This window comes from Rhopalosiphum padi, chromosome 1, assembly GCF_020882245.1.
Source record: "Rhopalosiphum padi isolate XX-2018 chromosome 1, ASM2088224v1, whole genome shotgun sequence".
NCBI classification, from domain to species: domain Eukaryota; kingdom Metazoa; phylum Arthropoda; class Insecta; order Hemiptera; family Aphididae; genus Rhopalosiphum; species Rhopalosiphum padi.
Window position 1 is genome coordinate 44,360,704 of NC_083597.1, and position 288,358 is coordinate 44,649,061.

General features: G+C 30.3%; 1 protein-coding gene and 4 non-coding genes across 6 annotated transcripts; all 5 read left to right on the plus strand.

Annotated features, from left to right (window-relative positions):
- Positions 1–12,820: 12,820 nt before the first annotated feature.
- On the plus strand, positions 12,821–227,112 carry LOC132919639 (discoidin domain-containing receptor 2-like). Of its 2 annotated transcripts, XM_060981381.1 has the most exons (17): positions 12,821–13,352; positions 64,439–64,495; positions 114,051–114,254; positions 128,449–128,554; positions 179,634–179,865; positions 181,146–181,293; positions 200,344–200,514; positions 204,540–204,670; positions 209,494–209,701; positions 214,281–214,400; positions 217,698–218,171; positions 219,669–219,856; positions 219,941–220,096; positions 220,262–220,371; positions 220,875–221,060; positions 221,914–222,148; positions 223,492–227,112. In XM_060981381.1, exons 3-17 carry the CDS (start codon positions 114,149–114,151, stop codon positions 223,789–223,791), a joined length of 2,871 nt encoding a protein of 956 aa, XP_060837364.1. In that variant the 5' UTR covers positions 12,821–13,352; positions 64,439–64,495; positions 114,051–114,148; the 3' UTR covers positions 223,792–227,112. The 2 variants fall into 2 exon arrangements, with proteins under 2 accessions (XP_060837364.1, XP_060837375.1); XM_060981392.1 differs by lacking the exon at positions 64,439–64,495.
- On the plus strand, positions 77,182–77,255 carry Trnat-agu (transfer RNA threonine (anticodon AGU)). The gene has a single exon. It is a non-coding gene; the product is annotated as a tRNA-Thr (tRNA).
- Trnat-agu (transfer RNA threonine (anticodon AGU)) lies at positions 78,562–78,635 on the plus strand. The gene has a single exon. It is a non-coding gene; the product is annotated as a tRNA-Thr (tRNA).
- Trnat-agu (transfer RNA threonine (anticodon AGU)) lies at positions 80,049–80,122 on the plus strand. Its single transcript has one exon. It is a non-coding gene; the product is annotated as a tRNA-Thr (tRNA).
- Trnat-agu (transfer RNA threonine (anticodon AGU)) lies at positions 81,654–81,727 on the plus strand. The gene has a single exon. It is a non-coding gene; the product is annotated as a tRNA-Thr (tRNA).
- Positions 227,113–288,358: the final 61,246 nt, after the last annotated feature.

Here is a 288,358-nt window from a genome sequence, read left to right on the forward strand (position 1 = left end):
ATAAAAACACTTGAAATGTTATGGGCTTTAGTCGGTTTTAAAAGATTATGGAAAAAATATCTACTCATGACCTTCCTCCCCTCATACTCTAAACTAAACAAATATACAATGGCATGGGCATCATAAAGGTAGGTAGAAAAAGGTACCTGAGTTCGATCAAAATTCATGGCACGGATACAAACAAAAATTTAACCATTTTAAAATAATTTTATTTAAATCTATAAATAACAGTTTGAAATTATATCAAACTCCGCGGCCGTAAGCCTACGATTGGTTGTACTTGTACATTTGCCATAATATGATGAATAGTATTAGACTTACGAGTGATTGATTTAGTCATTCAATAATAAACAGGGTGGATGCGGATTGTTTCTTAAGGTTTTTAATGTAATTATAGCGTATGACATTGTAGTTTCGAATGACTGTAAATTGAGAAAAATGATAGGTATATAATTCAGTTAATTGAAGTGTTAAATAGATAAATAAATAAATTGTAATTTAATATTATACAAAAATAGTTAACAGTTTATAGTGATAATACACTCTCAAATTTCAATACATATATATATATGTAATAACATTTATCCATTAACATTTATGTACAATTTATAGCAAAAATAATATAATTATATACGATTGACCATTGAAAAATAATTTAAACGAAAAACCGGGGAAGACATTCTGCTGAATAGAAGGCTTCGATTGTACATCATAAATGAGTAAGCCACTCTAATGAATGTGTTTAATTTGAATTTGAATTCTGAACGGATACGGTGTGTCAGCATCTATTTCTAACGATATTATATACGATTTATAATTTATTCATATTGGTCTTAAAACTTTAATTTTCTATTAGAATAACGTATGTTTAATTAATTTTGTCTTAAAACATCAGGTGTATTATATTATTATTAGTATACTCTTGTTTAGTATTTACAATATAATAATCGTATATTTTTTAAATCAAATGGATTCACAAGAAAAATAAATTTAACAAAATAATTTTTTCCCAATATTGTGTTTATAATATTATAGTGTTAAAGTTGTAGAAGTATTTCAGCATTAAATCAGTAAATTAGTATTATATCGACTGAGACTTATTCTTGATTTCGTTATAAAATTATATTTTAACTTTTTTATTTATAAAATAGTATTTCTGCTGTTTGGAATATTTGTCTCGTTTTCTGGCCGAATTCAATAGAAGATTTGGATTTTGATGCGAATAAAATGTAAAAAAAATAAATAAAAATGTCCACCCCTGTAAATCACGTACACAAAGTGCAACCGAACAAAAAGATAAGGTCGTCGTGCAAAAAAGAGACAAACTAGACCGGCGTTTGGCCAAGCACAAAAACGGATTCGCAATCAACGTCAACGCACACGGATGAAAGGACATGTTATTTCATTACACGTAAAAATCCTTCCTCTTCTACAAAGATGTCTTCCTGTCGACCAACGAAGTACCATGGTTTACATTGGATATGTAGCAGCGTGTACACCACGCGCAATCAGTGTTGAGTTACGCTGGTTCGAAAAAATCGAAATACAAAAATGGCATTCATTTTATTTTCCATTCGTACTAGTCATAAATAATATTATTAATGATAAATATTGAAAAAAAATGGTCCCAAGTGAAATATGCAAATAATATTATAATAAAAGAGTAGAGTAGATACATGACAAATTGACAACTGACAAGTACTTAAAATGTAAATGAGCAATTTTCTATAGTTAAAACTAAAAAAATCAAATTAATATAATTTAATAATAATAATAAAATATAATATAATATATAGCAATTAAAATATAGATAACAGTTATTATTACAGGTTTCTATTATCGTGGCACGAAATAGACTCGCGTTTCGTGTACATTTTGTAATATATATATTATAATACTAAATTTGAAACGCGATGACAACGACCAAATTTCGAAAATGATTTTGAACGGAATCCGTACTTGCCGAAATTTCTTCAGAAACGTTCGTTCTTTGTTGCTGTAATTTTGTCTAGTAACAACTATTAAGAAAATTAAAAAATGACGTTTAAACTGTTTAAAGTGTTATAATATTACTGTATCTTGATTTTCGATCTTCTGGAGTGCTAAATGAAAAACAGTTTGGACGATCACCAAAACGTGTATGAAATAATAAAAATAATAATGTAATAAAAAAAAATGTAGTTTTAAAATAGGTATATTTCTTTTAATAAACTCAATATATGGTAATTGAAAAAAAAAATTGCAACTATTTACAGTTTTATAAAAATGAAATGATTATATTTTAAATGTTCATAGAAGACTATACGAGATAAAATAAAGTATATAAATGTATAATATAATTATTATTATTAGTTTTTTAAATGGTTTATGCATATACAATAAACAAATAAGCCTTTACAGTTTTAATATTTTAAGGTTAGGTCTACCTCTACCTATGATTTCAAGAATTAGGTATACATTAATATTATACCGTGAATCGTGATAATATCGTGTTCGCTGTTATTATATACCTAGTAATTCTGTTATAAAATATATAAATATTCGTTAGATATCTCGAAAAGTATTAAATTTTTTGAAAATACATTTTTACATACTTATAATGGTTTACATAACAACATAATTATATTTTTATTGTTATTACGTTTACTTTTTTATTTTTTTGAACATGACAGTATACATTTTTAATAATATTATAAGTGTATAAATTATAACTGACAATATTTCAATATATAAAAATTAAATTTAAAATGATAATAGTTACTCAATAATAAGTGATAAGTAGGGACCGGATTTATATGTACAAAAATATCACTGATAAGTTTAGTATGTATATATTAAAATTAGCAGAGTTGTAAACCATCATTTTTCGGGTAACCCCTGAGCCATATTCCACTTGGTTCATATAAACATTTAATACTTATAAATTATAAGTTATAACAATCATAAGTCATAACTAACTAACTTAATAACACATTTTCATTCATCGAATTATTTAAAAAAAAAATTGTTTCTTAATACTAATGTATGATGACAATGATGTGTACCTATTGCTGTCATTCAATAAAAAAATTTTTTAAATAATAACGATAGCAAATTGTATTAAAAAATTTTGTTTTGAATCACTCTGTAGTGTAATATGTTAAAGTACATAATATTGTACCATTTATACCAATATTGTATTACATTTATGTCATAAACTGTATGAGGAATCCTTATTTTTATGAAAAGACTATGTTCTATACAATAGGGCATCATGTTTGGAATTTGTTATATTTTTATCCCATCTGCAGCCAGCTTAACGTATCATATAAGTCAGTAAACGGTTAGTCCTTTTAGAAACCACTTATTACAATATACCCTAACAGGTACAATATTATCGTTGAGTTGAATTATTTTGTAATTCATATTTTGTATTATATATTTAGATAGCTATGCCAATTAAACCAACATCAAAGGGAACAATAAGGGTAGTTTCTAAAAATCCAAACTGATGGGAGAGAAAAATAAAAAATTCCATACGATCAAAAAGGCTGCTTTGTCTAAAAAAAAGGCCAAGTCTTAGCCCTTAGGGTTTTCATATGTCTGATTTGCCAGGACTACATCGGTTTTAAATATAATAGCGTCCTGTTGTCCCGAATAAAGTGTATATGCTATATGGACAAACAATGTTACCGGAATTAAGCTTTAATAATTTTCATGTTGACATTATTATAATTATTATAAAAATATAAAACATATTAAGTAATATTAGATATATGGATCTAGTATTTATTAAACTTGACCATTTTTAAAAATTGAAAATACCGACGGATTAGTATCAATCACTAATATTTATTCCAAATATCATGTTCGGAATAGGTAACTATGCATAATTATTGAAAAAAATTGGAAACGAGCATGCTCGGTCAATAATAATCTTGCAGTATAGTATGTATGATATTATTGTGGTGGTTTTACGAGCGATTTATAGCAGTCGTGGTCGTCGGCAACTCGATCTGGCTTTTTTTTTTCGCATTTTACGGTATAGTTGTCCAAATAGAATATCCCGCGCGGACTGATGTGCGCTACCACAACACGTTAGTCATAATAATGCGAGTAGATTACCGCTGTCCATACACGATAAACATACAGTAATATAATATATTATAACATATATACTATATACACATCACACATCGTATATTTATGTTATACGACTCGCGCAGTATAACGTGCTCGTGCGCGCACACACACACCTCTCTCTCGTATTTGGCAGGCATTTTTTTTACGACGTCGTTAAACTTCAAGTATTTGTCACAGTACAATAATAATGTATGCGGGTGCGCGCGCGGGGATATACGAGAAGCGACCGTTGGCGGGCAGGCAGGCAGGCAGGTACTGCGCTTTTCATTTTGACGAGACCCTTATTGCCGGTAAGTACACTCTGGACGGTAAAAACGAGCGCGACGCAAATTGTGTTTTCGCACACACGCGGGCCACTTGGTTATTCGAGTCGACTCTTGCAGTGTCTTAACCTTTTAACCCTTTATCGCGTAATGTGTATATATATACATACTGCGACGTGTGTTTTCCGTACACATTCTGGCGGTAAAGTGACGGAAAACCCGAGTGTGTACGCGTGTTGCTCGCGTGAAAAATATAATAATATAGATTGTATAACATAATATTATACGCTCTACCCGAAACGCGGGGAATGTTCGCGTATAATAGTCGTCTACTACAACTACTGTTATTCGCAGTACGAATATTCGCCGCCCTTATAATATATAGTATAGTATAGACAGCATAGTAAGTAATAACCAATGGCTAATATCACTATACCAGGGGCGTGCGCAGCAAAAAGTTTTGGGAGGTGTTTTTGAAAATCAGTTATTGAAAAGTAGAACTTTTTTTAATAAATGCACAAAAAAAAATGTATGAAAATTAGGTATACTTAAAATACTTTTTTTTAATACAAACATTGATATAACAAATTAACATTAAAATTGAATAAGTAAATAACCATGCAAAAACCCAAGTATTTCGGGGGGGGGGGGTGTTTGAACACCCAAAACACCCCCCTGCAGTGTACGTCCCTGGCTAATACACACACACACGTCTTAGCGCGGTCTACGCGAAATAATCGGTCGATGAAACTAGGCCGTCATAGGATTGTCACACTTTATTTCACCTACGCTGGGGCGTATATTTTTGTATAGTTTATTTTCGTGGAAAAATCTTATCACTCCTCTGTGGCCCCAACCGTTATAGTTTGTCCTGCAGTTTAAACATCTTATTTTTCGTATAACTGGAACATCACACGTTATAATACTACGATCACCGTTCTACGACATACGTCTTTTAGGTAAAAAATAACTCGATTTTACGCGTATAAAAAATCACCAATCCGAGACAATAATTTCACAATAGATTTAATTGTTCGATCCAGTATAGGTAGGTGATCAACTCGATTATTTTATGATTTGTAAAAACAATATTGCTTTTCTATAAGAAATGTTTATATTAAGGACGACTACCATACTCGGGTACATAAAATAAAATATTATAAAAAAATTATCCACAACAATAATTTACAGAGAAGTGGGAGCGGGATTCTCATGTGAAAAATAGAAGTTTGTATATTGTCACAAAATACTCCTTATTGAAAATATGGTACTCGTATAATTATATTTCAAAATTTCAAAAAATCAAATAAATTTAAATTATAGAAACAAAACAGGAGTGAGTATGCTTTGATGGCGATTCACTCTGTACACAACTATATGCCTATCGGCGCGCGGCAGTGGCACTACGATCGTGTAATAATAATATATTATAATCATCATTTAGATTTGTACCGGTGACACGTATATAATAATATTATAGCCGTCGTCGTTATTACACTCGTAATAAAAAACCTTTTAAGTCCTGTACGAGCGAATTTTTAAATGCTCTTTATTATTATGATTATAATAATAATATAGTTGCATTTCCGGATTTTAATCCGGATGGTCTAACGCGGCGTGTACGCGGTGTAAATTATTATCATTTGGCACGGTTTGTTTTTACGTCGCGCGCCGCAGCCCGTTTGTGTACCTATATTATAATATTATTATATTTGTTTTTCGTTAGACAAAACGGTTTGTTCTGTTTAAGTGCACTGTGCGTATTATAATATTAACGGTAGGTATATGGTGTTCTAGCGATAATTCACGGTGGCGCTCGAAAACGACTCGGCGAATGATAATTTTATTTTCCGTCATCTCAAAAAATAAAAATCGCGAGAACGTCGCAAATCCGCACACGCTCGTGTTCTCCCCGACACCGGACAGCAAAACTTGTGCATAATAAGTCGTCGATTCACTGCGTCAAAGACCCATGTAATTTATATTAAAATATAATATTGTCATCGACATGGATATAACGTATGGCCCGATCTGCATTTATGATTTCGTTAGTGTCGACCGACGAAAATCATGTGTGTGGTTAACGTTTAAAAAGATTATAATATTATAATATATAATTTAAAATTCGTGATAATATTCTTATACGTCATATTCATCAAATTTGTCAATATATGTTGGCACTTCGTATATGGCGGGTCGATATAACAATAATTAAAAAAAAAATATTAATACCTTCGCGTTTTAAATAAAGTTAAACAAAATTAATCATCGCGGACAATGATTGATTTTTTGATTATGGGCTATCATTAATTATTATTCATCAAATCATATTTTCATAGTAGAGTTTTATTTATTTTAACATCATAAACTTTAATCCTTCATTAAAGTATTGAAAAATTCAACCAGAATAATCTATCAATATTAAATCATTATTTCAGATGTAGGTAATAAGTTTACGAGTTTTAATCGTACATTCTTTTACCCATTACCGTATTTTTAATAAATTTTGATATCACTACGATATCGGCACGTCTGCCGATCGATTTCCTACAATGTACTCATTTTCCATGAGTATTTATCGCGGTAGGAACGGAACAATTTTGTTATTATGCTACTATTTTCCTAAAATTTTTTCAAGCTTTTGTCGGTATAACAATGTTAAAGACCGATTTCATTATGTCTTAAAAATACAAATATTCTACGGATATCATATTTACTTGATTTAATTTATACGTATAATTTTGCTTGAAAGCATTTTATATGTGTATTAAACAAAGTTTACTCTACAAATGTAAAAATAAATTGTCTGGATTTGATAGAGACTTCAAATTTGCTTAAGATTGGTGTTGCATTAACTATTTTTGTAACTTTTTAAAGACTTATGAACTCGAAGTTTTCTTATCTCAATAGCATAAAATGTACTTTGGCTTTTATCCCAACATCGTTCAAAAATAAATGTAAAGCTTCATAATTTACCGCGGCAAAAGAGATGTTTAAACCAAAGTTTTTTTTTCAATTCTTGTAATTTTACCCCTTAACTTAGAATTAACAGTTATTATTCATATACTCTGTAAACTGTATATAAATAATATACTTGGTATTTTACGTTTATATATTATATTTATGTGCATAGACACACATAAGTACAAAATACATAAACATCTTAAAGTTGGTCACTTAATTCATGTAAGCTCCTAATTGGTTTTAAGGCAATTTATTTTATCATTTACGAAGGATCCAATAGTTCTCACGGGCTATCCAATTCACCAAACATGGTCAGAAAATACCTTAATGTTTGTTAAAAACAGTTTAATTCAAGTGTTCCTATATAAGACCTTTTACCCATCATTAACTTTTATTGCAGTTCACCTATGGTTTTTGACTGGCTAGTGGCTACTTCCACTATTATTTGAAGTTGAAATGGAATTTGAAGTTATTTGGTGCACATGCGATTCCCGTAATGACCATAATGGGCGTTAGTCTTTGGCGAAAGTCAAGTCCATTGCGCTTATATGTATCCCGTGCGTGGACCTATAAAAAAAAAAATGATACTAAAAACTCAAGTTAATATAACAGCGTAAACTTAATGACTAGTGAAATATGATGAAAATTACATTTTATTTTCACTTATATATATTGGATTATGAACAAATTATGAGAACCCTTGTACTATATTTTCAAGCTTTAAGTATAAAACCAAAAAAATAAAAACACAAACATTTTGTAATTATTTAGTAATTTAATATTTAGTTCGAATAAAAACTAAATTGAATCGAACATACTTATACCAGCTCAAAAGGAATCATTAAAAATTATATTAAATTTAGAAAATGTTTATCATGATGGTTCGATTTAAAATTACAACGAGAAAACAAAATAGATTTTGTTAAAAACTGGTTTTGTGTTCAAAAAATAATAATTATTATTGTATATTGGAGTATAATACTCATCATGAAAAATGTCTACTAACACAACATTTTTTTTTTATGTACTGCAATATCAATTATTTGTGTTGGTGGTAACTAAGGTCTGAATAAGTAATTAATTATTGTTAAACAATTTTATTATCATAAATATAATATGTACCAAATGATTCAGTGATTTAATAAAAATGATTTTATTTTTTAATTTAAATAAATTCATGATCATATCTATATTATATTCATCTATATGGGTTAAATTAAAAAAAAAAATTAACTTATCTGTAGAAGTTAATTGTTTTATAATCAAAACAATTTCGAACAGAAAACTTGAAACGAGAAATCAAAAGAAAAGTATAAAACTTGTGGTGTGCATTTGAATCAAAATTCTATGGTAATTGCTAATTTGCCTTGTCTTGTAAACTGACTTTTAGACGTCAAAGATACATTATATTAAAAATGATGCGAAATAAATAACTAATAGGGCAAAGGCAAATCGAAAATATGTAAATATAATAAGCTATATTACATTTAGAATCATAATAATAAGTATTATAATAGAAAACCATTGTGCGATAAATTAAAATAATTTCTTCAAAATATTTATCTCTAACATAATATTTATTTATTGCTTCTATTCAATATTCATGAACTATTTGAACGTCAGTGTTCTGTGCTTAAACAATAAGTATGAACTTAATAAAAACATATATCGCTATTTTTAACTATGACTTTGAACTTTTTTAAGTTACAACAACTTTTCGACGTAAATTCATAATTTTGTAAATGCATAATATTTTTATTACTTTAAATCGAAATAAAACAATTTTCTAAGAATTGAAGAATAGAATATCTCATAAAAATGAATTCGCCACATATTATATTTGCATGTAAAGTTGTTATCCAATACAATGAATGTTGGTATCGACTTACAGCCTATAAAATCTAGAAGGTTTTTTGTATTCAGCGTAAGTCAACACTTTATTTAAAACGTATATTACTTGATTACGAAATATTTTCTGATATTAATTTTTTTTTTTTTTGGGGGGGGGGGGGGGGGTTCACTTTCCTTTATATTATAATAATATGTTTACTTAATTATTTTACAAAACCCACTAAACAGCATAAGCAAAATCGAAATAAAAAAATGGCATTATAAAATAAGTTATGTACATATAATATGAGTATAGTGTTTTAACAAACTATTCAAATATAATTTCAATTTCAAAACTATATTAACTAAGTTATTTCGTTATTTGCTTTAAAATTATGAGAAAAAAGTTTAAATTTACGAATAAAATTACTAATTTAATACTGCTTATTTTCAGTATGATTCACAACAAACATATTATACTTAATAGAAGTAATATAAGTATTTATCTTGGATATAATATTATTAAATTAAAAATGTTATATTGTACTTTTATTGTTTATAAATTATGAACATTTTTGAATAACAATAAAAGTAGATTCTTTTATTGACCTTTATCTAAATATTAAAGCTCAGGCACTGAGCGCAAATCCTTTTTAAGTATTCCTTTAAACTATAGTATTTATAAACTGAGTAGATGACATGAACATACAAACATTTATGTATTTTTAATTTCAAAGATTAATGTGAGTATAAATATAATGAACTTATAAGTAAAAATAATTTCCCTTAAAAAAAAAAAAAATACTTAAAAGGGTCGTATATTAAATTATATTATTTTGAAAAAATGTCCAACTATATATAATATGAAACGTTTAAAAAATATAATTTATATAAAATGGTTTTATATAATATAATTGTATATTATGTACCTAGAAATTTGTTAATTAAATTTTTATAAACATAATTTTTATTAAAAGGTATATTACATACCTAAGATGTAATATAAAATAAGTAGGTATTTAATTTTTTAAATTAGTAAATATTAAATACAAATATTATATTTATTTTTAGCAAAATGAATTTATGATATCATCATAATTTTTTAGAGTGGACATCACCATATTGAGATTTCTCAAAATTTGTAAAACGTTTACACATCAATATTTAACCTGAGTGATTTATCAATTCTTACGATTAATAATTATAACATCAATGAACTATGTTTATACATATTTCATAATTTATGTAAATATTTTATTTTATTGTTATAAGTCTTATTTTTAATCATGTATGTACCTAGGCATTTTTCTTTTTTTTTTTTAGAAAAAAAAGACATTTTGAACTTTTTTCCATTAAAAACTTTCAAGTAACAAAAAAAAAAAATGCATAAAACAACAACGATATTTCAAATTTAATATTACGAAGGAGGAACATATTTTAATTATTTATACAAACAAGTTGAGACATTTGTGGTTTACCACCACATTTAATTGTGGTCAAAAAATGAACTTTATGCATATAAAAAATGTTAGTGAATAAAAATGAAATTAATTTACTACAACAACTGTGAATAAAATATTACATTGGGATTTGGATTTTCAGATTCTAAACTTTCGAATGCTTTCCAACAAGGTGCAATACATTCACCGCGCACGTCTGTCCATCGTGACTTTCGTTGCCGTACACTGTTATTGTGGATTTTATTAAACAATTTATTGAACGATTTATTCGGCTGCTCCGTTGCACACTATTTAATGGCATTCGTGTTAAAATATAATATGGCTGGTGGGTTACAGTAGAGACCAAACGATGATCGTCTGATCCCAATCGAAATGTTTTAATGGTCGTACACCGCTCAGGTACTTTGGACGAGAATTACACGAACCATAAACAACCCGTTTCGGTATACCGTAGTCAATATCATATGTATATAATAGATAATATAATAACTGTAGTACATTCGGTTGGGCAATAACAATCGGTAGATAAGATAATAACGCTGTGTTTCGGTGCTATACCTATACTTGATTTCACTGGGTAAACAATTTCACCGGTTTTCCGTTTAGGCGTCACAGGTGTGCCGCAGTGCACCGGCAACGTTTAAACGGTTTGTATATTTTAATTATGTGGACACAAATATTATGTGAGTTGACGCTATAAGAAAATAATGGTGATCATACATGACGTATAGCTGAACGGATGTTTGGGACCTATGCACATTTTTTTAAACAACTTTTAAGGAGAAACATAAAACTGTTTTGCTCTTAATTAATTTGTGTTTAAAGACCCATCATCATAATTTATTTTTTAAAAAGCATTTTACAAATTAAATGAAAAAAAAATATTTTACATTTTTTTTTTTTATAATTAACCAAAAACTATCAGTGTTGTATATTATAATGCTTAACAATAATATCATACTTTATTATAATTAGAATGTCTGTTACAATAAATTATTATTAAACGCGATTTTAAATTTGTTATATATTTGTTTCTCCTAATATTATGTTAAATATATACATACGTAGATCCCTTTCATTTACAAATATCCATAATATGTAACACGAGTTTATCAATAATGTATATAATATTATGTTAATTACGAATCTAGGTCAAAACTCAAAATATTTTATACTGAAGTCTAAAATATCTAGGATTCAAATAAATAACAGATATGGAAAATATTCTAATTAAAAAAATTGAAAATAGCTTTTTAGGAAAAAAAAATAATAATATTATTATTATTATAATTATGTACTTAGAATTAAGGAATTCATCGTGTTTATAAAATGTGATTTAAAAACGAAGAGTTTTATTACTGATAATATTGATAAGTATACACCTATGTTCTTCAAGTAAACTGGCCATTTAAGATATATTTTATCCTATTCACATAGGTTATTCTAATCCTGGATATTCCCCCAATACCGTTAATTACATCGTATCTCTCTGCAGCGCGTCGCTATGAATAATTCAAAGTAATCGCGTCCAAACAAAAAGAATACGACGAATAGCACTTTTCGGCACGACGCGGGCAACACGCACATATATAAAAACATTAATAATTTACGACGAAACCGTTTGCCCTGCAAATACGCGATACTCGGGTCCGTTTCAACTGCAAAATATATAATATATTATATAGTGTCATATATACACCCGTTCGGGGCTATTATATTTTAATAATCGAACGGCTCTCCTCCTCCCCCCCCCCCCCCGACGAAAACGTAAAACGAAAAACCTATCCTCCTCGGCGGCGGGGAAGGGAAGGGGGGGGACGGGGTTGAGACGGGCCAAAAAAAAAACCACCATCCACGCTCAAGTGACTGGGTACACATAAACGTGCGAGCACGTGACCGAACGGCACGCGCGTAATACATAGGTAAACGTATATAATTTACGCCTTACGCACCGCCGTGGACATAAGTTTCGGGCGATTTTCGATTTAGCCACCGCCGCGGCGGTCGTATAACGGTGGACCGGGACCGGTGGCGGTGGCGTCGGCGGCGGTGGCGGTCGCCGCGGAGTTGTACTGGGGAGGTGATGGTGTATATGCACTGAAGTAGTAGTAGGTGGATGGGGCGGCGGCGGCGGCGGCGGGGACCACCGAAAGGGCGAATTTGATGCTGCGGCGCTTACGCGGTGCGCGTGGTCTCCGGTGTGCCAGTCGATCGCGGGCGTCCGTCGGGTTCCGTCTCGTCTCGTTTCGTCGCAGCACAGTCGTGTCTTCGTCGCCGTTTTCGCCGCGTCCTACGACGTACCCCATACGATATATAGTACACGGCATAATATTATATTATATCGCGATAAACGTGCGGACCGCATAAACCCGATACCGCGACCGCGTTTAGGTCGGATTTCCAACTCTATCGTCGCGGATTATTAATTTTCGGGTGTCGCCGTGTTTTTCTCTCTCTCACTTTTTACTATCGCGTAAACATAACAAATCGTAGTAGTATAATACTATAAATATTATATTCCTGCCGGTCACGTGCGCAGTGTGTGTTTGTGCGCGGTGCGAGCCTATAAAGTTACCGTAGTGGTGTCATCGAGTCAAACGTCGTCGACAACTGGGACCGATTGTCGTATAGCTAGGCCGCACGAGAGGCGAGCAAAAGCGTCCCGAACGTATTTGCCGCCTAACAGGCGAACGGCGCTTCCATCCGCTGACCGGTAAGAGCAGTTGTGCAGCGCGTTACAAGTGGTCATCGATCCGACGCGCTCTACGACCAAAATATGATTATCATTATTAAAATTACTCGGACTCTCTAAAGTTGATAATATCGACAAAAAATAAGATAGTAAATAAGAATTATTATGATATAAAATAATTATTTATTCGCATAAATTATACCCATTTATAATACGTTTCAAGTTTAAAAAAAAATGTCAGTGAAATATAACGTGAAATAAAACTTAATACATAGGTATTAATAAATAATAATACGAATGTTCAAAAATATCTACTGAATATTATCATGCGTGGTGCGTACATGATACAGCCTGATTTAATTAAACAATTACGTGCCCGAGTGCTGTTGAAATATTATTTTTCAAACTAACGTTGGTTTATCAAAATTGAATGAAAACTTTTACGTTTCATCTGGTTTAGTCGTGCTTTGAGTGTATGTTACATGATAAATTAAATATCGATTTTTCTCACGTTTCGGTTTTGCATAAAATAAAAATATAAAAAATAAGCGCTTACGAAATCAAAAATTTAGAAATTATACATTTTTAGAAAAAAACGAATATAGGTACGTGCACGATTTTGCAAGAAGAGAGTCACATATTAACAAATGTCATCAACATCTGGGCCCTAATTATAATATTATCTAAGTGTACACTTCACCGTATGTTTGTACGCTTACGTTATTTTATTTTTTGCTCACATTGCCGTTTGCCGTATACTTGGATTGTCATAATGAGGAGTTTCAGGCAGCGCAATAGTGCATATTTGTTTTACAATGATATGTATATTTTTATTTTTATTTTTTTAATTTAAAATTTAAACTATAGAATAATCACTATTATAAGACAAAAGGGAGTGTTGCAAAGTTTGTAAATATCGTGTAGACCGAATAAAAATTGAATACAGGTAAATGTTTATTGACAGTTTCCGGAAAAAAAAAATGATATTTATAGAACAGAATTCATATTTAAAAATATCGATTTAAATTATTAAGTAATAGTTTATAAAATAATAATCTTATAGTGACTCGAAATGTCACCCTATTGATTGTTTATTTGTTTATATGGACTTATTCTATAGACATGGAAATAATATCCCAGTAGGTAATAACACATAACTAACAAATCTCGTGTGTCAAGGTTGTTCCAACGTTTTTCTCATAAGCTTTATTCGCTTGCCAATATCGTAATATATCGATTCACCAAAGCACAAAGGTATGAATGATTTTAACGACGATAAAAAACTTTCTTTTTTATTTATCCGTCCGTTGTAATCCATAACTTATAATTAAAAATAATGGCATAATATTTGTGTGAGTATATCATATTGTTTTTTCCGAAAAAATTTGATTAGAATGCATTACACTATAAATACAACGATACTAATTTAAAAATTGTCATTAAATGAAAAATAAGAGTACAAATTATTTTACATTTTATAGTGTTATCACACTTCATATATATATATGTGTGTGTGTGACAGTTGAAAAAAATTTAAACAAACGATTAAATGTACACTAGTTATTATTAATTAAATACTCCATGAAAACATAACCATATTACATATTTTATTGGATATAGTATAACGACTTAATTGAGTTAACATAATTTGAGTTTATTTCGTAGAATGTTAATATTTAATTTGTGTATAATAGTGAGTAGTTAAAGTATATGATAAAAAAATCTAACTTTAACCGTTATTAACAGAGTAATTAACTAGTTTATTATTATTTTGTACAAATAAAATATTTATATTATAAACAGATATTAATATTTTTATTTCAATGTGAAAATGGCATACATTATTCTAGTTATTATTCTTATTTTCATTACTTAATTGGGTTATTTTTTAGAAGCGTAATTTTTCATACTATGTCTAAAAAATATCATAAATCATTTCGTATTAATTTAATTATTTAATAAATTATGTTGGAGGTATGATGTTGGATTGTTTCGTTAACATTTATAAAAATGAAAAAAAATCATTAAAAATAATATTAATGGAAATATTAGGTACCTAAGTAGTAAGTTACTGTAATGGATGTTTTAAAGTTTGAAGCTAACAATATAAATCATTGTATATCAAGTAAATATATTTAAAATAATATAGATGTTCTGTGTAAAATTATAATTTTAGCTATAAATGAAGATTACTAAAACTTAAGTATTTTTTATAATATATTTTTATTTATTTAAACTATGATACTTATACTTTGATATCTATTTTTCTACAAAAAAAGAAATAATAAAAAATGTACTATAAGATTATTGATTATTCCGCAATAATTTTCTCACTAACTTCACTCTGAATCGATGAGAATTTAATTTTTTTTAATACATTTTAATTCTATATATTTGTTTAGCTTCAACAGAAAAAAAAACATGTTACAAATTAATATTGTATAATGAAATATAATTTGGTAAATAATACTAATAAAAATATATACATTATACACTTTAGTAAGATTGTTTAGTAAATACTTACAACTTGTAAATAATTTGAGATGCTGAATGATGATAATAAATTATTTCTAGGTTTTCAATACTAATTTAATAAATATCCTTCGTTTTAATTATAAAAATTAATATTTTTTTCAGTTAACCACAAATATTAAAAATTATGATATTTATTTATTATCAGTGATATTTATTAAATAACAAAATATTCGCTACATGACTTACTTGTTGACGTTTCAAAGAATCTGTTCTAATAATACCTACTTATAATTTATATTTTTTCAGAGGTTACAATAAAAATCATCAATAAATATTACTATATATAATATACATAATAAAAATAAAACAACACGTTTCTCTTAAAATTAACAACGCGAGAAATGTTACAATAGTTTCTGAATAAAAGAATAACAGAATAATAGAGTATACAAATATTGTAACGTATAAAATTATTATAATTTCTAGAGTTTAGATAAATAAGCTAAAAAAAGACGTAAAACACTTTTTAGGATGATATCCATACATTATCTATATATTGTAAAGTGTATACTCTCTTCAGTTAATATGAATTTAATACGAGTTGAAATTTGATATCGTCACCAGTTAAAATAATAAATTATAGTTTTTATAATTTTTATTTGAAATTCAAACCCTTAAAATGATTTAAATTGTGTTTAATTAATTTACGAGTGTTTTCCAAAAAAATTAATAATGAATTCTGATTAAAAACAAAAAAACTTGATGTAGGTACCTTATTAATACAACGAAATATAATTGAAAAAATATTTGGCCATGGAGAATTTTTTAGCTAATGCAGCGACGGACTGTATAATTGATATTTATTTTTTTCACAAAGGTTGTTCAAATATTTTATTTTTATAATTTACTACGTCGAAAAAACGTTGGGTTTTCGAGAGGATGGCAGATGTCAATAATCTGTAGGGTAGGTAAAACCGTGTAACACAAAGATAAAAAAAAAAAATACATTTACCGATTGGTTTTTTTTTCACAGTAAAAAGACATTAAAATATTACAATTCGTATATTTCTAGTTGTTTACAATTTTAATTTCATATTCATGGTATTTATTTTTGTGATTTTTGATTGCCATTTCTATGAATTGGCCATTAGTAATTCAAAACATTTACTATAACAGTATCTACATAATATACACTATATTATATTATAAAATCATTTTTCAATAAATATAGTATTATAATTTAATATAATATAATATTATTTATTATTTTGTGTTATTATTATTTTATTTTTATATTTTTTCTTATTAATATTTTAATAAATTGCAAAAAAAATTGTTGATTTTCATTACAAACTTACATTTGTGTATAATACTGACGTCTGACATATAGTAACTAATATAGTATGCACATACTTATAAATGTAGGTACCTACGCAATTTGCATAATATATAATATTATGTTTTCTATTTAAATATACCCAAGAGAAACATTACTAGCTCTACGTCTTTACTGTTAATTTTTCATTAGTTGATGAAGTATACAGTCGCTAATTTTGATTAATAAAATCATTTATGCTAAAGTTCGTTATTCGAAAAGTTCTAATAGAGGTTCCCAGATGGTTCGTTTTCAACGTAATTCATGATTCCATCTCGATAAAATGTTTTGAGAAATCAAATGAAAGTCGTATTTTAACGTTTTTGCAACGCCTCCAGAGTCTTGGACAGTAAAAAAATAACCAAGTGTAATAATATTATAATTCTAAAATACGCAGTCATTTACTTTCCGATCGACGGCAAGCAATGTAGCTCGTGCATGTAGTAACTGTACTAATAAAATACACACATTTCTATGTTTGAAATTTTAAATTAGTAAAACCCATCCGTTATTAAATCAATTCCCAACTGATGAATTCGCTGATTCATTTCATTTCAGCAACGCTCGGGCTTGTTTTAATGCAGTTTAACGTTTAACGCGATCACTTTAATACAATAATACAATATATGTAGTGCAAGAGGAAAATAAATTATAATTTATACAACACGGTTTTGGATTTATAACAAATATATGTTTGTCAAACTTCTAAAATATTATTAAACAACAGCGTATTACAATTTATAACGAAGTAAAGTACCTACTCAATTATTAATTTGTTTAAAATAGCTATGCGGGGAGGAATTTGAATGATCTTACAGGAATATGAATAAAAAATATGTAAATGTACACATTTTGTATTGTGCCTGCTTTAATTTAAAGATTTTTAATGATAAAATAATCGATTCCCTTTTTTATTATTCTGGGATTAATTTCAATAATTTGTACATTTTAGAATAATTATTCGTAAGTTTTTAAAAACCTGTAATCATTTAATTGTACTCTTTACAGTTTACAGTATAAATTATTCTTTTTTGATAGATATTTCCTCGTGAAACTTTTAAGTGCATTTATTACTATTAATTAATTCCAACCCTTTTCCGCAATTTAAAATTTAATTACAAATAAGTGTAAGTACTCGTATACTGTCTGTATTGGTAATTTTTTTTTATTCACATTTTAATAACAATAAATATTGATTGAATAAATTGCAGTGGACCTTTTTTTATACCTCTTGCGTTATAGCTGGTTAATATAATTACTCGTGGATTTCATGTTGACACTTATATTACTGCGTTCACGTCACGTTTTACTATAAATATAATATAATATAATATATAGTATAAATTCTATAGAGTAACTCGCAACCATCCACTAACAAAAAAGTTATAATTATTTTAATTTAATTTAATTTCTACTAAATCATTTAACTTAAAATATAATAATAATATTAAATGTATTCAGGGTAATAAACTTTTTATATCGGTTTATATATTTAAAAATTATGATAAAATATTAACATTGCAGTATGCCTGTAATTATTTAATATTATAGAATACAGAGTAGGTAGTAAGATCTTAAATAATTTAATATACAGTTAATTTTTATTCATATCTTTTGACATATTAAAATCCTAAGAAAGTGTATACAACTATTTCTGAGAATTCATGGAACTGAAAACATTAAAATATTCAAAATAATACTAATATACAACATTTCTGGAAAATAACAGAATAGCCATTACCTATGTCCTCTATAGGCTATAATAATGGCCTTATATTTTAATATAAACTCGATAATCGATGCAACGATAACCCTAATATTATTTAAGAATTCAAGATTCGTATTCTAATAAGATACAAAATACTTCAACATCCCTATGTATACATCTTTCATACTAAATCGTGTAGAATATAAGAATTTATTGTAAACGGAATCTAAAATGAAATAAACAAATTATCGACAGAATTCGATATTTTCTTCTCGAAACTTAATTTATTCAAAAACAAAATTTGTCGAAATACATCATAAATACTCTGGCTTGCATATTTAATACCTTGTTATTTGTTATTATAATTTATATAATTTTTATTATTTATCTAACTTAGATATTTACATTTATTTATGTTCTTTCTTGCTATATGTCTTGAACAACCTGCAACAGTAGATCTTATAAATGATTTACCGTGTTATAAAAATAAAAATGTGTTAAATATTTTAAATTAATACATTTTAGAAACTTCAAAACCAATTAAATCACTAATTGATAACCACTTGAAAACTTGTTGGTTACTGTATCATCAAACAAAATAGCATTACGGTGATCGGGCTTCTCGTTAATCAGGTACTTCTCTGTTCGAACATTTTAATAATTGCGCCGTGACCACAGGCACAAGCAATTAATTATTTACTTGGTATTATATTTAAAAAAAAATTAAAGACCATACGAATTAGAACAATTATTTTTAAAGATGCACTATACAGAGTATGTTTTTAGTCACAGTGTTGCCACGAATGTGAATATTTCAGTGAAAGTTTTTCCATTTTATCCCGAGTATTTGTATTATCTCTTTCATTGTGTACATAATAATAATATTATTATTATTATCATTATCACAGTCGAGTAAAGACGTTTGTTTGTTTGTTGTTTTTTTTTTTTGTACTTCCACAATAGTAATTTATGCAGTTATGTAAACCGTTCGAAAAACGTTTTGGCGATTAACATCAGCGTAGCCTCATCCTTATCGTTTGTATTCCAGTGCGATTTTGTGTGGTGTGTATTATTATTATTATAATATTATGTACAACAAAACGCGCGCGTGCGCGATGCATTTCTTCGCCGACGCCGCCGCTGGTCGCTGCTCAAATGCCGCCAATGCGCCGCTCACACGTTACCTCCGACGAGTTCTTTTCGCAGGCGGACAATAATAATAATATAATGACGACGATATAATATTCGAAAGCCTATAGGACCAAAACTCCTTTTTTCAGCCATTTTCTCCTTTTTCCATCGATCAGAATTGGATAAGTTGATATAATATAGTTATAAACTTTATACATTTATGATTATTGATTACTATTATTATTATTATTATTATTTAATCTTTTATTGCATTTTACTATACAAAAAAAAAATGGGACTTCTAATGGCCACAATGCCGAGACTTATCTTTTCTTGAATAAATAAAAAAGTAAAATAATGCAATACACGCGGATTATCATTATTATTTTTTCTATCGGGCCATTGTGGGCACCACCGGTCGAGGCTGCACCGAGAGGATGCATTACTGCAGAGAGACAGAACAAAGCGACGTACAAATGTTTTCCACGTTGTCATAATAATAATAATAATAATAATAATAATAATAATAATCATATTATTATATATTGCGATTTACCGACCGCAAAACATCCGCCGCCACTTGTTCGCGCAAAGTTTGTTCACTTTTTAGTTTTCCGTCACATCTAATTACCACGTTTTAAACGTAAGCCCGAGCCCGAACAATGCGACGAGAGAGCTGCCGGCCGAGTAAAATTTCCATCACAATAGATCAAAACGCACCCCTTTTTATTTCTTCTTTTAATACCCCCCCCCCCACCGCTATGCGATGTGGTATAATATAATATATTATACTACAGTGTACAATAATATGCGCCCTCCTCGGCCACCCGTCGTCCTGCGCCGCGATGATATCAACCCGACATATTATTATTGTTATGTACACGACAACAATACACTAAACGGGGCAATATTTTTTTATCGGAGTATAATAACATAATAATATATTAAAACGGAATGAAAATATTTAAAAAAAAAAAATAAAAATGTTCACAAATTAAACGTCGACAAATCGCAAACGTGTCTGTTCCATATAGGAAAAAAATAGGTTATGATTTGCCACGGTCTCGCGTTTTGTCGCCCGTCGTTAATGCGCGATTAGGGCACATTCTGCAGGCGTCACGGTCGCAGTTCGTAGAATAATAATAAAAACGCACCTCCGTAACGGCACATCGTATATCCGTATTTTCATATCCGATCGATGTGGTGCAGATTATTATTGCGAATCGTAATCCGTTCGCGTTATCAGCTGTATACATCGGTCACGGGCGCGCGGACACAAAGCAAAGGTTTCGACCCTCCCAGTTTGGGAAAACATTGTCGCGATCGGGGCTATAAGACAGCACGATAACCGATGTCGATAAAAAAGACAAACAGCGAAAAGTCGATTAACTTTAATTATAACATAATACGCGGGTTTTTCGTTTTTTTTAAGTTATATATAATAATACGATGCATTATATAATTCGTGATTCGACGTCTATATAGTAAACAATGAGCAGCCCCAAAAAAGACACAATCGTATTCATTATCCGTACGCATATTTACATTCAATTTAAAACTGCATTGTAATAATAAAACAGTATTATCTCATTTTATATCAGTGGTTGCTGACTCTGCTCCTACGCAGCATATATGCTGAGTGCCTGAGTAACACTTAATTTCCAACAAGTGGGTAATTATTATTAACTATTTTGTTTAAAAGTTGTTTTATCGTTTTTTTTTTCTTATAATATAATATATGTGGAACATACGCCAAATATGATCTGAACAGAAGAAATCGAAAAAATATTCAACAACACATTTTTTGCCCATAAAAACTGCAAAAAAAAAATACTATTTTTATTTACTGCTTTTTTTTAAATTTTACGACGATCTGATTGTTTCCTATATAAAGTTATGTGTTTATTTCCACTACTCCAAGAAAATGAATAAAATATTGAAATAATATTACTACATATCGTTTTATGTGCACCATTAGATTTATTATCACGATTATTATTATTTTTTTTTAATAACAACCCTCATCTTAAAGTTTACGTTCCGAATACTATTGTATACCTATCGTATACATACGATGACCTGTATAGCCTACCTACCTAAATAACAATAATATTATATTAAAAACCACGAAATTTCACCGACTAAACGAGCGTCTCGCGTGCGTTTAACCGCCCTGCGTCGTAATAATATATCGTATATCGTACACATGAACGACAGCCACCCCCGTCCGAATACAACCCCCGCAGTATTATTGGAAGCCCAGGCCCGGTGTCGCCTCGTATATACAAATATGCATTGTGCGGACTGCTAATAACGTACTGCAGCGGCGTATATAACATACACGTATATTAAATTGATACAATAGCCATTAGTCAAGGGGTTGACAAACGACACCCGAAGTCGGGCGCGAGCGGTTTTCAGCACAATCGGTCCGGATCGGGCGGCGCACGCGGTCCGTTTGTGTTGTTCGATAACGTGCCATTAATTCGGCCACAGAGATTAGCTTACCCGCTCGTTCGTTCGCCCACTCTCTCATATCATCCGCTCGCTCGCCATCCGCCGCTCACTCCCCCCGCAGCAACCACCACCACCACCACCACCACCGTCCACCCACCCTTTGCAGTGGCGGTGTTTTTTCCCTAATCCAGTCGGTCGCGTTTTAACGACCGCGTTACCATTACCTTTTTTTTTTTTATGAAACTCGACTGCTGATAAAAAAAAAGTATTTATAAGTATAATATTAAACATAATAATAGCTGCCCGCCGTCCCGCTACAGCAGAGCACACACGCAAGACCTTTGGACACCAACACATGATAGGTACCTATGCGCGGATTCGAAAAATGTCACGTGGTTATTTTTTTTTGTCCCAAAGGGAATGTGTGCTGGTTCACGATAATATATCATTTAACATACTATACAAAGATACACAAATCAAAGAGTAATATATCAACGCGTATGGTATATATTGATATTAGTTATATACACAGTAATAAAATAATATATGTGTATTGTACATATCGGGTAGGGTGATAACATTTTACATTTTCGGAGCAGGATAATCCAACCAATCGAATGCAGATCAATCCAGTGGTAGTGCTGCTGCTGCGACTACTGAACGCCAATTGATCGCGCGACGCGGGTTGTACGCCAATTGACTTTCCACTTCACCGCGAAAAAATGTTCAAACGTAAAACGATACGACCGAACGACAACCGAACGGGAAAAAAAAATAAACACAAAAGGGCGAAATAAAGCTCAGTGGGATGTACAGGGTGATACACTAAGCATGCCCACCGAGATTATTCCTTTATAATGCATTTATTTAGATTATAATTTTTTTTTATACATTTTAAGAATACTTAAGAATTTTCAAATATTAAGGATTTTTTATTATTTTAGAAGTGTCCTATAATAAAATAATGGTACAATTTTTTATTTATGTGAGAAACCCCATTTTTCCTGTAAATTGTTAAGTAAATACATTTTATGAAAATATTTATGTACTTGAGTAATTTTTTAATATTCATTTCCGTGTACTAAGGATATAGGTTTAGATTATATCTATACTATATTTATATAAAATTATATACATTTTGATAACTCATAAACTATACTATTTCGTATTTTGGTTTAAATAGTGGATGCATCAAAATTATAAAAAAAAAAAAGTAATTTACTTTACATTTTACAGTAAAGATGGTTAGATATCATTTAATAAAAAGAACACTTTTTCATCACAAAATGTTCCTTGAATCTAAATAATTGAATACACGGTTTTCAAGTATATCTACTATTTAAATTTCTAAAAATAAGTATTTGAAGAAATACACCATTATAGCAATAAGTGGTAGTGAGTACGCTTGATAAATCACCCTGTATAAAAATATATGAAGACCAACTTTTTGAATTGCGTTTTAGGTTTTCTCTCCAATATTATACTATGTCACTATTACATAATGCCAGTGTATGGTGATGTTCTGTTTGATGCAAAATTGTGGCTTTTGTGCACGAACTGAGTCGACGAGTAAAATATATATGTTTTCAACATTCGGTTGAACGTGATACGAGAGGTCACGTTCATTGAGGTTTCCAAATTATGGTCGGAATAACATTTATTTTTCAGAAAAAGCTTGTATTCATTTGTTGGTCTTTATACACGTACACTTAAATCTGATTATATTAAAACCAGATATAAAACCAATTTTAAAAATATTCAAAAATCGAAATAAACTGTTGTCAAAATATGATTTAATAATGTTAAAATTATATGCTCTCAATTTTTGCAATACATTTTTAGTATCTATAGTATTATGTATTATACGTAGGTACTCTGTTTTTAAGGCAGAATACAGAAATCGATTTTGCGACGAAAATGGACATAATGAGAATTTTCGGTACTTTCTATTTAGATAAGAGAAACAACTGTAAAAATGGCAAATGGCTTTAAAAAGTTTTATTTTTTGAACTTAATTACTGACTAGATCAAATATCTATAAATAAAGTTACTTTTTGAAACTTTTATAATACTTTTGCTAGTCCTCCTTAATACATTCCTTGATACGCCCTGAACCTGTAATACCCGTCACACCAGTATATTATTAAAATAATTAATTTTGTCACATTAAAATTAAGTTTAAATGACTAAATCTTAACGATAAATAGGTATATATGAAGCTATATAGAAGTATATATAAGAACCAATTTAGATTTGTATATAATTTATGAAAGATGAAACAAATTAAAATCGATAACAACGCTTACTATCGAACTAGTATAATTGGATTTAATAACAATTTGTCAATGTGTGGTACTTAATTAACAATCTAAAATTCATTATTTTTTTTAATTATTATTTTTAATTATTGGATAAATTGTTGATAACGCAAGATCGCAAATTTCACTAAAATATCTCCATAAAATTTACTTAATCTCTGCATATAAAAGAGTTTTTATTTATTAATTCAATATTATATTATTAAGGTTGCTTTACAACTTTAAAAATTATGACTAATTAATATTTATTCATGTTGGTATATTTTTACAAAGTAATATAATTTTGTATTTTTTTTTAATTCAGTCATTTAAATTTTAATTGGGGCATATACTATAATTAGTTACATTTTCAATATTTGAGAAAACACACTTGCACAATAACACATTTTGAATTTCAAAACATATTTTTATATGCAATACAAAATATCTAAGATATGCTATTTACTTATTATCACATTGGTCATTGGGCGTATATTATATTTGATTAAGTAGTTTCACTGATGGCAGTGCAGTTAATAATTAAATAATAATACATACGTATATATATATGCAACCACACACTAGTTATAAAGTGAATTAAAAATTATATTTTGAACACTAACACAAAATCGATAGAGTTACGGTATATGCGTTTTACTCAAATTAACTTCGTTCGATCACTTCATGCTACATTGCACACAAATTGAAATGTATAAATCTTTTGTATGTTATTTTTCAAGTGAAGTAAGAATAATTTAATGTCGAACCGAAAAAAGTGCAGTCGAAAAATCACGTACATAAGGAAACATCAAAATTCGAACATTTGTTATTTGAAAAAAGTGCCCCAATATTATAGAGAATTGGAATTCCTGAAGGTGAGAAGGGATGGTTTTTTATGCTTTAAAATGCCAATAACATTATAACAATTTTCATAACGTTAAAATAAGCGATCAGGCGCTGTTACTGATCTATAGAATTTAACGTTTTTTAGCAGTTTTTTTCTGTATATACGTAACGCTATAAATGATAATGATACGATATTTCATTATTATTCGTTTTAATATTTTTTTATTTTTATACTTTACCTAATCAAATTTCTATATACTGTGTACATTTTTGGGTACAATATAATATACTGTAGAATTGTATTTGTTTTCAAAACAAAGAATTGTTATTATACATCATAAATTCCTAAATTAAAATAAAACTTATAAATATCAACAGGTACAACGTTGTTCCTATATAAATCTACTACCTATAATAATATTATATAAAATTTAAATATTTAATTTAAAATGTTAAACGCATAAAATAATGGTGACAAATCATTAGTAAACTGTTGTTTGAAGGTATTAATTTAATTACTGCAATTTGTGCCATGAACTCATTACTTGGAAAAAAATTACTAAAATAACAAATGTTGTAAAAAAAATGTATTAAGTTTATTACTTTTTTCCACGAAATGCTTGATAATTTAATATTTAAATTAATAAAGTATATATTATAAAATTGTACACCATACAAATGAAATATCGATCTGTTTTTAATATTCTTCATCACTATAAACAAAAGAGTTCCACTGTCATATCCAATATTTTAATATTACGCTTATTTATAAATATGCAATATTACGTTATATAATTGTATTGTTCCATGCGTAGGAAGGTTTAAAAATAATGATAGAGTAAAATAACAAGCTTGTTGTAATAATTTATAATAAACCAATTTTGTTTAATGTTTATTCGTTAGTTAGATATTAAAATTAGCGTGCACAACATCCTAAACAGTACTCTATAGTCTTATAAATTATAATATTTATAACTGTATGATGTACATCACGTATTCACGTGTTAACAAAACACTACATTAGAGAATCCAACAGAAGGAGAAAAATCTTGCAGGTCTGTCATTATTATTACATTGTCAATACGTCTTTGATTCATTGACCGAAACTAATCAACAATTTTACAATATAGGCTGAACATCTAAGTATACGTATAATATATTTTAGTACCGTAATCGCTGTAATCATAATAATATAAAACATCTTGTTTCCATTTTTTGGGGGTAGTTCTTTCCACGGACGATCGACAAATAACTATCGTAATAAAAATTTGTTATATTATTTTCAAATGTGGTTATAAAATATATTATAACCATATCAACCATAATATCAATATATAATTACTTCTGAGGCGGAAGGGGAAGGGTGAATTTGAAACCAATTTTTCTACATTTTTAGATTAGATATAGACATATAGTTATTACAATAAGCATTTAATATTTAAAATATTTGAGTAATAAGATACCAATGTAAACATAGTTCATAGTTATATAAATAAAGATAAAGAGCTAAGCGATTTTTAATAATATTTAGAACAATAATCAAAGTTAGTTAATCGGATAAACATAAGCTGATAGACTTTCTATGAGTATCCGTATACTATTATTATAAACATTTTTGTGTAAGTAAAAAAAAATTTAAAAAAATACTAAAAAATTACTAAAAATAACAGTACTAAAATGTAATCGCCAAGTTCTTTGATTATATGTATGGTTAACACCTATGCGTGATGTATAATATTATACATTAAAACCGCTGCCATAATATTGAACAACACTGCAGACCACAGCTGGTGTTTAAAACAATAATTAGTTCTGGGTACAGTAAATGTTGGGTTCAAAATTCATTATCACAAAAGATAATATTTTTCTAAATTGTTTTTAATATTGTATGTTAAGTAATTTCCAGGATAGGGATTGTGCGGTGTACGAGCTGATCGCTCTGTCCGAAACAATTATCCATTGCTTAAATGCGACATGATAATAATCCAAAAGCTCAAAAGAAGGGGCGACACCCTCTCCCACTGGTTGCAAACTAAATATTTTCAACGGAACAAAATCTAAATATCAAGATTGGCGCTGTTAAAAAAAAAAACACCCCACACAAACTACGTCACTATATGCACTAAACAGCTCAGGCAACGAATATTGTAAATATCTGAACGACCCGAAAAACTTGCAGTAAAATCCACTGTACGCACACACTCGGGTTATATATTATTATTATTACCTACGGCGTCTATTATACTCTTGCGGGACATATATACGTATTCACGATAATATTATTATAATGTATAGGCACAACACTATGCGTATATAATGCGAGCAGTGGATATATATATATATATATATATATATATATATATTATACTGCAATCACAAAAGCTCGAGAGCGTACAAACGTATTACCGTATAGGTATATATTATTATTATTATTATTATTATACGTACGACGACTTATTGACGTCTCCGATCACGTCGGTGGTACGCGTTCTACTTAAACACGCACACGGTACATATAACAATATATTATGCACTATATACGCACTTTGCGCACACTGCACACACGCAGCATATACATAGGTATGTATAACATATTATACGCGAGTATAATTTAATATTTTTCTCGCCGTTATCCCGTCCAAATGTACGTTATTTCATCGTCTGCACTCGGTAGTCTATAATATACACCGCCGATGCGTCACGTAGGTATAATATAATACCTATGTGCACCGGAAACGTATATACATATAAAATATAATATTGTCCCGGACCGATATGAGGCGATTTATTATTATGTCGGCGGATGTGCATCGTATTATGCGGTGGATGTTTGTGCGATTACCTATTTTGTTGTTCGTCACTTAAAACTGGCAGAGTTTGATATCTTAAACTTTATTTTTAATTAGCTTTGAAAAATATAATATGCATATACCTATTATTATTGTTATGTATGGTTCTTGGTACTTGAGGTTATATTGCAATATGCGTGTTGCATAATATTATCAATTAGGATTTTACGTGGAAATCTGCACAACAAAAATGATATTACGATTCGATCGAACGTCCAAGATGACGATGATGCAAATATTATTAGTGTTATCAGTGGGGATTTATTTTTACCTATACCCAGCCGTTTTTGAAAAAATCTTTTATAATAGAATTGTAATATATTTATTATAATATTATAATGAACGCACAGATATTATATTGTTGCAACTGATTTTTTACTATTGGTTTGCTTGAAAAAACAAACCGTTTTCATTAAAACGACTTCGTAAGGTCGAATCTGAAATTACCTATAATACGCATTCACCCGATTTACTGAAAATTTAATACAACGTCAATATTGCCACGATAGTCGGATGGTACCAATATAAGTATGCCGCGAGCGTCCCAGGAGCATATATGCATTTTTTTTTGGGGTAGTCGCAGTCCGAAACCCAACTTAATTTTGTAAAAACATATTGTTACCAACAGTATCGAATTCTTAGAAAATCTCTTTGTGGTTATCGTATTGGTATTTTTATATTACTTTATTAGGTATATAGTATGAGCAAGCTTACAGTTTTTATAAAGACACACGTGTCTTTTTATTCTTGGAAATTTTGAATTAATCAGCAATTTTCTATTCTCGTATGAGAGTAATACATTTTATAAGAAAGATACATTAATAATTTATTTAGAAAATTCGTGATATGTTTATTGAAAATGCAATGTCTAATACAAACTAAAACGTTTATTTATGTATATTTTTCACGTAAAAAACATAATATTACGTCGTCACACCACTTTGTTGACGTCATCTTGAGTTAAGTGTTATTATTCGTCGTATCTATGTTAAAATTCTTTGTCCTTTTCATACTTTGAAAATGTATTGCCTTTTTAGATGTAATAACAAAATTTTATTACAATTACATAGATTACCGATTTGTATACTATATTTTCTTTTTTTTTCATTTCAATCAGTTTAAAAACAATTATTTAGTAAATACATAAATTTATACATCATAAATGATTATTTAATTCTGTTAGGAAACAATTAACATTTTCGTGAAATTTATGTTATTAATGAGAAATGATATATTTTGATACGCATAGGCGCATTTTATATTTTCATATTTGTCATTTTATTTTATTTATTTATTTATAATCATCATAAATTAACAATAAAAGAACAAACAATACAATTTTATGATTATCAATCCCTTTTAAGCGTTGCTTGTGTTTACTTATGATGTTTACTTATATACAAATTACAAGTAATATCAAGTTGGAGATTTTGAATTCACTTTTAATGGGAAATTAAAAGTGGTTCAAAAGCTCAATGATGTATCTTGCATATAACTTAATGAAAAAGAAAATTAATTAATTAATAGATTAGTAATAATGTTTTTATTTTTATTTTTGTTTTTTATTAAACCCTAAATATTGGGCTCTAATATTATATAACTTGAAAAATGATTTTAGTCAATGAACAAAAAACGTTTAAAAAAATTGTGTAAGTAATCAAAAGTTTTGTACACATTAAATATATTTGTATAAAATGTGTACACAATTATAATTATTAATAGTGTTAGCTAGAATTTACCATCAGAACTTTTTTCATCTCGCTGTAACAATGAACTCGGCACTCGGCAGCCTCAAATACTTAATACTTATGTATAAATATAAATATCCTTTTTTTTTTTTGGAAGAAAAGTTGATTCATTTTATGATTTATGACTTTCATTATTTTGTATAGATTACCTGTTATAGCTTATCTATTTCGCCGTAAGTATGATAGATCTTTTTAAACTTCATTTTCTTTGTTATCTTAAAGTAGTTGCACGAGAATATCATATCGCTGGGAATGGATGAGCTTCGTAAATTTTTTAGAGTGAAACATGTGTGCATTTACACTACACTTATAATATATATAGGCACACGATGTATTTATGATGAAAATTACAAATGAATGCTCGTAACATCTCGTGCATATAAAAATTCAATCAGCAATATTTTTCGTGGCATCTGAAATATTTTTGAATAAGTAAAAAAAAAAAAATAATTATTTCTTCCCTTTCAGCGTATTGTATCATTAATTTTATAACGTCGCAAGTTTTCACATTTTTATAAAAAGTTGAATAAAAAAGTTTGAATGTTAATTTTTTTGTAATATAAAAAAATGGTAAATATGAATTATTTGTATATTTCTATAAAGGATAATGAAAAATTGTTTTCGTCAAAAGCACGAATAGGTGGAATTTTAACCGTTAAAAATCACATATCTCTTAAACAATAAAAATAAATAAAATATTAGAATAAACATTATAGTATTATACCTGCCATATTTTTAATTATAATATATAAATGTGTACAAAATTTAGACTGGAAAACGAAATAAAATTAAAAATATAAACACGGTAAGTATTGCTCAACAATAGTGTTTTCATCGCTAAAATCCATATTCTGGATTTTTTTAAAACAAATTCTAGAGATTTTATTCCAATAGTGTTCAGGGGCGTACGGTATATTTTTTACTTTACTCATATCTACAATCAACACAATACTGTAGGATAATATAAATACATGAAGTGTAAAATACACAAATATAGTGCATCTGAGTATAACTAATGTGTACGCTATTTGTACCGTTGCGTTGTGAGTTGTGACATTGTGTGTTCATTGTTCGTTATAATTGTATCGAGATTTATTTAAAAACTAAATCTAACTATAACGCGTACAATATTAATTAACCGTCTGAATTTTATACTTACTATCTGTTGCGCCGGTGAATTTATCATCAATTAAATAGGTGTACATCAATAGTTATATAACAAAATCACGATCGATTCACATTTAGTTATTTATCATAATATTTATAAGATAATAAGAGTATAATATACGTAAACCGATTCGCCCGGTGTAATTCAATAGGTAACGACTAACGATGATAGACGTGACAGACTTTAAGCCGCGGGGTCGAGTTCGATTTCATTCGTGTCCGGTCCCCGCGGACACCACGACGAGGTCGCGGCCCGCCACTGTCGATGATTCGACTTCGCCACCACTCGTCGTCTCGCGTCTTATATCGTATATATGTATTTACGACCGGCTGTAATACAATTTTGACCGGTAATAACAACAACGGTTATTACGATTCCTATACTATAATATAACTCGCGCGCCGTACACACGACACCGGCGGCGCGGTGGGCGGGCGGGCGGCGGGTATACTATATAGTATATATATATATATTGCCGGGGAACAGGATTGAGGGCGCACAGGACTGTAATACAGGAGTCGGGAGAGTAGGAGGAAAGGCAATATTGTGCTAGGAATTCCGTATTATACGCAACAGCAGCGGCCATAGGACGTGACCATTGCGCTCAATTTGACCAGATTTGTTGTATTGCCGGCTCCGACTCGGCCGTTACGTACCTGATAAAATATGGTATGTGCGTGCGCGTGTGCTGCGGTGTTGTACTACATATTGTAGGACAGCCGCCGCCGCCGCGTCGTATTACGGCAATCGCTTTGACTGCAATACGAACCACACCGTGTACACACGCGACGTATATAGCAAGTACGTGTACGAACTCGGTACGGAGATAAAATTTAACGCGCGCCATATGCGCATATGATGTGGTGTAGGTATATATATATATATATCGTTTATACGTAATTCAATGTGTATATAAGACGCGCGCCGCCCGCCCTATACTCGGGCTGCAGAAAGCGTCATACATTACTGTACTATATTGCAGATTATATACGAGACGGGCCGAGAGACCGAGCGCCGACGGAGGGGTAGGGAAAAAGAGAAAGAGATAAGTTACGCGCGGATCCCGCATACATTTTCGGCATACGAATTCTCTTAAGAAAGACGCCTTTTTTTTCTTTTTTAATACTCACTCATCGGATTCCGGGGATTTAACGGACTTTTAATGGAGACGGAACAGATTGGAGACGCTGAGTAAAAAAAAAAATAAAATAAAAGCCCACGGGCGTACGCCCGACTATATCAATTTTAGAGAGAGAAAATCGCCGCTGGGTGGTGCAGAGACCCCGTCAGCTACAAGGTTTTCGAACGCACATATTATAACGGTTCCCGCGGGCGTCCTAAATCACTACGACACTATATAGTATTATACTGTAATGCTATGAGTACTACTGCTGCGTTCCTGCTTCAACTATACCGCCGTTTTCTGTTACCGACCACTTCCGGTACCGCTACCGTGGTCGCGGTAGTGCGGTACCTATACGAACACCGGCTGATTCTTGCCGTCCCGATACCGCGTCGGCGCAAAAAACCCGCGATCGCGATTTCCTTCACTCCGCGTTCCCGCGTTCGATTTAAAACACTACACTCGGCACTCAGCACGCCGCCGCAGTCGTTTCCATATAGCCTAACGGATCGTAAAGCAAAATGCAATAACATTAAATTATACAATATTAATATAATACGAAAACTCCGGAAAGCCGATTAAACACGACAATATTATACGCAATGCTTGGTGCGTACGTCGTCGTTCTTATATTTACGGTCACACGTGTTTCGTATCGATAAAAACGTTCAGAGATTCGAATTATTTTCAATTTATTATTTATTATTTTTATCGAAGCCGCCGTCGTCGTTGTCGTCGTCACTCCCGCCCGGGTCGTGCGATACGTAGTATAGTTATTGGTTCAGCTATTCGAACCGCTGTTTCGGTTTCCCGGCCAGAATAGAATTACGACACGTCGACATGATGGGAATTTATTCTACAAACGGGGAGTATATTTTTGATTGAAATTCCTACGAATTTATTACTGTTCGTTTAAGTGACCGTGATTGCGGTGTGGTCAGATTTTTCGAAACGATTTAATTGGCCTATACAAATAATGCACGAGTGCAGTGGAATATTACCGTTTAAGCTAAACACGCGTCTTATGTATTAACACACACGCATGCGCATACAATATATATGATTTTTTATTGTAAATTATTGTTACGGAAATCGTGTTATAAATATCATTAACCCACTTACGTCCGATAAAAACACATAACTTTTCATTTTTCATCATAATAATAAAACAAATATAATATTCCTTGTTGCTTCCGAAAAGTTTCCTTTCAAAATTTAACATCGCCAAATTTTATTTTTGGTAAGTTATATTTATTATGATTACCGGCTAAAACTTTTGTCTGGAATATTCCTCTGCGGATTTCACATTATAAGTTCCACCACTGTATAATATAATATAATAAATATGCATATAAAATGTACATAATACATAATATAAATTCTTTTGAAATTCTCGCGATGTTACTTTTGAAAGCAATTTTTAATGTTAATCTATATTATAGCGTTATACTCATCGAATAACCATTGTTTTGTTTACCCTTAAAAATTTAGAATAAATACCGATCGGTCTTTCGACCAAAATGTATGTCCACACGTCTGATGTCGATGAATTGTAATTGACAAAATGTATAAATTTCCCGAGTGACGATATATACTTTCTGTGTGCTATGTACACATCTATATAGTCGTATAGCCGTTTGTAAATCATAATGCGCGTGTACTGTAATGACGTGTACGCAATAATATTATATGTTATCCACAATTGTAATTTTAAACGAAAAGACATTTTTTTTGTGGCTGAGAAACGATAATTACTTATACGCCTTCACCGGAAATAATAGAAAAAAAGAAGACATTAAATAAGGAAAACTCATTTCGCGTACCTCTAAACGTACCTATATATATCCGTATTTAGTACCGTTTCCTTTTTTTCCCTGCATTTTATATATATATACATGGGTTATGACGTCGGGCGGGAATATACATATATAGCTGTAGTAAATACGTATGAAAACTAGCAAAAAGCCCATTTTTCAGTTAAACGCACACGGCTTTTGAATGTGGATATTATTTTTACGAATCGTCTAGAGTTTTAAAGTTTTGTGAAAACCCATTACCGGTGTGTTTGGCAGCGGTGTGTGTACGTTTTTTTTTTTTTTTGCCTAGTTCCAAAACGCCACCCAATATATACATGTATATATTATATATAGGACGAAATTGAAAACCTCTATACTCACTTGAAACAAGAAAAATCATTATTTCTTCTAACAATGTTTCCGTCTTTTCTTATGACCCTCCACACCCCGGCGACCGCGTCCACAATATCAACAGTTGCCCCTTTTCGTCGTTGTCGCATATAGTCGTCGGCGCCTTCAGCGTCTTCCTGTGCTGCAATGCCTTCGAAGCACAGTAATTTCGTGTCAGGCGACTATAGTAGTAGGAGGGGGATGTGCGGCATCGGCGAGGAAGGTATATGTATTGTCGGTGCGGAGGGACGGTGCGACCTACAGAGTTTTCTGACGCGAGTGTGGAAATGGCGTTGAACGTTCATAAATCAACCCCGTCCCGAGAAAACCGTCAACACGGCTCACCCCGTCTGCCCGCGGTAGTATACTATTCCTTATTTTGTTTTTTTTTCCATTTTAACTCGCTTCTACCTCCCCCTCCCTCTCGCCGCGCATCTACCGCGGAGTGTTTCGGTCTCGAGCGGGCGCAATCGTCTCTCCCCGATAAATCGTTTGCGCGCCAACGTACCGGATTCGGCGATGTTCGAATAACACTCGGCCAGATTGATATTACAACCGTTTGTATCGGCTGGCGCGGCGGTGATGGGGTGGTTGTCTACGGGGTAGCAGTGGATTGGAATTGTGGTGGTGGACGGGGGTGCGCGCGTACGGCCAATTAAATGTAGAGACTGACAGAGAGACCGCACGCGCGTAAGTCGGCAGTCTGAAACCGACGCTGACGGAACAAGAGAAGCGTTCACCCATGTCCTCAGAGGACACTGCAGACGCCAAATCCGTTCTCGTTAGCGATTCTCTTTATAGAAATATATTATACGATAGCCAATTAAAAAAGTATATTATTTCAGGGTACAATAAAAATGTTCTATTCTTTTTTTCTTTTCTCTCTTTTTTTTTACTATTGTGTATAAATAGCTTAAGCGACTCAAAGGCTTTCGCGGCTGCAGCTGCAACGAGGATAAAAGACTCCGTGCCGGATTGTTATGTTATTTCGAACAAATGACCTATTTCGTGTTGTCTTGTATATATACTATCTTTGCCTACAACACTACAATAAATATACACATATATATATATATATATTTATTTTTTGTTTTGCTTTTGCTTTTGACACAAACCTTTCTGAGTACATCGATTGTTTAGTATAGGTACTCAATTAGTACTTAACCTCAACTTATAGTATAATAGCAGAATTATCGTTTCAACTGTGCTATTATTGAATATAGCTTATATAATATATATAATGTACACATCGAAGAAAATTTATAAAAAAAACTTGTCGTTATTTTATCAGACTAATTATTGTGTAGCGTTCGTTGTTGGACTCTATTGAAGCGACAACTCTTTTAGCGATGATAGTATTATTGTACTTTATTGTACATTTCATAATATTATGTCATGTCGAAACGCCAAAAACAATATAGTTTGTAAAATATTATATTATTACATTACTTCTGTACAAATGTATTTAAACACACATGTGATCCAATATAAAACATGTATTAGATGCGAAAAATAACGAGTAAAAAAATTATAGATGTACAGACTGTATACAGCGTTTTTACGAAAAAAAATTTTTTAAAAGTATATAAATTTTTAAAATATAAAACCACATTTGGTGAATAAAAATTATTTTCATTATTCGAAAAATATATTTAAAAAAAGAAACAAATTAAAATAACGTTATGTCTCGTATCATTTGAAAATAAAAAATAGGGTTATAGTGACAAAGTTCCAAAGAAATCATATAATAGCGCCCCGGGGATGGGCAGAAAAGATATTTTCTTTTTAAATCGTCTTGCGAACGCAATTTCGTAGACGAATTTTTCTTCCAACCCTTGTAGAGGTAATACCTGCTACCAACTATACCCTCTAATACCATACGGACCCCTCACGCACATAAAACGACATCGAATGGACCAGGACAAATATAGATATACAAACCTACACGCAATAAAGTAATTTTTTAACATTATACGTTGGTATTTTTGGTAGTTTTTTGCGTTTTAGAAAAAAAAACACAAATCACAATACTTATAATGTACTATAGTATTATAGGTGCCTATAGCTATGTTATATTAATTACGGCACTATGTTCGGAAAGCAATTTATCACATAATTTACTTTTTCTGTTTGTAGTGTTTTTTTATTTAATTTTCACAAATAATACGAATTTTAACAAAAATAAGATCACCTTACTGATAGAAGAAAATTTTACTACAACATAATAATGCGCGTCATAAAAGACGTTGTTCAAACTCCAAACGTATTCATTGTCAAAAAAAGGTTAACACATGTTACAGCGTCGGACGACCCTCGGAAATTCTATCGGACGAGCTGGAGACCCGTCATAAGCGTCATTATACCCACATTTTATTTCTAAAAGTGGAAACTTGGTGGACCGTTTGGATGTATAGTATGGAGTATGGAGACATCGGCCATCCAACGTTTTTTGACATGGTAAAAAAAACATCGGAATTCCAATATGTTCACGTATATATGCAAGCGAAAAGTTTTACACACCACTCGAACACGACCTTTGTTTATTTCACTTTTGGTTTCCGTTCCGACCGGTCGCCCCTTAAAAAGCCGCGAGGCCGTCAGTCGTAAAAACGCGTTCTAGTGAACATTTTTTTTTTCATTTTTTTAAAACGTATTAACTCGAAGCTGTTGTACCGCTCACACTCCTCGCTAAACAATCAGTGTCAACTACAGGTAGACATCGTTTAGAGAACGATAATAATGACAAACACACATATATATATATATATTATATTATGTGTACCTGTTAAAAATATAATTATTATCACATGGCGGTAGAGAGCAGAGACAGCACACAACTATAATGGCAGTATATATTACATACAACCGTGCTATCCACCGACCGTGCATGGTGCATTAACACGATTAATGTACCTACACCTTACCAATGCGTATACCTGCGGCATTAATTATTGTATTATAATATAGAATGAATCTTTTAAAGGTATTATGTTATATATTTTAACGCTTTCTTGAAATATTTTTTTTACATAATTTATTCGTTTTATAATAATATTTGAATTGATTTTATTGATGATATTATTATAATATTTTAAAAATTATATATTTAGTTTTTATACGATGACACACTTTTGTAATTTCATATTCAATACAGAATATGTTTTTGAAAATGTGAATAATATATAAAATTCAAATTTTGAATGAGTAATTGATTAATTATAAGTTAAAATAAGTTTAAGAAGTTTAAATTTAGCAATGGAGGAGTGGATAAACATTTTGAGAGGTACCCATGTGCTCTCATCAAAACTTTAAATACTTATTTAAAAACTATTTTATAATAAACTACTCATTTGAAATTTTCAGAAAAACATTCTGATTTTGAAAATAAAATGAAAAAAGCATGTCATCGTCATCCTTCAAAAAAGTAAAAACAAAAAAAAAATAATAAAAATATAGTTGTTTTTTAAAAGTATTTTATACCTACACAATTGTTTTGTGATGTCTTTTGTATACGTGTCCATATTACATACAATTCGAATATCTTCACAGCGACCATGAATGAATTGTTTCAGTAAATGTTCGACGTTCGTATTTTCTTGTTTTTATGTTATTTTTGTCGAAAAATTGTATTTTACCTCGTCATAATACATTTTATCGCAATTGTCATTCTAAATACGTGTACGAATTTTAGAATTATTATAGTTTTTATTTACAAACATATTTACAGTTTTGACAACGTTTTCCGTTTGGTATAACAATAATAATTTTCTACTCGTCTAAACTTTAATAGTACTTATAAATAAAACAAAACTACAATATTATATACTAATAAAAAGTACTTCAAACTATTTACGAGCCGCGTACTACTGATGATCACAAAAATTGAGTTGTTGGTCGTTTAGTGGTTACGGCGATTGTTCGCTTGTCAAGAATTTAAATAATAAATTTATGTATAATATGATGACACGTCGATCTCGTCCTTGTTTTTCGTATTGTCGTCCCGTTACACTTTCAATCAATATATTATTTTATACTAAATCGTAGTTCGTTTTTTCGTATTTCATTCAGACATACCATAGATATATCATATATTACGGTTATCATATAATACAATATACAGCGTCATTTTCCACGCCTTATATAAACGGCTTTGATGGCGCTTTATTCCGCGGCGCCAATTTAATGTTGCCGAAACAACATTTGATTATTCTGTAGTTTTAATGGCGTAATAATAATATAATGCAATGATACCATCTAAATATATTATGTGCGAAACGTGTTTATTTGTAACTATTGCGTCGAGCTCGGGCTCGGCGTTTAATATTATGACGTCCCGTGTACTACACGATAACAATAATATTATATTAACATAATTATATCGCACAACGGTTATCGCCAAAATCGTTTTCGTACAGCGCGCTAGTTCGATTTTTAGAAGATTTTAATATAAATAATATATTGACCATACCTAAAACACCATCACCTGCATCACACCGCACGACACCTATACCAGCTACTTAACGATTCATCGTACGTTTTTGAAATAAACACCGAAAAACTTTGACGGTTTAAATTAAATTTCATTGAATTAGTACATTTACCGCGCTTCCGCGTCACGGCGCGCGAGTGTACGAACTGGTGCGATATTTCTCGTGCCGTCTCTTCGCCGACCGTCGTAATAATAATGATAATTTAAATTATGTGAATACGATTTTTAAGGGAAAATCTCGTTTCATCTGCCTATTCGTGTGTATTCGGCATATATGTCTTGATACGATTTGAATCATTCATTTAACATATTTTACACTATATAAATGAGTACCGTCTTGTAACATAGTTGTATTTTTTTAAAAACTTTTTAAACAATATTATAATTTACGAATCGATCAACACCATATAAAATTATTTTTGCAAAATCATGATACTCGAGATTTCGAATTTGAAAAAAAAAATGAAGACTTAAAAATCCACCGTGAAAAATATGATAAAAATTTGATTTGATTTTGTCGAAAACGTACAATATTATTGTGAATTTTTGAAATACACCAACAATTCACGACGAATGTAACGAAATGCATGACAATAGCTTTTCGGAGATCATCCTTTTCGTTTTCGCCGAATTCCCGTCCAAGTTGTAAGCCATTATTAACCTGTTAGTAACCGTAAGTATATATAACTATATATATATATTTTCTAGGTATCTCCTATATATAGTCCTGTATACAATTGCAGACTTCAACAGCGACCACCACAACCGTTACCACTACCGTCACCGCTGCTACCATCACTACTACAACAACTACTTACTACTACAACTACTGTTAGTGCTAATAATATTGTAAACCTAAGCAAAACATCGTAGGGGGTAAATGGTTTCTTGCGAGAACGGCACAAATGCAAATCATCCCCGTCGTGTGCGCCGCCGTTTCGCTCATAAATATGTATGATATGTATACGTACATAATTTTAAGCCGCGAGTGTACTACATTTCCAATAGCGGTCATTTAGATGGTAATTATACTTAACCATTTCTGACCTTTTGTCGAAAGCCGTTTTGTTTACTCTCGCGAGTGTTCGAACATCAAAACTGTACGTCGTTTATTGGCCTGTGCGTTGAAGAATAAACGACGATGAAAAGTTCGCGTTTTAAATTTGTCACGACAACACAGCGGCCGTTGAACCGAACGTTTCACTTGAACTTTCACTGAAAAACAATCTGTACTATATGATATCGTCTATAATATCGTATATATACTACGAACGAACGAACAATTATATTTCATTTCTCTGGTCAGCTTAATTCCTGCCACATTTTCATTACATTACATTTTTCGTCTTAATTCAATACTTGAACTTTTCAACTCTGAAAGCGTGTCCTTTCATATACCTAACACAATACTTTCAAAAATCTTGTTCTTTGCCAATTTCATTAATTTATTATTTCGCTATCATATAAACCGTTATTAGTTTTTGTAGGTACACAAAAAAAAATTGACTTCGACACATATACCAATTTATAACACACTATGATAACATTATAAGTGTGTATGTGATAAACTGTGAGTTATAACTTATGTCCCTCATCAAAATAAAATAAATTTTTGATCAGTGATTACATAAAATGTAATTTCTAATTAGTTACCGGTAAAGTCGTTAAATTCGTCGTCAGATGTGGTGATTTATTGTACTGCGATATAGTTTGTTCGTACAATTTGTAGTGATGGTTGTCGATAAGAAAAACCAAAAACGAAACAATCACGTATACCGACGAAATTTAAATACCCATACAAGTTTGTTGTATATATGAAACGTACGGATAACCGTATGGGATGCAGTAATAATGGAACTGGATAGTTTTGATCGCAAGACGGATCGCCGTTGTTCGGCAATCTGTTTCGTCAGCGTAAAATCGTATAATATACTTTTGGGGTGGGTGAAAAAAATAAATAAAATCCTCTCGTTATATTTTAAATAAATAAAACTCGAACCTCGATCTCGCCGTCCCCGGTGTAACGGAAATATAATTATTACTGAGTCATTATTAATTAATAGAATCGCGTTTTTCGTACCCTTTGGCCGACCTACTTAAAAGGCTCCGGAGGCCATTACGCGCGCGTATATATATATATATATATATATTATATTATAGCCCATTGGTGAAATCGTTTTCGGGTAATTACAATACAGCCGAAAAGGGTCCGGAAAACATAGTTACAGACGGGCGAGGTATATACGGCGGAAAGAAAAAAAAAGAAGAGAATGAGAGCGAGTGAGAGAGAAAGAGCGAAACATACCACACGGTTCAGACACTGCTGACGGGCGTACAATATTACTTAATGATATATTGCATTTGTTCATCGAGTTTATTTATGCATGTATACAGTAAACCTTTTACGCGAAAGCAAACGGAGATCGCAATCAAAGTGCCCTATGGGAGTATAAACATGCGCGCGTGTACAATTCAAATCGATCCGAAATTTGTTCCCGCGGAGTAAATATAATATTTTCTGCCTATATTTTATGTATTTTGAAAATAACTCCGCCGCATGTCGTTAAACCCTCTCCATACGGTGTCTATCCGCCGCTGCGCTACGCGGTATACTAACGGCATCATCGTAAAACAATGAAAAGGACCGCATTTGTTGCGCATCAGACGCACTACGGCGCGCCGTTTTTATATTGAAATTTGGCAGTTTCAAAACAGAAGAAAAACGTCTGGGATTTTTATTTTTAAAAAAAAATCACGAAAAAAACTAAGATAATCAACGCAAAAGAATCAATGCGCTGTGATAACGTCACGATCCAGAATAACACGCTATACGTCATATAGGTCAGGGGTGGCCAACCAGTCGATCGCGACACCTTTTCCCATTTTCATAGAATTTTGAATTTTTTTCAGAAAACAATTAAAATATTTTTTTTTTTTTATAAATTGTATATTTGTATATTTTTGTATATCCCAGGAATATAAAAATTATATTTAAAAAAAAGCAATAAATAAAACGAGATTATACACAGATATCGAATAAAAGAACTGTAACACACATTGACAACCTTTTTTTTTTTCGGTCGATCGCGACAACCTAGAAAATCTCGGAGGTCGATCGCAAGTCTATTAAAGTTGGCCACCCCTCATATAGGTAATATTGTTTTTATCTCTATTGCATTGATCTTTAAAGTTCTTCAAATACACATCAGATCACATGCTCCATTTTCAATTCCAACCTACACCGCAACGAACTCACTTTTTTTTCTCTTAAAAGTATTTCTAGTTATCGCTCTGTATTCTTTTGTATTGTACATTTTTTACTATTTTTCAATTAAAAAAAAATATACATTTTGACTTAAATGTAAAAAGGTGTAGTACCCGTTAAAATATAAATAAATAAATTATATACCAAACCAGCAATTATTCTTATTCCAATGAGCGAATGAATACTGCATTATGTTACATTATACTCCATATATACAATTTATTCTATATAATGTTATATTATAATGTTTTATAAAATGTTATAAGGATAACAATAATTATAAACAAGAGCCGTTCGTATGTGGATGACGCGATTACAATAATACACTATGTGTACATTTTTTTTTATAGCCGATGGATGACACTGCAGCGGAGAGCGAAAAGAGCGTGTCCATGATAAAAGTTTATAAACTTTAAAACAATTTTACTAAAATTAATAACATTTTTAGTTTATAATTATATTTTAACCATAGTCTTTAGTAATTTAAAACACAACCTTCATAATTACTGTAAAATATATATTATACATATATATTTTTTCTACCACTTTACGAGGAAGCGTAACAGGACGCACTCTGTTCTTGTATAGGACGAGAGTATAATTATTCGTTTGATGCGTTGCTCTTGTAACATAATTGTAAGCACCGGACTTAATATTATATTAATAACGTCCTTAAAGGTTATAATAATTCATAAAATATTAAAATGTTATACGTATAAGCGCAGCTATACAGTATTAAATATCACTATGTGAGTTTACAATACTTTACAAACAGTGGGATTGTATTAAGTTAACTTTAAAATATACTTGAAATCATACCTAGTAGTTAAAACAAGAATAAAATATGTTTTAAATTTGTATTACAAATATTCATAATTTCGCAGCGGAGTAATCAACAAAGTTTACTTGTACAGTTTTACTGTAGAGTGTAGACTTTTATATTATTATATATACTTATTTTAAATCTACTGCAGTGTATTACTTCTTGAATATTAAATTTGGTCGCAAGAGCGACTTTTTCTTGTTAAAAGATCTTAAGTGTATTAGTTATTTGAACAAACAACAAATAAAATATATAAATAATGTCGTTAAAAAAAAATTATATTTCAAACTGAGATTGGATTGAATTTGGTTAGTCGTAAGGTTTTTCCTTCTTCTACATGTCCATTTTCAAACTCTGTATATTATAGTCTTGTCTTGACGTATACCTTCTTTGAATTTCTTCATTTATAATATTATATAACCCAAGAGTTAATAATTACTTTATATATTATATATAGGTTTAGTGCACAACTCTAACAAAATGGTTTAATAAACTTTTATTTGAAGAATAAAAAAGTACTGTGCCAAAACCAGATGAATTCATTTTATTTATAAAAATTATTTTCTCTCTTATCATCTTTTTTTCTTTGTGAAGGGCGTAGTTTCTTCCTCAAGGCTATATCCCTTACTTACTTACTCACTCGCTTACTCATTTAATTACTTACTTACTTTTTATTTATTTATTTACATTTGCATATTATGCACTTTCTATATTATATTATATATACAATAAATCTCCGGAGATAATTCACAAAAAAAATCGTTCTAGGTACAATATATTTTATTAAATTTGTATTTGTGTCTATTTTACCTAATTGTATAGGTATACGTGCGTGTAAATGCGCGTTTAAAAATTATTGTAAAAGCGCATCTGTATCTATATGTATATCAAGGCCGTAGCCAGAGGGGTTTAGAGTATAAATATGTTATATTATATAAGTTTTAAATATAATAAGCATTTAAACCTATTCAATCATATTTCAAGAAAAAATTTCTGGTGGGTCTAAACCCTGAACCCCCCCCTGGCTACGCCCTTGATGTATATATTGTATATAGATTGTCGAGTACGAATATAGTGAACGTGGCTTATATTATGTCACGGTATACGCGGTTATCCAATCCAAAATTGTCTTCTACAAATTTTGAAAAAAAAAATGTCATTTAAAAATAAATCGCAATAATAATATTGTGTTGGTAAAAAAAAAAACTCGACAGTATACGTGCGCGGCGATGATGGAAATTGCGATTCGCGTACTCCGGGGGCGATTCGATGGTTTTATTTCTGCTCGTGGAATAAATTTAACATGTATGGACAAAAAAAAAAAAAATGCGAACGGTGTGTTGCGGTACTTAGGCGACGGGAACGAGGCCGTTGTCCAGCCCCCGTGGTCGTTGGTTATAAATGTGTGTATAGGCACAGAAACTCTATAGACGAGAAAAGGGCGTCGCTGTGCAATGGTATAGTTTCCCGGCACACAGACGTATTTTTTTTTCTTCCTTCTCCTTTCGTTTTTCCTCCGTTCGCGACGACTGCTGCAACAGTGCGACGGGACTTCACGTGTTATTATATTATTATTATTATTATTATTATTATTACGAACGGGCGCGCGCGCACAATAACATACGACTGCGCTGAACTTTGAACCCCACCCGTCCGCCGCCGGTTATTAGCATAAAGGCTTCGCGCGTATTACTTGTCACCGAATTTGATTTATCCGCCGCCGAGTGTCACGCGTGTATATATATTATATATATATACAACGCGCCCGCGTATACACATACGATATTATTATGATATATTATATTATTATGTATAATAGTATATCGATGGCCGGCCGGTTCGGCGCGGAGACGGCGATGAATAATAATAATAAAAAAAATTGATTGTTTATTCAAAAGTCCTCCCGTCCCCAACGCGTATACCGTTGCGTTTTGTTTGTTTTATTACACCCCTGGGTGTCGGCGGCGGCGGCCTAGGCGGTTCGGCGACTGGTGCGTATAGCATAATTTTATTTCCCTGCAGCGTATATTACAATAATAATATAATCTCCGCCCGCGCGCAACAACTCACAGATGACCACCTCCGAGAGGTTATGACCTGATGCAGGCCGCCGCCTCAGACCGTACTGCGTGTGTGTCTGTATACGTTTTATGCTGTTATAATAATATTAGCGCATTGTATGCCGATATGTTGTACAGAGCATTTCGGTTTATTTTATTCGACGACAGATCACATGGCGTTCCTCCTATATTAGCACGTCGTCTCTCCGTCGAAATCGTTTCGCACCGATATAATGATAGTTTTTTTTTTTTTTTTTTAAACATTAAACGAAACGTAATACATTTCTTTAGGTTGTTGACAAAAAATAAATAAATAAATATCAAAACGGAAAACTAACTTAATAAGTGTTAAGATACAAAAAGTTTTAGAAAGTATTTACTGGTCTACACGTTCAAAATGATTATTTTTTAAATTGTACTTTTAAATACTTAATTATAACACCCAAGTTCCAATGTTTATATATTCGTATTATTCTTATTTATTTGTACACGTCCTTTATTAGTTCTGTGAATTACATTAATTTTTTTATGTTTAATATAATATGCTATAACTTATAAATTATAACAAAATTTACTCGTGTCTATTGACAATATTAATTATTATTTATCACTCATTAGTCATCACGCGGCATCATTATTTAATTTTTATATTGATAATACTGTAATTCCGTATTCTACACATCAAAGTTTTAATTAAATTACAAAAAATAGTTACGTCATTCTGTTTTTTTTTTAAATTCACGAGTCCTCGTCGAAATCCCAGTGCAATAGTTATTATACATTTATGATATTAATTTTCGTACATGAACCCAAAGTCAAAGTGACAGACGTTTTACATAATATTAGTATTGTACATCATGTGGTTCTCTTATCGATTGTTTAGCAATGCAATATTATCAGAACGCTGCGCTAGTTTGCTATTTACGTTTGGCATTTAATTGGAATTCTATTATTATTACCTACATAGGTAGTGAAATACTGCAAGTGAATCTAGAGCGTCAATCAACATCAACATCAATATCATCGAAATACCGCGTACGCCCGGGCCATATACGAACGACAGTTCGAAGAATTTAATCAAAGACCCCGTGCGAATGCCGTTTTCAGAAAGAAAAACCGTTTATATATTGTACTCGGGCTAGGGTTTATCGGTTTATTACGTCATGTTACATCCTGGTGTATATCCTTCCGTTTCACAGAATACAATAATGTTTTACGTTCGCCCGCGAGTATTTTGGCGATTACTGCAGCCGAGATACGATACGCCACGATAAATGAATTACAAGTCGTTACAGCGGACGATGAGATTAGGTTGGGTCATTAGCAGGTTTTAACGTTTACTTCCGCGGCCGATCTGCGCCGTTGTCGTCTTGATGCCAAATAATAATACGGTATGTTATTATATTATGTACGACGACCGTTGCAGTCGACCGACGGTCGTCGCAGTGGAGGATGCCCGCCGTTCGCGGGCGTGGATATTCTTGAGACGCATACCGTCATAAATCCAAATGCATATATATGTGTGTGTGTGTGTGTGTGTGTACAACCGGGTTGGCGCTTACGAGGTAGTGGGAAAACGTACGTACCCCGCCCACATCGTGAAACTATATATACATACGATTCCGGTCACGTGTTCACACTACTATATAGCTACGCTGCGGAATGGCGGCGGCAACGATCCCGTGTGTGTGTATACGTCATGTACCTAAATCATTATAACCCGTCACCACCGCGGATATATATATATATATATATGGCATGGCATACAATAATATATACGTATCTGACCCCACAACTGCAACTACAGCATTCAATCTCTATATATATTGTATATGATATTACGCGCAACACACCCGTCGAAAAGTACGAATTTATATATATATATATATTGCGCTATGTTGTTGTAATTAAACCAGCACACTATCACGAAGCCCACTGCAGAATTTCAGCATACCATATTATTATTATTATTATTATTATTATTATTATTGCGTCGACTTACACGAATTCTGAATTCGCTGCAACATCGAGGGCGAGTCTATTTCGGTATAGGTAATATTATAATGACGTGTACAACATGCCTTTGCGGCACACCTCTGTCGGCGTGTGTGGGTTCGGAAATTCGGGACAGAGGTATTTGCGAGCTTAGACTCGCCGTCGGATTCTCGCAGTCATAATGGCTTTATTAAAAGTGAATTTTTAAAATTTTTTTTTTCTACTTGTAGATTTTGGAGTTTTAAACGGTCCGTCGTTAAAAATCCAGCAGATTCCACTGCGAGTATAGTGACGCTCCTAGAATATTTTAAGATACTTTTAAGAGTAAATCACTTAAAAGCTTTTCGTCATGATTCCGTATCACCACTGACTTTGTTCAGCTGACCAAGTGTATGTGGAACTATCGTATTTATTTTCAGATTATTGAACGTTAACGCGTCGACAAATATAAGTAAAAATTCAAAGAAAAACCTTCATATACCGTGAAAAAATAAATCCACGTATTTGTTTTTTGTACGGCCCAAAAGAATAATATTAAAAATCAGACATAATAAAACGATTATTGTAAAACAAATGTCTCCGCTTTGAATGTAAAACAGAATCTTACTCATATCCAGTGCGCGAAAAAAGATAAATGAAGAATAAATAAAACGTTTCATTGTGAATACGGTTGCGGAAAAAATAATCGATCCTCCGTCATGAATTTTTTATCTTTTATTTTAAATAAATAAACATAAAATATGTAGGTATTCGAATCTTATATGAAAACGCATGATAATATCTGTAGACAAGACGATTTACAGTGACCCTTTTCGTTAAACCTTTGGCTTTTATATTTTACATTATCTGGGTACGACATGAATAAACTTCATGGCCTCTGAATATAATATAATATAATACATAATATAAATACCAGGAACTGTTCGTATTTAATATTAACTATTGTTAAAACTCTAGAACGTATAACTAGGTTGTATTATAAAAAAATGTTATAATAAATTAAATAAATATTTATATTAAAAGGCATAATACGTATTAGTCAATAAAAAGTATAATTGTGCTGAAATTTTCTGAAAAATACTTTTACAATTTAAAACGCAATTCCCTGAAATATCGGAAATATCTCTCAATACAGTCACGTAACCACAATGACAATATATATATATATATATTGTATATACATTGAAAATGTTTTCTGCTCATACAGCTTGTTTGAGTTGTGTTGTATAAATATAGTAATCCTATAAGAAGGCTTCCTATATGTATATACCTACTGTACAAAAGATTATCTTTCCTTTTAAACAAGTGCTCTTTTGCTTCCTATAACTCGAAAATTGTCGTACTTAGGAGAATACCTGTAGACCATATACCTACTCATACACTGCAGAGGATTACCATCCTTTTGTTTACCTTACTATTTCTTAGTGCGTTATCCAACGGTTTCCCTTTCAATTTAATAACTCTTATTTACTCTCTTAGTTAATGCGATTATTGCGTTGTATAGACAAAGATATTCTGAACTTACCTATAATTTCACACATGAAAATTTTGAGTTGCGTTAAATTTATTTTATTCACTATACAAGCTCTCTAATAGAACTAAGTGTTACACTAACGCGCGTACATCGAAATGCGTGCATAATGCGTTTCAAAGATTATAGCTAAAATTAGCATTTGACGTTTACTCTGAAAATGTAAAAAGAATATATTAATATATATATATATACATTTAAAAACAGTCATATATTATTTGCATGCCTATACTTTATATGTTATATGTAAGAGAAAAACTTAAACGGTACTCATTTATAATATATTATAGTTCAAAAGAATATTATATTCGATTACAAATTGTAATAGTTAGTTACACGATGTAATATAAATAAATATATATTATGTATACGTATTGCTGTATGGAAAAGCAGATAATACGTATATAAGTTTACATGGAGAATAACATAGACTATTTAATATGGAAATATATTTTGCATTATATATGCCAATAGTTAGGTATCTTCATACATTTTTAAGTAAATTGTTTTGAATTTTTTAACTATTCGCGTAACATATAATTAATCTATCTTTTTCTTATACTTATTGGTGAAATTCCAAAATTAGTACTATTTTAAGTTACTCATCGTTACAGATCTGCTATAGAATATGCTAATTCTAATAAAAAAATAATGGTCTGACTCAGTCATATATTAATTTTTATTGATATTATAACATTGTGTTTTCTAAATGTAATTACGCCCATATAGGGAAAGACACATTCTCCATTAGGTACTAAACAGACAAGAAAGAAATAGGACGACGTATTGTAAGTTGGTACATGGAAAAAAGGTTATAGAAATATCGTTTGAAAATTATTTAAATAACTAATGGTTTAATGGTTGATTTTAAATAGTTTTAATATACGTTAAAAATATGGATGTATAGTATAAACCAGTGCACCACAACCGTGTTTCGGGATATATATCTTTATCGCAGTCTGTCTATCGAATGATGTTATCAAAATAATATTCTATATAATATATATATATATATATATAGGTATACACTATACATAGTTGGAAATGTTTATAGCTCGCTGCAGGGTCATCTGCAGGAGGACGTAATACGAAGTAACTATATAGACACAATAATATATTTTTATAGACGGTGTGGCGAGGATGCGAGGGTGGTGTAAAGGAATAATAATTTATCGGCAGTGGAAATATTTGGGGAGAGTTTTTCTTCTCGCGATATAATATCACAATATATCTTTTTAATATCATAATATCACAAATCCTCTATACGCAGAGGAACGTTCGTTACAACGAAGCACCGACCACCGACGGCATTATATTATAATACGCGTTTTTAAGCAACACACAGTATAATAATAATATAGCTATATCTACGGATCTCATCATAATATACGAACATATAATAATATATAATATTGTTGTAATGTAATATGTATGCAAGAACGCATTACGAAGATTTGACGTAATATTTCAAATGTGTGATTTCGATATAAAAACATCGAGTCGATGCGCGATGCGCCCTTTATATAAACATATATAATATGGTGAAAACGTATTGTGTAATGGTTTTATGACGTTTATTGTCCGCGCGATGAATAACTTTGTCGTCGTCGTCGTCGTCGTCTTCGTCTTCGCGTATACGTATTTCCGACCGGCGAGATTTCATAAATAATAGGGTTGAGATTCAAACGCGTTATATAATGCGATGTGGGTTTTCTGCAAAACTTTTCTCATAGGTAATCCACCCCTGTATTTACGAGATCGTCACCACGCCGCCCCCGTCCGCCGGCCCAACCATACGTATACCACAACTTATACCAACACGCCGAAATATTGGATTACGGCGCACGTCGTCGCAGATCCGGAGCAATATGTCGTCGGTCGCCGCAAAAGGACGTTTTATTTATTCGTTTTGTATATTATTATTATTATTATTATTATTATTAATATATCACGTGTGCGGTTTCCATCACTATATACGGCTACCCCACTCATATATACCCGCCAACATCACTGCACACACCGCCGTCCGCGCCGATAATGCCTCTCCGTCGAAAAACGTTATTATTTGATAACAATAAAAAAAAAACCCCCCCACGAAAGCCACGAGAGCCATTGATATGCCGGTATACTCGATGTTAACCCTCGCAAATGCATATAATATATATATATGTAATATTTACGTGGGTTTGTGCGTGTGTGTGTGTGTGTGCTTGCTGGGTCTGTCGAAAAGACACACTCGAGATAGGTCGAACGCGTCCCCTGCACACCGCGACGCGTGCACGCGGGGGCGCGGGCGAAGGTATTAACGGGATGATTTTGACAAATTGAATTCCGCCGTTTGACAGGTTCTTTTTATTTGTACCCCGTGCGAGGGAGTAGTAACGAGAGAAAGCAGAAAATCAATGACACCGACGTGCGTGCACGGCAGTGTTTACGCGCACCGCCGGCGGTGGTATACGCACACATATATATATATATATACACACACCACCTATATCTACCACACACACATATATGTGATATATATATATATATATATACGGCGGTATAATATGTAGTGTAGCCGCGTCAAGACCTATATATATATGTGTTCGACGTGCACAGCTCGCGCACAATATACGCACTGTATATATAATTTATAATATTCTGTTTACCGCCGAAATATTATCTGCTGCATTTTAAATGGCTAGGCCCGTCGACGGTGATGCAGTGTGCACCCGTACGCGATGACGTTTTGCAGCTCGTCGGTGTCGTCTCGCGAACCCGTCGCCAAATGCGGCAGATATTTTCAAAACTGTGGGCGGAAAAAAAATGTTCACCAAACCATGTATATTTAAAATAAGACGAGTAATAGATATTGTGGACGGTTTTAAATGATCGTATTCTTCAATGCTTAATGATAATGTGTTGAAAATTCTGATTGCAACAAAAAAAAGTTAGAAACTTAGAAACATTAGAAGATCGTTTAAATTATCAAGTCGTTTGTGAAATAATAAATTATCCATATTCCATAACGTTATTGTACTATGGTTATTTATGTTATATAATATATATTATATTATAATAAGGTGATGCATTTTGCAGCTGTCAGATGCTTTTTCACCACTTGTATTTCTTCACTCTTTGTTTTTCTTTAGTTTATTTTATATTAATTATTATTATTACAATGAGTAATGTTAATGAAATACTAATGGCGATATTTTTTATTTTTTTCATTTTTAATTACTTTATAAATATTGTCTTTTCTTTTTGTACCTACTCCCATTTTCGCCATAGGCGCCTTACTCACTCCCCCACCTGTTACTCGCCCCTATCTACCTACGAATTTCTGAAAATGTATGTCCGATAAGCGCGTTATATTCATTATATCTTACACACATCACACATAATAATATATCATGTTAACTATAGAGTTGAGAATATATTATCAAAACGACTCTTTGAGAAAGTCACTATATAGTTATTGAGATAAAAGACAAATTTTAGAAAATCGTGACATACCGAAAAACGGAATTTTAAATTCAAAGTAGACTCTAATGTATGTATCTACTGACTACTACTACTATTTTGTTTATTTTATTTTATAAAATATTATACAAAATAAAAGTATTAATATGTATATATATTTATATGTTTTACTTCGGGATTGTTTAAAATAAATTCTTCCAGATAGTGTCTTTCCAAAAACTACAGAAGTAAAAGTTTTTTCTAAGTACCTACTGCTTTCTTGAGTCATGCGCACCATTACAAATTTGATAAATTAAATTGAAAATCAGCAATACTCGCCCCTGACTTACAATTATCTAATTTGAAATAAAAACCCTGTACTTTGTGTAAAGTGACAATAACAGTTGAACACGTCTTTACAGTATATCATAGATAGTAGTGAAGTACACTCAAACCTACATGGAGCCATAGGCCCTGATATATCGAAAAACTTATTTCCTTTCTTAAAGATACGAGACTGGATAAAGAAATTCAATAATATTACAATTGAGTAATCTATTATCTTTTATCTATTCTATTGCAAAACATGTAGACAATACATATAATATATTAATAGCCTTTGTTACTGAAATTACATAAAATCAATTAAAATAATAATAATAAATATTAAAAGATTATAATAAAAACATATTATTATATATGCAATCTATTTATATATAAATATATATATATATTGTATACGTATGAGAAAAATATAATAAAATTACCCTACTGTAAACTAAAAATAAATAAAGTAAGTACCTATTACCATTTCAACATTCATATCCCAGTTTGCAATTTTGTGTGATAAATTATCACTGGAGTGATTTTGTATTAAGTATATAAAAAGTTATATTTTGCATTCAAATCTACAAATAAAAATGTTATTCAACAATATTTTTGTCACGTTTTTAATATTTTCCAATTTAAAATATTGTGGGTGATAAATTATTCAAGAACAAACATGAGCACCAACTTAGATTTGATCACTCATAAAAAAAAAAACAACATTATTAAAAACTAGTGAACTTATTCTGCTATATGTTTGGAGATATCGGTATTGTCATTATTGAATAGGTCACTGTATTATTGTAATGGATGTATTGCATTCAATCAAAAGACTGAGCTGCGTGTTAGTCGATGTAATATACGAAGAAATAGCAATACTCGTAAAGTGACCACTAAAAAAATACCCATTAGATAACATTTTCTACTGGAAAAGTAGTACACACCGCACACAAAGTAGTTCAGTCCTCAGATAAAAAGGATGTTCTCAAAAAGAAAAAAAAATAATAAAATAAACATCATTGTAAGACTGTAAAACAACTAGCTCCCACGTTACACTTAGAATCTAAAAAAAATGCCATCTAATTTATATTTGTTAATGACGAAAAAAGATTTTTGCGATTTAGTTATTCGTTTACACATTTAACGATTTCGATAAAAGATTTCGTTCGTAGGTATAAATATCCACAAGCCCGTGATCATGTCACACGGATGGGATTATTATGTCACGAATTAAAAATTCGAAAAATATTGTTTATAAAATAAATACGACAATTAGGTTTTTATATATGTGTGTATTTTAACACGAGAGATAAACGAGACCTAACGCAGCTATAGACACTTACCTATATATATATATCATCATGTAGGCGGCGCTTATACAGGGGTGGTTGGGGGTTCAAACCCCTCTGAAATAATTTCGAGTAACGAGGAAAAAATTGTTTTATTATGTTGTGGCGCAATTTGTATTGCTAAATTTTCTAAACCCCCCCCCCCCCCCGAATTTTTTTTTGTATACGTGGCTGTCATCGTGCGATAGTAAATTATATCTTAAGATATATATATATACTATATACTGCAGTGCTAGTACCTATATTATTTAGGAGTGCAGAGTAGATTATTATTATTATTATTATTATTATTTTGGAAATGAAGAATAATGCTGTCATGTTTTCTGGCAAAAGAACTTTTGTGTTGGGCGGGTTTTTTTTTCATTTATCACTACGCGGTACTGTATAAGGAAAAGGGAGCGGCTATGTACGAAACGAGACGAGAAAGTTTGTGCGGCCGCAAAAACAACCGATGTCATGGATAAAATGTTTTGATGAGTAATACACGAATAGCCGCGGCGGAGGACTCGCGGTGATGGGTGTGTGTGTGTGGATATATATGTATACGCGCGTTGGACGGGACGAGCGGTGTCGGAGAGGAGTAAAACGCTACGCAACTTTTTTCATTTAAATTTCACTCAGTAGTAGTGCTCTCTACGTGAACATCAAAATATTTTTTATACAAAAGTTCTCATACCTTCCCCTTTATTAGACAACATAAAATAATAATAGCAACAACTACGATAATATAACGATATACGTATATACGTATACGATTTTAGTGCGGAGCGCAATTTGCCCCGAATCGATTATAACATTATGCGTATTATATTATTATTATTATATGTTTCAAACCAGTGAGCTAGCCGTATCATAACGAACGTCTTCGAGATCATTCGGCTTAATACCTCCGCACAGTGTCGAGACTTGTCTAGATAAGAGTTATATTGCAGCCGTATAATGGGCGTACGATCATAAAAGTATAACCTCTTCCGAGTGTCGTTCGATGAACAACACTAATATCTATAAAAAAAAAAAAAAGTGCCTATAAACTTATACAAAATAATTATTAAATATAAAACGAATGAAACGCGCGTATTCGCCGAGTCTCGTCACTGATGTATAGTTTTGTTAAATGTTATTTGTTCATTTATTTGTATGAAATATCGACAAAGTGATAATGATAGATGATTTGTGAGGAGCGGGCAGGGATTAAATTATTTTTAAATAATTTATAATATACGTTTAATCGCGATAAAATACAATATAAATGAGCGAACAGAGAAATAGTAATATTAACTATTATAGTTTAATAGGTATTTAATTTTTTTATCTATTCGTTATCGTACAAAGGACTCCCGAACTCTTCGTTGAAAGCTTTGGGCGTTCTTGTGCAATATACGTGCTATACTTTGGTTGGGGTTGATGTAGTTGCAGTTTGGATTCAAACCCACTGGTGCATATGAGTGTATTATGATACGTCTCTATAATGTCCTGTTCGAATTCGATTTAAAGTTTTAAAGTAAACTATCTTTTATAATCTTCCAAAGGAGGCTGTGTCCAGATGGTTTGCTCGTGGGATCCAAGAGGAGAGGAGATATAAATTACTAATAAAATATTATTTTTCTTAACATATTTCATATAGTAGAACGATATAACATAAATATTTTACTTTAAGTGTTTCCCAACCATTGTTATATATTTGGTTTAAGACGCTTTTTCTGAAAGGCAAACCAAAACAAAGAAATTCTAGTAATACTGTTTTACTATAATAGCCAATAGGTTTTATTTATATCAATGTTTTTAGTTTGATTCTATAATTTAATATATATTATGCCTGTTACCCGATAAAAATCAAACCAGTAGGTTGGGAAGAACATTGATTTAAACCGTAGTATCTATATTCTGTATTTGTAATTATTGTTCGTTTATACTATTTAATTTATATTTTATTAGCACCTACGCAATATAAAATATTATCATGTGGGTTTAAACAATATGAATTATGAATTCATAAACGTATTATATAGAAAATTGTATAAACGAAAAGAACCTGTCAATAATATGACAGGATTATTGAGCAATGTGTATAATAATTATTCTTTACAAGTTAAGTCTTGAAACATCAACTGCACTTGTTTCGAGAATTTAATGTCTCCAGTTCGTGTTAACATAATTAAAATCGGAACGCTTGAAACTTAATTGATCAAATACACGCGATATTTGTAGTCTGTGGAATGGCGCGCTACAGTGTTTATACATAATATATTGTACACAATAATATATAGTGTAGTACAGCGGTTTACATAAGGTTCTGATAAACTTCCAACGTTAATCATAGATGAATATAGGTATATATATATAGGCTCAAAAATGTCAATAGCCCCCGCCTCCCCAAAAGGGAATTGTATATACACATCCGTGGGCCAAGTAAACAGTAATCGGAGTGCGGGCTGCCACTTTACTTAAGATAACATTAGGGACTGTAGTCCTTCAAAATTCAACAAAATGTCTGCCTATATAATATGACGCTAATGCGTTGGTTTTCAATTAATCAATTGGTGACGATATACCATAAAGTAGTCTATATATTCGTTCGGAGAACACGTGTATACGTGAATTTGATAGTTTTGATGAAAAAATAAGAACAAAATGTGAATAAAAACCTATTTCAATGATGTAAAGTAAAAATTATGTCGACAAATTTCTATGTATATCTAATGCGTATATTATACGTATAATAGTAGTCGTATTTAAATCTAAATGCTTTGTCTTTGTTGGTATACATTTCTGTTGATTTGGTGTATTATATAATCCGTAATAATTATTCGAAAATTTTAAGGGTATTTTTCATATAGCGATGATAACAAGCTGTTATTGAATACCACGGCTATAATGTTCCATGTCGTTTTAAAATATTATTGTTTGATTTATTGAAATCAGTTTTATTAAAATGATTGCGTTAAATCATATATATGTCCCGTTATCAATAGTGCCAGACTCAGAATTGTGAGTGCCTTAGGGCTTATGGTAGAATTTACTGCTAAAGTGCTAAATATTGAACGATTTGAACGTATATACTTATTATTTTTCCTGATTATTAAACTATCCATATGACGAACACAAAACTTTGAGAACAGATTATTGGATTTAAGCTACTTGAAATAAATCAATAGGACAAAAATTATGATACAAGCCAACTCATATTTGACCAAAACGCAATAAATTAAATCAAAAATAATGCAGCTTACAAAATATAACATTTTTGTAGTAATTTAATTAAATTATAAATATTAGGTATGTTACTTTTTTTTTATTATTCAAATTACGAACATTTATAATTCATCATAGTACTATCGTCACAATAATTCCGACATATTATACGTAAACGCGTCTTCTCATTAATATTCATCCAGCGAATTCGTTTCAAAAGAAACAAAAATATGAGGATAAATTAAAAAGAAAAAAAAACGTATTTATAATCTTAAATCATCTTAAAAACGTTTTAAGAACTTGCGATGACGACGGGCGCGTGCAGCGCCCGATCCAATGATTTATAGAATTCCCAATAGAAACGTTATAAATTATTTATTATCCCCAAACTCCCCTACCTTTACCGATATTTTATATGTGCGCTCTTTGGTGCAGTTTACCGAGGGGCGTTGTTTCGTGTTCACGCGTATACTTAGCATGCTTGTTTGAACTTCGTTAGTGTACACCGAGTGGTTGATGTATATACGCACGTACCTGAACGTCTAAACCAAACCGTAACTGTAAACGAGGTCTTTGTATGGCTCTCGTCGTGACTCTGAACGCGTAAAACCCGACGACGTACAAAGTCGTATGTCAAGACGAATTATATAATTTTATTACATAATATACGATGTTATAAAAATAATAAAATAATCAATAGGTACGGTTTTAATTTTAATGGAAATACCAAAGCAATACGATACCACTATGATTATTTGTTTCGAAAAAAAAAAACTTTAAAGAGCTCCCCTGCAGTTTTCTTTAATCTAAACTTCAATTATTAGTGTATTATTGTCATTTATTTATGTATATATAAATTATTATATACAGGTATATTAACGAAGTATAGTTTATATTATACTCAATTATATTTGCAAAAAAATCCCGTTGACACCCCGCGAGTATATTATTTCACCAACAATAATATATTTTAATGATGAAATGTCACAGAATAAAAAAAAAAATAGGATAAAAAAAGGAAATCGAAAAAAACAATTCCAAAAATACATTATATTCGTTTTTCGTCGTCGCCTTTGAACATCGAGTATAATATTGTATAATATATATACGCAATATTATGTATACACGTTTTCTCCTCGTCGAAATAAACCGTTAAAACGATCAAGTGGTATTTTTTTTATTTCGTTATTAATAATATTTCTTTTTCTTTTGGAAAATGTACACCGACGAAAGACGAACGTGTCGCACACAGCCCGCACACAATAATAATACGATATTATATAATACAATAATATTACAAGTGTGTGTCTATACAACCGTGTTGCTCGAGGACCCAAAAGAACCCCATAGTATATAAAGGTATATATATATACAGTCATCAACCGCGAAGCTTATCCTCTGTTATTCGACGTCCCTTCTTCCGTTCGTGTTATTTTAACGTCTCTGCGCCCTTCCTGTGCGGTCCTCTATCCGACTATACACCATCATGGCGGTAAATATACACTATACAGGGCGATTATTTTAACAGTAAATATTTTTTTTTTTACACAATTCAAATTAATTACGAAACTATAATTTTGAAAATAAAGTATATTTTTATCGTCACTTATCATTTAAAAGCTTTATCTTTTTTGACTAATAATTATACATACATTTTAAACTTCGAATTACGAAGCGGTAAATTTTGTTGAGAATTTTGCTACATGTATGAAAATTGAATTTCAAACGAGTAGTTAATTATAGTTGTAATAGTATTTAAAGTTTGTATTAGCGGAGTGTAAAAGTGTAATTTATCAACTTTTTGAAACGTAGGTACTTCGGTGCCATTTTATTTCACTTATCTATATTCTATTATATCTTTAAATACTGATATGTGATAACTGATAAGTAATAACTAACAATTTTTTTAAATTTAAAATTAAAAGTGTTAGAAAAGCTTTGTGTATCAAATAATATATTATTTATGTTATATAAAATGCTATGAAACCATAAATAAAAGCAGCTGTTTAAAAATCGAAAACCAGTCAACGAATGTATAACCGTGTATATCTATCTTAACGTTTTTTGAAAAACCGAAAAAAAATTGATACATTTGGAAATACTATTTATCCGCAATGGTTCACCCTGTATATGCTATGGCCGTCGTCGTCGCGGACCTCGCCCTCCCGGTAAGCCAAACATCGCCGTGCGTGCCGTCGGTCATGTTTTTCAATACTGGATTATCTACCACTCACTCGCCCCATCCACAACACCGCCACAATCTGCGGCTCGTCGACGTTTACTAATTTGCATTTCATCCCGTTCGAACTTTAAACGCCAACATAATATTATTATTATATATATATCGTATTGTTTACGTCGGTGGATGTTACGGAATACCAGGCAAAATGTTTACTTGCAAGTTGCAAGTCACCACCTGCAACGAATATACGGTATACCGATTCGCTGCTCGAAACGACCCTAAAGCCATAGCCCATAGGATATTATATGACATTATTTACGGTGTACTAGTTGCAATAATCCCTTATTCGCGAAATCGTCGCAATACCAGTACACTGCAGTGTTTACACTTATAAATTATAAAAACAACTACCTATTATGACAAATCTTCTATACGCGTAAAACCGTACCTTTATAATCGTATATATTATGTGTACTATATATACTACGTAATATTATAAGATAAAAATTACTGACATTTACTATCCAACTTTATTAATATTATTCGTTATACGTCCCTAAAAACGATCGATTTCGATTTCGCAGCTCGAAATTTCTCAGTTATATAGCCCGTAACTAAACGTATTACTATTATATACGTGTATAAACAATAATAAACAAATAAACTCGAATCGACTTGTATTATTATATCGCGGTAAATTATCACATCAGACCGAACGGAAGAACGGGTTGAGCGACGTTAAATATCTATAGTACCTATATACCTATACATATAAAGTATATAATATTGTGAAAGAACAAAGTGCGTCTAAAATATATGTCATACTATATATACTTTATATACGCGACCATATAATATATTCTGTATATTTGTATCAAAGTACACAATTTGTGGACTTACCTAAATTCGGTCTAGAATAATAATACAGGATAAAATGAATTTTACGATCCGTCTACCGTGAAAAAAATCAAGTGCCTAGAAATGTCACCGAGACAAATTGTCTTCACAAATCACGCGCACATCGCACATATTATACGAACTAGCGCACTTCCGTTTATATATAATACTCGCGCGTAGTACTATTTCTCGTTTTTTTTTTTTTTTTTTATTCTGTTCAACTCATTATACCTGCTGGAGGTTAGGCGCCTATTGTATTGTTTACATTTGTATACTTGCGAGAAAAAAATAGCTCGTGTTTATGTCGTTTTTCAAATAGCATTTTATATTATATATTATATAATATGTATAATACATACGTTGCTGTCGGCGTATTTTCTTTTGGAAACCAATACGCTCCGCTCTTATTATATAAATCATATATAATACCTACTATATAATATATGTTACGCACACTGGTGATATTATACGTGTATAGTATAATTTTGAATTTTCCGTAGACGTTTGTTTGTTATTATTATTATTATTATTTTTTTTTTTAAATAAACGCCATCCAAGACTATAAATAATTTTCGATCGCACGCGTGTTTCAATAAAACACTTCACGTCGTCGTATATATATAGAAGTCTAAGACTCGAGTTTATGTATATATTATATTGTATAGATGTGATGTATAGGTTCCGTGTAAGCGAAGGCAACAAATCATCATGCGAGTAAAACACTACATTCATAACAATGTATTATATGTATATAGTTATATAGTTCCGTCCATAATGTTGAATTAATTTCGACGTGGAGCCTTATAGTTGCAGGAGTGCTTTATATATTCTGTGGTATTATATCACCATTATCCAAAATCATTTAAAAACAAACATATTATAGAGACATTTTTTGTACAAATATTGGTTTTTTACATGTGAATGTAACCTAAATTAAAATATTGATACATTCCTATTTATACCGACGGAAAATGTAAAATTTAGATTAGAGCGAGATATTTAATGCTTTTTATTAGATCGTTGAATTATTAATTTGTTTGGATTTTAAACAATATATTATATACCTAATACTGCAACTCGTAATTTTCTGAAATAATTAAAATATTTAGACAAATATTTATGAAAATCAACCAGAAGTCATCGCAATTTAAAAAATAAATACTATAATACATGTCTATGAAAAAAAAATACGTATCGTACTCTATCAACCAATCGTGTTTGTTTTACTTTTATAAGCACAACGGAATATCACATTAACCACATATTACATTTGAATGGAAATACTGTAAATATAACTTCGAGTGGTTATTACTTCTTTTATATTTTCGTGAATAAAAATTGTTGACATAATTTATATCGTTGTAAAGTATTATGGTATAATATTGTGTAGCCAAACACTATATTAACAGTCAGTATTTATATTATACTTGACCGGTGTCCTACTCCTGTTCCTGTATTCGTGTCGTCGACGTTAAATAATTATTATATACCATAAAATATATTTAAAGTATGATATTAAAATCGGAAGATAAAAAAACGACTGCCCGTATACTGCGTTCGTATCGTCCGGCGTTTTATTTTTGAAAGTCGTCTGTGCCACTATACGTTCTGCCGTTACCGATTTGAAAATTCATCCAATACGCATCTGATTTATTACGAACTCGCCTCGTCCTATATATATTCGTATATTATTATATGTAGCCGCGGCGCAGATGTAACGCGCGGGCCCGTTCGTATAATGTACGGACTGCAAAGTCACTATATATATATATCTTAGACCCTAAACACTACTATAATACAAATTGTTTTCCAGTTACATTATAGATGTACGGACATTAATTTACGAGATCATTATCCGGTGCAGCGGCGGCGTTACCCGTATTATTATATATACACACGCGTACCTATATAATATATTGGTGCTGTTGTCGTGTATACGACTGGGGCGGTTTATTCGTTGCACACTTGCACTTCGTCTTCCGTCGTCGTTAGTCGTTTACGAGACGTGAGAGATATCAGCGGACGGAGGATTCGCCCCCTCGTCCCCGTGTATAGGTACACACGTACTAGCTATACTCTCGGATATATGTGCGCAAGATGTGTGTATGTAACGTATACATATATATATATATATATATATATCTGTAACCGACCGCGACGACGACGGCGACGGAGATGATGATAATAATAATGGCTTGTTTTCTTTGTGTTACAAATCGGTTGTTCAGACCATATAACTGTATATTATATAATGTACGCCGCGTCCGACGGACGAGGGATGTATACCACCACCTATACCCATACGGTTTAATTTCGCCAAAACTTTACGCACGCGGTTCTTATTTTTCTCGCGGCCCCTTTTTTCTTACCACCGTGTATACGGACTACGCCATTCGTTTGCCGCGATATTGCACACACACACACATAATATTATATATTATATATCGGTATAATAATAATAATATGCTGTATATCATTGCACATGACCGGCGCGTATTACTTACCTCGTCCGAGAACGCTGTACCAGCTGTCATCGTTCCGGAAAAACGCATTAATTGCGCGTATAAACGTATACGAGCTCACTGCGCTGTATATATAGCTGCAGCAGTATTACTAAACTGTTTTTGTTTTGCCGGGGAAAACGATGCCGGCCGGCACACATGCCGGCGTATTAATAATATCACATATTATATATACTTATATATATAGGTACTTGTTGCACCGCGTACGTGCCATAAATCTTCTTTTAAAAGTACTTACGCGCGTTTTTCTCAGCTAAATATTTAGGCATGATATTTCATCGGCGCAATTAGGGTTCGAGTACTCGTAATACTCACTGCTATGTAACACTTGTAACTGTATATAATATTATTGTATATATAGTACCGCTCCCGCCCCTCCGCTATGATGGTTACTCTAAATACTACGACGTATATACTAAAACGTTTTGTTTGTTATACTTACCAATTACCAATATAATGTTGAGTGGTTCTTTTTAATAGTAAAACTTATTTTATCAAAAGTATTACCATTGTTGAAAATATTTTTTAATTGAAAACATAACAAAACAGCGGTTTTGAAAAAAAAAATTATATTTTTAATTTATATTATTATTATTCTTTTTTTAGTTTTTTTTTAAGTTAATTACTTTTTGAACGACAATATACATTTTTCATTTCATTTCCCGAAGTAATAGTGTATTTATTTTTAAGAAGATCATGATGCTGGTATAAAATCAAATGTTTTAGGTACTAATAATTTATTAGTCACAGACTTATAAAAATGTTAAAGTTTATTTAAGCGGAGTAGTACAGACTATATAGATTATAGACCATCATTTTTCAGGTTACTTTTTTCCTTAATGCCACTTTGCTCCAATCAAAAAAGTAAATAAAACAACTGAAGAATGATGATGATAAAAATATTTAGTTGTTTTTTTAAAACGTTAAATAATATAATGACTTCAAACAATGTAAAAATATATTTTCAAAAACATTAATAATTTTAAGTTTAACTGTTAAAGAATAACTCTGTAAATTATAATTCTACAACGAAACATTAACGTATTCATAAACGGAGTGGCCATTATAACAGATACTTTATTGTATGCTCAATTTAGGTGTACCTATATAGTTACTATAAATTATAAAATTAAGTTTAAAAATATACATTGAAACAAAAACAAATTAATACGACAATACAGTCCACGAAAAAATAAAACTTTATATGCATTTATAAGATAAATACATATTATTCGTAAAATCTTAAATCACTATACTTTTCAAGGAACGAGAAAAACGTCCAAAAATGATTGCTGTATTGTCTCTAATGAACTTTTCAAATTTATTCTTTTCAGCTAATTTTATCAAGAAAAAATTTATAAGCAGTTTATATTTTGATAACTAAACAAAGTTGAATATCGTTTTCTAAAAGTAAAGCGAAATGAAAAAAAAATTGAGTTATTTTCTTGCTCAACCCTCCAAAATATATTATATACTCAGAAATCCATTCAATTATTTAAAAAAAAAAAAAATAATAATAATAATAATAACTACGTGTACATCCAAATATATTTTATTATTTGAATGTTGTATCCATTATGTTTTTCCATAGCAATATTATATGAGTTATGACTTATGATGAATTATATAATAATATACTAATGATTTTTTTTGATTTTATTTCAGGTACGAAACAAATTGCTGAGTGAAAATTCATTATTTGTGCTTACAACATTATTACAGGTAATACTATATTGTTATTATTAGGGTCCAAAACTTGATGACCTAAAAATCTTTAAAAAAAATACACACAAAAAATAACTTATTATTAAAAAAAAAAACTATGTTTGTGTTATTATACAGCGTAAAATGCACTCAATTTCGACTGTGTGTATAACACAGTATTTATTATTTATTCGTATTAGGATCATTCTTTCTATAGGATTAAATATTTTAAATTCAAAACAATAATATATTATTTAAGTTCCAACTCAGTTCCAAGAGTTTAAAATAAATCACTAGCGAGATAGATGCCGATCCATTGCCGCGAATGTGAATTGTACGTGATGATGACTGATGACTCATTCCTTAGTGTTATTCGAAGGCTAATCTATTTTATGATAATAAACGCCTATAATGGGCTTAATACGTACAATTGATACAATATTATAACATACACAAGAGTTAAAGTTAATTAATCTACTGAACATATGATAAGTAAAAATGTATAGATAATTCAAAGATAATAATAATAATAAATTATTTATGATTAGATTATAGATTTCAATACATATTTTAACCTAGTTGAGTAATGATTGCAAAATAAGTTTTTATTGAATTTCCTGTAGTTAACATTCTATAAATCGGAGTAAAATTTGTACTATTTGGCGATAGGTATTTGTGTAAAATGTTTGAGTTTCACGAGTTTTAATGTAAGGGACGTTTTTAAAATATATTTTACTCAATAGTTCTAGAATTAAGACAATCAATTTGAGATTTCAGTAATTTCTAGAGCACAAAAAACATCATTATTCATTATAGATTTTCTTTTCTTTTCAAGTGACTCGATATTAAAATGTTCTTCTAGTTGCTCAAGAGATGCTGCATCAGTTTTGTTTGTTTTATAAGCTAATGTACGTAAAAGCCTGTTCTGAACATGTTCAATTTTATTTATTAAGCTAGCTTGATGAGGGTTCCAAATTATTGAGCCATATTCTAAAATAAAACAAACTGGAGAGAAATATAACACTTTTAAGCAACTTGGATTATTGAATTCCATGAGTTGCTACGTGTATTAATCCAAAAGTACAGAGACCTTCATTGCACGTTATATTTATATAGTATGATTGCCAAAATCAGATATTTCCAGTATCTAGATCTTTAATATGTGATACTACTATTAAATCTACGCCATTAATTCTGCATTGAAATGTTAAGTTTGAGTCGAGAAAAAGAGATTGAGAACATTTATCTACATTAATAATTAAGCCATTTAATGAACACCAATAGTTATCTAAATCAGATTGTAGTTTACCGTTTTCATTAGTAGAATATATTGGTAATTGCCACTATATATATATATGCTATACAGAGTTGAAGGTCTTGGGCGAACATTAAGACTTTACAGTTTACAGTAATTAAAGATATTACCGACGTCATTTATAAATCATAGATAGTGTCCAGCCCGAGGAACTCCTGCAGATGTGACTTTAAAAATCGAAGAAATTGAATCACTTAATTTAACTTGTTGAGTTCTGTTAAATAAGAATAATTTAAACCATTTCAATATACATCCAGAAACATCATTATATTTTTAATTTTTTTAACAAAATAGATATATCAACACTATTGAATGCTTTTTTTTTATCAATAATCAGTGTTTACTGCATTGATCTGTATGTCATTACTGATTAAAGCCACAAGGTCTGTGTAATACACTAATACATTTTCAATGTTGATTTAGCATGGCGAAATCCATGTTGATTATCGAAAATTGTATAAGCAAATACTGTTGCCAATTTAGATGCTAATATTTTTGATATTGTGCTTGTTCGAACAATTATATTTAGTAGAGTCTGCTAAAATATACTCTGACACTAGGACCAATTAAGGATTAAAAAATTAGGATCCAATTAGTTATGTATATTTTTATGTATTAAATATAAAAAGTTAGAAATAGATAGTTAAATATAATATTAGTAAAACGTCGTTACGTACCTATATAAACACGTTAAGCTTGTTACCAGTACTATAGTAGGTAGTAAATAAAAATATCAAGTACCTATAAATAATATTACTGCACTAAACAAATATGTTACAAAAAATAATATAAATAATTTTAAAGAGTATAAAAATTGGTAACAAAAAAAGTTTAAAACGGGTAAAAAGTGCAAAAATTCAACTTTTGTTGCGAACTTCACAACAAAGGCACTGGAGAAATTCTAACTCTCGATCTCATTTCTTATTTAATCATCTCGATTATATATTATTATAACTTTACCAAATTGAAAGACTTACAAACCGTAGAGTCTTGATTAAAATAAAACTAACTTGCTAGTATAACAGGGTGGTTATGGCGGGCGGTACACAAATATGCACCATTAAAATTCACATTATAATTTACAATCATAACATAATTGCGTCCATTCAAAATTGCAAAATTCAGAATAAATAACACAAAATCAATGCACGTTTTGTATCTAAAAACATAATGTCGCTGTAAATGATTAAAGTATCTATAGACGGGCGAGATGGTGCCGAGTAATATATTATTAATTATTATGTTAATATGTAGATTGAAATCTCATCACAAAACCGACCGATTATCTGCTATCTGTGATAATACAATGTATATTATAGTAAATTGTTAAATAACATTAACACAGACCCGAACTGTTTATAATTTATATGATAATATTGTATAGTATAATATAGGTATGTATAATGTATATTATTATAACGATATCGAGCATTCGAACTGTCGACACCAGCTGCAGTTACACGATCGCTGTTCCTTATACGGTTTATCGGAGGGCGTGAACAGCGAAAAATGTTTACAGATTTGGGCGGGAGGTGTTTAAATGTTCAATCCGATGTGACGAATTCATACATACACAAGTATACCCACACATCTATCACTCGATGAGCGAGTGTGGTCCTACAGGCTACAGTGAAACGACGAAACGTCTTGCCGATCGCGGGACCGCATTGCGACGTCGGAAGTTTGAGGTTGCGCGCGTGCGCTCGTGTCTGCAACTGCACCTGCACCGAAACGTTTTTGAGTATACATTTTCGTGTAACCGATACTATGATAGAAAAAAATATTAATAATATCTAAAAAACGTGGATACATGAGAAGAAATATGTACCGATACTCTGGAAGAAAATAAAATAATTTATATACGAGTGTACGAGTACTGTGTCACTATATATATATATATGGTATATATCTTTAAACGTTGAAATTAGTATATAACATATTGTCTAGGAGTGATTAATCGTCATTTCCAACCAAAGAAATTCGGATATTATACGTTTCTCACCGGTATCCCGTGATTTCGAATGGAGGTTTTGTGAAATTATTTCAACAACCATACATATTTTAATAAAAAAAAAAAAAAATGATTTCTTTTTTGAAAAAATGGAAAGATCTAACGTATGTGTTTACTATATTAATTAATTAATTAATTTTTTTTTTTATATAATAATACAAGTGTAAATTATACTATTTTACAATACCTATAGCTAAAGAAAACAGAAGTTATAAAATATAAAAGTTATGAACACATGATATACTATATACTATAGAGTGCCTTTGGATTTTTAGAAAGTATCTTAGGGTGCGGCGTGAGTAAAAAATGGTTGAGAACTCTGCTGTAGAGTATTAATTTTTAATTCAAAACAGCCCACTGTATTTTTGTTTTGCTGTTGAATGTACTGCAACGCCGTATGATATTTACCGAAAACTGCACAACACATTCTCATCTCTGCCTATTGATTTTGACTGCTGGCTATTTCCTGTTTGGATTTTCAAACAATGGCATGTGGTTGGTAAGGTTACCTACATAGTTAGCTCGTGTGTGGTGATGGGTCATAATCCTACATTACAAAAATATTATTATTATTATTATATTTTCTTTAAACCAAATACCAATTGCAGCAGATGCTTTACTGATAAATTTATAAAAAAATGTATTTTAAATTATCAGCTGTGCGTTTTTAAAATCTAATCGATTTTACTAAAAAAAAAAAAAAAAAATTAACACTATCATAATATATATAAATTGATTGTTTGAGAAATTTAAGTTTAAAATTTTTATAATTTCATTGTTTACCCAATATTATTATTATTAATCATATGATAGGTACACAAATATAGCTGCAGTACCTATATATTTTTACGTATTTACATGACATAACGATACCTAATCGTTATTCAGCTTGTTTCACTTGTACTGTAAAGAGAAATAAAGTATATCTATTATTATTATATAATGTTGGGGGTGGGTACACTGGGTACAGACTAGACAAATTAAACGGGTTAACTCCCTCGACGAAATGAGAAATCATAATTGATTAATATGATTGATGATGTTGTTAAATAATATTTGGATACTCAAAATAAAATAAGGTATAATAGTATAAGCCATAATAGGTAATATAATAATGTCCGAAGTCCAAGCAATATGTTCATTTCCACCTATATGCATGTACAAGCAAACGTATCATATACTAACCAACATGTTTCTATTTTTTTTCTAAACTCTTTCTATTTAAGACTTATGAGATCAGCACCGGACTAAGAGTTAAAAACGCAGAGGAAAAAATAAATTTTCCAAATAATAGGTTATTGCCTATTGGTACTAAAAATATTTGACGCCGGTGGGAAATTTCCCCCTTTGCCCCCTCCCGTTAGACACGGCACTGTATTAGATATATGATTTATATACTTATATTTGAAATTATTTTTCAACTAGATATAATCAATAATGGTTTTTCATAAAGTTTAAACATTATAACTACAAAATAATGTAACTAGCAAAAATTTGCCGACTTAATGAGATTATTAAATCTTTAAACATTTGATGCACTGATATAATTATACAAGGTTTTGCCCGGTTTTGATAAAAATAATCAACCTTTTTTTATAAATATATAAATAGGTGTAATATACTCGTAATATTTATATACCTACTGTAATCCTATAATCTCGTTTTTGTTCTAAAGAAAAACATGAAAATACATTATTTTCAAATGATTATTAGATGTTTACTCGTATTCTAAAGTAAACAATTATACGATGTACACTATATACACGTATTATTGAGGTATCAAATGTGTTTTGTGTATCATAATTTTTAAGTTCTTGTATAATACTTAGTACGTAGTATCAGTGTCGGCCTGGCATACCAAAGGCCCATGGATCAGTTTTTTTAAGGGGCCCCCAAAAAATGTACACTGTATTTTGTTGAAACATTATTTTAAGATACTTCTTTAAATATAGGTACTTTACATTTTTTCCAATATAGATCATATTATATAATACCTATATATCATAATCATGATTCATGAGTTAAATTAAATATAAAAGAAATTTTACAACTAATTATTTTTGAAATACCTACCTAGTAAGAATGTTTTAAATAATAAAACACAATTTTTAAATAAGTAATTTTTTTAATTTATTAGATGAATAAGCTATTGTTTCAATTAATTTTTGAGTATCAATGGCTATATTCTTTTCTATAGCCATCAACATTAATGGAGTAAGGTGTTTTTGGTGTAACGTTGAGCGAAGTTTTGTTTTTATACATTTAAGCTTTGAAAATACTCTTTCACAAGTTGTTTGTGTTGATGGCAACAACAAAGCAAACTTATATATGACAAATAAATTTGAAAATAAATTTGACTGGCATGATAATTCCCGTACAATTAAAAATGCACAGTGAATACATTTGTTACATTTATTGCAATTTACTGATTTTGATATTTCATCATTATCTTCATCACTCGCATCTTCATTTCTTAAAAGTATCTTATTTTCTGAATCACAATCGGTAGTATATTTAGGTATTTGTGGTATAAAGTTTTCATATTGACTGGAAAATTGTTTCAATTCTGTTAAGATTACTTCATGATTCAGTCCAGATATTTTACATAAAGTACTCAAAGCTGATACAGGCAATAATTCAATGTTGTTAAATACTGCAAAACTTCTAGGGTCCAACCAGTTCAAGTCTTTTAATAAATTTTCATTTTTCATGAATCGTGTTAATGGTCGATGGGTGCGAGAAAAACATTATTTAATATTTATAAATAAATAATAATAACATTATAATAATAATATTATATTAACACGAAGCCGACGCGATGGAAATCATTCGTTTAAAAATAAACTATGAAACTATTGAAACGTTTGAAGCTACAAAACAATAAAAAATAATTATTAATAACACAGAAATGAAATTACGAAAACTAAAATTATATTTCTATTATAAAATTTAAACTTAGAAAACATATCCATAATTTATAAGCTATATAAGAAATAAGAATAATATTGTTTAAGTTACTTTCAAGAGTAAATGTCATACCTTCATCATTATTATATATTTATATATTATACAGATATTATAGACTATAGTAGGTATTGTAAATTAATACATAATACATTTTTTTCTATGCAATATTTGTATGATTGCTGAATCCAACATCGGGGCACCGGGGCCTCTGCAGGCTGCAGGGTCGGGCAAGCAGGGTCCTCGTGGTCTCGTCCAAAATAAGGATAAAACCTAACTTAACTTGCAGTAGCGCAATTGATCCAAATAAACCTCCTCTAACTTGTACAAAGCCTAACCTAACCTATGGGAAAGCATCTGATTATTGAATCAATTTTCAATTTTTTGGGCCTCTGAAGAAAAATTGCTCCTATAACGGCTGAACAAAATTGACGACAATAAAAAAAAAAATAAAAAAAAAAAGGAGAGGGGCCCCGGCCGCATTCGCGGCCCAGCGGCCATGGCCAGGCCGACACTGCGTAGTATATATTGTATATATTAATATTAAATGATATTATTGCTATACGTATAGATATGTTAAATATTTCAATAATCTATACAGCATATGCACGTATTCAAAAGAAACCGACTATAGATACTTTGTAGTTTATAATTTTATATTATATACCTACTGGTCATTCCAATCATTAAGTCGTAAAAAGATCCAAAGAGAATTATAACCCTTCAAGTTTCGAGATCGTATAAAATAAAAAAGTCAGAAGTTTCTCCCATATACTTTGAGTAAATCAATACGTCAACAACATATATATATATAAATAAAACGTCATTTTATTTTTAAAAGATTCGTACAATATTTGATATCAATTATCATTATCGTACATATACGTATAAAACGCACTTTTTATTATCATCAAAATTGTATTTGACGATTGAAACGTTTGATGAGTTATGGATGCAAATAATATGATCAAAAAAATATAATTGTTTTTAAAAATAACAAACATTTATTACGTTTAAATTAAGTTACAATGATTTTCAAATTGGTTTCATTCTAAAAGGGAAAATATTTATTTTAATGTAGTTGTTTGAAGTTTATACCGTCGGAATAATAAATTAATATTATTATGATTTCTATAAAAAAAAAAATGATTACGTCTACAATTATTGTTTATAATATATGGCCATATACATTATCATGTAATAAAAACACAATAAATATAAATTTAAATTTAAAAAAAAATATATTAGAAATCACTCTGTATTAAAAATTAGGTTTTGAATGTATATGAATATATGATCATATAATACAGTAATAATACCTACAATAGTTATTTTTCAAAATTAATTTAAAAGACAGGTATATCCGGTAGATAAATAATTTTGAGCGTAAGAGATATGTAGATTAGCAATTAACATAATACCTATATTCCAAATTATAGTTATCTCGTTTATATTATTATTAGTATTTTCTTAATTTGGCAAAAACTCATTTTTGCAAAATCATCGCTTTTACAATTTTTTAGCAACTTAAAGTGAGAACACAAGATGATATACATAAAAGTGTTATCTATTTAAACAACTATATTATGTACTTAAGAAAAAAATAATATAATTGCAGGTGCCTCATCCACATAACTAATCTGGCCAAGGATAAAATTTGTTAAATATTTTTTTATTAAATATAAATAAAATATTCACGTAGTACCAAAAAGCGATAGACAATTAATATATAAAGTATAATACCTTTTTGTAAACTAACTAATACAAACGAGAAATAACATTTTAAATGGAATAGAAAGGGGGACTACAGCTCCTTTACATTCGTCTCTGAATTTATACTTATATATTTACCTATATAGGAGGTACTCGTATTGAGTATACTTTAAACTTAAAAGTATAAAATCACACTATGTGTATAATATATATTCAGCTAGTAAGTAATCATTGTTCCATTTTATTTATATCATAAATTAGCATTATTATTATTGTAAATAGAACGTATAAATACAAAATACTTACTTGATATATTTTATAGTACTTATAATAATTGTGTAAACATTTTAGCACAACCTGCAGTGACCCGCTCAATGGAACGTCATGTTATAACAGTATATAGATACAACCAAAACTGTAAAAACTGTAAACACTGTAAATTGAAGTTTAAATTATTTTTTCGATCAAATTTTTTTTAATGAGTGTAAAAGCATTAAATATTTGTTTGGATACAAATTGATCCAATTAGAATTCTTTTATAAGCTTTTATAACAATTGTGATTGTAACATTATTTGTCCGTATTGTATAGGAACTTCAAGGTGTATTATAACTTGGTGGCTTGGTATAAGCATTATACAGTTTGAAGCAGCAGCTGATAACTAATATAAGTTATAACAATATAACACACAAGTTTACTTGATACTGTATTTGACATACTTTTGTACGTGCCTTGTATAGTTAATACTTAATGTATATTGTACATAGTAGGGAATAACTAATAAATAATAACAACTCAAATAACTAATAAGTAGGTCAGCCAAAAACAAAAAGACAATAAAAGATATATCCCTAACCTATTTTACACTGTTCGTTCCACTGGGTACAATTCATCTACATGTCTATTTATACCTATAAATATTATATTAAAATGTACAAATAGGTATAACTAGGAGTTTAAGACACATCACCCATTTAAAGAACTACAGACACTGCTTATCAGTTACAAAATTTATTAAATTAAGTATGATACCTACTATTAATACATCATAAATCCATAAATAAACATATATGAATTGCATTTTATAATTTCAAATACTAAAACTATTAAATCCAAAGTGTAACATGTATATAAATTATAATAATATATAGATTCAAAGTTTGATATCATAACCAACCATAACACACGCAATGCTACACAATCAAACCATTCAAACCAACCTTATATTATATGTAGGCATAAATTATCTTATCCATCAATGATATGTACATGATTATATTATAAACAAATGTACCTCTGGATAAAGCTTATAGACTTGGAAACAACTTAACTAATTGGTACCGAACTTTGTATACATATTCCTTGTGAGTCGGGGAGTGTTTATATCTTCGTTTTTCAACCCCTATATGTCGCATAAAGGTGACTTGCGCATAAATTTCGTTTTTGCTCACGAAAATTGAAATTTTTTCTGTTTATATAATTATGTTTGTAATTATTAGATTCAATAAAATACTCGATCGAAATTGACGAAAATTCCAAAAATTATATTAAGAGATATCGGGAAAGTTTAAAATATAGCTTTGCATCACTACGTTATAAAATATACCGAGTTCTATACAATCCGACACAGACGAATTATAGTTCACAAAACGAGAAACACCGAAGCCGATTTGCCCGTGAAATGAGGTAAACTAAGACATATAGATACACCGACATAGCGCCATATTTTGTGTTAATTTTGTCTGGGTGAATAAATCAGATTTTACAGATAGTTAATAGTTATTGCTATAAATTATGATACCTATACACTGCAGCCTTACAAAGTTTTTGGGATCCTGATAACCTATTGGTACCTATTATCATATAGAACAATAATATGTAAATGATACTCGATTAGCTATTACAGCTATACATACTAATTAGTAATTAGTAATTACCAATGATTATTGCTATGATACACATTTCACACATACCTACTATTCGGGCTACTAAATAATTAATACTAATGTGGGTTCTATTGACTGTTGTTATACCTAGGTGGTAGTAGATATACCTACCGATATTAGGTATACATGATTTATTATGATTTAGTGCATTTGCTTAAAATGATGTACATATAATATTGACTCTGTATCTAACTACGTATTATATGGTAGATTCACATATCACACGGGTGATGGGTTTAATGACTAATAAATTATTATACTACTAATTTATAAGTATATATATAAATAATAAATATACGCGATGCTATAACTATTCAAGCGTTGCGATATATAAAAACAATTTAGCAAATTATCTAAGAAATCGTAACCACGTATGTTTATAAGTTAATACTTATTAGTTATTAGTAATTATAGTTTATTACTATATGCCTATATTATACAGATTTCTTTTTTGGCTTATTAAACATTACCAAGTATTGACGTCAAAAAATAAAAACACTACGATAGGTACAGTTCTCTTTTGCAATTTAATATAAAAATGAGATAAATCTACTATAAATAATGAAGGTATAGACTATAGATAGTTGCATGACAAAATACAAAAATGTATTTTTTCATGGATAGTTGTATATAAGTATGTCCCGCGCGACACCGTTTTTCCGTATAATCTCGTTATTACGCAACCGCTATTGTTGTTACCGACAAGGGACCACTTTTAAAATATTTTGAATTACTATTAAAATATAAAAGTTTTAATTTTTCTCAAAATATCATTAAAATTGCCTGTATAAATAACAGATGGGTATGGTGTACTCTTAATCTATGAAATACTGATTACATTCCGTTGATCTCTGGCCAAACCTCAATAGCTTAAACTACGTCTATGGCATAACCCGTAATGAAAACCTACACAATAAGCTTAAAATTTATCACACGAGGTTCTCTTGACGGTTACCTGCAGATGACCAAGATGAAACCTCCATTATGCTCATTATGTAACGGATAGTGGTCAGCAGTCTGCGGTCAAGCAAATATTATCACATTTTATACTTTTATAGATGCATTTTTCATGTACCGGAAAATTTGAAAGAAGCAATTTATTATTAGAATCTTTGTAACCGTAAATATTTAATACCTTATTGAATTTCTTATTTCAAAAAAATCAGTGTGTATATAGCAGGTAATCTATTAATATATTAATTTTATGTAAATAATCCAATGTATAAATATTAAATAATAATAAATAATAATTTAAAATAAGCTAGTAACCATATTCATGTAGTTGATATAGCACAGCTATTTAGATTTCAGCTTATATAGATATCTGTAAGTACAATGTAATACTTACATATTATGTGCACAATAATTATTAACCGGTCTGTTAATATTTATTATTCGCATTACAAAATTATATAAAAATGTATTTATAGATTTCAATTTAAAAGTATGTTTTATTGTGTAGGTACTATTAAATTCGAGATTATTTTATTATTTACTACAGCTCACATTGGTGTAGTCATGTAGATAGTAGATATATGTATTTAATCTTAAATAATTGGTTCGTAAACGCGATGGAGTATACAGTACATTTTGAATTAATATGCGTAATAATTACAAGCTACGGACTTAATGTATTAACGTAGTTATTATATAGGTAATAGGTCCTATTAAAAAAATAAAAATTGAAAGAGTATTATATCACTGAAAATAGTTCAGATTACGATTTACATTATACTACCTTTGTCTTATTATAACGATTTTTATTATTAGTAGTAATGTAAGTAGTTAGTGATGTTTTAAATAATTAGGTACACTAAGTACAGACAGTACAGTAACAAAATCATAGCGTAGTATCTACTTATTAATTTTGCAATTTAAGTTTATAAGTGTAACTATTCTATACACCAGTGGTGGCCAACTACGGCCCGCGGGCCAAATCCAGCCCGCCATCATTTAATATCTGGCCCGCGAAAGAAATATAATATTTTACATTTACGTAAAAAAAAAATTTAAGTATACATTCTTCATATTTAATCCCGTATCGCCATATCGTAGCGTTTTTGTTGTTACAATGTCATTTAATAATATAAATAGCATTACCGTATCTTATCTTATTTTCATACGATAGTAGTATTATAGTTATATTACTGTGCTCGTTCTCCGAGTAAATTCTACCAAATTAGAACCTAATATTAATTTCCTCTGTCAACAGAAACAAGCTCGCAGTTCACATTAACAAATTAATACATTTTAAAATATGTTTTGTAAATATAAAACGATATTTTGTATAGTTTATATTTATTTTTATATGTGTTTTAATAATTTATTTAAAAATAATTTTTGAAATTGAAGCTGATTTAATTTTGGCCCGCGGTAAAATTTTTTTTTTTTTTATGGCCCGAGTTAAAAAAAGTTTGGCCACCACTGCTATACACGAAAGGTATTTACCGAAATATAAAAATATACATTGTTACATATGATTATATTATGTACCACTACACCATCACCATCACCAGCTACCTACATAAATTATTAGTTGTTTATTGTTACTATACACGTCCATAGTATATATACCTAATAAATATTGATGTGTTTGGAATTTTTAAAGTTTAATAGAATTACAAATTTATAAATATAAGTATTTTCTTATAAAAATAATAAGTCAATACTTACTTTTATAACAATATTTTAGTTATTATTAAATTATTCGGATTTATAATATTATCACTACCCAAATACGACTGAGCTCACGTGGTGGCGCCGTGGCTTAGTTGGTTAAAGCGCCTGTCTAGTAAACAGGAGATCGGGAGTTCGAATCTCCCCGGAGCCTTTTTGCAATTTTTACAAAAATTTTTTTTCGATGTTTACCACTATACAGTACAGTTTTAAATATAATATAATACATTTTTTTCTTAAATCCTCAACATTTATTTTTTTATGTAGATCTATTTACGTATTTTTGTTGTATATGTTTAGTGGTACATTTTTAGAAGTTACTTACGCATAATATGCATTATTTCATTATAAATACTAAATAGTTATAATATATTATATTTTCATGAGTATTATACTAATATAATTATAATTATTATTTGATTGACTGTATATCAAAATGACTTACTTAAATTATTAAATTCGGTAGTAATAACATCATCCAGATAACAGTGATAACCTGCTTCGAAACAATCACTAATATAAGTTGTAAAAACTACACTACCAGTTATTTACCAGGACGGAAACCGTTTTAATATTATTAAGCACAAAAGTTCAAAGATTTTGCCAAGATGAGATGAGATTGGGCGTTAATTAGTGACAATATATAATATAGATGGGTCGCCACTGCTCGCCAGATTTTAAAATCGGTGATATGGAACAGACGTCATGGAATAAACCATCATTGTCGAAAGAATATCGGTATTACGGTATATAGGTAGTAGAGTGGTAAAGCCAGGGAATATATCGATTATCGGCATTGTAACTTGTAAAGAGACGTGCCGAAATTTTTTCTGGACTATTGGAACGATTGTTTTTTAGGTTTTCGATCGCCGAAAGTACATTTTTGGAAGTGAAGGTAGAAGAAGAAGGTAGGTCATACCTATGGTAGATTATAGGTTGTAAAATCTGATTAATCCAGAACTAATAGTTTGAAGGTTAAAACTTAAAAGGTAATTATTTATTATAGACAATAATTTATAAGTTTACCAGAACTATACATACATTCAAATATTACACAGTATATAAGCGTTTATTATAAATAAACTATTTATAATCAATGGTTTAAGTTATATACTTATAACAATCACACTATTTTATTTTTACCCATCAAATGTTTTATAACTTTTTTTTCAAGATTTAAATTTTTTACGCAAGTACATTTTTAGTGTGTACTAGGTACATAATATAAGTAATATAACACTGCATGTTTTCAATTTTTAAGGGACCTTCTTATACATGTGTTGATATTTTATTTTTTATTTATACCTACTCCTAATATCAAACTAATATTTAAGTTGTATTCATGTCAAAAAATGTATTGCTATTTAAGAGGAGACCGAATTTAATTTTGTACCAGGGCCAAACATGTGATGTGGGGGGCCTTATTTTTGACTACCTAAAAACGACTGAGCTGACGTGGTGGCGCCGTGGCTTAGTTGGTTAAAGCGCCTGTCTAGTAAACAGGAGATCGGGAGTTCGAATCTCCCCGGAGCCTTTTTGCAATATTTTTTTTTTTTAAGTAAATTTTTAGTGTGTACTAGGTACATGATATAAGTAATATAACACGTCATGTTTTCAATTTTTAAGGGACCTTCTTATATATTTGTTGTTATTTTATTTTTTAATTATAACTACTTCTATACATAAAACTAATATATTTTAAGTTATATTCATGTCAAAAAACGTTTTGTTATTTAAGAGGAGCCCGAATTTAGTACTGTACCAGTGCCAAATATGTAATGTAGTGGGCCTTATTTTTGACTACCTTTTTTTTTCTTTGTAAATCACTACATGGGAACCGAACTGTTTTCACATTGCATAGCCCCCATGCAGCATCGTTAATTTAATGAATGGTATAAGCATACAATATATACAATTGTTGAGCCCCCCTCAAGTTCCCCCGGGAACTACCTTCTTCCGTAAGCTGCAGGTATGTAGTAGTATGTACAGGCAGTGCCCCGTGAGGGTTTACCCATTGCTATATCTCCTGAAATAATGGAGATATCATAATTTTGAATTTTAATAAAATTCACAGAGACAAGAACTACAAATGTTACATATTTTAATTTATTTTAATGTTTTGGTAAAAAAATTAAAAAATATATTTTTTTATTTAATTATTTTCAAAAAAATTGAAGACAGCCATTTTGTAGAGTTCATTTTTCTGAAAATATTGACGTTTCAACATTTTAATTTCATTAATCTCTTGATTTATAATACTTTTTCTAGTTTCGAAAAAAACTGCGTATAGTGTGGTATCGATGTATCAAACATGTGGCCCGCGTGCTCGTACGGCCGGCGAACGCTTTCAGTGTAATTACTAATTACTAATTTACAGTTTTTCTCGTAACTAGAAACAGTATTAGAAACCAGGAGATTAATGAAATTAAAATGTTGAAACGTCAATATTTTCAGAAAAATGAACTCTACAAAATGGCTGTCTTCAATTTTTTTTAAAATAATTAAATAAAAAAATATTTTTTTAAACTTTTTTATCAAAACATTAAAATAAATTAAAACACGAAATATTTGTAGTTCTTATCCCTGTGGTTCTTATTAAAAAACCAGAATTATAATATCTCTATTATTTCGGGAGATATCGCAATGAGTAAATTCTCACGAGACATTCGGTATATAATATAGAACACGACCCGGGAGGGCGAACAGGAAAAATGCAATTTTAAATGGTGATACGCGGGACGTATAATATATAGCGTGATAGGATATACAGCAGCTGCGTGACGATGTCTTTTAGGACCGACCTAAGTCCGCCGCTCTAGATATCTCGTACCGAGAGAGACTCTTCTCGGACTGGCCTGAGCCAGCCGTCCTAGACTTCTTGTATACGGAGATACTATTATTTTTTTTTTTTTTTTTGACTACCTGAACACGACTGAGCTCACGTGGTGGCGCCGTGGCTTAGTTGGTTAAAGCGCCTGTCTAGTAAACAGGAGATCGGGAGTTCGAATCTCCCCGGAGCCTTTTTGCTGCTGCAATATTCATAAGGCATTTTTTCGATGTTTATTATACAGTAAATGATAGTTTTAATATATAATACATTTTTTCTCAAATCTTCACCATTTTTTTTTTTTATGTCGATGGTCGATCTATATATACGTATTTTTGTTGTATATTTATAGAAGTTACTTACACACAATATACATTATTTCCCAAAGAGTATTATTTTTATATTTTTATGAGACCATAATCGTATGTCACTTTATTGAATACGATAATGGCTATAACAGTATATTAGCATATATCATAAATTCATACTTATTGACGTATTATAAAGAGCTACCTAATATATTTTACATATAATATAATTTTTTAATTTTTAATTCTAATAGATAATATTCTATACCTTATACCTATACTAGTTACTTTGATAAAAATATTATTTTATAGTTAAATGTATAACAATAAAAAAAAATAATTTATTAAAACAAGTATTCATTTTAAAGGCATAACGTTCATGGCCATGGCAATTTTTCGATTATTATACAATTATGTATAATATATTATGATTATATTATTATACAGTATTAAACTGTCAAAATGTCAATAATACAATTATTAATATTGTTTTTTTTTGTTCAAAATTATTTATTATAATAATCTTATTTTTAAGATTAAAATAATTATTGACAAAATATTTTTTTAGTTTCTATAGGTATAAATAGGTAAAATAAGTAAAATAATAAAATATTTTATGATCAACAACAATTTATTTTTTAAACAATACATATTAATTATTATTATAATAATGATCTATAAATTAACAAACTAATTTCGTTATTTTATATTCTAAGTGGATGAATGAATACAATATGCTTTAATTTCAAATGATATATTTTGTTTTTTGTTTATTATTATGTGTTATTCATTCATAAAGTTACGATTATTCTCATCAAACGATTTTTGTTTTTTAAATTAATTCAAAGAGTATTAGAGGAATAATAATAGAGGAATTATAATATATTATAATTTATTATATTTTACTAAACATAATTGCATTTTTTAAATAATCAGATTGAATTTAAGCTAATACATTTACATCATTCATATTTCATACGCATACTAATATTCTAGTATTGTAGTAATGTCTAATGAGTAATGAGTATATCCGATATCGTATGTTATTCAGTTATTGTAATTCTACCAATGGAGTAAGTATTTAAGTATTTAGGTGTTCTTTTAAAAAGGTGTTATAATATAATAATAATATAACTGTTTATATAAAATATAGTTTACTAGTTATTAGTTAAGATTATAAAAAATAAATGATCAAATAAGAATAATTTGGCAAAAATATAAAATATAAAATTAGTTATAATATAAATGTTTTTATTTCTAATTACACAATAATGTATATACATAATATAACACATGTTAAAAGTGGTGGGGGTATAATATTCCTTAACTCACGTATACATTTTAGAGTATTTTAGAGTAGAGCAGTAAGGTAAGTTGCTTAGTTTTAATGCATTATATTTCTCCGGGTGAGTATATCGGCGCCGTGGCTTAGTTGGTTAAAGCGCCTGTCTAGTAAACAGGAGATCGGGAGTTCGAATCTCCCCGGAGCCTTTTTGCAATTTTTACAAAAACATTTTTTTCGATGTTTATTATACAGAATTCGACAATTCTAATATATAATATTTTATATAAATAATAATAATTTTTATATAATATTTATAATATTTTTTCTCAAATCCTCGCCATTTCATTTTTTTTTAATCTATATATATATTTTTATTCTGTCGTTCAGTAGCAAATTTATGGACAATACATTATTATTTTCGAAAGAGTATTTTATATTTTTAAGGGTCTGTAATCGTATGTTACTTTATTGAATTAATGAATACGATACTATAATAACATATAAGCCATACATGTAAATATGATACTTATTGATGTATCATAAAAAATTATACTTAATGTATTATTTTTCATATAATGTTTATAAACTGAAAATTATTTTTAAAAATATTACAATAAATATAAAATAATTATTTAAACAAATATTCATTTTAAAGGCAAAACGATCATAGTCGTGGCAGTTTTTCCATTATTACACGAAATATTGCGGACAACCATAATTTTCAATGCCAAAATGTAAATAATTGTTGAATTATTTTTTTTTATCATAATAAAGCTATAATGTATATATAGGTACATTTATAATCCATTACTACAGTCAATACTAAAATAGCGAAGTAAGAAAGTTTTTTCGTTTCCTGTAAAGTGATGTATTTTTTACTTATACCCATAACTCGCGCAACGTCCATTACGTACGTGCCGGCAATAATTTATTACACGATTTACATATTATATAAATGTAAGTATATTGTGTGTATCTCAAATCGTTTTTTAGTGTTTGTTAATATAAATACCGTGCGGCCGTGCGGATGTGGCGTCGCGGTCTGCGTGTTGTATCAAATATGATAATATAATAAAATACGATAATATTGTATCGATATATTATCGATATAATATTAGGAGGTAGGTATATGACAACATTTAGGAAGATCGGCGGTTCACGGATCACGGTAAAAAATAATGTCAATGCCATACTATAACACTGTTCTCGCAGTGCTCACGAAAAGAACATAATAATATTTTTATGAAGTATAATAATTATTAAACCTATTCCGATACTTATCTTGTCTTTTTTTGTCAAAGAACATTTTACATCTACGTACTTAACGTAAAACTATAACAATTAATATCGTTTGAACATCGTAAGATGGGTGCAAATATGCAATGAATATTATTTATATTAATTATTAATGTTGTGTATAGACGTATAGTAAAATTAATCACGTGGTATACGAGTAATAAATTATCGTCTTATCGATATTAGACGTAAACGTTTTTCGTGAGACAAAAAACTACAGACGCGGTATATTTATATATTATTTGATTTTAATATCAATTCGATTACGGCTAATAATTATTTATTAATTTATTATATTATACATTTATAATATGAGATTATAAGAAACGTGTTTAAAAGCGAAATGAGTATTATTATTAGTTCTCTAATATACAATATTATCTGAATAATAATACATACGTAATAGTTTTAATTTTATGAAGTTGTATACCTTTTACTTAAAATATTTTCGTCCGGTAATAATATATTAATTGTCGTAAAATTCATATAAAATTAGCTTATAAACCATTTGCAAATTCAATTTTAAGACATCGTAATCACAGTATACGTATATTTATACATACTTTGAGGAAAATAATGTTTTTATCTTATTCTATATGTATTGCATTTTTTTCTTTTAGACAATTTAACGATTTCACCGTGGGTATAACTGGTATAAGTACCTATTCTGTATTGGAAGATAATAACTTGCCTCCCCACTGCACAAAAATTAAGTTATTGGCTAAGCTTATAGAAGATATTATTAAAATATCAAGATAACTAAATAATGATGTACGGTGGTACTATTTAATTTAATTTTCCGTAAACTATATAATATAAATATATTCGATAGTAATAAAAAAAAAAAATACTTTTATTATTTTTTTTATTTTATACACCCACCGTTTTTTTACAACATGAAATGAAAGTTATTATATCTAAAATAAGAAAAAAACAGTTTAAAATAAATAAAAATGTGTAGGATTACCTTATTATTATTTATAGAATAATCTGGATTTTATTAAAATTATTTTATGGATTTATTTATAATTTTAATTATTGGTATTGTTTTTAACTATACCCGAATAGTTACAATACGATCGTTCACTAAATTTTAGTAGCTCAACAATTACAGTTGTTTCATGTTTGATAAATAGGTAATTTGAAATCAATTGAGTTCTATACAGATTCTTCTATGCCTCTATGGTATAAAATAACACAGGTAGTAGAATGTAGACAGATGTAGCGTAGACCTTTAGAAAAATGTTATTGACAAGTGTTACCTTACAACCTACCTGCTAAAGTACTTAATATCAAATTTTATCATTCGTTTGGATTTTTACTCTGCCTTTTCCCGTAACCCTCTTTTGCCTCTTCTAACTCTCTTATTGGTTTTATTTGTACGGGAACACTTGAAAACATATTTTTAGAAACCAGAGTACAATAATATTGAAAAGAGAACGATTATTTCTGGGATTTTCTTTTCTCTCGCTCAACAACCTGTGGGACCCTGTAGCCCTCACAAAAGAACCATGGCATATAAAAATACCATCTGAACAATATTTTATGTTAAAATGCATAATAGGATCATAAGGACATCGTTATATATATATATATATATATTTAAAATTTCAGCTCAGTATACATCACGCGAGACAGCTTACTTATTATTGAATGACTGGTCTATACGCATCGGTCTCCGCCGAGTCGACTATATTCGAGACGGATGCTATACCTCCTTTCCCGTAGAAAAAAAAATCGATGGCAATTTCAAATCTGAATTGGTAATGTTATATTATAGTCGGGGAACGGAGAAATACGAAACGGACATGACGTACGCTCTTTCAAAGACCGTGCGTTATAAATTGAAGACGAAAAGGCAAATACACCGAATTTATCGTCGGTAGCCGTCTGTGTAAACGTAATATGAAATCCCCGGTCCCATAGCCTTTGATAATAAAAAAACATAAATTATAATATAATATACCCATTTAATGTAAGAAAGAAAAAAACCGAAAATCCCGTTTGACGATCCGTGGTATAGTCGTGGCATATTATTCTTATGTGTCTTGTGCTTGTTATAGTTATTATACATAGGTAGGTACATATTATTATTATAATTTTATGGATATACATAGAATATAAGAATAAATATTTTTGAAACGGTTAGTAATAATAATTTCCGATCACTTATTATGTTTTTAACGCGTTACAACTGCATAATACGTGCCCCGCCCGGTATACTGAACATTTGATTTGTACAACAATATGTATGTTTATCGTTCTCAGTTTTTATTATATGATATGTACAGGTGTACTTGAATATTTTTTTAACAATTTAAAGTATTGTCGAAAAACATAATGATATGTAAACGATAAGTATTAAAACTTCTGTACAAAATTATGGCAATATATAATATGAAATGATGATATTCGCTATCGATTTGGCCGTGCAGGCGAATAGCGCTACAGGATTAATAATAATTTATCTTACGATCCATCGACGTCTCACGATTTAATAATATGACCCGTAGACGGGGTGAATTCAATACGGCGTATTATAATATGTCTTGTCTGTAATTCCATACGATAATAAAATTAACTTTTACGTCAGTTGACTAACGACACAAAGAATTGGCTTGACGTATGCCGAGGCGGGTGCGTGTGTACAATGTCTCAAAGAAACGTCTGCGGGTGTACAGCATGTATATTGTATACATATCGTTAACAAAATCAACAATGTCTTATATTTTATTTTTTTTCATCCCCTCGCTCATTCCTTTACACAACGTGTAGATTGCAAAACACACCGTACGGCCCTTGGGAAATCGTCCCTAAGGCTAGCGACTTGTTTACACGGTATACGATATATTAATGGAAAATGTCATTACGATATTTTTGGTTAACACGATCTACTACTATTCGTTATAATTGATCCAATTAGTAGCCGTGTCTTTAAACGACAAATGAAATAAATAAAAATGCTATGCAGGCGGATTTGTCGATTTGTCGATTTGATATAGAAATATTATATAATGGTAGTTTGGCCAGTTTGGGTACATTATATTACACGCCATACGGTGTAATAGGTATACCTCTTCTACATCTACTAATTAGATCCGCACGTATTGAATATATGTACGTTTAGTTATTACTTTATTAGTGTTATCGTCGTGGTTGTTACTTGTAAAAAGATAAATATCAAATTTAAATCTAAACGATTTAGTTTGAATTTATAATTTTTTTTTAAAATATCGTATTTCACGTTAATAAATATTATTACACATAAAGTAATATCTATTTTAAATTGAGTCTAAAATTACATATATATGTAAATACATGTAATAATTATACCACTCACTCGACGCGTCTTGAATGTGATTTGTTAGATCGTAATTACATAACAATACAATTTCTACACTAATATAATCGGCCTGAAAAAAGGGTTTCAACTTTAATTTAACTTTTTTCAATGAAAATGCTTGTGACATGATAGAAAATAAAAATATGACATTATATAGAAATAATATGATTTGTTTCGCCCCGATGTGTTTATTTAATTCAGTTTAGAGGGATTTATTTTCGCATATATTTCGTTTACAGATTTTCTCTGACACCCTATGCATGTAAAAAAAAAAGTTATAATAATAAATGCGTCCTCTCCTCCTATATAAACAATGAAATACTGAGTACTCACAGTGATGCGAAAGCGTATGAAATGCGTTTTCCAATCCAATCGACAGCTCGTCATTCCAATATTTATTTGATAAACACTAGCGGGAATGCTGACGAAAAGCACTCGAATGTGAAACCATAAATAAACAGTTTTTAGCGTCGCTGAAAGAGAAATATTATCTGGCGTTTCTAATAATGGTAATTTTTATTTTTTTTTTGTTATTTTTATTTTATTGTAATACCTATACTAAATAAAATATTTGAAGAAAAAACAATCAATAAGGTTATTTTTTGTTTGTGCTTACAATTTATATTTTATTCATAATTAGCGAACCTTTACCTGTTTGTTTGTTAACACTTTTGGTGACTAACATAGTTCTCACTTGTTTTTCTAATATTTTTTTTTTTTTTAAATAAATAATTTTACTGTCAAACACAAACACCCGAATATCGTAAATCCAAAAGCATTATACATTTGTACTATATTTGTTTTATTTAACATAGAATATAAAAAAAAATATTCGAAACTATCAATATTTTGATTATTAAAATCGCCTTTATTTGACATCATATGTTTACTTTTTATTCAATATAATATATCACTTGTTAAAATTCATGCGAGTGCATTAGGCATTATTTTGCATAAATATTATGTAAAAATCAATTCTTTATTTATTTTACATTTTATTATATCAATTGAAAAGTTATAATAATAATTATTAATATTTTTAATTCTGTGTCGAATATTGTTGCTTTAATATTGCTTTATTGGTTTTGCTTTAGTTATAGTATAATTACATTATACACATTGTGTATACAACTATAATATTATGTTATGTGATAACAATATAGTATCGCGTAGTTACAATATCCCAATGCAATGGATATCCTGTTTATATGTAATCTAATAACCTTAGTTGTTGAGGCTTTAATAATTGAAAAAAAAAGTTTATAATTTAAAATATCAAAACACACCAAATTTATGGAATATAAATAGTATATACATATTATATAGGCATTGTGTGTCGAGTAATTACTTAAAAATAATTGTGTTAAATTTCTGGTGTTTTTGTTTATTCTCATTGATCAAATAGGTAGGTGAAGATGATTCAAATTGTCTTTTGTAAAGCAAACAGTTTTCGGCAGAATTATAATAATACTTCGAAGAGAATACATTTTAACAATTTTAACTAGTCGCGAGACCGCGTGCGCATAAATCACTAACGCAAACGCACCACCGTTTATGCCCCGGCACATTTTCCATTTCCATCCCGCTGTGGCAAGAATTTCTGTATTACGCACTGTTAATTGCACACCTCCCCAAATCGTAGGTTTAATCGTATCCGTATAATATTCGCAAGTTTATTTAATTGCTCGATCTTGGAGTAATTCATTAGACTTTAGACTAATATATATAGTCTAATATACACAGTATATATAATACATTTTATGTTTTATAAAGCATATAATATAATATACTATACCAGACAAAAATAGTTTACTGCGCGTGTGCGATTGTACACGGACCGAATCAATATTAAAATGGTATTTATAGATAAAACTACATTATGAAAAAAATAACAAACATTTGAACCGAAGAGTTCTCATTTGTCTCTGGGACACGTATAAATCCCTGAAGTATTTCTGCGTATAACGTATACCTACATATCACATTGGGATTTGCTAACCTCTTTCCTCCTGAACATTTAGTTATCTTTTTTAGACCTCTGCTTTAGGTGAGTAATCCACCGTTTTACAATCACCGAAAACAAAAGCTCTCTCTCTCTCTCTCTTTCATCATTTATACAGAGTTTCCTCGCGAGGTCCCTAAGGTCTTTTCCTAGGTAACCGAATTCGTTTCCCATACAGCTCAGGAGCTACTGGTATTAACGGCCTTTAAAGTGCGCCAGTGTCCCATGGCTTATTTCATTAGTGTATTTACCTTGTTTTCTCCTGTCTCTCTCTTCCGCTCTCATTTTCTGCGTGTAACCTCTTCCGCCAACGAACAAAACGTAGTACCGCGTTGGTAGGGTTCGGCAATCGGATTATCGTGTTCTTCTCGTTTTGTCTTCCGCGCGTCACTTGACAGTCGACCTATCTTATCTGTTTACTCTCCCTTGCACTTTCCAACGAAAAATAGGGTAATTATAAACGTTGACGTAGGTTCCCGGGTTGGATTACGCGCACTTAAAACATTTGCAGAAACTCGTCAAGAAAACTTGACAAAATGTAATAAACTTAACCAGTATAATTCAGGTTGGAACATATTATTGTTGTATTTATCTTTGCTCTTATCACGTCATTTGTGCGATATTCACAAGCTTAAAAGTTTTAAAATTATAAAAGAGAACTTTAACATTTGAATGCAAAAGTTCATTGAAAGAAAAAAATAAGGTCTTATAGTTGATAAATGGTTCGTTTTTTTTCTTGGATTGGAATACTTTTATTTTATTTAATAGTTCATATAACTATACACGTGCTATAAAATTTAATCAAAACTTTTTATTGAATATTTTGCAATATTTTACATATCGTAAAATTATATTATATAAACTATTATTATTATCATACAATTTTTTCTTACATTTGTAAATTTTTATATTCATAACAATCATAAATTCATAACATATTTTGTATGAATGTAGAAACAGTTCAAATTTTGATAATCTGCTATTATTGATATGTTAACATTAATAATGCATACCTATTACATATATTTATAAATGTATGTACCTAACGAAGTTTTTTATGGTTAAGGAAATCAAAAAATTAAGAACTATTAATTGTTACTAATAAAATTACAAACATTAATAATTTTGAAAGATTTATAGATATGTATGATTTTACTAGTTGAACTTGAAAAAATCTCTGTAACGTGTATTATTCCAAGTAGGTAATTAGGACTTAGCTATTATTATTGTTTTATTTTACTTTGATTGAAGTTTAAGGATAAGCTTAAATTAACCTTAACATATTATGGAAGATGATTTGATTATTTTTAATTCTGTGATTTAGAAAGGGAGGCAACAACTTATTAATAAATATTTAAATATTTAATATTTTAGGTTTCTGGCCTCGAGTATAAATGTTTATAGGTAGTTTTTAAACTAATGTAGTATAAAAACTGCAAACATTTCTAATGTGGCTTCCCCGAGTTCTTTATGTTTCAACTGTAATTTATGTTTATTATTTCTTATTCAGTAGGTACTAAGGAAATACGCTTATACGTTTTGATTACTAGTTTATTTAACCTTAATGTGACTATATTAATGCTTGAACGTATTCTATTGATTTATTCTTATTTTGTTAATACAGTTACACAAATTAATGATTTCGTCATTATAGGTTAAAATGAAATCCATATTCACTTATAACATATTATAAACCATTAAGTGTAGTTTAAGAAAAATAATTTATAATTCAATTAGAATAGTTATGTTTTATGATATATTTTTAATATTACTTGCGGTTAATATTTTTGAATAACAAATTCCGTATAATATGATTTTACTTTTTAAACAACTATCAATTCAAACAGTATTGGGATGGTATAAAATATAGTAACTACACATATGTTTATACAATTTTGCAGCTACAACTGTTGACTATTATTTATTACTACCTAAAAAAATATATATTTTACAGTTAGTAAATTTGCTCGGTAACTTACATTGACTATAATCTTTATTATCAATATTATCTTATCACTAATATTTATATTTATTAATGATTTATTAATATTTAATTGTAATATTAGTAGTAATAATAATAATAAAAATAATTTTACAGTTAAAGTGCCGGTTAGGGATATTTATATTCTACGAAATAACAAATTCATTTGTAAATTGACGAATAGTAGGTATAGGTAAAATATAATATAATACATTAACTAGTTATTTTATTCATTATTATTTTTCACTAAGTTAGAGTAGATGAAATTAATGATAGAGTAAATATTTTTTTTTCTGTTAATTTTCCATACCCATAAAGCCACAACATATGAACAGACATATTTCAGTCATCAGATTGATATCATATTTGTTACTTATTCTATATGACAATTATATGCTGTATATACCTATACCTTATATATATATATTACTTATATATATATTATATATATATATAGACTATTATTTCTAGTAGGTACGTGTTAAATATGTTTACCTACTTTCATGGAAATTAAAATTAAATTTTAATTAATGAGTTTGCAATATTAGTATCGATTTCTGGCCGCAACTACATTATAACAAAATACTAGGACTATCAATGAACTGGACTCTTTTAATCCGAACATAACTTACCTTTTATAAATTCTGGGACATAAGTAGTAGGTATGCATCATCAGGTATATCAGGTAAGCTTTTAAATATACGCGTGTAACATAGATATTTCGTTAATTTAAAATGAATATATTATAACTAAATTATGTCCTTATCGACTTGAATTGAATTAGTTATTTTTAATAGAAGCCACGACAAAATAATTATGCGCTGTTACTAGTGACTCTAGTAAATGGTAAACATTAAAATGTCTAAACGTTTAATTAAATTAGTTTTATCATTTTGCACCTGTCTCGTACCAAAAAGGCTTTGCTCGTACGATCCTTAATCCCTTTAGAGCAAACCCAGTGGCACGTGACGTTATCATCAGGTCATTATTTTGGTAGCATTAAAATTTACGTCGCCACCGAAAACACCTGATACCATGTAAAACCCAACTGAGATTTGAAAAAAAATAATTGTCCATGCAATTAAAATTGAAAAATATTAATCTATATAGAATGTTTTACTTTGGTATAGTAGTTATTAACTTGAAAAAATAAATAATTTTGATAGATTAAGTTCGATTGTTTATTATAGGCGTTTTTTTATTATTATTATGATTTGCAAACAATTATTATCGTGTTGTGAAATAAATCTATTGAATTATTTTTCAGTTTTTTTTTTAATTTGAATTTAACAGCAAATAAAAACAGCAGATTACCTATTTATTTATTTACTCGATTTGCGTATAATATAATTTACAATTTTCTAAAAAAATCGTTGTTACAGAACATCAAATAATAAATAATTACTAGTTAAAGTGAATGCATAACCGAATTGTTTTGCTATGGTATACGTACTTATAGGTAATGGAAATAGTCAAATGTGAAATGATTGCATTGTTATTGGGTTTTGAGTAAAATCAAACGGAATATAACATGACAAAATTATATGTGTTGCGTTTGGCAGGTAGGTAAATTACAAGTGAACTTGCAGAGTAATTAACATTTGTGGCATGTGTATAAGTATAAAATCCAATATTGACCGTTTGTGTATTTCAACAGTTTGTGAAACTTCCACATGTTATACGCAACAATAAATTATTATTAGCCAATAGGCAATAAGTAACTTTAATAATGATAATAATAAATTAATATTTTAATGGTTATTCTCATATCTTGTATTGTAGGTATATGTTAAACTAAAATACTAAATTATGAGACTTATAGATAAAGTAATTTATTTATTGGCGCGTAGAATAAATATCATCGGTTTTAATAATATGTAAAAACGTTTTTAAAGTTTTTATAATTTTTTTGTAGTGGATGTTTGTTATTATTATTTGTACAGATTTAACTGCAAAGTCGTTAACCAGTTGAAAAAAAGTTTTTGAATTATTTACATTACATTAATACATTTAAAATCGTTTTATTTTAAATATAGCCGTATACATTTGTCCTTTTAGGTATTGAATTAAGTATCTGGAAATAGCTCGAATTTTGAGATTTTCTTTTTTGTGCACATCATTATTAACGTTATTCTACTTCAAATATTATAGTAATGATTGTAAATTTGTTAGTAGTGTTGTGTAATAGGTATGTAAAAGATAGTTGATAAACAAGTTTATGGCTCCGAATGGGTTTAGTATTGGTTCTACTACCTATGCTGTTTTTAAAAAACAATATTTTTGAGCAGTAAGTGTTGGCGGTAGCTGAAATATTTAAACTAAACCGTATTTAACTTAAAACATTTCTGATGATAATTTAAAATTATGAACACCATAAATACAGTGAATAAAAAATATTCGCGAGAATATGCCCGAAGCGCTGTCGAGGTAAAAATAAAAATGCTCGAGATTAAAACTGATAATAATATCATAAAATATTTTACAATTATTTAATTATTTTTCATTGTTTTATTTTCATACCGTAGAAATATTAATTACCCGCGTTTGGTGGTCCCTATATATCGTTATAAAAAATGTATGTATAGCTAAAGTAAAAGAAGGCAGAGCATACACCTGATTTATGTTATAATGTTTAGACAGATTTCACTTGTTGAATTGTTGAACAACACATACTTAGGTCTAATGCAATTCTAATGACCTAATGGCTTATTATTATTGAATGACATTTTTACGGCAATTGAAACATATTATTGGTTATCCTTTGTCGAGAAGTATTCATCAATATGTGTCAGGTTATGCTACCGATATATATACTATAATAACATCAGTATGTATATTATATACATTGATTGATGGATTTAAATTTACATATAATGTTATAATAATATTATGGAAGACAACTAAGAGGTATGAATCTGATGGTCCGTGTTAATGGACACGTCGGTGATTTAATCCGGGCAGAAAGCCGTCAAAATACATACGACCCTCGATATGAATGATGTACATTTAATTGGTTGATGACAAAAACCCATTTAATTCCTATAAAGTTCTCTCGGAGCGAGTGAATTATTTCGATAAATATTTTACTATGATTTAATGCAGTAGTATTTCAAATAATTATAACGAAGATCTATAAGTAATTGATTGTATTCAATCAAAATTTACAAAACTATATAAACTTAATATAAATAGTGAAAACAAAATTATATGTTGTTGTATAGCATTTAATACAAAGATGACTGCAATTATTACGAAATTAAACAATTAACACGATTAATTAATAATTAGATAAAGCACAAAATAAACGTAAAATAAATTATTATTTCTAATATTGCAGATAAGCTGAATTTGATTTGTGCAATTTCAGAATAGGTACATACATGATATAAATACGGTTACCAGAAATTTTCCTGATCAGTGAAATAGTTAATTTTTGCACGGAGTATTCCATAGAAAAGTGTTAAGTAGCGTGTAATTTTATATAAATTATACAAAAAAAAAAAATTATTATGTTAATCCATAAACCCCGTTAGTCGTGACAACGTTTAAAATAACGTCGTTTTTTTTTATCCGTACTTGTCATATTGAGTTTGTCGTTTACCACGAAACTGTTGATTTAATCAACGTGTGCCCTTGGCATATTTCATTACGCACTTTCTTTAGCTTTATCCATTATTATTATTAACTCGAGAAACCGAGTGGAGTAAAAAACATACCCCTTCTTCTTCACCCACCATAACTTTTTGTTCATAAGTTTTACATTGAAAAGCACAAGAATGAATATCACGAAAATAAAAGTTACAACTGCATTTATAATAAACGATCTAATAAAGATACATTTTTTACAACTGGTAAACTTCGGTTTACTTTTCGTCGAAATTGATGACGAAAGTCTTGGGTCGGTCTTGATTACTTTTTTCTATACATATTTCACTATACTGGACATTGACTTTAGAAAATAGTAATAACCCTCAAAGAGGATTAACTTAAATAATTTTTATCCATCCTTTATATGACAATGTTTGAATAGTATGAAACACTGTACATTCCTATGTACTCGTATTATAGTCAGGAACAGTTCGTAGTTTATATTTAAACCATCATTTTCTTGCTTGGATTTTTATATTTATTTTAATTCAATTTTTCAAAACATTAAGTCTAGGAAATTTTTCAATAATATAATTTAAACACGCTTGAGCTAAGCAATGGTAAATAAAATTAATATTATACTAATAAATCTCCGCAAGTCGCTTTCGCTTTAAAATCTTTCTCGAGAATGTCTTCAGATCATTACAAAATTACCATAACTATTATGTACAATACTCCTATCCCTGTTCAAATTTAAACTGGATATTTGGGTATATTATTATTTGAAAACCCTAATCTGTGGTGTTTTTAGACTAATCATTATAGAATTTACACATTTTTTCTTTTATTTGTAATCTTTTCTGATTTAAACGGTGTAAGAACACAGTTAAATTAAAACATTTAAGCGAAAATTGAGGTTACATACCTAAGTATTTAGCTGAAATTTTTTGTTTAATCCAGTAACACTTCGATATTCACGGTTTAATGTTAAGTATATTTTACGTTTACCGACTTATCACCATAATATTATGGCCCCTATTAATTTTTTTTTAAAAAAACGTATCTAAAGAACTTAAAAATAAATTCTGACTGCCGTTATAGGAATAAGTAATAATTGTTAGGTCGTTTGTTTTGTACACGTTCTTATATAATACCGTTTGTGTATACTATACCCTTCGATGCATTTTTGACTCCATAAAAAACTTCCAAAGGCCATATAGAGTATTGGCATGGTGAAAATAAATGCGATAAAAAACTATCGAATTCGTTTTTATGGCTATTACAAAGTGCTTACATAAACCGAAAGAGAAAATCTGATTGTTATCATTGAAAAAAGTGGCTTTCGAAAACTGTCAAAATAGAGATAAAATAATTTTTCTTACGACCATTTTCATTTTCGTTTTGTTTACAACTTTAAAATAGTAAAATTATTCAATAACTTAATATTTCAATTTTTGTTTGTAGTATTTAAATGTTAGTACTTACATTTTACATACATTTTATGTACAATTATTTAGTGATAATATTGGGTTTTAAAGATATGAAAAAAACCATTATTTAGGTATTATATATCTATGTTTATAATTAATAATTGTTAATTAAGTATTTAAGTGATACATAATATTTTATAAAATTATTTAATATTTATACATACCTACATTTTTGTAATAATATAGTCCAATACTTCAATATTAAGTTGTTTCGGACTTAATTAAGTTAGTGTTATAGTTATACAACATGTATGCTACATAACAGGCTTAGTGAAATACATTCTTTTATAAGCACTCACATTAAAAAATCACAATACTTAAAAATCTATAATAATTTTGTGATGCCTGTCTAAGAACTCCGTTAGCCTATCGCCATTAATTTAAATTCTTGCTAGCAACTTTATTTTATTATAAGTTATTCATGATCGAAACAAACAGTTTTTTGTTTTCAAAAAGACCGAATTCGGCAAATTTATTTTGCATATTATTTACGAAAATTGACTATGACTGAAAAGTAAAGTAAAAAATCACATTACATTTATTTGAGCTCTATCGATAAAATATAATCTGTGATGACTAAAGACAATATTCTATTCGATAAAATTATATATTAATCATGTATATAATACCTTTTTTAAAGAAGTTAATAAAATTACTAAAAAGATTGACATAATTCAAATTGGAATACATAAATGTAATACAATTTAATTTATTATTGGCAATAGAGAAATGTTCTATGAAAATAATATTGATGATCACAAATATTTTGTAAAAATAAAAATGAATCATTATAGGACAATAATATTATTACGATTATTGTTTTAAAAAAAATTCTGTAAAATCAATTATTATTATTATTAATTATAAAATAATATACACACACGTCATAATATTATGACGTATTATATTATAATAATACCGCAATTATTCGTTAAATTCACTTTGTACGTTACAGTATAATACAATAATATATACTGTTATTGTATTATAGTGATTCATATCAATATTTTGTGTTCGACAGTTATAATACACTAAACCAACGTGACAGAACTGTCAAATTTAGTATGTTTGTGTGTTGAAGCTTAGTCGATAACAAAGCGCTCCGTAAAGAGACAACATTAGTTAAGCACTTAGTGTCAGGCTTAAAGAGCATCGGGATGAATGGTAGTATTGAATTAAGCTGGACGAAACGACGGATGGTGTATGGGGTTATGAGCGCACAGGGCTTTTGAAATTAAAAGCAAAGTTTCGCGAGACACATTCGGTAAGACAGTTTGCACACGACCGGAGTGTAAGCTCTAAATGGGAAATATGTGTATTTTAGATTCAAGACGTAGGCAGGTACAGAAGACTAATTCTGAATGACGATAATCTAATGTGTCGTGTGCGCGCTGTATCAATGCGCCAAATTACACTCGTACGTAGGTATAATAATATATATTATAATGCAATAACTAATAATAATGTTTTGTATTATGTATGATATGATATTAATTTAATACAGCAAATGTCTGACACACCTGCAGCTATTGGATTATATTATATGTACGGCATATTTTCGTTACGATTATTGTAGTCGCGCAAGTAGAAATAATAAATATTCATGCGGTATTCTTAAAATGCAAATTTACGTTTTAATCGACAAACGTATTTATTTGTGTGCATCAGAGAGGAGTGGACGAAACGTGGTGGTCACTTTTCCCCTTATTTTATACACAGCAGTATATGTTACTATTATATCGGTTAAGTTTTGATCACATCGATAAAAAAACCATCCGATTCAAATTGAAAACAATACGCCGTCGGTAGGTATGCCAATCAAAACAGAGTACAAAATATTACACACAGGGTCTGTCGTCCGTCATTCGCCTGCTATAACACAAGATCTTTGAAAATGCGATACGGTCGAGAATAACCAGTAGGCACTTGCATACATCTCGTTGAAATTCATTATAATAATGATATTCCATCCTTGCGAAACATAATATTTCAATTATCAAAAATTAAACATTTATAATTAATGATCGAAATTACGTCCTAGGAATAATGTAAACTTCATAATCATAGAGGTTATATTATATGTATTTGATGTGTTCGGAATGACAATGACACAATAATAATAATTTTAAAACATTTATTATTAAACATAATATTGTCTATATTGCTTATACATTTTCAGTTTATAGGATAAACATTATATAGATTATATCAATATTTGAATAATAATATTAATGGTTTACTAGTTTGTGGTGTTTTATCATATTTGTATTTCATGAGTACGCGTGTGTTTTCAATTTTATATGTGTGCGCGTTTAAATTTTGTATATATTATAATAATTAAGGATATCATATTGTTATTTAAGTTTAAGACAATTTTTCATGAATGTATGCTATTTATAAAGTCAATAATTATAATCAAAACATTTACATAATATTATGCCTAAAAAAATTTAAACTATCTTATTTTTTCTTTATCAAAATATTCCATTGAAATTAATTTTAACGGAAGAATTATTTTTACGTTGGCACGTATAGTTGAACCTTTTTTCCTTTCTATATTTTATACGATTATATATAGCTACAAGTAGGCATTAAACATTAGTGTTTAAAAATGAAATATCTTTTTTTATTTATTATAAATGGAATCCTATGTACAATAGAAAACATTGTGATGGTAGAACACAATAAAGCATACATTCTTTCACTGTGTTAAAAAAATATTTAAATTAAATTTTATCAAAAGTGTATGACTGTAAAGCATTTATTTTTTTATTTTTCATTTATTGATTATATATTTGTGTTCTGTGTACTTCATTAAACATTGAAACTTTCGTATGAGTACACAATTTGTGTACCATATTCATGATATTGCAGACGTTTTAGACTGAAAAAATGTTATGTACATTTTTTATTCATATAGCTTGTATTCATACGGTATTATTCGAATGGGGAATTGATACTGCATACACGAACACCTGAAGGGAACAACTCGCCTACTTTTTTTTATTATTACTATTATTATTATTATTATTATTATTATTATTATTTTTATGTGTAGGATTGAGAATATAATAATATTGTCCCTTTGGTTGCACAGAGAACAGAATTCTTCGCCCGTAAATTATTTATAAAAGGAAAAAGTTTTAATATTTCCTCATTCGAGTGTTTCCTCTTTCCCTTCCCCTGGCTCTATAAAACGTTATTTCTTCGTTGCCCGTCTTATTCATAACCAAAAACCACATGTATACATTCCATATTCTCGGAAACGTTTCACCCAAGGTTTCATTTTTTATTAGACATTTTATACATCTCTACTATATTTTTTGTTTGTGTTTCCACATACCTGTTGTGTTTACGCATGGTCGGTGTCTCTGCAGGTCGCAGGATTGCGATAAAAACCCGTTATTTATGGTTGAAAAAAATTAATAATACTCATTTTATGCAAAATAACAATAATAATAATAATAATAATATGATGTACACTACGTGTGTCGTGTCTAACGAGATCATAAATAACAAATAAATTATTATACGATTTAAAGTTCTAAAACTAAAATATTATATGGGTATATGTAGTCATACATGGAATTATTGCTGTTTAAATAAATAATAATATATACAAATAGAAGATATATATCGTAAAAAAGTTTTACCAAAAAATGAGGATAGATAGTTTTCTTAAATATCGAGACAAGACGCTTTGTTTTTATTATAAATTATTGCGTAATAATTCAAATCTGGTGTCTTATTAAAAAAATCAACTGAAGCTTCTAATACCTAATGTTAGTACAGTATTACAACTACTATATAAAAAAAATAGAATAACAATAGCATAAATCATATGTATCATTATTTATGATAGTTGTAGCTCAATGTAAATAGTAGGTATATACAAAATAAATGTATTGTTTATCGACATAATATTAATTAAATTATTCAAAAGCCAAGATAAACTTTTAAAATTATTATTTTCGGAGATAACAAACTGCAGTACAACATGTTATACGTATACTATTTAATATTAATATTTTTAGTTTTTGAAGTATTTTATATGATAGACAGTAGACACATAATATGATGTAAAAAATAATCACGAAGAAAAATAATATACTATAGAATTTTATAATTTTAACCCTCCATTGCTATTTTTTTAAATTAACTAATGCCGCGCAAGTTATTACGATAAAACGATAATCTTATTTGAATATTATACACAGAACCTATAGATTCCTGAAAATCCATTGGTGTATTTATTTGTATCGTGTGGTTAGAAAATCTAGATAATCCATTCGGATGTAACCAAATTTTTAGCAGACACGAGCATTCGATCAGCTTTTATTTTTAAAAGATTAGTCTTAAAAAAATAAAGCCTAGTGGTTTAAGCAGCTTTTGAATTCTTGACGACTAGTGCGTCTGTTGTGTGAAAATTAGTTTTTGTTGGTCGAATGTGATTTTTTTCCGCCACCACTGAGACCGAAACCATTAACGGCTTAGTGAGAGATTTCCAAGTAGGATAGCGACGTCCGAAGAACAGGGGTTTATTTCATTAGTTCGCCTGATGTCCCATAAGTTTTTATGACCCTTTAATGGACTCGTTTTTCCATTAAAATTGTGGCAATATTTGTGTACAGTATTCAATACAATTTTGTAATTTTATCATAGTTTACATTTTATCACATCGGCAGCGTTATTGGAATTTTAAGTAAGAGCGGAATAAAAAAAAAAAAATGTAAATTGTGTTAAAAAAGTCTCTTTTTACATTTAAGTTTATTTTATGTATTATGTGTCGAAGTGGTTCATAATAATTGATATTCGTTCTTAAAATATTATCACTCGTTTTAAAAAAAGTATAAATAACATTTGAGTAGAGATCAGATAAATAGCTTCTTTTATAAGTATAATCGTGGCAGAAATATTTTAATATTATGTTGTTATTACATTAATCCTAAATTAATTATTATTATACTGAGAAGATTAGTTAAAATTATCGCTTAATTAAAAAAATTAATTTAGTAACGTACCTATATACGTTAATCGTTACTTTATATTTTTACTTATACTGTAGACATTATATTAAAACAAATTCTTTTGCGAACCTTATGCTAAGATTTTACTTTAATGATTTAAAATATATATATATTCTTACTATTAATGTACTCGTATTTGCTCTGGAATGCTATTTATGATTAAATTAAAATCAAAATAACGCATACACGTTTAATGAATAAAAATATTTTTCATAACTGTAGAAATAAATTATTGTTAGCTGGTGAATTAATTAAAAATGAAAATGAAAACTAATTAAAGTTTTACTCACAAACGATCTTAATTTTTACGAATTGCAGTTACAAAACGGTGTCAGATTCTATAATATATTCACATTTCATTGAATTTGGAATTTATTAGCATCATAATTTGTGTAGAATAACTAATTAACTCCGTTATTGAAAATATTATTAAAGTAATGTTTATAAATAAGGCACACAAAATTATATTTTGCATGTGAAAAATGATATTATGTTGATAATGTATAAGCAGATTAGGTTATGAGATTTATTAAAAAGTAAAATTAATAAATAATGGAATAAATTAGTTTTCGTTTTCAATTAATTATTATAGTTATATATGTATCTTAATAAAGTAAGATATTATATTAAATATTTATTATTTTCAAATTTTGATCGTTGCTTATTGTATTCAAATGCCAATACATATAGGTTTTCTTTAATTATGATCTGTCAATTTTGCATTGGAATAATATTTAAATACATTAGTTTATTCAGTTTATTATATTTTGTATTTTGCAATATTCTGTTATGAAAGAAATATTAATGAGATTATTGACACTTCGTATATGTGATGGGTACTACTACAGTTCAGCGTTTTGCGATAGCAATAATTTTGCTGGTTTTGTGTCTATCAACATATATTTCATTCTGATTAATACATATTAGTGGGAAATTATATAGTATTTATAAAGCACTATATATAGTGTGTATTGTATTTTATAAGTGACGGAGACAGCTGTATAGAACGAACGCATTGAAAAGAATAAGACACCTCCCTTTCGGTTGGACAAATTAGATTGCGGTTCATACATGTACTACTCTCCAGTCTCCACTATAGTAATCGTGCATCCAGAAAGGCGTGAAAATGGCCAACTTTCTTAGATGTTTCCGGGGTAAAAATAGAAAGTTTAACGGTCGTAGCCCGGGGGAGAAAAGTACAAGGAAAGTATGACAACCACCACCACCACCACCACCATCACACACACACACACACACACACACACACACACACACACTACCACAACTGATACCGGAGTATACGGCAGGTCAAGGAGAGGAGGTGATTGAGTATGCGAGGGAGACAGTTAAAGGGAGGGGGCTAGAAAGTGAGTGAATAAGGGGTGGGGACGGAGGGACATGTGCGAAAAAGGGCGGTGAATTTTCGTCACGTGCTATTTCGCTTCCAAAGTCCCGGGATATGATGGCAACTTGCAAATAAAAACTTGTGCAAAAGCTGAAAACCTATTTCGCCTTTAAACGCCGTTTAAACGGGGTTGCCACCAGAATCACTTACCGCACGGAAAGTCGGTTTTTAAAAAGCACACATATTTGACTTTTAACGGGCGTCTAGTGCTTTTTCCTGTTTCGATGACGTCGTGCTCGACAGTCACGTACGACTTTTTTAAATTCTACATTCGTCGTGCTGACTCATTAAAATCAATCACACGCGTATAAGGTACCTATAGCTACATATTACCCACTGGAACCAAACAATTTTTAACATTCATCCATGCGTGTACAAATCGAATTTATTTTTTTATTATTTTGTTTAATAAAATAACATTTTAATGACAGTTCATCTCAAGGTTTGGTAAACACATCGTGTTTTAACTAATACAAAATCGTGTTGTTTTGTGTAAACTGATAAAATGCGTTGAGGTTTATAAATTTATTTAAACGCCATAAATATTGTAGGTATATTTTAAAATAATAAGACACTTAGCACGCCGATGCAATGAAACTTATGAGATTAGAAAAATGTTGTATGAATATTAAATTTAATAGCATATTTCCATCAATGTTGTTCAAAAACGATTCTAGTCAATTCTAAATTGTAATTTCGATTTATTTGAAACTAAATTCGTATTTTAAAATATTCACAAATAAAAAATTGTAATCATGCGGTAAGTACCTAATAATAATAACAATTATAGTGTAATAGTTTTTCGATTTATTTTTACATTTTTAGTATGATATTTTATTTAAAACAAAAAAATTGAAAACTATTTTACATAATGGAATGTATTAAATGATTTTACATGAAACTAAATTATAATATTTTCAATGATATTATTATACATTAAAATATTCAGTTGAAGATTTAGAACTGTTTTGCTTAAATTTTAATATTTAATTACATTAAAATATATCAGAAGTATTTTTTGAAACGATATAAATCTTTTATAAGTTATGTATCAAAGCTATTAGTACATATTAATATATTACTAAAAGTCCAATATAAATGGTATTAAATTGCCGTTATTTATAAACACATTAATTGTTCATCTTTATATTATTAAATATAAGAAAGATATCGGTTTGTTTTATGAATTATATTGAAATATTTACATTTTAAAAATGTACCATAAGAATAAACAAAATATAATAAGATAACATATTATTATACATTTAATTATTTTCAGTTGGTAAAAGTTGCTTTTCTTTGACGTTCTTTTTTTTTCTTCTTTATATTTCTTAACTACCTTTGAAGTTTGAACTTATGGAAAAATTAAAAATACTAAAATTAGAAAACCATGTTTGCTATTCAAAATAATAGTAATAATAATTATTATTATCATCATCGCGATTCTAAGAAATGAAGTCACGCAACTGTAATAATTTTTGTCAGAAATAAAAAAAAGAAGATTCATTATTGTTATGGTAATATGAAAAGCAAAAAAATTGTTTTACGGTGACAACAAAGGCACTACGTCCCTAGGTCCGGATTAACTTGGCGTATCCCGATAAATTTTAGCGTGCCAGAGTGTATTCTTAATGTGTTGCATGTGCGAATAAAACCCGAATGGAATAGACGTTTTCGGTGTTGCTTTTAGTGTTGTTTTTGTTGCGTGTTTAGTTGTAGGAGGAGTAGACACTAAAAATATATAAATATATTATAGTGATACTAATAAAAAAAAAAACTACCAAAATTAATATTTACAATTTATATTCGGATCACGTTTTTGTCCCCCTCTGCAAAAACGTCCGAAAACAATATATTACACAAGTCCGTACTGTACATTATGCATTCCGGAAGTTTTGTACGCTAATAATTCTGAAAAAGGAAACCTTTTGCCTTTCTTGACTTGAGCAGTGAAATAATATCAATCGTGTATACGTGCAGTTATCGGAGATTGTAACAATCGAGTTGCACTACTTGTATTTGTATTTAATCAATCAAAATAAATGGAGGTGAACACGGCTAATATAATATATAATATAACAAAAAAATACAAACTTAAAAGTCAACAGTTTATATATCGTTTTATTAACACTTAAATTAAAATTGACTTGGACATATTTTGTTATTTGTGTTTTGCTTATAGAAGAACTTAATGAAATATTAATTTATTTTGAATTTATACTCACGCCGTTTACACGTAGGAAAACGATTATTTAATATTCTTGTTCGATGGATATTATTGAAAGAAGTTGAACTAGTGAACATTGACGTTAAAATAAATTATCCAACTTCGTTTGTTATTATAATAGCAAAATTGAATAAATGCATTCAATTACAATTTTTGTTTAAAATTCCCCATCAAATGTTTATTAGTGTAATGCAATTTATTTTGATTAACTTTAAAGTCGTAAATTTACCCAGTGTATTAAAAAAAAATGGCGAAAAACGCGTTTTAATAAATATCGGCATAAGCCACTTGTTATGTTTAGCTATTTGGTTTTATTATTTTTTCATTTTGCGAATAATAGATAGCATTTTGTTTTATTGAATACTCTGCGTGGCTTGCTTTTTAACAGAAGCTATAAAAAAATCTACCTATCTTAATAAGTAAACTTTAAATTGGAAAAAAAGGAATTGATTATTTATCAGTTACAACTCACAAATAAATGAATAATAAGGTCCTACATAAATGTTTTATCAGTTCACAGTCGTTGTTTGAAGCAATTTATGGTGTAAGAGTTTTAAATTTTGCTCTAGAATTTCATTGGAAATTTAATCATGAGTCATTTAATAAATAAAAATAACATAACATGTGAATTTATTTACATAATATTATTTTTAATTTTAATAGTATTAAAATATACGTAGGTATATTATACTTAGGTAAAAGGTAAATTAACAAAATATTTTCCCCAAAAAGTCATCATAAGTGTATTTTTTTTACTATGATTTTAATTCAGCATGAACGTAATTACGTTAGTTCTTTATTATTACACATTAAGGGTTTTTTTTAATTATTTATCACTTTAATACAATTTTGAAATTGCGCACGTCAAGTGATCTAAAATATATTTACTATATTGAGAACTACTAATTTATTTACTATATATATATTGACCATTATCAATAATTAATATTTTGCTTGTGTATAAATAAATTATACATTTTTATGCTTAAAAAATGATTTTTTAAATATCATACATCGATGAGTCGAATCGAATTTTACGATATTTCATTACTACGAATAAAAAACAAGTTTAAAGTAAAATAAATAAAAAAAACCCTTCGGGATAGGGTGAAGATTATTGTGCCCAATTTCCAAGGAAAGGGAGTCAGGTTAATAATTGCCATGTCATGTCACTGGATTATTATATCTCGCCAGGCCGTTTATCCTCTACATTATAATACAGTTTGTTCGTTATCCCCTCCGTTGCTTCTCAAGTCGGTCTATCCGCTCACTAAAGCTCTATGCAATCACATATACCGTCGACGGCGTGGCACAGTTTTTATTCTTAATACAATAAAACATTCCCAGCTTGCAACACATATATCAGCAAGGAATGATAAACACGTACTGCACGTTTCGTCCAACTGCAGTAAATAAAATTAAAACGAGCAGGTCGAGTGATTAGTAGTTATCAATAATATTATACATTAAATTAATATTAAAGTAATCAAGACTCGAAAAATTTGTCCTCGTCTTATAGGTTTTTAGTAATTGCTCATAAAAAGGCATGGAGGACATTTTTTAGTTAATTATAATATGTATCTACCTATATTGTTATTATAAATTATAATATTTATAATATATTATATTGTATTCAACGCACACGTTAAGTCGGATTTGATTTCTAGTATAATAATATGTATATATGAATGCAATCCGTCGGCGCAAGACGCCTATCGGGATTCGGCCATTTCCGTCCACATTGATCTTTCGGCGTTTCGAAACGATTATCACACCAGTACACCACTATCACTATATATATATATAACATTATCCCTGTCAACGGTCGGTGGTGTTGTTTTGTTGTACGCGTAAGTTTGGGGCCATAAAACTATTGTGGCGTTAATTTATCGTCGATTGAATTCTCCATGTTCTCGTAAGCCTGCGTTACGTGTATACACTATACAATAATAATGATATATATATATTATATGTAAATGAGTTTTGTGTACACCGAACATTTACATCGCGACACCGTCATAAACGGATCTCATCGACGGCCGCCAATAATATTATTATTATAATTATAAAATAGATCTATTGCCGTTTTATATGTGTGTTGTGAATGGTTGTGAGTGCGTTCAGTGTTTTGTCGAGTTTTATGATAGTGCGTCGTAATATTATACACTTTTGTGTTCGCCTTCAGTATAGATTTATATCCGTGGTGGTAATTGCCACTGTATCGAAAGTGATCGTATGTAGCTGACGGGACGTATGTTTCCTGATAAACTTTAACGATGGTCAACAACAGTGCCACAGTGGGTTTAATTGGTTTATGCTTAAAATGTTTTAAATTAAATTCCAACGATTTATATAATACATAATACGATTCATCTAGCATATTTTTATCGCTATTTTTTTCTTGGACTATTGGTTTATTCATTTTCTAATTCTTAGAATTTTCAACTATATACTTGAAAACCATGTTTTCAAATACTTAGATTTGTATAATACAATTTAAAGAGTGTCCCGTGGCGATACAAACTTTTCTTAAAATAACCACTCTTTTTACTACAAACTGTGAAACAGATGATTTTGTTTTTTTAAATATTGATGTGTATAAAATATATATCGAATTTTGAACTAACAGTTTCTGAGTAACTAAATACTTACACAAAGGATAAATTATTCCTTGGTATAATAGATTCAAAACATATTATTATGGAGCCGATTGATTTTAATTTAAATAATAATAATAATAAATAAACTAAACTACTACATAAATCATATCTATTTAATATTTTACATTTTTTTTTTTTTATGTAAAACGATTATTCATTATTATTATTAAACAACTCTTTATCGCTTGTTCAATTTTCGATTAAGATGCATCAATATTTTTGAAAAAATCATTTGCGAACAATTTAGTGTAAAACAGGGTTGTTATCATTTGAAAAAAAAAGAATTTTTCATTGTACACTCAATAAATTTTATAAAACAATTAAGTAGGTATTTAATTATATGATCTATAATTATATTTTTCCAATTTCAAAAATCAGAATTTGAATAAATGCATTAATAATAATTTTATAGTGGGATGGAAATAAGCATGATTGTTAAATATATTAATATATCTTATGTATAGATTTAATGAAGTCATTTGAAAAATCAATAAAATAATCCAGATTATGAACCATTGGTTATAATACTCGTACCTATTATATAATCACTTAAACATAATTTTGAAGAATATTAGTCAAAGACTTAAAAACCTTCTTAGTAAATGGAAAAATATTGATATTGCGTTATCGGTTTATTTCTCGTACGTTAATAGGTATACATTGGGTATTGGAGTTTTTTTCGAAGGTTTTAAATACCCACATATAAAAACATATATAGATTACAAACAATACGGCCTGTACTTTGTAAAAAGATTATCTTATGAACATTATTGTCATTACTATTAACTCGAAGGAAAATTATCATTGATAAAATGCGTCAATGCCGTATGTTAATTATTGGGAATTGTTTTTGAATTAAATTATCTTTTGATATGACATTTATTTTAAAATAGAATTATTAAATTATTAGTTGCGCAATATTTGAAATAATATCATATTTTCTATTTGTACATGTTTTATGTCTATTTATCATTATTTATACTATTATTATTTTATTTATGATTATTATTTTACTACTAAAAAAAATAACGTTGAATTATACCTGTAATTGAAGTTATTCCGTCCATAAATAAATCAATATTATATGATATTCAGGATTACGATAGTCATAACAAAACGGTATATATAACTATACAAGCTAAATGCGACCGTTTATCCATCGACCAACAGTACGTGACGTGGTGGTGGGACAAACATAATATTTACACTATGTGAAACTATAACTATATACACTGCGTGCATATTATATGTGACACTCGGTCTCTCTCTCTCCGTCGCTGCCGTTCGAGCATATCGTTGTTGTGATAGTGACGAAGACCCAGTAACATCAGAGTATGTACCCATTCGATTTTCAACTATAATGTAGGTACATTGTACATGTTTATCGAACAAACACGAGCTGTTTTCCGACGACGAGTGGTTGATATAGACGCGAATAGACGGATAGGGAGAGTCGTTTAATTATTATTATATGTAGTTGACCGAATCTATGTTTATTGTCATTGTGACTATCGTAGTTGTGCTCACCTCCATTTTATTCTTTATCCAATTATATACCCGTTTATTTGGATTAGGGCATTTGGAAATATTATGTGTTTGCTTTAGATAATTTAAATACAATTGTAATCATTAATAATGTATTAGTATTTTATATTTTGTAGTGGTACTACACTAGTACCTATAATATAATAATATAAGTACTTGACAACTTTTATATAATATATATTTATATAAGTACATAACTATAGTATAATAATAGGTAATAATAATAATGTGGAAATCGGTATCGTCATCGCATCAAAAACGCACGTGCGTATCACAGATTCACAGCAAACACTTCTGAGATAATAGCATACTAGGATAACAAAAATAAAAAAGCCGAGTCAATATGAAACAGACTAAGAATTGGCCTCACTCAAAGTTTACTCACGATTTCTTAATGGCCAAAGATGATATCCCAATATTTATCATCTGTGGAACTCAACCCACTTACAACAAATTTTAACGGAATGTCGATGAAACGGAATCAAAAAAAAAAAAAAAATAATTAACCAGATGAACAAAATATCGCCATTTTTAAAATAAACTGATGTACCTATACAAACTTACGTAGAAATCAATGAATAGAAATTTTAAACATAAAAATTTATAAAAAAATACAAAATATGTGAACTCGACACATTATATTAATATCACCAGGACTAAAAACCTTCGAAGTCGAAGCACAAATATCAATTGGTAATATGAACAAAAAAAATCAATACGATTTCACTAATCCTCGAATATTTTATTATTATTACATTAATAAAAAAAAAATCTGCGTGTTGGGTAATAATTTAATTATGATTTTTGCGAGGCGGCAGCGATAGCGCCAGAAGTCGAGCTAATTGGGTGTAGACCGGGAAAACCGCATTGCAGGAAAAACGACGGTGCAGTGGGCCGCGCGCGCGCGCGCGTGTGTATGTTAAAACACCGGTTGCTGTGGCGCTCGTTGTTTTAAGGTTCCCGGTGGGCGGTCGGGCGGAAAAGACGGAAAAAAATATCGGTTATTCACCAGGTATTTGGTTTTAAACTCCGCCGCGGTACAGGTATATATGTGTGTGTGTGTGTGTGTGTTTGTGGCGAGGTAGGTGGGCAGCGATGGAGTGGTTGGTACCAAACGCGCACACCGCGCGTGCGCATAGACACTCTTCGGACCGGGTGCCGGGCCGGGCGGGCCGTGTGTAGTATTACAGTATAGTAGTATACCGTATACGTATTATTATGAGCACATACGTCGGGATGGAGAGAGTCACGTGTCGGCGCATAATTTATAATTTCACCTCCGCCTCCGTCTCTAGCCAGCCAGCGTGTGTCTTCTGCCTCACACACACACACATATGTATAAAATATATGTGTACGGTAGTGTGGGTATTGATTTAAAATCAGCCTATACGTGTATAAAATGCGGGTGTGTGTGCGGGCGGGTTTTAAACGCGGCTGTGCACGAAAATCCGATCGAAACGGACGGTCGAAAAATAATAATATTAATAAAAAAACACCACGTACACGCGTTCATATAAATGCAAAACATTTAAACATAACATATATAAAAAATAATATATCCCATCGCGTGGCAGGGGACGACCGAATTTTTTTTCCAAAGTCCGGTACCAACCTTATTATAATAATATCGGCAACGTTCAATCCATTTATTATAGTAGCAACAGCAGCAGCAGCAGCAGCAGCAGCAGCAGCAGCAGTAGTAGTAGTAGTAGTAGTAGTAGTAGTAGTAGTAGTAGTAGTAGTAGTTATTTTTTGCGTACAACGTTCTTTATTTTTTTTTTTTTTTTTTTACACGGGATTTCTAACAAAACGCGAAATCGCGCGTATAGTTCACATAATCCAATAAGCACGTATACCTTTGGAAGTGTTCTTAGAACGTTCGAAGCTCTTTTTACATTAATTTTTATCGAAGTCGTTTCGCCGGGAAATAATATTCATAAACACGAAATCGCGTAAAAATATAATCGTTTATGTCAGTCTTATTGTTATTACCGCGTATAAACTGTAATAATTAGGACGCCGTCGGTTGATTCTTAAATGGCGTGCTCGTGATTTTAATTATTTTAGTTATTGAATTTTATATTCAGTTTCAGCAAGTTATATGAAACTATTATTTTATGTATATTTTCTATGCAATATGCAAAACACTTTTAGAACATTGTGATAAAGTAATATAATATGATACACGCGTGTCTATTATAATAATAGTAATAATAGTATTATTAGATCGCAGTACCTATACATAAGCCACGTAGGTATAATAATATATAATACGCAAACCTGTTTAATAAACAACACGTCTAAATTGAGATTCTACTAAGTGTTTTCTAGAGTCAAAAAAATAGATCCGATTTTGTTTTTTCCATGGCTAAATATATACATAGGTACTCGTATAATCGCAACTTCGTAATACACAGGTGCCACAGGCAGTGGTAGTAGATAAGATATACATACCTACACAATATTAATAAATAGAATTATTTATGGAAAAAAGAATTTTATACAGAATTTGGAAGCCGTTGACAAAAATCACTGCCAGCTAAGATTTTTTTCCATGCAAAATCATGGAATATTTAGTCATGGTTTTTATGTACATTGTAAATTTTTTTTTTATTTTATTCATTATTTGTGAAATCGTTTTTTCTCGTTTGATGTTTGCTTTCATACTAATCTTGAAGTTAAGAAAATATATCATTATACAAATATAAGACTGCAGTAATGCACATTGTGTAAGTGTTCTACAATACAATATATTATCATCCTACAATTACTATGGAATGAATTGCCAAAATGAAATAATAATTAACGTGAACATAATATTTTGTTAATCATAGGTGTACGTTGATACTTTGGTAATGTGAGAATAATTATTGATACTGACTTTTATTAAAATGTTATAATTAAATGTAATATTAATCGGTGTTTGTTAAAGGTACGGTTTAAGCGTTTACGCGTCTATTTGGATAAATAAATAAGATTAATTTAACATTCTAACATATAAATTAATATTTTGTAGCTAATGTTAACATTGTAGTTCCTAATATAAATTTTTATAAAATATAAATTCATAAAATTCATAGTAAAATATGTAAGTACACAACAAGAACCTATACATGAAAGGTTTTTGTTATATTTACTATTCAATTTATCACACTTAACCCTAGGCTGATAATCTTTTTTGGTGCATTTTATTTAACATACAATTATAACATATTAGTTTATGATCAGAGTTGATTATTAAATACTCTAAAAAATCATTTAATATATTGTATGTACTTCTTAGGAATTAAAAATCGGTAAATATGCACTAAAAGTTTTAAAATATATAAAATAATGCAAAATATAATTTATGTAAAATAACATAATTAATAGTATTAAAATACTATTTCTAAGTATCATAATAGTATCTAAGATTTTATAGGTATCAAATTTCATCAAATTCATCATTGATTTTCACAAGTTTATACAATAAAAACATTAAAATACAGGTATATATTATATTTTTTTGGTATATCTACATTTACAAGTAAATGCAGTATAACATAACATTTTGTGTTTAGAATGGTTATATCTTGAATCAAATTTAATTTTAATTTTTTTTAAATTTAAAATTATATTTCTGGATATTAAATTATTAGTCTCTTTGTTATGATAAAAAGGATATTTTTCAACAATAATGTAACATGGATTGTGTAAAAATAGATGGTTAATTCTTTAAAATATTTTTTTTTTATTAAATATTATGGGTATTAAAATAATAAAACATATCGTAGGTATAACATTCGATTGAAATTTACAATTAAGTTTTGATTGACTATGGAAGTTTTTATTTTTTTATTATATATTATTAATTAATTTAGCAAAATATTATATTTTGAACTAGTTTCGGGTAGGTATGTAGGCAACTTTAAACAGCAATTGACAAGCATTTTATTTGTTAACTTTTAGGCCGAGTATAATATTTATTTTTTCTCATATTATTCATTATCCACGTGACATAATAATATAATAAATTACTTTTTGTTTTTATATTTACGACCTATATCAATCACTGTAGGACAAATAAAGTTGGTATCAATACAATATAATAATAATAATAATAAATAATATAATATAAATAAAAAATACAATATTATTATTCCCCATAAAAAATAATTGACTTGACTGTCGTTTATTAAGCATTTACGATTAGAGAGATGTATAATAAAAGAGGGTATACTTGTACGGTTATTTTGCTCATACTATAATTTATATATGTATAGCATTCAGGGAAAAGGCCTGGGGAAATGAAAGGACAGTGTGTTTGGGACGTCAGAGCCCACGAAAGGAACAATTGTTTTTATTATGATTGGGGAACTATATTATATGTACGTCCTTTTCATGCCCAACACGGTGCTAGTTTCAATGCTAACTTCTCTGGAGTTTATATTTTAAGCATTACACCCAAAAGAGGCGAACGCGAAATAGCCGGTAACTGACCGAAGAATATTAATGGTTTTGCTTTATCGAATTAAAACGTTAAAGATCAAACGAACTATACTTACGCGCGGCGTACGTGAATTGAAATTATAGAAACAGTCTGTCGCGTGTGTGTGGCTGATTAATTGTGAAAGTTTTCCACGGGATGGAAGACATTGTTGAAGTATAGTTTTACTGGAATGTCAACCATATTTAGACTTATGTGATTTTGAGTATATTTCCCTTGAATACTATCTCTTGTGAAGTATTAGCATCGTAAAAACGCAATTCTCATTCAAATAATTTATTGTTTGAGACAGAAACTAGACCTGATTACACTTTATATTAATTTAAGTTTGTTGTCTGTACTGTATATATTTCACCAATATCGCCGATTGACGCTTTATTTATGCAGTACTTATATATCATTGTGTCTCTGAACTATTATAGTCGATGTGTATATTATATTATTATTATTTTTGTCATATTTGTATATATATACATTTTTATCGGTAGATAGTAAAATATTCATTGCGTATTGTCGTTACAAATATTCGTCATAAATATACTATAAATATTTTCGGTATTAAATATCTATATTTACACATTCAAATATGTTCTTTTGATATTAATACGATTTACAATTATTTTATTATATTTTTTAAAAACTTAAGTTATTCTTAATTGATAAAATTCACCCCTATTATATACTTGCTTTAACAATTATGTTATATATATAGCTCTATAGGTAGGTATAAAATTATAATTAAATATTTAATAAAATATGATGATTATATAGAAACAATATAATGGCTATAGTCTTTCAAAAATGTATTTTATTGCAACACAATACTATTAGCGAGTTGAAGCAGGAAATATTTTGTCGCACGTGCATTTTCATACAACGGTAAAACTTTCAAATGCTTTACGATCATGGTATGCGTGCGAATGATAGAGAGGGAGTTTACAGTTTTAATAACAAAGGTCTCAAAGTTATATTTCACGCAATTAAAACTGAGTTGATTCTCAATAAACTTTCGTTTATAACTAAACACTCGCGTTCATTAACGGAAATTACTGAACGTCTTTATCAAGTAAGCGTTTAAATGAAAAACCATATATCTGATAGAATACCCGCAGAAGCTATTGGGTATTCAACAGGTATTGTATAGAGTTGTAAACTCGATATGAAAAACAAACTAAATTTAAATGAAATGAACAAATAGGTGATAATTACATCCATTTCCAGTGCATTAGTACATAAGTACATTTATATGCTCGTTATTTAACATTGATTTTATTATTATGTATTTTTAATATATAAACAAATATATTTTTTCTATTACTATTTAAACTATATTTATTATAATATAAATAATTTTTTTCACTGGTAACGATCAGTGACAATTTTTTTTATATATGTATGTATATATTATATATTATTGATATGGCTAACAATTTTTGTTCATTCTTAGTAATGTATGATTTTTGCTTTTTTTTGTTATAGATATGTTTGAAAAAAATCGCATTGCATTGGTTAATTGGATATAAAAATACGTTACAGTTAAAAATTAATCAGAGGCGACGTGAAATGGTACTCAGGTGATGGACAAACGCCTCGCTATGATTTCATTTGCATTCTCCAACAAGTCTGTCTATTATTGGCTGTGTTGTCTTCTTACAGTTATCATAGTACGATCAGCACATACAAGTAAGTCGCCAGTTTTATTAATTATAGAATATAAATTATATACAATAATAAACTCGTCTGGTATGAAATCTTTAAATGCATATTTGAGATAAATTTAATCATATTATTCTTATTTGTTTATGTTCAAACTACGGTGAGCATGTTCGTAGGTACTACTATTGTTGCATTTTGAGTTTCTTCATAACGCTATAATATACCGTTATAAAACAAATGTTTCCTGCAAAAAAAAAAAAAACGTAAAATATGTGTATTGCACATAACATTATAATGGAGTAATATATAATCAACAAACAAATATAACAGTTGTTAAAAAAAGGAAAAAAAGTACTTTCTTAATATTTATCATTAACATTTTTCTTAATTAATATTATATTTCATCCTTAATGGAGAAGAAAGGATCTTGGTAATTAAAAGTAGCTTTTAACGTTTTAACGTTTGGTGGTTAAAAATATATACGTATAAATTGTTTTTAAGGCCGGAAACACTCGACGGGAGAGATGAGCGACGTCATTTGTGTCATGAGGATGTCCGTTACAAAGACATTATATTATAAATAACGGGATTTAATTTTGCTCCGCCCATCATACCTTTCATTATGCTAATGTTCGAACGGCTCATGGAGATTATGAAAATGCATCTTAGGCACAAGGTATAAAACCGCAAGCTATGATTCCCAAATTATATTGACACGGCTGTTTGTATAGGCAAGCCAAGTACGTGAGTTCACCAATACGGCTTTTATCATACGTCACAATATTAAATTATCATAATAAAAACTTATTATTAATTCTGAATATTTTAGCATTTTTATCTTAAGAGATTACGCTCTCAGACTTAAATAATATAGTAAAAATAATATTTTTTTTGAAATTTGAGCAAGGATAATACGCATTAATGATAGTAATAAAAATTATATTAAAAATTGTGAAAATATTTTAAAATGCAATGTGTTTATTTTATACAAGTATTTTAAAGTATCTAATATCATAATTCAAACAGATTTCCAGAGTAACAAAAATAATACGTTCTTATTATATAATAAAATAACGGGACTTTCATTGTTTCGTTGTATCGATTTATCATATTTTATTCTAAATAATAGTCTTACTGTATAGTATTTATTTATAAGTATTGAATCCATAAAGTCTAAATAATATTATTTTATGAAAACATTATTTAATAAAAATAACTAAAAAAATATATTAATGTATATTGAATATATTTTTAAATGTGAACTTGAATTGTTTTTAAAAGTGGTAAATACTTTTTATAACAATATATTACTTGGACGGAAATGTTAAATTTGTATTTGTTTTAAATAAGATATATGCAATAAGTTTAGAAATTAATAAGTAATTTAAAATCAGCTTTGAATAATCATAAATTCGGTTTAATAAAAAATTAGAATATGGTATTGTAAATTTAAATAATATTAATTTTTTAAGTATAAACTAATAATGAATTCATGACAATATAAATTGTTCATTTGATGATTTATTTATTTACAATATTAGAGTTCTACAATACTAACAAACCCAAATTGGAATCTACGACTTATTTCAAATAAATAGACATACTATATGAAGCTTTTAGTGCACTTTTACTACCTTAAAAAAAGGTTTCTGAAATAAAACATTATTGCTTAACCAATACCTTTCTGGTTTCACTAAAAGTTTAATATATTGTTTTCATTTCATTGGACAACTCCATACAAAAGACATGCTAATAAATATAATAGAAAAACCTTTACTTATATTGGATTAAAATAATAATAGTTATCATGTTTTGTTCATTATATTAGTTAATTTTATTTAATAACTATTATATATTACTTATAAAATCATGATAACTGACATTGAATCAATTTTAATAATTATGTCAAGAATTCAAACGTTTAAACTCAAATGGGCCAATGTGTTTTGAAGTCATTACATTTTTCTACTATCACAAAAATGACTATAAACTCGATTGTTCGCTTTATCGGAAAATCATTTTAACTATTTTTTATAGCCGGTAAAGACTTTTATTCTTGTAAGCCGTAAAAACACAACTCTTTTTTTTTTTTTAAGAAAAAGAAACCGTTTAGTTTAGTTAACGGTATCGTTTTGATCGGAGACCAGTCGCGCAGAAAACTGTTTTTCTACTATTTTTATTTTATTCGTTCTTTTTCAATACCTCGGGTCTTTATTTCCGTTTCTTTTTGGATTTACCCTTCATTCTTTTTTCACCCCAAAAGAAGACACAGCTGGGCCCTAGAGACGCGTCCACACGAGGGGTCGCTGAAACAACAGGCACGACCGCACGAAAGTTTATCGATCGGTCAAAGTTCAAACGTGTCTCTGCACGACCTTTTGTAGTCAATCACTGAATTTCACTAGATGAATAAACTATAGCGGAGAAAAAGACAAATATCATGATTGATTAGTTAGTCGAAAAACGTGATATTTACCTAAAGTATTTTGCGACGAATGGCAAAGTATTGAAGTAGAGTTTTTGTTGTTATGTCCGCAAGTTGTTTTGTTTTTAACTCGATTGATAAAAACTAATAGTCTCGGGGACCGTTATCATACCAGAAAGGGGGTACGTTAGGAAATACGATTACCACGGTCCTTATACAACGTTGAAACGGAAGCTCCTTGAGCGTGAAATAAACTGGTACTTCCTTAACGGTCAAAGTAACAATATCTACTTCCTCTCAGCGACAACGCAGAAACTTTGGCTACAACCATAAAGTTTTCTTTTGACCTGACATGGCCACAAGTATGCTGAAATTCGAGTCCATTCACTTTCCTAAGTCTCCAAAAGCAGACAAAACATTATAACCCGGGATAAACTTAAGAAACAACAACAAAGACATAATTTTCTGATAATCAAAGATTATTTCTATGGTAATCTTATCAAAATCCATGACATTTAAATAATTGTATGTTGATTGACTAAAATAAAGTTGCTTGTTTAAATTAAAACACTTGTGTGCAGTTTATTATAAGAACGTTGGAGAGTTATTTAAGATAATATATTTTTAATAAGCATACTCAAAACAAATAACTTTCTTAATAAAAGAAGTATATTAAAATTAAATTAAATTGATTTATTATTATTGAATCGTTTTAATATAATTTATAGCTTATCGTGTAAAATGTAATAATATATATAAATAAAATATTTTATTCATATTTTTTTAAAAGTATTATAAAATTATTAAAATATTTATTTTCCATTCAATTACATCGAATATATGAAAATAATTATGTTTATAAGTTATTACTGTAGATTTAAAAAAAAAATAATGATAACAAAAGAAATAAGTTTTATGTAAATAAAATTAAAAATACAGTTTACATTTAAATTGTATTACTTCGCTGTACCTGTATACTAATTGAATAGCTTATTAAAACAATAATACTTCAATATAATATTATTAATTTATATATTTTCAACACAATACAATTAGTTTTAAATCAATCAATAGTTATTTGATGGGAAATCAAATACGTGAAATATAAAGGTATCTTACTCTTTTTATATGAAAAAAATTTATTTTATTTATTGTATTGTTGACTACCGTAGTTGTTGACAGTTTCTTAAACTTAACAAAACATGACCAGTTCATCTGACGTCCAGACGATATCGAATTTATATTATTATTTCCATTTAGTTTGTATGGAATTCCGGACAAAAATATCTCTTATTTTTCATTTTCATAAAAGCAATTGTACAAGACAATAGTACAGAAATTCATTATAACTGTATTGGAGTGTATATATATTATCCATATAGTCCGTAGGGAGAGGAATATGAAAAAAGAAAAATCCAAAAGTAACCGCCGGTCCCTTTTTAAATATTAAATACACTTCACATCCGAACTATCGTTTCTCTGAGCATTCATATTTAATAATATAAAAAATTTCTTCTTTTTGAAGCGTCAGTGTACAAGTTTTATGACCGGTGAATTCAGTTTGACAGGTTATGAAAGTGGCGGGGCATGGGTTGATGGCAGTGAAGTGAAGGGAGACCCGAGGGAAATTACGCGGGGGTCCAAATGAAAAATACCGGGAAATTCACTTAAAACAACCCAGAATATTTTATGATTATTATTAGTCTTGTTTTTTGCTCTGGTTGTTATTCTCTGGCCCAAAATAGCTTCTCCCTCGTCGTCACCGCCCATATTTTTTTATGTTACTTTTACGACATTGTCCTTCCGATTAACTTTTTCCTAAACAATTTTATGACGTTTTCATCGAAAAAAATTGAACTGAATCATTTGTGGGCACAATTTGTTAAACGAATTTTTTTATAAGTAAATAAAAAAACAAAATAAAATAACGATAATGTGCAAAATTAGTCGTGAGGAAATATTTAAAACGTTTACCGTAATATTTTTTAAACGTTGTAGGAAGAAAATATTTAAAAAAAAAAAATGTTTTGTATTCTGAAAACGTATAATATATTCTACTGACCAAAATATGCATTTAGCATACTAAAATTGTGTTTAAATAATCGAATTGTTGACAGTGAGAGGTACACTTGAAATAATTTTTATAATCCACTATAAATATGAATTGTACGTATATGTTGTAATTTATATTTTTTAAATAATTGTACTTTTTGATTTTCGAATTTAATTATATATATATGACTTATATATACAAAGACTCCTGATGGATCGGCGATTAAACTATTATGTAACTAATAATTTATTACTAAATAACAGCGGTTTATTAAATCAATTAGTTATATACTATATATAATATACCTATAAGAATATAAATGTACAATGAAAATACACACTTTGACTGTTTGTCGTATTTTCGTTTTTTTTTTCGGGTAAAATTACAATATTTTTAGCTAAGTCATTAAAATGGCATAATATAAATATTTTGCGGAAGATGAACAAAAATTACTTTTGTTTTTAATTAAAACATTAAGAATTAAAAAACTTATTTTTGCAATTCGAATACTCGTATAAATATTGGATTCATCAACATTTCTTCGGTATTTGCTTTGAAGTAATTCCCGGTAGACCGATCGTGAACTTTTTTTTCCCCCTCGTTGTATCTGAAAAAGTAATTTAGATCAGACCTAGGATCCCGTGCCGGGTTTTCATTCTTCTGTCCCCTGCCTATCGATTACAAACTTCCCTACGCGGTCTGTCTTCGTAGTGCTTTAATTAAAGGTCTGCTGCTCTTCTCGCGTTACAGTGAAAAGTTTCGCTTTAATTAACGTCGATAATTATACCGTCGTGGTGACAGTTTATCCGTGTACTTCCCTCTCCTATTCCCACCGCCATCACCGTCATCACTACTACACTATCACCAAGTCGTCACTGTCGAAAAGCATAATTTTTTCCCCACCAGGAAATGCATGTATATACGTATGCGGTATGCGTCGTCAATCAGCCGATTAAAATATAAAATATCAACCTACATCTTCGGCGGTAGCCGCCGCGTAATCGGCCTGCGGGTACAACAAGACAGTCGCGCTGTGTCAATCGATCCGGAATATCTTCTCGCATAGGTGTACCTATATTATTGTGTGTGCGCTCTAAACTACCCGCGGAAGACGTGAAAAATAATGGCAGCATGTAGGTATATACATTTATATACGTATATATGCGTACGCGGAAGAAAAATGTACACTGAACTCGGCGTTCTCGTGACAACTAGCGAATAAATGCACTAACCGGATGCTCCGGGGGATTTGGTGAGGACATAAATCTCGACGCCATAACCGCCACACTTCCGTCGCGCTCACGCGTGAGATAAAAAAACGGAGAACGATCCGTAACGCTTGGAGCATCGGTCGCAATCACCGAAATTCCCGGAATCACGTGTCTATAATATTATACGTTCTATATACTGTATGTATTCTATAGAAAATAATAAATATAGACATTAAAATATAATAAATATTATTGGTATAATACATCGACGGACGACGATACGATTCATGTCGCGTACGACCGTCATTGTCGTTTCGACATTATCATCACTGCTGTCGTGTCGTTTACGACGTAACCGCCGCTGCCGCCGTTGTTGTGTTTATAAAATATCAGATCGGCTTTGAAGTCAGACTTGTTTTCGTATTCGAACTCGATGGTATCGCGTTCGCATCCGTCCATGTCGCGTTATTGTTTCGATTACCCGTACATCACTGAGGGCCACACGTTGATATAATACGCCGTTTCATCAAAATGTTAATACTATTAATCTCCATTGTGCTATGTAATGTTATGAAATTTTAGCCTTTTGTATTAGAGGTCTGTTAGCTGCCGGCAACTACGGATATGTTTCCCGCAATTTAAATAGGCTCTTGTTATCTGAGTATGGGGACCATAATAAACATGAACTTTACATCAAAAGGTGTCCTCTATCCTTAAGGGAAAAATGTATATATATATATATATATATATTTAGACAAAGAGATATATTTATAATGACGTGTATATATATATATTCATTATTATTAACGACCTTTAGAGCTTCGTGAAAATGAATTTCGTGACCAGGGGGAGCGTGGTAATTATATGTTTTTTTCGCTCTACTTGAGTGCTCTTGTTATACAACACGCCGGTGATTGAGCACGTAACGCTGGAAATCCTGGTATTTATTCAGTTATCATTATTGCTATGACTTTGCCCGGCGAGACGGGTAAAAACAAATACCACCACCACACATAACCGGAATTATATACGTTCGTATGGAATTTTGTTTATTTGTAGGATCGTGTTATAAAATTATAATAATGAATATCAAACAGCATTCGAATTGCCTACCGAAATCCATAATATGTCTGTAGACTACGCGTGTCTTCTCGAACGTTTCAAAATTCTCATTATTATTAACTCAATTACCTGAAGATATTACTATTATTATTATTATTATTGTGTATGCACACGTATGGTATATTTACTGCATTATAAATGTCGTATACGTCATTATTCTGCTCGACGAGCCGTATAATATTATTCTTCGTCCCCTGGAATGTCAGCCGCCGTGTGCGCGCGGGCAAATTATCGTGGAACGTAACAGGCTTAAAGTCGCGAGGTACCAGCTCAGTTAAATTTGATTTATAGAAAAGGTTTCTGTCAAACAGGCCTCTTCACCGTTTCGAGCTTCTGGATCTTATTAAACGTGTAACGACCTCCGAGGCAATATATTAAGTAAATATTGTTTTGCTCGTGTAACCGTACCGAAGTTTAATAGGGTATTAAAAAATATCGAAAGCCAACACGCGCCCGTGGCGGCACAAAGGGGTCGTGTGGAGCGGAAAAATTGAAAATTTAACCACGAAAAACCCTGCACCTATACACCACATTATATATACTGCCATCGCTGTTGCAGCGTCGGCTGCGATGGTTGGTACAGCCCACCCGCGGGTATAAATTAATTTCTGTTGCCCTTCTGGGCCCGAAAGCACTTTCAAACAACAATAGTTATTCCAAGGAGAAACCCAACAGCAGAACAGAACACTGTTTACAAAAGTACGGGAGCTGCGCAAAATATAAGCACACAAAACAACATCACATCAAAAATGAAATAAATTAAATGTAAAGGTACTACCGTATTTCGAAATTATTATTTTTTTCCCTTCCGTTTGTCATTGTTCGTATTTAATCGTTACTTAGTATTAATACGTTTTTATGCTTAAAAAAGTTTAATCATTTTTAAATATATCAAATCGTAGAGACATTAATTTTAAAATATTGGTCTGATTAGCTAATATTTATTTTAATAAAATCACGCGAATACTTAATTTTTTATTATACCATATTATTAATAAATACTTTTAAAAATGATGTCAATTTTTCACTTACTACAATTTACGATTTTTTTATTTACTTTGATTTTAATTAAAATACATGTCAGTTTGCTTAACTTTCATTACCTCAAAATTATACGTATTAAAAATTTAAATTAAGTTGAATTTCGAGTGGGTAAAATTACGATCGGCTCCTAAAACATATAATTAATTTGCATGATTATACTTGTGGCACAACAAAAAATATAATGAAATTTAATTTAATTACGTAGTGTAGTTTTATACCAATTAGATATTTAACTAAAGTTGAGGTTCACTGTTTTAAATAAAAAGTTAACTATACACTATACAGTATACATATAATATCATTAGGCCCTTTATCGATTATACTAATTGCAATTTATTAGCATCGAACTTTTTTTTTCTTTGGCTAGTATTGACAAAACGATTTTTCCACTAAATGAGAGAAATACTTCTTTTTGATTTTTATTCACTATATATTCACTGATTACATTTTCACACTATAATCAGTGCTTCCCTATATAGTGTTAATTTAATTAATTTTCCGTTACACATGGTACTTTTTCATACACGTGTCACGCGTGCATGTGAAAATTACGTATTGAAACAGATTTTACATCACTCAGTCATGTTAGGGTAACTTACTGCATTTTAAAACTTTTTGACTGATAAAGATAGTTTATAAAGTATACAAAATATTAAATATGATTCACGACCGATCAAGTTCATAATATATTATTTAACAGTACTTAATAATGTAGAAAATGTGTTCTTTGTGCTTTATACACAAAAAATAATAAATTATATTTTATGTGCTATTATACATTAATACAAAATCTTTCGGTTTCCGAAAAAATAAATATGCACTGTAATAGTATTTTGCCAAATGTTAATATTCAACAGCGTAAATAAAAATAAAGTATTTAAACGATAATAATTAATGAAAATTAATTCAATACAATCAAAAACTTTTAACATTAAGCATTAGTCGTATGCGTATAGTAATGAATAATAAATACGTATTATCGGTCTCGTTTTTGAATTGCTTATTATTAATTATTTTATAATCGCCCGTTGCGTACTTAAACTATGCAAATATCAAATATATTAGTAATAACAACTCAATAGTCCCAAACGTACAATTTGTCAAGCGTTTGTCATCGATGTTAGTAGTTGTCACCATACAATGATTATTGTTATGATGAATTATTGGTAACGATTGGTATTTGTGAAAAATAAACATGTACCTAGGGAAATCTGGATCATAGTTGTATAACAGGTTTACAGCATTATGTATTACTAAATTACTATAACAAAGCATTATTTTAGTAATTATTAATATTTATATTATTTTACTGCATGGTTTTATGAATAATGTTATTTTAAACATGAATAATAATAATTAGGTATTTAATTTTATTAATATTAAGTTTTTACAAAAAAAAAATATATATATATATATAAGTACCTATAATCTATATAGTTGTCATTTTATTAATTATACTATATATTTATTAAATTTATATTTTCTAATGTGAAATCATGGGTTTCTACACGAACTTGTTCAGTGAGACCCATTATCTTTTTAAATAATAAAATTATTGTATACTTATAATATCCGAAATAATTCTAATTGATAATTTATAAAACATTATATTAATTAATCATTTTCAAAAATATTTAAAACTATTAAAGGTACCTACTACCTATATTTATTTTTAGTAGTTGTTCATTTTATAAATGTTTTTTTATTAAATTATATAGACCATTTTTTCAAATTATTAATATTTGGTATCTATGCAAGTATAATAATTATGTTATTCAGCGATTTCGCAGATAGATATTTATGTCAATAGTCGATTTTTTCGACTTTATTTTCACGGGTAAAAACTAGTTACACATTTAAAATTGTATGAAAGATTTTTTAATATTTAAATACGTCAAGTAAAAAAATTACGGAAGAATATAATGTGAAAATTATTCTTTAATAGGTATAATTTATTCCAAATGTCTGCATATTGTAATGGTGCTGCATAGGGAATTCAAAGCTATTTTCTAAGTTTTGTTTATATATAGTTTATTTTTAAAACAAAATAGTGCGGTTTATATTCGAGAATTTTTTTCATCCAGTCAAAATATTATTTACTACTTTTACTGTGACAATATTTCGAGTACTTTTCCTATAAACTATATATATTGTAGGTAGTCGGAGAGGAAAATATTAAAATTATTTCTAAGGGATGCACGGAAGACATTTGCGGGGTTAAACCTTTAACCCCACCGATTTCAACCAATATTGTATATTGTATGTTGTTGGCCGGAGGTCGAGATTACTTTTGTTGATTGTGTAAAGTTTTTATACGACTACGGGGCTTACGTTACACTTCCTTATATATACACACAAGTCTCTGGGGGGAACATCGCGACGCGGTCAGCCCGCTCATACATATTCATTAAAATTTGCCCGTCGAATTCGCCACACAACGCATCTACCGGGTTTTGCATTCTCGAATTTTATTCTCTTGTGCTTTGTCCCGTGCACGCGTGTAAAACTTCCACGTGACCCGGCGGGACGACCGAGTTCTGGTCTATGTCTATTGAATAAATTCACTCGTAACACTACTCTGTAATAAGCGCGCTAGGGATGATGCCCCGGCTACGCATACATATATATATATAGAGAGAGAGAGATAGATAATACGTGTTGATACGAGTGTTTGCGAAACAAGTTACGCGTTTGGCGCTCCCAGGGACCGGCGCTGTGTACCGAAAACGCAAATGCACAGGCGGATTGTAGGTAGGTATAAGTACCATCGCAGAGTTACTTGATTTCGAAAATTGGGTTAACGCACAAAAAGGGGTACGCCGCTAAACCACGGCGCTCTGTATATAGGCGTGTGTGCGCGAGCTACGTCTATTTGTCTATGCGAACGAAATTAAATTAATTTTAACCACTCCTCGCCTCGGATAATAATTTATTTACTGCAATAGCAGGAGTTAATAATTTATGCACCGCATCGTCATAGAATCTAAAGTAGATGTTTTCGCTAATGGCGTATCGTAAAAGTACCTTCATTATATATACGTGTCGTTTGAACGCTTCGGTCGTACATTAAATATGTAGCCTTTTGTCAAAAATGATTTTATTCGATTACTTGTACGCGAATAGTTAGCCCCTGTCGTAAGAAAATCTTGTTAAATTACCTATACTAAGTTATGCAAGTTAATTGTAAGTTATAGTCCTTTAATTGTAAGTAATTGTAAGTTCCTTCTCATAATTTGTAAATTGACCATACCTCTGGGCCCGGCGGGGAGCTGTTGAAGTTTGCTTAGCAGCCTATTTAGAAACAGCCAAATCGCACTGTATAAATTGTAAGTTAAAATTAAACCTACACGTATTCTGGAACTTGAGATATAGTCAAAGAACTATATCATTTGCAGTTTATTCGGAAATATTTTGTAATTGTCGGAAAGATGGAAAATTCACTGATATTATTTAATTATAATTGATAATTTAGAATATATGCTTAGGTATAGGTTATAATGTAAGTAAAAGGTTAGTCTACATGTGTGATGTATATTCAATTCATATTTTTTTTTATTTGTGTATCACTGTATCAGATATGCGCATCAACAAGTAGGTATGCCATCAACTTATTTTTATTTGTGTTAGATCATTTTTATTTAAAGTCAAAATATATTTTTTCTGGTAAAAACTCATTATAACAATATTCATTTCTATAAGTGAAAAATATTGATATTCGACTTATCTTACTTCATCTTATATAATAATATCTACTTATGCGTATAATCCGATCAAATTTTTGACGTGCCTTAATACGCGTATAATAATTAACCCGTGTATCATTTTGAGTATTTAAAATATATCAAACATATTCACTGAAATCTTCATGAAAATGACATCTCGTGGTATGTTCTCTTTATAACAGCTGATGCTCCAGAGAAATGACTAAGTGTTATACTCCCTTGTCACTTCTTTTGATGAATAACTTACGTCATATTAATAAAATATATTAATTAAGTGTAAGATGGCTGTTCGTTTTGTTGATTCTAATATCAATTTTTGAAAAACACGAAATATTCATTTTCCTTCCACTAAATCGTTACTCATATCTCATGTTTTTGATATGGATTTATAGGTAAATGTAAAATATATTTTATGATGTTACCGAGAATTCAGGTTATTCAATAAAGGTAAAATGCCATTTACTTTTTAATCAAATAATTAATACAATTGCTTTTTACGTTGTAGTGTTTGTAATATGTTTTATAAAGATTAATCATTTAATGTATGTATATATAGTGTGATGTATTCGATTAGAAATTCTTACATTAATAGAAATTATTGAGTTAAATAAATAATATAGGTTTGTTCAAAAAAAGCACAATTTTATTTTATACCTCTTTCCAGTTATGGTAATTTAACTTTATTTTCCACCAAAATGTTGTTTAAATAAAAACTAAATATATTTACAATGTATGTATTAGTATTTTATTTAACATATTATTATAAACTTACTATTGATAATGTTTACGGTATTAATAATATTTTATACTTAAAAAAGTTTCACATGTTAGATTTTCGAATATCGTTTAATACAATTTTACAGTAATTTAATTATAGAAGAACTTTATTTGAAATACTTTTCAAACGTAAAATGCAAATATATTTATTTTATTTAGTTAATAAATTGCATTTTTATGTTTATGTTTTGAAACTGTATCAGTGCAATAAGGTTGTTCAAAGAATTTGTATAGTTGTCGTAACTCAATTTTTCTCCGTAGATTTCCAAAACAAATGAAAAATAAAACAAATTTAAATTATGTATCCTTTTGAACTCCAAACACGCATGAAGTGCGATGAAATTCCGCAGCGTGGTTTTCACCATTTTGGCACATCCGGTTATAATCGCCTAACTAACCGCAGCCCGGTTGTAGTGCGAGAAAAGTGACCGAAAAAAAATAGTTGAAATAGAGTCGGTTAGGTTGGAAGTGTAGGAGGAAACGTTCGGTGAATACAAATCCATCGTCTTTTTGGCCGATGTTTTTTTCCCCATAACTTTGAAATCATATCAATATACACAACGTGGAAATATTCATCCGAGGGGTGGCACAGCATTACATTATTCCGCCGTTGGGTGAATATTAAGTTCACCGGTGGCGTATGTAGAACCGTTAAAATCGGTACTATCAGTGTTTGTTCCTATGGAAAGTTTTCTGCATTTACGTGTGACTGTTCAGCAAGATAAGACCCCCTCCACACTTTTGTTTGTCCCTACCGACGTTTTGGAATAGCTTTTTGTTTCAAAGGGTACGATTAAAAGGTCAACGGTCTTAATGGTTCTTTTCGAAACGTTTCCCAGAAATTGGACTTGAAGGGGCCGAGTTGAAACACACGCGAGGTTTGCCTAACATTATTTGTATGTATATGTGTTACCCGAGGGAAGAATTACATTCGTCTCAAAAGTCACATACTACCATGTTTTTATAAACGATAAATCAAAAAAAAAAAAATAATGGTTAACATGTCTTTTATAATCCTTGACACTGATTGTATCGTTTACATTTTGAAATTGTTTTTTTTTACATATATATTCTAAATTATTAATTTCAATTCAATCTCTCATACTAAGTTTAAATAAAATTTCATATTTCAAAAATGTTTATTATAATGTTATGTATTATGTCTTATACTTCTTATAAGTAAAAATAATAGTTTTTTTTTAACTTCTGATACAATGACTAAAAATAAACATAATATTTTATAAACACATTTTACAGCTTATAATTATATAATTATGAATATTAGGGTCTTTAATTTAATCGTAGGGCTACAAAAAAACTCACATGTATGTAGGTACATAAAGAAATGAAAACGAAAAGACTATTTTCAATTCTTTTGAAGTGGTAATAGTATTCATGTATAAAAAGTTTCTGAGCTTTGTGACTAAAAATATTATTTTAAACATGTCTCCAAAAATACCTTAACTTCTTTAACCATTTTAAAATGAACTTGAGAATTATATGTTTTTTTCTTTTTAAATTTCTTATTTATGTATACGTAATAGTATACTTATTTGTAATTCAAAAGCGATTTCTGGTATACATATTATAAAAATAAAAACATCATCTACTACGTATATAACATTATAAAATATAATAGTTGTAAGAATTCTAAATATAAATTATACCCGATATTTTATGTAGTTAACTAAATGCATAATACCAATATCTGATTTAATTAAATATAAAATTGAACACCGTTAGCAAGTTTGATGAGACAATTATCCACATTAATGAAATATGCATTTGAGTCTAACGTACAAAAAACGTAAAAAACGGTTTTTTTTTTATAGATATAATTTATTAATGTTTTATTATTTTTATTTAGAAGAATGTCGTTCACAGCTCGGTATGGAGTTCAGCAAAATTCCAGATCACAGGATAACAGCTAGCTCTTCATATGAAATCAAATCAGTGGGACCACAGAATGCAAGGTATGTCATATTCAATTTTTATTTCCTATGTATGCTTGTTATTTGTCATATATACAATACAGTTATTGAGTACAAGTTTTATAGTAAGTAATTTGGTTGCGCAAATTCTTCCCGAAAACTTCTTGTATAAGACTGAATAAAAATAGGTTCGAACAAAAAGAAAGTTTTTAAAATTAAACTGCTGCTTTATTATTACCTATCCTTTCGAAAACCATTGTATTTGAGAAATATCGCAAAGTCGAGCCGTATACAGCTGCTGGTTTGAAAACTTTTAACTGCTTTCATACTAAGTCAAAAGCCTAATTCGGTCCATAAGATTCATTCAGTAAGTTTTTGTTATTAACATTTAGAATAATATCAGTTAGCGGTTATTTTCTCTAATAAAAGAAAACCTACAATCTTAAAATGAATAAAACAAATATTGAATCGTTTATTTTCGTGACAGACAATCTGCGAGTAAAATAAATATTTCAAAGATAATATTAATCAATTATTTTAATTTAAATAACAGCACAATTCTAAAAACTCATTGTTATATTCATGACTCATTAGTATTGTTTTTTTTTTTTAATTTCAACGTACTGTTCAAATAAATAAAATTGACATTTCCGTAATGTGCATTTTTTCAATGGTCTATGTAATTTACGACTGGAAGGAATAACTCCCTTTTCAATCATTTTTCTCGAAAATTATTTCTTACACACCTGTACTAGTCTTGTTCGATGGATTCCTTTTCAATGAATATACAATTGTTATTCGCTCTGGAAATGACGTGCCCAGTAAATCTTTATTGTTTGTTTCCATTTTTATCATACGTTTACATAATTGTTTGTATTTTATTTGAATTATTATACAATATTATTGTAAATTAAATAATCGTACACCGCGTGTTATTATATTTACCTAAATATTATTGATAGTTTTAGCATTCAACCTTTTTTTAAGCATTCAATTGTGCTGTATAAGTGTTAACTTTGTAGCTATGATGTTTTATGAAATTAATAATTCTATATTATTGAACACTACATAACAGATAATAACGCAATGAAATGTCTAAGTTATAATTAAAACATGTACAATACTAATATTCATACACAGTAAATATAGTAAAGTTTATTTTATTTATGTTTTATGAGTTTTGTATAGTTCCATTTTTAATCTAATCAAGATTATTTGTAATAGGTAGCTTATATTTTACTAAGTATTTAAATATAATATATTTGTATAGTAAATATGTAAAATGTAGTATAACTAGTGCTATATATTTGCTTATTGACTTTTTATAATTGTAAATATTTGATTAATAATTAAAATTCAAATAGTGTTTTAAAAAAAAAAATCATTGATTACCTCAAAGAAAATGTCAAAAATGAATCACTTAAACTTACTGTAATCATGAATGAACAATGCTATTATGTATGTGTCTTTGATAAACCGAACAAATGATATTATAACAATATTATCTTATTTTATTTTATGATAATATAAATAATATATATACGTATGTTGTTTTATACACAATTATTACGATAAAGTTATTATTTAAAACCGTTACGGCAAATTAAAATTGAAGATTATCAATGATCGTTTTAGAATGATTAACTTTTCTTGTTTGTATTGTATGAGTAAACGATTCATATAATACATATATATATATATTATACATATAGTCGTTTCTTTCTCTTTGGATTACGAAATATAGCTGCTAATAAGATTACGGGTGCTCGTAGTCGGATATCCGAAACTTCTCGTTTCCTTTTTTCCCCCTTCTCTTCCCCTTCTAACAGTGTCTCACCATTTTTGGCTTCGGGTAATAAATCCGCTTAAAGTCGGTCGGCTGGTCCGTAATGAAAAACAAAGCTGCTGAGGATGATAACGAAGGGATGGATTGTTAGGGGGTAGAAAATGAAAGTCCAATGTGTACGAAAAACTGGATTTGGTTTTTATACAACTCCATTGCGTATATTGTAGAGAAAAATAACAGTTTTTTTCCTTTGTGCAATGCGATTTAGTGAAGATTATCACCCCAGTTGTTTTTTTTTTATTTTTACGGACCGTAGAAAAACAAGCTCCTGAAAACATGAACATAAATGAAATGGCTGCAGTCTTCGAGAACCCCTAATGTTCAAAATTAACGGCAATCAAATCGCCTACGTATGCTTGCACATCGAGGCTAGGTGATACCTTGAAATCGCTTTCATAGCCATCCTCTACCACTATAGATAGCCGAAAATTAAATTTTTTACGGATATTTAATCAATGCAAACAAATCATCCATATACTTAACAGTTGTATTATCACGAAGTCGATACATTTTTGTGGGACATTATTAATCATATTATTTTTTTTTATATCAAATTTCTTAGGTTACGTACTGTTTTCAATAAAAAGTGAAGTCTATTAGATAAACAATTTATTTATTTGTTGCAAATGTTTCTAGGTCCCTTGCACATATCAACACCATTTTATAATAAGTTAATCATTAGTGATTCGTTAATAAATTTAAAAATATTCAACCGATTAACGGAAGAATTCTGATAATGTGAACAAGAATTTTTGATAAAGTTTTAAAAGATTTGGTGATTCCTTTTAAAGTATTTGAATGGAGAACGTCCCAGGTGTATTTAAGGATTTTGAAACTTCTTTTATGGTATTATACTTTTAAAACTATTTATAGAGTAAATTAATATTTGATGATTGGCATAAATAAATTAAAATTAATAAATAACACAACTAAAAGTGTATAGTTTATTTTTTTTATAAATAAATAATTATCAATAGATAATTGATAATTTTTTAGTATTTCTGTAAAATAATATTTTTCTATACATTTTATAAATACATTGGTCTATAGGTATATTCCAATTATTACTATAGTCAATAGCGTTAGAAACATTTTGTTAAATTTAACCTAAGACATGTTAAAAGTTGTAATTTTTTTATATCGTACGCGAGATGAAAGATAAATATGTACAGCCTTACCCTCTGAGTGCATTTGATTGATTTTCAGAATTGGGCTTATATAAGGTCCAGTATTTATTATACCCTTTTTAACGTTAGTCACTTTTAGGGGAACGATTCGATTAGCACAGCCTTGTTTGTCATGTCAAATGCTGAATAGGCCGCCCGTCAAGGTAAGCATACACTGTATGCGACATTCACAATTTACCACACGTATAAATAAACAACAAAGTAAACTTTGTATTTAAGTGCTCAAAATAGTTTCATGATTTATAATATACAAAAAAGTCTTTCTATTGTTCAATGATATAATTTATATATGTATAAACATGAATGGTTTTCAATTTATTAAAGTTTTAAATACCAAATTGTATTTTATAATATGGTACTCATTTCGTTTGTTTTAATCTCTTTTTCTGTTGCTCGTTCTATCTTTAACTTTTTATACTGATACCAATGAATAGTTTCAAACGAAATACAAATATAATTAAGGGAGTTCATCTAAAAGACTATCTCAACTTAGTTTAGGAAATGACGACAAAATGATGTGCGGACCTGAAAAATAAATTAATATTATTACGAAACCTACTAGATCTTATATTAAGTATTATGATGTTTTCCGTGTTTTCGTATGAGGTACAAAAACTACATACATTGTCGGACGATAATATTTCAAACATTAAATAATTAATTTCGTATTTTACATGTTAAAGGTTTTAAAGACATTTTATATTGAATTTTATTTACATTAGGTAAATATAAGGTAATTATTAAAATGATGCGTGAACCGATGAATAACTTTAATTTTTTAATTTCAATTTATATGACGTATAGTTTTGAGAATAATCTGCTTTAATTACCACACATTTTGTGTTATTAAATATTTTACATTAATAATCTGTTTAAAAAAGTTCAAAGGATAAAAAGTTGTTGTTATATTTAACCCGCTGATATCACGTATAATATCTTTGGAATTGGGACTATTATCTCTTGGGGCTAACAAAAAAAAAACATATGAAGGAACATAGGTTAAAGTTTTATTAGAAATTCGTATTTGGTTAGGGTAGATTCACATTATAGATAAAAATACATAAATTGTACAACTTTTAACGGTGCATTATTAACCATAATATCATTCATATCATTTTTAATAAACTTTGTAATGTTATAAATTTGATTATTAGCATTTTACCATTATACTTATAGTTTAATTCGAATACATAAAAGGTTAGGTTAGGTTAGAATATTATATTAATTAAATTTAAACTAAATTTTCACATAGAAACTGTTAAAGATAATAAAGACATTTTTGTATTCTATATTTTTATACTATTGTTGCCATTGTACACTTATCTATTGTAAATGTAAATATAAACTGTATATTATATCTAAGTAAAAAGGCCACTGCTTGTAAAAATATATAAAATTAAAAATTAATAGAAAAAATGTATTACACTTATATCTATTTAGGATTAAAATAAAGATGTGATGACTTTTTACTAATTTTTATTCATTAAATATAATAGTAAGAGTAGCTTTGTAGTTAGAAACTTGATAAAATTAAAAAAATATATTTTTGAAGTATCCTCTGAATTTATTAAATATAATTATGTTGTTCAAACTATTGATAAAATTAATCTTATTTATTTCATCTTCTTAAGTTTTAAAATGTACTGTAAATATAAAATTGATTGCCACTATAAAAGTGGACGATAATTTATCTACAAATAATAATAAAATTATATCATTTTATTTTCTAGTTGTTTGAAACTTCATGTTTGACGAAAATATTTACTGATTTTACACGCATCCCTAAGCATCCTTACGCATCACATACTATTTTATAACTTGTATTTGATAAGTGATGACTATAAGTTACAAATTCGAAGTAAATATAATAATTTAAGGATAAATTAATTTTTATTTTTTTTATTCATATTGGTTTGTGTGCATTTTTATTCAATGGACTGTATTAAATTAATTTACACATTATTTACATATTTTATTATTTATTGAATGCGTGATTGGCAGTTTTGACGCGTACTGACAGCAATTCTCAAAATGTCGACCTTTAAAATGTACTCGTCATCAATAATATTATTAAACGAAATAACATGCTTGAATTTCAATATATAGTTATATCATACTTCTGGTCAAATAAATGTTTAATTTTAAAATTTTCATTTGATGAGAAGAATATGTTTTTTTCAGACTAACACAAATTCATTACTAGTTAGGTTTATTAATACATATTATGTTTATCAATATTTCTACATTCCACATGTCACCACTAACTGTTTAGTAAATGAACCATTAAGACGATTGATTTCAAACGCCAACGTGGATTTAAATTTTAAATTTAAATTTTTGTTTTTAGTTTATTATTATTTTAATACTGTGAAGTCAACTTATATTTTATATTTTATAACATGTTTTCCGGTATTATTTCAACCATATATTATTATAAACTTGCTGCGGTTTGCCGGTTTAATTAAACCGGCAATCACAATTTGTATAGATATATTTGAAAATTGAACCTAGCCTGTTAAATTAATAATCATAAATAAGTAATATATTTTTCTACCATTTACATGCGTGTTTTGGACGTATCGATCATCTATATATCCCGGTGTAGTTTATTTGATGGTCAGCTAACTGCGTTTCGACTGGTACCACATATACGTTTATTGTGGGTAGTTTAGAGAGAGCGTCTCGTAAAGAACACTTCAACCTCGGCGAGTCGAGTGGCATTAAAAAAAAAATTCCTCTGGCTTCCTCAGAATCACTTCGTGCCGTGGTTTATGATGACAAAAAAAAACGCAGTAGTTAATGGCCATCTTGAAACCTCTTTACCTACACGGCGGGCGCCCATCGTTGCATCCCATTATTTTCTTCTTTGAAAGTCATGTGACCCCCTCAGCAGGCAGTTTTTGTGGCGCCTGTACGCTGTATAATAATAATAATAATAATATGTTTGTTTGGCCGGACAGACACTATATATTACTATAATACGCGTTCGTCACCGCCATTGCGTTCTCGCGCATAAGCTTTATCGAAATCTAGGAAGCTCATGCTTCGTGTTGAAACAAAACTTTGCGGATAAAGTTTATTAAAATTGCATTACGAATATAGAGTGTATAATATTATAATATATGTGCGCCGAGTTCTGATTATTTCGAAGTTTTCACGTCAACCGCATCACACACGCGTGTATATTTTGCAACTTTCGTAATAAACTTCTCGAAAATCCCTTTTTAATTAGTCATATGCATTATTGAATACACATAAATACAAGTGCACGTATATTATCACTAGGCTGTCGCAATCACTAAACTTAATTAATTTTGTATAAGTGGTAGGAGATATTTTAAATTATTTTGATTACATTCTTCGATGCGTGTCATAATATTTTCGGTGTACCGCGCAGTCATATCAACCGCACTATTTTTACCAGCTCCTGATAAATTAAATATTAACTGTGTAAAAAGTTTTATTATTTAGTGTTTTATAATTACTACTATAGCAAAAAGAAAAAAAAATGACAATCATGGTTATTGAAATACTAACAATTTTTTAGATAAGTGGTCCAAGAGGGTTGGCTAAATCTTAAGAGTCGACTAATTAATAGAGGAAGTATGAGGTGAACATTAAGATCCCTATTTATCAAAATATTATTCACTTTAATATAGTTTATATGGATAAAATAATTTAAATATTTAATTATAGGACAGCGCCTATTTATATTTAAACAGCGGTTATTATTTTTCTAAATATCTTAGACTAAAATGATTGAATTGCATTTGTTAAAAAGACTAATTGTTATTAAATTATAATTATGAGTTTTAGATCGCCGTTTTAGCGTACTGTATTGCGATATCAATTGGTTTTATTTTTACAAACATCGCTTTTGATCTATAGTCCTTCTTGTACAAACTTTTCAATTATTGAAGGCACATAGAATAAAAAAGGTATCAAATACAATTACTCATGTAAAATAACATTGTTTTAAATTTAAATGATTGATTATATTAAAATGAGTCGGCTCATTATAAAATACTAAAGACGTTGGTAAGCTTATTAATGGTCAAAAATAATATACAGCTCGACTATAATATATTGGTGAGTATTTGAGTTAACGATACGGTATAGTTGATAAATTAGTAATTATAAACTTAAGAATTCGAAACTCATGACTAATTGATTAGTATACCTATTATCTACATGTTATATTTTTGGAAATTCGAAAATATTTTTGCACTTCATAATTCTTACCCATATAAAATGAAAGGTTTTCATTGTTCGTGAAAAAAGAGAACACATTTGCAATGTATTACAATTTGATCGGTAAAGGACGTCATGTTGAATGCCATCGTTTTTTTTATTTTTAATTAATGTAAATAATTATTTTTACTTAAACACAGACAACAATGCTGTCGTCACTACGTTAAATTTAAATTATAATATTATTATCAATACGAATGCCTCTAATTCCGTTGTCAGGATTCGAAGGGCATATAAAAAAAAATAATATTCCGCTAAAACGCACAAGTCCCCGGTGCCCCTCCTACCATTCACGCTCACTCGACGCACTGCGTATATCCGTCACTGTATTTAGGAGCAGCAGAGTGCTTTTCACCGTTCGGTTTTACGTCGGCGGTGTTTCGCAACGGGGCACCGTTAATTATTATATTATCGTTGACGTTTAACGGAACCGCGGATGACAATCTGTCGGCGGAAATCGCCAACTCAGCTGCAGGCGTGACATAATGTTTACATTTACAATAGGTAGGTAGAGCGCGCAATAAAGCAAGCTGTATAATATTGTATATGTATATATCGTGTACATTTAGAAACGAATTCTTGTTGATGATTTGGCGCGAGAAACGTTGAGGTATAGTTATAGGGGTGGTAGTGGTTAGGGCGGCGATGGTAGATTGGGGGGGGGGGATACCCGCAGTATTGCCCTTTTTAAAGTGCTGACATTTCAAAAACGTTGTTTTAAGCGGTGGCCGCGGCTCTGGATGGAAATAATTAGTGTAATGTACTGTGCCGGTGGTGTGTGACGACGACGACTGACGACATGTTTGGTGAAAGTAAATTGCAGACTACGTTTAACTTTTATTTTAATATAAAAAAAAAAAAAATGATGATAATAACCTTAAAATACGAAATATATAAAAATATGCTCTCACACGCGTTTTCACGTCATTTCGAAAAGGTTTTGCAAAAATCCGTAAACATATAAATATATAATTATATCATAGTCTTACGTACCAACTATCGGCTGTGGTGATATACTATAGGTGACGACGACCACCGATGGAGGAGAATAACTCACGACCGAAAAGGTTTTACCTGAGGGAATAATTTGTTACAAATTATTGTGTAAACATTACGTCATCGGCTTTGCTTTTGCTCCCGACACAAACCCTGCAGTGACGCGATACCCCTACACGTAACCCTGTCCTGATCACACGGCGGCGTTTATCCGACACGCAGGCGACAAAGTTTTTCGCTTCGATGCCGCGATGACAACCGTCATCCCCGTTCACGTCGGGGATCGTCATTGCAATAATATAGCTCGCGTGCATTCGAACGTAAATCGTGGATTCAGGATTTATATAATATCTCACTTTATATTTCACCCTTATTTTCTCCCTCCCCCTCTCACTAGCTCTTTACGCGTCTGTAATGTTATACCTACGTGATATTTCGTTTGGATTTTACCTGCAGTACGCATTAATGAGTAATTATTTTGTTAGAGTCCATATTCAATTTTTACTATTTTTTTTTTTAATGCTGCCTACGTAGTCTTGTGTAAAATTGCATTTTAAACGACCGTTTGTACCGTAATATAATTTCTTATGATTATTCGTAAACGTGTATACGACTTTTGCCCGTTGGCCGCGATTTGTTTTTAAAGGTTTCAATGATTATTTTAGTAATTAAAAGAAATTATATGACCAAATTATTAAAGCAATAAAAACGCTCACTTGATGCTTATTACGTACAAAAAAATTAACATTTAAGAAAAGTTAGTTTTATTAATAATTTATACTAGAATATAAATAGTGTTTAAATAATTTGTTTATCATTGATTGGTTTATTATTTTTATTTAATTTCTAGTTTTTAGTGAATGAAAAATATTATAATTATATTTTCCATATTTCCCTATTATCCTATTTTTTTTAACATTCACGAGTCATGCTAAAATAAAAAAAAATTATATTTAGAATGTAAACATTATAAATGCTACAATTTAAATAATTAAACATAATTTTTGGTGGTGAACCAGATTTTTGTCGAAATACTAAGTGTGTAGGTTGCTGGCATGATCCACAAATTCAAGAAAGGTGTCTTCCGGACCGGAAACCTAGTTCCGGCGAGAATACCGGTATTCGACTGGCCATCATTTCCGGAGCATGGTATAGTTTCCTCAATATCATCCCTTCTCTTACATATAATCAGTATCATCATATCACAGTCTATATAATAGTTATGGATTAAGATAATGGTCCTTTTGTTCAGTAAATTCTCATTTGTTGTGTATAGAACAATGCCTTTCTCCAGTGGAATTCTAAATTCGATGGCCATTCTTGTATCAAAAATCGATGTGGAGCCACTATAATACTGATCGAATCATAATGGATTAGTATTTCCAGTTAAAAACCTTACTAAGATAAATCAAATTTCATATTATAATTCCAAATTATAAACTTATGAATTTCCCATATTAATATCTTTAATATTTTTTTCAGTACTTTAACATAAAAAATTGATATGCTTGCATCATAAGTAAATGTTTGTATACTAATGATTCATATTTATATTTAATGTGTGGGGACCTGGGACACACATATGTTTAAAATATGTTTTTAATAACACAATATGGTAGTTGCAAATAGTTCAAATTAAAAAAGTTCAAACAATAAATTGTTTAAATATAATATTTTTGGTTTATATCAGGTAAATTCCTATTTAAAAAATATATGAATGTTCTAAGAAACGAATATTTAGTTGATACAGTAATTTCGAATTAGTCTGATATTGAAGCTCTTAGCATAAACTTCATGTAAAGTTTCTTCCCAACTTTATCATTCTCTATACTCCAGGCAAAATTAATATCAGGTTTGAACGCTGAAAAGGGGCTATTCTCTAATGTATATACTGTAGTTTCGTGTATTTTATTTTTTCGCTCTCAATTCATATTTTCATGCAAATATTACAAACATAATATTTTGAGAAATATATTTTCTATAACTATTACAGTTTTTGTGATTAATTTTATTTTATAAAATATATGAATTTCTAAATGCCTATAAAAGAAAAAAATAAGTTTAAAATAATAGTTTTTTACTTATTTTAATCAATGCACATTTTCGTATTTTATAAATTATAATTCTAAATACGATATAATATTGATAATTCAATATAGTAAAATAAAATAAATATTGCTAAATGAGTTAGTTATTTTTATATTTTAGAAATATTGTATTTACTTAACTTTTTGACACAGAAATTATATAAGTAAAACTATAATATCGTATAAGAAATGAAAAATTTATATTTTTTTCTCGTATGAAACACTTGTTTACTTCGATATTCAATGACAGTAAAAATAAGGTATGTTAGTTCAAAGGAAATTGATGTTTGAGTCGAATACAATTTAAAGAATGAGAAATAACGCATAAAGTGGAAGAGTTAAGTTTTTCGATGCAGACGAGATTTCAAATTGTTTATTGTAAACTGTGTTCACAATTTTAAAATTTAACGATAAAAAAAAACGATTCAACGAAATTTATATTGGACTTAGAAACAACAATGAAAAAACATATCAACAAATATAAAAACTTATGTATGGGGAGAGCGTATGTTTTGATTACAAACAGCTCATATATACTTTAATATATTTCTTTCTATTTTAATGGAAACAACTGATGCATTGATACGTGACTGTCTTTTAAAGCGTTTCAATTCCAATGAAATATATTTTTATTAAATTTTAATATTACCTTTTTTCCTATATTTTGGCTTTTGCAAATTTAAATTTAGATACAAGGCAATTTTTAAATGTACATTTATGAAGAAAAAATAATGTAGTTAAAAACGATTTAAAGTACCTAGTTCAAAATATTAGATAATATAATATCTATTATTTCTATATTCTGTTGTAAATTTAATTTTAAACGGTTACAGTTAATTATTAAATACTGTTTTTAAAATAATTCCAGTTTAAGTTTTAAATGCGCAAAACATTTTTCGAGTCCTATATCAATCTATAAATATTTTAAATTTCATTTTTGAAGCGTTTGAAATTTATTTTGAATCCTGTATGTCATTTCACTTGTGTATTATAATGGAAAGTATAAAGTTATACGTTTTAGTTCTTTCTTTTACTTTTATGTTGTAAAAAATAAGTCCTGACCCGAAAAGATTAAAAACGACGAACAATGAGTCGTCTTCAAATTCTCCCACCAAGAGTTTTACCCTTAAAAAATCTATATCATACTTATATAGGTATATAATATGTATTACTGAATACAACGAATTGATCGGATTATGCGAATTTTGAGGGGAGAAAAAATTAAGTAGACATGGCACATAAAAAAGACTAGGTTTTACGAGCTAAAATACGATACTTCGGGAGTTCATTGTGGTATTATGCGAGAGGGTTAAAATAGCCAGTCATTTGGTTTCACGCGCAACACAATGGGAAGTTCATTTATTTTCTTATCAAAGAAGAGGGTTTGCTGCACTGATTCCCACGTTCATATTATCGGAAGTGTGCATTATACAGTGAAAAATAACTATTTGATTAAACTCCGATTTTTATATTAAAATTAAATTTTGAAAATAATTGGCTTCGACATATTTTTGGATATCAAATTTCGATTTTTAAATCACATTTTGATAATTTAATAAACGTATTATTTTTTTTTATCTATAGTCTATACACATATACGTTATTATAATAATGTATCATACATGGTATTATTGTTTATTCCATAAATTATTTAATTTAGACAAGGTAACGTAATATACATTTTAACAAGCTAAACATAGAGATTGAAAGTCTCCAGATCTTTAAATAGGAAAATTATTTTATCTATAGAACTAGAATTTCCTTGGTTGTTTAATTTTTAGAAATCAATTTAGCGGAATTCAAACGATTCTAAACTTATTACCAATTGATACAAATATACGGTAATTAATATTGTTTCATTTCGTTTTTGCCGATTATCAGTCCTTTAGCGATCAATTCGTTATAATACTAATAAATATATAAACAAAAGTATAATTTTGACATCCGAGTTTTTGACAATCATATTTCTGGCACCCCATTTATTTCATGTAATATAATGTAAGGTTAGAGAAAACTTTTACCCAAAACATAATTTTCCTTTATCTCTTCAACTTTTTCACTGGCCATAAAGTTCATTATTATCCCTTCGATTTTCAAACTCATAAAGGTAAAAGCTGTTTCAAGTTATATTGATTGTGAGGAACGAGCGAAACTTTTAGATTTAAACGTTAACGTCAAATTAAATCGACGTACAGTTATTATAAAAACACTTAATCATTGAAACATAACAATTATTTTGAAACTATATTCTGAAATTAACATTTATCTAAACATTCTAAACTCTATTTTTACTATAATTTATATAAATTATTTATTACTTAAATCATTAAAAATTGTCTTTCAAACAAATTTATAATATAATCTATTATTAATCGAGTTTGATTTTTTGTTTTTAAAAAATGTATCTTAAATTTTTGTAAATTGATTATTTTCTTTGTATCCATTTTTACAAGTATTCTAAATTTTTGATAACCAAGTGCAATGTGTACGAGGTATATTTGAAAAAATTGCGATGGCATTATATTATACCTAACCTATATATGATTTTATCTTAAGACAACCATTTAACACGATTTGCCGTTTCTTCGGTAAAATTATGTCCAAAGCACGGTTTTTCCCAATAGTGCATACATCACTCCAACACGACACACGCCCGTGCGTGTGCATTGCTGACCCTCCGGGTATACGGTTGTGGGAAAGAACACATTACATAAGTCACAAATCACGATCTCTCGCCCTTGTATTTAAGGAAATGTGTTTTCTCACACAGTGGGGGTTGGGAGGTGAGGGCAAGAAAGTTTGCAGTAATGTTTTTGCGGTTAGGGCATTTCGGTGTACATTGGCGATAAAAGATTGCCACTCAAAACATATCCAGTAGAACATCAGCAGAGAGTCTAGTGCAAAATCATGTCTGTAGGGGTAAATTATTCTAAATTATGTATAGACGTAGACTCAGTCACGGGATTAGTCACATCCCGGGGGCGTGCACTTCACCACCCCCTTCCCGTATGCTCTTCACGGCACTTCACGGCTAGGTTTTCAATTTTAATTTTCAACCCTTTCTGAGATGATAATATATTACATGCATTTTTTTTATCTTAGTGCATCGTTTTATTTTTTTTTTTATTTTACGCTACCGCGGTGGCCGCCTCGGGTCGTGTATATTTTTCATTATCAGGTGAACACATAATATACCAGCGTTTATTATAGCCCGGGGAAACTTGTTTACCGATCCCCTCGACCGAAGCGCGTGTATGTAAACGTCATCGGATGGCATATTTTAGACGGAGAAAAAAAAAGCGGTGCACGCGCTGGTTCACTTCACTGGACCGTATTTCTGTTGGCGATGGGGCGATATTATATGGTCGAGAGGGGTAGGTATGTGAGTGCGCACGCACGCGTGTGTATGCGTAGATGAAGAACTGAGGGTTTTAAATAATTGAAAAGGTTAGCATCGCGGCGCATACAAGCGTGTAACTGTATACCTTCACGTGCGCGCCGCCATTATACGTATATAAATATTATACTGTACCACTCCTTTCCCACCAATGTACCGTTGTGTTCACACAACACAATGCATTATGATGTAATAATATCGTCGCCACTGATTGCAATTATTATTACTTTTAGGAAATTCAATGCGTGGAAATTAATACTCACTTTTCTCTATTGCAGAATCGTCTTCGTAATCGTATATAATATAATATTACAATATACCAATGCGTGTCTTGGGTATTTCTGATACATTAAAATATGCGGATGCGTAGTGTATATACGCTATGAATTGTAACGAATAACGTTAAGTAATGTGTGGTTTTACGGTTACTCGGTACCTATATAGGTATCTGTATCGTTCAAAAGCATCATTATCTTAAACATTTTCCTACACGCAAAAAGGGGAAAAGTTGTACGATTTTAATCAATATTTTGAGTATTTTGAGTAATACTGTAATATATTCCATATTTTTTATGAATTAATATACCTACACATATTTCTATACGTACGTAAAGCCTAACAGTGTATAGTTGTTTGTGTTCAACACTATTTATTATTTTTTCCGTTTTATGGTATGCCGATAGTCTTAATACCAATTAGTCACCGTTTTCTGATTCCTGTGATATATGAAACTAATAAAATATAATATGTAGAGATTCAAATGGCGATGTCATTACGGCCAGTAAATCATAAACATTCAATTGTATAGGATAAAGGTATAAAATATAATGAAATATTAAAATTGGTTCTAAATATTGTCCTATATTAGCGATAGTAGTTATTTTTAATAGCGTAAACAACATGAAAGTCTTTTATCATAGACGATGACTAAACTCTTTATTATCTTAAATCATGATTGAAACTAATACTTACCATATTATTACACTAATATTAGACGTATATGGGCATAAAATCGAGATTAAACGTTTGTCTCTGAGTAAATAAATTTGCAAAGAAATAGTTTAGTTTAATCGGTATAATACGACTATAAAAACGATAAAAACATGATGCTTACTGTTTAAAATAAAAATCGATGTTTCTTTTATAAATACAGTATTTTTTAGTTTATAAAAACCGAATTTCTGAAACGATATAAGTAATATGAATTATGCACTTAAAAACTAATGCCATATGCTGATGTGATTTTTGAATATTTACTTAATTGTACTTTGTTAGTTTGTGAGTTTAAACTTAAAAGTTAATCAGTTAATGTATAACTAAATTATCAGAAATAAGCTGGTTAAAAAATAAATAAATTGTACTTTGTAGAATTAACTGATTATATACTGATAACAGTGACTATTAGCGTATGGCCCAAAACGACTAGCATGTACTCAAATATAGACAAAACAAATAATATACAACACGATGTCTAATAATTGACGTTAATTAATTTCATATTTAGCATTCAAAATATAATGTCGAACAAGCATTGCCCATTAAGATTTCAATTTTCAATAGGCAAAAGCAGTGGGTCAGTGGGAAAACTGGATGCGAGTTAAAAAGCCCAACCCTTCGTACCGTATTAAATTAGTTAATAAAAATAATAATAACAATGAAAATATAAGAGAAAAATCCAGCCGGGGGAGAAGTTAAATATCTTCACGGTTAGAAGATCATAAACAATAATATTATAATACTTAACGGTGTAACAATATAGAGTGATATAATAAAACGACATTGTATTGATTTTATTTTGATGACAATCAATTCGTGAAATAGCATTCCATAATTCCAGTTAAGTACAAGGCGTACAATAAGTTGGTAAAACTGAAAAATATTAAAATAATAATCTGTTTTTTATGGAAACAGTATTTTTGTTTTACTCAGTTTTTATTTTCTGTACAGTCCCCTTCTACCTACACAGTTATATTAATATGCAAAGGATTCTTAATAGAGTTTAAGGCTTCAGGCGGATTGAAACACAAACAATGCGTTTTTTCGGTTAGGGAGGAGACCAAAAGAGGGTGAATAAGGATTAAATCTCGTTATAGAAACTTTTGCCCGTATCTAATAACTTGGATGACGTCATAAGTTTGCAATGGAGTTTTAAACAATACATTAAATAGGAATAAAAACAAAACTAATCAATTTGAATCGTTCGGGACAATTATTATCATTATAGTAATTATTAGTCTAGTCACAACACGATAAACGTTAGTTTTCAATAAGCTGCGGTGATAAGTGATAAATGATTATTAATACAAACTAGTATATAACTTCGATAGCTAAACTTTTAAGAGCATATACTTTCGACCGTAAATTGCGCTAACTGTGCAAGGCATAATTTGAACGTAACTCGATTAGAAAAAAAAAAAATTGCATCGATATCGTTGAAATGTCATTTCTGAAACAAATTCTGTGTATTTGTCCTGATCGGATTTCTGTCGCGACTAATGGAAATGTAATAAACAAGTAAACGTTGATTTCCTTCCTTTCACACACCGGAAATGAAGGATTTTTTTTTAGCCTTTCATCGCCACGAAATTGGCTCTCTGACTTTCTGGCATAAACTCTATTTAAAAACAGCACTCGTGACTAGAATTACCTGTTTCAACCCCTCGAGAATTCACTAAGTAAATTTATTAAATATTTTATCCTTTGAAAATGACGTTAGTTATTCGATTGGGCTCCATTTGCCAAAACAGGTAAAACATTTATTTTACAATTCCCATAATGATTCACAGTTCAGATAGACTCGTAAGGGTATATTTTTTTTTTTGCATTTACGTTAAAATATGTATTTAGTTGATTTTACTACTCTGATAAAATTATTTAATAAAAAATAAAATACAAAACAATATTGTTTTGCATTTTGACTTCATAATAAATTTATGTTTAACCTTTGAAACGAGATTCGATAGAATCTCCCCCATGTACATATTTTTTATGTTAACGTTTGGTCGTTTGTTGCAGTTAATTTTTATAGCGATCTAAATTACAAAATAATATTTCCAACAAAAATGATTATATTTATAAATATAATCAATCGGTGCTCTGTTTCGATGGAAAAATATCATAATTAATTTTCATGATTTTTTTAAAATTTATTATCCCAATATACTGAATATAATACTACGGAGGTACGGTAAAGCTATTATTACAGACTAATCAATCCAACGACTGTAATCGTTTTTAGAGCTTAAACCAGTGGGGTGGTAACTATTTAACCAGGATTTATTTGTGTATTTAAACCAAATTCAAATTATACTGGTAATTCAAATTATTTGGAGTCCTTGAAGCGTGTACGATACTATTCCCTAGGAGCAAAATTTTTCAAAATAATAAAATATTCTTCGGACATTTAGAATCGGCGTAAATTATTCGGATGGTTTCCTTTTTTTTTTAAGGAAGTGTCTTTACTGAAGTTTTTTGTAATGCACAAAATAAATCGACCATGCTGTGAGTCATAACTGACAATAAATAAAAAATAGAATGAATAAACAATAATAATAATAATAAGAAGAAGAAGAATAAAAAGAAGAATAAAAGAAGAAACCGTACGCGAGATAGTTGAAGAAATTATGGATGAAGTGCGTGCCAGTTGTGGTGAATGGTGTGGGGGGGATGAAGTGGGAATGGAAGAAAGGCTGATTTTCTTTGTGATGCGGAAATTGACGAGATATCCGGATAATAATAATGGTAATCTGCTTGGTGCTATAAGCAAGATATTTTCTCTCAAAACGCATTTTAAGTATAAAGACCCGAGCCGCAGGTCCGTCACCGAACAAATGGTTGCGGCAGCGGCCGCGACTGAAAAACAACAATAACAATAGCACACCCCCTCACCATCCCCCACTACGCCCGTAAACACCCCCGTAAATATATATTTATACACACACACGCACAAACCCACACCCGCGACCTCTTACCGTCATCGCAATCGGCCTAGCATAGGGCTTCGCATCCTTTTTCAGCTGTTTTTGATAGATGCCTTCGGTTATCGAGGCGCCCGACACGAGTAATTTGCATCTGATGGTGATTGATATACCTGTTCAGTGGCGGAGGAAAATAATAATCAACGTCGAGGTTCGCCTTTTGTTAAAACGCCTCCTGGTGCGTACAAAAGCGCCTCCGCCACCATTATCGTTTAGTAGTGACGAGAGGGTGTGCAACCATCCTGTTGAGAGGACGTCCGGAGAAAAATGGTGGGCAAAGTGTGAGCGTGCTTTTGACGGCCGTATATACAGAACGTTATAATTTCAATAAATTATTGTACCGATGCGGAGATTGATGCGAGTCAACCGGTAACGGCAGGATTTGCCTATTAAGACTTCACCCGATCGGACGGACCGTACTCGCACGAATTCACCACACACCACGTCGCCATCGCTGTTTAGTAATAATAATAATGTAATCGTACTGCAAACGTTATGTGTGTCGGTGCCTCCATTTATTTATAGGTACCCAGCGTGTAATTGAACACGTGGGAAATGTCAAAACAATTTAATAGCGTCGCATTCTAGTCCGGCCAGATTTCAAAAGCTTACTTGATTGATAATATAATTAATATAAGGTATCCAGCAGGTACGTCATCTGCAACGGCAGCCGACGAACAGACCGTGTTTTCCAACTCCCTTGGTGCACAGTGGGGGTGAGCCACGAGTTTCAGTTGAGTTGTAGGATTTTTAGGCACTTTTATAGAGGAGTTTTTTGGTTCGGGCGTGTCAACATAATTATATTGTGTAACTGGGTGCGTACTTGTTTTTATACACTCTTGACCTGAATACTTTTGTTTAGTGCGGAGGCTAAATTCAAATGCGGTTGGTACGGTTTTATTCCATGTGTTAAGGTTGGACAATGATAAGGTTTTCCTGTCGAAAATACAATGGTTTTTTTTATATTTTTCATTACGTTAAGTAAACTAATATCGTTATATGCAAGTATTAAATTAAACAGAGCAGGAAGAATGTATTATTTTTTATTTCGTTTGAAATTTAATTAGTCGCTATATTTATCTTCACTTAATATTTAAACTTTTTGTGATATTTTCAATTTTGTCACGTCGAACAAACAAAGAAAAAATTAATTACATCATTCCACAGTCTGACGTTTATAAAAACAACAACGGTATATTTGTATGTTTTTATAATTCATATTATAAATATTAATACAAAATAGTCGCGTCTTGTGTTTATTTACAACATTGTTTCAAAATAATAATTTTAGAAGACAACAATACTGGTATAATTTACATAAAAACGACGACAAAGCAATAATTTTAGATTATTTTTAGTGACGTTTTATTTGCCGGTGAGACGTATATTATAATGTATTATTATATGTTTGTTTTTTATTTTATTATTCAAACAATATTAGTTATTACCATCAGACATAATACATTATGTATTATTACACAATAATAATTGTTCATACAACATTAAAGCTATTTTGCAGTCGGTGTATGATGTTTAACATACGGAGTAATTGCATTAATTATTCATGTCCGATACGTCGGTGTTACATAACTTGCAATTTAGTTGTGCAAAATTAGTGATTTATCATCTGATATGCTTCGTGAAGTATTCAGTATACTTATAATTAAATATTAATTGCGTACACCGCTAATCCCCGTGTAGTTATAATCTATTATGGCTGTATTATGTGCATCTAAACGTGTTGTTAAATAAAAAACCATAATATACTATATACCAAAAATAATTCTAAAATTGGGGAGGGAGGGGTGGGCTTTTGTATACTCGTATATATTTTATATTTGTTACTACTCATACTCATAAGGAGTAAAAATAACTATATAATATATATTAATTCATACACACATATTATTTGTTTATAATAACAATATGCATTAATGTATTGTATTTATCATATCATATCAGAGTTCATCTCAAACAGAAAAACCGAGGTATTAAAATATTTATCGTACGACACAATGTGTTTTCTTATAATAGAAAACGCGTCATTTAAAGTTTACAGGAAATTCTTCCACCAATATGTAACTATTTTTTTCGTGTAAAAATGCACCTCAACTTAAGTGGTCGAAAAACTAGGGCTGTGTGAATTTTAGAAGGATTCTAGAAGTAGACTGCAGCAACGGTAAACGTTTTGATAACCTGACAGTAATAATTTAATTATTTACTAAATCGAAAAATTACATAAAATTGTAGTTGATCTCTGGTTTATTATAGATAAAGATGAGCGAGTTAAGGTCTTAAGATATAATGGATGAAAAATAATAATAATAAAAGTATCCTTGTACTGGCGAAAAGAATTTTTCAAATAAGCGCAAAAGCCCGTTTTGTGTGGATAATAAATATTACTTTGTCGCAAATTTATTATTAAAAAAAAGTTTTTCGAGCACGCTTTCATAATAATTTATCGTCTTGTCTACCGCGGGGTGAAAAAAACATTATTAAACAACAAAGTTTTGATGATCGTTGTCACACGAATGTGCTCGCGCGATGCCATTGCAAACGTTTTGTCATCTCCGCCACGCGCGTATTTCATAATAGTAATAATAATAATAATATGATGTAAGCGAAGGACGTCACGGACGTGAGCGAATCGTTAAGCTATGCTGTTGCAGCAGCATCATGTGCATAAAAAACATTTTCAATGAAACAGCAAGGTTATAGCCTGGGTTTGATACCTACTGTTGTACTTAAAAAAAAAATCATACGCAAAACGTCGAACAAACAAACGCTGCCGCGTAAACGCAACATGCAATCGTCTCATTTTTGAAGCTTGTCGACAGTAAATGATTGGAAAAAAATTTGAAATTGAAATCGTTATATTATTATATGCTATGATCCGATGATCGCGTCTTATGATGTTCAAACGGTCAGACATTGAGACATAATGATACGCTGTCGGTCAACTGTACAGTATTTGGTATTCGATTTGACGACCGTCGACAGTTTATAAACATCGTTTGTCCCTGTGCGATTTGTTTAATAACGCGGACACGTGGCGTTTGATCGTTATCATCGATTACTCCGGCGCAGTTGGTTTTTTTCTAATTAAACGACTCTAGTTTGTATTTATATTGTAATGATATTATATTTCAACTGTATTATATGTATATATATATACGTTCAAATAATACGACGACGACCACCCTTCGTGTATTATTTTTCGATTATTTTCGACTTGGAAAACTTAATAAATCATCCTGATTCCTTGGTACAGCGAATAAATTAGGTAAATGGCGGCCAAACCAAACAAAAGTTACAAAAAAAAAAAAAACAAAAGAAATGTAAATGCGAGAATATGATTAGCATTATTTTAAACGCCGTTTTGTACGTCTATAATATATATACAGTGAAAATATAAACTCCGACGGGTGCGCGAACAAGACTAGGCGCGCGTGATCTTTTGATTAAAATGTGTTTGTATATCGTCTGCGGTTGGTATTATCTGCTCATTTGAATAAACGCTATTAAAATGAGAATAAAAATAAATAAAAAACAGTAGAAGGAAAAAATGTACATATTATAACGGTAATGGCACTCCGGTAGGATAAAAGCGCATTGTTTTTGTTGTAAATTAAAAATGTGGTGCCAAAATGTGTATATTAATGTGTGTGTGTGTTGGCGTGTTTTCGTTCGTATTGTCTCATGTATTGTAAACCCTGAATTCGATTAGGTGCTCTGCAGATATCGTACAGGAACGTAATGGAAGATTAAGGTTGGATTTATTCATATCAACCGTAGTGACAAAACAAAAATAATAAAAAAGCCCCCATTGATGTGTAAAATGTAAATAAACTGGCCAACACTGACCGGTGTGTTCGTAAATCTGTTGCATTCATGAAACGATTTGAGATTCAATATGCAGGTACGTAAAGTTGACATTGCATGTGCAGTACATTTTTTTCAAAACAACTGTGTGCACATAGACTTATTGAATATTGTCGACCAGTTTTTGTGAGCTTCTGAGTACCAAACACAATTTTATTTAATTCTATTTGTGAATTTACCAATACAATGTTCAAAGTCGAACAAACATAAAAGGGGGTTTCAGAAACAGTATAGAACAACGATAGTCCGGATTAGTGGTTTATCCGAATTATTGAATGTATTTCAGGGGTACATAAATTATTATTAATTTAAAAAACAGTTGTTTTTTTAACCGCCTTAATTTATCAGTTCTGATCACAAATTAAAAAAAAAATACCCTATTTAAGACGTCGTTACTTATGTAATGTGAAAATAATGAATTTGAATCAGAACAATGTTTTATTTTTTTGTAGGTTGGTTCAATATATTTTATTTATACAATCAGCATTTAACAATATAATGTATCTTTTAAAAAAGGACAATCGGTAATCAGTACTTCCGCTATGGATTTTTTTGCGTATAGCTTAGTAGCTTTAGCTACGCTGAGCTGGACAAGTTTCTCATCTAATAATACATATTATTGCAACAATCGTAGCGCATCGAACGAATTTTATACGTTAAACGTTAAACGCCCTCCAATAAGAATCAAATAATTTAATCATTTAATAATGATAACACTTTTTTATTGAGTAATGCTCTTAACTTCCATTAAAAAAAATAGAAACAATTTTGAAGATTATACGTGGTATTGTAAGCGGTTAAAGGTATTTTCCCGGATAACGAAATTATTATACGTTAATAAATTTGTTTCACACATAAATATTGCAGTGTTGGGTAGTAACATAACGAAAATGTAATGGAAATTACTTTTGATTAAGTAGTAATTTCTAATAAAGTATAACAACATTATGCGTTAATGTTTTGACTTGTTTCGAATTTTGTATTGTGGTAATAATATTATATAATACGTTAAATTGCTACAATGAGGGTATTGGGTAAATAAATTAATATAATAAGAATATATTTATTTATTTATGTATATTTAATATTAAATCGTTACAATTCAGTTTTCAATGGTTTGAATGAAATGTCTCTATATTTTTTCACTATAATTATTACAAAAAAAAAATAACCTTTTAATTAACTTTTTTCGAAAAACACAGAAAGTTTCCTATAATTCAGTATCGAGTAAAGTGACTTAAGGACTTTTTAAAATCTACTTAGCCAACATTAGATAATCGTATTCGAGACAATTTAGACAATTTACTCTAGTGAACACTACCATGTTAACTGATCTATCTATCCAATATATTACATAGGTACCATTAAATTTCTATCGAATATTTTACAAATTTATAAGCCCATTGTTGGATAGTTTTTGTAAGACTAAGCTACACCAACAATATATAGTTGTTTAGTATCTGATATTATGGTTGATAATATTATAAGACCACATATTTTTATGAATAAAAAAGTGACTTATTCTTATTTTTCTCTCTTTTTACTAATATATCAACGCATTTAAACTATATATGTGGTTGTAATTATAGTTAGATTGTAAAAATATCTTTTCGGCGATAACGCTGCGTGCCTACGTCTAAGAGCATGTTTTAAAATTAACATACATTGATGAATTTATCATAAAGTTTCTTACGTATGTATAAAATTTTAAAAAAGGCGATGTTTACTTGATTGAAAATTAAAATCTGTTTCCATAATTGATTTTGTTTCACGCAATTATACATACAGATGAAACTCGCTAGACATGTTTTTGTTTTTACTTCAATGGTGCACATACTACGTATTACTTAAGATAGCACTAACCAGTGTAAGCTAGAGTTGTAAAAAACCCTTGAAATCTGTAAAGTTTAAAATATAATTCATCATTTCATAATTTTGAAATATTTTAATTTGCTTTTGGGGTGAATAATCGCTGTGCTTTTGTTGACTTCATTATTAGGATTTTTCCAGTTTCAAGAAAACCAGTGGGTGGTTTATTAATTAATTTTTTTACATTAAATTTGCATAATGTCCCCGACTCGGTGAATATTATAACACTTCATCATGAAATATTTTGTTATTATTATTATTTTTTTTAATATTAATAATAAAAAACAAAGAAAAATGGCACCAATATTTTAAAAGACGGTTCACTTGGGTTTTATATTAATTTCCCGACGACGAAGAAAACTCTTAAGAGATCCTATGACATAATACCTTCGACGGCAATGAAATCGACCAACATTTTTCGTTACGTATGTTCCATTTCCTAAATGCACTATTTTCGTTCAAAAATACGTTTAAATGAAAATAAAAAGAAAAATTGATCTCGATTATAGTATATTGTTGAATTTCTTTTAGTACCACATACGTTACACCATACAACTTATACAATGGGTATAATATTGGATATTTCGATTGTACCATAAATGATTTCTATCGACTTAATTTTTATTTTTATAATAATTATTTGAGTTACCTACGTGATAATTAAACACATTCTAAGTAGTTAATAAAAGATATACCCGTTTCCGTTAAAACTATACTCACCACTTCTGTAAAAAAATTAAAAATGTTTTATTTTTATTTTTTGTTCATAAAAAAGTATGCAAAATAATGATTTAAATATTTAAGTGATGTGTATTATGTATTTAAGCGGTAGGTAATTGGTAAATTAAATGTAATAAGTCTAACATTTTTTAAATAATCTCGAAAACTGCATAATAATTACCAACCACCGATTCTTGTGCGGATTGTCTTAAAGTAAATGTTATTATTTCAACTAAAAACTCACGATATAATATTGTAATGCTATCGCGATAATAGGACGTGAACAATGCATACACTTTAAGGATAAATACGTGCGTATACATAATACATAGACATATTCGATCGATGATATTATATGATGATGGATGTGATCGGGAAGTTGATTGGTGGGGGAGAAGAATGATATGTGTCGGTGGGAGGTGAGTTGCGCGGGACACTCACATGTTTTTAGATGGGAAGCCCGATTAAGGGTAAACTTAATAATACAATACTACCGCACACACGTCTGTAATAATAATGTACAAGAATATTGAAGAATGAAACTCGGAAAGAAATCGATTTTTCACGGATCGCTAAAAATCAACATCTATTTTTGCGTTCTTACCTATTGTACGTAAATATTATGTAACAATATTTCACACGAAAATCCTTCAATATACGGCTGACTTCCGTAATTTATATTAGGCATATTATATAAAAAGCACACCTGTCACCGCAATAAGAACGATTTAGATTCATTTTAATCGATATCATAATATTTTTATTGAATATTCTGTAGTAGTGTGTATAATATTTATAATAGTGAAAAATGAATTTGAAGGCCTTAGAAAACCGATTTCGAAAGTGTCACTTACTGATTCGTATCGTAATGTTTCTGAGAACCCTCGTATTGAGGGTTTAGTTATGATGATTCCAAGTTGTTCTCGATCAAGTGCCGCAATACGGCCGAATAAAATGGTCATTCTAATCGTCGTCATAATATTGTAGGTATTGATAAGTATTGTACAATAGTGCACAGTACATATTTTTTTAACGATTTACGATAATGTAATATTATATTATACACGTTATCGAATCGAAACAAGTTTTTTATACGGCTATTAGATTATTATATACATATATATTATATATACATGGGGCAATACTTTCATTAATAATTAGTTTTAATATGTCATAAAAAAAAAATAAATAAAATTGCAAAGACCTCTATAAACTAAATTTAAAATTATCTGTAACGTTCAAGAACGTATTAAGGGAAGTACGAAACATTTCGGGACTAGTGTAAATTATATAAAGTGTCATGTACATAAAAGGTGTCTAGAAACTTCGGAAACCTCAACTTCGAAGCGAGCATAACGTGTGGGATAACGTGTAATGGTATGTGCAAAGATAAATAATAACAGCATGCCGTAATAACTAATATAACACTAATAAGCAATAACGCGTGTGTGTATAGTTTAACCGTATATATAGGTGTCAAATTTATATAAACAATCGCATAAATTATCACGATAAAATTTTTTATGTGAGAAGTCGAAAGTTTTTTTAACACTGTTCGAATTATTCTCGAATTTAAAAAAAAAAAAATTATTTTCGCGTAAAAGAGATTATTTTATTATTTGTATCGATCAGATACAGTCAAGATAATCGTGTATAGGTACCTAAAAGTACCACGACAGCGGAATATACCTAATCGAAAACACGTTTTGTGACCATATGCACTAGACCGTTTTATATATATTATATGCGTGTATGAGTGGTCGTCGTAATTTATTCTCATAATTGAGAGAAGTGCCAACGTTTGACCGTATCGCGGCGGCGGACGGCGCACGGGGTAACTATAGTTGTTGGCCGTTCGGCGGACGTGGTGATGTAGTGGTGGTGGCGGCGGCGAAGAGGATTGGGCCGTGGTAAGAGGATAGAAGAGGTTTTGTTTTTATTGCGGTAATTGTTATACTCCCGTGGGTGCATATCGCAGAGCGGGTGAGATACCTTTACCACCACTAACACCACTCACTTCCAACTGTTCTCTATCGCTTCGAGATTACGCGGACTCCGAACGGTGGCCGACTTGGGGTGGAGAGGGGTATACGAACAGTATACGCCGACCCCGGTAAGGCGTGAGTGGGGGGAGCGAAGAACAGTGGAAACTTTTACGGCCGTGCAGTCTCACGTTGCGGGGCGTAACGTGTTCGCAGGTTTCGGTGGTCCGATAAAACTGCACCAGAATCGTATTATTTTGCGGCGGTCGGCTCGGTGGGGGAAGTCCACTGCAACAGGACGTGGTCATATAACGGTCGTATTAGGCCTTCGCTGTACACACGCTCGCACATACATCATTGCGCTGTTCAATAAATTCGCTGGTCGTTTGTCAGCCACTATACGACTTATTACCAGTCAGCGTTCTTAAAAAAAAAAAAAACACTGTGGGGAGGGGTAGTTGAAGCCCCATTTGCGTGGTATCTGCACATGTACAGTTACGGATGTGTCGCATACAATCGGGCCACCACACTTTGTAGTCGTAACTATTACCTACATGCAAATTATTTGTTTTTTTATCACACTCCGATTCGTACGTTAAATTCGCAGAAATATTTACTTTGAAAAAAAAATTCAGAAGAGTTGTTTTTCATACTTATTGAAGGTCTTAAGTTTTTTATGTTCTAAAAACACATAGTCATTAGACTAGTGTTTAGCCGATTACTTGAAGTATGATGTAGTTATTCCTAATTAGCATCGTATTAAATCGGATATGATCTATTGGAAGTTTTTGTTAAATTAAAGGTGTACCTATACAAAGTTTAAGAAAAGTTATTATTATACGTAATATATATATATATATTATATAATATACTATACCTACCTTAAAGTGCCGTCTGAACATCCCTGTAGTTGTTAGTACGATTAAATACATTTAGCTGAACAAAATCCTTTGGCTACTGACCAAGGGTGCATCCATAAGAGTGATATATTTAAGAGATAATAATCCACTTATCTATAGCTATAAAAGTATACCACATTAAATTACATTTTTAAAAATGTTTATATTTATAAAACACTGTTCATTTATTTTACTTAGGTAGTATTAATTTTGTTCTGTCACAACATTGAATGTATATTTCCATACCTTCATAAAAATTGTTGAAGCTGTGACACACGTTCTTGTTGATTTTGTAACGTTGATTTTCCCGATTATCCTATAATATTATTCTTTTGAGATTATAATTTAAAATATCTGCACGTAATAAATACAAGGTCAATATTATTTATTTAATAAATCTGAAAAATCTTTATTCTAATTTTATTTTATGTGAGCACTTAACAATTTAATGGAATTCAGTACAGTGTAAGTACATAAGTACAAGCATTATATATATTTTTAGTTTGCTAAGAGAGAAGTATGTATGTATATAACGTAGTTAGGTAGATTTTAGTTTTACTCTCAATAAATAAATTTGTTTGTCTCTTCTTGGATTTTTTATTTGTGGGTGGTGCCCTTGCTGATCATGACGAATTATATATCATCTTGGTAATATAATTATTTAAAGCCTCACGATCTTGTAAAACGATTTTACTCGTTATCAGTTAATTAAATAGTAACTCGAAGCCCATAATTAAAAAAAAAAAAACGTGAGGCCACAGCTCGTTTAAAAATGAATATAGTGCAGTAAAATTTATGGTTTGAACCCGGTCGATGCTCGTTAATCATTTTATTGGTAAGCCTATTTACTTTACGTCAAAATATCGTTACGTGATTAATTATCGGACACTGTTTTTATCAAGTCTTTAATATTCCAAGTAAACGTGTTTGTTTATGAGTTCGATGATTAAACACGATTACACTAGGTTTGTATAATAATACTAATTATATAAGTAAGCTATATTGCATTTTAGCGTGCACAGCCGGGGCTGCAGAACTTGTGTACGACGCAGCGCGTGCGTGTTATTATTAATAAAAATAATATTTGAAAAACAATTTATCAAAAACCACACGGAAACTTTTCTGGTAGAAAGAAAAATATTTATTAATCCCCGAGTCGAGGCATTTATTTAATTTTACGCCACCCCTAAATGCTGCATTTTCCCGAGCTATACGCGCTGAATTGGTTGCGTAAAGTTTTACCAATAATCCTCCGGGTAATTCCTAAATCAACTTTTACAAGAAAATTATTTATTATTACAGTGGTTCGTAAAACATATAATATCGCTAGACAGTTAAACGGTTGTTCGGGTCGACACGCAGTATATATACATAGGTATACAAGTGTAGTTGAAAATAAAATAAATTGCGTGCGTGCGCGCCGACTTTTATTGGAACGACATTACATATGCACTCGGTCCTCGTATGTGTTTTTACCGTTTCGTAACGATCTATATAGAGTTCTTTCGGTGTTAGAATATTGACCCTCGTCAAATCTGTGGTCAAGATAAATTTTAATACGGTTTCAATCATTGTAATTAATATGTAATTATATAGTGTTATCGTTAAAATTAAAACTAGTTATAATCTGTACTGTCGAAGTTACGACGATAGTATACAATATTTATATTATTTTATTTAGGTTTCATTGATAATAAAATATTTGATGCGTATATGTCTTAGCGATTTGATATGATTTCGTTTAGGATAAATTAACTAGGTAATCATGTATAATGTTTAGTATACATATATGTTGTAACTGTTGTAAGGATTAAATAATTCCGGTACATAAAATAAAATAATGTTTAAATTTTTAGAATAATTAAGATTAGAAGATAATATAAATTAAAATAAAATAAAATTATTAAATTTTGCATCTTCTGTAGTATTGATACGTTTAGATACTTTCAAACTATATAATCATTCGAAGGATAATATTTGTATGTTAGTTTTCATAAATTTAACATAAAAATATATCATTGTATGCTATCACAAACTTTTTTTTAATTAATAACGAATAGATTTTTTGCATCGTACTTGATGTAAAAAAAAACTTATAATACTTAGATACGGTAGCGGATCATGGCGTGTATAAACAGCCATGGCTTTAGGAACTTTATCAATGAATAGTTAAATGTACGTTAAACGGATTCATTTTTCTAACGATTGCGATCTGAATGGATTCAATAAGACTGTATTCCAAATAAAATACAACTGTATTATTTATCACAAATCTCAAGCACTAAATAAATTAAATAAATAAAGAACTTATAAATTATTTTATTTTATTTATTTATTGTAAATTCTGAGTTGATCGAGGAATGTACCTATCGATTTTAAAATTATGTTATATGGATGATTTTGTGACCCCCTATCCACCATATACTGTTACGTAAGATAAGATATCAAATCGCTTAATCTAGTGTTGGTATATATTGGTATGTACTGTATATAAATAAGTTGTTTTTTGATTTGTGCGTAAGCTTCTAAAGCTCTCGGAATGTAAGGAAAACTTCTAACGTCTCACAAAGTTTATTTTAGATAGTACATTGTATTACTATTCAGAAATTAATAGTTCATAACCTCAAAGACTATACTACTTCAAATACTATTGTATCTGCTTAATATTACTTTAACTTAACTATAGAATTAAAAAAAAATGTACCATATTTGTTTGTTTTATGTATATAAAAATCATATATATCAATCATATTTCAATCTTTTTGAAACAAATTTCATAAACATTAAAAATCTGGCTTTAAATATTTAAAATTACATTTACAATGAATTATTTTTATAAAGTACGTCAATGTAATTTTTAAATTTTTTTATAATGTAGAAACCTTGATTTTAAAGATTGTTTATATCACAAATGCTACACTTTTAAGTTAACAATAAATAACACAACTATATCAAACACTGTAGTATGAATAAAAAAAAAGTAAAATAATAAAAATGCCTAATACAAGACGCGTACGTGTTAAGTAAATATAATATAATTTTATTTTGAGAATCTTTTTATTAACTTTTTATAATTATTTTAATCAATTAGATAATTGCTTTAAATAGTTTTTAGTTTTTAAATATATATCGTTTCGTTACGTGGGTTATAAATTATAACTTATAATACTATTATTTTTATAACTACCATTCGATTAACTTATTTGGAACAGAACATCGAAAGTGACCATTTTTAATGGTCCAATGAGATTTTTGAATTCCTTAGTTGGATTTTTGAAATCTTAAAAGGGTCGGTAAACAAGAAAATTGTCTAGTACGTTTTCCTACTATATACAGAAAACCTTTTACTGCTTGAACGAACACTATAATGTGAAGGGTAAGCCTTTTGGTATTTACAAAATCTAACGTACAACAGTGAAAAGTAGTGGTAAAAAAGGTTTCTGTGTTCCTGTTAGCTGTCGTTGAGGGGTTGAAAAACTTAGGTTTGAATGTATTTTATTTTACATTAACGGCAATTTTATTTCAATACTTTAAAAATATTATATACGTGTATTACCAATTGTATTGGTCTTAAACGTAGACGGCGGTGTCCATTCACGCTAACGATAAAATCAATAAGAGGCCAGAATGAAATATTATTATTTTCGTCAAAAATGTAATGGTAAAAAATAGCCAACACTGACGACAGATGTTCACTGTATGTGAACGGGATATCGATCAGGTTCGCTGTGTTTTTTTCAGCTACAGTAGGTCATACAAATATAAGTAGGTAGAACGAGTTGATGGTTGATGTTACATTATTTTAATTAAATTATAACGAATGTGGCGTGAACGCATGTAAATCTATTTTGAGTGAATACTACTGAAAGTTATCGAAGAAATAGGATGATGAGATGGCTGTCCTATAGCTACTGTAAATATGATACGATGTCATTCATATAAAGATAGTGTAAATACGGGGAAAACGTTTGATAATTCACAAGAATTTAAATTGCACAAAGTCGATTATATAAATATATAAATTAAATAAATTAGATTAAAACTTAAAATATAATGTACGTATGCGATTTTGTTAATAAGAGTATATCACGAGCGTTTATAAACGGTGATTTAACTTTTTTATGACCAACTTTGTTTATTATAAATAAATAATCTATCAAACTATATATATATATATAACATACATATATACAGACATTAAAAACTAAAAGGTATTATATATTGCGTTGCTTATGACATCGTTATAGTTAAAACACGGACGCATGATATATTTGAAATAAAATAGGTGGGTAGGAATGATAGGATAGTTAAAAATGTCCTTAATAAGTAGATAACTATTAAATTATTATTATTATTTTATTTTTGAATAATTATAAATTAATTATTGTTAATAATAATAATTGTTTCAGTTGACCTTTAAATAAAAAATAATATACTTGGAGTATGCTCAAAATTAAATTGTTCATTAGGATGGCACATCCATTTTTTTGTTCGTTCTATAAATTGCAGTCCTAATATAATATCTATAAAAATTAAGGATAAAAATGCATTCCATTCGGAAAATTAAATAACAGGTGCTGTAAAAGCACTTCGAAGATTTATTATACACTATTTATGCGTGCATAATTTTACTTAATTTAGCTTATATTTTATAAAAAGGCTATTCCAAATGAGTTTTTTTCAGAAGAAAAAATTAAAATATCAAAAAATTGTCAACAATTTTAGGTTTAAAAGAATTATTATTTACAAAATCGTTAACTGAATGTATTTTAAAACAAATGGAAAACTTCAATACAATAATTTTATATACATTAGGTATAACTTATAAAGGTTATTTGTATTTTGATCGTAGCAATTTTTCGAATTAATAGTTAACACTTATTTAATTGGTGAGTTCGTTCATTTCGCATGCTTTATGCATTTAGATTGAAATTTAATCGTGGTCTGAGTGATTTATTTTGAAAATAAATAAACGTTGTCGTCCGTAATATATTTTTAACATAATATTATGACGTGCACTATACGATATCAAACGTTGTACATTAGCTACTGTTTAAAATAGTTTGAAATTGCGCGCATACATTAGTAAGCAAATACAGTATCGATATTTCGCTTAAATAAATAAATCATTCATTAATTGTTGAATATGTGTCCACATTGCGTACGCAGGCAAGATCTCGTTAGGTTGACACCGGTCGTGCTGCGGTGCTATTAGACATAATTAATATCCATCCAATCAGATGCGAATTGTTAAATCACTGATATGGCGCAGCATTGTATATTGTACTACTTAATGTTGAGTATTGGGGTTTAAACGCCGCGTGCGTGCTTTATTTTGTTACCTCGGTATACAGTATACCAATACAATAACAACAACAACAACACGAGTCTCGTATAGTATGGCGCCCGTGATAAATTCCATAAAAACTCAGTCGTATCTGTAAAATGTGTAATACGTATTGTGTATTATTTTTTTTTCAACACTTTCGAAGACCTCATTTGTAACGTGCCCTTATTTAATTGGATAGTTTGGAATTAATTCAGTGTAATTTTTTACGCAGTTAAATCTTTTATGTAAACTTATTCCTGGAAATAACGTATCGCGCGCACATTAAACCCGGACGTTTGAAAAATGCGTGTTTTCGTGGATAAATGACTCGCTGCAAGAATATTGACCGTTTCTCTTATACTCGTACATTTTTTTTTTATTCTCTGTTCAGTCGTATAAATACATACAAACAGAAAAAAAAATTATGGACAGTCGCGGATTCTACGCGGTGCAGTATGCCTTTTATAGATGCACAGGTTTATCGGTCGGATATATCATATAACATATTATTATAGTATGCGAATAAAAAAAAAAATAAAAAAATCCGTTCACACATCGTGCCGCCGCAACATGATATTATATATTACGTATAGGGTACCTTTATACGTGTGATTGGTGATTGGGGAGGGGGGGGCGAATTTTAATTAAAAACCCCTCGAGCCTGTGCCCGAGCCGCGTGAGTATAATATATCTATACGATTGTGCCGTGCGTATAGTAGGTAGGTACATAATATGCGAGTATAATATTGTGCACATTGTCGAAATCAATCGATCCACGTGCGTACACTTCATCACCACCCAAACCCACCACAGGACCATCGCGTTCTCGATAACTGTCTCCGCGTTTCGGACTTATCCGACCGCACTCGTACACTGCGATGACTGCTTTCCCTTGTCTTCAATATCGTACGTTATATAGCACGCGTTTTCACGGACGGCGTGTACATGTTTACGTGTGTGAGTGTGTGTGTGTGTGTGTGTGTGGTCGGGGAGAATGAGAGGTCATCGCACGTCAATGAATGATTTACTTGTACACAACGTAATTAATTCCCACCCCGTTAAACACGATTAGCATTCTGATAGTACCTATATAACTAATAACTATATATATGCTCGGTTACCGCAAAACTATAGCCAAAATACCGAACAACATTCCGTCGGCGTTGTCGTCGTCGTCATTGATACGCGCCCGTTTCTCTATTCATATTACTATGCGCGTAGGTATACCGATACATGGAAAATCGAAAACTATGTATAATAATTACATTGTACACATTGTCGACCACCCGAACTCGGCGGCTCCGCATTGCCAGTAGATAAAAACGTAATTATATATATATATAAATATTATACATGCTCTGCGATGATTCGTCATTGACTCGTTTGGATCGTACTGCGACGGATAGAGAAACGGTAGGCGCAGAACGGCTGACTACGTCTCGATCGCGAACTATACCTATTATACATTTATACCTGCCAGTGGCGTAGCCAAAGGGTAGCTGAGGGGGTTGCAGCCCCTCCCACGAAAAATTAAGAAAAATTTAAAATTATTTTAATTTTTAATGGTCTATGAAAATCGCAACAAAAATCTTAAACTGATGGAAAAAGGTTTACTAGTCGTACTGATTTCAGGACATTGTGTGAAATAATCGTAAAAATATTTTGCAGAAATTGTCACTCCGTGTTACACGATTAATTGCGTGCTCTATAATATTCAAACATCCATTATCTAGATTTAAAAGCATATATGGCTTGGTATTTTCGCGTCGTATAGGTACCTGCTATAATAGTCGGTATATAGAGAAGCGTGGGTTTCGTTTTATTATAATGAAATCGATGAAGTATACAATAATGGCAATAATAATAATATTATAAACCCTACGGTATTAAATTCAACTCTCAGTTAACTTTTCTTGCTTTTTTTTTTTTTATTTAGTATCCAACTCTTTTAAACATCTACCACTAAGTGATTTCTATAATCTCCTACGAGAACCAAAGCATTTTTGGTTAATTCAGAATCCATGTTAGGTTAATTAGGTAAGATGATTAACGATCAAAATCGAAGAAATACTCCAGTACACTGCAATATATTTTATTACGACCAATATTCTCTAAAAGTTTTTTTGTATGTACATATATTAAATAAAAGTATAGAACACTCTAATACTATATATAAAATATGAGTGGTCTTATTGAAACGTAAAAAAAAAACGTGTTCAAAATTTTTGATAATGTAACAAAGAAAGGGCTTCCTTTCATCATTTAATTAACTTGGTTGAGTACACACACTTGACAATTTACGTATGGAATGCGAATATATATAATATTATAGGTATACTTATATAGTAAGGAAATATTCTACAACATTTCAAAAATCCACTTAGAGCATATTCACGAGTACCTACTAATTACTTTATTATTATTAGCGTCTGTAATAACTAGACTCATAATGTAGAAAGTAGAAAATGTGATTTAGAATCCAGTTTACAGTCTCAAGTATACCCTTTTGTTTGATACATATTATTTTACATTGTATTATCGCCATGTAATATTAATACTGATATTGTACTTTTGGACGGACGCGTTCTCTCGAATCATATAATATATTAGGTACCTATTGTAATAATATGTTATACCTGTATATTATATTATTGTTATACGGTGTAAAGTGCGTTATTATTTTTATTATAATCATTGTGTAAGTAGTAAGTTTATATAATATATATGTGTAGCAACTAGCGATGTTCCACGCCACTATACTTGATAATGATATTATTAAATCGCTAAGGTTACGCCAAGACGTTATTGTGCATGTATCTCTTATGCGTTTATAGTAAATATGCAAATGTTGCACTCGTAGTGCACATTTTCAATTGAGATATCTTAGGAAATAATTTTATATTATGTATACGTTCATATATATATATGTGTGTGTGTGTGTGTGTGTGTGTGCGTGTGTATAGGATTTTGGATTTTAACACCTCCGGAGAAAACATGGAGTGTATATATAATATATATACATAAATATATTGGCTGTATAAAAATACGTACAAGAACACCCTTTGTGTGTGAATTGAATTCGATAAAGTGTATATCTATCTGTTTGTACCAGCACTGTTGAAGTGTGTGTCGTAGATTGGGAAATAATATTTACAAACGAGATTGTGTGCTCGGTTACAGAGATGGTTTTTTTGTGTGTGTATATATATATGTATATAATATATTATTGCCTTTTATTTTTTTCAAACCACGCGCCAGTTACGAATTTTACATTGTTATAACGACCCTGAAATCACGACGAAACATAGCGATAACCGAAGAATTGAAATTTAGATACTACGCTTTACGTGTCCACCGAGAACGTTCTGAACGAAAACATTTCATTTTCGTAAAAATTACACGCGCACGTACATGTCTGCTATATGTTGTATTTCTAATAATTACTCGATTTGCGATTCGACGAAGGAGTCTGAAATTCTAAAATTGTTCTTAGCAATGCATGGTAATGTAAAATAAAAACTATATTATATATTTTTAATTATTTTAGTATTTCTCTATATTTTTTCATAACGTACAAGCTTTAACACGTGCATATAATTATGTCTATAACAGTGTACATACCTGTCTTAATTACCATTATTATTGTATTATAATATTAATAAATAGGTAGCGGCTATGTTGGATAATATATATTTTTTTTAAACACTATGTAAAATTCATTATTCTATCAAACGATTTATCTTCTAACTAATATGTGGTTATGTTTACCTCATAGAAAAATTAATCAACGTTCCTGATTTAATCTGAATTAATAATATTATAATAAATATTTACCTATAATATTTTTAAATATTTAAATTTAAAATCGTTATGATTAAATGTACGATGCGTTGATATTATTATACTAATAAACATTTGAAATAATTTGACTAGTCATAAATAATATAATGTATTTAATGTATTATTTATTTATATTGGTATGAATATAATGATATGATTTTCTACAGTAAATATGTTTAAAAGCTGAATTTATTTAAATTAAAATCCTCTAAATAAACAGGAAATTACTTATGAAGTATTGTGAACAAAGAACATTTTGTTTAAAAATAAAAATTGATTTTTACCCTTTGGAAAAATTCAAAGACCAAAACACACTACATAGTTCGGTAGTTTTTGACAATTTACTTGTTGCAACATTTTTCATACTCCTCATCTTTACTAAAATAATATCAATTTAATTGAAACTGGCATTTGAATAGTTTCAAGTTTTTCAACTGTTTTATATGATTTAGTTAATTGTTCTTAGAAAAATAATATTACAATATTATCAATGGGATGATATAATAATACAAAAGAGTTACGAATAACTCAACAATAAAAAATAATTTTATTTGTAATTAAATTAATATCAGCCATAACCTTTGAAAAAATCCTCCCTGAAAACCATTTTAAATCAAAGCTTTTGAGTGTTAACTTCGGATAATTAATTACGATAATGGTGTCCGATCACCAACAAGTTTGGTACATATACAATACATACTATATTACATTTTACTTTTGATATTGGATCCCATTATTTATGATCTATGGTATATTATTATAAATATTAACATCAAATTATGCTTATAGACTAAAATTCACCAATCACCTTTACAGTAATAAAATAACTATGAGTACATTTCTTAAGTTAAGAGCATAATAATTAAGAGATGGATGAGGGGAATAGATATCCCCAGAGCCTCGTTTTACTTATATTTTACAATATTTATAATTTATTAGTAATCTAATTATAATATTATACAATTGTGTTCTTAATAGAGTTTAATGTTTCTATTTTTATTTTTGGTAAGTGATATAAAATTTACAATTTTTCTAATAAAAAAATCAAATTTTTAATTACACCAATGGCTTAAGTAGATTTATAATTACATATAATTATATTAAATATAATTAATACATATTATTGTTTAGTAAGTATTGTTCAATATACTTAATTTTAATACATAAACATTTTTTCACATATATACACACACACACAGCACTAGTATTAACTATGTCTACCCTTAAAACTTTAAAAGTGTTTACAGAAAACAAAAAAATAGCATCATCGTAAAACCCTTAAGCTATTCGATCTTCTCGAGTCCCGGTAATCAACAACATGACAACACGTCTGTGCAGGTTCTTTAACGGTGTATTCTAGTACACGCGGCCTATAAACCAACACTCAATCCCAAAACGGTTGCGCTTCGCACGTCGATTTTGTTTTATCTAAATTGTTTTATTTTAATATTTCTTCCACGCTGGTTCTTAGTGCTTTTATAAAATGTACATCAAATTATAGTAAAACTGCTAGCTGTTTACACTTATTACATTAAAACTGGGACATTTTAACGATTTTATGTCCTTCGACCCGTGAGTAAAGATGTATTTTAAATTGAATACCTATAATAGGTGTATGATATAAAAATATATAATATGTCGAATATTTAAGATGATATTGAGCCATGCCTAAATTTTATCGGGACCCGTAGGCAAATTAATGTGTTAGTCTCTAAATCATAATATAATTCATAACATGAAAAGATAAAAGAAATAGTCACAGAGATTTGAAAAATGTTAGAGAATATTCAAATATTAATGATAATTTAAACTCATTATAACATAGCAAAAATATAATTATGTGACATAGCAGATATTATTTCAATAATGACCTTTCCAATAAAAAATTAGAATTTTTTTTATTATTTTACTTAGTACTTTGGTGTACTTTTCCAGATACTTTGGCACCGTATAAATAACAAATCACAATTATTATTAATTAAGATAGGTCAATGAAAACGTAGCCTCTTTAGTGTTTATACAATATAAATACAAACTATACAGATTATTGAAATTTTCTTGAGAAGAAGATTTTTTAGGAACGGTAGGACCTAATAAAGGTAACGCTGACGAAGAATCTTAATTATATTTATTATTATTTGACTAACACACAAGTTCATTTGGAAATTTTTAGAAATTCTTTAGAAATTGACGTTAAATAGGACTCGGAGCAAAATGGTTACGTTTCCCCTCCCCCCCTGAACGACCCTGAGGCGATATACTCGTAGGCATCGTACATGTAACGTAATGACTAATAAGCAAATATTATATGATGTTATGATGTGATATTACGGAACTGAAATACTATATTATATAATATTATAAATATATAGGTACACCGAGAATAGCTAACGGGGTCACAGAGAGACGAGTATGGATTAATAATATAATATAATATGTAAACGCGGGGTGTAGGAAATACTACTAATACTGCGTTAAAACCATCTGAGAGTAGGACAAATCCATTACGATAAATATGAGAATAAAAAAAAATATAAGAATAACTTGGCAAGATCGAATTACGTGTATTCAAATGCAATTCTATAACTACTCCCGGGTGTTTCAGAGTCTAACGAAAAATATACAATGTCGACAATATATTATTATTTATACCGTATCTATTTCATTGATTTATTTGTCACGTTTTTGACGTACTAAAATATTACATTTCGAGCAGTCGTAATCGTAGAATCACCATTACTTAAGATTTTACGCAACTACGATGATAATGGGATGCAAATCGTGAAGAAAAACAAAAACATCCAGTTAAAAATTAAAATGGATATGACAATTATATTATAACTTATAACTAATAAAATGCACTTAAATAAAATATACATAAAGTTAACTATTTAAGTGTTTACACATCACGCATTATATCGAAAAATTTTAACTTTTTGTTTAAAATAGAATGTTTCCCCAACCCATTTAATAGATAATTTTCGAATACAATCCTGCTTATAACTATGATTAACTACACATTCAAAATTCGACTATTATTGTGTATTATGTATCAAATTACTACAAAAATACTTTGCGAATATAAAATTAAAAATTTATGTTGGTATCTAAAAAAGCAAAAAACTTATGATAAACGATAACGATAAAAATTTGTCATATTATTACATTTTTATTTAAAAAAAACGTTAAAACTATTCGAAATATTGATAGGATAAATAGACACTTAAACGGTTAATCTTGTATAGATGCTTGATGTCTACATCTTGTATATTATAGATATTGTTTGGTGAATGGGTAATAAGATCATTGGAGCTAATAATGCCCTATGCATACAAATAATATAGGCATTTTAATATATCGTTGATTCATTTGTCTTATTTATAGTGATCGAAAAAAAAATGTACAACGCAAAACGTGTAATTTCCAAGGAAAATGGTATATTTGACAAAAAAAAAAGTTTCGTAAAAATTCCACGTATCTCCATCCTCGAAAAGTTAAAATAAAAAATAAAGGAGCATAATATAAAATTTTATAAATAAAAAACCTTAAATTTACATACGCTTTTTATTCGGCTGGACCGCTACCGCGGCGGCGCAGAGCACGCAAGTATATCATACGCACGCACTTAATGTGTGGATATACACGAAAAAAGAAATACTATTTGGGTGAGTATGTAATGGGTGAGGAGGGGGAAAGTTAACATTTGGAAAGTGTGCCGTAAGTATACGAATTCGGAATACAAATCTGCCAGTTTGAATACGTATAGGCGAGCGTTCGTTTTTTCTGTTTATTTTCGTTTATACCTGCGAAATAAACAGTTACATCCGTTTGTCGCGTCCCAAAGGCACAGTTTCCACGCGTATAAAAATCTCGAATAAAAAATCCAACGAGGCTTTGCCGAGTGTAAACAACAACGGGAACGCCCGAGCGGGTGTTGCGCAAAGAACGCGACCTTTTCTACTGCCTCGTCTACTTATGCTGCCTTTGCTGGCTTCGCGCGGCAAACACCATCACTGTATATACATTATACTATTATTATATAACGCAATACATGTATAATATGGAAAAATATAATAACACGCATATATACACACACACACATATATATGGGGTTTATAGGAATAGAGCGTTTAAAATGTTTATAGCATCGCAGCAAAAGTTTATGATAGTGTCTGCGGTGGGTATATTATATTATTATCACATACCCCAGTATCAGATTACATGTCGTGTGTGGATATTGCGCTATCGGGGGGGGGGGGGGTATCCGTCAAATGTCTTGCAAACGGTGACAATACTAGGTAGGTATAAACACTATAAACCGCTGTGAACTTGTGCAACATAACAGACATCGTTCTAATCCATACAACAAAATATGGATCGGTCTTTATTTTCGGCTGCAACCGATCGATTCGTACTTTTGCGCAGTAACTACACGTTGGCATGGCAGTGCAACTGTTTGTATGTACATTTTTTTTCATGCTAATCACGTTCTCCTCGATTTTCTAGCCACTGTTGAAAAACTTTCAAAATGTCTAAGATTTTATTTTTACTAGTTGGCAAAATTTGAACGTTCGCGCGTCCAAGTTAATGTTGTTGTTTGTCAGAGCATATTTTTATGCTATAAACATGTTCTTCCATTTGCTCAGCATTGTTGGAAAATAGTATGATATGTTTTTTCTGCCAAGCCCTCAAAGGTCAGGTAAACATACACTGCACCGGTGCAAAAGAGGCGGGTATATTTGTATAATATACACGGAGGGAGATATTCGTTTAGAGGTTCTGGCTGATAGCGTACCGCTCCCGGCGAGTTGAGGGCTGTTTCTTCATCTCTGTTTATTATACGCAATAAATTTAATATAAGCAATCGTGTATTCTCGTGTACGATTATTCTGTACGAATGTTTTGCAGAACCTAGGGTTGTTTTCGAATAAGACACAGTTTTTTTTTCTTCCACTACATCAGAATTATATCGCTGTTTATTTTGGAAATTTCTCGGCATTCTGATCTCCATCTATACGAACATCTGATATTTCTCACTATAACGAATGATAGGCACTAGATTATGCATGCATTGTTCAGCGGGTCTGTCGAAGATATAATCATGTCGTCTAAAGTAGAAAAGGGAATTTCAAATTGTTCTCTCTACCGGTTATATAATATATATATATATATATATATTATACAAGATCACACACTTTAAGTCCAACTATTCGAGTTTCCAGTGTTGTAATGAAATTCAAAAGCAAAATGAAAAATGGTCTCGAATGCGCAGTTAAATCAAATGCAGTAACGTTGTTTGTTCGACGAAAAACTGACGTGAAGCAATTGTCTTGGAATAATAAATATTATTAATAATAGTCGTGTACCTAGTAGACAACGTGTGGTTTAGTGAGTGGGTATTGTTAAAGCATTATTGTGAACTTTGCCGGGACGAACACAATACACGAGTACAGGTGAACGATTCTATTGCGAAATGTTGCGTATAATACTATTATTATAATAGTATAGCTTATAAGTATGCGCTAACATATTCGGAAATCGAGTAGGTTCTATTATTGCGGAGGTTAACAACTTAAAATGCGATAAAATAAAACCTTTTTACTCTGCATGAACTGCCGCTATCAATATTTAAATATTGGAAGTTTCAAAATTATTTTGTTTAATAAAAAAAAATGTAATATTTAGGTATTCAATACCGAAAATTCATAAATTCTTTTATAATTAGAACTTCATTAGACATTTTCAATTTAAATAGCTCAGGATTGAAAATGTAATACAATATTACAATATTTCTCCGAATTTGTTCCTAGAGCAATTATAAAATCATCATTATTACGCACGCTATATACCATGTTATCGCCGGAATACTTAGATACTTATATATACTTACATCTATATCTGGTGCGTGTTTAAATCTTTCGTGGAAAATCGTTTCTTCGGTAAGATCTAAACTCGTGACCTGATGAGTGGCCAACGATCGCGCGCGTGCTTAGCGTTTTACGGGCAGTCGGTCGGAGGTGGATACCCTGTCGTCCGGGAAACGAAAATGGATGGGCGCACGGACGTAAGCATAACTGTAGTTGAAGTAGTAGTGTGGTAGTAGTAGTGTTACAAGCGCAGACGAAATGGACGAAAAAACAACAACAACATGCTCAGAAACGATGTTAAGTTGCAGCCGAAGAGGGGAGCGAAGAGATAATCAACGAGCTGGCTGCTGCCCCCCCCCCACCCGCATCCTTTCAAACAGTTTGAAAACGGCTACAAAAATGATGATGATAAATGACGACACGCGCACAGTAAGACTGGTGTAAAAAAGGAACACGACCGTTTCTCGGTTACAACGGAATATATTCAGGAAGGGAATGCGTAAGATGATGGACGTTTCCTGGAAAATTGATAAATCATAATATCATTATATTATCGTGGATTTATTTTCATTTTTTCACATTCGGAAGAGCACTAACACGTTAACGGTTATGACCACTTTTTACGTTTGATAACGGTTCTTTGACAAAATACGCACACAAGTGCATATATTTCATGTGTGTATACATAAAACGTATAGTAAGAGAGAGAGAGAGAGAGAGCGTACCTACCTATTCAATTTGGACTTGAAAATTAGTACTCGCCAAGTTAATTTATTCTGCATTGGTGATGATAATATATTTGACATGACGAAGAGGTTTTGAATTATAGTCGATAAACAGTTGTTTTCTTCATTTTAAAAATAAATGGCACTTATTTCTGAAATCAGAGAATAATTTTTATTTAAATTTCGGAGGAATAGAAAACAAAATAAGCGATAATAGCATTAGTGATTAAATATCAATAACTTATACATTTTCCAGTGCTCCGTCGTTCTATAAGTATTATGTATTCCACTGTATGCATGTCTGATTTTGAAGTTCCCGTAATGGTATTATTTATAGACATACGTATGATAAAATTATTTTACAGCAAAGCATCGGACTCCGGTAGACGGATAATATTGATGACCTCATACAAATATTTTGATGAATAATCGGTTATGTTTTACCATATGAGACAATTAGATATGTCGTGTTTTTGTCAGGAATCATAAACGGTAACATAGAAAACATCGAGTCCTGAGGACGAGGAGCAACGCGTATACTAATATAAAAAGTAATTGGAATGCCAAGATCGTACACATATAAAAATAAATTGTATACGTATACACAGTTTTTACGAGATGATATCATAAATTAAATGGCAAAAGCGACTTTTAAATATTTTATTCTTCAAGTACTTAACGATTGCGCTTTTTTCATTGTTATACGTTTAGAAACATAGAACTTCGTAACGCAGTCATGCACTCATGCGACGATTCGAATATTTCGAACTGTTGGGGTCATGTCTTGGCCAGAAGTAAACTTGGCATGAGAAGGGGGTGGTGATTTAATTTCATACCATATAATTGGAGGTCTTTTATTTAGAAAATAACATCAACAATATCCTCAATCGTTAATGCATCGGGATTGGGAATCGTGTATGGACTATGATTACAAAAAAAAAAACCGAGAGAATCTAGTCTTTAAAAAAAGAAACCTCCGACGTCGAGGTTCTTGCGCCCTGTATGAACCCCCCCCCCTCCCTCCCGTGACTCGTCTAAATCTGAATGCACCGATTTTTGCCCGCTTAACTTTCTTTGAAACTGCGCGCGTTTGTTATTTGTTACCATTCCCGGATATACTGTGTACATAAATAATTATACGCTGACTGCAATCGTACACGGTTATGCCAGTGTGTGCGTTTGGTGCATTATATACTGTGACGGCAAGGGTCGTTAGAAGGGTATATATGCGCGCGTGTGTATGAGCGCGAGTGCGTGTGCTCGTGTTCGGGTGATTGTATACTCGCGTCGTCCCTCTCAATATTAATGTTCATTAAAACTTTGTCGGTCGGTCCGCCGCGGTACTACGACGGCGATGACTCTACCGGGATGTTGGTTTTAATTAGGAAAACGCCATTAATATTATTATCTCGGCGGGACGACCGATACGCCATGCGCGAACGGCTCGAGCAGATGAAAAGAGAGAGTAAAAAAAAAAAAAAAACACACACACACACACATACAAAACCGAGCTGGTTGTGTGTACAACGTTGATATCATATAATGTCTCACGCGCGCAATCCTTTTGACGCGGTTCGTTAATGAGTGATAACGTTTGACACGGTGTCGCGCGCACGCGTGCATTTTACGGGACGACGGCAAACAGCATGACCTTTGCGCGAGGGTCCCGTGTACACGTCATAATAAAATATATTACACCGTCGGGACCCTCGGCCCGGCGGCACGAGCCCTCGCCCGTGTCCGGGTTCTTTGGTAAACGAAGCATTGATGTCGTATCGTGCGCACGATCCCGGATCTTAAGTCATGTCATGATGTTCAAAGGCGTCGGGGACCAGCGGGACCGCGTCAAAAGTGCGAGAAACTCCGGCTCTTCGCGTAAAACGCATCCGTTTTTGTAAGATATTATACATCGTAATATCGTCTGCAATTACCATATTATTATTATTTTACATTTTTAGGGATTATTTATCGAATGTGTTTGGGTGGGGGGAGGGGGTATAAAACGTTACTTATTCTATCGTTTCGTTAATAACTCGGGATCATTGATATGGCATTTATATTGTCATTCGGCGTATTCAAAGTATATAATATAATAAATTCAACAAAAAGAATGCGAATGCAAAGAAAAAAATACGTTTCATTTTATACTAAAATATTATATTGATTGAATCAAAAATAAAATCGCGCTGTAAACAATAATCTGACGTGAAAGTCCTATTCGCGTAAACTCTGGTAAAATCTTTCTGCCCAGCCACTAGCGCTCTATATAAGGACCATTATATCCTATTTTGTAGAGGAGACCGGATGGCCTATTGTTGTTATTCCTCGAATTCCGGCCGCGTGCAATATTCCTAACTATATCCTAACACGAGTTCGATATTTGTTAAAGTTATGTACATATTAATATACATATTATCATATAATAGGTTCTATAATTTAGTAGGTAAATATTAGGTACTATAGCAGTTTGATATGCACTATATTATACTGTTTTCTAGTGTCAATTGTTTTAAATCATAATATAATATGTTATTACTGAAGTTCACTATTATTATTTTAGTTTAACACGGTAAGAATCAGTAAATTACGAATATTTTATGTGAATTTACTTATACCATTTACTAAATATTGATTCTTTGTGCGTCTTATGTTCTAAGTAACGAACAAAATGCGACATAAAATTTAATAAAAATAAAATATTTATTACGCTAATGTTGGACAACTTATTTTGAATTTATATATCAGTATATCACCAATTGTATACTATGATTAATGGAAAAACAAAAACAAACTTTATAGAATTTCAATTTATTTTTAATTGATGGCATTTGAACGTTCTAATTTTGAAATAGGTACGTTTAGTGATTCGAATTTGGGATCCAACATTGCGTGGACCCTGGGGACCTGCAACCACTTTAGTCACTGCATAAACTACATATACGTATACAGTTAAATGCATATCCATGTAGGGTTGACAAAAAAGACGAAATATATTTCCACTGCATGGCCAATCAAACTTAATACTAAATACAGTTTTCAATAATATAATAGATTAGCTTAGAATTTTAAACGTCTTAGTACAGATAAGATATGATAAATGATAATTAATAATACAAATTATAAAGACAAAACATGTACGAGACGCGTTGATAATGATTTAATTATTATCGAATTATAAATACTTTAAGAATTATGTAAGTGTTTGTAAAATATACTACAAGGTTTTTCGTATAAATTTAAAGTTTTAATTTATGTACATACGGTAAAATATGAAACTATTAAACATTATTTATGACCTTAACTTCACATAAATAATATTATTTACGTAACGGTCAAAATATAATTATTTCAAATAAATGAATTTAAATAAAACAAAAAAAAAAATCTTTGTGATATTCTATAATATTTGTATTATTCTACTTGTAAAAACAAAATATTTTATAATATTATGCAACTGTAAATTTATTATAAACAAATTAAAGAGTTTTATAATCACAACGCGTTAATGACAGGAGAGTAGATTTGATTCTAATTCCAACTCGTGTAAGATGAGATTTTACAATTGCACCTTTTTAAAATTGCATCTGACGAAATAACGTATAAAATAATACTAGGGCGTAGACTTGTATGTGTTGTTATATAAAAAAATATGTATTAAAAAACATAAAATATTAATAAAATGCTTTTATTTGACACTGGTTTTTAAAATTCGAATCATTTAAAAAAGAAAAGTATTGAATACAAAAACAGAAAAACCAAATAGAACAACCGGACTATTCTAGAGTAATAGATTATATAATTGGTAATAAGGTGATATCAAAAATCGGTTATTTATTTTATCTTATTTATTACTACTTTTATACCTATTAATTAGAATTTACATCACGTCATGTCCTGTAGAATAATGATTAATAAATATTTCCAATGTGTTTGTAAATAAGTAGGTATATATTAAATTATAAAATAATAAATACTTGACGAAAAATATACTTATTCAAAAAATATTTAAGAAAATACAATTAAGTCAAAATAATATGTATATTATGAATACGTTTTATTTTTTTTTAGAGTATCACAAAATGTGCTCTTTTTTAATTAGAATTAAAAAATCTATTTTCAATAATATTATGTATTTATATAAAAATCTTCGACCTAAATTAATAATTTAATAATATAATTGTACCACAGCTGCAGGCTATTTTCAAGAATTTCAGCTTCCATAGTTCAGATCCCGTACTTTCAATCGCTGCTGCAAAATACGTTTATAATAATATAAACTATATTATTTTTAATAAAGTCGCAGAATTCATAAATTAAAATATAATATTTTTTTTATTTTTTTTTTTGAAGATTTGAAATCATCTAAGAATCTTTTTATCATTTTGTTTTGAAACTATTGACTATTGAGGTTAAAGCACGCCTTGACGGTCAAAACCCGTACCTAATACCTATAGTTTAGTTATCATTTTTTTTTTTTTACATAATACAATATAATATGTATAATGTTATTATTATTTCGTGCCAAACAAAAAAAGGCTCGTTAAGGGACGGACATTCGGTGATACTAATATCTCTTTTTATTCCCAATAACTGCAGTACAATAATGATAAATCACTGGCGGATATAAAATATAAAATTAGATCATAAATTGGACAGCGCACTATTAAGAGCAGTACCGTTGTGTCCAAAAGCAATTAAAGTTTTTATTTGTTTTTTATTTTATTAATTATTTTCGCAGTTTAATTATTGATGGATTTTTTTCTGTCAACCGACGAACAAACTGCAAGTCCAACCAAATAATTAAAGTCATTAATTAGGTTATCGTGAATTATGCGGAATGATTTTTTTTGTATGTTTTTTTTTTTGGAAAAGACATTTTTATCAAAACGAAACGAAATTAAACAAATTGCACAACTTCTATACACCACTATACTCTGTAGTCGAAATGAATTGCTTGCGCTAAGCTTAGTATATATATATATATATATAGACACAAGAAACTTTTTATTAATACTTCAAATTGTATAATCTAAAGAAAATCAGAAAAAAAAATCATAAAATAAATAAAGACAAATGCTTTTACAGTGATTGGAATAAATAGGATGTTGCATGTTAGGCACAGAAAAAAATCTTCTTTAATTACTACGGTTGTTCGGAAATTTGTTTAATGATATAGTTTTTTCATTTCATTTCTTTTATTTATTTTTTTGGTATAACAAGTATCGTAGTTCTATTATGGAAATTGGAGAGACAATTATTGTTTAAAAAATAGTGACAAAGAGTTGAAGAACAGAACAACGAGCATTTGTCCGTTGCTGACTTTGCAAACGACCTCTTCCTATCAACATCGTTTTAATCGCTAAAAATATAAAAACCAAGAAACAATAATATGATAAATGATGATTTTTTTTCATAAAATGCATAACGTTATCCGTATAATATTATAAAACTATATTAGGTATGTTCGAGATTTTTATTTACCGCGTATTCTTATACGCTGGCCGAGTTAAAATTTTTATTATTTTTTAGGCACATTCTATATAATTCATAAACCTAATAAATCGTAATATATTTTTATGGTATAGGTAATAGATATATAATGTAATATTTAATATTATAAAATATCATAATTTATTTCGCTGTATTGTACGTGCCTTAATTATTTTTAAATTACTGTATTATATCCCGTATAAGGTGTAAAATTATTTATAATGGAGAAAAAAAAATGAATAATATATAAATACATATCACATTAACCATTTTGAAAATAATTAGTTTTTTGCATAACAAATACAATGCATCAGTATATTACATATAGGTAGTCGATTTGAAATTACTTGTTTTTTATTTTACCACATTATACTTGGTACTGATTTCAATACTTGAATAGATGTAAACATATTATGGTTGTTATGTGGGATATTTAATTTAAATTTTTTATCTAAGTATTAATTGTTTACCGTTAGCACATAAAACATTCATTAAAACACTATATTGTTCTATTATTTTACCGAATGGATTTTTGTTTTTTGTTTAATCATTCACATTTTTCAGAAAAACTCTTCTGTCAAGTAATACAATTATTTCTTACGTAGATTTCTTTTTACTTCTCACATAATTTGCATGAAAATATGTAATTTTACAGATAGCAGCCACATGTATGACTAATCTATCATTAGAATCTATACCGTGCAGGGATTTTTCGAATAGTGTGGTTTTTCGCTGTCAGGATTTATTGATCGCTGAGCGTAAAAATTAGCAGGAATAGAGTAAAAGTAATACATTTATGTTTAAAATAATCCACTTTTTATTTGGACAACAATTTGAAAGTTACCCTTTGCACACCCACTACGGTAGTTAGAAATCATGTACCATTAGGACTAGAATATCACTCGGGATAGACGGAATTCCTAAAGCCACCCACGACTGATAAAATATGTACACTCGGTCGTCGACCAGCGACCGTGCGCCGCCAATTCGCCAAATAGTGTAATATCGTCATTATTATTGTTGAACAATGAGGTAGTGTTCGTATAAATGGTAAACCCATAATAATATTGTGCGTATAATATCACGATACGACAGCGGACTCGACTGCATTGTGTTTTTCCGTCCGGCCGATCGGGCGCAAATACACTATATGGCCGAAAAATCGTCAAACGCCATTGGATATTTCGGAAATAGTTGTACAGATTATCCCGAGAATCCGCGCGGTCGTTTGTGTAATATTCACCATACTACTATAAGCACCAAAATTCCCGCATAATTCTGCCGGCATTCCGGTACGCGACGAACGAGTAATAATAATAATAATAATAAATTAATAATAATAATAATGGCGATGATGATGATGATGATGATGATGATGATGATGATAATAATAATGATAATATTGTACATTTATAATGGCAATAAACCGATATCGCGATTCCGCGATTCGTGGCAATAAATGCATCCACTCGCAATAATAATAATAATATGTGGCTGCACAAAATATACGATGTCCCGCAAAAATACTCTATTTGACTATAATTATTATATCGTTGTATTATCATAATGTTTTGTTATTCATCCCGGTACGAGACTAGCATTAATAAACGACTTACTGTGAAAAGTACATGACATTCATTTCCGCACGATGCCTACGACCGTACCTACGATTTGTAGTCAATTATTGTATGGTTTGACGGCGGAGGGGATTGGGTAGTAGCCGTAATGCGTCTACGTGTTAAAACGGTAGTTTTATTAATTATATCGGTGTACAATACTATGTGGGGTAATGTTGAGGCCATCGTATTGGTCGTATTAAATTTGTTGTACGAATATATTTTATACTCGTACACTTATTCGGATAATATAATACACGTAGGTATAGTGTTTTGCGTAGACGCGTAGTGTATAAATAATGAATAATAAATTAAATCAGATATAAATATATTGTACGAGATATAACAGTCATCTTATCGTTTAGCAACATAAAGATCCTTGATTATTTATTAGCGGTTAGAGTGGCTGGACCACAGCAAGTGCCAATAATCATTTTAAATTATAATCCTTATAATCGTTTTGTACTATCCACGCTCTAATATTCCCTATGATAATATGGTTTATCTAAAATCAAACAACATTGTGTTGTAGTTGTTCCGTAGGTATCTATAAATACGTCTAGGTTACACATTGTATATCAGTATATAGTGCATATATTAGCCGTTTAATTGTGATTGTGTATCGTTTCGAAAAAAATTATATGACTGGATTCATAAAATGAATAAGGTATTATTACATAAGATATACCATGTGTGTGTGTTCTTAGATGGTCAATATTTACGTTGATGTGTTAAATCAAAAAATAATTTATACATTGATTAATTAAATTTTTCGGACTCCAAATGGATATAGAATTCTGCAAAATAGTAAAAAGTAAAATAATGTTTTCTCTGATATTTGTAATTATGTAGTCGATAATTTGTTGTGTACAATGATTCATAAAAAATTCGTTTCAACGTCTAAATATTACGCATTTAAAACCGTTGTTTATGTGGAACTTAATTATCTATACAGATCACGCTTGGAGCTAATATTCAGAGCTGTTATAACATCACGATATAATTGGTATAATATTATTATGTTGCATTATGCATTATTATTCATCAATGCAACGTCAACAAAACATCGAATAACGCGTACGCCGCAATAACATTATGCTAATATTAATATTAATATAATAATAACAATATAATACAACGTACGGTATATTCTTGTTTTAGAATTCGCCAAGAGAAAAACGGAGGCGCGTGGTGCCCAAAAGCGCAAATCAGCAGCGAAGTTAGAGAGTATCTGGAGATTGATCTGGATGAAGATCATTTGGTTACGTGGACCGAAACACAAGGCCGGTGGGGCAATGGCCAGGGACAAGAGTTCACTGAGGCGTTCACTGTCGAATATTGGAGAAAGTCCATTGGTCGATGGATGGAATACAAAGACTCAAAAGAATGCAGGGTACGTATAATATATTTTTTGACACTCTTTGTATAATATCAATACTATTAAAATATAACATAATATATTTACTAATGTATTAGGCAATTGTATTGGAAACAAAGCCCAATTACGATAAAAATAAAGTGTTAATATTAATAATAGTAATAATCTAATATTAAAACTATGATTAAGAATTATAATTTTATATAAAATTGTTTATATTTCAAATTACAATTTTGTGTGTTACTATAATATCTTACATAATATAAATTATAAATACAATAATTGAAAATTAAGACAAATTTATTATTTTGGGCAGTGCGAGATTTCTTATTATACATGCTTAGGCTATAGATTAAGTTGATGTAGGGATTTCAGGAGGATTTGAGATAGTTTTTCAGATTTTGAATTTCGTTTTAAGGCTTAAGAGAAATAACAAATTTCTGTTTTCAAGTTTTCCCGATCATAAACTTATACGGCTAGTTTGTAGTACATTTCTAGAAGTTTTCCTTATGCCCTTTAGTATACCTTTTGTCTATATTGTGAATGTCATATTTGGCGAATATTCTCAAATTGGTTACTGCAATATAAGTTTTAAGCTTCTATTTACTACATCTAAGTTCTGTATTTATATGCAAACATTTATCCTGGAGTAAAATTTCATACCATATTCTAACATTTTCTTTAATAGAAAAAAATTAATTTAAAAACTTTGCGTGTTACTTAAAAAATACAAATTGTAAAGTTTTGAATATCTCATTGACATAAAATACAATTCATCTTTAATTTAATTAAATATTTTAATTAGAGATGCGTTTTTATGACTTTATACTTTAAATGTCTAACTGATAATATTGTAATAGTTGTAGTTATTAATAAATAAACTTTTTAAAAAGTATGATCAAATTAATTATGAGATTTAGGTACATTACTTTTTTTTTTGTTTGTTTATCAACTTAAAGTCCAAAATGAATTCAAGAATATAACACAATAAATCTCGTAAATGTCTTAAAAAGTCAATATTGTTGTTATTTATATTTTTAATAACACATAAAATGATTGTATTACAATTTTACGTTGAAAGATAACGTGAAAACTGTATAACATATAATTACTTCATAGTAGGTAATAATAAATTAATAATTAATAATACTGATAATTGAAATAGGTAGGTACATTACAAATATTAGTCTTTTGAAATGTGTTTCTACAATAGTTTAGCTTAACATATTTTATTAATTATTGTAGCAATATTATACTACGCGTTAAAACAATTGTCATTTCATATTTAATTGCAGGTATTACCGGGCAATGTAAATACTTATTTGTCGGTCAATCAAGAATTGGAACTGCCATTTGTGGCGAGCAGAATACGTTTCGTGCCATTTAGCACACATCCTAGAACCGTCTGCATGCGTGTGGAAATCTATGGGTGTCCTTGGGAACGTAAGTACATTTATTTTCTATTACAAGTAACATAATATAACGTTAATCCCAAAAGGGTTAAAATATTTGGCGATTATGTCAAAAAGAAGATTGAGTACTCATTACATTAACTTAACCCCCTAAGGGCATTTTATATATATGTATACTGCTGGCCGTACACCACGGCTAGGGTTAGGTTTCTCCTAAAACAATATATTAAAAATAGTTTGGACATTAACGATGTTGTTACTTATAATGCATATATGCACACTATGGTTGATTGTTCCAAAATGTACAGTTCAGAATAAATAAATGTTTGTGTACCGTGTATATATAGTTTTACTCCGTCCGTATAAAACTCAGATGATGTGTTGGTGTTATCCATTATATTTTTCAGTTAAATGAAAATGCGCGAATATACTTTTGACTTCGATACATCAATGTCATGTCATAGTAACGAAATTCGCGGGCACGGTGATAGAGATCTCCTTTGCCTTCTCGTGTTACAATGATATTAAAATATAATGATATAATATAAACAACGTGTGCGGTAGAATTATTAACGGTATGTGTACCTACTATGTAGTTAGGTACCACTAATAACGTTGTGAAATCGTGAAATTTTATATTCCTATCACATTATAATGGCTATAATAATTAATAACAATTCAGACTGCTCGGTATCATATGACACAGTGTTAGATATTATGGCGAACGGATAACAAGATATTGCAAATAATAACAACAATACTAAAATAACTCTAAAATAAGATTTTTATTTACTAATAATGAACAACACCGAGATTATTATTATAGACATTATTATATAACGACCTCAAATCATGTCACTAATCACAGTTTGGTTTACCTACAGACGTGTAATCCCTAACATATTCGCTTCTTGCTCAATATCCGCTGTCTATAGATATAATAATAATAAATGTACAGGTGCCTCGCGTATCTAAATAACCTACAACATTAACCCGTATGACGCGCGGCCGTGTTCCTTTTACGTAATTTCCTCCCATCGTCCGGAAATGCACGTATTACAAACAATGTAGCCATTATTATTAATACGACATGTTCAATATACATTTAGATTGAAACGTTGCACCCGGAACGTTCTTGATCTAATATTCTAATCGCTATTAAACAGTATATATGTAGTATTATATTGAAACGTTTGATTCGCTTATACGGAGGAAATCGGCAGATTGCGAACCGTCATAGTCGGGTTTTCAGTTTATCGTTGGAGGTATTGGAGTGTATAAGAAATCGGAAAAAGTCCAAATAGCTTTTTTCTTTCTTAACGAAGTGTATTTTGAACGACACACGTAAAAAAAAAATAATTCTACTGTAGTCGACAGTACTGCCCGGCGGCTGGTGTTCTTTTAACGAGGTAATTTTTTAACGCTTCCGCACAAAATCACGTTCTCTGCAGCTTTTCTAAAGGCCGAGCGTATTTCTCCACCGCCAATAATATGCTTTTACCAAGCATTCACCGCGTCTTTATATATAATAAAGCCTTATATAGGTGCACCGTGTGGCGTATGTGTACTCATATAATATAAAGGTCTATACTACTATATAACCGTACGGCTGCTGTTGCTGCTGCAGAAGCCGTTAGCGTTGTCAACGTCTGCGGCGCAGGAAACCGAACGCCGAATAAGAGGTATATGGCGTGTCGTGCGTGGTTCGGCGGTGCTGACACGGGAAGACGGGAGGGTGTAGAAAGGGTTTTGTCAAAGGCCGTCTCGTAATACGGAGTATTTGCGGCGATATAGTGAATAATATTCATAAACGTTTTCGCTACAACTGTGTAACTGGCACACACACACATACATACATACGGCTTATATACTATATATATATATATAAGCACATACATAAACATACACCGACCGTTGACTAATGGAGCCTTTGAACGGACGTTCGCATATAATAGGCAACGGTTCCGCCTTCCGTCATCGTCGTCCCGTGGTCCTCCCGCCTCACCTTACCACCACGCTACCACCTCACCGTCGATCTATACCGTAAATACGAAATATCACCGCTTTCGACCTTTAATATGGTTTATACATGTGACATGGGTATACTGTACCCCGTCGACGTCATCGTTTTTGTGTGTAACGTCCGTTGACCAATTATTTATTTTATTATACATATATATAATATATATATATATTGTATACATTTGTGTGTGTGTGTATATTTTTCAATTGATCACTATAATGTATACGAACGCCAAAGCCAAAGCAGAGAATTGCGTACGCAAAAAAAAATCTCATCTGTATAATATCTGTTGTGCTTTTATCCTGAACCTACAACATGCTCGCGTGTACAGTAGTAACAATATATATATGTATATTATGTAAATAATTTTTTTTTCGCAGAAATTTCGGAATGTGGAGGGTGTTGCCGCCGTTGCACTTAGCGTAGATAATGTTTATTGAAGGTTTTCGGGTTTTATTTTACCAACGCTTGCAACGCTATGACGCGCGGGCTCAACAAAATATGATGATTATTATGTCCGCGTAAAAGTTCAATCCGCAAACAATATTTACCCGATAGGAAAAAGACTTTATTAGCAAATATTTACTACGTTATCGTTATTATCACAACCAAACACTTGTGTATATTATACGTCCGACAATAAATTCGAAACTTATAAGTTTTAACAAGGTATATCATTACCATATTTAAAGACTGTAATTTGAGTGTTAAAGTACTTTAGAGTGCACAAAAGTCTGCTTATTACTGACAAAGTTTACCGACTCAAAATAAAAGACAACTGCTTGTTATAAAGTTATTTATACGCTCACACTTTTTTTCCATTTATTCCGATGAAACAAATTGTACTAATGAAACTTTAATTCTGAATATTCTTCCACTAGTGAATTATATATACATTATATTATTATGTATAAAGCAAATAATGATAAGTTACAAAATTTATTATTATACATATGAACAATTTTTTTTCACTATTTTTAAATACTAAACGTGAGACTATTTAACATATATTGACAATGATTTTAGCAATCAAAGAATAATATTTAGTTTCTAAGGATTAATGTTAAATTCTATTGAATTAATTATTATACTCAAGATAAATACAGAATCCAGTTTAATAGGATTATTCTAAATTAATATATCTATTAAATGTTTTAATTTATTTCTATTATATTTTTCAAGAATTAAAATAAGATGGTTATGATAAAAAGTACACACGATATAACACGCATAGTGTTTATATGATATACTTAACGCGATAATATAGTATTTATCATATTATGATTTCGTGATATGAGCAAAAGTTATAATAAAATCCATTAGATTATTTTTTAAATTGTGTGATATTAATTTTTGTTCATCATTAAGTATATATTATTTAATTAAACATTTTTTTTTAATGCTGATTATATTTACTTACTATAATATTATATAACTGTTGTGTCATGATAAAAAATTACTAATTAGCATACGCTATACTTTTTCTGTAAATTAAATTTACATAATTGACTAAATGTGTTGAGTTTAATTGGAACATTTTCCATACTAAATTCATAATAAAATTATGTTTAATTATTTTTAATACAAAATAATTAATAAATATGGCCTTGGTGAACTTAAGAAGGAGAATTTCCTACTGGATCAACTTTTATTTTCAAAATAGGCAGCAGTGAGTTAAACTGCGTAATTGGGTTAAATCGCAAATACAACTGTGCTTTTATCTGGTGTTCCTCAAGGTGCAATATCATCAACCCTTCTTCTTTCACTGTTGGTAAATAATTCCCGGTTTGAGCTACAGTCAGTTAGGCCTCTAGCAAACAACTTGCATAGCATTTCTTAATAAACTTATATCGGGTTTTGTTGATTTATCTACCTTTCCCAATATATATATAAATACACAAAGTTCTAACAATAAACAAACTTCGGATTTAAATTAATTAACGCAGTTACATACACTTCACAACTCTAATATTAATTGTTATTTCTACCATTCCGATATAAGACTTGATTATATTTGTTTACGATGTATAGATCTATAAATTATATTATTACGGTATTAAAAATTCAAGTTATTTGACAGTTTTTAATTTCACAGAGTAATTGATGACTATCAATTTTAAGAGTTTTTCATCGTCAAGCTCAGAATTAAACTATAAATGTTATTTATTTCGAGCTATATTATAAAGCCCTCATGCTATAGTTTCTGCCCGCACCTGTTAGTAAAACTAAATTGTATATATTTTAAGAATGTATATATTATAAGGTGTATACCTACATTTTATGAATAGTATAATTCATTTTAATGCCGGTAATAAGTTATTGTTTAAAAGTTTTTATTATTTTCATTAGATGTTTATTTTTTTTTTTCGTAACGTGTTTTAGTAATAATTTTATTATATTTTAACACAAATTTTAAATTACTCTTACACTGTAGTATTATTTAAATTAAGGGTTTTCACCATGCCAACACCGGTATTTTGAATAATCGTTATACGATAATTATGAAAACTGAAAGGGCGTATAATTACAAATTTTAAAAACGTATCAAATAGATTTTAATTGGCAAACAGAATCCACTAATCTAAAATAATACGACGGCCGGATCAAGCGTCTGCATGTACAGACGAGCTTCAGACATTCCGCAATAACAATGGGATATTTCTAAATTGAAGAGTTCGATTCTGTCGACGAACGGTGTCATTTCGGCCCGATCGACTGTAATTTATCATAATCAATACGAAATCGTGCACAAACGGGATTGTCGTCTCGTCAAAGGGCACTGCCACCACCACCTCTCAATTGGCACACGATATTATAATACGACGATATCGTACATATAACGATATTATACTACTACTACTAATAATAATAATAATAATAATACATCAAAAAGAGTGGGAAACGGACGCTAAATAACATCGCCACTCGAAACCATATATGCGGCGCGTTTAGTAGGCACTCGCGCATATATATACATAATATTATAATACTCCTGTACGCTATAATGCGGTAGATGTCGATTGTTCTGCGAATTAACTCCGGGGTCTTTGTTAACGGCGACGGCTTGTCTAGCGCACACGCTCGGAATAAATCAACGTCGGCGGCGGCAGAGAAAATCTGGCGGGAAATTTGCATTCGCCGCACACGTGTATTATATACAATAATAATAATATAACGATAATGTTACTACGGTAGGTACGACGACGCGTATATTTCGTCGTTATATAAATGGCGTGCCCGCGGACACGATTGCGTTGACGAGTGCGATCGTCGAATAATCGAAACTACGACGACGACGACCTCCTCCGCGGACATATCGTACGTAGACGCCGTTGAAACGCGTAACACACGTAATATATTATTATGATAACTATTGCGATATATAAGTACCTGCGGCGGCGTGTCGTCTTATTAGTATATTATAAACAGTCGTCGGGGCACGCACACTCGCTGTACACATACCGCACGAGATGACGACGACAGCATCAGCAGCCGTCACCGAGTCGTTTACACCGCCGCCGGAGGGATGTAAGTCGCACGCACGAGAGTGCCGTACGGTTAAAATATACATACTCGTACAACACACACTATATAATAATAGCAATAATATACAAAACGTACGTTCGTATATAATACGAATCGTACGTGTGTAGTGTGCACAGTGTTTGTGCGTATCATTAGACGCACGTCGTACACACACGCTCAGTACCGGCTAAAGCGGTTATCCGCGTCCAAAGTCACGTATATCGGCGTGTGTGTACGGTATCATCTGTCACGACGACGTTGCCCGTCGCCGATTAATATCGTATCACGTTATTATTATTATTATCATTCACATCGCCGCCGCCGCCGTCGTCATCATTGTCATGATCGTCGCCACCACCACCACCACCACCACCACCACCACCACCACCACTACCACCACTACCACTACCATAGTATAGTGACAGACGCCTACGCCCACGAGTATCGCCAGTGCTGCGCGTATAATATTATTCTCTAATCGAAACATTTATTGTTATTATAATGCGCGCCTGTCCCCCACAATCACGTCGTATATATTAGCTCGTCAAATCGCCCCCGTTAAATACCCCCCCGGCAAATCCGACAGATGAATTCACTTTTATTCCGTCGCAGTCGTTGCTATGCGTATAATTATATACGTATATATTGACGTATTTCCACGAGTCCGCGAAATTATTATTGTCTCGTACCCACGCGCTGTACAATACGATTTATAATAATATTATAATAGGCAATAATATCGCTGCGTCCGTATTATATTGACGTAATTTTTTTTTTATTATTTATCTTCGTCCCTCACCCTATTCGGATGTCCTGATCTCGGGATAATACCTATATATTTCATTATATAATACTAATAAAAGTATCATAGCTTATCGTCGCGTTTTAAGATGTTGTTCTTTCGACTTTGTATTATTATATAACACGACTAAAAAATAGAAATTGTCTGTTATATGTGATACTTAATTATTATTCTATTCTTTGATAATACTAATTATTATTGTTAATTTATTGACGAAAAAATCACAAATTTCACTTATACCCACTCACCTATGTTGGTGAGGGGATAGTGGCTTAATTATGTCTTACAAATAAAAACCACATGATTTACAATTATTTATAAATTATAAAATAAGTATCTGTTAAAAATAACCAACGCTATATTATTTATTATTTTAGGGTTGGTAGTTGGTATTATGTCAGAGTAAAACATACATCAGAAAAAAAAGTTCTTATTATGTGAAAAAAAAATGAACTATAAAAATGTTTTACTGTTCTTAACTGAAATGTCTTGCATTATCGTATTCTGTGTATTATAAGTTTTACTTAGACCAAAAACAAATTTCAAGATTTGATGCAGAACAAAAACTTGGTTATTTTTTTTTATTTGTACAACATCAAATATTATATTTTGTTAAAGATGATATTACAGTCTGCAGTTTAGAATTGATCTCTAAAAATTTTATATTTTAAAATAACGTATTTTGATTTTGAGCCCATGAAATTTACGTTGACTCGCGTTCATTGTTCATACAATACAGAACAAAATATTTTAGTAATAATGTATAACTATATCTACACGCGTATAAGACACTGAACATACTATTACATAACATAACATAACATACATAACATACTATTAATAATCGTTCGCGATCTGAACGGTGGTGTGAGCGTTATATGTATACATAATATTGTATGCGCGTATATGCGCTGCATAATAATATATTTATCTAAAACGGATTATCAAAGACCAAAGTCACGTATTCACTAAACTTTCACTGGTCACATTACTTTTCGACGTCCGTTCCGAGAAGTTAGTTCTTGTTAGCGGATTGCCCGTCCATAAACTTAACACAGAAACTAGCCGTTTTTATATACGCATAGTCGTAAACCTACGATATAAACCCAATAGTTTTGATAGGAAAAACGATCAATTATTCAATGGTTCGAGACCACAGTGGTAGGTACTTCAAATAATACGCTGAAAGTACGCGTACAACATAATATCATTTACATCGTCATCAATCGTAGCTATATAATAAGTATATTGCATTTTGCAATCGATAAACTGATATTTTTATACTGGTATATATGGTGATTTATTTATAAAACATTTACTTTGACGTCTAATATACCTCACTATTGACTCGACGAAACTATCGATATAAAAGACAATCTTAATATTAGATCCGATTATTTTTTATTTAAATATAAGTACCTATAATGCTCTCTCGTATTATATTGTATGAGACACAGACAATCATATTTAATTAAAATGTACTTTACAGTTGCATTGTGTTAATTGTGTTAAACATTCGTTAAAAAAACTTGGGTTTATATTAAATTTGTATGGTTGTAGTTTTTTAGTTTTTATAGCATAGTATCTATGGAATAATAATTAATAGCGTTTATAGGAACGATAGACGGCCTAGATATTTATTTGTATGATTTACATCTCTAATGATTTGTTAATTAAATAAAAAACCAAATAGGGTTTTTAATTTTTTTGTTAATCTAATATTATTTAAAAATAATATAAATTGAAACTACTATTGTTATAATTATCAGATATTTATATTTTATGCGAAAAAATAGGTTGAAACAATAACAAAATATGTCTGTAGTACCTATTAAATTTTAATATTGTCACTGATTTAAATTCGCCTTATTATCAAAAGACAAAAAGTACTGACATCAAACAATATACTAATGATATGAAAGACTTAATTTCAAGATATTTAACTCTATTCTTATTCCGTTTGGTATACCACACCTACACCTACCGACCGTTTTACTACTAAACTTTCTCGGAAATATAATATCAAAACGCGTATTTAACTATTAATTTGAGTTACGTCTCGAGTAGACAATTTATAATGTATTTATATATATACATGTTTGATTCACATTTACAATAACAGTTGTTCGGTGTAAAGTTTGCAGCGCATACTTCTCACGTTTAATGAGCGCTTGCGTACAAATATTTAACCAACTGTACGATTTGAATTCTGCGATACAAAGCCACAAAGGTCACAGAATATAATCAAAATTAAGGGCATATAAACACAATTAATGTATTATATCGTTTAAGTCTGTGGCTGTACCGGTGAGTTCAGATGTAGATCTAAGAACGACGCGATGTGAAGGCATTACTATTTACATAAATTAAGTTTAAACTGTGTTTTATTGTATATCTAATTTTTGTTTAAAATCGTTAAAATTGAATTAATTAACGATGGTAAAATATAATATTCAGTTAAATTACTTTAATATTTTAGTTTGAACCACAGGGTCTTTACTGCAAACTATGTGTGGTTGTAGTTATAGAAAAAAACAATTAATTACCATTTTTATAAATACAAGTTCGAAAAACTACATCTTAGCAACAAAAATATTGCTTATTTTCAAATTAAAATATGATCTCAAAATGTTTGATCGTACTACTGAATAAAAATATGTAATAAGAATACAAGTATATTTTGGATAGTGAAGGAATATGTATACTATAGAATATAGATAATACTGTTCAAATATCTTATGAATTTCAGATTTTTTTTGTTTATCAATCAAGTAAAAAATTTATTTTATTTTATTTGTTACTAATAAACGTCACCAATTGAATCATATTTTTGGTTTATTTTTGATAGTATATCAATATCGTGTATGTTTATATTTTTTTCTTTTTATTATTGTTATTTTTAGTTACAATTTAAGATTAATTTATAATGAACATGCTATGCTATGTACATACAAATATGTATAATAAGTAAATTAAATATTATAATATATAAAATGTATTATATAATTATAAAAATAAATATAGGAAGTCATTAATTCTTGTTTACACGTTTAAGTGGATGCCCTGGATTTTTTTAAAGGAGAGAAGCGTTATTTGTGATTTTGACTGAACATTTTGTTAATTGATAGTCTTCAACCAACTGCTTATACAAGATATGTAAGATTTTGGGATTTCGTGTTTATTGATTTTTGTGAATCAGAATCAGAATCATTTCCTATGGAGTTTGCGAGGGCGTAGTTTTGATTTGCATTTGATTTTACAGTTGAGTAAATTTAATGCGAGATGATGTGTTGAATTCCTTGTAGAATGCTTAGTGTTACGAAGTTATCAGTTTTTGATTTCAGTTCCTGGAAATAAGTGGTTTTGGATGAAGACGTTTGGCAGAATATTTGAAGGTCTTTACAAACTTGACACCTTCTATAATGGGCTGGGTGTGGTTGATTGCTTGATTAAAAAGTACGAAATTCAGAGTTTTTATTTCTTATGAATTCCTTTAAAATGCGAGTTCACCGCATCAAGTTAACTTCTTATCTGTTTTATTTTTTTTCACCAGTGGTCACAACAAAATATATTATATTACTATAATAATAAATACGCGATACTAATACGTTAGTACGTTCTATGATTTCAAAGAAAAAATTCTGTTGACATTTATTTTGAGTTTGATAATTTATTTTGCGCCATATATCTTTCAGGCGGAGCCAGGTCAGTTAATTCACATAATAGGAAAATATATACGCTACTACTCCGCCATTAATAGATTGTTCGCAACGTCATAATATATAACTACAGTGCCTAGATGCTATGTACACTATATCGCTATAACAGTGAGTGTACCTGCGATAGTACTATAATCGTAATATAGTTTAATATTGGCGTAAACACCCGAATACCGTCGTAACTATTTCATTACGGGCGCCGCCGAGCCGACGTACGCGCATATATTATACTATCATCGTCATAACAATACTATTATAATATTAACGTATTATGTAATCCTTTGCTGGTCGTTGGTATCGATAACGTATTGCGGTGGCTAAAAGCTTGGCCGTGTAAACACGACCGGTGGGGATAATTTCGGCGCCACCGGTCGAGTTTTAACGTGTTTCGTATACAATATACATACGTACGCAGTATAGTATATCTAAATAATAATATGTGCGGATGTCGGCACGATACTCGTGGTCGGCGGACGACGCGCAGAGGGGTAATGAAGAATTATACGATCTGCGAAAGAGGGACTAGCGCTACTGGCACGTCATACTATTATTCTCTCGCTCGGTTTACACTGTATTCGTATAATAGTGGGTATGCGCGAGGCGGGATGGGTATCGTTTTTTTTTTTTTTTTATCTTTTGTTGCACTGTACGGCCATGGACTTTGAATTCGGACCGGAAAATTATATTATTACATCGCGCATAAGCTATAATATTATCATATATTATGTACAATACGGCCGGCCCATCGTTCGGAAATATTATACGCCAGATCCGCCGCGTGTACCCCGCAGCCATAGTAAATGCATCCAATCGCGTCATCCCCCTACCCGCAAAGCCGGAGTCGCCCCAGAGGGCCATTGTAAAACACGTGCCGAAAGCGACCGAGTCCCGGCTGTGTGTATATATATTTCCAGCCGAATTTACGACGCTCGCGAGACTTTTGACCGCTACACGGGTCCGGTCCGACACACGGCCCCCCGCGGACCTTTCTTCCCGCACACGATACCACATATATTATACCACCCTGCTGATACATTTACCTGTTACGGTCTTGTCATCGCCCCTATATTATACACAAGTGTGTGTGTGCCCGTGGCAGTGATGTTACATATCATAATATAATTGACAACATTATGGTAATTAGTTATTATTATATTATCATATTATTAGGTATATTGAATTTATAAATATTGATTAGATTCACCGCTGCTGGCAAGTATGTTTACCATTGTGTAACATAATTATTATTATTGTTGTACGAGGATGGTATAATACGCATCGTACTCCAATTAATGCGTATATTATTATAAAATATAGACAACGCTTCGAGTTTTTTGAACGAAAAATGTTTCCCGGCCTAAATCTGCATAAATTTATCAAATCAAAAAGAGATTATTATGTCACACCGTGAAATAAGATTTTACCATACAAATGTCTTCATAATATTATTAGTGTTATGGATCATCGAAAACAGTGTACCTAAATTGCATATTCAGGACGCCGTGTTACATATGATTTTATTGATGAAAATGCTTGGATTAAAATAATTTTATACGTTTTACGAGATACCTGCAGATAAATTATTTAACAGCATACGGCAACAAAGTAAAAGTCATGTTGAAAGCGTGCACTGAGATTCAAGGGTCCTCGAAGGTCCTAAGTCAGTTTTCTTGGAATCGAATGTTGTAAAGCTTAATGGATTGTTATTACTATATTATAATATAATCGTTTGAATATGCGTACATCGTTTCAATATCATATGATAATGCTGTTTTATGAGTTTATTAGATATTTGTATATGTATTTAGTTAAAGTGATTGAAGCAGATTAAAAAAATCTTCGTCGGGAAAAAATGTCTACAAGTTGAAACGCAGCTGTGAAACGTATATATATTTTACGAACTATGGTTTAGGTATGATTAATATAACATTATTATACTGTAGCAAATCGCTTTATATAATATAATCATAATAATATTTATAACGGTTGATTATATATAAATAATTTTGAGTTCATAACCAAAATCGTCTATATCGTATAATTCAACAGTATTCACAATACATTATTAAGTACATATCTCATTTTTTTTTTTACATATTTCTAACGATTTCGCAACTACGACAAAAGGATAATTATTATTAATTAGTAGTTTCGAGTGGTAGTTAAAAGGGTTGGTTATGGGATAAACGAGCCCCTCTACACCGACAACTAACAAGTGTGTATAAATGTGCGTTAGCGTGCATCTACTCGGTTGCATAGTGTCAAGCGTCTACCTAATCCGCGTGCGTGTGTTGTATACCATCCCTCGGGCTGCTTCTTATAATATTCGAGCGTTAAATCTGTAAAGTTTGAGCAATTTTTTTTCTCTTTCCAGTTTTAACGACACTGCTGCGATGGCGCTGCTTAAACTCTACGTTTTTTTCGCGGCGTTTCAAATGAACATCGTATAATATATAATAACCTTCTCGCTGCTGTAGATGATATTCGTTTAAAGATTTCATTTATTATTATAATTTTAATGAAAATTCTTGTCGCTGTGGTTTAGACGAGTGACCAGACAAAAAGTACTTTTTATTCGCAGAAAACGTACTCACCTGAAAACTCAAACGTAGTTATTAAATCATATTCGTATATTTTATAATAATAACATTTAAGTTTTCAACGTTTACACCGGATAATCGTAATACATTGAATTTGTTTATTTTTAGACTTAGCGTCGCATCAATATCGTACATATCATAACGTGTCTATACCTATTCCGTTGTCCTTTATATTTTGCTCGTGTTGTAAGTATACAACCTGCTCTCCTTTAGCGCATATACGCAAAGTAAACAATTTTAATAGCTTCTTTGAATTATTGTTATTTAAAATATGTTTACCGGCAATCATTGCAATTATGTTGCATCAAACAGAAATGTGCAACTATCAACTATTGAGCTCAAAGTATAAAGGCGCGACGTAATAAATATATAATAATAATATATTATTATGTAAAGTTATAATTTCCAAGTACTTTAGTAAAGTGAAAATTGATTTGAATTAACTATTATCTCCAAAACTTGTACATAATTAATCAGAGACTATGTGCCTAGATGTCCGTTAATGTTAAAACTTTTATCACTATAATCTGAACCGTAACACCTGGAACCGGCGGTACACCCGCGGTAGACATTTCTTGAACCAAAATAAGCTGCTTTAGAACTAATCAATTGTTGTAAATAATGAATCAGAGGTATTGGGTATCTCGAACAAACATCTAAGTTTCGAACGCACTTGAATGCCAGATTATAACTGGCAATACGTACTGAACGTTAACTGAATACAAAGGGTTTGTGATGTTTTAAAAGGTAAAATATAATGTTATTATTATTGCACAAAATAACACGGATACGTTTTAAAATATTCAAAGTATCATTGTGTGTTAATATCGTGTATTGCTTTCAAATGTGTTAACTGGGCGTACAAAAATTAAATTCAAATATACTAAGCAGGTTTATTTCAGTTTTGCTGAAAAGTTATTTTTACTTTTCACGAGGACAATACAAATTAATTCAAGTAAAAAGTCAAAAACTGTTTACTATAGTTTTTTTTTTTTTGTATGAGGATTAGTTAATAATATAACAGTGCACCTTTGTGAATTTACTTGTTCTGCTAAGAAATAAAATGACGAACAAAGGATAAGGCATTTCACTAAGAATTTTCATTTTTTAATTATTTACGACAAACAAAAGAAAATATGAAACACTTTTTTTTATACATGAGATAAGACAATACACACTATTATTTTTTTTGAGAAATGTAATTTTAGTTCCCTTTATTATTGGCAGACAATATTTAATAAAGAAGGTATACAAGTCATTAAATGATTTTTAAGTTTTCTCATTACTTAGAATTTTTAATATTCTTGTAATTTTAACGCTTGACTCAGACAATGTGGTTAATTATAATTCACTTTAAATATTAAAATTATATTATAAACATATAAGTATAATGTATTTAATAGTTATTTTATTAAAATATAATTTTATAACCACTAGCAAAAGTATACTTTCTTGTTTCGTAGTATTGTATAGGTAATATTATATTATTTATAATTATTTTTTAATTTTTAACAATACGTTTTTGTTTTTCCCCTTAGATAATATTATTATCATTGCATGTTATAAACAAAGGAGCGTTTTAATTTAATTTATATAACTTTAAACGTACGCGAAACCTAGTTGACCACATGCAAAGACCACTATGGCCAATTTATCGGTGATATAAAATTTAGAAAATAATTTGTAACTACATGTATGTATGTTTATGAACTGTATCGCATAATATTATTTGCCACGTATAAAACGGTGTGCAAAGCGTCAGAAATCCATCACAGTGTGATCTATGATACAACTTTAAAGGTTATGAAGTATTTTTCTTCGTTTCCCAGTCCATCGAGTGCTAGCAGCGCTCTCGTTCCGCAATATCTTGTCCGGAATTGGCCTGCACACCCCGGAAACGACGTATCAATCAATCAGCAGCTGAGACGGTAGTAAACTATGTACACCAAACTTATACTGTACTTGATAAATAAACATACTTGTTTCGTGTTCGAACTTCTTACGCGCTCGGCACACGCAAACTCTTTATGTTATATATTATTATATTAAGCTCGACAGAGATAAAGACAGACAGACGTACAGAACAGAGAGAAAGCGAGATAGAGATAGAGCAAATAGTTTTGTGAGAAGTTCGCGAAACGTGTGTACAGCTGTGGGGAGGGGGGCTGTGAGAGATCATCGGAGCTAATGCGTAAAGACTTATACACGGTCGTTGAACGTGTGGAGAAGTTTGGTAGTAATGCTTAACGCCCAGGTACCCACTTACGCCGGCGCATTACTGTTTACCGTACGCCGAACTTCGAAGTTGATTAATTTGGTCAGGACTCCGTGGACAATAATTGTACAGGTGACACCGTAAATTCGTTGATGACAGCAACGACGATGGTCATGACGATGTGGCCTAGTGGGGATTCAACAAAACAACGGGTGATAGACGTTTTTGGACGTCAGTAAACGATAGTAGGCTACACCATTGTCCAAATTCTAATTAGGGCGCAATATTTGATTTTCAACTACAGTACGTTTCTGAAAATATTTGTTCGTTTAATTATCATTATAATATTACAACTACTGTTAAATATTCAAACACATTTTGATGTGATCGAAATTTTTGTAATAAGAAATGTACACGCCGATTAACCCATTTTGAAATAACCCTAAAAATGTTCGCGTCTTTACAAAATAAGATGTTCTTTTTAGATAATGGTGGTACGCTTTTAAATATTTCAAAAGAATCTGTTTAAATAAAACATTTTATGTTCGCTTGGATGGATATCAAATTACCCAAAAATGGCCAAAAACTAAGCTTATTATGATGAAGTTATTTAATTCGCAGTTTTTAATTTCTTGTTTTTCTCGAAAACTACTGAGAAATTCAAAAAGATACTGTTTCAAAGACTTAACTATTTCTTACATAAATAGATGCTATATTATATTATTATTTTTGACCAAATATTAATAAGCGAATTTGAGAATTCCGTATAATATTTATTGTTTCAAAACCAGTAGATTTCTCGATTCTCTCTAAATCCATACAATTATTTTGATTTTGTTTGGTTACCTGAATTAAATTTTTATTACTATCTTATTTACGTATTTGGTAAATTTGAGAATAATAATATTATGGTAAATAGTATTTATGATGTCACAATTAATATCTACACGGGCACACGGCTATTTTAATTACAATAATAAATTCCAAATGTATTTATTTCAAAGTTAGAATAGGAATATTACAACTAATTTTAGTTTTGATAGTAATACCAGTATCAATAAACAAATTATTATTATATTATACGTTTTGTATTGTAAATTGTAATAGTGTTATCGCCTATCTATTTAATATTGGTACAGTGTAGAAGACGAAATGAATGCAAGGAAATATTTAATGCATTTTTATGTACCACTACCAAAAATAAAAAAAAATTATGAAAATTTAATTTATATAATACATATTAAGCTATTTTTATTACAGCCCATACTTTTTTATTGAAGTTGAATTATTTAGAAATATAATTTTAGCTATTCTTATTATTTTATGTTATTTATTTAAGTTAATGCATCGATTAAAAAGATCTTTTATTTTTAATTTATTTTATTACTTTTAGTATTAACATGAGATGTTTATTTTTTGTCCTTAAAATGTATTATCGTGCTTAACAATAAAAATATTTTTATAATTTGAAAAATGTATTATGTTTATAAAAAATATATATTTCAAAACAAAATCACTTGTTGTTATGTACATAAAATAAGGACATCAGCATATAGCACGATGATCAATACAAATGTTATTATATAATTAATAAAATAATAGTTATTAACATAAAAAATGTTCGTAAAATCTAGGTTCAAGAGATTGTTTTTTTTCCTTTGCTTGATTTATGTAGAGTTTTGACCATGTTTTGCAACTTACTGTTTCTGCGTTATATCGTCCGACCTTTTCGATCGCGACCATTATATTAATTGGATATTTACTTGCGTTAAAATCGCGTGGATGCAAATCACGCGTTTAAGCGTATCGTATCGTAACAGACTGTGTAACAAGAAATGCAGACGTAAGCAGTGGCTGCTGCCACAGTAGCTGAAAACAAATGATTCAATAAATAATAATAGCAATATTATTTATCTCGTGCCTTGTTGAATCAAGTAAACATTTGTGGTGAGCATATAATCACACGGATAGAAATACAGGGGCAACGAATTGATTCAAACACGATCACCTTTTGGCTTTTATACGCTCGTATGATCGAATTTCTGACGAAAACGTATGTGCTTAATTTGTCGAAAATCACGTTGCTTCTCATATTACATTATTATATAGTTTATTTATAATATACCGTGTTTTTCGTGAGAAATCCCATTTTTTTCTACCTTATATTATTAAATAGAAAATGTATTTTTAATTTTTATACAATGTGTTGTATCTAAAGATACAATGTATTTAACTATTAACGTATTTTCCGTGTAAATCGTGTAGTCCGTGTTCAAATTTTTGCAAATTTATCCCCAAAATAAAACACAATTGAATGAGTATGTAAAACTATTTGAATACCTTGCCATTTTAATAAGAACTTAATCGCGCTATCGAATAGTTGTTGTATAATATTACGGCATTACGTGAACCATAAGGCTTACATGGGACACTGTGATGTTAGAAAATAATCGAAAATCTAACCATTTTGATAATATTATAATAATATTAATTTAAAGGTAAAAAGTGGTGCCAAAGAACCTTAAGAAAGAATTTAAATTTAGTTAAGTAACTATACTCGGACGCTTTTTACAAACTACAACATTTTAATAGACAGTTATATACAGTTGATGACTTATTTTCAAATCTTAAAAAAAAAATCCTAAAAATTCTTAAAATTATATTTAATGTACGCGTGGGGGGAGGGGTGAGAATTTTCGAAGAATCATTTTGTATATAATATTATTATTATAATATAATTTTTCCAATTGTTCAGAGCAAGACCTACAGATATTAGTTAATAATAATTATGTATCGAAATAAACGACTTGTGTGAAGAAACTTTGTCACAGTTGATTTTTTTGTTTTTTAAATTTTCAAACTCCGTCGATTTGGTGTATTGGTCATCTCAGTGACACAACTATAGGTACGCATAGATAGAATTAGTTTAATCGTAATGCAGACAATCGATGTACTTATTATTGTGAGTTACGATGATAATATTATATATATATATATATATAGTTATATCCACGTGTCGACCTAATCTTACCGGAAACGTCCGCGCGGGATCCGGCGGGCTTAAGATGTGCCTACACTTTACTACTCGTGCCGGTGCATTAACTCGTCGACTTCTCTTCATCGCCGACGCGTACAAAGTGTGTGTGTGTGTATATATATATGTATCAGACTCAACTCTCCATTGAAACGTGCCATTTACAAATGCTAAACCAGTCGGTGCTGCAGAAGTTTGTTTTGCTTAATGTTTACCGACCGGAAGTCCGGGCTTATGTTTCGCAATACAAAATGCCCGCCCCCGTCGTTTGGCCGCAGTTCTTGCGCGCAAAGAGATGGCTGTGGGGGAGGGGATCAGAAACTGGCGTGTCTATTATGAACGCGCCGAACTTTCGCTCCCGCGCTGACACTCCATTATGACCAAAACTTTACCACCGCCTATAATACGCAGTGTACTACTTTCACGCGCGTTTATATAATATTCATACAAATAAATATATATATATATATATGTGTGTGTGTATAATACGTGGCTGTAACCCAAATATTTGTTTCTTTCGTCCGAATGTTAAAATTATCTAAAAAACGTTACTGATAAATGCTTATTCATGGGATTGGGGGTGTTTGATTCGATTACTGGTTCTCCTTAAAAATCTCCCCACAAGAAATTTTCTATATAATATTAACAATTTTTCTAAAAGTTGTATAATATTGATTTAGTGTCTGTATAAAAGTAAATATAATATTATGACTATGAGCACTTAACTATTTACTTTAATAGAAGTATATTTGTTGACATCTAAAAAATTATTTTGTAGAATAAAATTTGAATTTGAATTTTATTTTAAATAATATTATTGGCGTGGTTGAAATTATGTGTATGTATCTTTAGACTAATCTAAAATAGTAGTCTGTTAAATACTTTAAACTAATGTACTTCAAAGTCCATAAAATAATAACTTATAATATCATAAAGTCATGTATTTATCAGTTATTGTAATAAATTAATAAATAATAGAAATATTTTAAAAGTATACTTGTGGTGAATTTATATATTTCGCACATGTTTGTTCTATAAAATGTTGTGTGATTAAATAATTTAAAAATATCATCCCTTTACACTATTAAATATTTATAAATAAATATTGTACATTATTTAGCTACTGTGTACATTTATTAATCATATTGGTTTTTATTTTTTAGAGAGTGTAGTGAATTATGTTGCGCCCAGAGCCGACACCGAATTCGAAGACATCAGTTATGATGGAGACATGGCACGATCACTCATGACAGGTGGTCTGGGAATGCTGACCGACAGTTTGTACGGAGCAGATGATTTCTTACAGTTCGATTTGCAATTCCATAAGCCTCTCAGTGAGTATTATTCATATTTACGTTAAAAATATATGTATTTCATAATATTCAAAACAAATTATTTTCGTTTACTATAGATTTAAACAGCCTTAGTATCAATATATTTTTGGAATACTTAAGCGCAATCATTTTTACTTCCAAATGTATTTACTTTATACAGAGCTTAGTTTTCGAAAAAAATAATATGGTGTATATGAAATAATAATTTACAAACAAATTTTGATAAGTAAAATATATCAATAACCCAATTATGGTACCTGCCCATTCGTTTTATTAAATAAACTAAGCTCATAACTAACTGGTATTATCAATGTAAAGATGTAAATAAATGGATTATCAAAGTAACTTCATTTCACGGTGTTTATATTCTTTATATTTTGTCACATTAAACTGTAAGAAGATAATGTTTTTCCACCATAAATATGATAATAATAATAATAATAATACAAACATAGCCCTAATAGTTTATGGGCACTGGGTAGGTAAGTAATTGGTAAGCTACTTTGAATGTTCTTTTTGAATTTTTATTTAAAAAAAATAAAGTTTACCAAAGCTTGTGATATTAATTTCAAAATATGGATTTATACAATGTTGCTGCAAACTGATTTAAATCTAACCGATAGCGCATTAGAAAATAATGCATTAGATATCAATAATATTCAATTGCAAATGAAAAGCATTTAATAATATTGAATATTTTACTCGCGCTCGATCTGCGCTATAAATTTATTTTTTTAATAAAAATATAATATTTGTATAAATAATAGAGAATTATTATGAAGATTTATTATAATATGTAATCGTGGCAATATAAACAAACTGATGCACATGCCTATTATATACTATAAATATCAATAAGCCACCGACTGCCGAGACTTGGACTCGTTATTATAAAACATGTTTGTACGTGGCATTATAATATATTCGGTGGTCTTAATAGGTATATTTATTACGTATATTATAGTCTATTCTATTCTATTTTTTTTGTTGCGCCGCTACAGCCGAATTATCCGTATCCCGTTGACGTTATACAGTAAATAATAATAATAATAACGGCACGAACAACACACTGCAACAGTGGTACAGATGTACGTAATATAGAACTCGTTCAGAAGAGTTATACGCAGAATTAGAAATTCGCGTACGCCACCGCTCCCGAAACGGCATTCGGCCGAGATACGCATTATATGGTTAAATCTTATTAACTCGAACCGCGGCAGAGACGAACGTCGCAAATTATTTCGACGGTTCGCATTCACGAGTTATATACATCTATACATATTATAAACATACACTCAAAGGCAAAAAGCGGTGCCCGCCACTGGCGCCCGACTCACTACGGTATAAATCAACGTGCAGATTGCATAACCACACGGAGCCTAAAACGTCAACGATGAAGACCGCGTTATTATTTTCGAGCGCCGCCGTCGCTTTGCGCGTACCTACGCAAGAATAATATTACCATAAGAAACGTATTTTGAGAAGTTTTCCGACGTCGAACGTTTGTGTATTATTGTGATATGACGTAAAAAAAAAAAAGTCGCGGAATTTTTTGGCTTTTACAGTTATTGGGATCCGTGTGGTTCCGGAACCACCGGGCTTTAGGGTAATTGACGGGTTGCCGACGAAGGAAAAGAAGAAAAATAAAACGATTCTCTTTGCAGTGTTATTATTAAATAAAATAATATATTATAATACCGTCTTCCGTCATATAAAGATAGCACTTTCTAAATAACGGACCCAAATGCCGCCCAAAAGATTTTATTATTATACGTGTATCGTGTATGGTATGATAATATTATGATGCTGTAATGTCGTAACCGGGAAGATCTAATATTACCTAATATTGTATCTCTTTAGAAGTAGTTGTAATAGGTTTTAATCAACACGTTTGGCTTAAAATTCTATCATTCCTTACGTATACTATATTTTGAATAGTATGCTTTATTCTATGATTTAAAGACTGTTTTCATTAAATGTTTCTTTGAATTCCTTCGTGTTTACGCTGCAGTGCATCGTATATTATTTTAATAATTTAGACGGAGTCAAAACTCTATAATAGAAAATTCTATTGTATGTACACTGCATAATATAATATTTATGTATAATACGTTATAGTATAATATAACGTATGTTATAATATTATGCTCTCTAAGATTACACAGTGAATATAATAAATTATACAACACATTTGAGCTTATATTATACCCGGATATTTTAAAAAGTATGGAATAACACGTTAAGAAATATAAGTGGTAAGAATACCGAATATTATCCTATACAATTTGAAAATAATGAAAAAAAAAAAAGTACTAAAATAAAATAGAAAATGTTTAATATTAATTTTAAATATTTACAAATATCCGGTTAATATAATACAAACAGTACCTAAATATGTATATTTTATTAACTAAATTTAAATTTTTATAATCTATTATTTTATATTAAAATAGTTTTGTTTTTATTTGTTTAATATACGCGGAGGAAACAAAGCGATTGAATAAGTTAAGAATAGTATATTGTAAACACTTAGGTAATAGTATTTCAGAGAATAGCCTCAGAAAAATTATTATAGTATTTATGATTGCATAGGTGAAAAGAGCCTTCAAAGGTAAAAACTATTCATTCACTATAATACTAATACGTCAATATGTATGTAAAAATGAAATTTTAAACAATCAAATGTGGTACGTGACATTGTTTATAGCTGCAAAATAATGGTGGATAATTAGCTCAGTATAAAAAAGTAAGCTTGAGACCATAAATATGTGGTGCTTTATAAAACTGTTATAATGATCCCGTTTGCTGAAAGAATATCCATGTTAGAGGTATTAAACAGAAATACTGAATAAAATAAAATCGGCAATATCATGGCAATGCATTCAATACAGATAATATAAAATTCTTGGATATAATATTATTTCAATACACGATTGGTTCTTACAATAATAATTGAAGGAAATGTTGAAGTATAATATGTCATAAGAAAAATACCGAGGTCAAGGTACAATATGACTTAAATCATGTTATGAATAGATAAAAGTACGAGGACATAAAGGGATTAACTTAACTTAACAATGAGCCATTAAAAGTTACAACAAATTAATTTAAGAATTGGTAACAAAAAGAAAAAAATTATATCTTCAATTTGACCAACAAGAGCTTACATATTAATCGTCGACGTTGAGTCTAATACGGAAGTTCGCGGCTGCGTGAGTGGAAATTTAATTGGTAGAATTAATCACAAAACGCGTTCAAAATATTTAAATATAAACTCACAGTTATTTTCCTGACGAAATTTAATAAATTACAAAGTAGTCTTTTTTATTGTCATACTATATATATATATATATATACATTATAATTCGACCGTAAACATCATAAAATTGAATCATTTTAACTTGCAATAATACTTCGTAATTTATTTTTATTTGTTTGCTTTTTTTTTATCATCAAAACTATTTTTAAAAACACTTTTAATGTTCGTAACACTTACAGCACGATTTATAGCAAAACTCAATTCGCATTTAAAACATATCTTACCGTATGCGATTTTCCTTTAAATAATAATACATAACTAAAAATAAGAAAAATATGCGTGTAAATAAAACAAATATTTTAAATCGTATGTAAAAAGTTTTTCGATATTATCATTTTACAAATATCAAATAATCGAGTTCCGATTACACGTAGACATATATATGTAATATTTTATTAGTATTATTATATTACTCGTGGTAAATGATGTATACGTGTCCGTTTGACCATTCAATTTGTATACTGCCTTTGTGCCGGTAAGCATTCGTTATTTTAGTTGCGGTCACTGACAAAAAAAAAATACACTGAGATAAAACGTACATATTATTATATATTTTATTCTTCCTTTGCTCCTTTACCATATTTTTTACGGTTCCTTAAATACCTTTAAATATCATTCTACAAAATGTTCTGGATTATCATAATAATAACATGTGTGTATAATTCTATTGATATTTTTCTACGGTTGAATGTTTTTATTGTTGTAGGCAAGAGATGGGTCGGCTGGTCAAACGATTCCATTGGCAATAAGTTGGATTTGGTGTTTGAGTTCAACGGATTCCGAATGTTCAAAGAAGTAAAAATACACAGCAGCCATATACCGACCAGAGACGTAAAAGTGAGTTGCCCGTTTTGCAGTACTGTAATATATATATTTTTGCATTCGAAATGTCTACACCGCGGGATTTACGAGCTATACGGTTTTATCGAATCCCGGTCACTAATTATGCAATAATAAATTATGACGTATAGGTATTTAGACTTATGTCAGCCTCTAATAAATATTTATTTTTTAAATTATCGTACCGCGATTTTCGATGTGCACCGCAAACAGTGTAAACCTGCATAACCGTGTCCGCAGGATTTAAAATTGTTATTTTATCATCATATTATATTATGATATATTATCACGATACATATTATAACATTTATTTATACATATTATAGTAGTGCTATAATCATAGAATTTAATATTTGAAGGCATTCACGGCCGGGTCACATAGTTGATTTGCTTACCCATATAATCGATTTCATGGCAATGAGTATTGAAAAACAAAAATCAAAGCTTTGATAAACGCGAATCTGAATCGCCAGGACGTTTCGGTAAAGCGTTTGCGATTTTCACATATACAACTCCCGAATAAAGATGCACAACCGGTGCACGATTTAAGATGGTGCGATCATCGCGTGCCGATCGTATTCGGTAAACTCTATACGGTCTTGTTTATTTCATTTTCTTTCGTTCCATTTTACGAGTCGCGCTAAAACCGTTCGATCAATCGGACAACGACAAAATCACTATAAAACCGACGATTTCTCTCGCTTCGGCGGCTACCGTATATGGTCGCGCGTCTGCAGTACGACGTGAGCCGGTCGCTCGCACGTTATTGTTATTGTTATTGTTATTATAATTTATAAGTAATATAACGTTTCGCGTACAAAGCAATACACTATAATGCTGTGCGCTATTATACGTTATTACGCGCTCATTGTTTCCTCGCCGCCCCGTTTGTATATTACTATTATAATATTATACGCGCACTGCAGAAACGGAGCCGTCACCGCCGCAAGTGGTCGCGCGATTGTCCCTTTCCCCCATGCGCTAGCTCGAAGAACGGCACGAAAGCTCTCTCAGAGTAGTAACGAACAGTCATTGTGCGCCGCTGGGCACATTAAACACAATGCATGTACAGGGCGATTGGGCAAACGTGCGCTTACCCCCCTCGTCAAATTCGAGATTGTCTAATCACCCTGTATATATGAGTGCGTAATACATCCGCCGCTGTCGGATATAAGTATACACTCGACGTCAATGCGGTTCTGTGACAGTTTTTTTTTCTTCGTTTTATCGCATTCGTTTGCGTCTAGCCTATAAACGCGCCACACGCACGTCGCAAATGGCGTGGGCGCGACCCGAGAACGCTAATTCACACTTCCCATTTTCATAAATCGACATTCGGCAGGCTACGGACGCGTCGTGTGTGTAGGCCCGATAGGAGTAATTTCTATTTTTCCATATCGACGATGATTTTCTAGATGATATTATATTATGTTTACACGTTTTTGAAAACTTTTTTCGGCATAACTGCGGGATCGTTTTCGAAAATTAAAAACAATAATACTTTTAACCGTTGTCGGTTATTATTTTAAGCTTATTAAATACTTTTTTTTATTATAACTATGTACGTTTTCAATTTAATGTCCTTATGTAGATAGTTTTTTTTGAAAATTCTAAAATCAAATCAATATTTAATATTACTTGCGTATTTATAAAAGTATTCACAATTCACATGTATTTAATTATAGAGTTGATTTAATTAAAAAAAATATTTCTTTTAACGTATCTAAACCTAATACTTGAGTATACCATTTATAGCAAATAATTAATAATAATTATGATAGTTATAGTTATAATTAAGACTCGGAAAACAAATGCAAAGTGCATTATTTTTTGAGTCCTCTATGACAATGTATTTTATGTACAAAATTAATTCCATGAATAGATACTTCAAAAGTAAAACTTTTATTTTGCACTTTTCGAGCATTTCTAGGATATTATTAACATTATTTTATTAAGTTTTAGTACATATATCATAATAATATTGCATTGCTTAAGCTTTTAGTGTAAATTAGAAAATTCAAAATGTATCAAGAAATATTGTTTTCATAATAATTGCTTTAAAAGTTTTTAGACATTTTTAATCCATACCTAAGTTTGGTATTTTGTTTTTGTATTATTGTTAGCTTAGTTGAAACAAAGAATTGTTAAAAATTCTGAAAGTCAAATTGTCATTTTTCTATCGCTCATGTAATTGCGTGTCTATAAAAAGAATATTGCTCATTTTTAAAAGCAATATTTGTTGAGATATTAAACATTTTGATATACTGATTTTCGAGACCCTTAAAAGTTATAATAATTGGCTTTTCAATAAATGCACAGTCAACACGATGGATAGTGGTTGTATTCTATACATTTCTTACTATAGTAAAATACTAAATAATATACATTATTTTAATTTAATCCATTTAAATGTTCACCCAACTATTACAAATAACGTTGCTTGATCTTATTGCAAGTATTTCATTCTATCAAATCTAATCTATATATTGCTATTATTTATTATGTATTATGCTCCTAGTTTTAAAAACAAAAATCCTATATAGTATATTATAGTACATACGTCTCATGATTTATAAGTTGTGTGTACTTACTACAATCTACAGTACCAAAGTTTGTCGTATTTGTAAACGTATATATAATGCATATACCTCTTACAGAATTTCTCAGAAATGCCTACAGGCTACAAATGTTCATTTTGAAACATACTATAATAATATACATTTAACCTTTTTAGAAATCATATCCGAATAAAATGTATTATATGAAGACAAAGTATTTTACAGTGACTTCCATCATTTATATTAGGGATAGTTCGAACTTACATTTTCACGAACTCCAACTTAATTTTTTTTTAAACTTAGATCTTATTCAAACTTTTTTTGTATTTTCGAAGTTTGTTGAACTTTTAAAAATGTTACCTTATAACAAATTTTAAAATATAGTTGTAAAATAAACTTTAAAGGTTAAAAGTTTATTTATTTAATTTTTAAATCAAATTAAAAAAAATCATTATTTTTTATTTTTAGTATGAAAAAAAATCTAAAAACTATAAGTATATGTCCAAAAAGTATAGTACCTAACAAATCACATAACCAGATATCATTAATTTTGTAACAAGATTTTCGTAAAGAACGGTGTGTTCAATTGTCAAAAATAAAATACAATAAATTTACCGTCATACTTGAAAATTTTGAACTTAATTATGCTCGAATTATTTGAATTGTTCGAGACGTTCGAGTTCGAGAACATATCTCTATATTCCATCATTGTATTTTTACAGTGAACAAAAAAATTCACCATCAATCAATCGGTTACTATGTATAATATTCGGGTTTTTAGTTTTTAAAATTATATCCATAATAATTCAATCTACCATCGTATTATTATTGTTTGAGAAGGTTTTTGTTTTTTTGATGTACCTACATACATAATATTACATATAATATATTCTACTTATACTTTTCAGAACTCAGTATTTATTACATTCACCGCGAGGGTTGTAAATTTGAGTTTAGTACAAGATCACCGGCGGTGTTTGCAGATAACCTTCTATTTGAATATTATATTTATTGCCAATATAAAAGAAAGACAATAATGGATCCATAAACCGTTATTCCAAATCCAACATTTCCAATAATATATTATGTCCCTGTTGAACTCTGTTGTACTTCATTCAATTTGGAAAATGGAGCACCTCAGTGTTCTTATAAGTTTTATTTTTAACACGTTATAGTATCTATATTATATGCCTTTGGGAACACGGTTAATATTTCAGTTTTTCCTTCGACTGTGCAAACTGAATTATTTATTTATTTGCATTTGTAAGTAATAATACCCGACTGAGTAAATATTAACTACCTACCAGCGTTTAGTCTCAGATCGAATTACACATTAATGAATAATGTATATATACTTGGTGGAAATTGATATTATTACATCGGCGTTAACTTTTGTTGTTTGAAGATTAATCAATCACTCGCTATTTTATGTTTTTGTAATCTAAATATATAATAATATTTGAATTAATTAATTGCCAATTATTCAAGTAAAAACCGTTACCTTAAATAAATTAACGATACACTAAAACAAACAAAAATAATAATATATTTAATAATAAGCTAATGTTTATTTATTATTAAAATTATTGATACTTAACATTTAATTTTGTTAGAAAATCATAATATTAATAGCATTTAAAAATAATATATTTCTTTTCCAGTTGTATAAACACAGTTAGCATTTATTTCAGAAAAGTGGTTCTTTTACAAAATGTATGACATATTCGTTAAATTTATTGTATACAATTGAGCTATTGTAACACGCTTTATTTTGATACATATTTACAAGTATATAATTATTTTAAGATAAGTATAGATTAATATTTTTTTTTTGAGTCTTTATAATACGATTATGAGTATACAGTTTTATAATTTTCTAATTAAATACAATTTTTCATATTAAATTAATACAATTTTAATGAAATGTTTGTATTCTTAACCATACGTTTTTTAAACTGTTTATTTAGAACAAAAACATAATTATATAATTAATTTAAAAAAATTAAAAATTCAGTTGCAAAAAAAAATTTAACAATTCAAATTTCTTAATTTATTTGAAAACGTGATAAAACAACCATTTTTACCTTATTTGGTGTACAGTATATTATTAAAAAGATAAATGTTTAATTTCGTGAAAGCATCGTACATTATAGTGTGCATGTGTACATAAATAATAATATGCAAACAATATTCAATGTGTATCTATGTGATTTATGGAATTGTTTTTTTCTCAACACGACATATATTTTTCTGCCCTTTCAGGTGTTTAGTATGGCGTTGATTTACGTCAGCTTGGACGGGGACAAATGGCAAGAATGGCCGATAAAGTTTAGCACAAAGTCGGAGGCCATTAAGGACACCGCTGTAAACATAACCATCAATCTGAAGAGCAGGGTGGGCCGGTATATCAAGATATGTCTCTATTTTTCTGCTCGATGGATACTCATCAGCGAGGTCTCGTTTGAGTCTGGTAAGTAATTTTCGAGACGCACTTGGGTAATATATCGTAATAATTCTTTTTGTATTACACCGAGTTCTGGATAACAGTTTGGAAAAAGTTTAAAGGATATCGCAAAAGTTAACATTTAAGGGTCACCGGTTCACTATAAGTTTTTAATTATAAAAAATAGAAACGTATAAACATTATTGTTTACAATTTATCGAAATTAAAATGTGTTCGTAGATTTACTTCATATTATTATACTAATGGCCTATTCAGTTTGGAACAAAGATGACATAAATAGCCATATGTTGTATACCTAGCTAATCAATAACCAACCAGCACTCTATTCTCATTCGAAAGCGTATTACTTAAGTCCACTTGTCATTTTAACCACCAACCACATAAATCACTGGTGTTTGTGAACTTGGTACGGTTACTGAATAGACAAAAACTATAATTTACCATAACTTAGCATAGTTTATGTCCCTACAAACTTATTTACGTTTATCAACCAGACACGTTATATCTGCACAAGTATCTACGACAAGTCAGCGTATTATTATTATAATTTATTAGCCATATAACTCTAAATTGTCACTAAATAAACAAGACAAAGATATTGTGGTAAATATCTTAATAAAGTGATTTGAGAAGTCCTATTATTTTTTGTATCTATACATGCACCTAATACCAAAACATACAAGGAAAACAATTTTAGATTTCGGCTTACTTATAAATACTGGAAATATAAAATTTGTTTCAATTTTGATATTACCGAATTTTCAAGCTGAACCAACAAATAAACTAGTCAACAAACTAAAACACATTGACTGATCTTTATATAATTCTATTCTATCTATTTCTGGTTTCAATTCCCTTTAAACTCAAACAGTTGTGTTCATCAATACCGTAAATGTTTATAAAGCATCTATGTATATATAATTGTGTATAGTGGTATGCCTATAGGTATAATAAATTATAGTTTATTCAATCGTTTGAGTTGAGCCCGTTTTGTTAAATTCACATACTACACTTTCGGATGTTCCACCTATCCGTAGACATAGACTGCCGTTTAATAATAGTCTGGCGACGGACGTAAATCGAACAAAAATTCCCTAACAGTTTATAATAACAGAGAACAATCATCAATGTGTTTGCGTGCATGACCAATCCCATTTTATACTCGAATTCACACCAAAGCAGTCAGCTCGGTACGTGACTGTCCACGCTTGTATTTTTGTTTCCATTTCATTAAAAAGCGATTCGTGTAAAATCATACCCACGACCTTTAACGTTCACGAGTTGACAAAAATACGTTTATAACCAATGCCGTTCGACGAGAAACGCCGTCCTTTTTAAACAGCCAGTAGATTGATTTGGAGATTCGGTCTACACGCAGGCCGTACACACCCCGACCTTAGAAACAAAAATTGTTTTCAGCGCCCGACAAGCACAGGGAAAAGGAACGAAAGGGGGGGGGAAGGACGAAAACGCAGTACGGTCTATTATAATATATATATATATTCACCACCCTCCGTGTATGTATATATATATACACGTGGAAGCGTCGTCGTATATATTGGTACGATTTAAATTTCCGGTCGGTCGCAATCGGTAAACGTTGAGAGATATTATTATACGCGATACAGCATACGAGGGAGCTTCTTTCGGTGCACGTCACACATCAACGACGACATGGGGATAACAATCCGCATTTTTCTCTCGCAATAACATCGAGCTCGAGTTACATTTTACTATTATTTCCATACGAGACGTTCTGTCGGAATACACCACCGCCGTGTATATACTCCCTTGGTAAAAATAAATAAATCGAAAACGTTTTTACCATATATTATAATAATACGCGTATATTCGTGCCCAGACGTTAGTGTGTGTATGTGTGTGTATAATATAAGTATATTATTATCTATTATCCGACAACTGCCGTCTGCTTTAATACCGACTCCCGCCCGCCATCCGCATCGAAAATATGAATTAATCTAGCGAAAAATATTGCGAAATCACAATTTTAAACGAATTCCGTCGAATTTTATACACCAATAATTCGACATATAGTATGACTATTAGTATCGTTCACTGAAGTCTTTCGACTCGATTGAATTAAATTTAACTATCGAATGTATTATGCACTCGAAAAATAAATGGTAGGCACAAACACACAAACACTAACCCCGTGCTCGTGTTATAGTTGTTTTGAAATAAATTATTCCTTGAAACAAAAACATAATATAAAAGGTGTACCAGTTGGATTCGTGTGCAATATTTTTACAACATTGAAACGTTATTCAAAATGAACTTTTATAATACAGGAATGCGTCAAGATACAAAAGCCCATCAAATCCTTCAGTGAATAGAAATTCCTCGTGGCCACCGTAGTGTGGTTTTATGTACCCCTAAAGGAATCCAATTTCAAAGGATTTCCTTGAATCAATGCACATTGAACAACGAACGAGTAAAATGATAAGGCTCCCTCGGTCGTTGTAAACCGTGGTTTATGTACTACGAAATAATAAAAAACCCTAATCAAAATATCTAAATTTTAATCATCTCACAGATTTCGTTGCAAATTATACTATTCGACTATTTTCTCTGATTAAAATCATTGTCACTTAACACGCAAGCGACACTAATCGATATTAGCGAGTCTTTGTTGTTTTCATTACGATGACAATTAATAATGTATCGTTGCGGTTGACCTGTCACTAACGGTTTTAATATTTACTCACGTGTGATGCTAATCATAAATTTGTGAGATTAATCAACTGTTGTTAACCACACAACTAAGTTATTGGATCCATCGTCTCGCTTGCGTGTACTTGGTATAAAACCATATAATACCTTTCTATTACAACGTGTTGCGTTAGCTTTGCATAATTTGCTTAAATCAGATTTTCCACTCATTCCAGAACGATTCCCTGTATTTTTTTCCTATTCAAGTCGTTTTTTTCATTACTATAAATTCGTTTGTCTAGTTAAAAAACTTCTGATAACAAAATATAAAGCTGAGAACAAAGTTTCTTAATTTGCCTACGGTTTGTGCGTTAGTAATGTACTCGTAATGTATGTATTGCGTGTTTATCAAATAAAAATGTTGTAAACAGCTTAAAATAAAACTAAGAATAATTTTCAATAAAAATTGTATAATGCTAAACTATACCATTATTATACTTTATTATGTCAATATGATTAATCTAAGACTTATGGCCAAATATGTTCATAACTATAGGTTTTTAACATATACGTGTTGCTCGTAATAAATTAATTTACTAATTGGTTAGGGCATTGTGAGTTACACAAAATTAAATATTTTTGGGTAATCTATACGAACACAATGTGTATGTTTATGAAACTTAATTTAATATTTTATTATTTTAATTTGTATATCTAAAGAATGGTAAAGTAGTATTTACGATTGGGTTGTACAACATTATATATTACTCTTTTTAACCTTTTATAAATTATTCAAATACTCTTGTGTGACAAATTGTAATGTTTTTGGCCTAGTTTACTATACAACACTATTCCGGAAAAAGTAGTAGTTTCATATGTACATGATAAAATATTAAACACACAGAGGAGTAGTATAAAATGCAAGCATATAGAGCGAGCAATGAATTAATAACTACTGCCATTACTTTAATATTTTGATAGGTAATATTTGATGGAAACAAATAAATAGTATATATGTTTAAAAATTATTAGTTTTTCGTCTGGCAGTAAATCAATCGTTTATTATCTTCGTGTCCCGGTAAAACATATCGAATACATTCTCGATGCCACGACAAAACTAATGGTCAACCGTTTTAAATTCGATTTATACTATTGAGCTGTCTGTAAAGTATATTTAATGGTATCTGTTAATAGTTTTATTCTAAAAACAAAATGTCAACTTCTATTATAAACTTTGCGTCTATCAGTCATATTAACTATATATAATAACTCGAAACATTCGACGGACAAAAACATCATCAATATTGACCATTGGAATTTACGGAATTGAACAAAAACGTTTTCTAACGTAAAAAAAAAAAAAGAAAAGTTGTTAACGTCTAAAAACTTTTCACTCACCTATATTTACGTCCCTCGTGTTTCCAGCGTACAGTAACTGAAACATTTGGCGTTAATTAAGACATCCATTAGTCAATACCGCTCCTACGTGAGACTAAAACTTTTTTCTCCTTATTATTATTATTGTTATTTTTTTATCCACACAACGTAACTTAAAATTTATGTTTCGGGACCAGGTGCGTTTGTGTTTCATGCGCAAATAACAGGCGTGCTTTTAAGCCCCCCGAGCTCTCCTTTAATGAGTACATTCCATTAAAACATGTATTTTCGTCCTCTGGAACAATGACCATGGGCGACCCGACATTAAAATTTACCGCAGTTCGCGGCAGTCTAATTGCAAAACGCGAACCGTAATATATGTAAACTAGTCTGGACGTCCCGTATAGAGCCCGTATTATGGGTACCTGTTACCCGCCTATATACGTATCCATTAACCGGCAGTTATGGATTCGAGGAACAGCTAGTGTTGTCGTGGATGAAATGTTATAACGCTTGCGGAATTATTGGCAATTTACAGAATTGGTCGCTGCGAACATAACCGAGGGATTGTTATCGCAGTTCTACACGCAAAAGGAAACTGGATACGAACTTCGCCAGAGTGGTGATACGACGCAAACGAGGAAGGAAGTTACTACAGGTAAACCGTTCAAACTTAACAATAACATTATAATATTCGTGCACGCTTTTATCTGCATTGTGTACTTGACGCTATATTATCACGTGCTGTACATTTCCGGAGGCTTTGTAGTGTGTACGTTAGCCCAAGACGCCTTGTACGATTTGGGTTAAGGAGATCCATGGGGTAGATACATTTTGGTTGGTTTTATTGGAAAAAACTGTTTTGTTGTGAAATGTTTAGTTTATTTTAATAATTATACACTTATTGAATTGCTGAATATAGACTATAAAAGACTAATAATGTGATGCAATATTTTATGATATACGATTTGACGACGGTAAAATAATTAATTACAATATACCATGGTTCAAAATAATTTTTTAGTCTTATTTGTATTACTTGAAAAATATATTTTATATTATTGACCGTTGTGTGTGTTGATAAATTCAATGAATAAATAAATGTATATTTATTGCAGTTTGTGAGTTTTTATATTGTATTGACTATAAATACTGTTGCGTATCGACGTAAATCAGTAAGTTAATATTTAATATTGAGTTGGTAAACGTAAAGACTCGTACCTTAAATCAATGGATAGTTTATTTAAGTTTTAATGAATAGGTAATACATATTATTTAGTAGTAATATATTTTTTTAACCGTGTGACGTAAAAGTGGTGTTAAAACACTGGAGTAAGTTTTAAAATATATCATTTGGTATGTTTTGACTCTTGGCTGCTTTTTATTATGATTAATTTGACCTAAAATAACAACTTACGTCATGTTGTTTATCAGGTTACGTGTTTTTTTCATGTCTGGATTTAAATTAAAGATGTTGTTTACAATAACACATTATAATATGTTAATCATACAATCAAAAAGTTCGTGTTTATTTATTATAGACTTGTCCTAAACACATAAGCTTACAGTCCATTATTTGAAGCGAAAAATATCTAAGCATAATTATTTTTAATTTTTCTGTAAAGACTAATAGTCTTACAATTTACTTTTTATCATGACAAACAACATCTGCCTCGCTCTCTATAGTCACAACTATTTTATCAGTTGGATCAACAACTCATAGTAAAAAAAAATATCACATGATATACATAATTATTAACGATTTAATAATTTTAATTCGTAGAACAAATTTACTACAAACACGCTCTATCCGGTCAATAAAAATTCGAACACGAATAACACACCATTAACCGCCTTGTTCTTTGTATTATTATTAAAACAATCATGAAACGTCAATCTAACATTTTTAAGATTAAATTATTATCATGAATTTATCACCACTCGTTCGCTGATTGGTAAAAATATTAAAGTATATCTATGCTGGAGCATTGTATTTAGATTAGAAATAATATGTAGTCGTGTGTAAGCAATATTTACTCAAATGCACGATGTTAACAATTGTATTTTATGATGATTCTTAATTTTTTAAATAAGAGTATAAACATTGCAAATAATTTTTGAAAATAATGTTAATGTTTTTGTAACATCATTATACGTATATTGCACTTTCAAATTGTAGATACAATTTAATCAATGTCTCATTAATAGATATCTATACTTTATCTATTACTAATCGTGTCTTGTAAGACTTGTAAGAGTATGTCAACAGTTTTAGTTACATGAATGTAAAACAGTCAATATTCGATATTTTTATTAATGTTCACTGTTCTCACTGGTATGTCAATTTTGCTGCCAGTGATGTCTTCGTTATATATCAATTATTTTAAATTACTGATGACCTTAAATTTCGAGAATACAATTTGGTCACAAGATTTTTCCAATAAAATCCATATAAGTACTAAATCAAAAATAAATAATTTGCATTGTTCTAACCAATATATTATTATTTATATTGTATTTGGTAGTGGATAAAATTAAATTTGTAGTTACCCCTGTTGCAGAACGACCAATATATGTCTGTTCAGATAAGCATAAAATTTATAAAATTTACTCAAGTGAAATATAAATGTATTAATAATTTTAGTTAAATTTTTAATTATATTAACTCTTCAAATATTGGTCAACCCAAAAACTGAAAATACTTTGATAATTAAATAATATTGAATTAAAATAAGTCGTTTTCATAAACTCAATAAAATAATGTATGAAATAACCTCTTTTCCAGGAGGGGTCTATTATAAAATAATAATTATACCTTTTATGGACGCAATTCACCACTAATGCACTATTTCCAAGATATTTTTTAGTACAATTCTCAGAATCTTTCATTTTTTGGCACGTGCTGAATGTTCTCGTGGTTCGTATATTTAATTTATTTAGTGTCGTCCTCGTAATTGTTATTCTCATCACACATTCCTTATTAATAACCCCTTTATTAGGTATATACATTGTTTTGTACACACATATTATTTACCTGTCTGACTATATATTTTATAATATACATATAATGAAATACTGTTCGTTACAAACTCATAAAATATAGATTTTATTAAGTGATCGAAAATCTACTAATATTCTTCATTCATCTATTCCGCTTACGACTAATTTTTTTCTTTCAGAATATTAACTATACATCCCATAAACAGTATAAACTCGTTGAGGATTCTTCATGTCATCATTTTTAATTTACGTAGTTGGTGAATTTATTTCTCCCTGTTGCGAATGTAGTGCGCGTATGGTCTATGATATATCAATTGTTGGTGTTTGTTTAATTTAATTTATTATTTAGTAAGCACTATAGTAGAACCGTAGAAGTATTTTCTACTTATAAATAAATATAATTTTAATGTTGTTTCAAGTATAGATTGATTTACTTCAGTGTTTTCCGTGTCCGTACTATGGTTTCTACGTATTACATTATTAATCTTTCGCGCGCGTTCGTAATAATAATAAACTTCTTAAAAGCAATTTATTATAAATTATAATCATTATAGACTTATTTTTCTCAACTGTGAAACTGTGTTATTATTTTTATACGTTCTCCGCTGGACTTTAATTTTGCAAAATCCTATATTATTAGTCTTGAAGACATCGTGCCATTATACTTTTTAAAATGTGCTTAACACTGTGCCTTCGGTCACGTACTGCGAAAAAGGCGGTTTTTAAGTTAAAAACTATTTCCGGCAATAACACCGCGCGCAAACTTAAGAATCTGTAAAGAACGCGCGTTTTCAGAATAAAAAAAAAACGATTTCGAGTGATTATATGCGTAAATCGTTTCGGTTTTCGGACTTTTTACCGGCGTTTCGGGCGTGTTATACGCGTATATCGTTATTATATTGTGAATACTGAACGAATTACCTAACCCGTAAATAATATCCTTATTTTTTCGCAGGACCGAGTCCTGGCAACAGCACGCAGACGTACGTGGGCCTGGTCACGGGGTCGCTGGCCATGACCGTGCTGCTGGTGGCCGGCGTGGCCGTCGGTCTCGCGCTGAAACGCGGCCGGCAAAAGGTCGCGCTGCTCCAGTTCAAGCAGGCCACGCTCGGCGCGCCCAAACAGCAGTCCATCAACATGAAGCACCTGAAGAACGGGTCCAAGGCCGCCGTCGGGTCGTCGTCGCTGTACGGCCGGAGCGGCACGATGTTGAGCGGCGGCATCGGCATCGGCATCGGCGGCGGTCGCGGCGTCGGCGGCGTCGGCGGTCACGTGGGACACGAGTCCGAGGACAGCGACAACTCGTCCGTGTACCACGAGCCGTACAAGCGGCTGCCGTCCGGCAAGAATCACGATTACGCGCCCACCACGTTCCTGTTCAAGAAGGACGTGTCCGCGTTGACCACCAGCAAGAGCAGCGAATACACGGGTGAGTCGCCCACCCCATCGTACACCCCCCCCCCACACGCACACGCCGCGAGTTCCCGTTGTATATATAATATTATCGAATTGTTATTATATCATCACGATCGTGGTTACCGGACAGTGAAAAAGTCATTTTTTCCAAGTGTCCGCCGTAAACTAATTAAACGCCGAGTTAAAATCGTGTTTCGGCGTGTATGCGCACCAGCTGTGGGTCGAATTAAAAATTAATTGAATACATTTCGTCTGTTTCGTCACGATATGAGTGTTTATAAAAATAAATTAATGCGTTTTATTTTTTGATTTAATATATTTTTTTTTTTTAACGGACACAAACGAGTATTCGTTGTTTTTCCACTATATAGTTTACGTTAGGAAAAAAAATCGTAGCATATATTTTAACGAAATGGTTAATTATTATTTAAACAAAATTAAAATTTTCCAGTCGTTATATTATATGAGACCCACTTATTAACTTTAATCTTGCACAGTTAAATATAATATTTTTATTTTTAACTTTTGTATCATCGTACTAAACGTCGAATAAATTAACTAGCTCGAGTTATTTGCTTAATAAACATGACCTTTATAGTACGTATTATATTATTACGAATGCTTATATTATAATCGATTTATTCTGATCAATCAGCGTCTCTCTTGTTTAGTTTTTTCGTAAGAATTAGGAATTTTATGATTGCGCTTCAAAATCACGTAATGTCAATACAGCAACGACAAATTAGTCGAACAGCGATTATAAATTTTCCAAGGCACTAAATAGTGAATGTTCAAAATACTTTATGATTGTATAAAATTTAAAAAACAAACATTGTTTTATTACAAAATATCTAATATATTAAAATAATATGACAATTGTTTATTTTTATATCTATATGTATTATCGAAATTAAAAATCGCTAATTCATAAAATATAGAAATTAATATGAGAAACTATTCTGTTTCGATTGATAAATCACTAAAATCCACTTATATCTCCTCGTGATTTAGATATTATTCTTGGTAATGCTCACTGCAAGCTAACGGGAAAATAATGAAGAGACTTAACCATTACTTAAATCTTAATTAACCTGATTTAAAATCAATTCTTGTCAAATCATCTTAAAAAGTGTTATTGTTATTGAGTGGCTGCTCTTTTGCAGTGTGTACGAATCATAAAGTATATATATCCATACACGAATATTATAATACTTAATAATAACGGATTGCGTATTTAAAAATAAAGTTTATTTACATATACATTAAACCATTTAAATCACTAAATAATAATGTGTTCTATTTGTTCAAAATGTTCTATTGTGTATCACCGTAGAATTTATCGCTATTTCGAATATTCGCAATATTTTGTGTTTATAACTATTTTGAAGTTTTATGAATCTTATATTTGGAATTTAAAACAACGGTATGCCATTCGTAGTGGTTAATTTTTGACTTTTTATTATCGTTTGTGTTATTATATAACCGGTATTATATTCGTATTTCTTTTTAGACTTCACAAGTGTCGGCAGTTTTGGGCAGGACGACGTAAAATACTCGTCACCTTCGATGTACACGCTGAATCCACCACCACCTCCTAGCACTAGACCACCGCCACTCTTGCAACAGCAATCGGAACAGCTGAACAAATCGCTGCCGGCAAACCTGCACAATTACTACGCTGCCATCGACATAATCAAAGTGTGTTTCCACATTCGTAGATACCCCGTAACAGCTACCAGATGGAATTTACAATTCTCATTTTACTTTCTTCTGTTGTTTCAGACGGAGCGCAAGGAGCAGCATTTCACGCCGGGCGTATTCACGTGCATGAAGCTGCCGGAAGACAAACAGGACGAGTGCAGTCAAACGTCACTGTACGAGATATCTCGGAACCGACTTCGAGTGATCGAAAAACTAGGCGAAGGCAATTTCGGAATGGTGAGCGTACCTTACCCCCCCAAACACAACCCCCCTACCCATAAAATAACCCCGAGAGCTCCTCACATACATAGACACGGCGTAGGGTAACTTCCCGAACGCACCAAACGTGATTGGAATGTTCGATGATATTTAATAAACAACTGTCAATTCCATATTATATAGATCCACTTATGCGAAACGGACGGGATACCCGAGTACAATGCCACGTCGACGTTCCACAAAAGACAAGTGATCGTCAAATCGCTTCGGCGTGGCTGTGGTGAACAAAACAAGTGAGTAGAATAATAATAATAATAATAAAAAAAAAATATTTATAAACATAACAATTTTTGCTTTATGTCCGTAGTTTCTTTTCCTCTTTATTTTCGTTTACTCCAGACCTTAGTATTGTATTATTATTATTATAAGAACGCGCGAGAATCGAAAATCAATTTTCCGCCTTAAACGACATGCTTCGAAAAACGTGCCCTATTTACAATTTCTTCGCGCGCACGCCATTATCGTAATAACACAAGAAAAAAAATGTTATTTTATTTGTCATTTGCCTACTTACCTTCGATACAAAAATGTCTGACATGACGATAACGATATTTCGATTTTGGTTGACAATACCCATTTTATAAGTCAACGATTCGATTTGTACTAAATTTTATGTTCATTGCAGAGATAGATTGAAAATAAATTTACAAAATATAACCATTGACAATACACATACGAGTTCTAAAAAGTATAACTCTAATAAATATATTATGTTTTGACGTGAATTTATCTTTAGACAAGACGTGATGAGGGAGACAAAGTGCTTGTACACCGTTCGTGATCCAAATTTGGCGCGAATTGTGGGCGTGTGCAGCCCTGACGAACCTCTGTGTATCATACAGGAATATTGCGAATACGGTGACCTACCGAGTTTCTTGAAGGTCCAAACCACGGAATCTACAGAAGCTCAACCGACAATCAAGTAAGGATATCGATATACTGTTATTTAGACACGTTAGTGCTTCACACATAATCCACTGATGCTTAAAAAAAAAATTAACTAGAGTGTAAAAAAACCTCTGCCACTATAGATTATACATAAAACTACATTAGATATCTGTTAGTGCAATTATTTTAATTATTCTAAATCATTAGAAAATCTAAAATATAATATTACGCCCTACTTATGAAATGTTTACAATGATATAGTGTTTATAAACTTATAACATAAATATGATAATATAAATTACCTATTGTTTTCAAATAATGATATTATTTTAAAAATGGCTAATTTACCATCCAACTAATATTGTAGCATTTTAAAAATCCAACGGTTCAAGGTTGACCAATCATTGTTGAATTTAAGTATTTGACACATAGTCCATCTAAAGCAGACGTTTAATACCTACGTATATAATATTAAATACGAATTTTACCAACTTTTCCTAGTGTTTTGTATGTAATATACACACACACACACACACACACATACACACGCATATAATATATATATTATATATAACATATTTTTGCATAAGTGTACTCATTAATTATGAAATAAAAAGTTTTTAAGTAAAATATTAAATGTTTACTATCTTATTCTATAAACGAATAATTTTTGGTAAGATTATATTTTGTGTTAAAAATAACAAGTTACATTCACTCGTCTGCCACATGGTTTGGTCCACAAATAATATAATAAATAGCTTTTATTTATAGATACACGTTATTATAATAATCATATCAACTGTAACACTATATTTATCATGAGAAATTGGGCTAAATAATAGTACGTTAAATAATTTGTTTGATTTCGATTTTTTTTATTATCGCAGTTACGGATGCTTGCTTTACTTTGCCACTCAAATCGCATCGGGCATGAAACATTTAGAGGGTAAGGGAATCGTCCACAGAGATTTAGCCGCGAGGAATTGCTTGGTGGGAAAAAACTATTCACTGAAGATATCCGATCACGCGTTGTACTGTAGTCAATACGATTCGGATTACTACGTTAGTGACACTAAGTCGAGATTGCCGATCAGATGGATGTCATGGGAGAGTTTGCTTCTGGTAAGTCAATTATTATTATTTTTTTCAATCGCAACTTTAAAATATAAATAAATAAAATTGTCCTCATAATATTACTAGAGATATTTTAATGATATATACGTATTCTTTTGATGTCAAGTTGTGCGTGTATAAAATACGCATAATAAAATAATTGAAATAATTATAATCTACTTTCCTTTTATACTTACTCATATACTCGTCATTTCGAATTTACTTTGCTTACTCTATGGTATTTACACGTAAGACTTTATATTATTATTAACTTGAAAAATACTCAGTCCAGACAAACTTCTTAAGTATACATTGACGTACTGGTACAAACTCATATAGTGACTGTGCAATATGCATTCAATATAATTTAAATCGTTCACACAAAAAATTCATGCAGTACGCGAATGTATACATGGGAGACCTTAATTATTTAATGTTTCTATTTAATAAGCTTGTTAAATTATTTTAAAGTTTGTTTATTTAGAACTCAAAATATTTAAGTGCGATTCTGTGAAATACAAATTTTAAAATGTTACCCGTAATAACAATCTAATAGTTGATGGAAAAGTTACTACGATGTGCGCCATTTTACATTTCCGTTGTAATTAAATGTTAATTAGATTTGATATTTATTTTTGTTTTTGTTAAGGTCTTATAATATTTTAATTGCTAACGATCTTACCTGATATTCGTATCTGCTACTCTGTAATATTTCGTAATGAAAAAATGTATCACTGTGAGTTAGCACATACAAATGTAATAATATTTATTACAAATAACCATATAAATAGAAAATGTAGGTTAATTCAGTAGACATTTTTTTATCAAGAATACGTAAAATAAAATTAATAACTATACTTTTATACATTTTATCAACAAAAAATTACTCTCCATTTACGACACTTTAAACATAACCAGAAACGAGTCCTACTTAAATTTTCACTAACTCGAACACAAATTTGAACTTCGATCAAATGTTTGAGATCGAAGTAAAAATCAAATCCATTGTTTACTCGAACATTTCGAACTTTCGAACTTTGAATTTAGTTAATGAAACGATACGGGAAATACAGAAAATAGTACTCTAGAGTTCGGATTTGTATACTATTTATAGAAGCATCGATATCGAAGTTGATTTTTCTCGAAATGCGTTTGAATTAAATGTATTCGGTTTCGAGTATTGGCTCGCGATTCGAAATTTAAGCCGCTCGAAGTAGTCCGAGACGTTCGAAAGTTCGAGAAGTCCGATAACCAATCTCTAAGCACAATAATTATTTTTAACGAACCGCGGCGGCGCTACGCCATATCGAATGCCTAACCTAACCGACGCGGTCGGGTTTGTGTGGTCGCAGGGCAAGTACACGTCGAAAAGCGACGTCTGGTCGTTCGCGGTCACCCTGTGGGAGATCCTAATGTTCTGCAGCCACCAGCCACTGGCGGAGCTGACCAACGAACAGGTGGTGGAGAACGCTAACCACATGTACCTGGCCAACGGCAAGCACAGGTACGCGGAACCTCCGCCCAGCTGCCCGCGCGAAATGTACGAGATCATGGCCGAGTGCTGGAAGCGCGGCGACTCGGATCGGCCCAAGTTCTCGGAGATACACCTGTTCCTGCAGCGCAAGAACCTCGGTTACATACCGGTGATATGATCCGACTCGCGACCGGACACGTCCTACACTTCCGCGACCCGCCCACGCGGAGCCGCATCCGCCACGACCGCCGCTTGCCGATGACCAGCGCACACCGTAGTCGTGGTATCATTCCGCAGATAACGGCGACTACACGACGTCGTGTCACGCTAGTTTGAGCGGGTATCGGGCGGGTGCGCGATCCTTCCGGGTACTCGTCTACGCCCTTCTTCCTACTCCTCCCCCAAAACTTGGAAACCATGAACCCCGCGATATTCCCGTAGCGGCGATGTCACAGAGCAACGATCACGCATATCCAACACTGATCTTCCACCGCTGATCCACATCTATGGTATACGTTATACGTCATTACTATATAATATGATAATACTGTTCCTAGTTTTTTCACCGTCCGCAAATAATGTAAATGACACCCCTTCTCGACGCCGTAACGATTAATTAATGATTATTATTATTATTATTATTATTACTATTATTAGTATTAGTATTAGTATTATTGTTTTTAGGATTTATAAGACTGCATATCTATCGTAATAATTAAATACTTTTACCCGTGATCCCACATATTATAATATACTCTCTCCGGTGTCGAAACATACCAGCTGCAAGTTATACATCACACAATACCTGTCATCGTTTAGGCCCAAGTACGGTGTTCCGTCGAAGACACAAAACGGACAAAATCTGCGGATAGAAAATCCAAACCGATATGTCCAGCTAAACATCCGTTCTCGTCCTAGTTTTTATTTTTTCGTAATATTATTACGTCGACTAATATCGTTTTCGACAAACGAAAATAAATACTCAAAAATATTACGATATAAACTGAAATAATATTACTATGCTAATATTTCGTACGTAAAAACGGTCAGTGGAAATGGTCGTGTTTTTTTTTCTAACCGTAGAATATCAAATCATATATTTTTCTGTTGAATTTTCCGTACCGGACTTTGTGGTTTGGATATTTTTGTCTGCGGGTTTTTCGGTTTTGCGTCGTTCGACTTAGAATTCTTAAATAATATGATAATATGTTTTTTTGAATGCCGGACACTTCTGTAATATAATGCAATATTATAATACAATATAAAAGCAGTATTGTGTACACGCTCGTGTTGCATGGGATGTTTATTGTTCAAACGCAACGCCAAGATATTTAAAATTTATCGTCATGTGCATCCCGACTTCTGAACTCGGTTTAACGTCATTTCCAGAGTTATAAAAGTTTATTGTATATACTATTATATTATGGTACTATATGTATACTTCAGCTACCATCCTTTTGCAAAACAACCGTAAGCGTAATATTTCGCGAGTTCGATTTCTCATTCGAACATAAAATGTTATGCTCAGCACTCAGGACCCCGCCCGCTTTCCCGTACCGGCGCACGACGGTCGGACGGTATTCATCACTAATGACTCAACAATAATACTCCGTGTTTTAATTGCTAATGAGAACCAAATGTAATCAATCTATTTTACACGCAATGTCTTCCACGATTCAACCTGTTTAGTGGCGAAACGCTGAGAATTTGCAGTGCAAATTAATCTGTTTCAACCCGGGATAAAATACCTATACGTGTTGGAAAATAATGGTTATTACATGATATAGTTTTTGTTTCATTTTATTGAGGATGCAACTTCTTTGTGTTGTAAATTTGTACATACGATTTTCGATTTTTATTTTATGTACATAATAATATTATATCTACTGTTGTACAAAATCCAGCGTTAGATTCTAATTCGAAAACTCTAACAATCTTATTAAATTAATATACGCTCTCACTTTCAAGAACAACGCATGTATATGTATAATTATTAAATTTAATTATTTTTGTTTAGGTCAGGACAAAATACTTTTTATACAAAACTATTTATATTTATTGACTTGTAATGTATAAAACTCAAGTGGATAAGTAGTTAAAATTATAATATGTTATTTCGAAAAATTATCCACGTTATTTCTATTACTTATTATTAAAATATATCATATTATTATGTTTCTTTTAACGGTAGTAAATGTAATACTACTACGTTACATGAACTCACTCCAATGTCTTTCCAAGTAGTTGAAACGGATATGACCTCTACGTCAAGCGTCATATTCTGTTCTAAATTAATATTTAAGGGATTTAATGTTTCTTTCTCCGTTTTTTCTCTTTTATTTATCACTATAGCTGCGATGTATGATTATCAATCGGATCATCATATTATAATCGCGTTGACCTAAACTTATATTGTACATACATTTTCTCATTTTCCCCAACTATACCTCTCCGATCATTTTTTTATGTTTTGTATTTAATTATTGTATTATATTGGTTGAAAAAATATTAAAACTATGATTTCAATGTATTAAGCTCAAAAGTGGATTAGCTGAGCTCGTGTAAAATGCAATAAATCGTACTTATATTAAATAAAAAATAATTTAATGTGCAATTTAAAATAAAATGGTGCCAATATCTGTTATTATTATAGCTAAACAATCGTTCAAGTATATATCCATACTATATTTATTTCAAAAGTAATTATAGTATTTCAGTTTCTATTTTTTTTTTTTTAAGAGGTGTGTGTGATATATATATATAATTATATTTTTTAAATTTGCATATCATATAATATAAATATATATATATATGCATATGTATATGTATATATATATGTATATGTATATATATATATATATAGTTTAGTACGCGTTTTTCTCCAAACTTTCCAAAATAATATAAATTCCTCAGTATTAATACCCTAATTTTGATTTACGATAGAATTTAATTTAGGCTGCGGTCACGCGACACCGATAATGATAAAATGGCACTTTTCAAAGGGTGGCATGAAATGGTGTGTAAATAATAATACTATTACATGGAGGGTATAATCAATTGCCCACGTTGCTAAGAGACAATCAATCTCTAACACTTTTTGGTCTATAAAATTTTGTAAAAAAAAAAAAATTATACATATTTATTATATTTATATATATATATATTAATAATCATAACGAATTCCCAGCACACATTTAAAATGTATTATACCTACCGTTGAAGGAACACAAAATTGTTTCCTTTTATTTCAATCGAAATCCGATCAAATAATTAGGTAGAGTTATACTATATACCTTCTTATATATATATACAATATAAACTTGCAATAGGTAATGCCATACTTATAAGACATAATATTATTAATTTGCATTAGGTATTTTGTAAACAAAAAGAAAAAAATAGTCTTTAATGAAGTATATATATATATATATATATATATATATATAAATAATAAATATTATGTTTAAGTATAATATACATTATATTATAATTATAATAAACTTGAAATTCATATGTATTTGTATAATGTATTTTCATTGACTATATTGTTGTTTAATTATCTTTAGAAATAATAAATCAGTATTACTAACATTCATCTGTCTTTGAAAAACGAAAAAAAAATGTTATTTAATAAATATGTATGTATACCTTTATGGGTGGAGTTTTTTATTACACTAACCTAATTTCCCTATCATCGTCACATAATAATATGGATGAACAAAGATCAGTCATCCCTCGTCAAGACACAATACAATGACTTATTTGAGTACACCGATGTATTATCGTATCTGCGGGAGATAAACGGTAAGTACGTATTATAGTTTTGAAAAATGTACGTTTTATATTATACTTTTAACGTTTTGGTTCCTTGTATTTTAAAAATAAATAATTTTTTTCTACGAACAACATTAAATTGAATTTTTTATTCACCATAAATATTTGAATTTAACCGTACTAAAAAATCAAAAGTAAACTTAAGTCCCGTTTGAACTATTCTTGAAAATTATTATATACCTACATATTATCTATTCTAAGAATATAATTTTACACATTTTTATCATTTTAAATTATTGATAATATATCATTAAGTTTCTTAGAACATAATAAATGTTTGCGCTTTCAAAACGTATCCATAGGATGTTCTTCTTTATAGATCACAAGACAATAAAAATAGACGTTTTTTACAACATTTTAATATGATTACGTAATTATATTATTGGTGTGTGACAAAATTATATTATTCAGCTTTTCTAACGTATATAGTATTAAATGATTATATTATATATATACTTTTATCCAACCATAAAATCATAGGTTATTAATAATTATCACAGTTATCCAAAATAAAAAAATAAAACAAATATCAGATAATCGAAATTAAACTATGGTTATTGTTGTATTCTATTGATCTAAAACATTTATCAGAGGGTTTGTATATGGTTTGTCGATAAACGCAAATATTATGTGGCTAAAGTGGTACGAATTAAAATTTAACAAATCTTTGTTATATACAGTAAATCGAATACCTATAGATTAGTTAAAATATTATATTTTTAAAAAGGTATCAGTCATCGTCAAACGTCATTTATTTCAATAAATATAACCTTGACTATGTATAATAAGTTATCCCGAACTTTGATCACAATTTATTTAACACAACTATAATTACGACGGTTTTATTTATTATTATTTTTTATTCATAAGAAAACCCGTAGAAACTAAAACCGGAAATCTGTTAAATATGGCAAAACAATTTGTAATTGATTTCAAATCGAGTGTCTAAATTACTCTTCTATCGTAGCATACCTTTACTATATAATTATTCTTTATAATAATAATATTACCAAACGATAATGCAATTGTGCTTCACCCAATCGGATTAATTTTAGACAATCAGCGCAATTTGGATTATTTCCGTACGATTACTTTCACACGAGCGACCGTGCCGTTCATTTCAGAAACGCAACAATATTTATTGCAAACTCTTTATTAATTGAATTTGACGGATTTTTCCAAATTTATTGTGGCAGGAACTTCGGAGAGGTATACTATTATACTATACTACGCTACAATGATATTTCAAGTATAATATCTGTACTTTGTGCTAGAAACAAACGGCCGTAATAATATGCGGCCATAGAAATACCATTAAGGTCGTTATAAGTACTGGTACAAAAGCCTTTTCAGAAAACGCGAAGACAGATTCGTTTATGCACATAATTCAGTTAAGTTTTTCATAAATTATCTATTGCCGTCGTATTAATTTAGATTATTTACGGAGCTATGAATAATATATGAATTATATTGGTTTTACATAAACAATGTTTGTCTATTTATTCTTTTTTTTTGTGTATATTGTATATTTTAAACATCTGGTTTGTACTTTAGATGGGTCAGATGTAAAAACTAAACTTTTTTATATCTCAACCGAAAAATTTGAACATTTAATAATTGTAATGCAAGGATCCACATAATATTTTATTGCTGAAATTAAAAAAAGAAAATCCTTTAACAATTATTATTGTTATATTCTTTAAAAAAATATTTGCCATAAAAAATTGAAACATTCCATAATTACTAAAATATCTTTTTATGTACATACTGACCTTTTCAAAATATTTAGACATATTTTAAGTTTTTTATAAGCATTTGAAATATTCAATTTTTTTTTTACTTTACCAACCTACCTAAGTAATGATAAAAGGAACTGTATAAGTAGTAAGTATTATACTTATAGTAATTTAAAAATATGAAAAATACTCAGCCAACTAATTTTGGAAGTATTTGTCGTTTAAAATTTGATTGTTTAATTAAAAGATCTTTACAATTTTTTTTATAGAACTTAAAAAATATCAAAATAGATTTTAAAATATTATTAAAAACATTTCAAGATCAAATTTTACATAGTTAGAAATATAGCGGTTTTTTTTTTATTTTGTGTTAATTCAATAAGTATTCGTAGAGACTTAAAACGTTTGACTATTACATATTATACCTATTATTATTTCCTATGTACAATTTATTTTTCAAAATATTTAGATTAATTTCCAATCCATTACAGGGAATTACTTAATAAATAGTGACTTCCTCATTTTTTTCAGCGCGAAAAAAATATTTATGGAAATAATATTATTAAATATTTAAATATTTTTTTATAAAAAATCTAACAATTTTATGTTTTACTTTTGAAAATTTAAGTCATACCCTTAGCGGGGGTTACAAACAGTAAGTATAACACGTGCAGGATTGATTTAATTAAAATAATGTGTGTCAATTAATTTAAACTTACTGTCAAGTGGATTAGTAGTTATTGTTTTCATTACCTACGACTCAAATTTTATCGTATAATTAACAAATATTTGTTAAGCACTATGGTTTATTATTATACATATTATGTTGTATGAAAAGTACAGTTTAAATTAAAAATTTAATAACTTTCTGCAAAATCAAAACTTTTACAGTTGTGATGTTGACTTTACGGGCATTCAATCTTACATTTTTTTTCTTCATATTTTAATGTATGATTAAAAAAAATATATATACATGCCTCGTCTAAATCACTGTTAAATTTATTGAAAACACGTATACTATTATAAAATAGGTTTATTACATAGTAGTGTACACCCATAAAATAGTTTGATCACGAGTTATGAGCCTATTTTTGGCGGTTGGTCGGTTGGTGTGTAATCGCATTATATTTAATTAAAAATATAATGTATACAATGTAATAATAAATAGTAATACATTAGACTTAAACAATCACTATTGGTTCATTTTGAATCCGAAATAGAACTAACATGGTAAATGGAATAGTGAATGAAAAGTGATTCGCTTTCAAAAACTTCAACTGAAACTAGGAAACATCATTTTTCAGCCTATCTGTCTTCGGTGAGCTTTCGACAAGGTAAGATTACAACTGCTAAGAACTCTTTGCTGCTTGTTATTTTCAATTAGCCTGATTTATGTAAGACTCCTCACCGTTACTTAAAAGTTGAAATAAAATAAAATGTTGCAGCTGAATTTACAAGAACATTCCCGTTTAATATCTTATTAATTAAATTAAAACGATTACTATTTTAGCTTATATAACTTTTTCTTTTATCCTTCTGGTATAGGACTTAATTTAAAAGATAAAAGTTTTTAATTTGTTATTCGATAAGAGTAAACGTTGTTAAACTAAATAAATATAGAATCTATTATTTTTATTTTTTTTTTTAATAAAATAAATTTATAATTATATGTTTTAAAAGTGTGTTTTAATAATTTACTAATAAATCCAAGTAAATAAAACAATGAAAATCATTACACATGTTATTACTTAAATATTTTATTCATAATTTTCTTAAATGATTTTAATTAATGATTAGATTGATTAGTGTTTTTGACTTTTGATCGAAACGAGGCGAGAGGAGAGCTTAAGATATTTTTACTGGAAACCTACATTTGGTTTTCAGATTTTCGTAATTGTGCCGTAGTACGTCCGAAACTCAGCTAGGTATAATATGTGTTTTACTTATTCGGTGAACTTTACGTGATAGGCGTACTGTATGTTTGTTGTAACCATAAAGAGACTGCGTGTATGATGGTTTGACCAAAAAAAAAAATAACAATGATGTTTTCCCTTTTCACATAATGTACTTTAGAAGAATGTTTGATAATAAATTATTGTGAGGTTATGTTATATCGAATGTTCGAAACTTGAAATAAAAAAATGTTCAATATATCATTAAAACATTGACAACTAGAGGCTGGGTTTCAAAGGTTAATTACTTTTATAGTAATATCATTGATTATAAATACTGTATTTATAATCAATGTAATATCTTACTAGATTTTTGAACAAAATATTAATTCAGAATTTTTGAATTGATTATAATGTATTCCAAAAGTCTTAAATTTTAAATGTATAATTTTTAAGGTCATACTTTACCATCTAGCTCGACCTTTACACGTATAAAAAAAGATATATACGATAATATTCGATTCTTAAGACTTTTTATAAGCGTGTTATGAACATTTTTTATGAGTCGTTTTTAAACTCATCACCGGCAGGCTTAAAATATATTAAACGTAGCAAAAACTTGACGTCAAAACAAAAATAATATAATGTTCTCCTTGGTTTCTAACCTTTTACATTTGTTAATAGGCGAGTTAACTCAAAACGTACACTTTTGAAGCTAACAACATAAGATCGGTTGTGCTGAACGCAAATATGCCAAGTCGAACAACACATCATGCGGGTTTGACGTGCTCTTAACGTTTTGTGTTTTTGTCGGCAAAACGTCTCGACGTCAAAAAGTTTTCTCGTCGGCGCGGACGTACGGATGCGGGTGAATCGGTTTCTCGCGCAGAACTCGAAATAAAACGAAACGCGCGACGCGGGTTTTCCTCTCGGTCTCGTGGACATCGCTTTTACTCTTTACACGATAATCGGCGCGTAGTGCAAACCGACACGAACGCGCGCGGTCGTTGATAACTTATAATATTATAAGAGGTCGGAAAATATATAATAATATAATAAAATACATAATAATATTGTGGTCGCGCCGAGAAAACTTTACACGCGTATAGTAACGGTGTATCGTATTATATGCGCGTGTATATTATGATGTAGGCCGTTTATTGGCTCGGCAAGGAAACTTTTTCAATACCGGAAATGCTATTTTCTCTCACCGCCGGACTGGACACACGTCACCGCGCGTACACGCTACACCTACACGTTTCGGACTAAACGTCAAGACGACGTGTCGTGACTAGTCTTACAATTCAATCGACACGTGTCAACCCTCACGGTATTATTACATATATATATATATGTATGATTATACATATAGGGATTAGGAACGCACCGTACAATATATTATGCTATATCGGTCCGGACGAATTTACGCGAATGTGAAAATTTCGTTTTTTTCTCACGTTTTATAGTTTTAGCCTGAGCGCGATCGAAAAATTTTCGTTTTCGCTGCGCGTGTTAAATGACGACAAATGCACATTCGTGAATACATTTTTGAACGGTTAAATTACATATTATAAGACCCGATCCTTAATGTTCAAACACGATTCGATACGTGGGCGAGGAAGACATCCAAACGTGCCCTGTTTACCGCGCAGTCACGTGGAACGATATTATACGGCTCTTCTGTATTATTATATACATCGTAAATGCGTTCTATATATATATACATACCTATAGCAGGATTACACATTTCGAATTAGATTTCCTCCGGCCGTGACGATCAAAACGATATTGCTAAAATCTATACGCGAGCGCCGAGTCTTGCGCGTAGAATAATATTATCGAGTACAAGGTCGACGGAAATTATAATAATAATAATATTATGACGTGTACGAGTTTATTATTGTCGGTCGCCGGTTACTCTGTTGCCCTGCCGCCCTGTTGCTCCCTCGGACCATGCGCGTTTACACAGTAATAATATAAGGATTAAGGCGTATACACCGCGATACATCGTCCGCCGTCGTTGACTTATGCCAGCCGATATTTTCAACACGACATTAAAAATCGAAATTCTCGGTTTTGAGTTACACAAACCTCCAGTTGTAATTTATATGTAAATTATATTTTAAAATTACAAATTATCGATATGCCCGTCAACCATTAGATTAGATAAGAACAGGTAGATCGTAGGTATACAACGCGTTGATTATAATATGATGCATATTATACAATATATCTGCATGTTATGTGATCGATGGTTTATCGAATCTGCAGCCATAATAAAAACATAAAAACCTAAATTAAATCATATTTTTAATGTTAAAAATTGACTTTTTATTAAATCCAATACGTGTACCGACTACCGGATAGATTAATCACTTTTATAGATATTGCGATTTTAAACGGTCGAAAACAGAAATGATCGTAATCGTATTAACATATTATAAAACTATATAAGATATAGAAAACGAATTCGCACAAGCATAATCAATTTTTTCCTCTTATTTATAGTACGTTTTTATTTAAACGATATTGTGTAGGGACGTGTTTTTATTTTTATCAAATGTGTAAGTATATAAACGGCGATAATAATAAAAATGTTTTATGGAATCAACTATAATATAATAATATGGTTAATAGAATCAACCCTAACCGAAATGTGATCACATTAAGCGAAACACGCGGTACTATATAATAACACGGAATTAACCCACGTACTCTATAAGTATATTATATTTTAAGTGGGCTATAGCGTGTATATAATATTGTCGGACTACAACGCGCGACGACGAAAACGGCGAAACGGCCCCGTAGTATTATTCCATTATTATATTATGTGTATAATAACACCGTCCTTTCTTTCACACACACACACACACACACACACACACGCATAATGGTGTCAATCTTTATCGTCATTATTTGTGACAAATAATAATATAATAATCCTATCAGACCCGCGACCGTGTTCGGCGACGATCCAATACTGACTACACGCTGCACTTACCACTTAGGTAGGTACTTACTCGTTTACCTACACGGGGCTACACGTATAGGCATTATACGTATTATAATATATATATATATATATATATATGTGTGTGTGTGTATAGTTGCCTATACCCATCTGCAGCCGACCTACTTAACTGTGTGTTTGTGTGCGTATAACATATTATACGTATTGCGTTACACTGTAACACTATACGGTGGTAATGTCCCGTGGGACGAGACACCGTGTATATGATATCGTCATATCGGAGCGTGCGCGGTGACCGAATTCGAGCAAAACACTACGATATGTGCAAGACGTTCCGTATTAAGGGTATATAGGTTAAGTCGGGAGTATGAACATATTATTTTATGTGTGTACATGGGTGTTGTGCCGCCGTTCGCCGTTTAACAACGTTTCCGCACTATGGGTTTTAAATTCGAAACGTCGTTTCCGCCATCTGCGAACGAAAACGATATTAGATAATAATATTCGGGCGGTATCTATTACCAATAATCGTGCGTGCCCGCGGAGTAGTGCAGGCGGTAATACGTGAGTAATTTTTGATTTCGCGAAGATTTCCAATCGCCTTCGCTATCGATCTGACCTAAAACAGTGGAATAATATATAAAACAATATAATATAATTATTGTTTTAAAGATTGCGCCACACAACCGACTTGATAGCGATTTAAGATAATACGGAATATTGTACAATATTATTCTCTAATTCTCATACTTATCGCCGTGAAAAATAACAACTATATTGTCTGGTTTCAAGCACTATTGCAGAGGTCAGCATGTCATAAATAAGTAATTTTAACAACTTTAAAGCTATTTTTTTTATGACTTTAATCCATAAATTAACTTGTTAAGGACATTTTTTTGTTGGGTTTAGGAAATTAATCGTGTTTTTTATATCATGAACGCATTTTTGGGGGATTTTAAAGGCTTTTTATGAAATAAATATCATAGTTGTTATATTTCAAAATGTCTGTAGAAAAACGTAATTATAATAATGATATATACGCGTGTATTGTACGCATTCGCGTATTTAAATGCATACCATTTACAGAAACAGTATATAACCGTTGTATTTTCACCTTTATAAACATTAATTAATGTCATTTTGAAGTGGTTGGTGTTTTTCCAGTGTATAATCAAAATCAAAAACGTTATACCTACATGTATATGACTTATATTATTAGCATTGCACATCGAGGACGATGCCGACACGCTGCATATAGTAGTATCAATTCAAATATACACGAACAATTCGAATACGAAATGTTACATTTTTGTTTGGACTTAAATGGCATTAGAACTAATATTAAAATAACGGTATCCTACAATAACCCGAAATACCACGTACAACGTCCCACCGCTGTTGTTCGACGCATTAGGTTCGATCACACATAATCTTCGCCATTAATCCTCAATTCCGTCCGGTAAATAATGCGATCTGAGTGTGTACGATATTATGTTATATACAAGATACACGCTGCGACACGGAAACGTCTTTAAATCCTCTGGATTAACTCACGTGTTGGTGGGAGGGGGGGGGTTGACATAAATGCGCTGTGGCGGTGGTAGCCAGGCGATGAATGGCGCTAAAAAGCCAACAGATGTCGGTATGTACGGAGACGGAGACGAGACGTTTTTGCATGCGTAAGTTTCAAAGTAATTTTTGTAACAAAAAGGATTACGAAACGCATTTAAAATGTGTTTTTACACGCGAAAAAATTACGATATACAATACAAATAATTATAGATACGCTTGCCAGACGTTTATCGCTATCATTTTTGTATTGCCTTACCAAAGTCCTTAATAGAATAAAATATGTTTAAATAGGTGCAACTGATAGAATAAACACGTATAGTAAAATAATATGTAGACTACTGATCGGGTAATTAAAACTGTAATAATAAATAATCATATTTAAAAACATTTTCTATACACATAATACAATTTCCATCACATTTATAAAACAAAATGTACACAACTTTTATAGACATAATATGTATAAAATTATATAAATATCAATAGAATAGAATTCTGTTTTTTACCGGGAAATTTTTGGCAGAAAAGAATATTGTTTCCTAAAAAAGTAGACAAATAAAGTCAAAATTTAGAATAAATGTGTTTTGTATTTAGTTAGTTTAACTTCTAGTTAAATATTTATTTAATTTTTAAACACTTGAAAACTGGGATCTAATAATATCCGATTATTTATAATTTACAACTAAATTCTTTCAATATTTAAAAACATGAATAATTGAGAAAGTAACTTTTTTGAAATGTAATATTTGTAGTATATAACTAAATATCAGACTTGTTAAAATCTGTAAGACAATATCTGGGCGAAATAAAATTAAAAAATATTGAAATCTATAGTAAAATACTTAAATGTCTAGTTTTTGTAGGACATAGTTGATTTTAATATTATATAATTTATTTTTATTTTCAGTTTAACCAATTTTTTTGGTAAATGATGATCACATCTACAACACGAATTAACGTAGAAAACTGAATCACTATAGTAATGTTTGTAATGTCTCATATTGATTAATAAGTATATAGCACACGAATAACAACCCGACGGTAGTATTCGAGTACCCACGGCGGCGTTGTCTGCATACGCCGTTTGTTCGCGGTCTTCGCAAGAGGTTTTCGGTAAAAATTGGAGCCCATACAAGAAGATGGAGGTGAATAAAATGAATGATTAGGAGCAAAAGTTACGTGTAGCAAATTAAAATATTTAATGATTTAAATAAAATAAGTAATGGATGGTTTTCCGGTAGAAATTTTTCAAAAAAATCAATTTTTTATCATTTTAATATAACACTTAATATATATTATTACTATTTAGCGGCTATAAAGCCGTCAATAGAGATCGGAGTTGTGCAAATTGTTAAATTGTTTCTGTTATGATCAATATGAATCAAGACTATACCAAAAATAGTATAGAACCTATTACGGAAACTCACATATCCAACAATTAGTACAAAATATAAACTTGAAAATTGTTCAGTCAAGATGTGGCTAACCGAATAGAATATATTGAAAATCCATCAAATTAAATGCTCTCTAGTGATTATTTAGTATTAAAATTATAATTTTTACTGTGAATGGATATTGTTGGTATCTTTCCGATAAAGTCAGTTTTCTAAAAAAATACCAATATCAAAGGAATTAAAATCAATTGCTAATTAATCAGATATAATGAATATCGCTAGTGAAGAAACGAGACGTTCACGTCATCCTTAAGGGCACAATCGGAGTGGACGCGCCGAGAGAATAGTGATAATAATAACGATGTCGGTAATACTCACTACAAACAAACTCAAAGTGACGTTTGAAATAAATGATCGATCAAAGTACCGTAATATTATCTTTATAAATCGATGTAGGTATGTTAGTCGTTTCGATTTGATATTAAGATGGATAAAATATATCTTTATCGGCAAAAATAATAAATCACATTGCGGACCAAGAACTTGCTCACGCCATTTGCGTGACATCGACACCAGACGCGCTTCACTTATGGTGTGTCAACGTCGATTTAATCAAAAATATGAATAAACATGCTATCGTAGTGATAAGAGTATATTTTGATAACAACTATAGAGGAATACTCTATCGTTTATTTATCTTAGACGGCTCTTTTTTATGGTTATTTCAAATTTGGTCTCCAGTTGGAGAACTTTCAGCCAGAATTTTTTTTCACGATTCTCAATCTTAGACAACTGAAAATAAAAAGTAAAATATAAAAGCATTTTATTTTTCTAAACAATTATTAGGTTTGACTCGAATAAATTTTATTCATATATGTATTCATGCAAACCATCACGAGCGTTGGAAATTAAGTAAATTAAAAAAATATTTTCAATACTCATATTATACACTAAGCATTTAGAGTTTTTTCTGTCTACGCCGTCTACGGTCGCCGCATGATTTTACAATGCAAAAAAAAAATAGCAAGTGATCAACAGGATGATGCTTAAAGATTGTATCCATACAATAAACGGCCCGTCAGATTTGACACTGGTTTTTTTCTTTCTTTATTTTCGTTGAAAATCAATTTAGTTTTTATAAAAGTACAGATATAACACTTGAAACATAAATTTTTAGTTGAACGAGTCAATAACGATAAAATAATATGTATTACCTATTATTGTTGAGCATTTTTTTTCAAACGATGTCCATCTGACCATCTATAAGGACTCGTAAATATATTGCCTATACAATGCGCCGTGTTACACATTTTGCAAACAAAAATCGGTTAGAGTAATGTGTACCCGGCTATATATTGGGAATTGTGCTGGTAAATAATCGCATTCAAAAACGATTTTGAGTTTGCTTATATAATTGTTTAAATTTGACGTTATAATTTCAGTAATTCATGAAAATAATTCTGCTATTCTTTTACACTTTTTCAACCAAATTGTTAGTGATGGTAGTTACCAGCCTTCAGGAATATTTTCTTAACTATGTGAATATGTTGCAGTCCTGCGTCTTTAACCTAAACCTTACTTATAGTAATAATATTTTTAATTAAATGTACTTCCATTTATTTTTTCTTTATACATTGTTAAATGGTTAGTTGGCTATTTCCATGTTATGTGCAAAAAAATGTCTTTTAAAGAAAAATAATTTAAAAATTACATTGGCCCAAAACCATTAGAATAAAATTGCATTTAAATAAAATACAATTGTTTTTATTATGAAATACTGTAAGATTGAATGCAATTATAATGACGTATACGAACAGTTGTATAAACACATTTAAACCATTTCTTTCTCCGCTACTACTTTAATCTTTGATGATAAATAATTTATTTCATTTCATTCTTAAATGTTATCAATTTATTTTTGTTAAGCTACAAAGAAAAACAATTTTAGAATTTATTATTAGTATATAGATATGTACTAACTACAGATATATATATTATAATAAACAATTTTCTTTTCAAACTAAATTATTTTCTCGTTTTTTTATTGTATACGTACGAAAAATAATGTAATTGAAAATGTTTTTTTGTTTACTGCTCACGGTAGGGCGCAAGCACCTTAATTTGAAAAGTATTGCGATAAACAGGCAATAGGATGCAATATACGAACAATTACAGTCAAGAACGCGGAAAACGACGTCGGTAATAGTAATTTTCAGTAAAATTAAAAACCAGACGCACTGGATAGGGTTTTTAGCCAAAATCGCGTCGTCATAAAATGCTGCCTGTATTGTAATATTGTGTTTGTGGAATATGTCGCAATCATATACACACTCCGAGTTCAAGCGAAAAAGGAAACGGTAATTTCCGGCACCCGTCACGAACTAACGTATATTTATCGTATATTATTATTACGACTATTACGAGTATATAATGTATAATATTATGGCCTATATATTCTTTAAACATTCAGCCGTCGTCCACACATATACGTCAATATTGGCAGCAGTTTGAGAAGGCTTACCACGCCACGTCCCACGTGGCCACACATCTAAAGAAAAGCTTCTGGGTCGCGATTCGTTTTACGCAACTTTAAAGTATAAGCACTTGTACTTTTAGTTCAGTCGATCAGTTGAAATTCTAATCAGTTATTTTTGATTACGTGTTACGATAATATGAAGGGTGTAATTATTTGAAAAATGTTATGCTATTATTATAACAACGAATATATTAGAAGATGTAATACCATTAAAATATGGTTATTGTAAGTACATATTAAACTAAATAAATTTAAAAATCAGAATTTTAATATCCATATTATCTTTATCCGAAATTCTTTTTTTTTTTTAATGTTTGTCATAATCCGAGTGTGATTTTTACGGAAAGAAAAATCAGAAAATTGTCCAAAAATTGGAAAATTTGGGAAAAACTGAAAGTGCTTTTTCGATGGGATTTTTCACGCACTCGCGACTAAATGCGTATGCTTGCTAAAACTTAGTATTCACGCGGAGTACTGAAAACAACAATATACTCTTAGCCATTCTCAAAACAACAGTTTCCGGGTCAGTTCAAGAATAAAATGGTGGAAGAGAAGTAAGTACCTATATGCTAGGTGTATCATCTTGCATAGATTAGATGAGATTATATGACGTAGTTCCTATAGTGTTATTTTTTTCAGACCACAACGTGGACAACCGGAATAGCAATCGGATGCTAAATCATCTGCGGCAAGCGCGAACTATTGATTCAATAATAACGACAATCGCAATAAATATTATAATTATTATTCGATCAATGATGACGACCGCGCGTGGCAATCGAATATTTCGCTCGTTGACAGCCAATATATCGGCTAATCATTATACCTTCCCGGTTATCCGGAGATAGCTTCACGCCAAAATTATATGATTTAAAATATTATTATACGTAAAATAACTATATCGTATTATACTATTATATTGTCGTGTTCACGACGCGGTCGACTAGCTCTATATACACGGCACCTGAAAAATTCGTTTTTTCTCTCTCTCTCTCACTCTCTCTCTTTCTCCGTTTCGGCCGTCGCGGTATTCGGGTGGTCCGTCGCAAAACCACCGCAACGCGATGTACGCATAATATATACGTATCATAACAATATAATGTACGTACACACCGTGTTCGTGTATTATTATACATGTATGAACCGACCGAGCCGCGTTCCGATCGGAAGCCCGTGCCGTAACGACCGGACATAAATTACACATTATATGCGCATAATGACACGCGCGTCGTGTTTATGGTGCCAAAAAAAAAAAAAAAAAAAAACCCTGAAAAAAAATCGAAAAAACCTCCACTGACGAATCTCTAATACGCGTACAACACACGCGTCCTCGTCACGGTCGTTTAATTCGTATATATTATTATTATTATTATATTATTATTCGGCGCGATATTATTATCGTCGCATTAGTGAGCGCTTAAGTGTGTGCGCGCGTGCGCGTGTGCTCGACATATAGTCAATGTAACCGTGTATAATAATAATATATACACATATACCACACCGACGTGTCGTCGACGATGATCGTTTACGTATTATTATTACTATGCTATTATTGTCCTGCACACCACACAGTCGACCGCCGTGCGAATTGACCGACTAATGCGCATCCGATCGCCGCTTATAATATTATTATTATAGATGCGATTATTGTCGAATGCGATCGGGTGAAGTATTATGTGTGCGTGTGCGGACGCGTTACATAACAATAATATCGTTCTCCGACCGATATAACTTACTATGATGTATATTATTATACGAGTATTATGTGCTCAAAATCGACGGATGTTTTTTCGTTATCGTTTTAGATCTCGATCCTAACATAACGCGCCGCTATTACAGCCGTACGTACGTTTAGCGCCGACGCCATCGATATGAAGGGAAAAATAAATTCTAGAAATTTCAGATCACGAGTAAATCAGTATAATATTTTACGGTCCATTGACGCGTTATTGTAAGATATGATATACAATTTGTTATAATGTTCCCGTTATTAATCGGTATTGCGCCAGTCGTCATTGATTTATATTTCTTAGGCCAATAAAAAAACTACTGTAATAACGCAAAAATAAAATAAATTAAAAATAATATTGAAAGTAGATGTGAAAAATAGTAGTTTCGTGAAAAGAAACGTGTGTGTATAATAAATCTAAAGTGTGGCAAATACCAGGGATACAAGTCTTGAATAAATGCCGATTCTGTGGAACCTTTTCCCTAAACTTACAAGTGCTGGAGAATATAGTCACCTATCAGATGTAAATATTGAAATTATTTAAATTTACGCTATTACCTTCCTTCTGTTCGTCGGAGGGCTCTCGAGATCGTGATTCGAGAATGTGATCAAATACACCGTAGTAATAAAACGTAGATAAGCAGATTATACAAATTAATGCAAATAAAACGATGCTCGTCCACCTTACCTTATTCACAGTTGTATTTTTTATGCTGTAGTTATCTTAAGAAAATTAGAAGGTGTTAAGCACGCGGTTAAAAACAACACTGATATCTTTCGTTTAAATGAAAAAGGTCCAGTTGTCGCTCGCAGTTTCCAGTGTGGTAGGTTCGTATGGTGCTCATGCACTCTTGAGAGAGATGTTACTAAAAAGAGTGGTGCACCTGCACTGATGAGAGGAGACGACGTGGTCAAGCCTGCCAGTGTCGCAGGCGGCTCCATCAAAGGCCTCCGCGTCCTTAGAGAAATTGGCTTTCTCCCCGACGACGAAGATGCTCATTGGGCTATCCCTTGTCTCTGGCGGTACACGAAATATATCACACGTCTTGCGCTACATTGTCACAACTACGTGTGAGTTTCTACGTGACCAAACAATGTAAATCGTTTCCTTTATCAGTGATTATTGGATTTTATTAACGGTTATCTGGGTGCGACCACTTTACTGTTATTTATTGTATAGAATAATTAAATATACAATTATGATAGGTTAGGCAAGTACAGTACCTACCTTCCTAAACCTACCTATCCAATAAAAACTAGATATGCTCACGTTGAGTTTCATTATGTTACCCTACATAATGACGAAAGAGAAAATGTGGAGAATGATTGATGCCTCCAGCGGCGATAAAGAAAATTGTGGAACATCTGCAGATTTGAATATTTTTCGAGTATAACTGGTGTATGGTACGAATATTATTAGCGTATAAATGATATATAATATGTATATTATTCGTGTATACCTATAGTATGGGGTACGAATATTTTTCGTGTGTAACTGGTATATGATATGAATATTTTTCGAGTATAACTGGTATAATTACGATACGAATATTATTGGTGTATAACTAGTCTATATTATGTTTATATAATAAAATGTAAGTTATTATTGTAATGAAATTTTTTCTGTGAATAAAATTTACATTAAGATAGTTAGGAGTAACTTTCAGAATATATTGAAGATACTGATAAAAGGTTATCAGAATACTGACGAATAACTGACTTTAAATGGAATTTTCGGAGATCATTATCAAATAGTGAAAATATTGTAGCATCGTATGTATTATTTACTTAATATATGTAAATTGTATACATTTTACTTCTAATATCAGTAATAATATATGATTGGATTAACGTATTTTTAGGAACCTATTCAACTAATTAACAGTAGTAGTATACCTAAATAGGTACTAATTTATTAAAAACAAGTATTGGAAACATAATATATTATTATGTTTGTACCATAATACGTAGTACGTATGCAGGTTAGGTAACCTAACCTAACCTGAAAGGTACATGTTTGGGACGAAGAAGTGTTCATTAATTCATTATCGGTCGATGGGTGATGGATTCAGTGCAAATTATGCAGTAAGTAAACAGTTAAGTAGTTGTGCTAAAATTGATTAAAAAAATAAAGATGCTATTTTTATCTTAGTACTTTTAAACTTTTCCATTAATTTTTATACAAAAAATTGTTTTTAAGTTTTTCATAGATAATAATGTTTATGTTATTAAATTAATACATTTTTTGTCCGAATGTGCCATGTAGGTTAACATGTGGCAAAAGTTATTTTTGTATTAAGTTCTCTCTATCAACTTTTTAAGACTATTCAATTAAAAAAAGAATCATAAGTATAATATATTAATGACCATATCCTAAATAATATATAGTGTAAGTTTGAAAAATCAATTTTATTTATATATGACTTATAAGTCTTTAAAGGTTAGTCTTTCCACTCTGCCTAACGTTCCTCTATGACCTATACCAGGGGTCGCCAACCAGTCGATCGCTAGGTCGATCTTTCTAGGAATATAGGTCGATCGTTATAAAAATTAATTTTACCATTATCGGTCTATCGCGTAATAAATAATCGGATAATGTGGATTGCTAAATTGTATTCTAGGAATTTATTATTATCGGTCAATCGGTAATAGTCAGAATTTTTTTTTTTATTTGAAAACAAATGCCTCGGCTACAATAAATAGTCAGAATTATTGTCAGTTATAACTCGACTGTCAATTAGTCGTCACGTGCAAGTGTGCAACGCGTATATGTTCCGTATATTTTCGTTATTACGTTCCAAATGTATTTAGAATTTACAACAAATAAAAAGTGTAAAACTTATCATTTTAATCAGGAATGGGAAATTAGAGTTTTTTTTGTTGACATTAAAGGCAAGTGCGTGTGTTTATTATGCCGAGATGCTCTTTCAATTTTCAAACGTGGAAACATAGAAAGGCATTACCGAACTTAACATGCAGATTTCAATTTAAAGTTTCCAACTGATTCCAGTTTACGACAAGGTAAGCTAAAAACCATGAAATTAAAACTGCACCAAGAGCATTCTGTTTTTAAAAATCCAAATAAATTGGCCCAAAATGTAACTATTGCTTCATTCAAAGTAGCATACTTATTAGCAAAAAAGAAAAAAACCGTTTTTTTTTTTTGCTCATAAAACAAATCTCTTCCTAAAGACCTAAATTCTCCTAGATGTCGATCACCTGGGACTAAAAATTTCAAATGTAGCTCACTTGTTTGAAAAGGTTGGCGACCCCTGACCTATACGAATGTCGAAGGAAATGAACATAGTTACCAGATACTTACATACTTTGTGGTAGATAAATAATATCTGTTTTTGATTTTAATAACATTTTCCATAATATATTGCAAAAACGTTGGGGTTTTGAACACTTATGTAGTGAGAAATAAAAATAAAAAAGATTCAATTTAAATTATCTGAGCCTCTGTGTAGTATAAGTCTAGCACTTATTGTAAATTTTTTTTTCGATAAATTAACTTGGTAGTAACTACACTTTCTTATAAATGATAGAGACCTAATTATACTGTTATTTTTGTATTAAATAATTCTTAGTTTCTGTAATTTAAAAAGAAAAAGAACATGATCACAATATAGTGGTAAAAGGTTTTTTATCACTAAAAATTGATGGCACATGCGAATGATTATTCGCGCACAGTGGTTATAATTTTTAGCATGATAAAGGTGTAGAGAGTTGGGCGCTCAGCAGACGATTGACAAAGCAGTCGTGAAACGTTCGCCTGCAGGCCGCAGCACACTCTCAGATCTATGCTATTATATATTGCTTACGCGAGGAATTGGGTTCTTGTCTTTCGTCCGTTGTTCTCGTCACCCGCTATAGTTGGTTGTGGTTGATCAGCCATGTACCGCAGCCGGAAAATATTCAAGTATATCATTATAACATTCGGTCGTCATTAGTTTATAATATTATACAAGTCATACGACGTCTGCCTCGGCATATCACATTATTGGCCTCTCGACCACGAGATGCTGTAGCTCCGGTTCGGTTGTATTTTTGAGTCGTTATAGCATAATAATATTATCGTCGCGGACGACGAAACTGTGCAACGGATAACGAGAAGTGGTGGTGGCGACTTGGCAGAATTTAATCGAACGCGTTTTAATGGCACACAAATAAAACGTCATGACGTACAGTTTTGTGTATTGTGAATCGTGCACGTGGAGGAATAAAAACCCTGAAAGAAAAAATGACTGTTATTGTTGTGCCCTACGGTTTTCGGTGACGTACGATTAAGTAGTTTTAAATTTTAATAACTCCGTGGGCGATATAACATTTTAACAAAATGTGACGTACGTACCACATAATAGTATACGCTAATATTGTGAAACCTGTATACGGACCCGATGAAAAGCTCGTGTACGGTGCTCGAAAATTATTTTCAATTAAGGAGACTCTGCGGGACAAGACCTAACAATAAGTATCAACCGCCGAAATACGAACATCTTGAAACGTTATTTTTTCGCATCGCTGCTAATCCTAATTCGGGTTTTGGTAACGAGCGGATTATAATGATGTTGTTCGTTTTATTTTTTACCTCTCTATAACAAGGACTTTTGGACAACGACGACGACGACGAGCGTATAGATGAGTGGCCCATTTAGCCGTCATTATATGGTCGACTATTCTTCTATTAAGTAGTCAACGAATTCGCAAAAATACACGTCCTCATCGCGATATTAATAATATTATTATTATGTTGCAAGTAAAAAGGAAATTTATCAGAAAATAATAAATTCAACAATAACAATATTGTAGAAAAATAAAAATGATACATACGCACACTTAATATAATAATATAACAAAATACGTACAGTGATAACCACAGGTCTCGTATAACCGGGGAAATTCGTGTAAGCCAATTATTATAAAATAACGATGATGATCATGGTAATAATAACATAACGTAATACCACTGTAGCGAAAATTCAATAAGAAACGTAATTATAATATAATAGTCTATTCTTCATTTAATTATTCGTTATATTTCGACGGCGGCAGTAGGTATGTACTTGTGTCCAATAACATTACAATATTGGATTTACTTTTTATTTGTACGACAATGGTGGACGCCGCTCGTCCGTGAGCTTATTATTTATTTGCCGGCGAAACCCGCCGGGCAAATGCTCTTTGTCGAAAAGTTCAAAGGATTTTTCTCTTGCACGACCCGCGAAATTGAAATTTAATTTTACATTTGGCGCACACCCACTCCTAATCCCTGTAACAATAATGCCGCCCGTACACGTGATATATAGTACATAGGAAGCTGTGGCGGAGCGTGGTGAACAGTACCTATATATATATATATATTATATATTATTATATATTATATATTTGTATCGGTAGACACATTTTTAAAATAAACTCAACAAATAAAGAAAACCCGTCCAGGACATAAAATGTATAAAGATGTATTGGTTTTTTCTTGGTAAGGTCTTTTTTTTCGTTCATACATCAATATAGTTATGATACGTAAGTACTAAGTAAGTATATACCGTTGTTTGATATTTCACCTGTTACGTCGGTGGATAAATCCGTAATTTTGACGTGAGATATTATATAAAATATGTGAAAATTACAACACATTAATTACTATTGTAATACGAGTGTATATAGTATATTATAATATAATACTTTGTCAGGTTTAGGTCGCAATCGTATGAGCCTTACATCAACGGAAAGTAAGTAAAAAAATGTGTCCTATGCTTGTGAGACGCGGTCGTTTATAGTCGTTATATGTAGTAGTTATAATACAGAAAATGACGGATGTGAGTTGACGAACGAAAGAGAACAATATAAACAATATGATAGTTATCGATAAACTCAAGACATAATACTAAATATTAGTGTTAGGCCACGTACTCTAAAAACTCGCAAACCAGCCTTATAACCAATACATAGAAAAAATCAGAATTTTAAATTGACATTTTTATCAAATTCGTCATATTAAAATAAAAAATGTTATCAATAACTATTCAAATACAAAATTCATGTTTAATGGCAGACACTGTCAGCATATATTTTATGGCACTACACCGCAGCATACGATCTGTATTATATAATATGAATGTCCGTTTTTCACGCCACATTACTCATCGAGGCTGAGTTGCCGGCTGACTTATCTGGTATACTGGTGACGTCGATGACCAATTTTTGAAGCTATAACTATAGTGACGCAAAATTCGATATCAATTTACCCGTGATGACTATACAATATAACTTTATATATTATGTAGATCAAGAAATTATTACACTATTTTTATTTCATTTTTTTAACTTTGAGAAATTTCTAAAACACTACTGAGAAAAACCTGTTATCGGTGCAATAGTGTTTGAGTACTAATCTAAATAACTTAAAGTAAGTTGTTTATGTAAAAATGATAATTCCCTGTATCTAACACAAGCTACGCTTAAAAGAAATAAATAATCATAATATTTTAACCATAAAATTTCTGTATGTACTCTAATATATATATATATATTGATTTGTCAATAATAAAAAAAAAATAGATAAATACATTGATAAAATAATTATTCCCAATATTTTATAAATGAATAAAATGTATAAATCAGTTGAAAACCATTAAAAATAATAATTTTTATAATAATTAAGACTTGGACGTAATTGATATTTACATTATTTAAAGATAAAAAGATTCAAGTGGGATGAAATTCAAGGGATTGAAACCTATGTAATTCTTATGAAAAATATGAATTATGCCTGCGGGATATTTGCATTTTTCCCTGTGGGACGCGGCTTGTAGTGAGCAGTTTAAACAAATAATAATTAATAAAGGTATTCATACTTATAGGCTATGGCTATAGATTAAAAGTTAGCAATGGAGACCGGTCTGCTGTAAAATAAGTGTAGGATGGTTCATAGAAATCGATGTATTAAATTCGTATTCAATTATACGTCATTGTAAATACAAAAAAAAAAAGATTCCGAGCGGAGGCCTTCTATCAGAATTTAACATTAATAATAAATAATGCATTTAATGATAATATTATATGTAGTTTAAAGTGAATTATCTTCCTAAACCTAACCTAACGTAAAACAGTAAAAGTTTTAAAAATACAAATTCGGTTTTATAATGCAAATAATAATATGCTCGTAAATCGCCAGTATAAAAAATAGTCGAAAAACAAATTTAACAACACAAAGCATATTAAAACGGTGAACGAGCGTGACAAATTTTCGTACAGTTTTTTTTCCACAGCATCTTTTTGAGATTTGTGTGGCGTACGCTCCAAGTCGATATACATTATATTATACTACGTATATTATATACCTATAGACTACACGCCGTTTAACTCTAAGGCCTGTCGTCATTAAACACTAGTGCACTGTTTAATAAGTGGACAGAGGTAGGATATTGTTCACGGTGTGTGTGTGTGTGTGTTTGCTTGCTAGCGCGTGTTTACGACAGTACTATTATAGGTATTCGGTCTGCTCGAAACGCGTTTATTTTTATTAATTTACACGCGCGTTAGTTTATCGCGTACGAAATTGAATTTTATAGGTAAAACGTGGGACGGCAAAATATATTAATAATAATATTTCAGACCAGTTTTTTTTAATTATGTTTGTTATTCTTGGGAGTGCGCGATAATGCTTTTGGTCTGATTTTCAACGCCGTTTGCGGTGCAATCTCGCCATCCGTCCGCAAACACGCGTATACACTATACATATTATAATATTATTATATTTACCATTAGATAACCGCGGTATATATCAATGTTATAATAACTAATAAGCATTTATATATTTTTAATTTAATAGCTGCGGGGACGACGCACCGGAGGAGTGCCTCTACCTACAATATTATACGTATATCGACGCTGCTATCGGACAACGAATGGTCTCTGAATTATGTCGCCGTATATGCGTCAACCTAACCTATATACTAGTAATTATTAACAATTCTGGTTTATCGTTAGTATAGTAGTAATATGTAATATAAAACAAGAGGTTGTCTACTATAATATTATATTCCCAAATGAATAACAATAACTTGTTTTAATCTTGACAAATACACTTTTTTATCACTTAAAGTGATCTGCATTTTAATTGGTATAAATATAATGTTATATTATTATAAAATAATAATGATATACATTTATACGATGCGTTTCACAATATGGTGTACATCTTATGAAATGTATCGTATTATTAGTTTAGGAAATTTAATTTTTATTATCAAACAAAAAATAATCTAGTTGATATTTTATATTTTAAAATTTACGTAAGTACACTTTCTTGGTGTAATATTTAAATAATTAATATACCTAAGTACCTTATAGTACTAGACGTCTAGGTTTTCTAAACGAGTACCACATTTCTTAAAAAAAAAAAAAAAAAATAGTAGTTCTAAGAACTTTTTAGGTGTCTAATGACACTCAAGGATCGCTCCTTTTACATTTTGAAATTTAATGTTAGTAATTTAAAATAATATATAAAAATAAAATACACAAAACTTGTTTTACATGATAGAGCGGTTATAGTATATTTACTTACATATTATGTTAAGTATATTAGAAAAAAGATTTTCGTAGAAAAAAAAATAACTAGTGATTAATAATTTTCATTTTTAAATTCTAAAACTGAATACTTTACTAAAAACATCAATCTACAATATATGTCGGATAATACTGTCAAAAAAAAAAAATGGTTTTCATTTGAAATTCAGTTCCGTAGAGCAATATCAATCATCTTAGTCTAAACATTCATCAAGAAAACAATTAATATTTCAATAACGGAAATGTTTACGTAAAGATGTACACGAAAAAATTTTGGTTTAGGTTGTGTAACGAATAATACAATATGTCGATGAGAAAAATTTAAAAATCGCATAAAACAACTCCTTCGGCGGATTCTCGTATTCTTCAGGTGTACCGGCCATGTATATTAACGGGTCAACGCATTGACGTTTTGAGCCAACACTCATGCACGACTGCAGATCCTCCAATCATTAATAAATACTCGAATCGTATGGTTCCGTGAAAAAAGTTTAGGGTGCGTTGGATTCTTTTTCCGGATGATCGAATAGGACGCATCGTCGCATGGACTATAATACCGCGCTGGTGTCCCGGCGACGGCCGGAAGTTAGGTTTGTTATACTGATTGATAGTGCACACTTTACGGTCGTTTTGTGAACATACGCACCGAGGAATTTCTCATAAGGAACGGATAGCGAAAAACATAAACTTAAAATTGTTACGCGTAAAACCGTGGCAAGAGCCGTGCGCGTACATAATAATATATAATATAATATTATTATATCGATCCCTGAACTATCGTAGTCGGAAGTTTTTTGTTTTGGAATTGGCGAAGAAGTCGGAAATCTCTTTGGTCCAATTGTATAACAATAATATGATAGAGATCAGATCATCTGTTTCCTCCATAAGATTTTACATTTTCACTTTTTTTAAAAAACGCATTTTTCAGAGACATCTTTTTTTCAAGTAATTTTATATTTATATCATGATTTAGGTAATTTATAAATAAATTAATTATGTGACACATTAAACACGATGTGGTCAGTTAAATTTTTTAATTATTATTAATTGACAAATCGTAATTAGTTTTAAACTAATTTAAAATTATCTATATACCCACTATCCAGTAAAGATCTGATACATTATTATACAATATTTAATAATTTAATAAAAAAGTATTCTTATGTTTTCAATGTTTTTTTTAAAAAAAAAATGACATCTTAAAGAATTCAATTTAAACACAAAAATGGTTAGTTTTGAACATCTTAGTGAGTATCTTCTATGATTTTAACTATAGAGCAAACTTACAATATTTGTGTCTAAAAATAATATGGTATCATTAATATACACATCAGAAAGACTAACTACCTACAGTTTATTATGCTTGTGACCAATTACCAAAATATTTTTGATATTTCTTATATTTAAATATCTAATTATATCCCAATTTTCTACACACGCTACCTAGTAATCTAATCTGTATAACAATTCATTTATAAATGTCGCGTCCATATGTATGTAGTTAATTATTATTCTTATTTTTTATCCTTTTAACCGTGCAAACTCAATACAAGTTTTGTTTTCACATAATTCACTTAATTGTCTATTTCATATTTTTAAAATTAAAAAATATTATAATATGTGAAAAAATATTTACTGGCAAATTATATCGAATTAAAAATTATGGTATATTTTACTTACTTTGACATTATAATATAGTTTTTTATATAATATTTGATATTATTTTTATCATGGCCCATGTAGGTAATCTCACTAAGTTTTGATGGTAGTTTTTCTTTGAAACTTTATTATTATTATTTACAATATATTTATAAAATTGCTCGTACATAATAATATCATAAACATTTAAGCACGTATGTTGTATATTATTATTATTGTTTCAAAAAAATAAAAAAAATAATGGTATAAAAAATTACTTTTTTACGCGTATGATACATGAAGCGTATAAACCTTTTACGAAATGGTTTTAATTTTTAGATTGTGTGCGGTAAAGCAAAAAAAACTATTAAGGAAATACAATAATGTATATTTTTATTCTTTCAACTTTCAAGTATTATATAATGTCCTCTGTATCGGTTCTATCCCTTGTATGTTACATACACTTTAATAAATCGAAAATATTGTACATTGTACTTTATATTAAATATAAAATATTTTTATTAAAAATATAAGGAACCTTTAAGATAGAGAAAAAGCTTAATATTAACATAATATGCAATATATAAAAATGAGTTTTTGAAACGATCAACAATTTTAACTATTGTATAATTCCTTTTGTTGTTGATAGATTTTCTTAAATTGGAAATAAAATAATGGTGTTTTATATTTAAACGTTTTGAGAATCTATTACATTGTTTTTGCTTACATTTATATTTTTTATAAATTACATTTGATAAAATGTGTTTTTAAGCTCATATCGTTTTATACCACGGTATTCTAACACACACTGGAAGTGGTTTTTGCATAAAGTTTTCAAGAGTTCAAAGTTGGATTTGATCGCGGTAAATTACATGGAAAATGCAGTCAAAAAATACGTATGCAAAAACAAGGCTAAACTAAAAATAGTTTTTCGCGAGCGATTTTTCATTGCTGAAAAATCGAATTATAATACCCAAACCTCTTATAATATGGCGATGATTAGATCCAAACCCGGCGTAGTAGAAAAATAATCTTAACGGATGAAAGAGCAGAATTTGATCGGTCTACATAATTATATTAAGTATAGCATTAATATAAATGCACATGTAGTTATTGTAGATTTTAAAACTTATGCCTAAGTTAAACAACAATTATTTTAAAAATCGACAAGTGCCTATCCGTTCATCAATAATAAATACGAGTATTTATAGTGTGTAGTTAAAAATAAAGAAAATCTAAACTGTCGATTAGTTTTCAAAGTAGACGCATATGGTGTTGGTTCATATAATTTTAAAAAAAACCTTGATTAATGTGTTTCTTCATTTATTTTACAACAAATTACATCTTTGAAATAAGAATAAAAACTGAATATGCTTTTATATATATAATACAGAATAATTTAGTAGTTCTTATACCTATATGAATCTTGTACAATGATCTGATGCGAATTTTAAATCTCATTCCATGAAATTTTTAAAAATACGATAAATTTAATAAGTAAATGTTTTTTTCAGGAATAAAACCATTTAACTATTTGTCAGTCGTCTAAATTTTCCAAAAATAAATGGTTGTAGTTGTGAGATTATAATATTATAATATAGTAATACGTTTATAACTTTCTGTCACAGAAGCACTAAATATCTACGGTCCTATAACAAGTTATATTATTGTCAAGCACTATCGTTAAGTTAGTGTGCAGTTGCACGGTCAAAACGAGTATTATAAAAGGTATTTTCGATACGAAATTCGATCGTTTGTGATATTAATTTGAATATTTCTTAGTACACGTACATAGCTAGGTCGAATAAGCCGAACCAAATACTTTTTTCCGAAAATCGTTGAACACGAATATCGAATTTATTGACATAATAATATGTTACGGAAACTGTGATTAATTGCCTATTTATAATGTATAAACCTTCAGACGGTATAGTGAGACGAGAGTTCTCGCAATACTGCGCAGATGGCCGCGGCGGTGCAGTACACGATACGGTATTGCGAAAAATATATAACACACAGTATTATTATCGTACAGTTTGCAGGTATATTAGTGTATAATATCAAAATATATTATACGGAGCATTCGGGTTGTGTAAGAGGTTCTGCGGCGGTGCGAAAGGGTGAGCGGATGGTTGCGGGTGGATATTCCGCACAGGTCGTGTAAGGTTATTATTATTATTATTATTGTATTATGTTATTATATTTTATTATACCGCAGCGGTAAATAATAAATGAGCGCCGTGTACGCGTGCGGGACTGCTGCAGCTCGCAGGTACTTATATATTGTTATTTTATATATTATATATATATATAATAATAATAATACGTGAGTATCGCCCGAAGTAGTCGATTTCCGCGGAGCTCGTGCAAAATGTATGAGCAGCGCGTTTTTCCACTCGCTCCGCCGTCACGGACATCGGCGGCGGAGACGATTGACCGTTTCGACGAGTCCGCCTAAATATTTAAGGAACGACGAAATGGCTTCGTCGTCCACGGTGGCGGATACATTTTGCATAACATTATTATATTCTATTTAATAAAATAACTGTCTTTACTTGTCAAATATTTTCACTAGGTTCTAAATGTACAATAAGTACCTACAAACAAACGTGAAAAAACAAAAAAAAATGTCTTTGCCAATAGTCGTCTGGTTGGTCTTCTATACTGTTCTTGAAAAACGGGTGCGGTTTTAGGTGAAGTTTTTGTGTTTTTATCGTCGAATTTTTTTGTGTAGATCTCCTATAGTTTTACGTGTATTTAGTTTATTTTTGACGTTTTCGTATTGGTCAATTATCCAAGTCAATAGATTGGAAAATCTCGTGACACAGTGTATTTGTTTGTTTCATACGAGTAATTGTTATCATTATAATTATAATAGTTATATAATAATTAATAATATTATTATAATTATCATTGTTATTATTGTTAGTGTTATCATTTTTTTGTCTTCGAGTGATATACACTAACTTAGGAATGTTTTTCGAAAATTTGCAATTTTAAGAAACTGCAGCCCATAATGGGCATGCAACAATGAGAAGTGGTTTTATTCTTGACGTTTAAACAAATATAGAGCATTTACATATTATAATATAAGTATTAAGTATTCGTTAAAAACAATGAAGTAAAAAAAAAACAAAAATTAAAAAAGTGAAAAATAATCTTAGAATCTAAAGCAGCAGTGGATAATTAAAAAAAAGTCAAAATACATAGACAATAAAACAATTTAGTTTATTGTAAAAACTTAATTATACACTGACGTTAATAATATACAAAAAATCTATAAATATTGTGTAGGGGAATTAAAATATTAACTGATAATTTATTATGACTCAGATGATAAAAATATACATTTTGTTAAAGGTATAGCTTATAACTCGGCTCTCGATGTATAAAATCAAAAAAGTATATAATTTACGTAATACTTGTAAAAATATTATATTATTGAAAACATAATTAAATTAATTAAATTAATAATTTTTATTCAAGTAAAATAAAATATAATTTAAAAAATACGCAATGCGTATCTCGTAATATAAGGTGATTAATTTAACAGTGTACGTCACAAGATATCTTTAAATTATTTTTATAAGAAACAAACAGTAGATTCTACTATGAAATGTACAATAAACGTACATACATCGTAGTTTACAAGTGCACGGTACACAGAATTAACTCGCGTCAACAGCAGTTTGTTCTATTTTTGCGATTTATCTAATTTTCAAATGACCCCATCACACCAACCGGCGTAATGAATCTAATAAATTAATTTTGTTCGGTATTATTCTTCGTGCAAATTGGGTCCAGCATAATATTTTATTCCAACAGTCGAATAACTAAATTAACCGTGAGTCCAATAAACGACAACTACTGCAATATATTTATGTATATCGTTATAACAACAATATTGAAAAAGGACTATAGTAATTGCTGTATGCGAAAGGAAATGAAAATTTCAGCAGCTGATTCGTCAGGGTTTCGTCCTAATTCGTCAAACGTTTATACTTTTTGAAAGATTGGTATAAGAATCACACTGTATATACAAGCAAAGTATGTACTTTATATTTTACATTTTATTAATTATTAATTTACCGATCACGCCGAGTAGTCTCCTGCCGTGTTTTTACGGTCGGCATGTGTCATTATAGTATTATGTATCCTTTCAAACAGTTTTCATGCTCGTGTTCTTGGATCCCGTTGGGATCATTTCGTTTCGGTCCAGCAGAAAATATGGAGAAAACTATTTACAGTAACCATTGGCTTTAAAATGTGATATCGACGAATTTACAAGTAATGATATTTTTTCACTTTTATAGTTGAACTTAATGGTGACAAGTACATAATATTACTGATGTGGTTTTGCACTCCAAGAATTTGCATTTAATTATTTTAAAACAGAACTGCGTTGTAAAATTTAGCAAAACTTAGATAAATATATAATAAAAAATCAGCCAATTTTGAATTTACAATATTTTTTTTTCTTTTTTCACGTAAACTACATTATGTAGTGAAATGGTGAAATGACTTCAAAATTATTATCATTATATTATTACACTAGGTAATTTTATAAGTTTTAACTTATTTATTTGGACTGTACTCTTTACTATTTGATATTTTTTTCTGAGGCTTTAGAATTTTTTATGTTCTTTTTATATTAGAAATAAAACTACTAAATTTAATGTATGGCTGATGCTACTTTTATAAGTTGATTTTCTGTTAGTTATTTTATTTAGTTATACGTATTTCATATTTAAATCTGCATATTATACCAAGCATAATTTATCAAAAAGAATCGAATGCTCATATTTACTTTAAAATTACTTACCTTGGCCCAGTGGCGTACTTAGACCTGCATTTTTTTTGGGGGGGGGGGGGGGTATACACTAAGGTTGGCCAATAGAATTTAAAGTAATTAAAATTTTGTGCTATGTGAGTAAAAAATTATATTTACTATATTTATTTTAATAACGCCAAACAATTACTAATGACTTCAAATTCTATTAAATAATTTAAAATAAAAATTTGATTTTAATTTATCAATTAAGATATACGCTAAAAAATTTAAATGTACTACATTTATCATCATAATAATATATAGTAAATACATTATATTTATTTATCAGAAGCGATTTACATAATAATACTTATGATAACCTAGTTTATATATCATATTTAAAATAATAAAACTGATTTAAACTCTTTCTCGAAAAAATTTATTAGTAATCAAACTTTTGGTAACGTGCAGTAACTCTGAAAAATCAGTCTCAAAAAAGCTAGACGTACACAGACATAATAGTGTTTATTTTTATTTTATTTATTATTTTTATAAATCGTAAATAATAATAAAAAATATTATATAGCATTTTCAAAATTGTATACTGCTTTATTTAATGAAAATGTTGATATATATTATTCGGTATCGTAACATTTAAGTGAAGCGAACTTATTTGCATAAAACGTTCGCCTCGATTTTAGATATTCTGAGTTGAGTTATTTTTTCCCCCGAAAAACACTTATTTGGAAGGTTGTAAATGTGTTTCAAAAGTTTTATATGGCGTATGCCATCGATACGATATTGGATGGGAATGACACACCAAACTAAAAAAATGTGTAGAACTATCATCGTTTTCCGAGAAAACCGTAAAAAAAAAACAAGTTTAACTAACCAAAACTCACAACACGATGAACTGTAGGTATTACGAATCGTTTCTCGTAGGTTTCTATACTAAGCATACATCATATGGAATCGCTGTGTGCCCGAAATGTTCATCTGTCATTCCACAAAAAAGTTTTGGCAATAACCAATAATTCAACTGTTGATTTTACACGGTTTGGTGCTTTGGCGGTAAAAAATATTAAACTGTATCTAGACATCTGGCAATAAAGAATTATTACGAACACAACATTCAATATTGTATTAATTCCACAAAATAATTAAGAGTTTCATTAGTCGCTTATAGATTGGCAATATAATTCTGGCGAAGTGGCATTTTTGTATTGTTCAAAAATGACAAAACGTATAGGAACGTTTATTAACTTATCGGCTTCGTACAGCATCAACGATAGCTTAAAAGTTAATATACTGCAACTATAGATTGCCATTATATATTTATGTATATTTTAAAAATGAAATAACATCAAGTGTATAGTCTCGAAAAAAAAATTATTAAATTTATATGTATATAATATGGTTATTTATATTTATGTACAACTGAATCAATCAGAATATAGTTTAATTGCACATTTTATAGAAAAACTACACAAATGTGCTGCACCCTCGAAAATACTTATTTATTGTTACAATAAGTCTGAATCTAAAATTCTATAAACATATAACATACAACAGTCAATAATTATCGCGTAACTATCTGCATCGATTGTGCGAGCAATCATATTTTTGTGTTCGTTCGTATGCGCTCTCGATGCGAACGATGCGAACCAAATTGTTGTTAGTACTCAATAGTATTATTCCGTTATAACAGTCAATTAATTTCGAAATATCGCGATCCGTCGTCGCCTCAAAAAATAATTATTAAAAATGTAAAAACCGTGTCTAGACCCTTAAGTCGTTGCGCGTAGTTTATAGAGCACTGCGGCAGTTAGTAGACGAAAGATATATATGCAAACTAGGACCTAAACGTATAAATGTTGGAGTACCGTGTTGAAAATAATGATATATGATTTGGGTCGGGTCTTACAGCTATATAGTCTTCGTCTATGTAGCCGTGTCGCGTTTGAAAATATATGATCATATTATTATTTCTTTACGGCAATGGTGATGTGAAGGGCAACGTCGTTCGGGCGGCTACATTTCTTAGTAGATTAAAAAAAAAAAGTATACTTTTTTCACTGTATATATAAGACATAATAAATGGATGTACGTATTGATAACCATAAATTATGCATGTATACGGCGTAAAAATGAGAGTGCCTTGAATTTTTTGCCAACGATAGACTAAATTTTCGCTTTTGACAATATGCCCCTGCCCAACTACCCGTCACCTGCCTGCACGACCACGTCCGCCACGAATATCATTCACATAATACGTCGTGTTTAGATCACCGTCGTTCGACGACAATATATAGCACTATACCTGTGGTGTTAAGACGGAATTACATGATATAATTACATTTCCACCGTCGACGGTTGCACCTTGTCCAATAAGGTTATGTGTCAAATTTACTCGAATTGTGAACTGAACGTTGACGGATTCACGCGGTTATAATATGTCACGGCCACGATAATAGAATATATACGCTGCAGGTACACGAGCTGCTTATTGAATCCGCTTATAACCGCGACACGTCAAACTATACTATCGGAGGATTTCCGATCTCGCACACAATTCGGAATCTCCATTAACGGCGCTTATAAATTATTGTAATATGGAAATCGTTTAGTTTACCGTCGGCAGTGCTGCGCTGCGATATATTTCATTCGGAACGTTTTGTCCACTCCGAATGACAACGAAACATTCGTCAGCGGGGACGCAAAAGCGCAAATAAACGCAATTTGTAAAGTCCGCAGGAACTTTTGAAAAATTAAACGTTTTAAATAGTTTTAGCCATCCATCCCGCGTGACTGTTTAAATATTGTCGCATTTAATCCGACTGTATTGAAAATCAACTGATATTATTTTAAACAGACTTGAACAGTAAAGCTTCATAATTTTGGGCGTAAAATTACACTTACACTATATATATATATTAGAAATTATATTTCATTTCCAATTATTAATTTATCTTCGTACAACTTACACGTTTAATTTAATATTTGCACGAATACTGTTATCATATAGCGATGTATGTCTGTGTATGTGTATAGAGAGAAAAACGTAAAACGATAATTTGTTAATAATCGCGGAATGATCATGTGTACGGGAGCTTGAAAATTATTATTACTAAAGAAATTTCGATATTGTATCGTATTGCGTTATCGCACAAACGCATTCCGCCGCTTGTAATCAAGTCTTTTAAATAATTTGTATACACTTGCCGAGTAAGCCTTGTGGAAACACAATCATAGTTAATCAACAGACTGTAAAATTATATTTAAAATTAATTAATAACCTAACCCGCTGTTATATAAAGTAAATACTTCTTTTGTGCGCGTTTAATGTGTATGAAACGTTTTTTTCCGGTCGGAACAATAGTTCTTATTGTATATAAAAGAAATGTTATGTAGTTAGTTTTTTTATCGATTCCCTCAACGCACGTTCAACATAAATAAAAACAATTACCAGTTACCACTCGTGAAGTTATGTTTTGCTTAATGCGTATTCCACATGATGGCTTTTAAACACTATAAGATAGATAGTAGTTGTATATAGGTACGTTCAACTTACACACTTACGCTGTGTAGTTTGGCGAGAAGCGCATCGCATTACATTCGAATACTTATATGAAATTAACATTAGAAGAGGTACCTATATTCTCTGTTTCGTAATTTATTTTAATTAAGGATTATATAAATTATTTATATATTATTCGTATTATAAAATATATTATATTTTGTTTCATTCGTCTTACTTGAAATGTTATATTTTACAGATATAATTTCGTATAATTGTATGAACATTTTTTTTTCAAAAAAAAACTGCTTAAAGCTACTGAAAACCGGGTTTATATGATTTGATTGACACTGTCAGTGAAAAAAAAACCCGGTACAATAATTATTGACTAACACTTTGCGTGTAATTTGTCTATACATTTTAAATAATCCCAGATATCGATTTTGGCGGAATATTAATATTTATGATTAGTAGACATCACATTTCAATAATTTATCGCATATTTCTGTTCATATTTAATAATGTTTGCAATTCTTAGTAACTGTTTATCTGACAAGCTATTTCAACCATGCTTGAAAATCTTGGGTTTTTTTTCAATATTTTATATTATGTGTGGTTACTGGTTAGAATTTAATTTATAGTGAAATGTTCGAATTCCACAAATATTATAACATTATTAAAATTATACATTTTTAGATTTTTAAACCAATCTGAATAATATACGCACTCAAGTTAAGAAAAAATTGTTTAAATACCATCATAGTAACTTTAAAATAAATTATTTAAACATTTTTACCCCTCCAGCTAGAGGATGACTCACATATTTATGTCTACCCGACAAGTATCCAACGTACAATGTCTGTCAGTTGATATTACATTTGTTTGAAATGTAAATTAATAACATACAATTTTAAACTCGTGTCATTGTAATCTACATTATTATTTATAATAATTAATTATAAAATATGTATTTTTTATTTTATTGTTTAGAATATCATCATATGCACCGTACCTAGATTAAAATTATCATAAACGTATCATAAGTATTTCTATCAGTTTTCCTACAATAAACTTTAAAAACTATCGTTTGCATTTTTTTTTTTTTTTTAATACGATCGTTGACTTGTTAATAATTGTTAAAAGTCTAATAATTAATCTCTATATAGGGCAATTTTCTTCTTATAGTGATATAAATATTAATCGTAATTAAAAATATCCTCCCATAGAAAAGTACATCAATTATTGTTTTATTATGAGTAATATTTATCAGAATACGATTTGATGCAATATAATTTGTATTAAATGAAAACAAATATTTTTAGAAACGATTTATTATAATTTATAATAATAAAAGTCATAAAATTTACAAAATTAAAAATGTATAATTTGAATAATTTTCAAGCATGGCAAGAATTCTAATAGTATATAATATATTTATTAATTTTTGTGTGATACTTCTCTAATATTTTTTAAAAAATAGTTTCTCGCATCGCGTCAATGTCACTTTTTATGTACGTATTATAAGGTAGTATACTACAAGGGCGGATACAAGTGGATAATGACTGCAATTCCCCCCCCCGTTCACAAAAAAAAGTATCATATATTCCAATGAAGTTTGTAAACCTACCAAATATACTCGTATTATCAATTAAATAAAATATTTCGAAAATCTTTTTTTGATATTAATCGCTTTCAAATTGCTTTCACGCTGCTTAGATACAATAGATGTATTTAATACCACTCTGGTTTGCATTATGGAAAATGAAGTGAAAACTTTACTCAACACTTTATTTTATTACTTAAAAATGACGGAATATCGTAGTGTTGTTTATTATTTTGTTTTGTTTTTATTATTAAAATATAATTGAGTATGTTAAATGTTATCATACATGATAACTTGTTATAATATTAAATATTATAACAAAATTATGTATGCAATTAAAATTTGTTCAAGTCGGGTTCACAAACTAAATAGAGTTTTTTTTAAATAGCAAAATCATTTTTTTCTGCGTGTTTTCGACTGTGAACTTTAGTTTAAATTACTAAGTACTTTGATATTTTTTTTCCAAAAAGTAAATTGTTATATATAATTCAAAATATAAATGTTTAACGTAATACGCTTATATATTACATTATCTAATATTTAAATCTGTTTTAACCACAAGTATACGATATTATTATTCTATACAATATTATGGTAATTTAATAAACAATAATACATATGTTGAATAGCAGTATTAAAAATATTAAAACTACATATTTCGTATGTTTTATTATTTTTTAAATTTTTGATTTATAACGAGACGTAATCATAAAATAGTTATGAATCTAATATTTAAGTATATTATAATACAGTTGCAATAAAATAATAATTGACACCTGCACGCTATGGATCCTTCAATATTGTATTATGTGTTTGTGAAAATAAAATTCGTCAAAATATAATATACGAACCCTCGTTAATATATATATACAGTTATATTTTAATATTATTATAGTTATTGTAAATGCAAGTATAACTTCAGAGCATAATATAAGTAAAAACAGATTACCTCGTGTACGGATTACTCGAGGGAACACCAAAGTCAAAAATAAGGCCATCACGATTTTATGTCCATTCGATTCTGAGACCATAAAATAATGAAATATGATTTTTACCGCAGAGGAAGGAGGATCGCGATGGAGTAAAAGAAAAGTAAGTATTATCAAAACTATGGTGTAAGCAACACAATAAAGGTACCAGCCAGTCGATCTCGAATACAACAAGGCTAATGTAATGGTTTCAAAATCGTACAACGAGTTTTGAAAGCCTTTAACTCCGTCCAATTTAACAAATGTTAACGAAAATTCAAAAAAGCCTTTATTCATACACATTACAATGAATTAAGACTAATTTTCCCGGACTGCGCAATGTCTATGTTGAGCTCGAGCGATAATTTTGTTTACTTTAAAAACTCTTCACTGCATTATTTAGGAGCAGACAAGTTATTAAAGTAATACATAATAAAATATTACTTAAAAGTGTAAACGTATTTATTTATGCGAACTCGGCTGAAACAGTACCGCTATTTCACGATTTCAATATTGTGCTTGACTATTTTTATTATTATGGGTTATTTGACTATTTTTACGGTAAAAACTATGCTTTCGTGATTTTTTCGAAATCTCGCTCCGGACAAAAACGATTGGACAAGTGCGTGACACTAAACTGTGTGATTTAGTCGTTTTCACTCTAAAAAATTGACTTGACACTTTTTAGCCGATCGCTAGCTACGTATAAAATACGATATATATATATTATATATAAGATATAACTAATACAACGAACGTGTTAATATATCATTGTTTCAGTTGACGTGACCATGACGGGTTGCCCAATGTCCTCACCGACTGTTCGCAAACGACTCTGTAATATGTTTATATACGCACCGCCGTAAATTACTATTATTTTCTGTGCAGTGCCCCAAAGTTACGAACGGGGTTTTTTTGTTTTTTTTTTTTTTTCACTCGGTTGCGAATCATTTTATTTACGGCCGGACCCATCTTGCTCTCAAATTGTCACCGAACACAACAATGTACTTATAACGTCTCTCCGTGGAAACTATCATTTTGACGGCCGTATAAATGATTTTAATACTTTGTGCCTATTGTTCGTCGTCCGTCGTCGTCTCTCGCGTTAATTGACGCGGACGTAAATTATCGAGTTGACGATTTTCTCAATCTCTTTAAGGTCTGACATTCATTTTATATAGAGATATTTTTTGTTCTTTAAGGAGTAAAAATCGTTTTTATTTTATATTTTTTTTTTCAAAATTTTATTTACTATATTATTATTTTTATTTCCTCAAACATAACGTGTCATATACCTAATGTGGTTAAATATCACACATTAAATTAAAAAGAAAATTATTCTATTTGCCCTCATATAGATTAGAATTCTTAGAGAAACGGACAAGTATATCAAAACTTCGTGAGGTACCCGCAACCAATCAAGTTACTTGTTTTAACCCCGAGGCTATTCATTAATTCTATGTTTATTGCCTAATAAACACATTACATTTTCAAAATTATATTAACGATAGATTTCCAAGTTGGCAAAAATATTATAAATGGCTTCAAAATATAAAATAGAAAAATAAAATATTAGATTTAAAAAAGTAACATAGAAATTAATAGTAAAATCGTTGGTTTTACGTATAATTACTCACAGCTTAAAATAGAAACTAAAAATTGTTAAAATTGTTTTCTTATCTTTGAAAAAATATAGTAGGACTTTTATGGTTACATTTTTCTATATATATATATTATATTTTTGTTATATTTACATTTTTTTTGTTAGACATTCTTTTGAAAATTTCTCGGAAACAAAATCAATATTGTATAATCATGAAATAACTACTAAAAATTGCCATTTCAGTCACAATGTGTACGGGAGGAAGCCCGTCAAAAGTTATTCATTATTTTTTTTTTTATTTCTAAGGCGCGATAAGAATTTTATATAATCACTAATAAACACAGTGCGTTCTATAAAAACCAGCCCAAGTCTCTTAAAATAAATTATACTGGGTTTTAACAATTCTGTGGTATTTTTCACAGTAACTCAATAAAAACCAACCAGTTGTAGCAAATAGTTCCCAAATTTCTTCGAACGCATTTTTCTATTAATATATCGAGTCCTAAGGAAAATAACTAATAAGTAGGGAATAATGCATTAATCAAATTATCTACAGGGTTATGAAAACTCTGCTATAACAGTGGCTACTATTAATAAACAAATTAAGTATATAAAATATATTTTATATACAAGAAGAAGCGCCTAGAACATAAACCAAGATTAGGTACTGTTATTTACTATCATAATATTATGCTATCGTTATAGTGAATTAAATTTAATAACTCATTCCAATTTCTATTTAGATACTTGAACAATTTTTTTTTTACAAACAATTCATCTGCTTAATATTTTTCAATAAAAAAAATATGTTTTTCGTTTAAAAATACGAAGTTTGTAATTATTTTTATGAATTTATAATGTTATTAAACTACTCGTATATTATTTTTAATAATAATACAATAATTGATTAATATCAATTTATTTTGTTTATTTTGTTATTCAAAATTCGAAACGAGAGAGTATATAATACCAAAAACTAAACTTTATAACTTTAAAATATATCGAAGAAAACAATTTTATAATATTTTTGAGCACTCAACTGAACCACTAAAGGATATAATATGTCGGGCAAAATCGTTTTCTCCTTATTATAACTGCAAGAACATCCAACATAATGAGTATAATTTATTTTCATCTACATACAACTTTGATATACAATTCAGCTTAAAAGCATAATCTTCTCAATTGATTTCATTCGAGTTTTAATTAAAGCTTACAGAACAGTATAACTAGTATCCATATTACTTAGTACCTTAATTGAATTTATCTAAATGATGATAGTCACAATTTTTAGCTGTATTTCTGTAGTATGCTTCATTCATATTGTCTTTATAAATAACTCAGAAATTCTAAAAATTATATTAAATAAGCTATAATTTCTGTAAACCGAGAAATTGACTTATTTTCATTTAATTTTGTGTTATATATTACTTAAATTAAGACGTTTCATAGTTAAAATAATCTAAATCAAGAATATGTCACAATAATTTAATTAAATAGTGATAAAAAAGACATTTTGAAAAAAAAATTAGAAAATACTTTCGACAGTGAAAAGTATTGTAAATATTAATATTTACAAACCGTCCTATGCATTTAGATTATTTTATTAATATAGTTAACGATAATATGGACCTTTAAGATTAAAAAAAAAAAAAAAATAATGATATTAAACTATCGCTCGTACCGTTTACAATTTATAATATTAAGAAATTATACTAAGGCGATACAATTAACATGAAATGGTCTATAAAATAAAAGAACTATTTAGTTTACATCTATAACAATAACATAATACTTATATTATAGTTTATACGATTATTATTGAAAAATTAAAATAATACGTTTAGACTAGTTAAACTTTGTGCTACATTTAAAAAAATATAAAGCATAAACAAGCTTAATAATGTTATTACATTTGAGCTTTATTTAAATTTTCTGCAGACTGCAGTTTACAATTAATTTACTAGGGATTAATTATAATTAACACTAAATATTTTAAAAGCATAATAATCATAGTAGGAATTTTTAGACCTGGAACGTGTTTATAATGCAAATAAGATTTCTAAAAGAATGACAAAAATATTTAGTATTGGTAAAATTTTTTAAAATAAACTTCATTGTTGATGTTTCCAAATGGAAACCTGCCGAAAAACTTTTGATAAAGTACTCAATTTATGAATACACAAAAAAAATTAATAAATAAAGCTTGACAAGATTAGACAGTAAATAATTTAAAACACTCCCGATTGTATTAAATTTTAGAAATTAAATTATTAATAATGCATTATAAATATTTTTAATTAAAAAAACGAAATGATTTTTACTTTTTTTAAATTTGGTAAATAATTTATTCCAAATAAAATTAACATGTAGGTATTAATGTTATAAATAATTTTAAATTTTAAACTAGTTACATGCTTTAATCAATCATAAAATAGTTTTAATTAAACTTGTTGTAGCCAATTAAGCTACCTCCACATTTTTGTTCTTGACTAAAAGAGACTATTAAGAGAGTATTTAAGAGACTAAGAAATTATTTTATTGGATATAGACATTCCATAGTATTTTTAAATTGGTTACAAAAAAGAATTAAGAACAAATATAAAAATTAAATAATAATAATTAGTTTAATATTGTAAGTTATAAAATTAACTATTAAAATGATTCTACAGTTGCATATTATATAATGTTTATTTTATTTTTAAAATTATATTGACGGTTTATAATATGCTCATAAAAACAATAAGTAAGTGGCCAGACTGCAATATTAATATTACGACTTCAGTAAGGAGATGTCCAGGTATTATATTTTTTATTATAATATTATTATTATTTTTAATTTTTATTTTACTACTATCTCGTATTTAATTTATAAGATATTTTTAAATATTTCATTAAATCTGTGAATTAATGTGCTCATTAAAACTTGTTTAGTAATTTTGATTCTAAAATTTAATATATGTAATCTAATATAGTTATAAATAGCTTTGTTTGCTAAGCAACTATTATCCATAATATTTAAATTTAGTTATTATATGTTAAAAATATGATATACTGGTTAGTGGATATATAGCTTTATTTTCTAACAACATTTTATTATTCCCTGAATCTGATAATAATTTATAGTAAAAAAATTAGTTTGATCTAATGATTATCTAATTAAATTTTATGAAAACTACCTACCCGTAAAATTAGTATTATTACGCTATAAGTAATTATTCTATTAAACTACTTTGCCGAATTCAATTCCTCAATCTTAAAATTGTAAAATTACAAAAATATCATTACCTAAATAACTTCTATAGCTTGCATTACGAAAATTAAATTTTGCTCTTACTAATTATTATATGATCGAATCGTTTACATTTACGAAAATAAATAAGTAGTTAGGTACATCAAAAAAGTTATTTCCCGTTGAATATTATACTACATTTTACGATGACGCCTTTAAAATATATATACTAATAAACATTTAGTATTATATTATGTACGCCTTTGATGTTCTTAAATTAACAAAAAAAAAAATGTGTAATGATGATATTTTTCAATATTGTTTCATCACATCGCATTGGATTTGGAAATAATACAAATCCTTCATAGGGGCACTTGAGAAAATGAGATGCGTTCAGGCGTGAATCAAAACTTAAATCAATAAGTATATAATACAATATATAGGTATTGCGTATACGCTACAACTTATGATTTATTCAAGGTAATAGTTTTTTTATTTTATTTTTTTTTTTTTAAATCGCAATTGCTCAACGTCAAAGAAAATATCTATAATGGAGTATGTGCCTATATACATTGTATATGAAAAGTGCTATTGAAAGTATAAGGAACTGGTTATATTCGACATCGTATTCTTCCGGGTTTTTTTTCTTGAATTTTAGGTGAAATAAAAAAAATGTAACACATCGGAGATTATATTAGGCACATCGAATTATTGGTTAGATCTTTAAAAGTTGTGATATGATAAATTGAATCTGGACCTGCGTTTAGACAGGTCTTAAGCATATTGTGTATATTCTCGTATAATATACAACAATATCTCTTATTGTTTAAAATCTAAAAGCCACTTCACGTTTCCTGTAATTTTTTTGTGATTAAAGTGAGAAGGTTAGTAAAAAAAAAAAAAAATTCGCCAGAAATGTTTTTTGCAAATAATTATGACAAAAGAATTTTTAGAGAAAAATAATATTGCATTAATAATTAATGCTTTAGTCTTGTTATTATTATTTGCTTATAAATAATAAACACAGGCCAGATGAAATTATGTTTTTTGAAATGAGTACTTTTGTTTACGTATACAAAAACACATTGTTTTCCGCCTAAACATAATACACGAACTTTCCGAGTGGACTAAATAGAAGATACCTACCCTTCGTTAATATGAACATTAAAATATCAAAACCAATTTCCCCAACAGTGTCGAAATAACATACTAAATACTTATCACTGTGCTTTAAATATAAAAGGCACTACAATATACATTTGTTTCACATAAATTCACCGGACAGACTTAGAAATTGTTTTTTTTTTTAAATTGTTAATTTATAGTAATTCAATATAAAACCACTTAATTTTACCATAATTTTCTTCTTGTTGGAAGGACATTTCTTAAAATTATAATTTTTTTTAAAACATTATTTAATATACGTTTATTTTTACCGTGAACAAGTATTTAGTGTATAGTGAATATCATCATATATTTGTTAAGTAAAGTTATTAAGTTCTGTATCGAAACAGAAATTATTATACAAATAGGATTATTATAATTGTTGGTATGCAATATCTTAAGGTCCCAAAATGTTTATAAATATCAAAATTGTGTCTTGGATTTCAGAGACAATTTAAATTTTACAGAATGTAAAGAAATAGGGCTGTCTATTTAAGAAAATTATACGATTACAAACGTTCATATACTTATGGGACTTACGGGAGCCAGTTCTGACGCATTCAATATTTATAACATTTACCGTCGCGGTAACTATTCGGAGTACTGTGCAGAGCCGCAATGCTATCTATAATAATAATAATAATAATGATATAAATAATAAAATACGTGACGGGCATGATGTGATTAGATTTCAATTAGGCCAATGGCGCTGCAGAAGGTAACTACATTAATTTCGTCGTTTGAGCCGACGACGTAGTCCCAGCGGATTCTCGTGCGCGTAATGGGCGTATTGTGTGACCACGACGATTGTAGGTCGGTAAGGAGGTTCGTATTTCATGTGTTTTGTCCGACTACGACTAATTGAAACTGATGGATAAGATTTTAAAATCAAATAGGTTACAAAGTACGTCGTCGGTACCTACATTATTAACCATTAGGATATAGGCCACATATCACGAGGATTGAATTAATAGAGATCTATAGGCGCCCATATTTTTGAGCGTCGTGCCCGAATTCCATCAATATCCATCTTTATCGTTTAGGTAGAAAGGTGCCTACTTTGATTCCACCACAAGAGATTTGAGTTGATAATAACTCATTGATTCCGGCATTTTTATGTTGTTATCATTTATTAAGTACTCAAACTTGAGCTTTTGTTTTTCATATTGAAAAAAACCAAAAATAAGTTAAGCGAGGAACGCTTCTGATTAAAAATTACAAATTGAAATCGTTTTACAACTGACATAAACACTATGCAGTATAATATAATTTACCTACATTTATAAAGTTACAAAAATTTCAAATCAACCCAAAAAAAAACTAAACAATTAGAAATGAGAAATAATACTTACTGTTTCTACTGTTTCTAGTTTTTAAAACCGAAAATTATTCAAAACGGTAAAAAAATAATTTATACGAATCGGCTTTATGAGTACAATAGTTGTATTGTTATTTATAATATATTTTTATAACTATTATATTTGGTGAAACCAGGCAGGAGTAAAGTAAAATTGGTAGTTAGCGAATTGAAGCACTTGAATTTAAGTTTATGAATTTTCATTGTATACCAAGTCTTATAAACTTTAGCCATTGACATGAATCATTAAATATTTTTGCCCGACATTGTAATATTATATTGATGTATTTTCGAAAACGTCACCGTACTCGTATAAAAATAAGATAATAAACAAAATTTTACGATTCTGTTTGTATTCCGGCGATAGATTCTTCTTTTTCAGAGTAATAATAATAATATAGCATACCTACCCTATATACCTTAAGTATTCGACAGCCGAGAACGGAATTTTTTATGAAAATTTTATGTTATTATTAAACTATGGTGGGATTTTATTTTTCATTAAAACTACGGCTGTTGCTGCTGCTGCTGCTGATTTTATGAAATTCGTTAATGGTTATTCGGTGAACGAAATGATCGGCTTTGTTTTATACGCAGAACCTCGATTAACCTGCACAGCGTGTCCACGAGGCCTTACTTTCATATTTTCCCGGTACCTTTTATGCAACCAATTCACCGTCCCTGTAAGTTGCGATATTATAATCAACGTTCGATTGAAATCGTCAAATTCATATAATTTATATTATATTCTGGCATATTGTATTTATTCATTTATTTATTTGATGATAATAAACGCCCATAATGGGCTTGTTTCAGTTGATAAAAATATGTACAACAACAGACATAGAAGTTACCTAGAGAACAATATATGATAATATAGATAATTAAACGATAATAATATTACAGATTTTAATACAAACTATATATAAATTAATATAATACAAATATATAGAATCAGAATGCATCTAAACTGTAAACTATAGAATAACTGTTTTACGATGATTTACAGTTGAGAGTATAACGTCTTTGTTTCGAATACTTTGTAAATTACTCAATATAACTTTTATCCGTGTTGTATCTTAAAATACAATAAAACTTAAAATTATAAGAGAAAAAAACAAAAATGACCTTGCAACAAACTCACAATATCGAATTGTGGCTGGGTGCGCGCGTCGTTCAAACTTCTTTAATATATAATTTATTATTATATATACATTATATTATTCTTTTGTTTTAGGCGATTGAACAAAATACATTAAATCGGTCTCCCGTGCCGCCAGACTGAACTCCGCCAACGCAAACGACCACTGTTATTATATCGGACGGTCGCAAAAAAACACATACACACACATATATATATATATATATAGTATCGCTATACGTCATAAAAGCACAACATAATATTATATAATATATTTTGTGTGTGTGTGTAATAACAACCACCAGTGCCCCCCTGCTTCCGGTTCCCGTTTCCCGCGAGTGTCCAGACCAAAATCAGTTACACGCGCGGATAACGGCGTCCGAGACTCTCCGAACAGGATTTTCCAATCCGGAAATCGAACCTCCACAGCCCCCTCGCAGACGGCGTCCACGCGTTATACGCGTTTCACATAATATTATGGGCTGCGCGCCGCCGGTCGTCCGTTGGCGAGATCTCTCGTCGTGACCACCGCCGTCGACTAGCATTTATCCATTATTCAAACGACTTAAATGAAGATGCGTATCGCACCGACGAGGGGATTACCCGTTCACACCCCTTTTACTCTATTTCCGTTCCCGTGCGGCTCACGTCCACGGACCAGGTTTCTAATCCGTTTCCAAACAACTTGATTTCCGGTTTCCGGTGTTCTCGGCAGCGGCGGCGGTGGCCGCCGTGGAGTCCACCTCTGTATCGAAAGCCGGCCCGTCATCGGCGGGTGCGGTATACAGTGTAGTAGTGTAATAATGAGTTTATGTGTGCGCGCGCGCGCGTTAAAGAACTTATCGAGGGTCATGGACGGCGATGGCTCATCGTATCAGATATTGACTTGAAATTTGAAAATAAAAACGCCAAACTCAATTGCTCGACCATGAGTTAACCCCTTACTCCAAAATCTTCCTTCCCCCCCCGTCATCCCTTATCCACTACCTATTCGAGCACCGCGCGTTTCCGCGTGATCGTATATTATATATGTGCGGTACTTATAATACGTAGAGCGAACTTGTGCGCGCGCATAACTTTACGGTTTTCACTTTGGACGTAGTTTTAAAGCCGGTGATTGCGTTGATAAAAAAAAATTTCTTCGCGAACCATACATATCTATACATATATAATAATAATAATAATAGTGTATACCTATGTGCGCCGCCGTATATGTATATAGGTATACGGATTTATGCGCGCGTTTATCGACGAGATACATATTAAACGGGACGGACGTCGGACACTTCCGGATCCGGGAATCTACTGAAACGATTGCTTTCGTACACGTATATATATATATATATATATATATAATAATATATACAAGCGCGTTTTCATACATTATTTATTATGTAAACGTGTAGGTACACGTACATACGAGCGTATACACGCGTATACCTGTACTCGCTATATTTATACGCCGTCCTGTAAGTATGTATTTTCATTTATTCCCCGTTAAATACACGGCCAGAACGCCGACAGGTCGTGTGTTAATATCATGTATTGAATAGTATGTGTATGTACGTATATATGTTTATCATGTCCCAAACGGAATGGCTTCGGATTTATTCCACGTTTTTCGCTTTTACCTCTCAACACGCATACAGTTTTGGAAAATTCACACGGTGCTGCCATCGAATGAACGCCGCGAGTTGCGTTGGCCGCGATTCGTTTATAATGAGTAATGACAGTGAGGCTGTGAATTTAATGTACTAAAATCGCATGAAATACGCGTGCACTTATAAATAAATGTCGTGTAATTATGTTTTGTTTTAGGTGTGTATAAATAGGATTTACCTATGAAACGCGCCGTGATGCGTTTCGTGTTGAATTATCTATGGTAATTAGAACGCACGCGACTAGCAACTACCGAATAGAAAATAATGAATTACGATTAATATTATAAAATTCTGCACGAATTATTATTATTATTTATTATTAAACATAAGTTTTTTCCTGCAAATCTAAATAAGCCAAGATATTGGAAAACGTATAATCTCAGAAAAATGTTTCTTGTCGTTAAACATTTTCCGCAAACTTAAATTTCAATCCGTGTAATACGACGAATAAAACTGAAAAATAAAGCGCGTTTATATAGTTTAAAGTTTAAATGTGAAAAGTAGAGCTATACAATAATAGTCGATTCCCAATTGTGTGTATATAAAAAAAATCTTATACACATTCCCGACCCATTTATCTAAAAGTTAAATGATTAAAATCAGTAACCTACAGTTGTTTGTACAATACGAGGAGTAGTATATAATATACACGTGCGTACCTATACATACAGAAAACGTACGCATCGTCTGTAGTTCGATTAAGAAATTCAAAAGAAATTTATTTCGATTGAAAGATTAAACCGCCCTCATTTTTGGAGACCGACGAACAGTGGACGGATATTCTGTAATCTAATAGCAGTCGGTATCCAAACAATTACAGTATTATACTCTAAGCATATGATATTTCCCATTATTGTTTACCTGAATACAGTACAGTACAGTACAAATAATATAACCAACTGAAATATGTCCAAAAGTGTTGGAATTCTATTGTGTTATATATGTGTACCCGTGTATAATACCCGTTCGAAATTAATGAATCGCTTTATATGTATCATCAATGTTTATCGACTTCCGCGACTTTAATATAATGTATATACGCTTAAACCGCCGGCGCAGGAATCGCCGGAAATTACTTTTAAGTTTACTCCAGTGTAAACGAAATTTAAAAAAACAACGAGCCTTCGCCCCGTTCTAACGGTCTCTGTTGACGAGAACGAATATTTCACTAATACAATTGTTATTATTCGAGTTGTCATAGCCGAGTAACTATATAATATACGTATTGCAATCGACGCGAAATACGCGTTATTTCGTGTAAATATAAAATAGACTATAGAGGTACGCGTCCCGCTGCAGCGGCCGGTGCAAAGCAATCAATCGAATATCAATTATAAACGCACAAGACTGTGTATAAATCGGTATACTACGGGAAAAACGGTCGTAGACAATCCATTACCGTTGTACTCGAGTCGTTCCCGTGTTACGACCACGTAAAAAAAAAATAATATATATATATATATAAAACAACCTCCCCCCCGTGCGCCGCCGGAGCGGTGACAAGTAATGAAGTACTTTCTCCAAAGTTTTATTGTCCGTGAAAGCCCGTCTCCCAGAACGGTGTATACGCGTACGCCCCGCGCGTATGGGCCGTGCTGTGTATAAAGGAAATAAATTTGTTCCGTGTACACGGCTTTCAATTAATAAAATGAGTGTACCCCCTCGCCCCCGCTGGAGTCGTCGCACCCCCGTGTCACAACCTTACCGTACAAAAACATCGCTAACGCATGTGCACCCCTTACACACACACACGCGCGCGCGCGCACACATATATATATATATATATGTATTTTTTTTTTTTTTGTTCTAGGTTTTTGTTTTTTCCACTTTTATTTATACTTTTTCCGCCGCAATTCGAAACGATTCTTTTTGTTTCCATTCAACCCTTTGAGTGTCGGTTACACTCGATTCGAAAAACAAACGAGAAGTTGCCGCGCGCGACATTCAGAAAAACGCATACTTCACGGTAATTGAAAACTGCGCGCGTCCACAAAAGTTTCATTTATTTACTACAATGCCGAATTATTACGAGAGTCGGCTCTGTGCGGCTGGTGTGCCGTAGTATACGTATATTAGGCGTATTATATAAATCTAAAATTCCAATTCGTGCCCACCGACGGCGGCGGCGGCGGGATTCCTTTTGTCGCGCAAAAAAGCATCGCACGCACACACTATAATAATACGATACGATATTATATGCATTATAAACATTCAAAGCTGTTATCGACCGAACACTATAAAATATACCGTACGATACAACAATACAGTGTATTATAATTTATAATATTATGTATTATTATAATAAATATTATATTTTACTCTCCGCCGAAATTTAAACCTTTTTCCGATTGTCTTGGTTGCGTCGACAACGGTTCATCGATATAATAATATGTTTCGATCGCGTGACATGTTGTTTCTCCTCACTACCGACGCGCAACGGTTTAACGTCAAAATTATTTTCAGCTGCGCCGTTTATGCGTCATAATAATTGTACATGTAAATAACCGCGAGATTCTATCGCCATAAATTCCGGTGGGGGTGGATAAAACACAAAACCCACAATACTTCGATTGGGCGACTTATTTTTGCTGACTGTTGTATGTTTCGTAGTGAATTCAATTTTGCTAATCAACTAAATGTACTTATGTCATATACAATTTGACTGAAAATTATATGTTTCATCGAACAGGAACAACCCGACTGATGGTGGTGGGTACTACAATTGATCGGATATTGCGCCATTTGGGACCGATATAGTTCATGAGTTCATCCATATTTATCTATTTATCTATATATAATATAGATATTGTATAATAATGTATATATTATGTACGTAATACAGAGTAATTCGTTGAAAGCATCATGCTTACCCCTTTCTTAATAAACTATTCATAGCATATTATAATATAATGTTTGATAATTCAGAAAAAATATAAAATACACGTTTATTGAATTTCGATTTGCTGACAAAAATATTATTTACTGAAAATGTATAATAAAAAAACTGGTTCTCGTTTAAAAATGTGGTCTTTAGTTGTACATACAAATTCCAAAGATAAAATTTTAAAATTGATTTGAGTATATATTTATTGACCTATATCAAGGGAGGATCCAGGGGGGCACTGGGGGCAAGTGCCACCCCGTTGGAAAAAAATAGTGCATATTAAAAAACATAAATTCGTATCATATTGTTTTTTTTTTTGTGGGGGCTATATCTATATTATATAATTTTTCTTATTAAGTGCCCCGACCGTAAATTCATGCTGGATCCGCCCTTGTCCTATATCAACTTGTCAGAAAATTGTTTTCTATAAGTATATATACTAATGTAGAAGCGTATGTCCGCACGTGTGTACAGTGGATTTATACGTCGTCTAATGAACGGTAATACGGGCCAACCAGGTACGGCACGACAAAGACCAAGATATAATATTTAATTAACGGACTGTATTTCGTAAACATATAATAATATATCACAATGAATAATAAAATCAGTACAAATAATCCTTACCACTCTAATGTAATATAATATATTGTTCTTAAATACTAATACATTTTTTTTTGATTTAATAATATAATAAGATATATTCATAACAAATATAATATAAATGAGTCTGATCGGCGACAAGAATAAAGGACAACCGAAGACGCGTCAAATTGAATAACCGTTGAGCCATATCACACACGCCATATAAACTATATTATAATGATGTAATTTCGAACGCGGTAAACTATACACTAGGCGTGTAATAATATAATAATCGAACCGAATATAATAATATATCGGCCGAATCGCGTTGACATTATATAATTATAATTTATAGTATACACACCATGCTGTGTGTACTGTGTAAAGAAAACGAACGGCGAATAATACTAATGCACACCGCGTACAATAGTAACAATAATAATAATAATGACGTCGAAACTACAAAAACCATCACGACGCATCGATACCACAAATGACCGACCCTGTGCGTCGTAATAATATTACTCTGGCGACCGGTGGAAGTACCATCAGTCCACCAAGCCATCGATGTCACATTACAATAATCAATTGAAAACGAATTCCTATAACATCGAATAGTACCGAATAACTAACAATTTATTATTATAGACAATTTATAGAAAAATTGTACACATATTATTATGTATACGCTTTACCTATATAATACCCATCAGTAGCATATACACAACTTTTGTAAGAGAGGAGGCTAATTATAATTATATTATTGGCACTAAAATTTACTCACAATCGACCAATACACATTATACTGTGTTATGTATTTTATAATAATATTTTTAATTATAATGCAATACAATACATAACAAATATTTAACGTGAGAAGCGATAAATACTTGAAATTCCGATCATTTATCGATACATAAACCTATAGAATTGGTTTAAAATTAAAAATAAACAATACTATGTATGAGCTATATCTATACTGAAACAAACAATCAAGTGGTAAACTCAAAGTATTTATACAGTGTTTTTTATGTTTGAAATAGCAATCACCAATATTTATTGAATGTACAAAAATTTTGTAAATCCATATTTATTTACTTAAAATTATAATAACTCTATAAACTGCACAAAAATAGTTTTAGATTAGTTAAAAAATATTATATTATAATAGTGCGATTTTAAAACATAGTATAATATTTTTGAATAAAATAAAATAAAGTTTATAAATTGTATAATAATATGATGAAATGTACGATAACTGAAATAATTCTCAAAAATAATTATTTTCAGTTCCACCATTCACCAATGCAGTGGGTCGCTTTGAATACCCGCCATATTTTATATTAATATATGCGAGTATGATTGACATTTAATTTAGATTATCACATTATGAGCTTAGCGAAATAAACGACCAAAGTTAAAATAAGCAAATAAATTATAAAATAATAACCATATTTCATTGATTGCAGTTTTGATTGAGTTAATATTATGCCATTACCTTTTTCTATTTGTTTATGTATTATTTTAGCAAAATAATATTTTATTCTACATGAAAGCATACCTACTATTAATTACTAATAAGAATAACTAATGATATTATTATTCAGAAACGTGTAAATGTAATTTCATCAAATCTTAAAATCCCAATTTAACGTTTGACAGAGTAAAAAAAGAGTACACATAGATAATTGTGGAAAGTTTTGCTGAAAATAATGATTATAAAAATTATTAAATAAAAAATATATTTTTTCGAGTTAATATGAATATAATCATTTAATTATAACACTTTTCTTAATGGTTTTGTACTGATCATCTGTATACCAATGTGCTTTATATGAGTAAAAACACGAAAGAAGAAATACAAATATATTGGGTATTATAATAGTAGTAACGAGAGTCAATTAGGACAATTTTATGGAAAAACAATAAATTTGGTATTGTTCGTAATTGGTGATCGTGTATAATATATTTAATATATATATATAATATTTTTGGTACACAATTTATTCATATTTTAACGAAAGATTTCGTATATTTTCGGTATTACGCTAATAGGTACATTAAAATATTATGTAAACTTATCCGGTCAAAACCAGACTTTTATCTATTATGCGACCGCATCGTCCGTATCCACGCGATACATTACCAACATTTAGTACATTATGGTAGGTAAGTCGGCATATTACTCGTATTATTAAACAAAATATTTTTCAAACAAATACTATTAGCATAAAATACACGCGAGCTTACTACAATATAAAATATACAAGATGTTATTATGTTAAGCAACTTTGCAGTCGTCTGCTATGGTTTTTGCAGGTCGCTGCGGCGCAAATAAATCGCTCAGCCATATTATTATTCCCCCGTCCGGCATAAGCATAATTAATACGGCCTCCAACCCTACTCCACGTGCGCCAACACCCCCGGTCCATCACCCGTTTCGAATTACGTCGCACTGATGTACACAATATTGTACTAACAACAACAACAACAACAAAAATAACATTATTTAAGAACGACGATGAAAATGTACCTATACGTCAGAGACGGGTGGTGACTGACGAGTGTGATGAACGGACATATTATATATTTAATCTAATCTGCAGATTGAAAGCGTCGGGGAACAGGTACAGACTTATTAATGAGAAGCGTTAAACGCTGTGTAATTGTATGATATCGTGTGTAAAATCAATGCACAATTGTAGTATAGATAAACTATTATAATATTATGTTTTTCGAAAGAAAAAAAAGCACAATTAATAAACGGATTTACTGCGATGGAAAACGCTTGAAAAGAAAAAGTTAATCTCGTACCATAGGAAACTAACACAACTCTCAATGTCTATACTGTAGAAAATTATAGGTACCAAATTCAAGCGCAGCCACAGGCGTTGTGACTTGTAAATCGAAAATTGAAATCGAACGCTATAAGTTCTGTGCGTAGTGTGAAATACAATATTCAAAATATAAAATGTTAATATTCTATCGAGAATCTATTATGCACTATTCTGCTGATTGTTGAAAGAAAAGTCTTGCTATTGAGTATATTATATTATAGTATACATCCATAGGTGACCGACTATGTTGCCCCCCCCCCTGCTGCAATAATTGACTGTTTCAAAGAGTTCATCAAAATAAAAAACACGAGTTTTTAAAATTAAAACCGCATTCATCACATGCGTTTACTAATTTAAAAAGTGTGTTCTAACATAAATGCTAAAAATGTAAAACAAATTATATTTTATAGATGCAACTTTCCCGAAATTGTAAAATAATATTAGACTAACCGTGTATTATCATTATATATATAATATACCTACGAATAAATAATATTTCTTTTGTTTTATTTTTATTGTTATGTAACATTACAATTTCTTTTTGAATTATATTATAATAAATTATTATTGTTATTGTTTTTATTATATATTGTTATTTATCGGTCAGCGGTCAAATGTCATAAATTCGTTCCTGCCGTTTTGAGACCGCAACGAAAGCATTAATATTTTAAAGTACTATCTTATTCGTTATTTATATTTTTGGGCCGTTGTCCATTCCAATTATTTTCTAATAAGCTTACGATTCACGCTATCCCGACAAAGGATTAATTGCTTTTCTCATAGTTATATATTTATAAGCTGTATGCAGTTACATAATATAGATGACGTCCCACGAGAGTTACCTAATTTAAAGTGAAGTGGTGATATAGATCCCATTATTCCTCCAGTCATCAATTCGTATTGGCGAATTTCCGCGGGACAAACCGTACATTGTTTACAGATAAAAAAAACCTTTTGTACTAGGCACGTACGTACACAACACAACATTTTTGTTCTCTTGACAATCCTTAAAACCATGTTTTATTTTATATTATTTAATAAGTTTAAATAATAGAATAACAAGCATATTTTTCATAGTTATAACACTGATTTGAGTATTATTAAGAAATAATCAAAATAATATAGTCTTTTTAGAATTGCACAAACATATAATTAAAAAAAAAAATTAGTAGTTTTATTAAATTTTATCTACTTTAAAAAAGTATAGTTCAGACCTTTATAACTTCATTAAGTTAAAACCAGACCGATGTTTAGTAATAGTCAACCAAGAAAATGTAGTTTCCCGTGTTTTTTTAAATTTTGTTTTCATAATAATTACTTTAAAATGCATTATTTTTATTGCGTTTCTCATAAATTTAATTATTTTATTACAGCGAAATAAATACGGAGAGAATGGAGTTTAATAAATTAAATAAAGTAAAGATTAAATGAAAAAATGTTTTGGCATTAGTACAATATAATACGGCCTGCCCAAAGGACTGAAGTTTTTTATGTTATTCGATACACACGTACAACTTAACTGCTAACAAAGCATAAAATCTAATTAATTGTTTTTTTACCGGATTTAAACAATTTTTTTTTCAAATTATTAATAAGTTATTTACTTAATCACGCGAATTAATATTATACGAAACCATTAGATAAGAATGAGCACTTGGCGGTGTATAAAAATGGTGTTTACTTGAATGAAAGGAGACGTCTAAAGTCGTGACGACGCATTAACAGAATTTGTCGTATAATAATATTGACTATTTGTAAATGGATTTTCGTTCGTCGCAAAAATATATATATATATATTACTGAGAGTAAAAAAAAAAAACTGTCACCGAAAACTTTTTCCAGTCGCGCTCGACTGTCACAAAATATAATAATATCGCGATCACTGCGGACGTCGAGCGACGGCAAAGTTATAAGATATTTGAGTATAAACTATTGTCGTACACACGTATATTGCGCTGTTGCGGGTTAACCTATATACGGTGTATATGATATGTTTAGGTGTAAAACTTGGTGGTGGCAACACGTGTGAACGTACGTACGTTGGAGCTCTTAATTTCACGCGCGAATAGTTTTCACGGGGCGAGGCCGGCAAAAGAAAACATTATTAAAAACCGGATAAAGACATTTTTATTTTATTTTTTTAACCTCTCCGACGCGAACTCGTAGAAGATATCTATTAAACGTACTGTTTAAGCTATCCGACGATACCATCACGCCGTAGGTATGCTTAAATACGTTTGCGCGTGTGTGCAAATAATGTGATGTATCCATCATATATGCGTCGCAGTCGTCGTTTCGTCGTTCCCTGCTTTTACCAGACTTTTTTTCACCACCACGAAAAACTGACCAGACGCGCCCGTCGCCATGACGACGCCTAAAAAAAGACGGCAGCTGGTCGAACACACGCACACGGTCGGATATCGCGTATACGTAATACTTTTTCGTATAAGTATAAAAAATAAAAACGATAATCGGGGCGGCGGGGCCGAGTGCATATTTCCGCGGAGGGCTAAAGACCGAGTTTTCTATTTTTTTTTTTTTTTTTTAAATGTTTTCGTTTTCATCCACGTCCGTCCTCCGTTCCCAAAAGCACAAGTCCGCATACGCGAATACCACTACTGTTCTTATCATAGATTTATAACGTGCGCGCGTGTGTGTGTATATATATATATATATAGATTTATTCAAATCGTATCGCGCGACCCGCGATCCCGAACCAGACAAATCGGAAGTACTGTAATCCCACGCGCACTCCGTTCGACAAACATCGGCGATAACCATCGTCATCATATTTATAAACACGAACACACACACGCGCGCGCATTATTATCACACGTATAACACGCGTAGCAATAACATTGCGTAAAAATACACGGGCGCGCGTTCGCTCTTATAGGGGTGGTCGTATTATATGGTGTACACTACTATATATATATTAAAATAACGTTTCAGTATTGTAACAGTAGTGTATATTATTATATCGGTATAGTAGTGACGTGCGATGGAAACGGCAGTGGTGGTGGTGGTGGTGTCGGGTACAGTAGTCAAAGAAAATAATATATTATATACATATTGTACACGAACTAGGGGGTAGGGGGAGAAACGTCGCGGCGGCGGGCCGCAAAGTTTTGTTAGCGGTGGGGAAGAACATGTGTCCAGAGATTAATGGTGCATTATTATTACGGCGTCGGCGCGGCCCCTCTGCGGCAATGCGCAACGCTCTGGGCGCTCTCGCAAACCATCATGTGCGTGTGTATGTGCAGCGTATACGCGGTAGTGGTACATATTATTATACTACCCTGCCGAGCCTCCGTCGGGAGAGATTTTAATATAAATAACGCAATTAATTTAAAACCGTGTATATACGGTGTGTGCGAGTGTGTGCGATGTTTGCACTGCACCGCGGAGAGATCGAGTGGGGTCGGACGACGAAAACGTTTTGGGCGTCATTCATTTGTAACCCTCTGGCGCGGGGGTGTGCGGGGCGGCCGGACGCGAACCGGATCGCATATTATACTATTGCCGCGACGATGTCGGCCGGCGGTGAGTGTGGGGCGATGACACATTATCCGGGTGTTTGATCAAAACAACCGTGACGAAAACGAAAAAGAAATAAAAAACAATAATAATAATAATAATAATATACACAATCATGTAAGTGCGCGCGAGTAATAATCATAATAATCGACGTGATTCATGAGATATTATTGTAATGTTTCAGCGGCCTCTCACGTTACAGTCGTCGCGGGGCGAAAACACCGAATCGTTCATTAGCACCACCCCGCGCATTTATTACGATAATAATATTAAGCGCGCGCGTGTGTGTGAGTGTAATTTCATTGTGTACACGCAGTACCGTCGGTGACGGTGTCGGTTTTCGTGTTTGATATTTTTTTAACAAAACATATATGAGCGTCTTACGGGTACTTACACCATTTCGCGACGGTTTGATATACGACTTTGCACTGTAATTATTTCAATGGATTAGGAACGACGTGCAAAAAAATAATGTGATGGCTCTATGGGGACCAAGTCCCCCTCCCCACCCCCATTTGTGTAAATTGCCTCCCCACACATTCATACGTTTGTGTATATAATATTATTATGTTTATTTATCATTATGATTCGCGATGCCGATACGTTTTTCGTAATACAAAAATTAATTACCATCATCAGTGCAATCGCGAGCCTGGGCCGTTTCACTGACTCTGCGATATTGAAAAACATATATTTTATAATATATATATATATATATATATATATCAGTTAAATTGTAAAATCGTAATTAACAAAGTTACAAACTCCGTCTTTATTAATTCTACAAAAGCTGCTGAGTATTTCGGACTGAAGTCGTGTCCCCAAATCTCAAACGTTATTAGCACTTGTTAATTATTTATTTAAACACGAATTCAATGAACTCGCGTGTCACAAGCCATACTACACACACATATATATAAATATATATATATATATATATATATTGTACCTATAAACCGTCTGTTTGACGTCTTGTACTCGCGGCGCAATATCATAATATTTTCTAAAAGCAAAACGTACACGTGTATGATGGTTTCTTTTTAGTATAATAATAAATGTATGTCTTGAAAGCGTGGCCAAAGTACTATCAAATCCACCACTAACATCCGGCTTTGTTTGTGTAATTTTATTATTCTTTATTTTTTTTTTCGTCCGTAAACTGTTATTGTACCACGTCCATCAAAGCATGGACGTTCGTTATTGACGAAATACATTTTATCATTTTTTTTTTCCTTTCAGGAGACGCGACCGAAGGTATACAACAAAACAAATAAATCGCATTGTTTGTTTGACTACGAAAACACCAGGTCGGGATACCGTACATCCACGTCCACTGACTTGACTACTACAATCCAATAATATTACTGTCCTCGAAATTAAGTAAAACATAACTCGAAGATCTAAGTATAGTGCAATAATATCATTTGTGCCTACATCAAACAAATTCCACGACGTATGTTATTACTATATTACTCGCTAACATTTTTTTTTTTATTTTCGTTTTTCCACGGTGCGATAGTATTTTATTTTTAATATTCGAATATAAAAATATTATTATTTTCTCGCATGTGTACCTATATAGTCGTGCATCAAATATCGAATACAATTCTTATGGACGGGGATGATAATATTATGTACGCTAAGTCGCTAACACGGTGCGAGCAGGGCGTTCCCGTTGCGCGGATGATTCACGAGAGATTCTATACAGTCCTCTCACCCTCCACTAATAGTGTTTTTGGTTTTTTTAATTTAACAACACTTTTCACACTTTTCACAAAACGAACAAGAATTGGCAGTTAAACGTGCATTTGTTGAACATCTCCTCAGTCAAAATTTTGACGGGCTTACCAAAAAATGATAAACAGGCATCAATATGGCTTCAATATTATGTTCATCCATGATGGCTTTCAATTATAGCGGTATATTAGCTCTTTTTTTGTAACTACTGAGCGGCTTTGTGTCCTGGTTATTTTTCGTAAATATATTTTAAAACAGGCTTCAAATAATACACCAATAGTTTAACCCAATCGCATAACATACAAATTCAGTAACTATACAAACGTACGATACATAATTAAAAAAAAAAGTAGTTTAAAATAATCTCATTAAAAACATTGAATACAATTACAAACATTTAACATATTTGAGTATTTTTCTGCTTACGCAAAATAATAACAGTTAGGCCCTTACTTAATTCTTTAAAATTGTCTACGTGAATAATTCCGTCATTTTAGTATACTATAATATAATAATCAGAACACTCGACCCATATGTGTATCAAAAATCGCTGTATTGCATCCAGTGTTTCGTGGATTAAAAATGTTACCCGATGAATGCATAACTTTGATTGGAGAACGAATTTAATGTTATTACCTATATTTCAATTGCTTCCAGAAAACCCTTCACTGATCACAATTTACCATACTGATCAATATGTAATTAATTAAATTGAATAAAGATTCAGAAAGATGTCATAAAATATTAACATAGTGGTTTCAAGATATTGAGTTCTTTTTTTAATGACTAATCAAGTCGACATTGTGAAATGTGTACTCACAATTGTTTAATTTTTTCGATATTGAAATTCTGTTATTATTTATCAATTACCACTATATTATAATAGAATAGTAATATATATAGTAGTATTAGGTCGAACCCGAAGATATAAATAAGAAGGACGGGAAAGGAGCTAAGCACATAGACCGCCCAATACACGAGCGATATACTATTGGTGTATAATGTATTTCATACATTCATTCTGAATTTCTCTAAAGGGTTATACTTATCTTTTAATAAAATATCGGGTAACTAAAACAAGAAAAATCAAAATATTTTTAAAATATAAATATTTTACTCAACTTTGGTGGTTTATATTTAGAATTATTCCAGATAGTTTCATATATCCACAACCGGCTTTTGTTGACCTAACCTAACGCAATAATATTCCGATATAATAGTACACGCCTATTGCCTGTACAAAATACATTATAATATAAATATAAATAGTATATAATATAGTGTATATAAATAACTACCATTACTCGGTTACGGACTAGATCATACGACAAGTCGACAACAAGTAGATAAATACGATATAACATGCGGTTACAAATTATTATAATACTACTACACACAACGAAGTGAATCTAGGTCGAGCACTTGCCACCAAAGCCACTCCCCGCTGGCCAATTCGACTATCGAATAATAGTATAATATCTAGTAATAATAATAATATACCCACAATGTTATCAGAACCGGACCTCCGAACAAGCGTTTTCACTTTATAAACCATTAATGACACGCGAGCTCTTGGCACACGATATGTCATACTATATTATTAACTATACATATACCCGAAAGTGTGTGTGTGTGTATTGCCCACTACTACTCGGTTACTATATTATTATGTATTATACTCGACTACCACAGTCGATGCAAAATACACTATACTCCGATGTCAGAACGATGTGTACCCAAAATACACCGAAAATCGATTATCATTTCATTATTATTATTATCGTATCACATATTATTATATTATTATTATTATTATACTACAACGAATTTTATTTTTTTGCCAATATAATATACCTAAATACCTAATGGAATTATTTTGCACACGTTTTGACCATAACCCTTAGCGTGTTTCGAGAATTTTATCCGAAAATTGGTAAGTGTTTTTTTTTTCACGGAGCACGTAAAATTTGCATGTTACAGCGAATTTCGTTTAATATATGATATAGTATAGGTGATGGTGCAAGCTGTTTTTTTCATATTAACTGATTGATTCCGTAAAATATATTATCGTATTATATATTATATTTACCATGTCCTCCTTTACTATAATTGTATACCTAATTAGTACTTATAAATTCAATAACAAAGTATATAATAATATGTAAATGAATTTTTCTCTTATGGGGAGATTATAATATAACATACCCGTGACTTAAACAATAACTGAACATTTTTGGTGTAATATTCGTTTGGCGTATAACATTATATACTTCAAATAAATAAAGAATCATATGGGAAGCTCCCTTCTATCACGTGACCAAGTATTGATATTTATTTTTATAACAAATTTATTTATTGTATATAAAATATAAATTTAAATTTTATCGATTTCAATAAAAAAAAAATAATAAACATAATATTATGTTATGTTGTGATTATAATCAGCTCTTATTTTAATTATTAAAAAATCATAAAAGCAGTTAATGTGATTCAATCTGGCATACCGCGATCCCGATAAAAGCTAATTAATATTTCAATGTACGTATAATGTGGATAATATGGACTAAGTTTATTTATTTTTATAAAATATAATAAAATAAATATAATATAATAAATATAATAAAAACTCTATAGAGCGGTGGTCGCATTAAGTGATGAATATACGTATATTTACATTGTACTTATATTTTCCTGTCAAGTCTGGCGTATACGTAAGTTCCATTTCATATGTATGCATTTTTGACATATTTTTATCAATAAAAAGTTAATGATAAATTAGTTAATCAAATGCATTGCCCTGAATTGCATAAAATGTTATTTTATACATTTTATTCTTATATTTAATTTATAAAATATATTAGGTATATATACAATATCGTAAGAAAAGTAATTGCACTCTTCCATTTCGTATTGAATCGTGACTGTATAAATTACTTTTTATTCTTATCAATATACAAAGTTATATTTCTCAGTGCCGGTTGGACGAATGTTTTCAACGACCAGCTTCGAACTCAGTCGAAACTTTCGGATCATGAGAAGAATTAGTCTTTCTGAAAGGCAACCATCGATCTATTCAAACAACATAAAATTATAATTTTATATTTGTTTTATATTAAATTATTAATTATACATATTAATAATATTAGTGATATATAATTAAATCTACTCGTATACAAATCAAATTTGTCTTTTTTACAAATTCATCTTTTACTTAATATTTCAACGCGGTTTTAAAAGTATTTTTCTCATCTCTAAGTTCTGACTGTAACATTTAAACGATGTATAGTATTAATAATATTAAACTGCGCTATACCACGAATGTATATTATTATTACTATTATGACTCTTATGTTTTTAATTGAGTGTTATCATTGTCCGTACGAGTATTATGTAGAGACTGGAGAACGGTCGTAAAAAATAATTTATTTTATTCAATTTCTTAGCAAACGTAATTTCGAAAATGTCTCAGTTAACATAATACGGTCGTAACGTTTAACCACAAAAAATATTTATTACAGCCATCAACAATTCAAACAAAAATACCAATGTAGGACAATTCTTGAATTTAAAGTCAATTATTGTTTTCCGGGCCATACGAGTTATGGAAATAACAAATATGAAGGACGACTAAGTTAAGCCATTGCAGGTATTGTGCATAAGTGCCCCATATTCTACCATATATTTTGTAATTTAAAACAATATATACGTGTTTCGTACCTCGTGCTCGAGCGTCCTCGGAAAACTATATCTTTGGACTAAACGGACTTAAATAGATGAAAATTAATATTTCCCTTTGTACACACATAACTAAAGAGAAAAAGGAATCAAATTACATTGTTGCCGCCGAGTAAATGGAAATAACTACTTGCTCTGAAATCGGTGTGCTGTATCTTAAAGACATATTATTATTGCCAGCTCAGCATAGGATTTCGCTCAAGTATTAGAACAAATTCCTTCAGAAAACTACTCAGCAAAATGTAACAAAAATAAACATTTCTTCTTTAATATGTGTATATGTATTTATGCTTCTCGTTCACATAAATTAAAACTGTAATTGCTATTTCGTCGCGAGTACCTTCCAAATTGAAATATTTTCAAATAAATTAAATTCAAGTGCAGTTAATAAATTTAATTAATAACCATCAAAGTTCAAAAACTATAAAGGTAGGTAGGTGATTATAGTTTTCATGGAAAAAACAATTTATATATATTTTACCGTCGGGCTGTTTGATTAATAATATTCTGATATAGATACCGAAATAAATTTAA

Excerpts from the sequence above, each read along its gene's own strand:
- LOC132919639 (XM_060981381.1), top strand. The coding sequence starts at position 114,149 with ATGGACAAACGCCTCGCTATGATTTCATTTGCATTCTCCAACAAGTCT. Across the intron at positions 181,294-200,343 it reads CTATGGGTGTCCTTGGGAAC|AGAGTGTAGTGAATTATGTT; the intron begins GTAAGTACATTT and ends TTTATTTTTTAG. Across the intron at positions 219,857-219,940 it reads CTGCCATCGACATAATCAAA|ACGGAGCGCAAGGAGCAGCA; the intron begins GTGTGTTTCCAC and ends CTGTTGTTTCAG.